Consider the following 288,358-nt stretch of genomic DNA (forward strand, 5'->3'; position numbering starts at 1 on the left):
TTTCCAGAGATCTGCTAAAGTATTTATTTAGCAAACAATGTTAATGTTGTTAGGTCTGAGACATCTAGAGTGACTTTGTACAAACATCATTACTCAGTAATGTCTGAGATCTTTATTTTAGTGGAGCTGCACTCCCTATTGAATTTGAATTCAATTTTTGACTGATACTCTATTCATGTAAAAGCTTATTGCTCATCAGGTAGGGCAGTCTCTGCCTTTTTTCCTGTGCCTTATAATTTCCCAAACCCATCATCTTTCTAAAACCACCTTTTGCATATTGGGCTTATATGGCGCCAAAGAGGGTGGGAAGGGAGCTTTAGAAGCCTGGTGAAATGGAGGAAATCTTATTTCAAGAGGATACAAGAGCTTAGTTCTTGTACATGATGTTAAAACTAATGAAACTGTCTAAAACATCTACCATTATTTTCTTTTCTACCTTTAAGGCTATTGTATTTCCCAACTCTGGAGTATTATCTTAGCATCATTAACTTGGTATCTTTACTTCAGTAAATGTTTAAAGTGTTTTATACAGTTCGGTAGAGATTTCATGGCCAGACAGATGCGATTCCAGGTAGACAGTATAAAATAAATCGGTAGGGAGCCTCTCCTAGGCACAGACTTTATTCAAATTTGATTCGAAAAGTTCCAGACCTTTTTTTAAATAGTAAAAGGGTAGTAAGTGTAATTGAAGGGAGCCTTTCAGGGTGACTGGTAGGTCTGATTTAGTTAATGATGAAAATTTATTTCGTCTTATACTTTGTTCAGTAAAAGAACTACCCACTCTAGCAAGACTAGAATGTGTATGGAATTAAATTTAAAAGAGTTCAGTAATAAAACAGTAAACATCTAAAAAAAAAATTTTCTTTCCCTCTGGATATATCTCCAAACAAAATGTGACTTTTTCTGACCACCTTTTTTGCCTTGAGTCTTTCAAAGGGCACAAGTTGGTTTTTTTGTTTTGTTTTTTTCTTAAATGCAGTTGTTTGGGTTTTTTTTTTTTTTAAGATATATTTATTTATTTATACAAGCACTGGGTACAGTCAGAAGTGCGGGAGGGTGAGAGAATTCACCAGAGACAGAGCGGAGAGCAGAACAGGCAGACTGATGAAGTACACTGCTGAGGGGAGCAGTGGGCACAGCAGGAGAGGTCTGCGCGCCATGTGGGACCCTCGCCGGCAGCCGGGGATTGAACCAGCGCTGCAGAGGCTGCAGGCAGCTTCGCAGCCCAGCGCTCAACCGCTGCGCCACCAGGGGAGGCCCGTTTTGTTTTTTTTTTTTAAGATTTATTTATGCATACAAGAACTGGGGTGTAGGTCAAAGGTGTGGTGAGGGGGGTGAGAGGATTTGCCAGAGAGTGGGGAACAGAACAGGCAGATGGACTGAAATACACTGCTGAGGGGAGCAGCAGGCGAGACAGGAGAGGTCTGCTGTGCCATATGGGCAGCTCCCTGGCCAGGGATTGAACTGGTGCTGCAGTGGCTGTGGATCGCTTCATAGTGCTGAGACTAACCCCTTGTGCCACTGGGGAGGCCCAAGAACAAATGAGTTTTAACAGGCCTAAGGTCACAGAGTCCCCTCCTGGAGGTGATGCTTTGACACCCTGGTTAAAGACACCAAAGGTTTATTTGAGTGGGCACTGAGCTGACAAAACTCTCACTCAGTCTTCACTTCAGCCGAAGGGGTTATTTATTCATTCTAGTTACCTGGAACAGCTGGTAAGCAGAGGAATCTGGATTCAAATCCAGGTCTCAGCCTAGGTGAGCATGTCCTTTTTCCAAAAAGCCATAAATCTCCCAAAGAATAACAGCTATACAACAAAAATCTGAGTTTTGGTTCTGATTTTGGTTTTGTTTTTTGCCTCTTCGATTAGCCTGCAGAAGCAGTATTTCCCACAAAGAAAGGACTGTGGTTATAAGTGAGTCAATCTATTGAGCACGTGTGTTGGCTTCTTTTCAGGCAGATTTTCTTTACATGGTGGAAAGATAGACCCTGGCAGCTCAAGGCCTGTGTCTCCACTGCTTGTGATACACAAAAGGAAAAGAAAACATTTCACAATATCTAGAAAAGACAAAAATATCTTGAGTTCACAAAGACAACTCTGATTGCCTGTATGTGGGTCTCATGCCCCCTACTTGATCCACTTCTCTGCCCAGAGAGGTGCCAGGATTGGCAGGGCCAGCTAATGCATCTACCCTCTGCGGTGAGCACAGCAGTTTAAGGCCCACCAGAACCCAGAAAATCATGAAGTGGTTCCCCAAAGGAAGGGATACAGTTTAGATTAGAGGGGAGAAGAGGGTATCCCTGGTGGTGCAGGGGTTGAGACGCAACCTATGAAGCAATCTGCAGCCTCTGCAGCATGAGTTGGATCTCTGGCCAGGGAGCTGCAAACATGGCTCAGCAGACCTCTCCTGCCTTGCCTGCTGCTCCCCTCAGCAGTGTATTTCAGTCAGTCTGCCTGTTCTGTTCCCCACTCTGTCTCTGGTGAATTCTCTCACATACACCCCCACTATGGCCTGTACCCCAGTTCTTGTATGCATGAATAAATAAATCTTTAAAAAAAAAAATAAGAGGGGAGAATAGAGAAGGAAAAGGCCAGAACACCCAAATGCCTCCTGTGGGTCACAAAAGAGAGGCTGTGGTAATACCAGGCCTCTGCCCCAGAGGGAATCCTGGGATGGCCACAGTAAAAAGTTAGAAAGGAGCCCATTTTATACCTTTCCCAGAGCATATTACATGTTATCCGCAAGTCTTCAGAAGAAATAAAAAAAAAAATTTTGGATAAGCACCAAAATTTTACAGATGACAGAAACAACTCAGGCCTATTCATGTTCGGATACTTAGTTCCTCTTGTAGAGTTAATTTCATTTCTAATCCAGAGAAAAAGCAATGCGGCATTTTCCTGGGTTGAAAATGAGTAGGCAGACATTAAATGGTTTGTAATTTGAAAACTTGGTACAAATACACTTGAATGGCCTGGAGGACTTTAGGTAATGTGTCCCCCTTAGTAATGACATATATTTCCATCAATTGACCACCCTACACGCTTGGTCCCCATATCAAGAATAGGCTACGTGTGGTTATATAGAATATAATGCATACTTTTTCCTCTGGTGCTGCAAATCTGGGTCACCCTTGTGACATTCCTGAACTCTACTTACAAATGTCCCCTCCCTGGCAGAGAACAACCGGGCCCTTGGCCTTTTAAGAGCAGCCAGTGATAATTGACACAGCAGGAAGAGAAAGAGGTCATAGAAACAAACAGAGATAGCAGCTAATGTGGAGAAATAAAGAAGAGCTTCTCTACCCTTATCTGTCCTTGGAAAATTAAGATTTTCTATACCAAAAGAAAAGAGGTAGGTGTTTGTGGGGGGAGCAGAGTGGGAACGCTGGCAGATGTGGGTGAAAACCTTGTCAGTGCTATCTTCTGCCACAATAATAGGCATTGTTCATTTATTTCAGAGAGTTGGTATTTGACAGCAGGGGGAGAGAGCAAGGAAGGTTTTGGTTTTGTTTCTGGACTTTGCATCTGGTCTGATGTTGGTCAAAGGGGGATGTGGTGTAGGTATTAGCAAATGTTAATATGGGGCCTCTCTGGTGGCACAAAGGGTTAAGACGCAGCCCTATGAAGCTGTCCACAGCCACTGCAGCACAAGTTCGATCCCAGCCAGGAAGGTGATCCACATGGTGCATCAGACCTCTCCTGTCTCACCCACTGCGCCCCTCAGCAGTGTATTTCAGTCAATCTGCCTGTTTTATTCCCCACTCTGTCTCTGGTGAATCCTCTCACCCCCCGCACCTCTGGCCTGTACCCGAGTTTTTGAATGCATAAATAAATCTTTAAAAAAAAAACAAAAAACAAATGTTAATATGCACCACTGGGTCTTAAAAAGAATGAGGGGTGATTCCCCATAGTGTAATAGAGACATCTTCATAAAAGGGGGAGATACCGTGTCCCCTGTCCCACTAAACTGTGGGCAGGACTGAGCAGCCATTAAAGCTATAAAACATGGAAGGCAGGTGGGCTGGGTAGGGACACACAGAAGAAAGATGTGGAGAAGAAGGGCTTGCTGGCCTCTGAGCTTTGGCCTTGCCCCAGGGACTTGGAGGATCTGGAAGGAGATATGTGGAAGAAACACGTGGGTGAGAGACTGGGGAGACCAACAATGGCAGATGTTACTTTGATTTATACCTTGATTTTGCTGCTTACATCCCAGACTTGTCCGGCCCTTCGTGCTCCTTTCCTATAGTTCCTGCCAGCCAGAAGGTGCTTTAGATTTGTCATAACCTGTCAGGCCTCAGTGGCCCCATTTTGGGCTAAACTTGTTTGGGCATTTACCCACAAGGGGATGAGTAACTGGATATTTTATTGGAAAATTATTATCCTTTTCCCTCCTCTATCATACTAATAAATTTCTTCCACAGTAAGCCTACTTTGTCTTTCTGCACATGGATGGCTGGACTCCTGTAGAGCATGCAAATTTGGGGTCCCAGAGTCGTTCAACATGGAGCATGAGTTCCACTAACACAGATCTATACTCTACTGTCCATGGAGATGAGCTCTTGCCTGGCTTCTGGAAGAGCTCAATAAATTGATGTTGAATAAAAGAAAGTTGATTCAAATCAAAAATAACTTGGAAAGCTGCAAAGGGCAGTATATCACTGACAGAAGAGACAAGTTGAACTTAGTTTCAATACTTCAGTTGGTTTTTGACACTTTATCTCTGAAGGAGGAAGCAAGTACTTGGAAGCAAAACCTTATGTCTGGTCATCTCCAAGGCCAGTTTCTTGCTGCCAAACACAGCAGTCTGCTAAGAGTGATCAGGAAAGGTGGGAAGGGACCTAGGCAATAAGACCAGGGTCCTTGTTAAAAGAAAACCTCTCATTCCCCTTGTATCCAAAGCAATAGATGCCTTCGTTTTTGCGGAACAGATCTTCCCCTGTCCACTGCTGTAAACTCTCAGTGGGAAATTATTACATCTATTTAGTTAGAAAAAAGAGGAAGTCAACAGTCCTGTGCCCGGAGGAAGCTGAAAAGACTGATTTTCTACCAGGCCATGGCATTTGCTTTCTCTCAAAGCAACTCTTCCCATCATTTTGGAGCCTAATGTCCCAACTTTATGTTCCCCTGAAATCATTCTAATCTAAAGCTATCAGTGCTTTTCTAACCCTGGGAGGACAGACGATTGCTGACATTTGAAATTGTCACCCATGCACTTCATTCAAGAGGCACCACCACCCGTCAGCTCCACAGTTGCAGAGCTCGTGCCTGCCTGTGCCTTAAATGATTATCTCTGATAAGGCAGGGCTGGTGAGTTCAGAGTTCCCTCCAGACAGAGCATTTGAATCCTAGTGCTGTTAGAATTCATTCTTCCGGGCCTCCCCGGTGGCGCAGCGGTTGAGCGCTGGGTTGCGAAGCTGCCCGCGGCCTCTGCGGCGCCGGTTCGATCCCCGGCTGCTCCCCGGCCACCGGAGGAGGATCCCACATGGTGCGCAGACCTCTCCTGCCACCCGCTGCTCCCCTCAGCAGTGTACTTCAGTCCTTCTGCCTGCTCTGCTCCCCACTCTGGCTCTGGTGAATTCTCTCACCCTCCCACGCTTCTGACTGTACCCAGTGCATGTATAAACAAAACAAACAAATATAATAAATAAATAAAAAAAAAGCATGCCTCTATAAAAAAAAAAAAACACAACTTTGAGAATTCATTCTTCCCAGGTCTAAATCCTTCTAGCCCGCTCAGTTATGCTTCTCTTCCCACTCTGGGACCCCACAAGCACCCTGGCTTCTTGGTCAGGCAGTTTTCATGACTATCTCAAGTCCACCTCTCTAGGATGACAAAAATAATAAAACGTGCACTGTCAGCACACACTAGGTATCAGACTCTTCATTCACATGGGGGGAGAAATAGAATGAGATTATTAGGTAAATTGCATAGAGGATACTCAGCATAGGTCTATCTTAATTCTTAGATTATAAAGGATAAAACTGAAGATCTCAGAAACTGTCACTGTCCCCAATTCACAGCTTGTTAATTCTGACAGGCAGGTCACACTCAAACCCAGCTTTATGAATGCCAAACCTGGGGCAATTTTTTTTTTAAGATTTATTTTTATTTATGCATAGAAGACCTGGGTTGTGGGCCAGAGGTACAGGGGATGAGAGTATTCACCAGAGACAGAGTGGGGAGCAGAACAGGCAGATTGACTAAAATACACTGCTGAATGGAGCAGCGGGAGAGACAGGAGAGGTCTGCCTGGGTCAGTTCCTTGGCCGGGGATCGAACTTGTGCTACAGAGGCTGCAGATAGCTTCATAGTGCTGAGACTTAACCCCTTGCGCCAAGGAGGCTACAACCGGGGGCAATTTTGAGGTACACAGGAATTTAACACAGAAGTTGCAGTTCTCCTCCTGCCTCTCCCCCCTCCCCTCCACTCTACCCCACTCAGTATCTTTGGGGGAAAAACATTCTATGCACAATCCAGAGCAAAGTGATCCAGAGCCTACTGGTTTAGACCCTTTATCTCATGCTGGAAGACTTAATTACAAAACTTCTATCCTGGGGCCTCCCTGGTGGCGCAAGCGGTTAAGATGCAACCTATGAAGCTGTCCACGGCCACTGCAGCTCAAGTTCAATCCCCGGCCAGGGAGCTACCCACATGGCGCAGCAGACCTCTCCTGACTGGCCCGCTGCTCCCCTCAGCAGTGTATTTCAGTCACTCTGCCTGTTCTGCTCCCTACTCTCTCTCTGGTGAATCTGCCCACACCTCTGACCTGTACCCCAGTTCTTGTATGCATAAATAAGTAAATCTTTAAAATAAATAAATAAATAAATAAAACTTCTATCCTGCTTAACCAACAGAGATGTTGTGGGCCAGTATCTTGGTAAACAAAACTAGTCAGAATCGGTTCAGGATCCCATCGTGAACCCCTGCCCCTCAAAACAAGCAAATATTTATATCAGCAGCCTTACGACCCAAGGTGGGGTTCTCCCCTGAATCTGCCCACACTCACTCTAGTGTGCACTCTCACCTGCAATAAAGCTTCCCTTCTTACCTACTCTGACTCCACATAAATTATTTCCTGCACCCAAGAACCTCCGGGTCCCTGGGCACCCCTGGACCCCATCGGTTTCACCAACACTAGTTCCTATAGCCCAAATCTTAATTTCCTTCAGAAGAACATAGAGGTGAGAACTGTAAATATCTAACCTCATGAGTGAGTTTTTCTTTCTCATTACTTTCTCCTTAGACCCTGCATTTTATCCACAAATATTCTTTTTAAAAAAAGATTTATTTATTTTATATATACAAGAACCAGGGCACAGGCCAGTTGCATGGGAGGGTGGGTGAGAGGATTCACCAGAGACAGAGCAAGGAACAGAACAGGCAGACTGACGAAATACACTGCTGAGGGGAGCAGTGGCGAGACAGGAGAGGTCTGCTGCGCCACATGGGACCCTCACTGGCCTGCTGGGATCAAACTGGCACTGCAGAGGCTGCAGACAGCTTCACAGCTCGGTGCTCAACCTCCTGCGCCACCAGCGGAGGCCCTCCACAAATATTATTGACATAATTTTAAAAAATCTTGACATCCTTTGAAAGAGCACAGTTTTAGATAACCTGCCAAGTTCACTCCCATCTCTGCCTTCTTTTACACACTTCTTCAAATGGGAGTCTCTGCCAAGTCATTCTCTCTTTCCGGGCCTTGTTTGATGCCACCTCCTCTGGGAAGCCTTCCTGACTATGCCAGAACACACCTTACCAAGCATCTCTCACAGTGTTAGTAATGTTACCATTTAACACTCCTGTGTCTTCTGTCTTCTTCCTATCTTCTGTACCTGAAGCAACTTCCACACCAAGGCACAGAGTGCTGGTCAGAATCTAGCATTCAGGGTATGATGGTTTTCTCTTAGTACATCTCAAAACTGTTCTTTTAGTTTATATTGATAATCTCGTACTTCATTGACAATGACAACTCTTACTTGTCCTTCCTTAGGAAGCCTTCCTTAACCCTGACGTACCTGGCTCAGTCTTTTCCAGCTAAATCTAGACACCACCTTTGGTTTCAAATTCTGGTGAACATTCCTGTCCAATATAGCTAGTATAGCTTAGCCTCATCAGAACAGAATCAGTCAGTCCAGAAATAAACCTTTGTATATATGGTTAAATGATCTTCAGGGAGAGCTCACAATTGGTTTTTGTTTTTGTTTTTATTTTTTAGAAACAGGGAGAACAAAGCCTCACCTCCCTATGGGGTAAAAGGATTCACCAGAGACAGAGTGGGGAACAGAACAGGCAGACTGACTGAAATACACTGCTGTGGGGAGCAGCAGGTGAGACTGGAGAGGTCTGCTGTGCCATGTGGGTAGCTCCCTGGCCAGCTGGGGATTGAACTTTTACTGCAGAGGCTGCAGACTGCTTCATAGTGCTGTGCTTAACCCCTTGCGCCATCAGGGAGGCCAGCCAACAGCCTATTTTAGGTGGGAAGAAGTCTTTTCCACAAATGAGGTTTGCAAAAGTGGAAATCCATATGCGAAAGAATGAAGTTGGACCCTTAGTTGACACCATATACAAAAAGTCACTCAAAAATTAACTTTAGAAGAGCTAAAACTAGAAAACTCTTACAAGAAAATGGTGAAAGCCTCAGGACATTGGACTTGGCAATTATTTCTGGGATATAACACCAAAAGCATAGTGACCAAAAGTAAAAATGGATAAATTAGACCACAACAAAATTAATTTTGTGCACCAAAGGACACAACCAACAGTGATAAGTGATAAAAAATGGTAGAAATATCCATAAATCATTTATCTAACAAGTTGTTAATATCCAAAGAATACACAGAATTTCCACAACTCAACAACAAAAAAACCAAACACCCTGATTCCAAAATGGCAAAGGACAGGAATAGACGTTCCTAGACTTGACATACAAACAGCCATCAAACAAATAAAAAGGGGGGGGCGGAGCAACATGGCGGAGAGGAGACGCTGCGAGTAAGATCTCCCATTAAAAAAAAGTTAATAGGGAGGAAAAGCGGCAGGTCCCAGTGAGAACTGGGACACGGAAGATAAACGGGTGACGCCAGCAAACTGCCCAAAGAAGAAAGTGGCCATAAAAGAGGACCAGAATGGAGGAAAGCGCAGAACCCTGCTCCCCTCCCCCACCCACAAAGTCGGCACTCTCCGACCAGCAGAGAGGAGGGAAACAACAAACCAAAACGGCCAACAAGAACAAAGGACGCAGCAAGCGGGACTGTGAGTGGAAAGGAACTATTGCAGCCACCACACCCCGTGAACGGGAGCTGTGGAGAACCCTGCAGGATCCGCCGCGGAGGTGAGCTCCAGGCGCCATTAAAGAGATCCCCGCCCCCCAGGAGGAGACCAGCACCAGCACACAGCCCCGGGCAGCCCGGTAAGCTTGCACGGAAAGCAGCGCGCTGGAAAAGCAGACGCGGATCCGGATTGCGCGGAAAAGCGGAGCGGATCGCGCTGAAAAGCAGTGCGGTTGAAAAGCAAACGCAGATCCGGATCGGATCGCAGCTGCCCAGGTCCCCGCGCCTGCGACCTAGGCTTGCGGGGAGACGCGCGGAGGCCCTCCCTGAGTGAGCAGGAACCAGGCGCCCAGGCACGGGAGCGGGATTCAAAAGGCGCCATTCCCGCGCCACTGAACTGGGCTACAGCCCGTGACCTGGAACTGAGGGCTTTGAACTGAGACCCGGGGCACGAAAATTCGGGGCGTGGGTTCTCCACGACGGTGGGGCACAAGGCAGACACAGCACCCCAAAGCTGTTGAGGTGTACCCTACCATTCCCGCTCTGTTCCCTGTCCCACGGGGTGGGGGGAGGTGAAAAACAGCCCCCCAAGGACAATAGGAGAGATCTCTGGCGCCACCTAGCGACCATGGAAAAAAAGGTCACTAACACCCCATAGAACAGGAAATTTCTTAAGACTGCTTGAAAAGGGCAGAAGGCTTCTAGAGGACCCAGTGGCCAGCCGGGAAGTTAGCCCACGCCAGGCCCATCCGACCAGCAGTCTGAGCCCACAGAGGAAGCAGGCACCCACGTCCGGGGCAGACCGGGTGCGCAGAAGAGTGTGCCTGAAACCGGAGGCGCAGGGACTGCATCCCGCTTCGCCATTTTAGAACAGGGACATTTCTTCAGTAAAAACTGCCTAAAACCAGCAGAAAGCTCCCCCAGAAGACAGAGATGGCTCCTGGAAGAGCCAGAGGGGAGCGGAGAAGTTCACCCAAGATGCCAGTCAGTCCGAGCAACACAGTGTCCCAACACATACGACAAATTAGAAAACAGACAGTAGGGAGTAGAAGAACCACACGCAACCTAACAACTCCTCAGGAAAGAAGCACACCACAAAAAGAAAACCACTCCCCAGATTGCAACGACAGCAACTTGGAAGAACTTCTGAGCCTTCCAGAAAGAGAATTTAAAATTGCCATGATTGAAAAAGTGATAGATCAGAAGAAGGAAATTGAGTCCCTAAAGAGGGAAGTAAAAGAAATGCAGGAGATCAAAGAATTAATGGAGGAACTAAAGAACTCTGGGAAAAGCAATGAAAGCAGAATAGGTGAAATGGAAGAGTGAATAAGTACTCTTGAAGACACAGAAATAAAAAGAACCAAAACAGAAAAGGAAAGAGAAGTACGAAGGAAAAAGAATGAAGAAAGACTTCGGGAACTATCTGACTCCATGAGGAAAGGAAATATAAGAGTTATAGGAATTCCAGAAGGAGAGGAGAGAGATGTAGGAACAGAGAAAATATTCATGGATATAATTGAAGAGAACTTCCCAAATGCGAAGAAGGAGCTGAAAATTGATATACAAGAAGCAAGAAGAACACCAAACTTCCACGACGAAAGGAAAAACACAGCAAGACACATAATAGTAAAGTTCCCAAGAATCCAGGACAAGGAAAAAATAATGAAGCTGACAAGAGGGAAGAAACAGATAACATTCAAAGGAAAACCAATCAGGCTGACATCAGACTTCTCTGAAGAAACACTACGGGCAAGGAGAGAGTGGAGGGACATAGTCAACAGACTCCAAGAAAACAGATGCCAACCAAGAATACTCTATCCCGCAAAGCTCTCTTTCCTCCATGAAGAAAGAATATGGTCCTTCCCAGACAAAGAGAAACTCCGGAATTTCATTACGACTAAACCCCCACTCCAAAAAATACTACAAGGAATCCTAAAGCCAGAACCTCAGAGGGACGAATAACAACGAAAGAAGACCAAAAAAAAAAAAAAAGTTATTAAAAGAATAAATAAATAAAATCAAAGGAAAGACAAACATAATGGCAAATACAGATGCTAACATATCAATATTAACTCTAAATGTAAATGGACTAAACTCTTCAATAAAAAGACACAGAGTTGCAGCCTGGATTAAGAAACAAAACCCAACCTTTTGCTGTCTCCAGGAAACACATTTAGCTACAAAAGATAAAAATAGGCTCAAAGTCAAAGGATGGAAAACAATCCTACAAGCAAATGGGCCAAAAAAGAAAGCAGGAACAGCTATACTTATATCAGATAAAACAGACTTCAAACTCAAAAAAATAAAAAGAGACCCCAATGGTCACTACATTATGATTAAGGGGACAATACTGCAAGAAGAAATAACACTCATTAACATATACTCACCAAACGAAAGAGCACCAAAATATATCAGACAACTGTTGTCCTCTCTGAAAACAGACATCAGAGAAAACACATACGTAGTGGGAGACTTCAACACACCACTATCAACAATGGATAGATCAACAAGACAAAAAATAAGTAAAGAAACTAAAGCTCTAAATAAGGACCTAGAGCATTTGGGCTTAACAGACATCTATAGAACACTAAACCCAAAAAAAGGAGTACACATTTTTCTCAAGCGCACACGGATCATTCTCCAGGATCGATCACATACTGGGGCACAAGACAAACATCAACAGATACACCAAGATTGAAATCATACCAACCATCTTTTCTGACCACGAAGGCATCAAACTAGAAATAAATCATAAAAAGAAGGCAAGGAACTATCCTACCTCATGGAGATTAAAAGCCACACTACTGGAAGACCACTGGACTAACGAGGAGATCAAAGAAGAAATTAAAAAATTCTTTGAATTGAATGACAAGGAGGACACCAATATCCTAAATGTATGGGATGCAGCAAAAGCAGTAATAAGAGGAAAATATATAGCAATAGAAGCTCACATCAAAAAACAAGAAAGAACTCAAAGAAACAACCTAATCTCGAAGCTCAAAGATCTAGAAAAAGAACAACAAAAAACCCCAAAACCAGTAGAAGAAAAGAAATAATAAAAACCAAAGCAGAAATAAATGAAATTGAAACTAAAAAAACAATCCAAAAGATCAATGAAACCAAGAGCTGGTTCTTTGAAAAAATAAATAAAATAGACAAACCCCTAGCCAGGCTCACAAAGGAAAAAAGGGAGAAAGCACAAATACACAGGATCATAAATGAAAGAGGAGAAATCACAACGGACACAGCAGAAATCAAAAGAATAATCAGTAACTACTATGAACAGTTATATGGAAACAAGTTCAACAATCTAGAGGAGATGGACAAATTCCTACAACTCTACAATCACCCAAAGCTAGATAAAGAAGAAATAGAACACCTAAACAGACCAATTACAAGCAGCGAAATTGAAATGGTAATCAAAAACCTCCCCAAAAACAAAAGCCCAGGACCTGATGGATTTACAAATGAATTCTACCAAACATTCAGAGACAAATTAGTGCCTATCCTTCACAAACTCTTCCAAAAAATTGAGAAGGAAGGGACAATACCAAACACGTTCTATGAAGCCAATATTACACTAATACCAAAACCGAATAAGGACAACACAAAAAAGGAAAACTATAGGCCAATCTCCCTAATGAACACTGATGCAAAAATCCTCAATAAAATTTTAGCTATCAGAATCCAACAATGTATCCATAAGATAATTCACCACGACCAAGTTGGATTCATTCCAGGGGCACAAGGATGGTTTAACATCCGAAAATCAATCAACGTTATCCAACACATCAACAAAAAGAAATATAAAAACCATATGATAATATCAATAGATGCTGAGAAAGCTTTCGACAAAGTGCAACACCCATTCATGATAAAAGCCCTTGAAATTCTTGGGATACAAGGAACATACCTCAACATCATAAAGGCCATCTATGACAAGCCAACAGCCAGTATCATTCTCAATGGTGAAAAGCTGAAAGCAATTCCATTAAGATCTGGAACAAGACAAGGATGTCCACTCTCACCACTGCTTTTCAATATAATACTGGAAGTCCTAGCCAGAGCAATAAGACAAGAGAAAGACATCCAAGGAATCCAAATAGGAAAAGAAGAAGTCAAACTATCACTATTTGCAGATGATATGATAATATACATAGAGAACCCCAAAATCTCCACAGAAAAACTAATTCAACTCATCAATCAATTCAGTAAAGTGGCAGGATACAAAATCAACACGCAAAAGTCAGTAGCCTTCCTATACACAAACAATAAATCTGAAGAAGAAGAAATAAAAAAAAACCATCCCTTTTATTATCGAAACAAAAAAAATCAAATATTTGGGAATAAATCTAACAAAAGAGGTAAAGGACCTATACAAAGAAAACTATAAAACACTGTTAAAAGAAATAGAAGAAGACGCAAAGAAATGGAAAGACATCCCCTGCTCATGGATTGGAAGAATAAACATTATTAAAATGGCCATCCTTCCAAAAGCAATATACAGATTCAATGCTGTTCCAATCAAAATCTCAATGGCATTCTTCAAAGAAATAGAACAATTATTGATGAAATTCATATGGAATCACCAAAAACCCCGAATAGCCAAAGCTCTACTGAAAAAAAAAGAAGGAAATGGAGGCATCACACTCCCAGACTTCAAACTATACTACAAAGCCATAATCATCAAAACTGCATGGTATTGGAATAAGAACAGACATACAGACCAATGGAATCGAATAGAAAATCCAGAAATAAACCCACAGATTTATGGTCAACTAATCTTTGACAAAGGAGCAAAGAACATGCCCTGGAGCAAAGAAAGTTTGTTCAATAAATGGTGCTGGGAAAATTGGGTCGCTACATGCAAAAGAATGAAGCTTGACCACTACCTCACACCATACACAAAAATCAACTCAAAATGGATTAAAGAACTAGACATAAGACCTGAAACCATAAAATACATAGAAGGAAATATAGGCGAAACACTACGGGATTTGCACATCAAAGACATCTTTACAGACACATCACCCAAAGCAGTGATAGCGAAGACAAAGATAAACAGCTGGGACTACATCAAATTAAAGAGCTTCTGCACAGCAAAAGAGACAATAACAAAAACAAAGAGAAACCCCACCAACTGGGAGAACATTTTTGCACCCAACACTAATGATAAAGGACTGATCACAAAAATCTGCAAAGAGCTGATGAGACTCAGCAACAACAAAGAAAATAATCCAGTCAAAAAATGGGCAGAAGAGCTAAAAAGAAACTTCTCTGAAGAGGAAATGCAAATGGCCAACAGACACATGAAAAAATGTTCAACATCACTTGTAATCAGGGAAATGCAAATCAAAACTACCATGAGATACCATCTCACACCAGTGAGAATGGCACATATTAAAAAAACTAGCAACAACAAATGTTGGCGAGGGTGTGGAGAAAAAGGAACTCTTCTGCACTGTTGGTGGGAGTGCAAACTGGTCCAACCACTATGGAGAGCTGTGTGGAGATTTCTGGACCTACTAAACATAGAGCTTCCATATGATCCAGCAATTCCACTCCTAGGTATTTACCCAAAGGACACAGAAACATCAATTCCAAAGAGCACCGCACCCCTATGTTTATAGCAGCACTGTTTACAATAGCTAAGCTTTGGAAACAACCCAAATGCCCAAAAATAGATGACTGGATCAAGAAGATGTGGTACATATATACCATGGAATATTACTCAGCATTCAAAAAAGATAAACACATGCAATTTGCAGCAACATGGATGGCGCTGGAAGGGATCATGCTCAGCGAAATAAGCCAAAAAGAAAAAGAAAAATACCGGATGGTCTCACTCATAGCAGGAATCTAGAAAACTTAAATAAGGGACCAGGAAAATGAATATAAGAAAGTGAAAATCAAAATCAACAAAAAACTATGAACCAGAGACACTTTTTGGGGGGTGGGGGGCGGGAGGGGAAGGATTGGGGTCAGAATGGGGCGTTTGCAATTGTATGGGGGAATATAAAAATAAAATTTATTATTAAAAAAAACAAATAAAAAGGTGCTTAATATCACTAAGGAAATGCAAATAAAAACTGCAATGAGATATCACTTCACACCCATCAGGATGGCTGAAATCTAAAAAAACCGAAAAACAAAAGTGTTAGTGAGGATTCACTGTTGGTGGGAATGTGAAATGGTGCCACTGCTATGGAAAACCACTATTCCTCAAAAATTAAAAATAGAATTCCCATAAAATCCAGCAATATAACTTCTAGGCATAATATCCAAAATAATTGGGTCTCACTGGTGGCAAAAGGGGTTAAGTTGCGGCACTATGAAGCTATCCGCAGCCACCGCAGCACGAGTTCGATTCCTGGCCAGGGAGGTGACCCACATGGCGCAGCAGACCCCTCCTGACTCACCTGCTGCTCCCCTCAGCAGTGTATTTCAGTAGATCTGCCTGTTCTGCTTCCCACTCTGTCTCTGGTGAATCCTCTTACCCATCGCACCTCTGACCTGTACCCCAGTTCTTGTATGCATAAATAAATAAATTTTTAAAAAATCCAAAATAATTGAAGCAGGGTCTTAAAGAGCTGGCTGTACACATATGTTCACAGACATTATTCACAGTTGCCAAAAGATGGAAGCATCCCAGTGTCCAGAGGCAGATGAAAAAGCAAAGTGTGGCCTATTCATAAAATGGAAAAGCGTTCAGCCTTAAAAATGAAGGAAATATTGGCACAGCACATACAGCAAGAATGTTCTTATAACAGAGAACCTGGAAAACTTATTCTGGGTGAAATAAGTCAGTCTCAAAAAGACAAATACTGCCCTTACATGAGGGATTTGGAGCAGTCAAACTCACAGAAGCAGAAAGTGAGTAGTGTTACCAGGGGGAGAAATGAGCAGTTGTTTAATGGGTCTAGAGTTTCCAGATGGAAAGTTCTGGAGATTGGATGCATAATAATGTGAACTGCACACTTAAATTGGTTAGGATGGTAAGTACTTTACCCAGACATCGGCCCTCTCCTCCCTCTCTAGTGTGAATTAATTGCTTCCTCCCTTGTGCCTCCACTTTTTCTCACATATAACATGATTAGGACTTTTACCACATTTTGGTATTATTTGACAGGATAAGGGTTAAAGGCCTTTGACACCCATTCTGAGGTGAAACAAATACTCCTCTACTTCTCTGGTCTTCACCAGATGTTAAGAAAAGGTGCCTATACTGAGGGTCTTGTGGAGTAGAGACAGTAGCCCTGAAGGCACAATATGCTCCCGGGGATGGTCATTAGCAAGGTGTGTCTACCTTGTACCTTGGAGAGGTTTCCCTCTGAAGCAGCACCTGGAGCGCCACTGCCCTTTGGCCATCCTTTCTTAGGCAGGATCTGGAAGACCTAAAGGGCTCTCTCTCCATTACCCTCACCACTTTCAAATGGCCCTTCCCCATCCTGAGGCCAACACTCAGAAATGATTGGCCCCACCTCATCTGGTCCTTTGGAGTGAAGAGAAGATGTTTATTCAAGATAGACTCAAGTTACAGTAGTTTAACAAATAGATGAGGTACTCCTGAGCAAGAAAGGAACTATTTTGCTGCCTCCCCCAGACTCTCTCTATATACTTGATATCTAGCAAGAATTTTTTTGATAATGCCCTGGAGCTTGCTGTTCTTCCAAGGGGCTAGCTGAGAGGTTACATCTATTTGATCTGTCGTTCCTCCCTTTTGGGGAGTTCCTTTCAGGAATTACCTTTTACATGCTCGTATCCCCCGTGTCCACTATTCCTGGCACAGAGCTGGGGCCAAACAAATGACTGAATGATTAGACGGTGGAATGAATCATTACAACAACCCAGAGAGTTTTATAGCAGAGCAACAAGAGGAACTAGAGAGCCACAGGGAATATGTGCTCTGTGAGAGTGGGGAGCAGAGGTAGCAGGAAAAGAAAGTGGTTTCTCACATATTGAACAGGCTGATAAAAATCATCCCCCTGCCCCGCCAAGTTTCATGTCCTTGGTCTCACTGTCTTAAAGTATGAAAGTTATCTGGTCTCCAGGCAAATTTCCGTTCAATCCATAATTTCAGCTCTATCTGAAGCAGTATCATAACACGTCCTGATTCCACAAGCCACATAACTTGATTCACTTTTAAACTGGACATTGATTTATCTGCCTGATTGGATCTGATAAGGTCTGCTAACAAGAAGATGCTTATGTATGGCTGTTTTATGAAGTCAGTTCTTTATACATTTTTTCCTTCTCTGGAATCCTCCAAAGGACTCCTCACAATGAGTAGTCTAAAAGTGAGCTTTATTTGACAACATAATGTCAATGCAATGATTCGCCTTCAGGCTCACCTTCAGAGAATTTGCAAGCTGGAAGGAAGAATAAAGATCCCCTATGTTTCCTGGGTAAGGATATCTGTGATGGAGAGTTGCTTGGGTCACAGTGAGTTAGAACAAGAACTCAGAGCCCCTGGCCTCCAGTCCTCCTTCCTTTTCCTCCTGCTAAGTCTGCAAGGGAAGTCACATGTGCTGGGAGGCATCCAGCTCACCCTTGTCTGCACGTCTGTACAATTAAGGCTCCCTGTGGACAGCTCCATATTATCTGCATTAGGAGGAGAGTAATGAGCAGGCACGAAATTTCCATAGGTTAATTTTCCTTGGAATATTCTGGGGGATTCCCCCCTTAAAGCCCCATTCTCCATGGTGCTGACTTGAAGATATTGTTCCACAAACTGAGGATAAGGGGACAGTCCAGCAGAAGCAAGATTTTGCCATAAACAGAGCAGTGTTGCTGATGTGCTGCGTGTGGGGCAAAGAGCCACTGCCTGCTCACCGGCCTCGGAATCATTTATGCATCACCTAATAGGCAATCACCTAACTGAACACCTACTGTGTGCCTGACTGAGGGCTGCCCTCCCTCCTCCCTCATCAGGCCCAAGGAGGCTTACGGACCAGCAGGCGCAGACACTTAGGATTCTCATCCCGGATCTGGCCTTAACTTGTGCTGCGACTCAGGGCCAAGTATTTTACGTTCTTCAACACGGTGGCCTGTGGCTTTAAAGGAAGGGGGTAAAGAAGATGTTTCAAAGGATAAAGGTATTTTTGGGAACTGGAGGCGCACACAAAACAAGCACAGCAACAGCAGGAGTGCTGTGCCGCTCTGCGGGCTTCGGGTCCCGGGAGCACATCCGCCCCACCCCGGGGAGCAGGCTGCCCGCCGCGGGTCCAAGCGACTCCCCCAGCCGGCCTCGGGGACCCCGGGCAGCCGAGGCCAGGGGGGCGCCTTTCGCTTTAAGAGCCCCACGGGCGATCCTGATTGGCTGTAGCTATGCAGGTCTTTCTTCCCCGCTCCCTGCGAGTGCTCCCTCCTCCGCCGCTCGTCTCCGCTCTTTCCACACCCTCCTCCCCCGACTCCCCTGCACCCCCTCCCGCCCCTCACACTCGCCTCCTCTTCCCTGCCGCGGAGTTGCGCCCCGGCAGCGGCATGGGTGGCGCGCCAGCAACAGATGCGGGGCGCCGAGATCTGCATCCCTAGGCCAGCCTGAACGCCGGGGGCAGAGCGGAGGCACCAGCGAAGGCGGGGACGCGAGGTGCGGGTTTCCCCCCTAAAAGGCAGAAGCCCCCGCCCCCACCGGAGAGCTCCGCGCCGGCAGAGCTCCTGCTCGCACCGCTGCCGCCGGCGCCCACCGCTCCCCAGCCATGCCAGGCCCGGCGGCCGACGGGGCCAAGGTCCCCTTCCACCGCGCCAAGGAGGAGATCCGTGCGGGGGTCGAAGGCTCGGAGGCTGACGGCGGCCCGGAGAGGCCGGACGCGCGCGGGCAGCTGCAGAACATCGTCTGGAGGAACGTCGTCCTGATGAGCCTGCTCCACTTGGGGGCCGTGTACTCCTTGGTGCTCATCCCCAAAGCCAAGCCGCTCACTCTGCTCTGGGGTAAGTCCCACCCGGGCACCGCCGCGGCGCCGGGCCAGGGCGCGCGGGGTCGCGGGGCGCCGCGGGGCTGCGGGCGGTGCGGAGTCCCCAAGCGCGCCCCCCGGCTCCGCCCGCGCGCCCTGGACCCGCTGGCCCACAGTTGCCGGTCCTTCGCGACGGACAGATATTTCTGTCCAGGTATTTCCAACTTCTGCCTCCCCCGCTGTCTGCCCGAGTAGGCGCCTTGGCCGGCTCCCGGATGGAGAGCGGGAGGGACCCGGAGTCCTGCGGCGCCGCCGCTGTGCGCAGAGGCGCGCGAAGGGAGACGCCAGGCGCTGGCTGATCCCCACTTCCAGCGGGGAAGACCGGCGCGGCGATCGCGGCGCCAGTGCGGCTCCCCGGGGCTGTTTGATCCGCCGCCTGCAGCTTCTCAGCGTGCTCCGCGGCCACGGACCTTGGGGCCGAGTTAAGGACAAGAAAGGGAGTGGAGAGGTGGGGTGACCGCGCAGGAAGGTCTTGATTTTCGCTCACCAGATGGAAGAAAACTGTTCCCTTCTTGCCCCTGCAAGGCCCCTACCCTTGACCCCTGCGTGATTTTCTACGTGATTTGCAGCTGCATTTCTGTGATCCCAGAAGTTTCTCGGCAAACAAACGGAGCCCAAGGAGAATGCTCTGCGCCCCCCCTCCCCAGCCCCCGACAAAGCTTGGACTGTGGCGGTGCAGAGTCCCCTGCAGGCCCTGTCCCCCTTCTGACCAATACAGGTCTATCGCCTGTACCTGTAGCTTCCCGCCACCCTTTTTCCTAGCACCCATAAACCTGCAGACAGGGGAGGGAATCCTGGAGACAACCCGACCCCACCCCCGCACCCCTGCAGGACTCCCCTGGACCTCTGGACCACCTCGATGACCCCCTCACTGGTTTTGTCTTTAGTCACCCTAGAGACAGTAGATAGGACAAAAGGGGCACCCTCTAATATCCTGGGCTAAGAATTTCTTCTAGGTAACCCAAGAAGCCCATTCAGCGCTGTCTCCAAGATCTCTAAGGAATGGGGCCAGGAGAAACACAACCCACTTTTATTTCCAGAGGGGAAGAAGAGAAGACTTCTTGCCATGAAGCTTCTTATTTGGCACAGGGCCAGCTTCAGATGCCTAGGTGGAGAATGGGGCCACTCAGGTTCCACACTTTCCCTTGAAACTGTGCAATCCCTGTTCTTGGAAGCAAACCCTTTCAGAGCTAGAGTAAATCTAAGGAGGGGTGTGTCTGAGGGAGGGAACACAGAATTGAGGCTTGGTGAGAGGGGGAGGGTCTTTGGAAATCTACGAAACCTTTTAAAGGTTTCAACCTAAATCTCTTTTTGACTTCCTGCTCCTCCTACCCCCAGGCAATGCACTTCCTCAATTCTGTGTCCTTTTCATCAAGGTTTTTGTTTTGTGTTGGTTTAATTCTCAGTTTGCATTCCTTCTGTAATTTTTAAATGTTAGACTGTAAGATGTTCAGCCATTGCTTTGCAGACACCCCCACACTGCCAGCAAAAACCCTTATAGCCCTAGAGCCTCCATGGAGCTCCTCCTCACCCTCTCAGGCCCATGATGTGCCCTTGGATTTCAGAGCCCACCTGCTTCCAATGCTCTTAATATCTGCAGAGAGTTCAGGGAGACATGAGTACTTAAAATATTATTTTACATGCCGGGTACTCCACAGAGCCCACAGGCTCCACTCCCTACAGCCACCAAACCCTGTTGCCCCTGGCACCACCAGGAGCCAGATTTGCCAGTTCACTCCTGCCTTTTCCAATACTGCTCTCCGTGGTGAACATAGAATCTTTATTTTGAAAGCCCTTGGCCGGAAGAAGCCTCCTAGCCCCAGACTCCTCCAACATCTTTGGAAAAATTAACTCAGTGCAAGAACTGGGTTCTCCTTTGTGAGGGATTTTGCCAAACCCCATTCTTGTACCTCCCTGCAGAGTCTTCTGCCTTACTTACTTTTCATCAACTCCATTCTCTGAATATAAGTTGTCTCCTGACCTGTGCCACATTACCTCCATTAAAACAAAACAAAACAAAACCAGACAGTTGTGGCTATGGTAGTTTCAAGGCCCAAAATTGTGGCTTAGAAATATTCCAAACAAACGAATCATTCAAACAAATGAATGAATAATATATTTTTAAAAAAACATTTATTTATTTATTTATACAAGCACTGAGTACACTCAGAAGCACGGGAGGGTAAGAGAATTCACCAGAGTCAGACTGACGAAATACACTGCTGAGGGGAGCAGCGGGCGGCAGGAGAGATCTGCTCGCCAATGTGGGACCCTCAGCGGTGGCGGGGAATCGAACCGGCCTTGCAGATGCTGCGGGCAGCTTCGCAGCCCAACACTCAACCACTGCGCCACCAGGGGAGGCCCACCTGAATAATATATTGTGAGAAGAAAACATGAGGGGCAGAGATCAGCCAAGGGGGTTATGCTGATGGCTAAGCTACACAGGGCAGAGGGCCGGGGCTCAGGGTTAATTTCAGTGAAAGTTCAGTGCCTTGACCCACAAATGTCCCCCAGCTGAATGCCTTTTTCACTACCCCCTCCACCAGCCCTGTCTAGCTTTAGGGCTGAGTTCATGCCCCAGTGGTTGCTCATCCTCTTCAGGGACCTGGGTTGTCAAGGAAATAGTCTTCGCCCATCTATTTCATTCCACCCCTCACCCCAGGTGAGGTTGCCCTAGAAACAAGAAGCATCCATGCAGTACACCCAGCAGAGGGGGTGTGAGGTGTGCAGTGTGCGGGAGTCATTTGTGTGGTGATAAAATGTCATCCACGAAAGATCCATCAACCTCCACCAGTGCCTGTCCCCCAGCTTTTTATCACTCTCCTTCGGACGAGATCCAGTTGTTTTCCTTTCTTATCCTTCCTGTTTTCTGAGTGGGCAGACTGTCAGAACGGAATGCTCCTTGTGTCCCCAGGTCCAGAGGGATGAGTTTATGAGTTTCAAGGACACAAAGTTAATTCCAGTTGGAGTTAAAAATCTTTGCCTGAAGGCCTGAGCTCACAAAAGTGCCTATATTGAAGATTTGGGGTCAAAGAGCTTGTTAGTCCAGGCCCTCAATTTAGATGAGTATTAATAGAACAGGGGAGTATGGAATGAGGGTCACAGTATTGTGGTAGAAGACCTGGGGCTCCTTCCCAGTGGGGCTTTTCCCTGATTTCTTCCAGGCGTTCTGTGTATTGCTTTCCAGAAACATCAGGGACTTTTCTGGTTTCTCTGGAAATGTCAAGTCCCCTAAATGTTCCCCATGGTGACATCACAGGTTCTTTCCTCACTGGACAGTACCTTGTAGGCAAGCAGTAATTTGCCCTGCTGACACTTTCCATCCTGCACACAGGCAAACATGACAATTATCAAGGTAGATACAGACTTCTCTGATGCCCTTCGGGTGCTGGAGCATCTGGACCATTCTGAGTGGGATTCAACAACCTGTAGTAAGGAAGCTGAGAAGTATTAGGAACTACTAACAAGGCAGTCTAGGGGGTAGGAAGGCAGGAGAGGCTGGGGTTTGGGAGGTGCTGGTCCACCTTATGTCTTGCTTATGTCGTTGTGAGGAGTAAATTAGATCATATATGTGAAGTACTTAGCACTGTGCCTGGCCCTTGGCTGGTGTTCAGTAGTTACTAGTTGTCATTATTATTGTTGGTCCTGAAACTGGCTCTTTTTCTTTAGTAGGAGGGAAAAAAAGCTCTCTTGCAGCACAATAAATACTGTACTCTGAAGCTGTCACAGAACTTGGCTTCGTTACCTCTCTTGCATGGAAAAGATGGCTTTCACTTTGAAAACAAGGATTCTTTTTCAAAATCCCCCAAAGTGAAATGAACACAAATCCCTCTTGTAATTCCTCCCTCCCTCATATCCTTCTCGTTTATTCTATCTTCTTCCTCTATTCCCCCCAAAGACGACTCTTTCGTGAATAAGAATCTTTTTTTATTCAGTTGACAACTCACCTGGTCTTTCGTGTTTTTCTTTTGGGTTTTTTGAACACAGTCCATTGCAAATGCTGTAATAACAGGGTCAAATCCCTTCTCTCAATGTCTCAGGGTCTCAGATTTGCCTTGTTATTTCTCACTCCCCATCTCCTTGAGTCATAAAAAATCTTTAATGCTCAATTAAATCACTAAAAAGCTAAAAAACATAAATGAGTCTTCCTTTTAAACCCTGTAATTCTCAGTCTATTGTTATTGCAACTCTTGCATTTTTAATAAACGGGCAGCACTATGGGCCTTCCCCAAGGGTGGAGTGCGGCGGAACCGGAGAATGGAGTGTGCTTTTGCTGGCTTAATAGTTCCAACAAATATAAATAGAGGTTGAGGTTAACATTATTAACTCATTTTTTCCCCTAAAACTGGTCAAGGTCACTGCAGACTGCATTGTGATGTGAAATAAGAATAGTGCTGCAGAGTGGAAACCAGACCGCAATCTGGGCCTTGTCACTTAGCTCAACTTCAGACATGACGGTGTCCACTTGGTGAGCCTGGTCTCCTGGCCTGTGATTTGGGACAGTGATACTGAGCTGAAGGTTGTTTTAAGAAGTGGGACACATGTTGGAGGGCCTGGCAGAGAGTGGACACTCTACTTCGTACTCTCATTGCCTCCCACGGTGGGGGCCTGAGTGATGAAACCCTCGCCGGCTTCCTCAGCTTTGAGTGCTTGTGGCTCGATTTTAAGGCACACCCCCCCCTTTTTTTAAGGATTTATTTATTTATGCATACAAGAACTGGGGTACAGACCAGAGGTGTGGGGGGGTGAGAGGATTCACCAGAGACAGAGTGGGGAACAGAACAGGCAGACTGAGTGAAATACACTGCTGAGGGGAGCAGTGGGTGAGTCAGGAGAGGTCTGCTGCATCATGTGGGTCAGCTCCTTGGTCAGGGATCGAACTCATGCTGCAGAGGCTGTGGACAGCTTCATAGGTTACGTTTTAACCCCTTGTACCACCAGGGAGGCCCAAGATACACCCTTTTAATTCAAATGTTTGATCATGATCTTGTAGTAACATTTTGGTTCTCGCCTTACCTAGTTTTATGTATTGTATACATTACAATAATTTTGTGTATTCTAATTGTAAAATCAAACATTTCTTGAAAAGCCATTGATAGATTGATAAGCAGATGACAGCCGTGATGATTTAAGGTTTTCCCAAAGACAGCCTCGCCTTTGGGTGACATTGTGCTCTTGAGCTTTGATTTTGATACTGTGTCTTTGGCTGTGCAGTCTCCCTGTCTCTCTGCTCTCAGATGCCATGTTGCTGGGGACATGCCACACCCTTGGGGCTCAGGGAATGGGCTTTGGAGTCAGAGGGCCTCGGTTCAAAGTCAAAGCCCCCCCTGTTCAGCTTTGGGCAGATCACTTGCCCTCCCTAACCACAGTGTCCCCAACCGCACAACTAGGGTTACAGCAGCACAACCACATCAGATCCTGCTGGAATGAGATGAAACCATACAGCAAAGACCTTGGCCTGGAAGTTGACAAATGTTAGCCTTTGTGCCCGGCCACACGTTCCCATGGTGCTTCACTTCCCTTTTCCTTTGGTTTGGCTCAACCCTTGGGGGCTGAGACTTGTCCCAGCCAACCCCTTGGTCAGAAGGCCCTGGTCATAAGTGAAGACAGTTTGTCTCTGATTTCATCTCCCTGGCAGGGCAAGGGCGGCCACACGGCAGGTCCCAGCTGTCCACACAAGAGTTCGTTGTCTATTTGCTTTATGTGTGAGTGTCCTGGAGAGGGATCCTCGCAGTGAAACGTGCATGTTCAGTCACACAGTCCTTCCTTCACTAATTCATTCCTTTTTTCCATTCCAATGTTTAATCAAAAGTGGCTGCAATCTCAGTCCGTTGGAGATCCTTTAAAATTTTGGACCCTTTAAAAATTTCAGAATCCTGGACCTCCAATGACACCTACTGTAGGAGAATCTCTAGGAGTGATGTCCTGGCCTTATTTTTTTTTTTTTAAGTCATTCAGATGTTTCTGATACATAGCTGAACTGAGAACCGTGCTTTAATTCCCTTGTTCAATAATATTTATTTATTATTTTTTAAAGATTTATTTTATTTATGCATCGTAGAACTGCTGGGGTATAGGCCAGAGATGTGGGGGCAGTGAGAGGATTCACCAGAGACAGTGGGGAGCAGAACGGGCTGATCTACTGAAACACGTGGCTGAGGGGAGCAGAGGCAGCAGAGACAGGAGAGGTCTGCCGTGCCATGTGGGTCAGCCCCCCCGGCTGGGCATGGAACTCATGCTGCAGTTGCTGATAATAGCTTTATAATGCTGAGACTTACCCCCTTGTGCCACCATGGAGGCCCTCAATTATATATTTTTTAAAAGATTTTATTTATTTATACAAGAACTGGGGTACAGGGCCTCCCTGGTGGCGCAGGTGGTTGAGTGCCATACTGTTAAGCCGTCTGCAGCCTCTGCAGTGCGGTTCGATCCCGGCCGGCCGGCGAGAATCCCACATGGCGAAGCAGACCTCTCCTGTCTCGCTCGCTGCTCCCCTCAGCAGTGTATTTCCTCAGTCTGCCTGTTCTGTTCCCCACTCTCTCTCTGGTGAATCCTCTTACCCTCCCACGCATCTAGCCTGTACTGCAGTTCTTGTATAAATAAATAAATCTTTGAAAAAAAAAAGAACTGGGGTACAGGTCAGAGGCGCAGGAGGGTGAGAGAATTCATCAGAGACAGAGTGGGGGGAAGAACAGGCAGACAGATGGAAGGCACTGCAGAGGGGAGCAGCGGGTGAGGTAGGAGAGGTCAGCCGCGCCATGTGGGCCTCTCCCCAGCCGGCCAGGAATCGAACCTGTGCTGCAAAGGTTGTGGACAGCCCCACAGCGCGGTGCTCAACTTGCTGCGTCACCAGGGAGGACCGGCCCTCAATAATATTAATAACTCACCTGTTACCTGCCAGGTACTGGCACTATCTCTGGCCTCATAGCACTTACACCCCAGTTGGAGAGACAGGCGAGGTTCATAGGTGATAAGCGGCAAGGCAGGATTAGTTACAGGACACCAGCTTGGGGGAGACCGGGAGCCTCCCCAGGCGCTGGTAGCAGGAACGAGTCTGGCAGAGGCTGCTTGCAGAGGGATTTGGGTGATGTGGCTTTGCAGCCACAATAAAGGCTCAAGCAGAGCTCGCAATGAGAGTGGGCAGGTTGTTCCAGGACCTGATGGTTCTGCTGAGGTGCAGAGTGAGTGCGGAGAGAGGGCCTGGGGGTGACCAGGGGCCAGATCTTAGGGAGGAAGACTCAGGAGGACTGGGAGAATGGGCTTGTGGAGAGGCTGCCCTCCAGCCCATCTGACTCTTGCCGTCTTGTCTCTGCCCATCACACACACCCATGGCTTTTACTCTGATGGAATGATCTGGAGCCCAATTTCCAGACCAGACACCTGAAGTTCTTTAGCAAAGATTCAGTTTGGAACAGGAGCAGCCCTTGCTGGGAGCAGGTGCGCGATGGAGGCTCCTCTGTCAGCTTGGGATTAATGTCACCGTTGACATTACATTTTTATTTTACAGACTCAGAACTACTGTTCTAGAACTAGGTCACTAAATTGACCCAACGATACAACCATCCACTTATACCAGACCTGAGTGCCATCCTTTCCCCCTTTCTTCCTCTGTTCTCTGCTCTTTCCTATGTCTCTAAAAGGTACATATGTGTAGAGGGGCTTGTTCTTACCTCACATCCTCCCTCGAACCCTAATTTAACAGCTGGTTCTCAGTAACCCACATTTCAGGTCTGCTCCCCATCTCCTCAGATGTTGGGAAAACTGGTCCAGCTGTCTGCAATGGCCCAGCTGTGTCAACATCACCTGGGAGCTTGTTAGAGATAAAGAATCTCAGGCCCCTTCCCCGACCTAATGAAACAGTATCTGTATTTATTTATTTTTTATTTTTTTAAAAGATTTATTTATTTATGCATACAAGAGCTGGGATGCAGGCCAGAGGTGTGGGGGTGTGTGTGAGAGGATTCGCCAGAGACAGAGTGGGGAACAGAACAGGCAGATTTGGGATTTCTGAAAGGCACTGCTGAGGGGAACAGCGGGCAAGTCAGGAGAGGTCTGTTCCATGTGCATAGCTCCCTGGCCAGGGATCGAACTTGGTGCTACAGTGGCTGCGGATAGCTTCATAGGTTGTGTCTTAACCCCTTGTGCCACCACGGAGGCCCAGCATCTGTATTTTAATAAGATATCCAGGTGACTCGTCTACACATAACGTTAGAGACACACCCCCCAGCCTCAAGTCTAGCCGCTGGTTGAAAATTCATTCAAGTTGAACCTGAGTGGTGGGACTTTCGCCTTTTAATGGCCTCCCCTCCTCCCCTTCTGCCTCCTTGTAGCTTATTTTAGAACATGTCAGGATCCTGCCTCTCTTGCCAACAAAAGGCTGTTGCTAAAATCTTTCAGCCGACAGCAGCAATGTTTAATTCATGGGCTAGAAAATTAATTTTATTTTCATGAATAGAGCTGGGGAAAAATAACAGGGAGGTTCTGTGCATGGCCTTTGGGAATTCAGCTTGTCTATTTAACAGATGAACTGGTAAAGGTGAGGAAGCCTCAGGGGAGGGCTGCTTTCCACAAAATTAAGAAGCACATTGTAACAGGATGCTTTTAGCTGCAAATAGGACAAAGCTCATCTTCACATGACTTCAATGATAAAAATTTCTAATTTTGCTGATAAACTCTTGAGGTAGGGCACTTCTGGGATGACTGAAAGGTGTCATCAAAGAGGTTTCGTTTCTGCCATGGTCACCCTGTCAAATTTAATTATCCTCATTGCTACAACATGGCTGCCAGAGTTCCAGGCAACACACGGAATTACACCTGTGTCCTACAGGTCAAGAGAGAGAGGCTGCCCTTATCTGAAGTCTCATTTTATGAGAGAAATCCTTTCTTGGTTGCGTCATACCTAATGCTCCCTCAGATCTCTGCAAGATTGTACCTCAAACCCTATGTTAAATCAGTCATTGGCAAGGGATTCAACCTTGTCAGGGCTGCCCACTGAGCAGCAAGGGAGTAAGGGGATTAAGAGCCAAACAAATCCACACTCTGCTTGAAGATAGAAGAGGACATGGGATAGCCCTCAGTTCTGCCTCAGAAGCTTCCATTTCTCCCTCTTGACCTTCCCTCTTTGGTGTCTTCTCTATTCCCTGGAAAGGCTCTACTTTCTTTTCTTTTCCTTTTTCTTTTTTTTTTCTCCAAAGATTTATTTATTTATACAAGCACTGGGGTACAGGCCAGAGGCACAGGAGGGTGAGAGAATTCACCAGAGACAGAGCAGGGAGCAGAACAGGCAGAAGGACTGAAACACACTGCTGAGGGGAGCAGGGGGCAGGAGAGGAGAGGTCTGCCGCACCATGTGGGTATCTCCCTGGCTGGCTGGGAATCGAACCAGCACTTTAGAAGTATAGCATCCCCACTCCGATGTTGTCCCCACACTGCTTCCACCGCCAGAGTACCCGAGGCTGACTACCACAGTCCTTTTGAGCACCCCACTTTGTTCCCCCTTCCACTCTCCACCCCGCCAAGGGCTCTGTTTTCTGTATTTTATGTCTTAGTGTGTTCTTCCCCTCTGTTTCCTCCCTGGTAGGCTTGTCTAAATCCTGCTGTGTTGTCCTTACACCCAGTATCTTTTCCTTGAGGCTCTGAGCTGGTCAGTGGCACTTCTGCCTCCCCCAGACCCAGCACTCAGCTTCTTCCCGACAGTGCTGGGTGCTGGGTGAAGGAATGAAGGTATAAGTGAATATAGGAGTTTAATCACTGTGTGATCAAAGGAAGTTGCCTTTTGTCCCTTCATTTTAGGAATGTTTTCTCTTGGCTCGAGAACTCTCTGTGTGATTTGGAGGAAGGACTGAGAAGAGGTTCTCCTTTCTCAAAGCCCCAGACATTGCATGCCCTTTGGTAGCAGTGTCTGACCTCGCGAGGGCTTACAGATCTCTCTTTTGCTCTTCTGGGCTTTTCTATGCTGTTAGGCTGGGGAAGATTGCTCTGGGCACAACGAACTGCCAGTCCCCTGAGGGAGAAATGAATTAAACAGAAAAAGATGGAAACAAGTGACGTGGAATGTGTTCTCTCACAAGGTTTTCCCTGGTGAGAATCTCCCCGCAGTGATAGTTTTCTGGGTTGGTCATTTTCTTCATGTTGCTGGTGACACAGCCCTTCAATGATGAAGTCAAGACCAACTTTCTGTTCTCTTGCCTCAAATTTAACTTAAAAGGGCATTTAAAAGTCCACTTATCCTCAGAGTTTCTTTTTATTTATACAAGCAACCTAGATTTGAAGTATCTTACTTAAGGAGGAAGGTGCTAACAATGTGATAAGGGAAACAAAGCAATAGCTTTTGTCTTGAGTATTTGTCATTATTATTACTATTATTATTTTTTTTACATCCTTGTTAATTTTTTGACAGTATAGGATTTCTCCCCAAAGTCCTCTACCATAGTCCATTGTTCTCTGTCCCTCCCCGCCCCTCCCCCATCACCCTCCCTGGCTTGAGTATTTGAAAGTGCAGACAGGGGGAAATATGCAGACTGTGGAAAACTCTAGTGTGGCCATTGTGTAAAACCTTTGAGTCAAAATCTGCATGTAAAGTGCCTGTTTAAGGTAAGTGCTTAATCAGAGGCACCGTGGGTGATTGTTGAGTGGCTGTATTAGGAGCTGGTCGTTACTGTACATCCCACTTAGGTGACACTGATGTGGTAATCAAGATTTCTGGGGCTGTGAAAATTCCCTGAGATTCCCCTTGAAATGGAGGGTGGAGGAGGAGGATTAAATTCCAGTGAGCTTGGAAGTGTCCAGAACATTTCCAAGGCAAAAAAACAAGCTTAGAGAAGTCGGTTTAACTAACATTTTTCCTGTAGCTCTGTCATGTGGATATCATCATATACTTGCAATTTGCCTGTGTTTGCGTAGCTTTGTTCCCTGAAGGGATAATAACTTATAAATAAAATCTGTGGCCTAAATGGGCAAGGCCTCCTCCCATAGCACCCTTCACCTCATCATTGAAAAGCATTTATCAAGCAAACAATTAATTATTGATGACCTGAGCCAGGCATTGTGTTAAAAACAACAACCACCCTCCTGGCTTTTGTAACTCAGAGGGACGGCTCTGACTTGCCTCCAGTAATGTCAGCAATATTGGCGTGGATAGAAAATGGAAAATACTCTTCTTTAAAAGTTGCACACGTGAAATTAGAAATGTTTCTAAAATTTAACTGTTTCGTGGAATGATTGGTTATCCACCCCTCAAATAAATATGCTCACAAACTTTGCAGGTGGTGACAATGAAGCTCATCTCTATTCTCAGCCTATGACTCACTTGAATGTCCCTGAAAGCATTTGTTTTGCCCTGGAGTCTCTATAAGCAAAAAGGAGATATTTATTAGCAAGAGTGAATAATGCCCAAATATCTCCTTCCTTCTATTTCCCACTCCAAAGCCATTGTGCTTGGCTCCATGGCTCCTGGAAAGTGGGTGAGTCATTAACATTTTTGAATTATGCTCAAATTACTCCAGGATCTTGACTCCATCTGGAGCTCTGGAGGGAGTTAAGTCACTACCTTCTGCGTATAGACTGGATATGAACCTAAACTTGGCATTGCCCTCATGAGGGTTAGAATAAGCCACAGTTATTAGAGCTAATATTCCCTCATGCACAGAGCTGAAATTCAATCAGTCTCTACCACTGTGGCTCTCCCAGTTGAAACAGTAGGAACCAGTTGGCTTCTGAGTTACTCCTGCTATTCCTACCAATCTAGAAACTAAAAGATAAATGTCTGACCCAGTCATAGGGCTTAAATCTGTATCTGTTCTGATTGGTTTTGATTGATTGGTGAGTGTCTTTTGGTTGTCAGATATTTTAACTATCATCTCTGCCTATGAGTCCTCTTGTTACCAGATCATTATATGACCTCCAGCCTGTACTCCTTCACTACTCTATTCTAATTGAATGAGAACTTAAATAAAAAACAATCTATCATTCTGGCTTGTGTTTATATCCCCAAACCATGTAAGGAAAGGCATTACAGCTCAATCTTAATTCTGGGATAGTAATTCACCTGTCCTAATAAAAAATCCTTTTGTGATAGAGGCAATGTGTCTCAAAAAGGCAATTTTTATGTTCTAGTTTATAACTGCCTTTAAGTAAGATTTCTGCCAGAAAGATCTGATGTTAATTTTGTCATCACAGGGTAACCTTGTACCAATAAGACAGTAAAGCCATATCTTTAGGTGTTGGGAGTTGAAGGACATGTCGGAGGACAGCACCACAACTTAGGCCGCCCTCCTGGCCTCCTTACCATAATCTCAGCGGTGCCTAGGCTCTGGCTAGCCCAGGGTTGGGGCCATTCCACCCACCCAAAACTTGGTACAGAAAATTGTTTTCGTGAGAGAATATTTCAAACATATACACAACTAAAGAGAATGGATTCTGGGGATTTTTTCTTTGTAATTTTTAACTATTATTATTTTCCTATATTGTTTCAGACACAAAACAATTGTGAGGTCAGGGAATTTGCACTCCCATATGCTCTACCCAGATGCAAACATTTTCTTTTTTTTTTTTTTAAGATTTATTTATTTATTTATACAAGCACTGGGTACAGTCAGAAGTGTGGGAGGGTGAGAGAATTCACCAGAGACAGAGCGGGGAGCAGAACAGGCAGACTGATGAAGCACACTGCTGAGGGGAGCAGTGGGCGCGGCAGGAGAGGTCCGTCACACCATGTGGGACCCTCGCCAGCTAACCAGCACTGCAGAGGCTGCAGGCAGCTTCACAGCCCAGCGCTCAACCGCTGCGCCACCAGGGGAGGCCCAAACATTTACATCTTATCCGATTTGCTGTGTGGTATTCTCCATGTATGTGCTTTGTATGTGTGTGTATATTTCTGAACCATTTGAGATTAAGTCAGAGACACCTTCCCCTTTTATCTCCAAATGTTTCAGTATGTATTCCCTAAGAATAAGAATATAATTACAGTTCAGTTATCACAATCAGGAAATTTAACCATGGTGTTTTCTCATCTACAGTGGAGAGTAAAATGTCATTAGGTATCCTAGTAATGTCCTTTATAGCTTTTTTTTCCCCTCTTGGATTAGGTTGAAGCAAATTCCAGACAATTGCATCTGTGAGTACCTAATTATTGAGTATTTGTTGGGGTAATTCTGGCTACATCATCCACATGGTAAACCTCAGTTGGGGAGCCATCTTTCCCCTACTAACTTCCCCAGCTGTGTGGCACAAACAGCTTTGAGAAGCAATTTTCTAAAGTGAAACTGGGTAAGAATGAGAAGCAGATTAGGTAATGAGCAAGTCAGGGCTCTCAGTGTGGTGTGCGGACTGTCTGCATCGGGGTCTTCTGAGCTGCTTGTTGAATGCACAGATTTGGGGGCTCCTCCCAGATCTGCAGAGTGGGAGCTGGACCCAGGACTTGCCACAGGTGACTCTTACACCTTGTGAGTTGGAGCGCATGGTCCCAGGAGCACGTGGCCTGGGAATGGTGCTGTGTCCTCAGCGTTACACACGGCAACCCCCTGCCCCTTAAGACTCTATGTCGCATCACCTGAAATCCCAGCAGCCTGAAATTCCTTAGGCTTGTTCCAAAGCAGCATCTTAGGAGTGTGGCTAGCAGGTGCTCACACATGTGTGACATTTTATACATTTTCTCCTAACCCCGGGCTGTGACTGGGAGGGAGGGGCAACTTCACTGGTGGGACAGGAGTAAAATGGAAAGAGGACCAGTGATTCTCTTTTCATTGGTGGTCCCATACCTCCAGTGATAGGACTTGGAGGATGCTTTGTGGGGGTGGGATTAGCTTGTTTTTTGGGGGGTGGAGTGGGGAGAGGTGCTTGGATCGTCCCTTAGGTGCCAGTAGGAAAACTATTCAGAAGAGTAGGGGGAATAAGAAAAACCCTGCAGAAAGCCTCAAATAGCCCTAGGCGGAAACCTTGTGGGGTCTAATTCAATGCAGTAGCATCTCCCCAGCGTCACCCCCCCCCCGCCCTCCCCCCCACACAAAAGGACCAACCCAGCATTGGAGTCATGTCAGCTCATCAGTTCCCTCCCAGAAGTAGACTAGGGTGCTGGTGCTGTAAATCCACTCTATGGAGAAATGTCTGGGTCTAGTCAATTCATTCATTTTTAGTGTGAAGATGAAAAGAAGCCGACTCTGAGATCTCTTTCATTTCTGGAGTCAGTGGCTTTACAGTCATCTTCATTTGCCAAAGAGCAGACCCTTCAGTCATGTTCCTCCTTTTCAGGTAGGCAGAGCCACACTGCAGCTTTGCTGTGAGACACATTTTAGGGGGCATTCTGGACCCAGGCTCCTCTATACCCTGAGATACAAGGCCCTTTGTAGATGTTCTGAGCCAGCAACAATGACAATGGATGGGATGACAACTGGTTGGAGATGGTAGCTGTGCAGCCTGAGGCTGGCAGAGGAGGTTAGTTCATCCTAACCTGCCTCCTGTCGACGTGACCGTGTGACATGGGTGCTGGCACTGGCCCGAAGCTCCTCCCCTGCAGACATCCAAGTGGGAATTTCAGTTCCTCCTGCTTTGAACTTCCCTGTTCTCTTAAAATGGAGGTTCTCTTTACCAGTCCCTTTTTCTCCAGCCACAGCTGGTGCTTGATCTCCTGGGCCTGGCCAGCCTTCTTCAGGGCAGCCCCCGCTCAATTTCTGCCATTCAGTGATAAGAGTGCAAAGAGAAAGAAGTGGCAGGGAGCCTTGCAAACCCATTGATGCCTGGAGTCTTCGTGGGGAAGAAGAAATGCAAGCTCTAAAAGCAAAGTGGCCCTTTGGCCCTGCTCCCGAACTGCCCCTGCTGTGAGGGGGGCCTACTGTGAGGGGGGCCTGCTGTGAGAGGGCCCACCCCTGGAGAAGCAGTTGCCAACCTCTGGCCTCCTGGGGCTGCCAGGTGCTTCTCCAGCCTAAGGGCCGGAGGCAAGATTTTGGACTCAACATTTTGCTGATTAGCTGAAGTGCTAATCTTCTGGGTCGCCCCCTGGTCAGAGCCATTGCTAGTGGGTATTAATTGGGTTTATGACAAAAACATATTTTAAAGCATGAAAGAGGTTTTCTCCAGGCACCGTTGTGGTGATGCTGAGTAGGCAAACGGGTTCAGTTTCAGGAGCAGCAGGAGCACTTCTGGGATGTGCTCTCCCACCTGCTCGCAGGCAAGCAGGACCAGAGATTTCCTTGTCTTATTAACTTCCGTTTCCCACATATTTGTGCACATGGGCCTAGCGCGGGCCAGGTGCTGGAAGTCACAGGGAAACAAGCTGTCCTGCCAGCCCATGAATTGCCCACAACCTATAGGGGCGGCGACCCCAGCCAGTTATAATTTATTCTGAGTGCCAGGACAGGGGTGCAGGGAGGGTCTGAAGAGGGGACCTTGGAACGCTCATCCACACAGCACTAACCCTATACAGTAGTAACAGGGCCACAATACCTGCAATTCTGAAGAACATCTACAAAACTGTGGAAGCAAATCTCTTTCATAACCAGTTTAGAGGGAAAACAATCCAGGGAGTTCACTTGGTGGCAAGTCTGACCTGAACTATCCCGCTTAGTCTGCATCTTCACATGCATGTGTGTGACGACGGGCCTCCTAGGACATTACCATGGGGCACAGGCCCTCCGTCACCTTTCTAAAATCTCGGACATTCTGAATTTTGAAGCTCATTTGGCCCTCAGGTTTTTTTTTTTTTTTAAGATTTATTTATTTATACATGCAAGAACTGGGGTGCAGGCCAGAGGTGACGGGAGTGAGAGGATTCACTAGAGACAGAGTGGGGAGCAGAACAGGCAGACTGACTGAAATATACTGCTGAGGGGAGCGGCGGACGAGACAGGAGAGGTCTGCTGTGCCATGTGGGTCACCCCCCCTGGCTGGGGATTGAACTCTTGCTGCGGTGGCTGCTGACAGCTTGATAGTGCTGAGACTTAACCCCTTGCGCCACCAGTGAGGCCCTGGCCCTCAGGTTTTGATCTGGAGCTGTGGACTTGTTTTGGTATCACCCACACTTAGCAGCTGAGGAATTGGAGCCCAGGGAGGGCTCATTTTCCCATGATGACAGAGCTGATAAGAGAGCCTGAAGAGCCCCTGAAGTAGGTTTTGTGGGGGGTGGCATTTTTATTCCATTGCAGGCAGGCTGGCACAAAGGTCTTTCTTCTGAGCTCTGCAGGGGGACCCTACTTTGAAAGGCACCGACTTCTCTACAGCAGTGACTTGGGTATCAGGTGGAGTGTAGCTCTGGAGTGGGCACGGATTGGAGAGCAGTATCCACGGTGAGTCCCTGGGGCAGAGAACCACCCTCTTGGTGGGCAGTGGCAGGGATGCGGGTCCATACCTCTTAGCCAGGCGCAGTCACTTCACTCTGGTGGCCATCAGGTCCTTCTTAATGAGAATAATTTTGGGTCTCTCTGCCTGTAAGATCTACCTTGTCTAAAGTCTACTGGGTCATTTCTCAGCATTCCTTTCCCTAAGTCTTCATTATTCCCACATCATATCTCCATATCACAGGCTTCTGGTTTGTAACCCCCAGGGTCTCTAGGCCTTAAAAAACTCTGGAGTTTTGTAGGTCAGAGCCAGGGTGAGCCTTATGTGTATGCAGGAAATAAGTAACCAATTGTGGGAAGTGATTGCAAGAACACAGATTTAAAAGGCCCACAAATTACCTTTCTCAGTGGTGTTAGAAAGGGCAGCGGGGGTTCTGGGCCAGAAATGGACGCTTCAGGGGTTTCATGAGCCCCTGAAGTAGGGTTTGTGCGTGTGGCATTTTTATTCCATTGGATTCTCAGCAGAGCCTGTGACTTTAAAGAGATTAAGTGCTGCAGGTCTAGAATGAACCAAGTTAAACACAGCAGCATTTCCTAAACGGATCAACAGTAAATGGGAATTCATTTATATGTTATCATCCATTATTCCTTAGTGTCTATAGTTAATAGAATCACTTTCATGCTTTCATAGATAGGATAATTAAAGTTTGATAGGATGAAGGGTAAATGTGGAAGCTTCTGGACTCAGTACATCTTTATGGGGCAGTTTTTCATGGAATCCCCCCAAGTGAGGGCTCCTTAGATAGTGAGGTAATGTACAGGCAAAAAACAAATGGTGTTTTTCATCTTTTCACTTAATTCACAATGTGATCATGCTCTCCTCATCAGGAGGGAGCAGTGTGGTGCCTCTGGGAGTCTTTTCGTGCCTCTGCTTAGCTCTGCTCATTCAAAACACTCCATTGATGAGTCCCAAGGACCCAGTGTGTTAGTTTTCTATTGCTTCTGTAACAAATGATCCCAAAGTTGGGAATTACAGCAATGCCACAAATTCTTTAGATTAGAAATACAACACAGGTCTCACTGGGCCAAAATCAAGGTGTCTCAGGGCTACTGTCTTTTGAGGAGTCTCCAGACGAGACTCTTTTTCCTCGCCTTTTCATTTTCGAGAAGCCGCTGCATTCCTTGGCTTTGTAGGCACCTCCTGCATCTTTAAGACCAGCAATGGCTGGTCAAGTTCTCATACAGCATCACCCTGACCCCTTCTGCTTCTCTTTCGCTTTTAAGAACATTCTTAATTACATTGGGCCTACTTGGATAATTCCAGATAATTTCATCATTTTTTTTTAATTTATTTTTATTTGTTTGTTTTGTTTATACAAGCACTGGGTACAGTCAGAAGCGTGGGAGGGTGAGAGAATTCGCCAGAGCCAGAGCGGGGAGCAGAACAGGCAGAAGGACCGAAGCACACTGCTGAGGGGAGCAGCGGGCGGCAGGAGAGGTCTGCGTGCCATGTGGGACCCTCCTCCGGTGGCCGGGGAGCAGCCGGGGATCGAACCGGCGCCGCAGAGGCCACAGGCAGCTTCGCAACCCAGCACTCAACTGCTGCGCCACCGGGGAGGCCCTAATTTCATCATTTTTAAGGGCAGCTGATTTGCAACCTTAATTCCATCTGCAACTCAACTTCCCCTCTGCCATGTAAGGTAACATTTTCACAGGTAACAGGGACTATGATGTGCACGCCTTTGGGAGGTCATTATTCTTCCACCCAGACATCAAAGAGAACCAATCTGCATTCATTCCTTTCTATTATAGGTGCCATCTGGACAGAAACACGCAGTTATTTTTAAACTCTCTTTGAGAGGAACCAGTGCTTGTAACGGGCATGTCAGAGTATCAAAGTCAAAAGTTCTTTGACCTCACCCCTCCCTAAGGGAGGCCGCCCACTTGCCAGGAATAACCCCTGAAGCTTGTTACCCTCCTCAGTATTGAACCAGCTGTCTCTAGCCAGTCCTTCGGTTGACATGTGTTAGCACAAATTGGCTGAAGGTATCTTAGCTTAGCTTGGAAAAGTATTTCACTTGGGATCAGGGTGAGGAGAGATTCCTAGTCTACCAAGAACATCCCTTATGATTGTGTGTATACAGCAAGTCATCAGGGATGAGGGGACAGAGATGGAAAAACAGAATACCCAACAATAAAAGCAATGGAAACAAGTACAAACTTATGCAAGAGAATGCAGAGGGGAAAAGAGCCTCTTATTATCTGACTTATAAGTCCCATAAAAATGACCCAAGACCTCACTGGTGGTGCAAGGGGTTAAGCACCACACTATGAAGCAATCTGCAGCCTCTGCAGCATGACTTTGATCCCCGGCCAGCCAGGGAGCAACCCACATGGTGCAGCAGACCTCTCCTGACTCGCCAGCTACTCCCCTCAGCAGTGTACTTTGGTCAATCTGCCTGTTCTGTTCCCCACTCTGTCTCTGGTGAATCCTCTCACCCCCCGCATATCTGGCCTGTACCCTAGCTCTTGTGTGCATAAATAAATAAATCTTTAAAAAAAAAGGACCCAAAGACCTTGGGATGGAGTGGTAGGACCTTGATGGGGAAAAATGGGCTTCAGATGTTGGGTGTCCTTCGTGAGACTTTATTGGCTAATTGCATGGATTTGATTGGTTTTGTGTTGGTGTCTTTCACTGGTTGGGAAGGTGTCCCTTGCTGAGACTTTGGAGTTGGTGACCTAGCACCAAGTGCTGTGACTGGGGATAGGAAAGATAGGGAGAAGGTGATCAGGAAACTTTCCAGAAGCAGGACCAGCTATAAAATTTACAGGACTCAGTCAAAATGAAAATACAGAGGCCTTGTTAAACAATTATTAAGACTTTCAAGATGGTGATAGCAGATTTTTTAAGCAAGCATGGTGCTCTTCTAATGCTTTGCATTCTTGCACTGATCACACACTCCAGAAGCTTTGTCTGCCCAGAAATAATGTGCCTGTTTGTGACCTGGGCTCTCTCTGGTGTCATAACTGATAAATTCGAGGCTTGTTTCCCAGGGAATTGCCAAGACTGAGGGCCTTGGCCCTGAGGATTTACTTTCTTATCACAGAACTTATCTTAACTGCACTGGATACTTGATGCTGTTTGAAAGGTACTTTGCTGCTTTTTTGAGGGGGAGGGGAAGAGGAACCCGTATTCCCTGGGTGGAAAGGGAGAGAGGGCTAAGGAGGAGAAAGTGGGATCTCAGAGCCTTCCCTTCCTGGCAGTGTGACCTTGAACAAGCACCTTAGATTCTCTTCATGGAGTTTTTTTTTTTTTCCTTAAAAATTTTTTTTTTATTTTGCTTTTCATCTCAGTTCTTCATCTGTGCAGTGGAGAGCATGTTACTGACTCCAAAGGGACTTCATGTACTTATTGGTTCAGTGGTCTGAGAGCAAGCCTAGCATGTCATTGTTAATAAGCAGACCCTCCGCCCCTTTCCCACCAATCCAGTAGGTTTCTGACCAGAATTAATGATCACGAAAGTCCACAGAGACATGTGGGCATAACTGCGTAGGACTAATGCAGCTCAGTATGAACTTGTTCCTCTGCTTTCTTTTATCTGCCCAACACTTGCCTGCCCACACCTAGGCGGTGCTTTCCTCTGCAGGCCCCAAGGCCCACTGAATTGGAGACTGAGCTTCCATGCACCAACCTCCCAGAGGCCATCCCATCAGGCAGCCCCCCAGCCTGCACTGAAGGAGACAAGGGGTGGGCAGGGGAGGGAAGCCACATAGGAGGAAAAATAAACAATCGGGGCCCAGTGACTTGGGGAGAAGGCCTCAGACTTATTCCCACCAGCTCTTGCTGCAGCTTTTCAGGCAGTCGGTTCCAGTCAGTCTGGTGAGAGGCAGCAGCCCAGGCTTTACGGCTCTCCTCTGCTCACCCTGACTGAGCTGAGAGGTGCTAATTGGCAGTAAAGTGGAAGTCTGTAGGAGGGAGGGAGGGAGCCAAGGGTCCCAAAGCCTTGGCCTAGAGGATTTGGAATGTACCAGAGGACATATTGGCTGCTGCAGAGAGCCAAAAGAGAGGGTAGGTGGGCGGGCCAGGGGATTTCGGTCCTCCCACCCCTGTTACACTTCTAAAGCTTTGCTTCTGTTTGAATAGCAAATTTCCCTTTCTCAAAGCTGACCTCCCTTGCTTTTTATTGGACTCCTGAGAGGCCACAGTGGGTAGAGAAGCAGGCAGAGTGGGAGAGAAGCAGAATAAATACACTGTTCATCTTTTAGGAAGACCTATTGTTAACATTTTGGATTTTCTTTTCCAAGCATAACTACAGTCTCACTCTCTGCAATCCTGTTTTGTTATCAGCTTTTTCCACTTGTTGACACACCATAACTATCTTATCATGTCTGTAGAAGGGGGTCATAGATTGTTTTCAGGGCTGTATAATATCCCACATTTTGCACATACTGACCCCTATTGTTGAAAATTCTTTTGTCATTATTTGGGAAATTTTTTTTCTTTTGTTGTACTTGGTGCTCTTATAAACAATACTATATACTATATACTATATACTAATGGCTTCATTTTCATGCATGTCTTAATTATTTACTTGAAATAAATTTCTAGATTCATTTTTGTAGGATACATTTCTTTTTTTTTCCATAGGATTCATTTCTAAGTGCATTTTTAAAGTTTTACAGTAGTATTCTCAACCAGGGATGACCCCTCCCCAGCAAGGGGCACTGGGCAGTGCCTGGAAACATTCTGGGTGCTCCAGCTCATGTATAGCTAGCACGCTAGCATCTAGTGGGCGTGTAAAAGCGCAGTGGGCTTGTTGCCCAGAGTCCATGAGCCAATTGTGGTGTCAGATTTTGAGAAAAGGAAAAAGTTTATTGCAAGCTGATGAGCAAGGAGGAGGAGCAAAAACTCAAATCTGCCCCTACCCAGGTAGGGGAAAGGATTTATATTAGTTTGGGGAGTAGGGTTAAGAATAAAAGAGTTAAATTTTATTTTATTTTTTTTAAAGATGTATTTATTTTTGTATACAAGAACTGGGGTATAGGCCAGCAGTGTGGGGAGTTGGAGGATTCACCAGAGACAGAGTGGGGAACAGAACAGGCAGATTGACTGAAATACACTGCTGAGGGGAGCAGCGGGCGAGGCAGTAGCTCCCTGGCCAGGGATTGAACTCGAGCTGCAGTGGCTGCGGATAGCTTCATAGGTTGCGTCTTCACCCCTTGCGCCACCAGGGAGGCCCAGGAGTTAAATTTTATTAAGGAGAAGGTTAGGGACAAGAAAATGTGGACTTGGCTGAAGTTCATTGACTACTTACAGGGCAGTCCCTACTCAGAAATATGAAAAGGCTTTATCCACATAACTGGGGTTTTAAATTTCAGGTACCTGTGTGGGCCTGTCTCCTCTTGGTAGCACCCTTCTCTTTGTCAGGAGGTCAGGACTCAGTTCAAGGCTAGTCTCTTCTGCACATACTCTGGCTGGGTCATTTGCTGATGTGTTTTCAGGCTCTGCTGTTTGTGAAAGCAAATCTCAAAAAAAAAAATAAGTTTTTTTTTCTTTTGTGCTTAATTTAACCCTTTACTCTTGATTCTGCTAGAAAGCAGGGTACTGCAAAGCATCCTTCAATTATAGGACAGATTGCCATGTCAGAGAATTACCAAGATCGAAGAATTCTGCTTTAGACACATGGATTACCAACACTCAACTCCCACCCCCCTGTTTTATTGAGATATGATTGATACATAACAGTGTATAAATTTAAGGCGTACATGTATTGATTTGATGCACTTAATGTATTGCAAAATGATTACCACCACAGCTCAGCTAATGCTTCCTTCACATCATATGGTTACCATTTCTTTTTTTTTGTGGTGAGAACACTTAAAATCTACTCTCTTAAGAACTTTTGAGTATACTGTTATGGTATTGTTAGCTATAATCACCATTAAGTTACCTTACATTACCCAGAATTAATCTTTAAACTGGAAATTTGTACCCTTTGACCACTCTCCCCCTATTCCTAGCCACTCCTCTCCCAGTCCCAAGCCCTCATAAGCACCCACTCTACTCTGCTTCTCTGTGTTTGAATTTTCTAGATTCTATTTAAAGTGATACCATTCAGACTTCATCTTTCCCTGTCTATCTTAATTTCACTCTTTGTGTTGCCCTCAAAATTAATCCAATCTGTCACAAATGGTAGGAATTCCTTTCTCATGGCTGGGTAATATTCCATCACACACACACACACACACAGAGAGAGAGAGAGAGAGACAGAGATATTTTTATTTATGTGGTGCTGGAACTTTTAAACTTCTGAGGAAAATGAAGTCGAGATACTCAGTTTAATTGGCACTCACCCAAAATCAATCCAGTGCCATCCTGTCTTGTACTTGCAGAAAGACCTGTGTGCCCAAGCTGTTTTGTAATAGAGAGACCACTTGGAATTTGTCCTTGCATCCAGAAAAGAAAGAAGGACTGGATGCCCTGGGGAGAGGTGCAGAAGAGAGAGATACAGAAGAGAAGGAATGGGCAGGTGGCAGTTCCATGCTGGATAATGCAATCCTTATAGCCATGAAAAGAGGATTGTGTGGGGCCTCCCTGGTGGCGCAGCAGTTGAGCGCTGGGTTGTGAAGTTGCCCGCAGCCTCTGCAGCACCAGTTCGATCCCTGGCCACCGGGTGAGGGTCCCACATGGCGCGCAGACCTCTCCTGCTGCCCGCTGCTCCCCTCAGCAGTGTACTTCGTCAGTCTGCCTGTTCTGGTCTCCGCTCTGACCCTGGCGAATTCTCTCGCCCTCCCGCGCTTCTGACTGTACCCAGTGCTTGTATCAATAAATAAATCTTAAAAAAAAAAAAGAGGATTGTGTGTATTTGTTAGGGACCTCAAGGCCATTTCTAGACAGTGAAGATCCAGGCAGGGAGAACACATGGCTTGCAGAGTGCAGGAGGAGGGAGCAGATCAGAAAGCTTCTTTTGTCTCCCATGAAGCTGGCATAGGGAGCAATAGTCCTCGGTCTTGGATGCTGACCCAGGGCCCACCCCATCAGGAATGAAAACATAAGTGCTCCCTCCATCATATAGCACAATGATGCTCTGTGTTACCCTGTGCATAAAGTCTCCTTCTCAAGTAAACCTATACCACTTATTGAAAATGGCCACTTCACTTATTCATCTTTGGAATCTGTTACACTTACTCATAACACAAATATTTACCAAACAACTACCAGATGCCAGTCACCATAAGAGGAAGTGAATAAAATAGACCCAGTTCCTCTATACTCGTGGCACAAACTCTCCAACAATGCAACAAGCAGTTCCAGTGCTGTGAAGAGGGACATTCAGGGTGCTGTGGAGCACAGAGTGGGAGCACCGCACCTAACGGGGTGGGGACGAGGTGCCAGTGTCAGGGAAACTTCTCTGACCTTTAGAAGTAATGTCTAAATGAAGAACTGAAGGACCAACTGGAGTTCACTAAAAGCAGAGGCATATAGATTTTTCTTTGGAAGTCTTTGAAGATTCTGGTCTTCCCAAGGTCACGTAAGTAGGGTCCACCATGAAGTTGGACTAAATATACTTTCAAAAATGGGGCCCTTTGAATTAATCTTTTTAGTGAATACTTTTATTATATAGAAGAGTGACTGGAATAATAAATGCAGTGAACACGTCTACTGCTACCACCCTGGTCCTGGACGCCCCAGACATTCCTACTATCTCCCAGCTGCTGTTTTTATATGCATTCTCAGCACAGCTTCCAGAGTGGTCCTATTAAAATGTAGCTACGGGGCCTCCCCGGTGGCGCAGCGGTTGAGCGCTGGGTTGCAAAGCTGCCCGCGGCCTCTGTGGCACCGGTTCGATCCCTGGCTGCTCCCCGGCCACCAGAGGAGGGTCCTCTTTTTTAATAGAGGCATGTTTTATTTATTTATTTATTTATTTGTTTGTTTTGTTTATACATGCACTGGGTACAGTCAGAAGCGTGGGAGGGTGAGAAAATTCACCAGAGCCAGAGCGGGGAGCAGAGCAGGCAGAAGGACCGAAGTACACTGCTGAGGGGAGCAGCGGGCGGCAGGAGAGGTCTGCGCGCCATGTGGGACCCTCACCCGGCGGCCAGGGATCAAACCAGTGCTGCAGAGGCTGCGGGCAGCTTCGCAACCCAGCACTCAAACGCTGCATCACCGGGAAGGCCCTCAATTGACTCTTAAGAGATAAGCTGGCTGCAATTCACTAGATGATCCTGGCTAGGAGCCCTTCCTGACAACTCTATGACTCAGAGAAAATAAGACATAATAAATAGCTGGTAAGTAAGATCACTCCTTGTTGTTGCCTGAAGGTGATGGAAACCTCTGGATAAAATTAAAAATATATATATACGCTCTTATAAAGGCAAGGATTCTTGTCTTTTTAGTTCACTGTTGAGTTCTAGAACAGTGCCTACCTCACAGTAACTGTTCATAATTATTTGCTGAAAGAATAATGACCCAATGCCCAGCCTGACATCCATTAATTTCTTCATTTAACAAAACTTGTTCATGGGTAGGACCTGAGAACTTAGAGGCAATCAAGATAGGCCCTTCCCCTTGAGGAGATTACTATCTGGGAGAGAGACAGACACACAGAAATCTATAATAAAAGGAAGATAGTGTTTTAGTTGTGTGACCTGTGAAGTGTTGTAGAAAACCTAAGGAGGGAATTAATGACACATTGATGGATGGTGTTGTCCAAAAACATATTCAACAGATACTTTTTGAGGATCGAATCTGGGCCAGACACTGTGCAAGTCCTGAGGGTAATAAACAAGAGAGGTGTGCGCAGTCTCTGGAAGGACATTCAATAAATCATTAGCAAGGTGGCTGAAGGAGCACAGGGGGCCCCGAAGGATGAGCTCAGGGAAGGACCAGCAATCCAGGTTGGGGGAGAGAAGTAAGCAGAGGCTTGCAGATGTGGATGCTTTGCGTGATTAAGCAGGAGCTAGTGGCTTGGTCTGGCTCCAGGGAGAGGGTCTGGTGTGAAACCAGAAAGATAGGAGGGACCATCTCAGGAAGAACATATCCTGCTAAATAGAGTTTGGATCTGATCTTGAGTTTGGATCTGATCTTTTAATCACTGAAGCGATTAAAAGAAGTTTTAGCTGTGGAATCATATGATTAGCTGTTTGAAGAGAGATAAAGCAGTAATGTGGAAGACGGGTTACAGGGGATTGAAAGTGGAAGAAAGAAGACTATCTAGGAGTCATGCTGAAAATCTTCAGTTTATGTCTCTAGAGCCATCCTCTGTCTCCCCAACCCCAACCTACTTTATTTTTTATTTTTATTTTTTAAAAGATTTATTTATTTATTTATACAAGCACTGGGTACAGCGCAGGAGGGTGAGAGAATTCACCAGAGCCAGAGCAGGGAGCAGAACAGGCAGAAGGACGGAGGTACACTGCTGAGGGGAGCAGCGGGCGGCAGGAGAGGTCTGCGCGCCATGTGGGACCCTCCTCCGGTGGCCGGGGAGCAGCAAGGGATGGAACCGGCGCTGCAGAGGCTGCGGGCAGCTTCGCAGTCCAGTGCTCAACCACTGCACCACTGGGGAGGCCCAACCCCAACCTACTTTAAACTTGCGAGACTGACTTGGATGGGCTAAAGCGAATGTGCCCTTGCCCTGAGGCTTCTGGTAAGGTTCCTGCAATTACAGAGTCCCAGAGGAAAGAGAGGGGGCAGGGTACTTATCCCCAGGGCTCTTCTGCTGTCCTGCAGTATAAGGAGGCTGCATCACTCCAGGTAAGGCCGCAGCCCTATCAGGCAACTCCCCTCCTCAGCTGGAGTTGGCTGCACCCCTTGAGAAGCTGCCTGGCTGCCCACCTTCCCAGCTCCTTGGTTAGTTCTCTTGGCCCTGCCCTCACCTTTGTCTTTTTAGTAACCCCTTTTTATGGGGTCCTGACTGATATATAAATATCATTCAATAAGCCAAGTAGGAGACTAATAGGGACAGAAGAAATAAAATGGTGATGAGAGTGGAGAAGAGGAAGAAGACTTGAAAATGATTTTACAACTGCTTCCTTTTATTGGATACTTATTACATGCAGGCTGTTATTTTAAGTACTTTACATATTAACTTGTTCACCTGCTCAAAATGCCTTTGATGTGGTTATCTCCATTTTACAAAGAAACTGAGGCCCCAAGAAGTTGAAAAATTTCTTTGGGTTGAACTTGGCAGATTGGCTGCAGATCCTTCACCTCTACCGACTACTACTTAGTCTTGTTTGTTCTACCTGTGCAGGAGTAATGGGAGCAAAGAGGATGAGTATGAGGTTCTGCATTCAGGAAGTTAGAGCGTCGTTATGCTGTGAATTGAGAAAGAAATACAGAAGGAAGAGCTTTGGACTTGAGTTCTGTAGTGTGAAGATGTTGAGATTTTCAATCTAAGCAGAAAGTGCCTTTGAGATAAACTGTGTTGAGGGATGGTTTTGATTCTGCTGACACAGTTGAGAATATTGCAAAGGAGGTTCAGCAAATTCCTTTGAGATCAGAGAGTTTGGGAGTAGTGGGCCATTGGGTGCCTGCCATCTCCCATCTCTGCCTGCGCCTTAGGCCATGGGCTCCAGGACAAGGCCGGGCTGCCTTCAGGGCAGAACATGTCTTGTGTTATCACTTTTTTTAAAAAATGATTTATTTTTTCATGCATACAAGAACTGGGGTATAGGCCAGAAGTGCGGGGGATGAGAGGATTCACCAGTGAAAGAATGGGGAACAGAACAGGCAGATTGAGTGAAATACATTGCTGAGGGGAGCAGTGGGCGAGTCAGGAAAGGTCTGCTGCGCCATGTGGGTAGCTCCCTGGGTGGCCCGGGATAGAACTTGTGCTGCAGAGGCTAAGGATAGCTTCACAGTGCTGTGTTTAACCCCTTGCACCACCAGGGAGGCTCCTGTTATCACTTTCGTTGATATCATAATCCCAGAGTTGGGTTTGCCTTAATATAATGGGGTTCACCTTCAAGAGGAGAGATTAACCATCTGGCCTCCCACATGCCCTGCTCTGCCTAAGAACTGTGGGAATATTCAACTTTACTGTCTGAAGTAAAGATTTGTAGGGTCATTTATTTTATAACAAGGCTGTGTCTAGTCCTCCTGTTCACTTTCTCTGGCCCTCATTTGACAGTTGCTCCAAAAGGAATACCAGGAGCCCAAAGATGGTGTCATGAAGAACTTGCCTCTGGGAAATGGAGAAAAGGTTTGGGGAAGGCACCAGCTGTCATCAGAAGGAGATGAAGGATAGTTCAATTAGTCTCCTTCCATGTTGAAAAACAGGAACTGAAATGAATTAGTTTTAGCAAAAGGGCATTTATTAATAGCTCAACTAGCTGAGATTCTAGAGGATTTCCCAGGAAAGAAAGATAGTCCCTGGAACAAGATTTTTGACCCCAGAATGCAGCACTGGGCCACCAGGGCTTCCTCTCATTTCTCAGCTTTCCTTGTTTCTGCTTAATTGCATCCTGAAGACAGGCACCCTGTGTGATAGAGAAGATGGTAGCCCAGATCCACATCTTCCCAGCTTAGCAGGCCAAGCAGAAAGGGAAACCATTCTCTTGGAATTTATGTTTCAGCCCCAGGGAAGGGCTCTCTGATTGCCTCTAACAGTCATGTGGTGGAATGAAAACGTTGGCCACAACATGTTGAATTCATCCCACTGGGTATTTCTCTTGAATCTGAGCACAGTTATGTGACTTGCTCTGGCCAATTCAGGGATATGACACAAGTAATATGACAGAAAGTTTTAAAGGTGCTTATGTGTTGGAGTCATGTTGTCATTGCTGCCTCCTTGTGAGGAAGCCCAAGCTGGCCTACTGGAGGATGAGAGCGCCTGGGGGCAGGGGGGTGGGGTGAGGGAGGGGAAAGGCCCAGCTATCCTGACTGAGACCTCAGACATGAGTGACACCATCCTAGACCATCTCAGAACAGAAGACTCATCTAAACAACCCACACAATTGTAAGAAATGATAAATTGTTTTTGCTTTAATCCATTGAGTTTTGGGGAGGATGGGGTTAAGCAGTCGGAATTAACTAATACACCTCAGCCTCTCAAGCATTACTGATATGGTGTGGGATGCTACGGTTGGTCGGGCCTGGGTCTAGCACCCACTCATAAACCATGAGACTCTGCTCTGTAACTGAAGGAGTGTTAGAAATCTTGCCAGACAGTCTCAAAGGATACTTGCCCTATCCACTCTGGAGATACATGAACAGAAATGACGTCAGCATCTGCCAATCTGTGCTTTCTCTTATGTTCTTTTTTTTTTAAGATTGATTGATTGATTGATTGATTGATTGTGCAGAAGAACTGGCATATAGGCCAGAGGTGTGGGGGGCTGAAAGGATACAGCAGAGACAGAGTGGGGAGCAGAACAGGCAGATCTACTGAAATACACTGCTGAGGGGAGCAGTGGGCGAAACAGGAGAAGTCTGTCCTGCTGCGCCACAAGAGTTAGCTCCCTGACTGGCGATCAAACTCAGGTCATAGCAGTGATAGTGGTGATAATGCTGAAACTTAATCCCTAGGCCACCAAGGAGGCCACTTCTCTTATGTTCTTGACCTTGATTAATGGTGCCTCATCCATCCAGAATCTGAAGCCAAAAACCTAGCCATCATCCGAGACTCCCCGCTCCCTGAACTCCCACATTTAGGCACTATGTTCTGCTCATTTTGCGATCAAAATACCTTTTGTTATATTCCTGATACCCTTGCCTCCTTCAAGTCTCAGCCTAGCTTTTGCCTTTCCAGTGGAGTTTTCTCAGATTGGGCTAAATAACCCTCTGAGTACATATCTCTGCCTTATATCTTAACATATGGTTGTTCTTGGGAATGGGTGTGTCCTCCTTGGCCTGGAAGTTCCTATGGGCAGACTGTCCTGCTCACAGGGTGTGATGGTGACCATGCAACAGATGTGTGTGGAACTCAACCATACTCCTCTGATGCCTATTTTTTCTTATTTATTGACTGAGATTCCAGGAAGAATGAACTAAAAACATTTTATTTCCGAGGGGTTTGACGAGAAGCTGGCCCGCAGTGGCCTGCCAAGATTAATGAAGAGATTTGAGAAGCATGATTTAGCAGCATGGAGCCTGGCAGTCTGATGGGCTCACGCCTTTCCAGCCTCCCCAACTTCTATGATCTTGAGCAAAATATATACTTCCATGAGCTACCAGTCCCCATCTTCAAAAGCAGCATAATTCTATCTTTCTTGTAGGGCGGTTGTCAAAGTCAAACAAGGTAACATATAGTATCCAACACACAGTTGGTAGGTTCCAAATGAAGCTTAATTTCTTTCCTTTCCTTCTTAAAAATGCTGCCTGTCTTGCAGTGGGTTCCCCCAGAAGCACAGCCTGGGAGAATTTGAGTGTAAATAGTTTCTCTGGGAAGTGATCCCAGGCAAGAGAGAGACGTGAGAGAGGGATGAGTGAACCCAGTACTACTGTGGGCTATGGGGATTCTTAGTCTTTCTGGGGACATCGAGTAGATTGTGTAGATGAGAACATACCTCAGGGGCAAGAAAATAGGGGTTATTAGTCACCAAACTCTGTCCATCATTGGTTGAGGGTTGCTCTCGGGGACACTGACATTAATTTCTGTTCTGCTTCATGCACTGGGAAAAGCTCTCAAGCAGGGAATTGGAGGAGCTTAGAGTAAGGAGCTGCTGGCACAGATGTGAAATGTGACAGCTGGGGGATGTGTGTGGAGCACCAGCAGGCAGCCATACTGCCTTTTCACTGAAAGAATGTTCTTATGATCCCCATATTTTTTGTCATCATTGCTTATACTTAGCAGATATTTTACAGAATCAGCATGATTGTAGATAAAAATGCAAGAAGACTGCTTCCTATGACCATCATGGGTGGCGAGAAGTCTAAATACAGCTAGAAATAGCTTTCTTAACATCCTTTGAAGTGAAGTGAGGCAGCTGGAGAACTGTGAACAGTATCCTTTCAGCTGCTTCAGCTCTTAGGATTCTCAAACACTGTTGCTCCTACAGAGTTAGTGATGACAAAAGAAATGGGAAGAGAAAATGAAGTGGAGGCATGCAAGAAAATGAAACTACACCACTACCTCTCACCATGCACAAAAATCAACTCAAAATGGATAAAAGAACTGGACATAAGACCTGAAACCATAAAATATATAGAAGAGAATACAGGGAAAACACTACAAGACATACATCTCAGAAACATCTTTAAAGACTCATCACCCAAAACAGTGATAGTGAAGGCAAAGATAAATACCTGGGATTACAGCAAACTGAAAAGCTTCTGTACAGCCAAAGAGACATGAACCAAAACAGAGAGATTGGGAAAAAAATCTTTGCACTCCATCCAACTGATAAGGGACTGATCACAAAGAACTCACATGGCTTAACAAAAACAAAATAAATAATCCAGTCAACAAATGGGCAGAAGAACTTAAAAGATATTTCTCCAAAGAGGAAAAGCAAATGGCCAACAGGCATATGAAAAAATGTTCAACGTCCCTGATAATCAGGGAAATGAAAATCAAAACTGCACTGATTAATCAAAACCATTCTCACACCAGTGAGAATAGCACATATCAAAAAAACAAGCAACAACAAATGTTGGCGAGGATGTGGTAAAAAAGGAACTCTCCTACATTGCTGGTGGGAGTGCAAACTGGTCCAACCACTATGGAGAGCTGTCTGGAGATTCCTCAGTCTACTAAAAATGGAGCTACCAAATGACCCAGCAATTCCACGACTAGGGATCTACCCAAAGGACACAAAAACATTGACTCAAAATAACACCTGTACCCCTATATTTATTGCAGCACTATTTACAATAGGTAAAACCTGGAAACAACCTAAATGCCCAAAAACAGATGACTGGATCAAGAAGATGTGGTATATAGACACAATGGAATATTATTCAGCAATCTAAAAAGATAAACTCGTGTCATTTGCAGCAACATGGATGAAGCTAGAAGGAATTATGCTCAGTGAAATAAGCCAGAAGGAAAAAGAAAAACATCGGATGGTTTCAATTATAGCAGGAATATAGGGGAACCAAATAAGACATCAGTGTAAAAAAAGTAATAACAGTGCAAAACACAACAAAGCAAAAACAGACAATTACAAATGAGAGACATACTGCAGGGGAGGAGGAGGGAGAGGGATCAGAGGGAGGAAGAGAGGAGAACAGGAGACTGTGGTGATGGTGCACAGGAAGGAAATTCTATGGGGACTCAACCTGAGGGGGTGGGGGGAAGAAAATATTGTTTAAAAAAATTAAAAAATTTAAAAAAAGAAAATGAAGTGGAGGAAAACAACCCAAATATGTTCTTTTATATTTCAGTATGATAGGAAGTTCACAGTAAAAGTATTGGAGGGAAATAAACAAATAAGAGGTGCCTTTCTGAGCATTTTGTTTGGTTACTTTTGATGAACTTTAAAATTTATAGAAAAATCGCGAGAATGGAAGTATGAGAAACTCCCGTATACCCTTTACCCAGATTAAGGTCATGTTTTCATTTAGCCTCCTCCCATCTCTCCCCATCCCCAGTAGTACGTAAGTATACATACATCTTTTTAAAAATTATTCAAGAATAAGATGGGGAGTAAGTGGATCCCTTTATTATTACTTCATGTGTACTTCCTAAGTACAAGGATGTGCTTCAGTATAACCATCATCAGTTATTTCCTCGAGTTCTGTACACATTCATGGTACTTCCAAGTGCTTTCCTAGCACAGGAAACCCTTTACCAAAAAAGCAAACACCAAAATGGATTGAATTGGTATGTTTGTCAAGTTTTGTGCAATGGGATTCTGAAACACAGATTAAGGCTCACAGATCTTCCAAATTCTACTGATTTTATTTTAATCTAAAAATACGTATCTAACCCTCTGTAAAGTGGTGATACATTTTTTGGGCTTTGGACACTAATTGACCAGTATCTTGCTACAGTGCAACGACATTTTATTAATTTATTACCAGATTCCTATTAAGAGATAGTGTTAGAGCTAAAAGGGATTGTAGAGGTTCTTCTAACCCTACTTTACAATTAAGCAAACTGGGGATCAAAAAGTCATTGCTCTGACAATCTTAGGACAGTGGTTGGAACTGGAGCTCAAAGATGTTAATTCTAGAGTTGGAAAGCCTCCGAGAGAGAAACAATCTAGGGTGTGTGAATGGAGCCCATGAAACTCTTTGGGACTAACCAGAATCCAAAGGGCAAACAGTGAGTGGCGGGAACAGGACCTCAACCTCCAACCTCCAGCCCCCATTAGATAGTCCTATTTTCTCCTCTAAGTTTATGCAGCTTCAGCATAGAATTTTCTGTTGGGAAAAAAAAAAGGAATTAAAAAATGTTTTTTAATTAGATGTAGACAGGTTTATTGATGGACTCTATTACCCAGAAGTCCCTCTCAGAGCTGGGGTCAGGACTATAAAGCTTCCCCCTCTGCCCACTCTATGTCCTGCTCCCACCTCTGAGCATTTGTCTCAGGAGCATTTGCCCAAAGGAGCAAGGAGCAAACCTCTTTTAGAAAAAAGTTTTCAGGGCCCCCCTGGTGGCTCAGGTGGTTAAACGCCGCACTGTGAAGCTGTCCGCAGCCTTTGCAGCACAGGTTTGATCCCGGCCGGCTGGCGAGAATCCCACATGGCACGGCAGACCTCTCCTGTCTCGTCTGCTGCTCCCCTCAGCAGTGTATTTCGTTAGCCTGCCTGTTCTGTTCCCCGCTCTATCTCTGGTGAATCCTCTCACCCTCCAGCGCATCTGGCCTGTACCCCGGTTCTTGTATAAATAAATAAATAAATAAACAAATAAATAAATAAATCTTTAAAAAAAACAAAAAAGAAAAAAGTTTTCACCTTTTCAAAAGGTGACTTCATTTTCCCAAAGCCCTCTTTCTACCATTGATTCTTCTTTACTTGTATCTTACCCTTACCAAGACTTCCATGGCATCCTTCCAAGAGACAAGAGATTATCACAGTGTTTTCATGATTTTAATTGCAAAATTATAATTTCACCACAAACAGTTCTCATAACTATTGCTCTGATTTATAAGTCGAAACTGTCTTTGCAAGTATTGTCTTTACTTTTTTTTTTTTTAAAGAATAGCAGCATTTTTTTTAAAGGATTTATTTATTCATTTACACAAGAACTGGGGTACAGGCCAGAGATGCGGGGGGTGAGAGGATTCACCAGAGACAGAGCAAGGAACAGAACAGGCAGACTGACTGAAATATACTGCTGAGGGGAGCAGTGGGTGAAACAGGACAGGTCTGCTGGTCCATGTGGGTATCTCCCTGGTTGGGGATCAAACTCATGCTGCAGTAGCTGTGGATTGCCTCACAGTGCTATGCTTAACCCCTTATGCCACCAGAGAGGCCCCTGTTGTTTTTACTTTTCATCAGCTAATTTTATAAAAGATGACATCTTATTTTTCATTACTTTATTGTTCCTAATTATTGGTCACTCTTTTTTTTTTTTTTTTACCTAATAGAGACTATTTTTACTTATTTGTATTTTAAGACAATTATGTTTTTTGCTCAGCCAGGCACTATCATTTCCAAATTGCCAGACTGCTCCCATATATAAGGGCTTCTGTGTCAAACAGACTTAAGTTCCCAGCACTAATATAAATTAGCACATGTTCCTTAGCAAATTTTAAGTCTCAGTTTTCTCACTTGTAAATGGGATGATAATTATACTATTACCTTTTCGGAATTGCTATATTAAATTATAATCCATAGAAGGTACTTAGAAGCATATCTGGCATATAATGAGTATTTATTAATTATTATTTTTATATAAGAGCAAGATTTATTTATTCATTTATTTATGCATACAAGAACTGGGGTACAAGAACTGGCCTGCATACAGGCCAGAGGTGTTGGGGGCCGGTGAGAGGATTCACGAGAGACAGAGTGGGGAACAAAACAGGCAGACTGACCAAAGCACACTGCCGAGGGGAGCAGAGGGCGAGACAGGAGAGGTCTGCTGCGCCATGTGGGCAGCTCCCTGGCCGGGGATCGAACCGGTGCTGCAGCAGCTGCGGTTTGCTTCATAGGTTGTGTCTCAACCCCTTGTGACAACCAGGGAGGCCCAGGAGCAAGTTTTATTTAATCTTAGTTAACTAAATAAGTGAGAGGGGGTTAATCTTTAAATTCTAAGACTTTTTCCTTGTAAGATTGACACGAATCATCTAATATACTAAGAATTATCTTTCCCTTTACATAGTGGCTGTAGGGAGTATGCTTATGCAGCATGCTGTGTGAAACCTGGGTAACCTGGGGTCTTCTGTAACCAGGCATGTGGACTTGACAGCCTAATTATTGCTACTGATAGTCTTTTCTGGTAGCTTTTATCACTATATCATGATAAAGATTTTCAGAGTGCTATTCCCTTCCATGTGTTGTAATTTTTAGTACCTATCAAAGAATGAAGAGGAAAAGATAATGAAAGACAATTTTGTAAAAAACAAGGGAGGGTCTCCCTGGTGGCCTAGGGGTTAAATCTGAGCTCTTTCACCTCTGAGACCTGAGTTCCATCCCCAGCCAGGAAGACAACCCACATATGGCACAGCAGACCTCTCCTCTCTCACCTGCTGCTCCCCTCAGCAGTGTATTTCAGTGAATCCACCTGCTCTGCTCCTCATTCTGTCTCTGGTGAATCCTCCACCCCCACACCACTGGACTTCTATGCAAAAACTTAAAAAAAGGCTTAAAGAAAAAAAAGAACAAGGGAGAGGTAAGCTAAAGAAAGAAGAGAGAAAACGAGATACTCGACAGAAAGATAAAGAACAGTTTATTTAGAAATTCTTTTGGAGGGAATGTAGCAAGACTTCTTTTTGCCAGGATGGGCAATAGGAACTGGATTTATTGTTCTGTTTGAAACAACTGAAAAACCAGACAGGATAGGTGAAAGGGCAGTTTTCAGAGACTGGACATCAGACAGCATAGGACAGAGATTTCCAAAAAAAGATATACAAAAGAGATGAGCCCGACCGTTGCAGTGACTTACTGATTAGGGAGAATTTTCAGCTGCAGTGCAGAATGGGACCCTGGGCAGAGCCTAGCCATCTCCTTAAGTTGAGGTTTTGGAACTAGGAGTTTGGGGAGGCTGATGCAGCTAATGTTTACGGAGAAAGCACCAGAGAGGAGAGAATGACACACACACAGAAAATGTTAGATGTGCAATAGGTCCTCCTTGAGTTTCCAGCTGAGTACTGGGCTGTGTATGCATGTGAAGAAAGTTCCTAAAATCAGAGACAGAACCACCCAAAAGGAGCAGAAAGAATATTGCTTAGTGCCCATACAGGGTGGGAGTTATTTATGCTCCCACCAGCCACAGTGGGAAACCACACAATTCATGGGTGATCAGGTAGGAGGATACTGCTTCATTAGTAGGATAAAATTAGCCCTCAACTAAAGGCTACTGTAGTTCCACCTAATAGCTTAAAAGGAGAGCACTGAGGTATAGAATTTCAGTTTCAAAAGATAAAAAGAATTCTGGAGTTTGGTTATTGTGCATTATTGAACTGTACACTTATAAATATGGTAAATTTTATGTTATTTATAGTTCATCAATGATGAAAAATGAAATTCAATAGTCTGCAAAAAGGAAGCTTCAAAAGGACTGTTTCCAAGTAACATAACTGCATTCCAGAAAAAAGCTCAAGAATATGTATAGAAACACAAAATATTAACACCAAACAAGGCAATATTCACAATGTCTGAATTCCAGTCAAAGTTACAAGGCATGCCAAAAGCAGGAAAATGCAGCCCATATAATGGGGGAAAAATCATAAGAAATAAGCCTCAGAATGAAACTTATGATAGAATTAGTAGATAAAAACACTAAAATTTTAGCTCATGTATTCAAGAAATTATAGATAAGATTAATCATGAAAAGTAGAAAAATGGGAGATATAAAAAGACCCATATAGAACCTTCAAAATGGGAAATACAATATCTGAGATAAAAATACATTACATGGAATTTGTGACATATTAGACACTGCAGAAGAAAATATTAGTGAATTTGAAGGAAGCAATAGAAATTATTCAAAATAAAGCACACAGAGGAAAAAAAAAAAACCTGAAGGAAAAAAAGAATAGCATCAGCAAGAAGTGAAATAACACTTTAAGTGACCTAATATAAGTGTAATTGGAATCTACAAAGTGGGACTGGGAAAAGATATTTGAAGAAATACTGATCCAAAATTTTCAAATTTGATAAAAATTAAACATCCATTGATTCAAGTAGCTCAACACAGTCCAAGCTCAAGAAATATGAAAAAAAGACAAAAAGATCAAAATAGAATTTCATAGAATCAGTAATAATGAGAAGTCTTAAAAGTATCCAGAGGGGAGCGGCAAATATCACTTATAGTGAAACAAACACAAAAATGATGCAAACTTCTTGTTGGAAACAAGAGAGAAGGCAGTGGAGCATTATCTTTAAAGTACCGACAACAGAAACAAATGTCAATTTAGATTTCTATATTCAGCAAAAATAGCTTTCAAAAATGAGACTAAAATAAAACTATTTCAGACACCCCTTCCCTTCCAAAAAATGCATTGCCAGCAAGCTTCTGTTACAAAAAATGTTAGAGCAAATTCTTTTTTTTTTTTTAAAGCTTTATTTATTTTATTATTTTATTTATTTATTTTTACATACAAGCACTGGGTACAGTCAGAAGCGTGGGAGGGTGAGAGAATTCACCGGAGCCAGAGCGGGGAGCAGAGCAGGCAGAAGGACCGAAGTACACTGTTGAGGGGAGCAACGGGCGGCAGGAGAGGTCTGCGCAACATGCGGGACCCTCCTCTTGTGGCCGGGGAGCAGCCGGGGATCAAAACGGCGCTGCAGAGGCTGCAGGCAGCTTCGCAACCCAGCGCTCAGCCGCTGCGCCACCAGGGGAGGCCCTAGAGCAAATTCTTAAGTTCCATGGAAAACCTACTGTGTTGGAAGTCTTGACCAATATACAGGAATAAACAGCATAGAAATAATAAGTGTATGGATAAACAGAAAAGTCTTTCTTGTTACTTTAAAAATATCTTTAAAAGATGATAATTGCTGAAAGCAAAAATAGTAACATCCTATTCTGGGGTTTAAAACATACAGATATGAAATATATGAAAGCAATTGCATGAAGGCCAAGAAAAGGGAATAAAATAGATTGCTGTAAGATTCTTATATGATATGTGAAGTGGTATAATATCACTGGGTGGTAGTTGATGCTAAGTTTTAAGTTATATACTGTGAACCCCAACAACAACCACTAAAAGAAAAGTTACCAATAAGTCAACAAAGGAGATGAAGTAGAATCAGAAAAAAATTATTCAATTAATTCAAAACAGGCAGGAAAAAAAGCTAAAAAAGAGGACAAAAATAGTTGGACAAATAGAAAATACATAGTACATTTAGCTAGCCTTATTAATAGCCAGCCAAATGCAAATGTTCTAAAGCAAACTGCCCAGTAAAACTTTCTGTGATGGAAATGGTCTTTATCTGTGTTCTCAATACCTAGTAACATGGCTATTAAGCCCTTAGGATGTGGCTTAATAGAGGAATTTTATTAAATTTAATTAATTTAAATTAAAATAGCTACATGTGTTTAGTGGCCTATTAGACCACACAGTTCTAAGTGCCCAAGGTAAAAGGCAGAAACTGTGAGATTGACAACAAAGTCAAGCCCAATTATGTGCTCAACTATGTGTTGAAGGCAGGGAGCTCTTAGAGATGTTGGGCATGAAGCTAACAGCAAACAGCTTTTAGAGATATCTAGCACAGGGCCAATGTTGTCAATTAGTAAAGGATGTCAGAGGTAGAGTGGGAGGGGCAGATCTGGGAAAGCATGATACCAGAGGTTAGGGATCAATGTTAGAACTCCAGAAAGATCTTCCCAAGAGACAGTCCAGAGGAATCAAACTTCCTCCCCCTAAGCTGGTTGGAGCCTGGCTTATATACTCTGCAGGGTGCCTACCTTTCAAACTTGATTTGTCCTTTTTAGTTGATTGGCATCAATGGAAGCTCCAATGAGATCGACCCATTGCCATTCCAGATATTTGATTGATGCTGGGCAAACTGCACTAGTGTGCCCAACCTGACCTATACTGAAGATGGGCTTCTTATATACTATTCAGGGTACCTACCTTTCAAACTTCATTGGTACATTTTAGTTGATTGGCACCCATGGAGCTACAATCACAAACTGCCAGCATGCCCAACCTGACCTATACTGAGGTTGGACATCATAACAGAACACTAGGCACCAAGAGGGTGGGTAGGGTTCCAATCTCAGCTGTTTCATTGGTGCTGGTCAAGCTCCATACAAATTGATCCATTTTCAAGCCCATGCTGGTCCTTTTTTTTTTTTTTTTTTAAGATTTATTTATTTATTTATACAAGCACTGGGTACAGTCAGAAGCGCGGGAGGGTGAGAGAATTCACCAGAGCCAGAGCGGGGAGCAGAGCAGGCAGAAGGACCGAAGCACATGCTGAGGGGAGCAGTGGGCGGCAGGAGAGGTCTGCGCTCCATGTGGGACCCTCTTCTGGTGGCCGGGGAGCAGCCGGGGATCGAACTGGCGCTGCAGAGGCTGTGGGCAGCTTCGCAACCCAGCGCTCAACCGCTGCGCCACCAGGGAGGCCCATGCTGGTCCATTTTAACTGGGGTTAGGCTTCAAAACTGAATACCAGGAGCCCCTTTGGCACTGGGACAAGCTCAAACCGAATTGATCCATTTCACTGAAAGCTGCACATCTGATTAGTCCATTTAGGATCCTGGAACCAGCTGTAAAAGGGAAAGCCCAATCCTGCCCAGACCATGCCTGCACTGAGGTCAGGGCAGGTCCCTGGACTGGAGGACTCTGAGGACCCATGGCCAGAGCTGGCCTTAGTGGGGCTGGACACAAACTGCACCTACCTGGTGCCTTTCAGCAGGGCAGGTTTAACAATTTAGGGGGCCCTGCTTAAATTTTTTTTCAACATTTTAACTACTTTCAAAGGCTCTCTATCCAAATACAGTCATATTTTGAGGTATGGGGGCTAGGACTTCAACATATGAGTTTGGAGGTGATACAGTCCAGCCCGCAACAGTCAGGGACTGTTACCACAAATGTCTTCACAAGAACAGCATCTCTGGGCATCCATGATGCACATAATTTTCTGGAAGCAGAGATGACTGAGGTAAGAGCCAACTCAAGAAAGAAGACGTTGAAGTTGTGGGGTGATAATTCACCTCTCAAAAGAGTTATGGAGGAAGACAGAGGGGGCAGAAGGGACATCTGTGTCCACTTAAATCTTGTGTTGCAGCTCTTGTTTCTAGTGAACCTTCTGACAGAAAATGGTGCCTCTCAGATATATTCTGTTAATTGAAGTATCACTGTATATTTTTTCCTTGTGTATTGAGGAAAGAACTTCAGATAGTCTATGTTGTTTCATTATTGACTAGGAGAAAAACCAATTGAAAATGCTGACCCTTGCATAAGCCCCCCAAGTCTCCTCATCCACAAGAGGCCTCTTGTTGTTATGGCAACATTCATTTCAGTTAATGTGAAGGTGCTAATAGTTCTAGCTTCTCTTTGTTAAGTATTAGGAGACTGGAGCTAGTTTATCAATTTAGGCCCTAAGGTGCAAGATTTCTAGGTAAGGCCTGAAATTCGCAAGAGAGAAGATAGTAGGAGAGAGACTATGCGAAGTCCCATGGGAGGGAAGATGTCAGGAGTCCTGAGCTCCATGATCCATAAAGAAGTTAAAGCAAGTCTATAGAACAATTTAAAAACAGATGGATTTCCTGAAAGCACCCCTGTGTTTCCATGGCAACATCTCAACTGACTCTGTCTGTTGCTATAAAGTGTTCTATCCCCTCTGTATGGACAGAATCCTAGTGTCAACTAGAACGAGGGAGGGCTCGCCCCAGGACAGATAAATTGGACTAACCTTAGAAGAGAGAAAATGAAATTTGAGTTAGCTGTTAGGACCTCAGGAAGATTCTCCTGAGAATCAGGCCTCGCCTCTGTCACCAGGGAGAGGTCAGAAGTCACCCACTCTAATTATTTTTATGGGAATGTTGGCAGCAGTTCTTTGGTTGAAAGGAACCTTCCTTCCTACTTCTAGGCTTTGATAACTGGAGGACACTTTCCATCCTGTAATTCATTCATTTGATAAAATATTTATAGAGTAGCTAGCTGAATTCTGCCGAAGTCTTCCATCATGTTCATAAAATTCATGCCTCACGATGAATGTCGACTGCCTACATTTCTTATGAGAGATCTGGAGTGAATAAGAGCTAATATTCCAAATTCTCTAGATTGCCAGTTGCTTCTTTTTACCACACTTTTGTGTGAATGCTCTGCTTAAGGCACTGTATTTGGTGTTGAAGGTAGAAAAAGTAATAAAACCAGGCACAGGTTCTGCCCTCAGGAGGTTTACAATCTAGCTGGGGTGATGACAAGGATAAATGATAATGCAAGGTGGCATGTGCTCTGGATTAATGGTGCAGACAACAAAATACTTAGGAATTCAAAGAGCAGGAAGGGGTAATTGGAAAGGAGTTCATGAAAGAGGGTGGGACTTGAATAAAGAACAGGTCTTGGGAGAACCTTGAAAACAAAACGGCAAGGAGAGTGGCAGGAGAAGAGTACTGAAGACTGGAGTGAGTGTGGTGGTTGCTCAGGGGAGAGGAACAGACTTATTTGTAAAGAAGAGTTCAAGGTGTGGAGAAAGAAAGATAAAATTGGCAAGAGAGAGTTAGGAGCTTACGTTAGAATTCCAAACGACATGGCAAGGAGTTCAGATTTTATCTTTAGGCAGTGAAGGACTGTCAAAGGTTTTAGAGCCCTGTGTAGCATGGGTTGAAGGAAGCAGCCCCTGGAGGAGAAAGATTGAATGAGAAACTGCTTTATGGGTTAGGGTGGACTTTGAGGAAATGGAAAGAAAAGGATGAAAGGATACATGAGTAGAATGGAGGGGTTGTTGAATGGATGGATAAATGGATGAATAGGATGGATGGCCAGATGGACAGATGGATGGACAGACAGATGCATGGATGGATGGATGGAAGGAAAAGATGAATGGGTGAGCCCCAGAGATACTGAAAAAGGAGCAGACTGTATCTGATTGGCTCTAGCAGAGGAGGAGAGGGAGAGTATACGGTTTGAGCTTGGGTCAATAGGAAAGGAGATTTTGCAGTATCTTTGCAAAAAGTGATGTTCGTTAAACCCTATGTTAATAGCAATTTTTTTTAAAGGTAAGAGGAAAATTCATGCCCTAAAATAGTTCATACAGTCTAGGCGAAGACAAGTATGACTCGAGAGGTAGGGTAGAAACATGAACAGTACCATGAGAGTGCAAAGGAAGGAGTGGTCCCTTCTAGGGAGAAGGAGGAGGTTGCCTGTCTAGAGATGATCTTGAGCTGAGTTTTGAGGGGGAGCTTGTTTAAGGAAGAAATATAAGTTAAGGACTATATTTGACGTTGGAGTCTAATTTGAGGTGAAACAGGACATCAAAATTGGAAGCACTTGTTCATTTGATTCATTGTTATGGAGTGGCTGGCCTGGGACCGGAATAAATAAATGAGTCCGGCTACATTTGTTCCAGCACTCAAAGGCAGACTTGACAGTGTTGAGGTCCTACTACTCAACCAGGTGCTGTTGCGGGTGCTGGGAAAGCAAGAGTGAACTGAACGGACAAAATTTTCTACTCTGATGGAGGTCACATTCTAGTTCAGTACCTACTCAAATAAAAGGCAGAACTAGGCTAAACAGTAAAAGGAAAAGGTCAAGGGAAGTACCAGGGTGTAGAGAAAAGGAGCAGTGAGATCTGAGTGGACCACAACTGGGAGGCCTGTGCTCCCGGGAAGCCAGGGGTGACTGACTGGCTGTGTCACCCAGCAGTAGTAGGAGATGTTGGTAGCGAGCAGAGGTGAAGGGCAGGATCAGATGCGGAATGCACCTGGAAGTCCGTGTGTGCCTCATGACTGTAGGTTGAGGTATTGGTGGTTCTACCAGGGAGGCATCTCTCAAGCCAGTAAGGTACAGCCCTGGGTGTTTTGTGTCTGTTAGGACTGTCTCTGCAGAACCAAGCTGACAGCTTTTCTTTACTGAGCTCTGCAAGCATGATTTCTCACAGTGTTTCCCTGCATGCTGAGGGGCCCAGCAAAGGTGACCCACTGTGATCCCACAAGCGGTGTGTGTTCCACAGAGTCTATGTCGACGGTACCAACCCCAAACTCCTGTCACACCGATCCACGGCTTATTTACTGGTATTATAGAGTGACCTCTGGAGCGACAGATTAATTATGTCCTCATTCTCCAATTCGTATGCTGAAGTCCTATCTCCCCCTGTACTTCAGAACTGTATTAGACATGGGATCTTTGTGAGGTTATCAAATTAAGATGGGGGTCACTAGGAGGACCCTAATCAAGGACAACTGGTGTCCTTATTAAAATTTGGATACCGGCTGATCTGAAGGTAGTGCATTATCTCAATTAAAGTTACAGATCAGGCTCTTTGTTCTACTCTCTTCCCCCTTCCCACTGCTGCACTTGACTAGTCTTTAAAAACAACTGGACATGTACATGCACATGGAAGAACACCATGTGACGATGAAGGGTGATGCGTCCATAAGCTGATGAACAACAGAGATGGCTGGCAAAGCCCCCAAAGCTGGGGGAGCTGCATAGGGCAGATTCCCTGTCAGACTGCTCAGCAGGCACCCACCCTGCTGACACCCTGATTTCAAGTTTCTTTTTTTCTTTTCTTTTCTTTTATATATATATATATTTTTTAAGATTTATTTATTTATGCATACAAGAACCGGGGTACAGGCCAGAGATGTGGGGAATGAGAAGATTCACCAGAGACAGAGTGGGGAGCAGAACAGGTGGATCTACCGAAATATACTGCTAAGGGGACCAGTAGGGAGACAGGAGAGGTCTGCCTCGCCGTGTGGGTAGCTCCCTGGCCAGGGATCAAACTCGTGCTGCAGTGGCTGCGGATAGCTTCACAGTGCTGCGACTTAACCCCTTGCGCCACCAGGGAAGCCCCCTCTTTTTTTTTTATATTTAAAAGACCAGATTTATTAGAAAAAAGAACAGAAGAGTAAAGGACACTTGCATAGACACAAGCGGGCAGAAAACTGCCGATTTCGAGTTTCTAACCTCTGCAAAACAATAGATTTCTGCTGTTTAAGCCCCCCAGTGTGTGGCCTTGTGTGACAGCAGCCCCGGCCCAGACAGTGGGTCAGTAACTTGGAAATATTTCAATCAGGAGCCGGTGGCACCAGCCCACGGCTGACTTGTGCCACACTATCACAGTTGAGAGTCCCTTCCCACTGCTGTTGGAACTGGTGTTCTGTTATGCACTCTGAGTCTCAGTCACAGGTAATTACGATGACTAGCCTTTAGCTCCTTCAGTGAAGTGTTCTTCTTCCCAGCTCATTTCTTTTTCTGAGAATTCTCATAATGCAAAGTGGTGGCGCCTCTGGGTATGCTCTATTGGATAAGTGGGAGATTTGTGAGGAGGTCAGTTAAAGAAAAATTCAAGGTGTGTTTACCGTGGTGTTTGGCAGGGTTTACAGGTTATACAGCATTCTAATGAGCTGGTTTTCACTCAAATTTATGGCAGGAAGGGCAGAGAATCATTTCTGATTGCCATCAGCAGAGCTGATTCTGCTGGGACTGAAGAGTACGGGTGTCATGGAAACAGAAATTAGTTAAGTAGGTCCTCCGGGCAAAGTGCGGATCAATAACCTGTTAGGGAGAGTTTTGACCAAGCTTAGCTCTGGGGAGTTGATCTTTGTGGAGACTGGCAGGAGGGTTCAGGGTTCTGAGGACACCCCTCCTTTCCCTCCACTCACTAGCTTTTCCTGCAGGGGGTGAGCATTTTGCTCAGGATTCATTATCATCCTCTAAAATCCTCCAAATGTTTTCATTCCCTTCTTACCTGGGCCGTTCTCACTAACCCAGTCTCTCAATAATGGGGAAAAATTACCTGCTGATTCAACTGTTTCTCTTGTTTACTTCTTTTTTTTTTTTTTTTTTAGTTTTAGAACATGTAAAGATTCATCCTTTAATTAATTAATTAATACAAGAACTGGGGTACAGGCCAGATGCGTGGGAGGGCGAGAGGACCCACCAGAGACAGAGCAGGGAACAGAACAGGCAGACTGACAAAACACACTGCTGAAGGGAGCAGCGGGCGAGACAGGAGAGATCTGCCGCGCCATCCGGGATTCTCACCGGTCATCCGGGATCAAACCCGTGCTGCAGAGGCTGCGGACAGCCCCACAGTGCCGTGCTCAACTGACTGTACCACTGGGGAAGCCCAATTTCTTGTTTACTTCTTTTGAAGTTTCGGAAGCAGCCAAATGGACATCCTGTCCAAAATTACTGCGATTATCTTGGCACAACCATTAATGAATTCTGTCTACAAAAGTGTTTGAAATGGATGGACAAGTCTCTTAAAAATTTGTATTGGTATTTTTCATTTGTCAGGACTTTCTTTCCCCCAACTTTATATAGTTATGTAGTTTAGTACTAAGTACCAAACTAAGGATGACTTAGTGAATTTTGCCCATTCTTCACAATACCTCTGTGAAAGGAGCTACTACAGTCACTCCACTTTATAGGTGAGGTTGTGCTTCTAGTAGCCAGTAAATGCTAGAAGCAGACTCTTTGCCCAGCACTCTGTCTCCTGTGTGAGTCTGCGCTCTGAGCCACTTTTCACAAAGTAATTGAACTGGATTTGAAGTGCTGGGGTATGAAGGGGCTGGCTGTGAGACCCTCACTCAAGCGCCAGACAGTTTCAGTATGACTCGGTGCGAGTAGGGCAGGGGAAATGCACAGGGCTTTGGGAACCTGGAATGAGGAGATGCCCCGTGTCAGGGTTCTGGCAAGGCTGTCTGCAGGAAATGATGATGAATTTGAGATTTGTAGGACTTTTCCACAGGGAAGTCACACGGGCAAATGCATGAAGCCTTGAGACAGCAAGATGGTGGAACAGGATGAACAGCAGCTCAGTGCAACTGGGGTGAGCGGAAAAGAAATGGGGAAGGAGTGGCTGAAAGTAAAGAGGTACAGGATGGGGGCAGTGCCTGATGCACTAAGTTGGAGTTTTCCCCAAGCCTAGAAGTTTAGTAGAAGACAAGGTACATGAAGGTTTTGTGACTGAGAGTGAAATGTTTGGTCTCATGTTTTAGATAAATAAGTCTGGAGAGTCTGTAGTGGATGGATTTGGGCGGGGGAGAGGGCAGAGAGGAGACCAGGGGGAAGATGCTCTAGGTGAGAAATGGTGAGGGCAACAAGTAGGAGAATATTGGAATGGGTAAGATTTTGAATTTGAAAGGTCTCGATGGTTGAGTGCAAGTGGGTTAAGGAACAGGAAGTCTTAGCCAACAAAGAACGCTTAAAATATGCAGGTGAGGGCCTCCCCGGTGGCGCAGTGGTTGAGTGCTGGGTTGCGAAGCCGCCCGCAGCCTCTGCAGCGCCGGGTTCGATCCCCGGCTGCTCCCCGGCCACCAGGCGAGGGTCCCACATGGAGCGCAGACCTCTCGTGCGGCCCGCTGCTCCCCTCAGCAGTGTACTTCCGTCCTTCTGCCTGCTCTGCTCCCCACTCTGGCTCTGGTGAATTCTCTCACCCTCCTCCGCTTCTGACTGTACCCAGTGCTTGCATAAATAAATAAATAAATCTTTAAAAAAAATATGCAGGTGAGGTTCTAAATATTTGACGTAGTTGAACTCATTTTTTTCCCACAACAGCCTAAGAAGTTTTACAGATGAGGTGGTGGAGGTCCAGAGAGGCTAAGTATCATAGCCCAGGGGTCCATGACTAGCAAGTGACACACTGGGACTCACATCAGTTCCTCTGGCTGCATGACCTGCTCTTTTCATCCCGTTCTGCACCTCTCATGTGTGAGCCCGGGAGGGCAGGCACAGTGTCTAGATGCCTCACCCCAGCCAGCCTCACTGTCTGACAATCAAGTGGATCGTGATGCCACTGACCAAAGATTCCAGAAGAGAGTAGAGAAAAATACCGGGCTTCATGTTATATGTGTTTAGTGAAAGGTGCTTGTGGAACAGCCTTGGAGGAGTCCAGCCCAGGTCTTCCTCCTTCCACTCACCACTGAGCCACGGGGCTTCTCCATCTCTGCTCCTTCATTATCCCGCTTTCCATTCAAATGACAGATTGAAAAAAAAAATTGGTGGTGCAGGGTTTTAAGCTCTTCTAATCTGAAGTGATTCCTCTTTGTTTCCAGTCTGCTGATGGCCGATTAAAGTGTGAAGGTTTGACAAAAAAATAACACAGCTGTGCCAATCTTCGGTGTTTCAGGCATAAAATTAAATTTAACATTGTGTTGTGCACTTGAAGACTTGTCATCATAAGGCTGGCCAGACAAATATGATTTAGAGGGCTAGGCTTTGAGAAATGAGTAGGAAAATAAAATGTGGAATAAAATAATAGTAGAGATGACACATTAAAAAAAGCATATCTGATGGTGTTAACTTGTCTGTTTTGATATTTTTTTAATATTGTCTCCTCTTTTGCCTACTTGACCAAGGGATTTTGAGGCGTTGGATGGGGTTCTTTAATGAAATCTTGAAATTCAGCATCCTTTCCCTTTATTCTAACCACCCATTTTCATCTCTTTCACCTCTGACTCCTGCTAATTCTCTCCTTTCATAGGCCTTTAAGTTGCCCTCTGCCCTTCATTTTTCTTTTTTGCAGCATGGTTCAGTTTGGCTTTGAACGCTTTTCTGAGCTCTGAAAGTAAAGCTAAGGTCAGGTCTCTCCCTCCTGTCTACCTGGATATGCCCATTACCTGCACACCCCCAAATCCTCTTTCAGTCCCAGTCTCTGTCCATGGTGGGGTTTAGTGTCTTCCTGCCACTGCTCCTTTGTGCAAAGCCTCCAAAATGCATCTGCTTCGCCTGTGTCCTGGCCTTGGAGGCTTGTCATTTCTGTCCAGAAGAGAAGAGAAATATGGGTCAGTCTCACAGATGCAGCTTAAAAATAAAAGCGACATCCCGACTGCAGGTTTGTAGATGGGCATGGGTTCCCCCACTCCCGTCAACCCCACTTCCAAATTGTTTCTTGGAACTTAGTTGACGCCACCCTCCTTAGACAAGGAACCTGAAATTATCTCCCTGGGCAGCCTCTATTCTAAAGTGTGAAGAATGCCTGAGTGGGAATTGTAAATAGAAGCACTGAGCTGATTTCCTCCGGTCGTGGGTGAAGAGGCCCGGTGCTGGAAGGAGGATGTAGGGAAGGGAGCTTTGGTCTCATTTTCTATAAAAGTGGTTCCCTCCCAGGGATGGTGCCTCGGAGGAGTCTCCTCTGCCCATGGACCACCCAGCATGGTGGTGAAACCGAAAGTTTCAATTCCTTGAAACTTTGATAAAGGACTACCAGTCCTACCTGTCTCATTGCTAGTCCTCGGCCCTGGGCTGTCTCAGAAGAGTCAGCTCTTTTTCTGTGATGTTAACATTCCGGAGGTGAAAAGCAGAGCCTTTAAATTTATGTTTAGTAGCCACACGTTCTCTCCTGTATTCTCCTTTGTTCTTTCCTTCTGTTCTGGTTCCTCCCTGTATGGCCTTACAACTTCATTTTATTTTGCCCTTCTTACTTTTGCAAAGCTAGTAGAAGCTTTTGCTCAACATGAAAAGCCCTGGATGGCTGAGAATTGGAGTCTTTGGACAGATTCCTCACCCTGCCCTGCCCTTAGGTCTCATCGTTTAGACCAGTCCGTGCTTGACTAGGAATTGCATTGTCTGTGAGAGGACCCCGAGGAGCCAGGATACTTTGATATTGGGGCTTTTCATAAACAGCAGTGTCCTGGCAAATCTTGAAACCAGCTTATCTTCCCTTCAAGCTGGCAGGCCCAGGTCAGCCTCGACGCAAGCCTTTCTCCCAGGCTGCACAGACATGACATGTCTCATCCTGTCTTCTAATCCCTCTGAGTTGGATTTTCTCAGAGACTTCTGCCAGGGCGTTGTGTTCCTGGTGCTTTTTCTATAAATAGGAGTCGTGGGCAGCGGGGAAGGGGAAGACTCCTGACAGGGCAAATATGAAAGTGTTTAACAAAACACATTGGATGGGTCAGACAGAAATGTGCTTACAGAGTTTTCTAGAGCTTTCCTCTGGGCCAAATTAAATGTCTTCTTTTTAACCACTTTCTAGTGAAGATACTTCCCAATCTACAGAGAAGATATTTTTTTCTCTTCATGCTTTTGTTTTAACCCCTATCCCTCCGTAAAGGGTTTCTCATAATCTCCATTTACTCCCATGTATAAAAGGAGTACAAATTCTGCTCCTCCCGCTGTGAAGGTTGGCTGAGGAGGGCTCAGAAGGAGCACAGTGAGTAACCTCCTATGATCACGGCCTTCTCCACATGTCACCCTACCCACGAAGAGCCAGATTCCTGAGGACAGACGCCCTGACTGTGGCATTATGTCCTTTTGAAGCACCCCATAGTACATAGTTTTGTGGGCTTGAATTCAGACCTACCACTGGCTTCCTTTGTGACCTTGGGCGATTCCCTTGACCTCTCTGCAGTTCAATTTCTTCATCTGTGAGTTGGGAGATTTGACAGGAACAGGACTACTCAACTCTACGCAGAATTGCTGGGCTTTGACCACAGCAGCACCCAGAGGAGATGCTGGTTTGGGTAACTGAAAGCTCCCTGTGTGTTATATGCCACTAGGGCTGAGACGCACTGCCTGAACAGTGGCTCTCAAATAGGAGTGTGCGCATGAGTCATGCAGGAGCTTGTTAAAATGCAGACTGTAATTCTGCGGTGCTGGCTGGGCTGGAGTTCTGGCCTTCTAGCAGCTTCCTGGAGAGGGTGGTAATGCTAGTCCTCAGAGCATGTCCTGAGAGGCAAAGACAGTGTCGGCCTTTAGGGTCCCTGCACTTCTGATATTATAGGACTTCTTTTTTTTTTTTTTTTTTTGCATAGAAGAACTGGGGTGTAGGCCAGAGGTGCAGAGGATGATAGGATTCACCAGAGACAGAGACAGAGTGGGGAGCAAAATAGGAGGATTTACTGAAATCCACTGCTGAGGGGAGCAGCAGGTGAGACAGGAGAGGTCTGTTGCAACAGGTGGGTAGCTCCCTGGCCAGCCAGGATTTGAACTCAGGCCATCACAGTGAAAGTGCTGAGACTTAACCCCTAGGCCACCAGGGACTTCTTAATTATTAATAATACTTGGTGAGGAAAAGGCAGGGAATAAGTGACAGTGGCATATTTTGATGACTGTGGAAATGGCTCAGTGTCATCTTGGGGAAAATATGATTCAGTATTTGGTGGGTAGTGTTCAATTTATATCTGCTTTCAGCACTGAAAGAGATTTATTTAGGGAGGACAAGGGAAGCAGACGTAGCTGTGTGTGAGAGAGTATGAAGGCGAGAGGATGAATGAGTGAATGCATGTCTGAGTGATCAAAGGGTGAATGTTCTGTGTTAAATGAATCTGAAGCTTGGGAAAATCAGAGGCAAGTGTGTAAACTTCTCCAGAAGGGGTGGCAGCTTTTATTCACCTGGGATTTAAGGTGAAGATCTTGCTTCCCAGAGCAAGGCAAAGGCCGCAAGATTCCACTTCCTCAGCCCTATCTTTTTCCTGTGTGAAGCAGCTATTTGCTCCAATTATTCTTGAATTATAGTGACAGCTTTTGGCTTATACAGGACATCCAACATCCGAACCTAAGAGCGGAAGTAAAATGATGCCTTCCTTGGTCGGTACATTTTAGCTCATTGCTTTTAAAAGGTTCTCTCCTTCTGACCTCCCCAACCTTCCAACCTTGCTGTGAGTCACAAACACATCTTGGAGGGTCAAGATCCTGCCTGGCTTCTGCACAATTAAATATATATGTAAAAGCCACGGTCATCCTCCAACAGATAATGCCTGTATTTTGCCTTCCTCTTTTTCTCACTTTTATAGAATTACAAGTCCCATACATGACCTTAGTTTTTTGCTTTAAAAGTATATTTAATTAAGATTAAATAGTCAGACTTAGTGGTAGTGATTCTTTTGCCCACATAATTGTAGGGATTTCTTTTGCTTTGGAACAGGTCTCTACAGAACAATATTTCTTGCTAAAATCCATAATCCAGGATTTTGTCACTGTTTTATTTACAGGAATTCCTCTAATTTGTCGTTTAGAGGAGAAGAAAATTTTCCAATCTACAGAGATATTTTTCTCTCTCCATGATTTTTTTTATAGATTTATTCATTTATGCATACAAGAACTGGGGTATAGGCCAGAGGTGTGGGGGGACGAGGTGAGAGGATTCTCCAGAGACAGAGTGGGGAGCAGAACAGATGGATTGATTGAAATACACTTCTGAGGGGAGCAGTGGGAGAGTCAGGAGAGGTCTGCTGTGCCATGTGGATAGCTCCATGGCCGGGGATCAAACTCATGCCGCAGTGGCTGTCGATAGCTTCATAGTGCTGTGTCTTTTACCCCTGTGCCACCAGGGAGGCCCTATCCATAAAGCATTTCTCATACTCTCCATTGACTTCTGGCAATAATGGAAGCACTAATTCTGCCCTTCCTGCTGTGGTGGGCAGGTGAGGTAAGAGTTCTGAAACCAAAACTAAGGCATCAAGTTTTATTATTATTGGGCCTCCCAATAATAATTTCAGTGTATTTCAGTCAATCTGCCTGTTCTGTTCCCCACTCTGTCTCTCCCCGCCCCCACACCTCTGGCCTATACCCCAGTTCTTGTATGCATAAATAAATAAATCTTTAAAAAATTTTATTATGATGCTGTCTCCTCCTCCATCTACTTCCCATCCTCTAATTTTGGCTTCTTTCTTTCCCTCAAATGCATGGACTCCTGCTCTCCTTGGAACTTGGTCATTCAAGAAACATTTTTGGAGTATGAGGCCAGCATTGTACTAGGCACTGAGAATGGAGTTGAAAGACCATCTTTATCCACAACAGGACATATGGGAGAGTGGTTAGGAAATGAAAGAGAGTATAGCAAGTAGGAAAATGGAAATTTGTGCCAAGGAGTGTTGCCCAAATCAGCCTGAGCAAGCATGGGAGAGGTGGGTGGGTGGGTAGTCAAGGAAGACTTATAGAGATGAATGATAAATGGGAATTATCCAGACAGGGACTGCAGGAATAAGAGAACAGGTGATCCTGCGAGCTGAAAATAGTTCAGATGGTTCTTAGGAGAACTTAGCAATCAACAATGAGATTCTTTGCAGGTGATATCGAGTTTGTCTTTCGTGAGTGATTTTCTGATCTGTTGTGGCAGAATTACTCTGAATTATTCTTTCCACAAGAATAAAGGATTTGCCTCCTCACCTGTTGTGCTCATGGCCAAGAACGTGCCCTGGTGAGAGAGTTATCTGGAGTTAGCCATCCCTTCCTCATTCAGAATTTCAAGGCAACTAGGCCTTGGTGATGGTGGCTCATTAGCCCGGTGCTCTATCCATTTGAGAAAACTAACACAGGCTCTTCCTGTGGTTTGCCACAACCTTGGGATTTTGAATTTGGAATGCATTCCTTTTTTTTTTAAAGATTTATTTGTTTATTTATACAAGAACCAGGGTACAGGCCAGATGCGTGGGAGGGTGAGAGGATTCACCAGACACAGTGTGGGGAACAGGACAAACTGACGAAATACACTGCTGAGGGGAGCAGTGGGCGCGACAGGAGAGGTCTGCCGTGCCATGTGGGACCCTCGCTGGCCGGCCGGGATCGAACCGGTGCTGCAGAGGCTGCAGACAGCTTCACAGCGCGGCGCTCAAGCGCCTGCGCCGCCCTGGGAGGCCCTGGAATATATTCCTTTTTTTGAACTTCAGGTTGTAACCCATATTTTACATAGGTTATTAGAAAATCAAGTTGCAAACAGCATTTTAAAAAATGACATAGAAGAGAATAGGAAGTCAGAATACATGGCAAAAAAGGATTAGTGTTATTTTATGATACTTGTATGTGTACTTGATGCAAATGCCTTTTTTTACTATGGGTCATAGAAAAGAGTGTAATACTCCTAGGCCAAGAAGGCAAAGATATTTCATCTTATTTTCCAACTTTAATTTATTGGGGATGGCTGGTTAGGATACTACTGAAAACAATTTAAAATTATTGAGAGATGGTGTCTAGATTTAGAAAGTGCCTTCCTCGTTTAGCTTGTCTAACAAGGACTTTCAGCAGGACCACAGGGCCACATGGGAGATGTATGTGCCCTTCCCGTGGAAAGCAGTATGCCCATAATAAAAGTGACTGCCAGCAGGTGAATTGTGGTACCTGGTTATAACTGCATGGGCCAACAGGCAAGGGTTTCCCGTGTGTGACTAATCCCAGGAGATGGGAGATAAACATGTGTCTGTGTGTGTATATGTACATGTACACAAACACACATTGATTGATACACACAATGCTTTATTATGGTTTTTCCACTAACAATAACCATCATTATAATGAAAAGCACAAATAATTATTATTATTTGCTAATGAGAACATTTAAAACATTTTAACCCATTAGATGGCTTTGAGAGACCCTTTTTAGTCTAACCTGTTTTTCCTTTAGAAAGTAATAGATTCTGAAGATTTGCTTGGTTAATGCTTGTGCTCTGAGACAGGCATTTGTGATTTAAAAATTGCATATATAGGGCCTCCCTGGTGGTGCAAGGGGTTAAGATGCAACCTATGAAGCTATCCATAGCCGCGGCAGCACGAGTTCTATCCCTGGCCAGGGAGCAACCCACATAGCACAGCAGACCTCTCCTGACTCGCCTGCTGCTCCCCTCAGCAGTGTATTTCAGTCACTGTGCCTGGTCTGCTCCCCACTCTGTCTCTGGTGAATCCTCTCACCACCACCCCTGCACCTCTGGTCTGTACCCCAGTTTTTGTATACATAAATAAATAAATCTTTAAAAAAATAAAAACTCATATATAGGAAAGTTGCATCCCTAACATTGGGAATGTATAGGGTCTGGTTTTTCTCAATCCTATGATTGAAACTTTTATAGTTCCAAAGTGAATTATAAAAAAAATTTAAATCCTAACCATTAGCGAGATCCAATGTAAACATCCCCACGCAATGTAGAATGCAAGTAATTGGCCTCAAGTTCTTGTGTCCCTGCACACACTTGCTCATCTGCTCATTTACTCCACAGGTATTTATTGTATGTTTACTATAAGCTTTTTTTTTAAAAAAAATAAAAAGATTTATTTATTTATTAATACAAGAGCAGGGGTACAGGCCAGAGGTGTGATGGGCGGGGTGAGAGAATTCACCAGAGACAGAGTTGGGAACAGAATAGGAAGATTGACCAAAGTACACTGCTGAGGGGAGCAGCAGGCAAGTCAGGAGAGGTCTGCTGCGCCATGTGGGTTGCTCCCTGGCCAGGGATAGAACTCGTGCTGCAGCAACTACGGTGAGCTTCATAGGTTGCGTCTTAACCCCTTGTGCCACCAGGGAGGCCCTACTAAAAGCTTTGTGCTATACTTACAGAGATCTTTGCTGGGCATTTGAGATACAAGGGAAAGCAAAATAGACCTGACCCCTGTTCTCATAAAGTTTGAAGACTGCCTAGGGAGACAAGTAGCGATGAAGATGACTCTACAAGATGAATATGTGAGCGCTATGGAGGAAGGAACACGGATCTGAGAGCAGAGAACAGAGCACTGGCCTGGACCAGGATCTGCGCTTCAGTAAATGTTTTACTTCAGTTAGGAACCTCTGGGGAAAACATGGTCTTTGGTATTTGCCAGAGAGCATTAGAGGAACTTCCTATCACAGAGTGCTTGGAATATGAGACACTATGTGGAATTTGGGCTTCTGACCCCTCCCTGCCTGCCCACCCCTACTCTGCAATACATTCTCTGAAAACAGATATAATTAACTGCCCTTTGATCCCATTACTTTTTTGCTACGAGCAGCTCTCTGGCAATGGCAGAAATAAAACAGTAGTCCCTGACACTCAAGGCTCTTCCCTGAATCTTCCAGAATATTTTTGGAAGTAATATTATTAGCCTGAATGACCACTCTCACCCATTGTCCCCATCATATTCTAATCTTCGCAAGGTGTGTTTGTTTGCTTCGAATTTCTTTTGAGCACCTCTCATGCAATAACCAGTAATGTTTAAGCAGACTCTGGGCATGCAGTTTCCTCATGTGCTGCTCCCTCAAACTATGCAGGGCCATCTCGCACTAACAGACTCTCAGCCACCTTAGTTGATGGTATTGATGGAATTAAACATCTTTGTGGCCTATGTGCCATCCATTGAGCTGCAAATAGGTCGAGTATTTTATGTAATTGCAGGATTATATGAGACAAATCCTATTATTATTCCCACTTACAGATAGGAAACCCAGACTTAGAGAAGTTACGTGCCATAGTTACACAGCTAAGTGTACAACTGGGCTTTGAAATCAGGAGGCCTGATTTCAGAGTTCTTGCTCTTAGCCACTACACTTATATGGCCTTCCTAAACAGGTTTAAGTATGCATAAGGATATAAACCCCAAAGTCATTTCAGAGGAATGATTCCCTAGGCTGCACGAGGCTAAAACTGACCATCATAAGCAGCAGTTAAGGCAGTTCTTTAGTGACTTTTAGGGCTGAGATTCCTAATAGCTTCATATCGCAATTCTGCTTTAATCACTGGGTGATTTAAAGTGAAATTGCATGGTGTTTGCCTTCAGGGCTGTTTCCCTGAGTCTAGCTTCATGCGTGGTGTCTGCTCGGCAAGGTGGATGTATGTTTTTGTGATATCAATATACTCAGCAATTTCTGAGAATAAAACATTGCCCATTTGGCCCAACTTGCATTATTTTTTGTCTGTTATGTACATGTTTTGTTTCCTTAAATACCCTGTAAGCTTCTTGAGAACAATGACCTCAAATGACTCACAGATTTAGTGAATCATACTTATTGATGATGTTGGTGATAATGGCAGAAGCCACTGTTCTCTCTTCCTTCTGGCCTTTTCCACTGAAGAGCGTTGTTCACTGAGTACGTGACCCATTAACTCAGCCCAGTTCTGCAGTCTAGTGATGAATTTAGCACATTGAATCCTCTTTGTTTCTTTCCATCTTGTTTTCTCCTTACATTAACCTCTAAGAAACTCATTTGTACTGTTTATTCAGCTTCAGTATTGTGTGGGACTCTCTAGAACAGATTTAATAATACAATTTAAATTCCACTTTGGAATAACAAAGATGCTTTGCATTTTTTTTCTTTTTTGCCCATATACTTCAGGGTTTTCAGCAGATGTGTTAACTCTCAGCCAGGGCGATGTTAAAAATAAATGTCATTGCCTATTGATTATTTAAGCTTAAATTTAAAATCCTGGCATCCTCAACTTGGCAAAGCAAACGTAATCATGGCTGAAGTTGATGTCCTCATCTAGCACATCAAAGAAAGGGAGCATACAGAAACTGCAAATTTTTTTTGTCCCTGCAACCCAACTCCCATCATGCCCTGCGCTTGCTGAGTCAAATTAGCTGTTCAACCTGAGTCTTGTCAAAGCTTCATGGTCGAGTGTTTTATTTCAGGTTTCTGGACAGTGGAGAGGACTTCTCATCTTTCCTCTTTCCCTGGTTTGATTGTGTCTAAATTCTGGTTCCTCTGTAAGACTCCGGAAATTAAATCTTTCTCTTTTAGGTTAAAATGGGCTCCCGAAACTGATTAAAATTTTCCTGACTCTAAATCCTTTGCTCTGCTGAGGGACTACTTCTTCATATGGCAATGCGAGAAAAACCTTCCACTCAAATCCCCAAGTAATTCATTTTCTCCCTGGCGGTAATCTTGCTGCCTTTTGCAATTTATTGAATTCATCCTTTTGAGACTAGCTTGACTGTGGCCTAAACATCAGCTTTTCCTTTCTCTCTTCCTGATTTCACAGGCCTGAACTGAAACCTTTTAGATGGGTGTGGTTTCCTTGTTTTATGCGGCTGTTCCACAGTTTTGCCCTCAGTGGCTTCTTTTTCTCCTTGTACCATGGCAGGAATGACCTGTCACCGTGGCCAGTGCTTTATAGAGAGAAGGGTCAGAAGACAGCTGGCCGACTGGCATGTTGCGGGCTGGCTGCTCCTCTGATTGTCCTTATGTAATGTTTGCAATTACAGGCAGTCTTGTTAGGGTTGTCATAACAATAATGATTCTTGCCCTCTATTTGAACATTTATTATATGCCAGCCACAATGTTAAATACTTGAATAAACACCTCATTTAATTTTCGCAAACTCCTGTGAGGAAGCTACATCACCCCCATGTACTAACTCTGAAAGTTCAATGTTTAGTTGAGACTTACTTGACTGCTACTTTTCTTAAAGTAAATAAAATATACAGAAATCTCACTTGTGTGTTTTAACATTCTCTTGTTATGAGAAAAAACACTTGTTCTCCAGATGCCTCAAAGAGTGCTCTTGGGTGAAAATGGTGTTTCTCTAAGAAAACATGTTCTAACAGAAATTTCAATGTTTAGTTGAAAGAGTTACTTATATGATACTTTTCTCAAGAAAGTAAGTAAAATACACAGATATCTTACTTCTGTGGTTTAACATTCTCTTGGTAATAATGAAAATTCATGGGCCTCTCTGGTGGCTCAAGGGGTTAAATACAGCACTGTGAAGCTATCCACAGCCTCTGTAGCACGTGTTCGATCCCTAGTTGGCCAGGGAGCTACCCACATGGTACGGCAGACCTCTCCTGTCTTGCCTGCTGTTCCCCTCAGCAGTGTATTTCAGTCAGTCTGCCTGTGCTGTTCCCCACTCTGTCTCTGGTGAATTCTCTCACCCCTAGCACCTCTGGCCTGTACCTTAGTTCTTGTATGCATAAATAAATAAATAAATCTTTAAAAAATAATGAAAATTCATATATCTCTTACTATGAGTCAGGCATTTTTCTATACCCTTTATAGGTCCTAAGTCATTTAATTTTCACAACCACCTTGGGAGGTAGGAATTAGTATCATGCTCATTTTGCAAACCAGCTGAAGCATAGATTTGCCCAGGGTTATATGGCTATTTGGCCAGGCCAACATTTGATCCCACATATCCTGCATTTACAGTCTGTTCTCTCTCTTTCTCTTTATTTTTTTTTTTTTTTTGCGGTCTTCACTTTCTTATTTTATATATTTTACATCATTATTCATTTTGTACAATGTATGCTTTCTCCTCTCAGGCATAGTACTCATATAATTCCCACTACCAGTTCACCCGTGCACCATCACCACAGTCCCCTGTGTAGAATCTGTTCTCTTTTATTTATTTATTTAGTGTAGAAGAACTGGGGCGTAGGCCAGAGGTGTGGGGGGTGAGAGGATTCACCAGAGACAGAGTAGGGAACAGAACAGGCAGATTTATTGAAATACAATACTAAGGAGAGCAGCAGGCTAGACTGGAGAGGTCTGCAGAATCATAAGTGGCTTCGCTGAATCTTAACCCCTGCACCACCAGGGAGGATCCCTAGAGTCTGTTCTCTTAACACCACTTGTACCTGCCTCAGTTACATGTAATACTCTCTGTTATTTTATTTTTAAATGGTGTCCATGTGACACCATTACAAAATGATTTGACAACTCTAAACGGTACAGGCATAAAGACTGAAAACCACTGACTAGCCACTGTCTATTGTGAGTGGACACCTCAGGCTGCCTTACCTAAAACATTCCATGTGCACACCTCTCCCTTTTCTGATGCCATATCCACCCAGCTCCCAGTGCTTATGATTTGGCTTTCACAGAGGTCTGCCTGTTAGGAAAGAATGCATTGGCAATGTGGACTTTGAGAATGCTGTGCATTTGTAAACTCTCTGGTGTTATCTGTGAGGTTGGGTAATACAAATTAACCCCAAAGAAATGATCTGTGGGAAATGGAGTCGCAAGATCAGACTTTAGTGCCAATGAGATTGAGGGCCATGGCCTGGACCTTGAAAAATCTTTAAGGTTCATCCTACAATGTTTTTTGTAAGACAGCCTACAAGATTTCTTCCTGGGGTGGCGATTACTAAGGAGTAACTGTCAGAGCACCCATTAAACTCCCGTGGCATCATTTGTTTATAGTCAAAAACAGGTCTCTGCACCTTGTTCTTCAGCTAATGTATGTCCTCATTGACTCACATACCTTCCCACAGAAAAGAAATTGATGTTACTTTCCCGTCTCAGCTTTATTGCTCTCCATGAATAAATGCACCACATCACCTGCAAATAATTGATTGAAATGCGATGCCTTTCCGTCTCCTAAGATGGTGTTCATCGGGGCCATGTCTTTATGCATTATACATCTCTATGATTATGCATTAAATTTTTGAGAACTAGCAAGTGATACCTAGATTCTTCAAGCATGTTTGGTTATGCTAAATAATTGATCACATCTTTTATTTATAAAAATTTACTTGCTGAAAGTTCAAAAGTAGGCTATGCCAACTCATCTTCTCTATTGTATTTCAGCTTCCCAGCATGAAGTCCAAAAACTCACATACAGATCTCAGTCTTTGAAAGCTCTTAGGCAGGTAGCCATGAGAAATCTTGCCTTCCAGACAAGTGAGACTGGCCTGAAGCCAACAGACACCTGTACTGACCTCTTCTCATGGTCATGGGGATAAAGCTTTCCAACGCCTTAAGCGCCTGGGGAAATCTATTTCCAAGTTTATAGACTCAGTGGCTGCTGAGTCCTAAATGATGAGCAGCTGGAGCCTTTCTGGACCTGGATAAATGTAATCATGTGATAAGTTATAAACCCACCTAGTTTGTATTAGTGGGAGGATACTGTAAACCAAGAGAAATATGGGTAACTGGGGAAAAAACTGCTCCAAGAGAATTTTTTAATGTCTCTTGAAGAGTATTCTGGAGAAATGGTGAATAGACAAAATAAATGTAACTGTGTTCAACACACACAATTAGCGATGTAATGAAAATATTACCTTTCTCCCACGTTTTTCTTTATTAACTTTATTAATAAATTTTATTGACAGAGGAAGGTTAATGTGAAAACTGAGTAAGGTTTTCAACTCATTCTTAGGAGGCAGACAGTCCTCATGTCATTCTAAGTTGCGTTGTCTCAGTCACAAACTGGAACATCTAGCCCAAGTTGATAATCAAACCTTTGAACCTGACTTAATGTTGGCACAACTTCTCATTTCAATGTCAAGCCCGTCTCAAACAGGGGTCTCCCAAGGGAAGGGTTGGTGGGTAAGATGGCAGCCTCTTTGTGATCTCTGCCTTAAGCTTTTTTCTTTCTTGCAATTCTCAGTTTGCTGGCTAGTTCCCAAACCCTCCAGAATTGGGGGGCAGGTAAGGAGTTAGGGATAATGGAGTTAGAAAGATGTCTGGGCAGTGTTTGATGTGGACTCTTCTTTGCTGGGCTTTGTGGTGGGGTCTCCAGAACCTCATTGTTAAGCATCTTCCTCTTACGATTCTCTGGACACAGTAAAGTTTCTTTATTCCAGGAGATCCCATAGGATTTCTTTCTAAGCCCCTTGCAATCTAGTGTCCACCTCCAACTTCTTGCCACTGGGGTCTCTCTCCTCCTCTAGGTGGTTTTATGAGACCCTATACCAGCTCTCTCTTCTGAGTTATCACATTTGGCCCATAGAACACTCTTTACCCAAGAAACCTCACAAGAGCAGACCAGTCACCAAATGCCCCTTCATCCTAACATCACAGCCCATTTTAGGGTGAGAGTCATGAATCTGGAAGCTGCATATATGCTGTCCCCCAGATTTTTCCAAAACCCTCAAAGTGCTTCATTTAAGTCCATGTCAACTCTCTTCTCTTTCCTTGGATGACAAGGTGAACACTCATAGCACATTAACAGCTATTTCCCCCAAAATCTCTTTACCTCCTCCTTCAACTCCTCTTCAGATCCTTGATCTGTATGAGACATCTAAGAAAGATGGAGCCAGGTCTTGATAATTTTCCCTTGTGGATTCTGTAGAAGGGATTTAGTTTCACATTCATGGTAAGTATCTGATATCTATCATACTGGTTCCCCAGTCAAAATGGAGTCAGAAAGAATTCTGCTACCTTATTATGTAAACAATAGAGAGAAAAATAAAACTGTCCATTTCAGTTACCTGTTGCTGCCTAGCATCCTGAAACTGAGTGACTTAAGACAAGATTGCTATATCATGTCTCATGCTCTGTGGCTTCACATGGGCCCCCTGCAGCTGCATTCAGCTGGAGGCTCGGCCTCACTCATGGCTGATAGTGGCACTGACTCTTGGCTGGTGCTTCCATTCTTTTTCTTAGGGCTTCTCATTCTCTGTTAGGCTACACCAACTACTTTTCATGGTGACGCATGCAGCATTTCAAAGACCAAGGCAGAAGTTATAAGTCCTCTTGAGTTCTAGGCCTGAGAATCACACATCATCACTTTACTCCAATCTGTTGGCCAAAGTGAAAACGAAATACCAGCCTAGATTTGTTAGCAGGTGAATTGAGGGGCACCCAGGATGCTCAAACCCCGTATACTCTAAATAGGTTCTGCCACCATCTGCAGCACAAAGACAAAACATTCTCTCAGTGAAAAGAACTTGAATAGAATTAGTGTGCATAGCATAGAGAGAGAAGAAAGAAAGGATAATAGTTTCCTAATGAAACACCTGAAGTTACCCATCCCCTCATGGGTAAATGCCCACCCAAACAGGTTTGGCTCAAAGCAGGACCACTGAGGCCCAAAAGCCTGCCACGAGTCTAAGGCACCATCTGGTGGGGAACCATAGGAAAAGGGTAGAAGGGCCAGGGAAGTCTGGAAGGAAAGGAGCAAAATCAAAGTATAAGTCAAGATAAAGGCGGCCATTGTCAGCCTCCCCATGGGTCTCTCATCCAAGTCTTTTCCGAATGTTTCCTTCTATGTCCCCCAAGTCCCTGGTGTAAGTCCAAGGCTGAGAAGCAAGTGTGGCTTCTTCACACATCTCTCTGCTCCATGTGCCTCCTCTAAGTCTTCTTTCCCAGGTCCTTTTTGGCTTCCCCTCACAGCTCAGTTCCACCCTTCATTAGGTGGGGCAGGTAACACAGAACCTCCCATTTTTTGTTATAGATTCCAGAGGTGGGAACAGAGGCTCCGCCTGCAGCACTTAGAGTCTGTGGCTCTGCCCAGTCTACTGCAAAGAATTCGGTTTCCACCAGCTCTGATTCTAGACTTCTGAGCAGAGCTGGAGTGAAAGACTAGGGAAAGAATTAAAATCAGTCAGTGTTGTTTTGATTGGATTACATTTGGAGGCATTTAGAAAGGGAAGAGAAAAGAAAGAGGTGAGAGGAGAGTAGAGGCAATCAGAGTCAACTGTGGTTGACTTTGGAAAACTATTCCAAGGGCCTGAACCACTGGAAACTGGAAGCCCTTGATTTAGAGAACAGGCCAAGCTGGTTCTCCCATTCATGCAGGCATGAGAGGGCCAGATACCTCTGAATGGGGAGAATGAGATCTCCTGGAGCTTATTGGGAAAAGGAACTTCACCCTAGATTGGATTTCTGCTGGGGCTTGGAGTAAGTGGACACTGTGGGATGTTACTCTGATACTGGCTCCTTAATGCCCAGACCAGCTCTGATGGCCTCTTCTTTCACTGCCCTCCTGCTCCTGCCCCACCCCACCCTACCCCCCAAAATAGCCCACTCCCATCCTTTCTCTCTTCTTTGGGCTTATAGGGAAGGTGAGTGACAACAAGGTGAGATGCTGGCAGAACACCCCCATCTTCAGGTGTGAGGTTTCAGGAAGAAGTAGGGGACAATAAGGGAGCAGGAGATTATTAGCTCCATTTCTTTGCTGAGGGCTTCAGATTCAGGATTTAGGATTTTTCATTTTCATTTTTTAAGCCATTTCTAAAGCCTTTAGAAATGAGTTAAAAATATTTTTTTAAATGTGTGATGCCTTATGTGTTTTTCTAGAGTCTAAGTAGAAAGGATCCGTGTTCTCCATCAGATGCCCCAGGGGAGGAAGGGAGAGGAGGCTGTAACCTTCAAAATGGCAGGTCACGTTGCTGAGAAAGAAGTACCTGGGGTTTGTTTTAAGCCCCAAAGGTGAGCCGATTGAAGCTGACAGGCACACTTGGGGGAAGATTGGAAGCTCTTCTTGCCTTACATTTTAAACACACAAAATCTATAGAAGAATTTATTTTTCACTTTCAGAGAATAAATATACGCTTTGCTTTGAGAGAATATTCCATACTTAAATTTAAAATTGTAGGTTTTCATTGTCGGTGAGGCTAAGCACAAGCCATTCCAGCTGCCCCCGACCCCCACCTGTCACTCCCTCCAAAAGTATTCTGTAAGCCTTTGTCCTCTTTCAGAGAGCTGCCCATCTAAATCCTAGGCATATTTCTTTCAGCAACACCTGGTATTGTACACTTTTGAGCAGAGTTGGAGTTTGGACCCTGCTTGACTCTCTCCTCCCTGGCTGCCCTTTCCACATCCCCAGGTGGGGCCGCCCTACAGCAGGACCAGCAGGGGGCGCGCGGAGCCGGTGACAGAAATGTCACAGCAAAGAGGCTGCCAGTAGGGGGCGCTGCATCTACACCTCTGGGCACAGTGAGATGACACCACCAGCTTCATCAATTGTTAGAAATTTAAAGCTGGAGGGGATGTTAGAAACCATATAATTTGCTGGTTTCCTTGTGCCGGTGAGGAACCCGTGGTCCAGAAAGGTGAGTTAGTGGTGGAATTGGGGCTAACATACAAGCTTCTTGAATTGCAGGCTGGGTCCCCATCTTTCCACCCTCCACCTCCACAACCTCACATGGCTTGCACCAACACCCTGACACCCTTCCACACCCCCCCCCCCAACTCTGTGATCTCTAATATCTTACGGCTGTGGAGAGGAAAATTGCTTGCTTGTTTGTTTGGAAAGAACAAAAGATAGTAAGACGTTTACTGCACTTTGCTTGGGAAATCATTTCGGGGCTTTTTGTTTTCAGTCACCCAGGAACTTAACTAGTAGGGAGGATATTAAACCCTGTGTGTGCTTTTTAAAGTTATTATAATTAAAAACCATACATTTGCGGGAAACATTATGATGCGTTACAAATCATCAAGTCATTTTCCCACACTTTGAGGGCCAGCTATGTTATAATGTGACCCCTCAGTTCTCTTATTACTTGGGTGTTCTTGGCCAAGTATCTAAACTTCGCTTTGCCTGATGTGTAAGATGGGGTAATAGTGTTGGTGAAGATGAAGTGATTATATGACATGAAAGCGCTGAACTTGGGTCATGACGTAGTCCAAGTGCTTAGCAAGTGCCAGCAACTCAACAGCAAGAGCAGCTCTTTGGCATGGAGAACCTGGAACTTCAACGTAGTGGTGTTGACTGCCCTGGAAAATGCCCTTTCTCCTCACCAATCGGACATGTTGGTCTTTGGAATAGCTTCTCTACCACCTACCGGCAACCTCTCTAGAGACCCAAGATGTAGCCAGGAGTTAGCTGGGGTGGGAAAGTAGGGATGGGTGGATGGGGGGTGACTATAAAGTCTAAACTTGTGAGTAAGAAAAAACTGAGCCAGGGAGGAAATATACTGGGATACACTCTCCCACCTGGGGAAATCCTTCCTACAGGGGCAAAAAACCCAAAACACCAAGAGATGGACAGTAACTTTAAGATGGACTTTTTTTTTTTTTTTGCCATTTTTTTAAAAAGTGAGCTTTACACCACTCTGTAAGTGTTAGGTACACAGATTCTCACCACAACAAAAGTATATACCACAGCAAGCCTAGTTTCCACCCACTGCCGTCCAGCTGACCTCCTCACTTGTGAATCCACCCCCCAACCCCTCTGGTAATCACCATTCTATTGCCAGGGTCTAAGGGTTAGTTTTTGTTTTGTTTGTTCATTTGCTTTGTTTCTTTATATTCCACACATATGTGATATTTTTTCTTTTTTTACTATTTGGGGTAATGCTTGCAAAAGATAATCTTAGTTCTAAATAGTGGATATTCTCTGAGCTAATTAGATTGACCTATTCCACTTCTGTAACATGCTTCAAATACTTAAGTTTTGTATTTCTTTACAGTTTTGAGATATAATGACTTATAACCTTGTATTAGTTTTGGGTGGACGCCATAAAATTTGATATGTGAATATATTGTGAAATGGTCACTACCCTAAGTCTAGTTAATGTCCATTACACACAATTATCATTTTTTTCTTGTTGTGAGAACTTTTAAGGTCTACTCTCTTAGCAACTTTCAGACCCAGCATACAATATTGTTAACTGTAGCTAACTGAACACTCAAGTATTTTAGTTTTGTTTCAATTTATCTAATTTAATTTTGTCTTTCCCCTGAAGTTGGTCCCCCCCACCCACCCTACTCTCCTACCCCATTTGCCCATTGATAACATCTTGGCTTGGATTCCTTCTCTTACCAGAGTCTGGTTACAACGCGTCTTGAGACCTCAGTGTGCATGTATGGTCTTACCAGAATGACTTAATGTAAATCAGACATGACCAAGGAGGCAATCATGAAAATAGTGCCCCTGATTTTTTCCCCAGGAGCACACGGTAGCATTGAATAATTGCTGGGTATATTTGACAAATGAGGAATACAGCTCATTAGGGAGCTGGGGAACTTGAAAACCAGGCTGCCTTCAGGAAAATTTATGAGGGGATTACCGTGTGCAGTCACCAGTAAATAGGGCACTGGGAACCTGGGGTGAATTGATGATCCACCTGAGTGAGACCTCTGTTGGCGTTGGCTGAGCAAAACTTCTTTAAGTCGAAGTGACTTAGGGGGAAAATTCTGTGATAAATGGAATGGATGAAAAAAATTAGCATCCAGAATCTCTAGGGGATGGAATCAGATCCACAAGGGCAATATTATTTCTACTGAATCTGTGGCCAAAAAAAATCTGACCATGTTGTTCATACAAGAGGCAATACAAATAGAAAACAAACCCTTGGAAACAGAGGCACCCTCCCTAGTAATTATCGAAACTTAAAGTACAAAATCACACAATGGTGGTAATAATAAATTATAATTACAAAATAAAAATTTGGCAAGGTTTTTGAGAAAATTTTGTTCACATACTGATGTAAATTAGAACAATATTTCTGGAAAGCACCAATGTAGAGTATGATGAACCATGAAGGTCACATCCTTTGGGCTGGTAAACATATGCTTGAGACCATATCCTGGAGAAATACCCTAAAAGAAGAAAAATAGAGGGGAATGCTGAAAAAAGAAGGAAAAAAACTCTGAAAATTATTAAATAAAAACAATGGTAGAAAATGAAATATACTACTACTATTAGGTATAATGAATTTGTGTATTATGAAAACAGACAGAAAAGTTCATATAAAATAATGCTAAGTGAAAAATAATCCAACTTAAATTTTGTGAATATTGACTATAGCTTTATAGCAAAAGAAGGAAAAATCCCAAGTCACTATAAAGCTAAGAACAGATTCTTCCATTTTGACACATGGCAGGGTAAGAAGTAAATTTGATTTTTCTGTTGTTTGGAAGTTTGTGTTTATTTCCCATTACAACATTGGTTAAAAACACAATTTAATTAATAAATTTTAATAATGAATGTTCAATAGCTTTATTTAAGATTGTATTTATTTATTTTTGCGTAGAAGAGCTGAAGTATTGGCCAGAGGTACGGGGGGTGAGAAGAATCACCAGATACAGAGTGGGGAGCAGAACAGCCAATTCACTGAAATACACTGCTGAGGGGAGCAGCAGGTGAGACAAGAGAGGTCTGCTGTACCTTGTAAGTTAGCTCCCTGGCTGGGGACCGAACTCAGGCCGTAGCAGTGATAGTGCTGAGACTTAAACCCCTATACCACCAGGGAGGCCCATGTTCAGTAGCTTTATATAGAAAAAGTACAAAACCTTACTGAGAAATGATAAAACTGACTTAAATGAATAACAGGAACATATTCTTGTAAAAACCTAGATTAGTACAGAGCTGTCAATTATCCCCTAATCAATTTGTAGACTGTATACTTTTTCAAAATCCTCTAAAAATCTTCACTGGAGTTTTTATAAAAGTAAAATTTTAAAGGCTATCCTATCTATTATAACTTACTAAGACAGAATAGAGAAAAACCCTTGCACCTTTGTAGACTGGTTTCAGCAGCAGCACAGGTCTTAACCATGAGCCGGCGTGGCACACAAATGGCTTCTCAGGCCACACAAATGGCTTCTCAGGCCGCACAAGTGCCCTGCAGATTAGGCAGAGAGAATGCATGTGATTACCGAGAACCTCAAGTGGCTTTAGGAGAAATTGCATCAGTTAGCTTTCTGGTGGGCTCATCAGATGCCAGAATTTCACCTGCTGGTGCTTGGATTGATTTAGTTTGGAGTGGGAGGCTAGTCTGGGAGCGAGGAGGAGGCTTGAGGTGTTGGCTGCTTTCTCCACTTGTAAGAATGTTCCCCTTCGTGAAGCCATGTCACATTTCACAGTCTTAGGCCTCCTTCTCCTGCTGTCAGATCCTTCTTGTCCCACCATCATGAAATCCTCTGATGGCTATTTTTGCCCTTACCCACCTCTAACAACATCAGTATTTCTAATAAGACACAGCCACACATTTCTTAGAAGTAGCTTGGTGTTCTTAAGGGTTTAGCCACAGACTGCATTCCATCTCACAGTGGTTGTTTTTTTATTTGTCCTGGCCCCTGCACAGGCAGGCACTAACGTGCATAGTTTCCACTTGAATTTGCATCTTTGCAGCAACAAAGATTCCTGAGTCTTTGTACTTTGACACAGAAATCTGCACACATCAGCTATTTCTCAAAGTGAGAGGTGGCGTGCCTGGGTCAACATACCATCTGCTTTAACGGGGATCTTAAATATGGGCCCGAGATCCAGGATGGAGACATGCACACGTCTCTTAGGTGTGCAAGGAATGCTGTGTTAGCATATGTTTCCCAAGCGGAGGAGAAAGTGGGCAGCGACCTTCATGAGTTTTCACCTGAGAAGTTGGTACAGAATTCTTAGGCTGGTGTCTGCAAATTCTTTTCTCCATGTCAGCTCTTCCCATATTGTTCTTATTTTTTTCCCTTCACAAATTAGAGGCCTTCAAGATAATAAGGAAACACTGAGCATGTGCCACGCACCAGCCTCTGTGACATACATTAACCTGTTTCCCCACCTTGTGGGGTACATGGTTACAGTTCTTACCCCTATTTTATAGCTGAGGAGACTGGCAAGAAAGCCTCCATTATCTGTCCAAGTTGATTACATGGTAGAATCGAGCTCTAAACCCAAGTAGTTGGCCCAAAGAGCAGTCTCTTGGCCACTGGGCTATACTGTTTCATGACAGTCAACTGGACCTACTGACCCATGCTCTGGGGTGAGGAGACCAAAGCCAGGCTGAGATGTGGGGGAAAGTAGTATGTGTGTGTGTGTGTGGGGGGGGGTATTGTGGAACCAGACCTGTTTTGTCATTTGCTTTGTGATTACACTAAGTTGCTTAGCCTCTCTGTTTCTCAGTTTCCTCATTTGTAAAACTGTGGAAATAATAGTACTTAACTCTGCAGAAGGTTGTGGTGATGGTTTAATGCGTTAATAAAGTTTTTAAAACAGTGATTGGTGCATAGTTACTATGCTTAATAAACGTTAGCCATTATCAACACTGTCATTATTCATTTTGATTTCGGGAACTACGGCTCTACCTCCTCCTGGACTGGTGATGAAGATGGCGTTGCTGACAAGTTAACCCTGTGACCGAAGCCTGCAGTAGGAACCACCAAGGAAGAGAACCTCCCCCCACTTTCTGCAGTCTGAGTTCCATTTCTTTCCCTAGCTCTGTCTCTGGAGTATTTCCCTGCCTTCTTACAGTGCGGGGACCTAAGAACTGGGCCCCAGCTTTCAAGGTAATCCATGTCCATTGGAAAATGTGGCCTCAGAACCTAGCAAGGGGCCTTGCAAACTGAGGAGTAGTGAGGCTTTAACCCGAGGAAGACTAGAGCTGCTAGAAGACCAGGATGCAGAAGTCGAACAGGCCCAGATGCCCACCTGCATGGGTATCCCTGTGAATAGAAACAGCAGATGACTCTGAAACCAAAAGAAGATTCTTTTTAAGAAGAAAATGTTCTTGTACTATTAGTAAATTATCCTTTCTTTCATAATGCTAATTTTTTCCCACAGCCTGCAAACTGTTTTCATATAGATGTGAATGGTAGCATCTCTCACTTTTAAAGTCAAAATGAGGGCAGGGTTGGGGTCAGGAGACATTGGAGTTTTGATGGTGGTAACATACATCTGAAAAGATGAGAACCTATACCCCCAAGTTATGTACAGTGTCGAAAATGAATATTACCTCAATAAAAAAATGTTAAACAAGGATATGAATTGTGAAAAAAAGGAACAGAAAATGTCCTTTGAACAAAGATGGAGGTGATGAAGGAAAATGAGAACAGGGAGAGGTACCCTAGTTACTACATTAGTGTTGAAATTGTGGGGTTTTGCGTTTGAGAGAAGCAAAAGTTAGAGGCACCTTGGTGTGATCCAGGCATGTGATGACTTGGTTTTTCCAGAGTTTATACTGTATATGTGAGAAAAAGTGGGAACTACATTCCTTTTACTCCCTCTTTGGGCTGCTTACGTTTGTGTGGCTGCCAGTTTCAGAGATATGAATGTTCTTCAGCACACTCTGTCTTCGTGGGTGGCATGTGATAGGGTTCCCTATCCTGGGCTCCAAACCCTAGACCCACCTCAGAGACATGGGCTGCCTCCTAGGACCTGGAAGGGTTCTGTGTGGGATACAGATAATCCTTGAAAATAAGGGTACCCCTTTCGGTTGTAACACCAGACCTGGTGTGAAACTCTTCAGCCCTGGGCCTGGCTGCGGTCTACATTCTTAGCTGCTGCAACTGTGATAGTGGCTGCTTCAGGGGTCTCCCAGACCCAAGCCCTGTCCTGGAGTGACTCACAGAAGTCTTATTGTCACCCTAGGGCTGTGTCAGGAAGAAGGAGGGAGCTGGTGCTTTCTGCAGGTGGCCTGCTCTGTGCTCAGGCCCTGCAGGTCTTCAACTGTCCTAGCCAGGCTGAACCTGTGCCAGCCCTGGGCCAGCAGCTGCCTACAGCACCCTGGGTTCCTGACAAAGGCAAAATATTTGCTGCCTCCAGCTATAACCAGCTGGCCACTGGGAGGTGTCACCAGGGAGAATTCTGCTATCTCCTCCGCACCAGCTTTCTGCTCTTGGGAATGGCAGACTCCGCTGATCCTCTGAACACTGGTCAGAATTGAAAATGGAAGTGAGAGCAAAAGAATTGAAAAGCCCTCCTCTCTATCAGGAGTGGGGGTGGGTGGTACCCAGTCTGGTAGTTGAGGGGTCTGAGGGCTTCATGTGCACCCCACACAGGAAGGTTAGACTAAGCTTGAGTCAAACCCTGTCAGCTCTTGACTAGAAAAGCTTTAAGAAGCGGTTTTTCAGGAGAAGACTCTATATTGAAGAAGATGATGGTATATTTAAAATGCTTTCTCTTAAACACATCCTTTCACCCCTTCCATTAATTCCCAGAATGTTTTCTATTCCATTGACAAATGCTGCTTTTCTCAGGCCTAAGGGAGGCAGGGCTGTGTCCTGCGTTCTTGGAGATGGGAAGCATTGCTCCTCTCGGGAGTTTATAGTTGAGCTTATCAGGCAAAGTATAAAAAGAAAGGGTAACTGACTAGGACTCTTTCTTCATCATCCTAAGCCAAGGCTCAGCAGCCATGTCTTCTCTGCTTTCACCTTACCCTTCGATCCTGGTTGCATCCTTCTGTCTTCTGAACAACAACCCACCCGTCTTCACAGACCTGGCAATTTATCACAGACCTTTGGGATGGGTACCTTTTGGTGGCTTGGAGTCTTTAATTTTGATCTTGAAGTTTCAGCTTTTGGAGGGTCCAAGTTGTTTTTCTCACTTACAAGTGGTTTGGTGGGTTTGCATGAAGAATCGTGGCTACCTGGGCCACACAGAACTTCTGGTGCCTCCAAACACTTTATGCCTTTCTTGCTCCTCTCTACCTAGGAAATTCCTGCTCCTTTAAAATAAACAAGGCCAGAGGCCACCTCCTCTTTGCAGCCCTCCTGGCTCCTACAGAGAGATGCTCCTACACACAGTCACCACTGCCCACAGCTCTTTATCTCCCTTTTTCTTTATGTCTTAATTCTGGACCCCTGAGGTGTTATCATCAGAGAGGTTCCACTCTGATGATGTGTTTCTTCTAGGGCTGGTGCACAGTTAAGTCCCCAGACTGTGTTATGCCGTGGAGCGACTGGCTTTCCTTTGATTTAAAAGACTGCTTCTTAGACATGCAAGCCTTGGTTTGAGATGCAACCTTTGCAAATGATCTTCCTGGACTGCCAGCCAGGAAGTCTTCACTGTGGGTGTGGACTACAGGCCGGGATGTTGTAGCTTCTGCTCTCCTGCTGCTTAGAGAAATGTCTAAACCTAGAAATGCTCACTGTAAATAGGAATGATAAGCAGTGCTTCCCAGCCTTGCTGCACTTTGTGATCTCCGGGAGAGCTTTAGAAATCCCAACAGATGGGCCCCATCCCCATAGGCGCTGATGTAGCTGGTCTGAGGTGCTGCCTGGGCTCCAGAGTGAGCTCCCACAGTGATTATAATGTGCTACCCAGCCGAGGATCATGGTCTGATGACTGTCTTAGGAAGGAGGAGGCCCTTAATTGGTAATATCAAAGATCATGCAATTCCAGGGGAGAGTTGTGACAACTAAAATATGCTCATTAAAGGAAAAAATTACAAGACAGGTAGACAAAAATAAGACTGCACAAGTATATCAGGGTGATAATTATTAATGGTCTTAAGCTTCTGGACAAGCTTAAGACAAGAAGAGACAAACAAGAGACAACAGAGTCCTGCTCAATAAGAAACTTAAAGCCAAGGAAGAGCCACTTAGAAAAGATGGATTTTCCTATACCCTGAGAAATGCCACAAGGATTTACTTGTGAAATCAGAACAGCATTGACTGTCAGAGTGGGGAGGAGTGTGTTTAAGGATCTGACAAGAAAGATCTGTAATTCTCAAATGAACTAAAAGGAAACCAAAACCTAGAGCAGCCCCTGTCTGCAAGGGGTTAAGACGCAGCACTATGAAGCTATCCGCAGCCACTACAGCATGAGTTTGATCCCCGTCCAGGGAACTGACCCAGATATGGGGCAGCAGACCTCTCCTATCTAGCCCACTGCTCCCCTCAACAGTGTATTTCAGTGTATCTTCCTGTTCTGTTCCCCACTCTGTCTCTGGTGAATCCTCTTACCCTCTGCATCTCTGGCATGCGCCACAGCTCTTATATGCATAAATAAATAAAACTTAAAAAAAATAAGTCTAAGAGTTACAGCAATCAAAAAAGATAAGCACATGCAATTTGCAGCAACATGGATGCAGCTGGAAGGGATCATGCTCAGCGAAATAAGCCAGAAAGAAAAAGAAAAATACCGGATGGTCTCACTCATAGCAGGAATCTAGAAAACTTAAATAAGGGACCAGGAAAATGAATAACTATAAGAAAGTGAAAATCAAAATCAACAAAAAACTATGAACCAGAGACACACTATGGGGGTGGGGGGAAGGAGGATGGGGGTCAAAATAAGGGGGTTGCAATTGTATGGGGAATATAAAAAAATGTAGGAGTTAAAAAAAAAAGTAGAGCAGCCCCTGTCTTGGGGAGATGAAAGGAAGATCATTCACAGCGGTTGGGGTGCACAGGTGGGCCATAATCCCTGATTTGGGGAGACTATATAACCCAGGGATAGGGCAAAACGAATGCCTCTCTGAGCATTTGGAATATGTATTTAAAGGCCTGAAGAATCCTCTCATGAGAATTCTGCATCATCATCACCTATAAAGTTCCTGCAGAATTGTTACTCCTCCTCTTTGTCAGCACCAACGGTGGCCTTTGCAGCCCCCTAACTTTCTTCATTCTGTTCTTGTGTTTCTTTTGCTGTTTTCTTGAAGCCTCTTCTCATGCAGGTATGTCTTCAAAGTCTGTGTTATTGTTCTTTGCATCATCCCAGGAATCGTAAATCATGCTAAAGCCAATTTTCTTGCCACCTCTAAAATGGATTCTGAATCCAAATACAAAGATGACATCAGAAGCGGTCTCGTACATTTTAGCTAGTTTTTCCTGAATTTCTGTCTTAGGTGGTGTTGCCCCCCCAGGGCAAAGGGCGTCAGTGACCATTTGTTTCCACTGAATAGGTCTCCTGGTCATGAACTTTCTGGTTCAGATAGCTGCTCTGTGTTCATGATGGCAATGGATCTTCAGGCAGCCAGGGAAGAGCATTGGGAATATATTCAACTCCATGGCTGGCAGACCAGGATGCCCAACTGCAAGGTCACAACTCTCATGGTGCACTATGTTGGATTGAGTCCCCTCAGGGAATATTCCAGAGACATTACAGGATGTACCCTCTGCAATCTTGTCCACTGCATATGATCTCACACCCAAACCCCCATGTCCTAGAGTCAAGTTTGGGATTTCACTTGACTCCGAGAGTGAAGTTCAGATCTGATATACTTGTCCAGTGGGGAAATCTCTCCTCACTTAGATGTAATTCCAAATTTCATTCTGTGATGATTGTATAGAAGAATGGACCCCTACCTCATAGAGATAGGAGAGCCCCCACTCTGTAGGACGAAGAGGCACCAATGATGGGTGCCCTTCCAAACTTTGACCCTACAGCTTCTGGATAAAGGAACAGGGTGAGGTTATGCATGTGCCAGAAGCACAGTTTTCATCAGCCCAGGATGCTTCAGACTGTAGATTATAACCTCTTTGTGGGGAAGAAACACTTCGGTTTGCAACGTAACTGTCATTTAAAAAGTAATAAACAGAAAATAGCAGTGCATGGTGTATAGTAAAGATTAAGGATGAAAATTTTATTTCATCCTTTCGTGTGTTCTAGGTTGCAGTGTGTAATATATTTCACTGTAAATCCCTATTTAAAAAACAGCACAGCTGTTTCCTTAACAAACAGAATAAAAATAACCAGTCTTTCAATCTCAGGGTCCAGGCAATTCGAATTTACTCAGTTGGGAAAGTTCTATTAGTCTTGCTGCAGCAATTCAAGGTTATTTTTCAGTAACAAACATGCTGGTAGCAGAAGGAAGTCGTGTGTGCCTCTTCAGGACCTTTGAGAAGGATACTGTCTCTACTTCACTGCTCCAGGGCCTCCAGAGCCTCAGAGGCCGTCAGCAGGGACCCTCCAGGTGCCTTCTTTTGGGACCCTCCAAGTGCCACTCACCTTGTCACGTGCATTGCTGCTCCCTTAGATTTGAGCCAAGATCATGTGTTTCTTTCTAGGACTTCATTTTCAGAAGGTATCAGGTCTTTGAATTTTCATGGATGAACTAAAACTATCACAATAACAAATGGAATAAAAATACACCCATGCCATCCAAACCGGTCATTTTTATTTGTTTGGTGAGACAAAAAGATACTGTGAGTAGCTGATGGAGAAAGGAAAATGAAACTTGGGTATGGATTTTATCCTCTGAAAGTTCAAGTTGACTGTCAGGAATAATGGCTCTTGGGGTACTCAGATGTCCCTGTTTGGTCGTCACTGCTGCAGACAGGACAGCCGATGAAGTTCTCTGCCATTAATGAAGACTTGGAGTCTAAATGAATTTGCAATGGGTGGAGTCTGGGGAGAGTGCCACTGAGAGCAGCTCTGCCTTTCACTCTCCCAGCCCAAGCTTTTATTATAGATATGAACAAGGAACAAGAAAATAGCACACAATTGTGTTTTTGCTTATACAGATGAATAAGTTAGTGCTGAAAACAAGTTTTCCTGGTTAGTAGGGAACGTGTGCAGAAGCCAGCACATCCTCAGAGAACAGGAGTCAATTCTGGGAAGAAGTTCTGTTTGCAGAACTTCTATCATCCTGGAACTCCCTATGCAGAGTAAACAGGTATTCTCCAAAAACTCCAGCTCCCTTTAGGGCAGCAGGCTCCCAACATTGGGATTTGAATGGAATTCAAATTCAGGCTTTTATTGTAAGCATTGAAGCCTTTGCCCTTGACCCGTTTCAGCTTTGAGGACAGTCTGACATCATCTGCAGTGCATGTGAGATGGCAAGATTTATGTATTTCTAACATTCAGGGAAGATTTTTTTTTTTAAGCAATAATATATGCCAAGGCCGTAATGGAGAGATTATAGGAGAACTTTGGCCCCCTTATTGTGGAGCTGTGTTTTTCTTTTTTCTTTTTTTTTTTGTCATATGAAGTCTTCAAGAAACCCCTCTTGAATTATAACTGACTATTCTAAATTTGAGTGTAAATCTGAAATGTAAGCAAAATATATCTTTTTTTTTTGGCAAAGAAATTCCCTCTTAGTTGTCTTTATTATGTTCCTTAGGAAATATTGCCATGCACATTTTCTTCCAGGGCCAGGGCAACCTCATGTCAGCCTGGTGAATAGCCCTGGGGCCTGGACATTTAAGTTCTTCTCTTCCTATTGTCACTGCTGCTCCCACAACTCACGGTCACAATCATAACAGAAGGAATTTATCATCCCCAGGCCAGGCATGTAACAGCCCTCATCTTTAATCCTAAAGACAATCTTTCCAGATTTATTTTGTTCTCCCCATTTTACAGATGAGAAAACTGAGACTCAAAAAGGATCAGAGAAGAGCTAAACATAGCCACAGGTATATCTTTTTATATTATTTCTTTTTATCTGATTTTGTATTTCCCACTTATTTAGGACATACTAATTTGTGAGCAGGAAAGGGAAATTTGCATATATTTTACTTTAATCACTTAAAGTATTGTAAAGCTAGCACAGATAAGGTTTAACCCATGTTTTCTGTGCTGGCCTGCTGCATTCGGATTCTGAAGTTTCACTGGTTGGTGTGTTAACATGTGATGCGAAAGAAGAAAGGTGAAATTTAGTATCTGTGTATTAACTCTTAGTGACATTTGTTTTCCCCCAAACTTTTAACATGAACTTTCAAATGCAGGGAATTGTAAAGAATGATATACTGAACACCTGCATATCTACTGCTAGATTCAATAGTTATTAACATTTCACTGTATTTGTTTTATCTGTAATTTTCTTCTCAGTCATTTAAAAGCATGTTGCAGATGTTATGGCCCTTTATTCCTTAATGATTCTACATGCATCCCCTAAAAATAAAGACATTATCACAACTGAATAATCTAATATCCAGTTTATATTCAAATTTCTCCATTTGTTCTCAAAATATTTTTTATATTTGATTTGTTTTGGAACCAAGATTTAATTCAGCTGATTGCCTTGCAGGTGGTTGTTATTTGTTCTTTCTTTAGAACAGACCCTTGCCTTGACATTGACTTTTTGACTGAGCAATCCAGCTTTTTCTAGAATGGTTCACATTTTGGATTGTCTGATTTTTTCCTTTTTTCTTTGATTTTTCTGTAATCTGGGAGCTAGTTCTAAAGGTGTATTTATTTTTAATGAAATTATTTTTTGAGGTAATGTTAATTTACAACTCTATATGTTTAGGGGTGTAGTTTTATTCATTTTCAGGTGTATGTTATCACACCACCCCTACCACCAAAGCACCAGTAATCACCATAGTACGTCTGGCCCCCTCCCCTTTGATCCCTACTCTCAATTTTGCATTCAGATTTCAAGGCCTTGTTTTGACTGGTTTTGTTCTTTTACTCCACATATAAAATTTGTCTTTCTTCTATTCACTTATTTTGCTTTGCATAATCCCCTCCAGTTCCATCTATGTTGTCACAAAAGGCAAGATTTCATTTTTTTATATGGCTGAGTAATACTCCATTGAGTATGTTTACATTTTGTGTATCCACTTATCTGTCTTTGGGCACTTAGGTTGTTTCCATAGTGTTACTATTGTAATGAATGCTGCCGTGAACATAGGAGTGCATACTTCCCTCAAATAAGTATTTCTGCAGTCTTCTGATAAAAACCTGTAAGTGGGATTGCTAGATCATTTGGTAATCTATTTTTATTTTTTAAAAATAGATATAAAATAAAATAAAAATAAAAATATTTATTTATGTGTACAAGAGCTGGGGTGCAGGCCAGTGATGCAGGGGGTGAGAGGATTCACCAGAGACACAGAGTGGGGGGCAGAATAGGCAGATGTACTGCTGAGGGGAGCAGTGGGCGAGACAGGAGAGGTCTGCTGTGCCATGTGGGTCACCTCCCTGGATGGGGATTGAACTCGTGCTGCAGTGGCTGCGGATAGCTTCATAGTGCTGCTTCTTAACCCCTTGCACCACCAGGGAGGCCCAATCTATTTTTAATAGCTTTTGAGAACCCTCCATCCAGTTTTCCAAAGGGACTGAGCCAATTTGCATTCTCACCAACAGTATGCAAGGGTCATTTGAAGTTATGCATATTTGGCAAGGAGTCCACAAGGGGAATGTTATGTGCTATCACATCAGAAGGCACCTGTTGTCAAGTTCTTCAACTATTGCTAATGCGGTTTCATCTCTTGGTCAAGTGCCAGATTCCTTCACTGTAAACTTCTGTTCATCCCTTCACAATTAGTAAGCAATCTGTGGGGTGATGCTTTAACACTGTGAGCATTCCCTGCTTCCCAACAACCCTGTTATTTCACAAGCCTATTACTGAATCATCTGTATTGGTTTACTAGCACTCCTGTAACAAAGTACCACAGACTGGTAGTTTTAAACACAGAAATTTATCCTCTCACCATTCTGGAGGCCAGAATTCTGAAATCAAGGTATTAACAGAGGTGGTTCCTTTTGTGGGCTGTGAGCAGGATTTGTTCTAGGCCCCTCTCCTTGGCCTGTAGATGGTGGACTTCTCTCTGTTTCTTTCACGTCATCTTCCCTCTTTGTGTACCTGTGTCTGAATTTCCTCTTCTTACAAGGACACCAGTCGTATCGCATTAAGACCCACCCTAAAGAAGTAGCTTTAAGTTTGAGTCCATCTATAAAAGCCAAATAAGGTCACATTCTGGCAAATCAGAGGCTAGGACCTTAATCCTTAATGGCATCCATTGGTCATTCTTGCCAGAGTCCATTATTTATTGAGGTCTAAAGTTGGGTTCTCTGGGATGCAGATTTGTGTGCTGTTTTATCAGACTCTGTGCCTGGTGACTTCTGTTACCAAGAGAGTAAGCGATGTAGGCTTGGACAACCAGACAAGTTGAGCTGCAATCCAGTTGCTACAGCGGCCTGCAGACAGCTGGAGATTTGGATGGGCCATCAGGGATGTCGCATATTCAGGCGAACAGCCAGGCCCTTGTACCCCTTTATCAACCAAGCAGGCTGTCCTCAGGGAGGGCACAAAACCTGGGGCTGGGCAGCTGCCTTCCATGGAGGATGAAGTGTGAGGAGAAACTCAGCTCTGAGCTATTAATCACCCAAAAGTCCTGCCTGGGTCCTTAAGGGAGGGTGGGAGGCCCTCCCACCACAGCATTCAGGATAACTGGGAACTACAGAAGGTATATTTCCCCCAAATCTACATTTACTAGCTGGCACTCTTACAAAGAAGAACTTCTCCATCTCAATTGGGAATGAATTATATACTTCTTTCTAAAATACAATGCTTACATTTATTTCCCTTTTATCACCAATTTTCCAAGTAAGGAATTGACATATTTCAGCTGCTTAGGGTCACTTTATGACTATATGTCCATTAAAAAAAAATTAGAAATTAGATTTTACAACTGTGCTGGTGTAAGGACAAATACAACGTAAGCTAGATTCATTGCTATATATTTATTACTGCATTTGTTTGTTTTCCTTCCAAAAAATGCCGTGGTGAGCCTTTGGTGCTGTGTCTGCTATGCCTAGTGGGTAAGTTAGCCCTTTTATGCTCAGATTAGGGATATGGCAGGTAATAAACAAAGAGGATTGTTCTCCATGTGCATAAAATAGATCAGGTGAGGGGGGTGAGGGTGTTTAGCACCTGTAGAAAGTAACTGTATAGGAAAGTGAGATGGTCCTGTATTGCAAGATCTTTATGTTTTCAGGAAAAGCCAGAATTGTAAATTTCTAAATTAAAAATCCTCCATTTTCAATCGTTGGCTTAGTTTTTAGAACCTGTGAGCCTATTGCAGCCTGAAGGCTGCCAATTTGAAGAATTTGCACCTTGCAGGGGAGAGGTGTTGACCTCTCACCTTCTCCATACTGTGGTGCCTTGCAGAAAACCTGGCATATGGCAGGTACCTGCACATGTTTGTGGAGGGATGAATAACTATATTTCATAAAGTAACTTATTAAAATTAGGTTTGATTTTTATGCTACAACACAGGTGAAGATCCCAAAACTAGGCCCTGGATTGTGCTGCAGAGAAAAAAAAAACCTGCCTTGGGTTATTCACAGCAACCTATAGAGCCTTGGCAAGAGTGAAAAACGTGCGAAGAAACCTTTGACACTGGAATTGGTGAACTAGGTCAGGCTGCCTTCATGATAGTCACTCATCAGAGTCGAAGGAGATTTCTTGGTATCTTGTGATTTAAAAAGGTTGTGTTATTAATTTTTTCTTTTTTTTCCCCTTCCCTCTCACTCCCCAACCATGAGCTTAATTTTTTTCTATTTAAGGCAGAAACATTACTGTGGTAAACAACCTTGATAAGACAGTCTTGACATTTTCTCCCTTGGGGCACCAGGTATATACCTCACTTTCAGTTTTCATCCCTGTCCATGGCCTGTGGTCCTCAGGTAGGGGGGTAAGTTTGGGCACCCAAGTAGGCCTTTGCTCTGGTTATTTAAGAAGGTGAGGAGAGTGAGACCTTAGCTGAGGACTGGAGCCAGAAAGAAAGCAGCTACTCCCAGCAGCCTTCCCCTGGACGGTTCACCCTTTATTCTCAGGCTTTTGGCTCTGATATAAAAGCTGCTCTTGTCAGCACTTTTCCTCAAGATGCTCCCCAGAGCTCAGGGCTCAACCTGCAGGGCCTGCATGTCTCAGTCCCCAGGCCTCTCGTGGCCAAGTTGCCTGCTCAGACCTGCGCCTCCTGTGCTTCAGCCCCTGGCTGTCTCTGCTCCTTTAGAGAAACTGCCTGTTAGAGAAAAGGAGAGAGAGAATAGCCCTTATTATGCAGATATATCAGCTGATGAGGGCAGAAATTATTATTTTTTTCCATTTTCCCCAAATTGAACAGTTTGGGTGCCTTTTTTTGTTTCAGTCATCCTTTAGAGAGAGCAACATACGATCTGTTTCTGACCATAAGTGGTAAGAGACATTAAAGAACTTGCACAGAGCTGTAGCAATATTAAATGTGGCCTCTCTCTCTCTCTCTCTCTCTCTCTCTCTCTCACACACACACACACACACACACACACACACACAACTCAAGAGCAAATTAAAACTGAATTACTAGTGAAAAAGGAAATTTAGGGTACCCATGGTACAATATATTATTCTCATTGTACTCAATTATCTCTAGTTCTAATTTTGATAGCTGTATTTTGATTTTGATCATTTGAGTGAGACAGATGAGTGACTCTGAATCATAAACAATGAGTGTTTTCTCACACTCATCTTGGAGATCCTGGGAGGGTTGAAGATCAGCCGCTGTTGAAACCCACAGTGTCCTGGTCCCAGAAGGCCCTGCTTCCTGCTCACCTAGCCCCTGCCTTGCAATGGTTGCCTAATAAGAATACTGGTGTTTTCAGGAATGTTATTATTACCTTATATACACTTTCATTTTTTTTTCTTTTTTAAAGGTCTATCTATCTATCTATCTATCTATCTATCTATCTATCTATCTATCTATCTATTTATTTATACAAGCACTGGGTACAGTCAGAAGCGCGGGAGGGTGAGAGAATTCACTAGAGCCAGAGCGGGGAGCAGAGCAGGCAGAAGGACCGAAGTACACTGCTGAGGGGAGCAGCGGGTGGCAGGAGAGGTCTGCGCGCCATGTGGGACCCTTGCTGGTGGCGGGGGATCGAACCAGCACTGCAGAGGCTGTGGGCAGCTTCTCAGCCCAGTGCTCAAGCGCTGCGCCAACGGGGAGGCCCTACACTTTCATTTTTCTACCAAGAGTTTGACATAGTCTTTTGTTTTGTTTTGTAGATAAGAGAACTGAGACTAAGAATAAGGTGGTAGCCTCGCCTCCACCCAGATGGGCAATGGCAGGGGTCTGACAGGAAGTCTCCAGTTTACCTGGGCACCCCCTCACTTCCCTGTGTAAGGAGCCAGTACGCTCAGTGAGTTGTTCCAGTGAGCTCTGATACCCAAACCTAATGCGTGATTTCCCCCCTCCCCAAAGAGGAGCTTTGTGTCATCCAAGGGAGGAGTAGCGGGGGAGGAAGAGGAAGAGAGACTGTGCTTTTGAGGAAAAAAATAAGAGAAACTCGGTTTCTGGGGAGCAGGAAGCCACAGTATAAACTAGTTTCAGCTCTTGAGCCCTTATCGCTCAAGGATTTGCTCTGGTGTCTTGTTGAACAAATATCGATAGATAATGTAACAATAAAATAACCGATTTTTTTCATAAGTATTTTGTTTAAATAAAATATCAAGGAATTGGCAGCGCCAAATAGCTCTTCTTACACATGTGCCCCTTCTGCAAGATGCCAAACATTTTCAAAAATGGACTGGAGGCAGAACAGTATCAGTCTTGACATTTACTTAAGCACAAAAGGAAACAACTCTACCCCTTTCCCTAGCCACTCGGTTTGGTCAACTTGTTTTACATCCATTCCTTCAGGAGAAAGGCTGTCAGCACCATTCTGTGATGCCTGAGAGCTCTTCAAGTTCTGTTTAACAAGTCCTTATTCCCATCAAGGGATCTTTTCTCTTTCACGAGCCTCTTCTCCTCCTGAAGAGTGAAGGGAGAGCTGCAGGGTCTTTTAGCAGCTTGGTCCTGGTGTTCTTTGTTATGGCGCTGGTTTTGTGGTGCTTTGAAGGGAATCCTTGTCTCATCACTTAAAATTTAAATTATGCCTTAAATAAACTTTTTCACTCTGTACCTCAAAAAAGAAAGCAAGAAAGGAAGGGAGAAAGGGAAGAAAAGGAAAGGCAGCAGAGGACTGTGGGTAGGGAGGCTAGATTCCCAGCCCTGCTTCCATCACTGAAAAACTTGTACCTGCATCACATGCCAAAAGGAGAAGCCAGTTTTCCTTGGTCCTGAATGAGTGTAGGCAAGGATTATATGGTCTCAAAGATTGGTTCATGGAATAGCAGCAGTGTGATGGGCGAGGGGGGATGAGGGTGTGGTGGGGGCCGGGTGGGGGGATGAGGGAGTGGTGAGGCTTGTTGGAAATGCAGACTTCAGGTCCCCAAGTCCCTACTGCACAGTAATATCTGCAGTTTAACAGCTGGGGAATTTGCAGGTACATTAAAATTTGACAAGCGCTGTCCTTCTCCACCACTCTGTGGAACAGAATCACTCGGGGGCTCCAGAGTTACAAACTCCTGCCTTGTCAGAATAAGGTTCTACAATGAAGCTCCTCATGCAGTTCTGATGCCACTAGCCCAGCACCGGAAGAGCCTGTTGGTAGAGCCCGCAGCGGCCAGCTCTGGGCAGGGAACTCTGTGGGGACACATGGAGAATATCCAGCATGCTCTTCCATTTCCATTTGTTGTTGCTAGTTTTAATATGTGCCATTCTCACTGGTGTAAGATGGTATCTCATGGTAGTTTTGATTTGCATTTCCCTGATGACAAGTGATGTTGAACATTTTTTCACATGCCTGTTGGCCATTTGCATTTCCTCTTTGGAGAAGTTTCTTTTTAGCTCTTCTGCCCATTTTTTGACTGGATAATTTTCTCTGTTTTTGTTGAGTCTCATCAGCTCTTTGTAGATTTTTGTGATCAGTCCTTTATCATTAGTGTTGTGTGTAAAAATTTTCTCTCAGTTGGTGGGGTTTCTCTTTGTTTTGGTTATTGTCTCTTTTGCTGTGCAGACGCTCTTTAATTTGATGTAGTCCCAGCTGTTTATCTTTGCCTTCACTATCTCTGCTTTGGGTGATGTGTCTGTAAAGATGTCTTTGAGGTGCATGTCATGTAGTGTTTTGCCTATATTTCCTTCTATATATTTTATGGTTTCAGGTCTTATGTCTAGTTCTTTAATCCATTTTGAGTTGTTTTTTTGTGCATGGTGTGAGGTAGTAGTCAAGCTTCATTCTTTTGCATGTAGCGACCCAGTTTTCCCAGCACTATATATTGAACAAACTTTCTTTGCTCCAGTGCATGTTCTTTGCTCCTTTGTCAAAGATTAGTTGACCATAAATCTGTGGGTTTATTTCTGGGTTTTCTATTCAATTCCATTGGTCTGTGTGTCTGTTCTGGTTCCAATACCATGCAGTTTTGATTATTATGGCTTTGTAGTATGGTTTGAAATCTGGGAGAGTGATGCCTCCATTCCCTTCTGTTTTTTCCACGAGGGATCTGGCTATTCGGGGTTTTTTTGTGGCTCCATATGAAATTCATCAATATTTTTTTCTATTTCTTTGAAGAATGACATTGAAATTTTAATTGGAATAGCATTGAATCTGTAGATTGCTTTTGGTAGGATGGCCATTTTGATAATGTTAATTCTTCCAATCCATGAGCAGGGGATGTCTTTCCATTTCTTTGTGTCTACTTCTATTTCTTTTAACAGTGTTTTATAGTTTTCTTTGTATAGGTCTTTTACTTCTTTTGTTAGGTTTATTCCCAAGTATTTGATTTTTTTTTTTGTTTCAATCATAAAAGGAATAGTTTTCTTGATTTCTTCTTCTTCAGATTTATTGTTTGTGTATAGGAAGGCTACTGATTTTTGTGCATTGATTTTGTATCCTGCCACTTTACTAAACTGATTGATTAATTAGTTTTTCTGTGGAGTTTTTGGGGTTCTCTATGTATGTTATCATATCGTCCACAAATAGTGATAGTTTGACTTCTTCCTTGCCTGTTTGGATTCCTTGGATGTCTTTCTCTTGTCTTATCACTCTGGCTAGGACTTCCAGTATTATGTTGAAAAGCAGTGGCCAGAGTAGACATCCTTGTCTTGTTCCAGATCTTAATGGGAATGCTTTCAGCTTTTCACCATTGAGAATGATATTGGCTGTGGGCTTGTCATAGATGGCCTTTATGATGTTGAGGTATGTTTCTTGTATCCCGAGAATTTCAAGGACCTTTATCATAAATGGGTATTGTACTTTGTCGAATGCTTTCTAAAAGCAGTTTTGACCAGGGGTGAGGATGAGGGAAGAAGAACAACACCTTGACTCCTTGGGCATGAGAGAGAATGGAGCATGAAAAACAATAATCTGCAATTAAGAGACAATCTCCTGAATTTTGCTGCAAAGGGGAACAGAGAAATGGAATAGGCTCTAGATGGAGAAGTGGGTCCCAGAGGCTTTTAAATTTTGTTTTTTAAATGGGAAGTAACTGTCTGGTTATAGGCTGTGGGAATAATATGAAAGGGCAGTATTGATAACTCAGAGGAGGGGGAATTGCAGAACAATTGAATAGGAAGGAGAAGAGGAGAGGAATATAAGTAGGGCTGAATGGAAGAGATGCACAAGGAGGGCCCAGCCTTAAAAGAAGTGTGGACTGGCCATCTGGACTAAAAGAGAGAAATTGTAGGGTACACAGGCTTGGGGTGAGGTGGCAGCGCCTGAGCAGATCCTGCTATTTCAATGAAATCAACAGCAAAGCTATTACATGAAGGGGGAAAGGAAGTATTGGGGGCGAGCTCATTGGAACAGGTATGAGATCGATATCAAAGAAAGGTGATGGTCATGTGGATCAGGAAAATGTAATAATTTGATTTCTGGAGAATTTTTTAATTTTGTTTTATATGTTTTTATATCATTTTTCATTTTTGCACAATGTATGCATTTTCACCTTGATTATATTCCCCATACAATTCCCACCCCCCATATTTTCATCCTACTCCCTCCTCCCCCCGTAGTATATCTCTGGTTTATAGTAGCTTGTTGATTTTGATTTTTACTTTATTATAATTAGTCTTTTTCCTGGTCCCTTACTTAGGTTTTCTAACTTCCTGCTATGAGTGAGACCATCTGGTATTTTTCTTTTTCTTTCTGACTTATTTCACTGAGCATGATCCCTTCCAGTTCCATCCATGTTGCTACAAATTGCATGAGTTTATCTTTTTTGATTGCTGAGTAATATTCCATTGTGTATATGTACCACATCTTCTTGATCCAGTCATCTATTTTTGGGCATTTGGGTTGTTTGATTTCTGGAGAATATTAAAGCACATCGATGTCAGTGGTCATGAACTTCAAAGTGAGCCCAATCTGCATGATTGTGTGCTCTCCTCCAGCTAAGTTAATTGCATAAGTGGAGAATATGTGGCGAGACAGACATGATCCCTGCCCTCTTGGAGATTATGTTTTAAAAGGGATGATGGTGCTAGAGCCATAATTCCTTATGCGATGACAATATGATGACTGATATACTGGAAAACACAGAGAGCAAGACAAGAGGATGCACCAGCCTGGGTGCGGGACCTGCACCCTCTGTATACAAATAAGCTCCTGGAGAAGGTCCTAACTCTTGCCTTCCTTGTTTGAAATATAAATAGTGTGGTGAGACAGCAGAATGGTAATAAGGTGCACTATAATTTTGTGTTTCTTAGTGGACTGTTGACTTTCATTCTCACTGGCATGTGAGCTCTTGATCAACCAGGAAGGATGCCATGGGCTCGAGACTTCAGTGCCTTCTGAGTGGCCCTAACCTAAGGCAGAGGGATGTGAATCGGACATGTGAATTGCATGATAAATATCTTCTCTTTCCTGTTCCATCCTTTCAATTGAATCTTCCTGCAAGATGTGGGCTGTTGCTTAAAGATTCATGCTGTGGGAGGAGAGAACACACCTCCCCGCAGCCCATGCGCTGCCCAGGGAAGGTGGCTTAGTGGAAGGGGGTGGAAGCTGCAAAGAGGAGGCTGCCAGTTATTGTTAAGTGTGATAGAATTTACATGGTTTTAATTAAGAGAAACCCTTTGCTTCTCAGCCCACAGTCTCCATAACCCTGTGAAAATGTTCTGACTTTGAGAAAATTGTTGAAACAGTACTTTGGAGGAAATTGACTCAGAATCTCAAACCTTGTAAACCCAAACCTTTAAGGAAAATTTAAGCTTCCATTTGAAATCCTTTGAAACACATTTTCTTGAGATGAGTGGCTACAGAAATCCTTGCCTTGTCACTGGGGTTATCACAGAAGGGACCATCTTATAGAGACAGTGGAGTGACATTCATAAGGGGGCAATAATATGTGCCTGTGCTCACGGCCCACCCATTTCACCGTTATGCTCTATTGCTGATCTCACACACACACACACACACACACACACACACACACACACACACACACGCCGTGCACATCTATATGTATTTCTCTAGTCATCTAGAAGTCTGTCGGCCTTTCTCTGTATATCTTCCAAATCTTGGAAAGACTGGAGAAAAAAATACAGCCACGTATTGGCCAGAACCCAAAACTGAATTTCAAAAGGAAAAACAGATATCAAAGGCTATGTCTTTCCCCATTTTCCCTCACCCCCAGTTGTCCTGCTCCCCAGTGCCTTCACCTGCTGCTTGCCTCTCCTCGGCTTCCCTGTGAAAGGCACATCCTGACATCAGTTTTCATACCTTCCCAATGAATCTTATTCATTGAGACTGTAGCAGGTATGAAGTAAATATCAAGGAAAGACAAAGGTGTGGATCAGGGAAATGTAATGTGATTCCTGGAGAATATTAAAGCCCACTGAAGTCAGTGGTCATGAACTTCAAAGTGAGCCCCCCAGCACCCCCAGCTCAGTGCCTGCATATCAAGGGCTTCACTGTTGAGGGCCTGGAAGCAGTTCACACCATCAAAGGGAGCTGATAGGACGGGAGTGTGAGCTGGACCCAGAGTTCGCAGGAAAGGGCAGGCTGGTCTCCCCTGCTCAAGAATCCTTAGCATTTACCTATGACCAGGAGCTCTGCAGAGGGCCAGTGTTCCTGTGGGCTGGAGAGAACTCCTGCTTTCTGGATCTTGATTTCCTCATTTGCACATTGAGAGGAGAGGACCTTTGATCTCTAAGAGAGGGTATTATTTATAGGGCAGAGATTTCTCAGTGCACCCTTGTGGATCAGAATCACCTGTGGAGATGCCTGCTATACACATTGGATTCTGACCAAACTTCCAGTTTAGCAACCAGAGGAATAGGACAGAGATTACTCAAGCATGGCCTGTAGCTCTAATTCCTTCTGCCCTGTAAGGCACAGGGTCCAAGACCCCAGGCGATTCAGTGTGGCCAGAGTGAGAACCCAGAAAGGATTTGGGGCTTGACTGCTATGATGTTTGATCCCAATCTCTGACATTGTGAGAGCCCAAGGATTTACATAATATCTCTGGACTCAGTTTTGCACATCTGTAAAGTGGGGCTTATTACATCTTTGTCATAGAAATCAAAGAGTAAAGTGAGATTCATTGGTACAGTGACAGTCCCAGCAGACTTTCAGTCAGTGTGAATTTCCTTCTCCAACTCCCCTTCTGATGTTCTGTTAGGAGGGTTTATGCTTTTTTTCCACCATGCATTGGCTTAAAAAAAATCAAGGGGACCAATTTCTTTAGAACTCTGTTTGCAAATGTCAATCTTTTCATCTTATCACTCCCTTGATAAGGGTTGTAATGATCTCAGTGTAGTTGAAAGTGGACAAAAGAGGATTATTTTAAGTGTTAGAAGGAGTTTTAGCAAAATAGCAACAGGTGTTGATCTGTGGTGGTGATGTTAATAGCTCCTGGCTCTTAGCCTGGCATCCAGTCTCCTGCCTGGGTCTCCCAAGACCTGCATGAGTGACCCCACACATAAGCCCCTTGAACCTTTTCTGGACCCCTCCCCCTTTCATCCTGGGCTTCAAATACAGACTTTTAAAAATGGTGGTAAAATATATACAACATGAAACTTATTATTTTAACCACTGCTAAATATACTGTTCAGTAGCATCCAGTACATTCACAATGCTGGACAACCAGTATGCTCTCTATTCGCCAACCCAGTAACTCTTATTCTACTTCTGTTCCTATGAATTTGCTTATTCTGGGTAGCTCATATGAGTAGAGTTGTATAATACTTGTCTGTGTCTGACTGATTTTACTTAGCATGATGTTTTCAAAGTTGATCCATGTTCTGTAGCATGTACCAGAATTCCATTCCACTTTATGTCTAAATAATAGTCCATTGTGTGGGTAGACTACATTTCATTCAGACATTCATCTGTGGATAGACATTTGGGTTGTGTTTACCCTTCGGCTATTGTGAATAATGCTGCTATGGACATGGTGAACAAGTATCTTTTTTTTTTTAAGTTTAATTTTATTTTATATATTTCTCACATCATTCTTCATCTTTGCACAATGTATGCACCTCCATCCTGGCCATATTCTCCATACAATCGAGTCCCTTATTAAAGTTTTTTTGAGAGTCATTATCATTGTTGGGTCAAATGGTAATATTAAAGTTAACTTTGAAGAGCCACCAAATGCATTCGTGGTGGCTCTGTCATTTTTACATTCCAGCAATGCACAGGGTTTCAGTTTCCCCAGATCCTTACCAACACTTGGCATTTTCTGCTTTGTTGTAACAGTCATTTTACAGGCGTGAAGTGGTCAGATACATGCTTCATATCAGATTCTCTTTTCCAGCCCAGAGCTTTGTAGCCATTGGTTTCTCTGTAGAATCTTTGTCTCCCCCTCATGTCTTAGGTGTTACCTTAGTTCTCACATCATCTGCACCATCTTCTCTGGTCCCCCAAACTAAATTATCTCCCCTTCAATCTCTCATTCTGTTTATTTCCTCCACAGCACTTGCCATAATTTGTAATTACCTAGTAAGTAACATATTTTTCAAACCCCTGTCAACTCGAGGGCCTCCCTGGTGGCGCAAGGGGTTAAAGACAACGCTATCAAGCTATTGCCAGCCACTGCAGCACAAGTTCTATTCCCTGGCCAGCCAGGGAGGTGACCTACATGGCACAGCAGACCTCTCCTGTCTTGCCCGCTGCTCCCCTCAGCAGTGTACTTCAATCAATTTGCCTGTTCTGTTCCCCACTCTGTCTCTGGTGAATCCTCTCACTCCCCACACCTCTGGCCTACACCCCAGCTCTTGTATGCATAAGTGAATAAATCTTTAAAAAAAACAAAAACCCCTGTCAACTCAAAGAGGGAAAAGACCATGTTTGATGCCCACTTTGTGAACCTAGTTCTGAGTTTAGTGGGGTCATAACAGAAGCTCAGTAAACTCTTGAAGTCTTGGGTCTCCTGGTGCTGATGCTGATAAGCCCAGGCATGGATGCAGATGGGCCATGATATTACCTGCTCCTAGACTTGAGGGGTATTTAATGAGTTGCTATGGATAAAATGCTTAGAGCAGGGCTTGCCTGGCACATTTAAAGCTCTGTCAGTGGTGGTTATTATTATTATTTATTCCTTTTCATAATCGAGGGATAGGAGCTCTGCCAGTTCCTTTCTTCTGTCTAGCGTGCAGGAGGAGTCTTGAAGGGCTATCCATCTTCTCCTCTGAGCAGGCCTAAAATCAAGGGTGTTTTAATTCTTGGTTCTTAGTTCTTAACATCCCTCAAGGACTATCATTTTCCTTCTGGCTTATTTCACTGAGCATAATCCCTACTAGCTCCATCCATGTTGCTGTGAATGGCATGAATTTATCTTTTTTGAACATTTCCATGTTTTCCCTATTGTAAATAGTGCTGCAATAAACATAGGTGTGCAGGTATCCTTTTGAATTAATGTTTTGGTGTCCTTCCTAAGAGTGGAATTGCTGGATCATATGGGTAGCTCCATTTTTAGTAGTTTGAGGTGAACTGCACACATCTTTCCATAGTGGTTGGACCAATTAGCATTCCCACCAGCAGTGTAGTAGAGTTCCTTTTTCACCACATCCCTGCCAACATTTGTTGTTGCTAGTTTTTTTAATATGTGACATTCTCACTGGTGTACGGTGGTATCTCATTGTGGTGATTTGCATTTCCCTGATTATAAGGGATGTTGAACATTTTTTCATATGCCTGTTGGCCATTTGCATTTTCTCTTTGAAGTGTCTTTTTAGCTTTTCTGCCCATTTTTTGCATTGTTTACTTTGTTTTTGGTGAGTCACCACACACATTCATTTTCTGACTGTTTATGTGGAGCAAGAATTCAGGAATGGCTGAGTTGGGCCCACTGCCTTTGGATTGCTCACAATGCTGCCATGGACTGACCAACGCCAAGTCTTTTTTATTAAATTTTTTTTTAATTGAGATAGTGTTGGTTTACAGCTGTGTATGTGATTTAGGGGTATAGATTCACACCTCTTCAGATGTATGGTACCATGCAGTACAGGGCTGTGGTCTTATCTGAGTGCTTGACTGGGGAAGCACCTGCTACCATGCTCACTTACATTCTTTTTTTTCTGTGGGACCCTCGCCGGTGGCCAGAGAAGGAACCGGCGCTGCAGAGGCTGTGGGCAGCCTCGCAGCCCAGCGCTCAACCGCTGCACCACCAGAAGAGGCCCTCACTTACATTCTTGTTGGCAGGATTTGGTTCTATGAGGATTTTTTTGGGCTGAGGGCCTTAGTTGCTGGCTATTAGCTCAAGGCCACTCTCAGTTCCTTGCCACATAAGCCTCCCCAGCATAGCAGCTTATTTCATCAAAGCCAACAAGAGTGACCATCTGCTAGCAAAATAGACAGCATAATCTTTTGTAGCCTTATCATGAGACACTGTTTTCTCAACATTGCTATAATCTTTCGGTTGGAAGCAAGTTGCTCAAGGAGAAAAGACTATATAAGACCATGAATACCGGGAGGTAGGGAGCATTGGGGTCACATTGGAGTCTGTGGGCCAAAATCCTCTCTTGCCACTCTCTTATGAGTTCTATAGACTACACAATGTCTTCTTAATACATTACTTTCTGGCTTGAGTGTACTAGAATTGGTGACTCTTATTTACATCCAGATCAATATATTTGTTTATTGCTTACTCTTCTATAATTTTGTGATCCGGGTTTCTGTTGAACTAGCACCTTTCTTAGTGAGGTATGAGCTCATTGCTCCTTTTTTTCCAATGTTGTCAATTCTCTGTCTGAATACTTGGCTACCTCAGAGCCAGCTAGCCAGTATTCATGAGAAAACTTGTCTGGACATTACTTTCGAAGAAGATTATAAAAGAGACATTAAGATCCTTTCAAATTAGCTCTGTAAAATGGGAAAACTAAGTCCTGTTCATGAAACAGCTCATAAAAACTCACATCTAGCCCAGGGTTTTTTGCAGCTTATCCTTATTTGAGTTGTGTCCAAATGCTTGCTTTCTTCCCTAGAGGTTCTATAGAGTTTTCATACCAGAAATCCAGTGCAAATTCGCTTAAGCTAGAAAATGGAATTTGTTGGCTCACAAATCTAGGAGAATTACTGGGAAGACTCTTTGGATCAAAAGAAGACAGTACTTAAAAGCCTGAACCCAGTGGCCCAGTACCATCAGCCCTCCCTTTAGTTTACATGGCCATCTCCATCATCTTTTTGTCTCTCTTTTTTGGTCTTATTTTTTGCTTACAATCATGCTTCTCAGATTGTTGGTATGTGACCTTTGGTAAACTCCAGTTTAGCCTTTTATTCAGAAGAGAGAGGATTGGCTTAGTGTTTTTTCTTGTGTCAGGAAGATGGGGGTACTACATTAGACTAAGCCTGGGTTATGTGACCACATTCCTATTGCCAGGGGACAGACCATGGAAAGCCAACAGCCACTGCTTCTCAGTAACCTAGGCATGGACAGACTAACCATGCAAACGATCCTTGAAATATTGGAGATCAAGACAATGCCACACTCTGTGGTGAAGGCCTATCTGGGAACCATGGAGTGGCTTATTTTTGGCCAATATTTTTCACGAAGTCTTGGAATTAATTTTATTGTATCCCCTGACAAAATCGGGCCATGTTAAATTTTTTACTATAAATTTCACTTGTTCCTTAAGAACTTGACACTTGGGGAAAAATTATTGGTATAGTTGTGAAGGCCAAGGATGACATGGAAAATAGCTGTTCATGGACTCATAACCAAGATTAAATTGCAATAACAAAGAAGTCAAAGATACTTCCTGTGATTTATGGGCTTATTGGTCTTTTTTGTTTTTAACTTTTCAAGTAAGGAAGTATTTGTCCAGTTCATGAAAACCACATGTATTCAGAGACTCATTAATCTTAATGTCAAGAGTAAGTCTTGTTTTTAGATTATTATAAATATGAATTGAGATCAAAGCAGTCTGACCTAACTTTTGGGTGATGTAATATTGTGATCCCTTTAAATGTGTATATTGACACTGAAATTACCCTCCTAATTCCTTCAGAGGAATACTGCAGTGGGCTTCCTGAGAACTTGTACTGGGTTATTCTCATAACTGGTCCTTTGTTCTTTTGCAGTTCTTTGTGGAGGGCCCTGTATATACTAAGTGACAGAAGCAATTGTTTATGATAATCTTCCTGACTGTATCTAAGTATAGTCTGCTTTAGGGCTGTCACCCCCAGATAAGGAAGCAACTTACTGTTTAGTTCAGATTGGGATCCAATATTAAAGATGACAGTGGGGTGTAGAGAAGTGAAGAGAAATCTTCCCCGATGTCTCCAGGGGCAGAGGAGTGTAGAGAGCCAGAACTCAGTTATTAGAGCAGACAGACTTGGGTTTGACTCTTAGCAAAGACATTGCTTTAGCTTTGTGACACTGGGTAATTAGCTACCTTTTTAAAACCTTAGTTTTCTCATCTGTAAAATGGGGCTAATAATACTACAAACCCCATAGTGTTGTGTTTTAATGAGATAATCCAAGTAAGGTATTTAGTATTATATGAGAGTATTGCTTTAAAACCACTAGAATAGTTGAATAATCTCAGGAAACATGATTGTGTCTTCATACAAAAAGCAAATAGCCACCACCAGGGGGCAGCATGAGGTCTCTGGGCAGAGGCTTTGGAACCAAGTATGTTGCCTTGGGTTTATATTGCAGGAGTCAACTCTCAGAGAAGCAGTTCCTCAACTGTAATAAATGAGGTAATAACACATGCTGTGAGGATTAGAGAGATTATATTTAAGTGTGTGGCTGATAATAAGCTCCACAGTAGGTTAGCTTTTAAGAAATTCCCTACCTGGTGATCTTCACCATGCCAGGTCACAGCAAGGATCTCTAGAAGACAAACAGCCTCGCTGATGTCATTAACCCCATGAACCTCATTCTTCTGGTCCTCAAGCAGACCTCACTGCTTGTAGGTCTAACCTGAGCTCCTTCAAACCAGGGCACAAGGAGCCATGCTACAGGACACTGCCATGTAGAAATATACTCTTCACATGAAACACAACCTGGCAGGTTTCCAGTTACGGGCGATATGGAGATCACTCTCCACTCCCCCAGAGTAGGTGCGTTAGAATTACAAATACCCACTAAGATGGCCGTGACTGCATCAAGACCACCAAGAAACATTACAAAGTGAAGATTTTTTTGATATAGAAAATGATGTTCGAAGGTCAAAGTTTCTCAAAGAATGCTCTCTCTGCTTTTTGCCTGATAGTGGAAAGCTACGAATCAATAAAAGGCTGCCTTTCCCCGAGTTATCGATCCTCTACATGGCGGATTCTTCCCCTGACACCATTTCACATGGGTCCCTATTCAGGAGGGACGAAAGACAAAAAAGTGTGGGGAGGGGGGTTTGTTTAAAAGTGGGGTGGCATTAACTGACATTCTCCCCTCTTGTGTCTTGCAGCTTACTTCTGCTTCCTCCTGACTGCTCTGGGTGTGACTGCTGGTGCCCATCGCTTGTGGAGCCATAGGTCCTACAAGGCCAAGCTGCCTCTGAGGATATTTCTGGCTGTCGCCAACTCCATGGCTTTCCAGGTGGGCTGAAGGGTCCTTTCTGAGGTGGCACTGTGGGAGGAGGCAGAGCATGCTCACTGCGGAGAGGACAGTTCCTTACCTCCATTCCAGGCTCAGTGCTCGGGCTGCAGGCACTCTCTGCCTGTGCCGAGTTTTGATCTCCTTGTAGTTTCGGATGTGAAAAGATGTCTCCTGGGTGCGTTGTGCTTTGAGGCATGCTGGGCTACAGAGGAGGAGATTCCACCATCTGGAATCCATGCCCTAAGCATGTCCCGAGACCCTTGACAACACAAGGCTCTCAAGGGCCAAGTGCATGCCACGCATGTTGCATGCATGTCACATTTTATCCTCATAGTAACCCCATAAGCTAGGTGTTATATGTGTCCCCATTTTACAGGTGAGGAAACTAAGGCTTAATGAAGTTCTAGAACTTGCCCAAATGATATGACTAACAAAGGGCACATCCAGAACAGGCAAATGCAGGTGTGTCTCCAAAGCCATTGCTCCTAAAATATATATTCCTGAGGTTGCCCTATAAAGTTGTGTGTTTTTTAGATTTGTTTATTTATGTATATAAGAGCTGGGGTGTAGACCAGAGATGCAGGGGGTGAGAGGATTTGCCAGAGACAGAGTGGGGAGCAGAACAGGCAGACTAACTGAAATACACTGCTGAGGGGATCAGTGGGTGAGGTCTGCTGCACCATGTGGGTTAGCTCCCTGGCAGGCCAGGGATTGAACTTGTGCTGTAGTGGCTATGAATAGCTTCATAGTGCTGTGCTTAACACCTTGCGCCACCAGGGAGGCCCATGCCCCATGGTGGAAAATCTATTCAGTATGGAATCTAAAGACGTAGGATCTGAGTCTTACTCCTATGAATCCTTAACTCATCTGCACTATCTTCATCTGTAAAGATAAGAATATGACTTTACTCCCAGAGTTGTTATGAAGTCATTAAAAATTACAGGCAGCGTGGCCTAGGACTGGGGAGACCCCTTTATAGTTCCAGGCTTACATGGCCTCACACCACCTTGGCCACCTTCTGGGCCACTGGAATTTTGGTTTGATCATCAATTTCTGTTTGCTCAGTTCCTGGTCTGATCTAGTCAGAGTGAGTGGGAACAGCTTGTTTTCAAAGTTTCTGTCCATATATGAGTGCAGATGATTCCAGGCACCATTTTCTCATGACGAAATAGTGATTCCCAAAATTGCTATCAGGTCCAGGGAAACAGGCAACCCAGGAGCCACTCTGTGACCCTCGGATGTGTAGGTCATGTGGCCACCTTGGCATTGGGCCTCCCATCCTCTAAGACAGCCTACCCTGAGCATCTCTCTAAGTTGCTCTTGTGTGGAGGAATTCATTTCCCTATTTTAGACTCCCCCCTATGAATGAGTGGCCATAAAACAAGTAGGATACAACACAGTGGATCACTTAGGGAACCCAGTTTTTATTATCGATAGCAGCTCATTATCATTCAGTCAAGAATTAGCACCAGGGTCTTGGGGAAAAGCCATTGTGCACAGAAGAGTTGTTGGCAGCATCTTGGTTTCACGTTCTTTTGTTTACTGTTGGTACCGTGAACTGTGCTGCTCTTTATTTTGACTTCAGACATCTTAGCTCAGTGTTGTGCTTTGTTTAGCATAACAATGAGTTATGGTAATGATAATTTAGAAACTCTTCGACTTAGGCCTTAGATGCTAGTCAGGATTTAACTCAGTAATTTTCATTTATTTTGTTAAGCAATTTATTGTTTTTAACCTTCAATTACACATTCATGTAGATAAGCACCTCTATTATTGGGATTTTTTTCCCCAACATAAATAACTTGAAATTAAGGGTCTAAAACTCTGGTTTCTCTTTTCCCGATGAAATGATTTGTTTATAATTTAGTTTGGGGGAACCTCGGTTTCCTCAACAAAGCAGCACATAACCCAATCCACACTGTGATTTTAAATTTACTCTGGGAAGAAAGTACAATGTAGAGGGAAGTACCGAGGTCCTGGAGTAAATTTTTGGCTCTGCCATTCGCTCTGTGTGTGCCTTTGTGCAAGTCTCTGTTGTTTATTTGCAAAGATGGGGATCATAATATTTATCTCACAGAGTTGTCAGAGGGTAAAATAATGAATAAATAGTGCTTCACTTTTAGTAGCAATCAGTGAATATTGTTCTTCCTCTTCTTTATGAGAATTGGCATTTCTCTGTTCTATATTTTGTGACTCTCCTAGGGAAAACACTATGATTGTTTGTTAAATAAATGGATAAATAGTTTTAAAAGGTATTATTAGAATTCATCAGATATGAACAATGCATACTTCTTCCAGGCCCATGCTGTGGAGCTTTTAATTCATTCAGCAAATTGTTATTGAGCATCTACTATGCAGCAGGCACTGAGCTAGTCACAGTGGGGATAGTGGTTAGCAAACACAGTCACTTGCCTTCATGGAAACTTCTGTCTAGTGAGATGTTAGAATTCTCACAATTATCCAGTAGAAATGTCAGTGTCCCATGGGTTTGGGCTTTAAGGTAATGTCATTTAGACATTGATGAGAGATATCTTTAAGATCAGCATAGGGCCAACTTGATCCAACACATAACTGTGTCAGTGGGAAAGAATGTGTACAATCCAGAGCACTTAACCCCAGGAAGAAAACAACCTGGGAAAGTAAAATATGTGTTGGGTGTAGCACATTGACCTACAATCTTGACTTAATGAAGGGTCATTGATTTAGGGTTTTTTTGATGGCCCCTGGGTTTTAAAAGATAGTTTCAAAGGTTCTCTTCTATTTTCCTTCATCAGAATGGCCATGCTGTTGGTTAACATGGACACATTAAGCCATGGTTATTTCTGTCAGCAGGTTTTTTGTTAGATACTGCAAACAAGACCTGGATAATCCAGAACAATCTTCTTGAAATTGGGACTTAAACATTTGTAACTCCCTTTTCTCTTCTGTAGAGGATGTATATATGGGACAGGTGATGATAGTGGGAAGGGTAAAGAACTTGTTTGTCTGAAAACATGATACTGTGAGTGGGAATGCCAGACTAGTAACCATAATAGTTCTCTGTCACTTCTATATCCTTGTATTGAGAGGAAACTCCTTACTTCCTCTCTCGTTCATCCTTTTTCCTCGCCAGTTACCATGCAAGTCAACCTAAAGACTGTAAACTCCCTAGTCAAATATGGACCCAGATGAGGGATTCTTGCCATCCAGTGGTCTCCAACAGTTCAGTCTTCACAGGCATTAGCTAGGACTTTGGATTTTGCTCTCACCTTCATGCACACACACCACTGGTGGCAGGGTGTCTCTTGGACTCACTCCAAAGTACTTGTTAGATGTTTCACTCCTTGACTGCCATGTTTACACATCAGACCCTATTAAAGAGGCATTGAATTTAGAGCTGGAACTGAGATTATAAAGATTTAGTCTAAATTCTCCTATGTTACAGTAGGGTAAAAAGGAGCTCTGAGTATGTCAGTGACTTTCCAGAGATTACACAGCTAGTGAACAGAGAAGACTGAGCCCATGTATCTTAACCCTCATGCCAGGAATCTTTAGGCTCAACCGCTGACATTCAATGTGATGTCCAACAGATAAACAACATACAGTTGGGTCTTGTTTTTTTTTTATAATCTCTGTATTTAAATTGGTGTATATATGTCATTCACATTTAAAGTAGTTATTGCTATAGCTTGATTAATATCTATTATGCTTCTATTTGCTATTTGTTGCTCTTTGTCTTTAACTCTTTTTTTCTGTACTCCCTGGTTTTAATAAAGCATATTATGTGATATTATTTTAACCTCTCTAAGTGTACTAGTTATCCTTTCAAAACAATTCAGTGGTTACTCTGGAGCTTGCAATATACATTTACAACTAATCCAAGTTCACTTTCAAATAACACTGTACCCCTAAACAGCAGTGTGATGGCTTCATAATACAGAGTTCCCAATTCTTCCTTCTTGTCCAATGATATTGCTGTTGTTCATTTCCCTCATCCATAAGCTGTGATCACCAAAACCATTGTTATTGTTATTACTAACAAAATATTGTCTATTAGATCAACTATGAATAAGAAAAATTAAAGATTTTATTTTATATTAATTTATCAATTTCTAACACTCTTTATGAAGATCTGAGTTTCTAACATATGTCATTTTCCTTCTCTCTAAAGAACTATTATTTCTTGCAAAGTAGCTCTACTGGCAACAAACTGCCTCAGTTTATATTTTTTCTGAGAAAGTATTTGCTTTTCACACATGTGGAATAACTTGCTGACTGCAGAATTCTAGGTTTGTGAGTTTTTCTTTCAACATTTTAAATAATTTACTCATTTTTGTTGCCTATGTTTCTTAGAGAAATTTAGTGTAATTCTTATCCTTGCTCCTTAAAGGAAAAATTATTTTCCCACCTCTGGTTTCTTTCAAGATTTTCTTTTTGTCTTTTATTTTCTGCAGTTTGAATATGTGCATGAGTATAGGTTTTTGGTGTTTATCTATCTTGGTATATTCTGAGCTTCCTGGATCTGTTGTGTGGTATCTGTCATTAATTTTGGAAGATTCAGCTGTTATTACTTCAAATAATTCCACTGTTTCTCTCTCTTTCCTACCTCCCTTTCCTGTTCTCCTTCCTTCTTTTCTTTTCTCTTCTGGTATTTCCATTACACATATGTTGCACCTTTTATAACTGTCCCACAGTGCCCAGATATTCTGTTTCATCTTTTCTCTTTGCATTTCAATTTAGGAAGTGGCTTCTTCTTTTTTAAAGATTTATTTATTTATGCATATAAGAGCCAGGGTACAGGCCAAAGATAAGGGAGGGGAGAGGATTCACCAGAGACAGAGTGGGGAACAGAACAGGCAGACTGACTGAACTCCAGTGCTGAGGGGAGCAGCGGGTTAGACAGGAGAGGTCTGCTGCGCCATGTGGGTTGCTCCCTGGCTTGCCAGGGATGGAACTCATGCTGCAGAGGTGCGAATTGCTTCATAGTGTGGTGCTTAACCCCTTACTCCACCAGGGAGGCCCGGAAGTGGCTTCTGATATGTAGTCAAGCTCACTGATTCTTTCTCTAGCCATGTACATTCCATTAAAGAGTCATAGAAGCATTTTTCATTTGTTATAGTTTTTCTGTAGATTTTTCTTAGAATTTCCATTTCTTTGCTTTATTACCAATATGTCCTTGCATTTTCCCACTTTCCCTGTTAGAATCCTTAGCAGATTAGGTATAATTTGTTTAAAATCACAATCTAATAATTCTATCATCTCTGCCATATCTGAGTCTGTTTATGATCCTTGCTTTTTCTTTTTAGATGGTATTTTTACCTCTTAGTAGACTTATGAATTTTTTGTTGAGAGCTGGACTTAATGGATTGAGTAAAAAGAACTGAGGAAATAGGTCGTTAGTGTGAAGTTTTATTTTTTATCTGGCTAGGAATTATGCTATGATATTTGCTCTCACTGTGATGTCACACCACAATGTCTCTTCCACACTGTCTTTGGCTTTCCCTAGAGACTTCTTAAATATGGGTTAAAAGTCAGTTATTTCAGTTGAAATCCCCTATAATTACACAGGAACTATGTTAATGTGGAAATAAGGAGGGAGCATTCTATAGTTCTATAAGACTCAGTGAGTCCATAAACCCGAGTTGGCTGTTTTCCTCCTGCAGATCAGTCAAGCGTTTGTCAGTAATTCCCCAGATGATTAAGCTCTGGTAAAATAGCTTCTTTTAGGACAAATATTGTTAATGAGAACCAATATTGGCTTGTTTCTCCTCCCCATTTTGGAAACACAAGGGAATTTTTTTTTTTTGGTAGTGTTCATAGTGAGAACTGGGAAGGGCTCCTGGAGGTAAAAATTCATGAAAACATGGAACTCCTTAGGGGTATTTTTCCTCTCAAGCTTGTCTGTACAAAAACTGCAGCAATTCATCAATTACAGTTTATTTATTTATTTATTTTCAAAGTTTATTTATTTATGCATACAAGAACTAGGGTACAGGTCAACAGTCTGGGGGTGGAGAATTCACCAGAGACAGAGTGGGAAACAGAACAGGCAGACTGACTGAAATCCACTGTTGAGGGGAGCAGTGGGCAAGAAAGGAAGAGGTCTGCTGTACCATGTGGGTAGCTCCCTGGCCAGCTGGGGATTTAACTTGTGCGGCAGAGGCTGTGGATAACTTCATAGTGCTGTGCTTAACCCCTTGCGCCACCAAGGAGGCCCCGATTATAGTTTAAATCGTTTTACCCACCCTACTGCCATCAGCATTTGCTCCTGGGTCTCTGCTTCCTGTCTGTTGTGATTCTCTATAACTGCCTGTTTGTCTCTCTAGTTTTTGGGCCAGCAGTTTGCCTTATAACCTCCGTTGTTTGATGACTCTGAGAAGAGTTGTTGACTTTCAGTCTGTTTGACTTTCTTGTCATTGTATGGATGGGAGTGACTACTTTTAAGCACTTTACATTTTGTCAGACCAGAAGGTAGAAGTTATAGCGTGATTTGTATAGATGTCAAGTCAGTCACAGTCACTGGCCATGAACTTTGGCAGGTATATAACAGCAGCAACAACAACAATAATAATAAAATAAAATAATTATCCAGTGCTAACTACATGCCAGCCCTGTAAGTTCTGTAGCCTCTGGCAATACAATTCCTTGTTCGCTGTCATTACTAAAGATGCTAAATAAACCCCTTACAAGGTAAATACTGTTATTTTCCCTAATTTGTTACAGAGGAGACATGTAAGGAAGTACAGATATATAACCTGTCCAAGGACATATAGATTTAAGTGACAGAAAGGGGTTCAAGTACAGGTGATTTGACTCCAGAGGTCATCCTCTCACTTCAGTGTTCCAATGCCTCTGCCAGGATCAAGGTGTATATTTAGCTTTTCATTCTGAAAATACATGTGCTAAGCATTATTCCAGGCTCTGGAGAATAAGACAGACAGGTTCCTGTCCTTATAATATGTATATTATGGGAGAAGTGGGTAAAGAGGGAAGCAAATGAATGAGTAAGCAAGTGAATGAAAAAGTTTATTTAGAGGGAGAAGAATCTGAAGAATTGAAACATGGCAATGTGATAGAGAGTGGCAGGGAGGTGGATTCTTAGAGAGGATGCGTGACTTCTTGCTGAGGAGTTGCCATTAAAATCAAGACTTGAGGGAGAGAACAGGGAGAGGAAGAGTATTCCAGACAGAAGGAGACATCAAAGCACAGGTGGGAACAGTATGGTATAGTCAAGGAAGATGGTCCATGAGAGTGTGGGAGATGGTCATAGAAGAGGCCAGATCTTAGCAGGGCTTTCATTTGGATGGTGTTCTAAATTGTCCTAAATTCTAGGAGAAGGTACTGTGGGATTTTAGGCAGAGAATCAACATGACCCTATACATTTCAGTGGCACAAGTAAACCTAAAACCATAGGTATGAGACTCTGGCAAACCCCAGATTTGAGATCATACACCAACTTCTCCCCTCGGCTGGTCTTTCTGGGGTGTATATATCAAAGAGGAAGACGTGTACCCTCCAGGACAAGGACAAGTGTCCTCAAGGGCAGCTCCAGGTATTGGCAGGTACATGCATGTAAGGACAGTCCCTGCTCTCCCAGAATCCTGTTCACCATGGATGAAAGTGTAGGTACAGAACAATAGTTAGTTGCAGTGGCAACTGTAGGTGGTGGCAGTTGGTCAAAGGCAAACAAAACACCAGGACAGTACTGCAGACACAAGAATCCTTAACCTAGTGTGGCTCTCTGAGCTGTTCTCTCCCTCGGAGATTCTGTTTCAACCATTGCCACCTTTACAGCCTTTCTATGCTTGTCTATGTACAGCTGGTCTTCTGCTTGTCAGAACCAATTTGTCTTCCTCTTTTTAAATTGGGTGGGTGGTATTGGTTTCCTTTCTGTGTAATACAGCAGCAGAGGTGGTCCTGCCGCTGATGTCATGAGAAGCCTTTCTGGTGTAAGTTTAGAAGGTGACTGGCGATCAAGAAGATGTGGCATATATACACAATGGAATATTCCTTGGTGATCAAAAAAGATAAACTCATGCCATTCACAGCAATGTGGATGGAACTAGAAGGAATTATGCATTATGCTCAGTGCAATAAGTCAGAAGGAAAAAGAAAAATATCGGATGGTTTCACTTATAGCAGGAATATAGGGGAACCAAATAAGACATCAGTATAAAAAAAAATAACAGTACAAAACACAACGAAACAAAAACAGACAATTATAAGCCAGAGACATCCTGCAGGGGAGGAGGAGAGAGAGGAATCAGAGGCAGGGAGGGAGGAGCACAGGGGACTGAGGTGATGGTGCACAGGTGCACTGGTGAAGGAAATTCTGTGGGGACTACACCTGAGGGGGTGGGGGGAAGCGAATACTGTTTAAAAATGTACAATGATGTAAAAAATAAATAATTTTTTTTGAAAAAGAAGGTGACTGGCACTGAGAGCTTCACATTTGTCTCCTTCCACGGAGTTGTGCCCTCCAGGGCATGTTTGTGAGTCAAGTGGAAAGAACAAATAGCTTGATCATTTCAGAGCAGTTTCTCTGCTCTCATTGAGGGTGTTTTTATGAATTAATCAAAGCCCTATTTTTATATACATGATATACTGTAACTCCCTCAGTTTTGGAGGGAGGCTCCAACAGATGATGAGGTGGGAAGGAAGGGGAGGAGAGAGAGAGACACAGAGACACAGAGAGGCAGAGACAGAGAGTCAGAGAGACTTTCCTGGACACTATGTCCTTCTGTGCTTACGTAGCAGGATCAATTTATACTTCTCATCAATGAAGATGTACGTTTTAAAGTAGAGACTAAAATGGGTCCACGCCCTAGGTTCCTCACTTCCTCCTTTGTGTCATTCTAGGTCTGTGAAAGCAGGGGAGATGAGTGAAATCACCTAAGGAAGTGACCATCAAGGGAATGAAAATGTGATAGCCTGAGATAACCTGAGAAAAGAAAGTCATTCTGCAGACAGATGGACTGGCCAGCCAGTAGGGCTGTCTGTTTCTCATGCTACCCACCCCACCAGGGCAGGGTCTTTATGCTGATGTTTCTTGTCTTGTGCAAGATGTATCCCTAGGCATTTCAAGGTGATGACATTTTTTGAGATTTATTTATTTATTTACACAAGCACTGGGTACAGTCAGAAGTGCGGGAGGGTGAGAGAATTCACCAGAGCCAGAGCGGGGAGCAGAACAGGCAGAAGGACCGAAGTACACTGCTGAGGGGAGCAGCGGGCGGCAGGAGAGGTCTGCGCGCCATATGGGACCCTCGCCCGGCAGCCCGGGATCAAACTGGCGCTGCGGATGCTGCGGGTAGCTTCGCAACCCAGCGCTCAACCGCTGCGCCACCAGGGGAGGCCCAGTGATGACATTTTTTGTAGGCATACACACATACACACTGACTTACACGGAGTTTTCATTTAAAAAAAAATACTTGGTGAAGTAGAGGACATTCTTATAAACAAATAGTTGTCAGATTTTATATTTTAATTTGGCCTCACATCTATATTGAAAGAAAGATACATTTGTTTAAGATGAATTCTATATGCAGTCTTGTCTGTCTGTAATCTATTCTGAAACCTATTTTCAAGTCAATGTTTCATTCTGCTTTCTTTTCATAAAGGTCTTTGGAAGTGTTCAGACAGGGCATCTCTTTAACCCTGAATTTTCTCCACCTGCCAGACTCTTCCTCCCCTAGAATCACAGAAGCTTGGAGCTGAGGGACCCTGGATGCCCAATCTAATCCCCTTTTTGACAGGCCCAATTGTTTGAGCTAGATTTTTTGGTTTATTTTCCCACATTGTCTCCAAAAATGTGAGACTGTCACAAAGTAGTGCTTTGAAAAGCTCTTTCCTTGTGTACCTGCCATCAGCCATTTGGGCTGAGCTAGCAAGTTGTCATTGCTTGTTCTTTATTCCACTGCTCTCCTGCCAGACACTCTTATGTTGCTGCTTTCGAGGTTTCCCAACCCACTGATTATTTTGCATTTTTGATGACTTCTCTCCCAGCTGCCTTCATTTGCATTTTTCCTAAATCGGATCTCATTGTGATAATTTCTATTCATATTTCTCACCTCTTTAGATCCATCTGTGTTATTTCTCTTTCCTCGATGATGTCTGCAGCACCTTCTAAATTAGTGCCTTCCAAAAATGTTATTAACAAAATACAATTCCTCTCCCCCAGTCATTAATGAAGATGCTAAATAAAACGAGATCAAACCAATACTTTGGAGCCTGCCATTAGCTGCCTCCCCCGTCCTAGTCCTCCCTCTCTAGATACTGAGCTGTTTGTCATCCTTGGTCCTTAATTATCAAAGTTCAGGCTTTTCAATCATCCTGTCCTAATTCCTATTAGCTCCAACCAGAGCTCTTGTCACAGAAATGGTTCAGAATCTGTTGTTCATTCTTTATTAAGCTCCAAAGATCAATAGCTACGGGAGCCATTGATCAATAATTTTAATTAATGGTAAAATTTCTTGTTTAATATGACAGCAGATATTTCTAGCCTTGCTTTCGAAAACTCTTTGGGAAAGTAGACACACTTGATTATCTTCATCTTCTATTAATTTTCTATCACCTTTTGTATAAATCTGCTACTTCATTCCCTTTGACTTTTTAAGGTGTATAAACCACTACAGGCTTGTGAAGAACACAAGAGGTGTTTAATATATGGCTTCTGTCATGAGAAACTTGTGATCTTATAGAGTTGGCTGGACTTCGGTTTAATAGAGACTCTTAAAAGTATGGGGTGAAATTGTTCAAAAGTCATACTGACTCAGGACTGTAGAAGTATGACTATGGGTAAAGGTAGCTGGGGAAGGCGTAGTGCAGAAATGGAGTTTTAAGGTGAACTTTGAAAGGTGCAAGGATTTGCATAGGCAAGGGAGAATGTAGAGAGGGAAAACACTTGAGTGAAGGTGGGGAGAGAGGAATGACCATGACTTCCTGTGTGGGGGGAGTTAGAAAACCAGTCTGATTGAAGAAGGAAATGGATGGGTGTATTGTGCTGTAGGACAAGTGTGTCATCCAGTTGTTTGACATCTCTCACTGCATGTGTCTCAGGCATCTCGAAATCAACATGCCCGGAACCAAAATGGTCCCTCTCTCTTCTCCCCACAAACTGCATCTCTCCTAGTTTTTCCCTCAGAAATCTGGGTGCCTCCCATGATTTCTCCATGTCTCTAATCATCCCTCATCCAATCATTTAGACAGACTTTTCAAGTTCTACTCCTGAATTATGCCTAGAATCTGCACACTCTCACCTTGGCCACCTCTTATCCAAACCACTATCATTTCTTTAAGCTTTTAATTAAATTTATTTATTTATTTTTTTACACTGTTGTTCATTTTTGTACATAATTTGAGTTCTCCACTCAGTGTAGTCCCCGTAGGTCTCCCACATCACAGCATCTATCCCTTGTGCTCTCCCCTCCCCTGTTTTGACCCTCCTCTCTTCCCCTTCCCTGCCATATGCCACTGATTTATAAACCACCATCATTTCTTACTTAGATTACTGCAAAAGTTTCATAAATTATTCTTCCTTCAGCACCTGCTCTCCCATACTGTAGCCACATGGAACTTAGTGAAAGTAAGTCACTCTATAGTCAAAAAAAAAAAAAAATCTTCCAATCTTCCAGTGGCTTAGTATTGCATTTGGAAAGAAATTGAACCTCGTTGTCACAAGGTTTTGCATATCAACATTGTGTTTCCACCCCCCCTAAGCATATTTCAGTACAATTCCAACACTAACCACCAAGTTAGTGTCTGATCCCTCAAATAAAAGCCTTGATCCTCCACGTGCCAGCCTCTAGTTCAGATGCCAGCCACAATTAGGGTGTTAGGCCACCTGTACTTTGATCAACCAGCACAGATTCAGGGATTCCCTCATTTCCCTCAGGTTCAGTGATTCACTAGAATAACTCATCAAACTGTGTTTTGCTTATTACTATTACCGTTTTATTAAAAAGGATACAAATCAGAACCAACCAAGTAGAAAAGACACATAGGGTGAGGTCTGGAAGTGTCCTTCACCCAGAGGGTCCCTGACCTCTGCCTGCAGTCAGCACACACGTCACCCTCCCGGCCATCACTGGCTCATCAGCTCGGAAGCTCTTCTGAGACTCAGTGTCCAGTTTCATGGGTATTTCACTATGTAGTTGATGAAATCACTGGCCATTTGATTGAGCTGCATCTCCAGCTCTCTTTTCCTCCCAGATTGTCTGCTCTTAACTGTATGTTATTCTTTCTCTGACCAGCCCTAATTGCAGTGGTATCCACAGGCTCACCATGCATTGCCTCATTAACCTAATAAAACCCTCTTACCTTTACAGAAATCCAAGTTTATGAAGCTTTGTACCAGGAACCACTGGGGACAAAGACAAGATACATTCTTTATCATACCACAATAGCTCTCAGACTTCATCTTGGCTATTCTTGCCCTTGTTCCTGACACACTGGCTTCTCTTCCTGTCTAGACTGTGACTAGTCCCTCCCTCTATGTGAGATGATTCCTGTCTTCCTTCTTCAGTCACCACTCTGACTCTTCTGAACTTGTTGTCTATTCCAATATCCATCTTATTCTCTGTCCAGCTCACTTACTTGCTTCATAGCATTAATCCCATTCTATTATTTTGAAGACATATTTTATTGTTAATCATAAGCATAGTTTTTACCTGTCATTTTATAGTTTACAAAGATAGTTTAATTTAATTTTATCCTTTTCTATTTATATATTCATATAAATTTTAAAAATTAAATAAGTTTTAAAAATTAAATCATTTCACAAAGTTAGGGCCTCCCTAATGGTGTAGGGGTTAAAGTCTCAGCACTATCACGCTATCGCCAGCCACTGCGACATGAGTTCAATCCCCAGCCAAGGAGTTACCCACATGACGTAGCAGAACTCTCCCGTCTCGCCCGCTGCTCCCCTCAGCAGTTTATTTCAGTAGATCCATCTGTTCTGCTCCCCACCCTGTCTCTGGTGAATCCTCTCTCACACCCCTCCCCCGGCATCTCTGGCCTGCACCCCAGTTCTTATATGCATAAATAAATTTTTAAAAATCTTTGAAAAATTAGTGTCACAAAGTTATTTTGTAAAGAAATCAGGATTATTTTATTTATGTTGACTTCTTTTACTTTCCATTCGTCTCCTCCATAAAATATAAATTCCTTGAGAACATAGCATTGATTGTCCTTTTCCTTCTTTATCTCCTAGCACATACCAACAGTCAGTAAATATTTGCCAAATTAAGGAATAAATAAAGTGGGAAAGATAAGAATGATCAGGCCAGTGGAAGCTCTTTGATTGCCAAAGAAGAAATGTTTAGACTTGAGATGAGAAAAGTAAATGGGAGGTTGTTAAATAATAAGCAAGAGAATGATAGGTATTTGGGGGTGTGAATGTGGGGAAACTGGCAGCAGTAAACTAAGTATGTCGTGGAGGGGAGAATGACTAGAAACAGAAAATTTTAGAAAGCTGTTCTAGGGATCCAGGCAATCCGGTGAAAACCTGAATAAGGACTAGTGGAAATGGAGTAGAAAGGGAAAATCAGAGATCTTTTAAAGAAAGAATTTACTTTGTTGGTATTTTTGTTTGTTTGTTTTAACTCTTCATTTTAAAGGAATTTCATGATACAAAATGCCCTTAAAATTCAGGACATAAATATAATAAAATATTTTACTTTTCTGAAAAAAAAATTAAAGAATTTCAGACTTACAGAAAATTTGCAAAAGTAGCCTGAAGAATCCTTTGTATACTCTTCACCTAGATTCACTAATAGTTAACACATTGTTTTGTTTGCTTTATTATTCTTTCTCTTTCCACATGTGCGTATATGCATTCTTTTGTGTGTTTCTTTCTAAATCACTTGAGAGCAAGTTATAAACATCATGCTCTTATTCCCTAATTACTTCAGTGTGTATTTCCTAATAAGATGCAATTTTTTTTTCACATGAACACTGTACACTTACCAAAATCAGGAAGCTTCATGTTGATTCAATACCACATCCAGGATTCTAGCCCAGGAATCAATTTAGGACCCTGCTTTGCAATGAAGTTGTTCTGCCTTGAGACTCCTTCCATCTGGAACAGTTTCTTAGTCTTTGATTTTATGACACTGACTTTTTTGAATAGAGAGGCCAATTATTTTGTAAAATGTTCTTCATTTTTGGCTTGTTCACGCTTCCTCATAACTATACACTGGTGTTTGTTGTTGGCAGGAATATTACATTACATTCATGAACTGTGTCCTCAGCATCGAGCAAGAAGCACATGGTATCACTTTGTCTCATTATTAGGGAGATGAACTTTGATTACTTGGTGTAGGTGGAATCTACCAGGTTTCTCCACTGCAAGTTTGCTACTCTTCCTTTTGTAATTAGTGGATAATTGATGCAGAGATACTATGAGCCTATGTAAATATGCCTTCCATTAACCTTTTATCCAGCAGTTTTTAGCAAACATTGATGATTCTTGCCTGCATCAGTTATTGCCATGGCACCTGCAAAAAGGTCACTTACTAAGGTTGCTATTTCTTCTACATTTGTTAGTTGGCATTTTACAGTTTGTTTGTTTGTTATGGTCTCATGGATTCTTACTTAACTAAATGAATTTTAATCCATTACTGCTATTATTTATCTTAATGCCCACACTATCCCAGTTTGTTTGGTGGGAGGCACTACAAATGGTCTCCTATGTCCTTTTTGAAATGTCCCCATCATTTGTTGAGCCCTTTCTTATTTTCTGGCTCAGCAAATATACCTCTTGTACTTTTCCTGCCCTAGTCCTAGCATCAGCCATTTCACTAGAGTTCTCACTCCTTCCAGTGGAGAATGGTATTTAAAAACCAAGGTCTGGGATAGTTTTAATATTTCTCTCCAGAAACTTCTATGTGCACGCTTGCACACACACACACACACACACACAAGAATGGTATTCAATTATACACAAGGTATCCACTACTTCTGGACTGACATTGTTTTCTAGGCCCTTCTTCCCCCAAATTTTGACTCACTGAGTGAAGGAAATCTGGCACAGGAGACCAGAACAGTGGTTTTGTCAGTGACCAAAAAACCCTGCAAAACCCAAATTGGAAAGACTCACAGGGGTCAAGTTGTGTACCAAGAGAACTATTTAAGCCATATTCAAAATATATGTTAAAATATGTTTAAAAAAGTATAAAAGTCTCATTTGAATACATTCTCATTGTAAGAGATTTAAATAATGGAGTAACAGAGGATTTCAACACCCTTTTTTTTTCTTTGCAGTCTTTAAGCGTTGTTAGTAAACCCTTTTAAAACACTGAAGTTGACTTTTCAACACTTGCCCAGCTTCTAAAATCTGTCCACACTGACTGCCACAAGAAGATTCCCCAGCAGGTGGGGACTTGTTCTCTAGAAGCCCCACTTTTCCAGGTGGTGTTGATGGCTGCCAGACTTTCTTGGGGATTTTCTGGATTCTTCTTATAGGTTGTCTTCTTATAGGTTATCTGGAGGGGAATCAGTGTTGACCTGATATCAACTATGGGGAAAGCACCGAATGTTTCCACTACTAAGCAGTACAATATTGGCATCTGAACTGGAGGAGATTAAATGCAAACCCAGAGATGGCAATAAAGTCTATTTCAAATTAGCCTTATTAGTCCTAGGGGTGGAAGCAGCAGAGACTGCTCCATTTTGACCCCTTACATAATGACTTTTCCCAGACACACATTCTACTCTAAAACTTCCCTGTTCTAGTGACATGTCGCTTCTAGTTTCTTTTTCAGCACTGTTTGGAAACAACGATGTATTATGAATACAAGTGGAATTCCCTTTAAGGCCACCTGGTAAATTCTCCCTTTTGGAACTTTAAGCAGCCACAAAAATGAATTAGGGGAGAGAACAACCACATCAGTATCTGGTCAGAAGCAAGTGTCTCTGCACAGCTAGCCTGGGGGAAGGCCCGTCAGAAATTCTGGTCTCAGATCTATTGAATGGGGCAGGCCAAATGCTATTTCCATTTAGCCTTCAGCTTGCTAAATCATGTGGGCCTAAAAGAGAGTTTCCCCTAATGATGTTTAGGTGACTAGATTCAAGACTTTATTTTGAACATAATAGGAAGTTGGGGGAAAGTAGTTTTGACAGAGCAGGTTGCTTTATAACCTGCTTCAGTGGAGCTTGTAAGATTGATTACCTTTGCTTAAGTCCCAGGTAATGTTCAAAAGCTGTGCTTATGAGGAAAAATGACTACATGATCAATTTCAGTTTCTACAGTGTCAACAGGGATCCCATTTAAGGATATTATGATGAGTAGTGAAGTCTAAAGGTACAAGATACAGGATGGGTTCAGGCAAGATCACTGTCACCCCAATCGAGGTGAGATTGTTTGATTCGTGATAATGAGAACAAAGAAGTGCTAGAAAGATATATTAACTGGCTGGATTACTAGATGAATCTTGTGGTTTCCTAGAGTTTTTCCTAATGTGGAGCTGTTGGCAAAAGCTGGGATGTATTCATGTATTCATAATACATCTTTGTTTCCAAACGCTGCTGGAAAAGAAACTAGAACCGACATGTCAGCTAGAACAGGGAAGTTTTAGAGTAGAATGTGTGTCTGGGAAAAGTCATTATGTAAGGGGTCAAAATGGAGCAGTAATGTAGAAATGTAAAAAATGTAAAAAAAAATGAAATGTAAAAAAACCAACATCAACAACTTGTTTCCCCTATACTAGGCAAAAAAGACTTGTTTACTATAAATTTTTAAAAATACAAACAAACCATAAGAAAAAATTTAAAATCACTACAGTCCCACTTCCTAGAGATAGCCTCTATTAACAAATTGATCTATATATTTCCTTTACTTTTCCTTTGCTTAAATACACATTCTTATTAAAATTGGGTTCCTACTGTATACTGTATATATTATTTTACAAATTGCTTTTCACACAGTGGATTTATTTTTCCCTTATCTCTATCCATGTCAGTGTTACAGTATCATGTTTATAAGTTTTTTAATGCAAAACTAATAGATGTCCTTGTTAAAAATTCAAGTGTAAGATAATCATAAAAATATTTATCCTTATCTCCCACCCTGAGGTAGCCCTAAGACTTTTTTCTTAATAGTTCTCTACAGAAACTTGTATGCACGCACACGTGTACACACACAAACACACACACACTCTCAAGAATAGTATTCAGTTACATACAACAAGGTACTTAGTCAAATCCTGTTATGTGGAAATTCAGGGTTTTCCCAGTTTTCATTGTAGTGATCATCCGATTAAATCTTTTCACAATAGATTATTTCTTTGAAATAAATTCGAGAAAATAAATTGCTAGATTAAAAGATAGGCACAATTTTAACACTCATGATATGTGCTTCCCATTTACCTTTCACATAGTTTGTGACAATATGGCACTCTCACCATTAGGCAATTTTGAATTTTTTTAAACATTTCAAAGTCTATCATATATATACAAAAGTGTCCTAGCTGTGACTTTGACCTGTGCTGGAGTCCACTGGCCACATGTGGCTACCCAAGTTCTTGAAATGCAAGTCAGTCAAATTGAGATGTGCCAGGAGTGCAAAATACTCACCCAATTTCAAGACTTGTAAAGAAAAAAAAATACAAAAGATCTCATAATAATTGTATACTATTGGGCCTCCCCTGGTGATGCAGTGGTCTTTGCAGCGCCGGTTCAATCTCCGGCCACTGGCGAGGGTCCCACATGGCGTGCAGACCTCTCCTGCTGCCCGCTGCTCCCCTCAGCAGTGTACTTCGGTCCTTCTGCCTGCTCTGCTCCCCGCTCTGGCTCTGGTGAATTCTCTCACCCTCCCGCGCTTCTGACTGTACCCAGTGCTTGTATAAATAAATAAATAAAAAATAAATAAATAAATCTTAAAAAAAAATTGTATACTATTTATATATTGAAGTGATACTATTTTAGATATGCTATGTGAATTAAAACACTATTAAAATTAAATTTTAAACCTTTAAAATGTGACTAGAAGGAAAATTTTGATTACCTATGTGGCTTGCATTCTACTTTCTCTTGGCCCACAGAAAACAGCTCATGGTATGGCTCCTCAGAAAGCAAAACCTACCACCTGAGCTGTGTACTCCTGACTTGCTCTCTTCTGTTCCTCTCCTTCCCCCTCCCTACCTGAGCCTTAGTTATCCCCAGGGCTCTTAGCACAGGTCAGCTCCCTTCACAGTCCAGTTCTTTCTCAGGGAACATGTGGTGAATGTCCACTCCTGAAGGTAATGGGTTGTGTATTAGGACTGTGATCGACCAGAACCAACTGTTATGTATAAACTCCAAGAAGCAAATATAATGACTTGCTAATGATTTGTTAGAATGTGTTAAGTATTTAGCCTTGAAGAATGGCTGCTGCGTCCCATATCACACTCCTGTCAATATGTACACAAGGGCATGAACCCGAATAGGGAACTTGAGGGTCAGCTCCTTGCTGAACATTCCTTGTGTCTCTACGCCCCCATTTTTTTTTTTCCATTTCTGTGAAGCAAGGATGATGGAGCAGCTCACATAGTTCTTGACAAGAGCAATCAGTGTGTGTAAACACTGAGAGGAGAAGAGATGACCCGGGTATCACCGTGCTGGGGCGGCTGCTCCCAGCTGGCTGTGCTCCTTCCCACCTCCCAGGCTTGCCCAGCCAGCTCTCCCTCCTGAGCAGCCCTCAGCTTTCCCTCCCGCACATATTGACTGTACCAAACACACCCTAGGTACACACAGCTTTTCAGCAAATACAAAAGCTGTTCACCGGCTGGCTGGCTCCCCTCTCCCCGGGTCCCTCCCAGGAACTCCTGGGTAGAAATAAAATGCAAAGAAGTAGGGAGAGAAAGGCACTTGCTCCCTTGCTGATATCTTATTTTCAGAATCACTTTTCCACTGGACTCAGCTTTGGAGTTAAAACCAAAACCAAAACATTAACAAGGGATTGAAAAAAATACATCTTACAGTATTTTTGGCTCGACTTTGTGCTCCATTATTTGAAAGTTAGCCAAAACCCTGGCTTTGTTCCATTGTTGTAGTCTAAATGGCTTCTCTCAGAAAGTATTCAGGTAAAAGAAATTAAAATAAATAAATATCTTTGTTCCAACTTGTCTTCATCATTACACTTTATTGTTATTGTACGATGCTTAATTTTGTGCCAATAATCTAGGCCTTTGAAAGTCTCCACTTGGGATGGATAAAATTGCATAGGAACAAATTAAAGTGAAGATACAAAACAGCCAGGAAAATGAGAGTTATTTGTAAAAGATTCTCTTCCCCTGTGTTTGGGGAGTAAGGGATATATCTCATTGTAAGAAGTGTGAGCTAAGAATAGGTGTACTATCTTTGTTGCATCACTATTTTGACTTACTAGATCAACGTGAGTCTTCTAAGCCTTAATTTTGCCATCTGTGAACTGGGGACAAAGTACTGCCCTTTCTTCCTGTGTTCAGAAGGGCATTGTAATAAGAGCAATAAATTAATGCAGAAGGAATAAATTATTCCTTGGACTGCAGTAGTCTTGAATGACATTTGAAATTCCTTCCCAACTGCAGATCCTGTGATTATGAATAATAAATGCTTTTGCTTTTTCCAACCACTGTGTTTAAACACATTGGTAAAATGAAAAGACCTCTTAACACAGGAAGTCAGTCTGTAATTTTTGCTTTACAGAGACTGCTAGACACCCCTTTTCTCCCATTAGATTCAAAACTGAGCATATACTTCTTAAGGCCTTTCTACCTCCCTTTCTGTCCCATTACCCAAGGGTTAAGCAAATTTTAAAAATTTTCAGTGGTGCTATAGAGAAGCAGGGTTGTGTAGCCTTCCAGCAGCATTGGGCGATCCTGAGAAAGCAAAAGCTCGATGAACCCTCCCTTTTGATTAAAAGAAATTTAGTTAGAACTTGAGAATAAAACATCCCTTCCCTTCTCATCAGCAGGATGAAGTCATTATCTATAAATTACTAAAATGCTAAAGAGGACATGACTAGACTGAATGGTATGGTATAAAACATTGCTACCATTATGGTTTTTTAAAAAAGATTTATTTATTTATGCATACAAGAACTGGGGTACAGGCCACAAGGGGGTGAGAGGATTCACCAGAGACAGAGTGGGGAATAGAACAGGCAGAATGACTGAAATCCACTGCTGAGGGGAGGAGCAGTGGCCCAGACAGGAAAGGTCTGCCGTGCCATGTGGGTAGCTCCCTGGCTGGGGATTGAATTCCTGCTGCAGTGGCTGCGGATAGGTTGCATCTTAACCCCTTGTGCCACCAGGGAGGCCTACTACCACTATGTTGTTAAGGCTTGTATGACATTTAAATTTATTTTTAATTTCAGATTAATTTTCCTATCAACACCATTATTTCCCAACCTAATTTGCCTTCTTAAAGTGTTGAAAGCACAATCAGATTTTAAGATTAATTATAATTTTAAGTCTACAGATCTCACTGGTCCGTGGCTATAGGCAAGGTTTCATTAATATTAACAGTCTACATGCCATTGGTTTTTGCCTGTGATATCTCACCCGGGACCTCTAGCTCCCTGATACCCTCCTGTTATTTCCCATCCTGAGAGGATCAACAGGGTGTGCCCCCTTGTGTGCCTGAACCCTATACTACCTATGACTTTGACAGACTCTGCTGCTTCTCCTTGGGCACCAGAGTCTCTTTTAGGATTTCTCTTGGGATTCCAGTGAGTTCTGCCCTGGGCCACAGGCATTGCTGTTTCTCCAGTTGGTAGTTAGGGCCAATATACCAGATTTCTCAAGGAGTCAAAGTCATCTCCCCTCCCTTTCTATCAGAGCAGTCCTCAAACAATATTATTTGTTCTTTGGCCATCTGCAAAGATTTGACTTTGTAGCTCTTTGACTTTTTACTGTCTTCCTGCTATCTAGAAAGCCAAATGTGAAGAATGCAAAGGCCATCAAAGATGGGGAGGCCAGGCAGAGAGATCCAGGCCAAGGACCAACTCTCTTTTGTGCTCAAGTTGCCTCTCCTCCATCAACCAAGACTTTATTTAAAAAATATTATATTAAAATATTAAAAGGGGCCTCCCTGGTGGCACAAGGGATTAAGATGCAACCTATGAAGCAATTGCAGCACGATTTCAATCTCCGGCCAGGGAGCTACCCACATGGCGCAGCAGGCCTCTCCTGTCTCCCCCGCTGCCCCTCTCAGCAGTGGATTTCAGTCAGTCTGCCTGTTCTGCTCCCCACTTTGTCCCTGGTGGATCCTCTCACCCCCACACCTCTGGCTTATACCCCAGTTCTTGTATAGGCATAAATAAATAAATCTTTAAAAAATATATTAAAAGAGACCCTGAAACTGGATATCTCTTTTCTTGTCATGAATGATCTGCCAGGAGACTTTAATAGCTGCCACCAAAGCATTCTTCCAGTTTCCCCACTAGTTCACTCAATAAGTTTAGACCTCCTGCCATGCGTATATCTCAAACGCAAGCTAAAATCCTTGCTAAGTGAGAATGTACTCTTGTTTTGATGAAAACTACTCCAAACTAGCAGCAGGGATTAAACTGAGCTTGAGGGTGTGTGGGTTGAGGAAGGGAGCAAAGCTGGAGTGAGTGGTGAGGCTTTAGGGGAGGGAGAGCTCGAGAAGCTCTCAGGAAAACACCAGGGTGCTTAGTCTCTTCACTCAGGATCTGCACTCTCTTTGCAGAATGACATCTTTGAGTGGTCCAGGGACCACCGAGTCCACCACAAGTACTCAGAAACCGATGCTGATCCTCACAACGCCCGCCGGGGCTTCTTCTTCTCCCATATCGGGTGGCTATTTGTTCGCAAGCATCGAGATGTCATTGAGAAGGGAAGAAAGCTTGACGTCACTGACCTGCTGGCTGACCCTGTGGTCCGGTTCCAGAGAAAGTAAGTGAATAGACACCACAGAGTTGTCCCTCAGGGGACAGAGAGACAGAGAGCACAATGGGGCGCACTAACATCCCCACGTAGTTCTCATAGTACTTTAATGATTTGCTCTTATTTTTATTTATTCATTTTTTTAAATAATTGATTTTCTTACATCATTGTTCGTTGTTGGACAGTATCTGATTTCTCCCCTCTTTGTGGTCCCTGTATTTCACCCACCACCACAACACCCGTGATCCATCACCACGGGTGCGTGTGCTCTTCCCTCCCCTGTTTTGATCCCTGCTGTAGGCCTCAGAATGTTTATCTTATTTTTAGGATTTATCTTTGTTTATTCATTTCCTTTTGCTCAATTAGTTGTCCCCATTGACACATTTGTTTTTAATTTTATTTTGAAATGAATTTCTTTTAAACCCAATTATCATTTCCTGCAAACCAACCTGCACAACTGATTTCATGGAATCCATTTCTGTAGGTCTCCACTTCACTGGTCATGTTTTTCTGGAGTGATGGGGAGTGCTGCAGACAGGACAGCCGATGAAGTTCTCTGCCATTAATGAAGGCTCGGAGTCTAAATGAATTTGCAATGGGGGGAGGCTGGGGAGAGCGCCATCAAGAGCAGCTCTGCCTTTCACTTTCCCAGCCCAAGCTTTTATTGAAGATAGGAACAAAGGACCAAGAAAATAGCACTCAGTTGTGTTTTTGCTTATACAGATGAATAAGTTAGTGCTGAAAACAAGTTTTCCTGGTTAGTAGGGAACATGCGCAGAAGCCAGCACATCCTCAGAGAACAGGAGTCAATTCTGGGAAGAAGTTCTGTTTGCAGAACTTCTATCGTCCTGGAACTCCATATGCAGAGTAAACAGGTATTCTCCAAAAACTCCAGCTCCCTTTAGCTCAGCAGGCTCCCAACAGGGGGGGAAAGGGACGATTTGCTTTACTTTAGCACATTTGAGTCCATTAAGACTGGGCTTTCTCCAAGTATCCTGCTCTGATCTCCTGAACGCTCTTGTAGTAAGTTTGCCCTCTCGCCATTCCTGGAAATGTTACACCAGTGCAGAGAAAATGAGACTGCGTATCCAAGTGTTTGTGTGTATTGGCCAGTGACCCTACTTTCAACTAGCAAATGGAGAAAGATTGTCCAAATAGCTGACCCTTGAAAAACATGGGTTCGGACTGCGTGGGTCCACGTAATATATGGACTTCTTGTAAACAGACAATGTAAATCTTACAGTACAGTCCAAAATGTATTTTTTTCCTTATGATTTTCTCAATAACATTCTTTTCTCTAGCTTACTTTATTGTAAGAGGCATTATAATACATATAACATACACAGTTTGTATTAATTGGCTGTTTATGATATCTGTAAAGCTTCTGGTCAACCATAGGCTATTAGGAGTTAAGTTTTGGTGGAGTCAACAGTTATGGGAGGATTTTTTTCTTTTTTTTAAGATTTATTTTATTTATTTATGCATACAAGAGCTGGGATGTAGGCCTAATGTGTGAGAATATTCACCAGAGACACAGTGGGGAGCAGAACAGGTGGACTGACTGAAATACACTGCTGCAGGGAGCAGCGGGCAAGACAGGAGAGGTCTGCTGTGCCATGTGGATAGCTCCCTGGCCAGGGATTGAACTGGTGTTGCAGTAGCTGCTGATAGCTTCATAGTGCTGAAACTTAACCCCTTGCGCCACCAGGGAGGATCTATGGGAGAATTTTTGACTGTGCAGGGAGTCAGCGCTCCTAACCCCCACATTGTTCAGGAGTCCTCTGCAGTTGTGTTGGTAAGTAGAGAGCTACCACTGTTCACTATTTTGCTAGGAGCTGGCATAGCCTGTATTCATATTGGTCTATGGAAAATTTGTAAATGGGCTTGTTGCCCCAGAGGAATAGATTTATGTGCAAAGAGGGACATTTATTATTTGCACTATGGTTAGAACCCGAGATAATATAGGGAACAAGTGATTGCTAAAGACCATTTCCACTGACAAGCAGGAGTCACTGAAGGACTGATCTGAGTAAATTGCCTAAAAATGGAAATGGAAGCTGTGCCTTTGTCTGACACCAGAGATCTTGCATAAAAGGAAGCACCACGAAGAAATGTGTTCACGGTCCCTTCAGCCTCCCATAGTGAGAAAATGGCAGACTGACACTGCTGAGCATCAGACTATGGCTCCTCCACACCCTCGCCAAAGTTTCATCACGCTCAGTTCCAGCTCTAACATGGAGTAATAGTAACTAGTTCTTAGGAAGACACAATGAAAAAAAAATACTTGAAAAGCCTGGCACACAGTAAGAGCTTAGAGAAGCTCAGGGATTCTTCATTTTACACAGGCAGTTGCCAGTCCAGAGAAGTCCATGTGTTTCCATCCCCTGCTGCTGTTTCACCAAAAGGTCTCTTCTGTTTGCCTCAATACAGCACCTTCAGGCAGACACACCCAGTATCAGTAGCCAAATTTTATAGCAGAAAATTTTCAACTAACAATTAAACGGTTTGTTGATTTTGATTTTCCCCATGAGAGTAAAATATTAAAAGAGATTAAAGAAAATCCGCAAACATCAGAAACATAGACAGGAAATCATCTATAGTCCTAACACATAAACAGCCACTAATAATATTCTATACTATCTCCTATATTTTTGCATGTATTTGCGTATTTTGCATGAATGGCAGTTATATTCCACATGTAATTTTTTGTCTTGCCTTTTAATGTCAGATTATATTTAGGCACCATTGCCAGAAGCTCATGAGTCCACCAGTTGAATGTCATAGCTTATTTAACCATCACTTTGTGACTGGGTATGTGTGTCATTTCCAATTCTATGATATAAATGGTGTGACTATATAATTAGTAATGCTTTGGTACAATCAGATCTTAGATTAATTTGAAGAGCTCAGATGAGATGAGGTCTTCTATTTTATTAATGAGAACTGAGCCGGGTATAATAGCCTGGGTTTCTCCGATCATAAAAATGGAAGTATTTTCCATTTTTTCCCTTGAAAAATGTGATAATCTGATTCATTAGGTTTGTGCTTATAGTGCATATGTCCAAAGGCTATTTCTAAATGCAGTCAGAAGAACCAAGATGAACATCTCTCATCAGTCCAGTATCACAGGGCTAGAGCTAAGAGAAACCATCCACTCATCTCACCATCTGATACATGTTATTGAGCTCCTGCTAGGAATCTGTGCCAAGCATACAACCTTAAAGGTTGGTTTTTGCCCTCCAGAATTTGCCAAATAGTAGGGAACCCACAAATTAATTTATAAACAAGTATTCTCTGGTGACAAGAGTGCTGTATGAGGGCAGTACTGGGTACCTGGGAACACAGGAAGGGGTCTACTAACCCACACTGTATGCAGGTAAGGATGAGAAAGGGCTTGTGGAAAGAACCAGCTTCACAGCTAAGGCCTGAAAGATGAGAAAGATAAGGATGGAGGAAGATTCCTTGCTTCAAGGACCATGCTTCTTCCCACAGGGTGAAGAGATCATAAGGCCATCTGTAATGTCCCCCAACTACAGCATTCCCTGGCATGCTGGGACCCTAGAATTTCCTACCCAAATGGCCCTGAGCCCACTTCCAGAACCTACACCAGCTTCTTCCTGAGCCCTGTCCTCCTGGTAGGAAGTATGTGAACCCTAGGTCTTAAGAGTGGCCAAACTGTGTTAGTCTGGAGTGAGCTTAGACACATGGGCTTGGATGTCCACACAAAGTAGCAGAGCCAGAGGTAGGAAGAGAAAGGGGAAGGCCATAGACTAGGGACCCCCCACCTTTCCTCCTAGCCTGGGTCCTACAAATGTTGAGGGGACCATAGAAGGGAACTACTCATTAATAAGGTTGATGGTGAGTTCATCACTTAGGAATGGTGTTTAACTTCAACAAGATGGAAATTAATTTCTCTGACATATGAAAGATTTGTGGAGGTCCAGGGTAGCAGCAACAGGTCAGTGGAGAAGTGGGATTCTTCTTCCTTTCTACTCCACCATCCTGAGCATGTGATTTCTTTTCTTTAATTTTATGTACCAAGGTGACCACTAGAACTCCAACCAGAGGGAAGGTGGGGAGCACATAAATTATTAAGTAAGTCACTTTTAAGCATCTTTCCCAGAAGACACATGGTCTGTCGAGTTAATTTTCATTGACCTGTACTTAAGGGACACTGGGAAATGTAGCCTCTTGGTTAATACATTACATTCTTGATTAAAATTCTGGTTTTATAGAAAAAAAAGGTGAATAGATATGGGATAAGCAATTACCATTATAGCAATATAATATAGCGCCATCATTCTTTAATTATTCTGCCTTAAGCCAAAGTGAGTGACCATCACAGTCTTATGACATTTTTTTTTGTGAAGCAAGTAAGTAACCCCTGTCTGCATTTAGTGAGCAGGAATTGGAATCTCAAATCATTTTTTCTGAGACGGCAGAATAAAATGCAGAGGCTACTTCTAATGCTTTGCTTATCCTGTTGATTCCCGGCTCTGGTGTCTTCCTTGCCAGCTCACACTTTAATAATGGACGCCAAGAGACATAGATCCTTTCTCATTGGTTTCTGCTGCTTTCTCTTTTCTGCATATATCACTTCTCATACAACAACTATGTTTTCAGCACCCCATATATACCAGGCATTGTTCTAGTGTTGGAGACTAAGCATAGGACAAGAGAACCAGATTCTGGAGGTACTTGCTCTTTCTAGAACTCCCCTATTTGTGTTTGAGGATATGAGAAGGGACGCCCCAGGGTGCCCTCAATCCCCAGTCTGACTGAACTTCCCTTTCCACAGCTGCCTTTGCTACTCCTCATTCCATCTCTCCTGTTACCCAGTCCCTGCCCAGGATCTGTTTTCAGTTCACTCTCTCTTGACTTTTTGCTTCTTTCTGTCAGGACAATCTTTGCTTCTGCATCTGCCTGAGGGCTTTGTCCCTTTGTGCCTTTCTTGGCACCTTTCGCTTATGCGATACACCAGTTCTTAAAGCCATGTTGTCCTGCCTCCACTAAACTTTTTTAGAAAACAAAAGCCATTTCACCTATTGCTCAGTCAGACTCTTTTCATTCCTTTGACTGAGAGACGAGGGTGTTTTTTGTCCCCTTGTATTCTCTCATCATGTCATCGTCTTGTTTTGATTTATTCTTTTCATATATTCTTTGTGCATGTCCACCTCCATGACTGAGAGACAGTCTACCAGTCTTCCACTGTCCTCACTTCAAACCATTGCATCTTATCCTGGCTCTGTAAATGTTTTGAGAATTAAAAGTAATTTTTCCTGCATCCATCTGTGGTTGTCAGAAATTAAAACTCAGAATCTCTGAGGCCCCAGGACTTGATAAAATCAATGCAAGAGGTATGAGCTGTGTTTAATTCGATCCTTTTTGTTATATGTCAATGGAAAAGGTAAAACATCTTTTAATGATTCTTATTAAACTTTTGCATTTTCTAAAGAGACTTTGATCACTGTAGCAAAAACAGCTGAATTATACTCTGGGATACAGGACAGAGATGATTCAATCTGAGGTTACAGACAGCATCAACACCAAAATTTCCCTGTTTTACTGGTCAAAAATTTGGACAGGGGAGAAACCAGTGAGCTACATATTTCAATAGCTTATTTTGACTTTAAAAAATTTTCCAAGTCAAATGTCATTTGATTGCTTCTGTAGAGGTACTTTTCTTACTAGACCTTTGGGAGCCTCTTTCTCTCTCCTCTTTATAAAAACACTAAAAACACATCAACTGCATTTGCAGTCTTTTTCTTTTCCCACATTAACCATCCATTTTTATGTGCAAAATTCCCCTGGCAAGATGAGACAGTTTCTCATATGTCTGGATTTGAAATACTTCACTCACTAGCAAGTTAGACATATTAATCAGCAGGTGACAATGCATTCTGGAGCTGCTGTTTGCAAAGTGTTATCTTAAGCTTCACTGTTTATAGAAATAAAGGCACCTTCATGCATCTTTGATTCACTTCAGTAGCCAATAATCAGTACCATTTATTAACTGCCTACTGTACATGCATTATATATTTATACACATAATCTCTGATTCTTTCAATAACTGTCAATAGATAGTGGTATCTGAATTCTGGATTTGAATTCCAAATATCCTGGCCCCCATGACCTTGATTAATCAAGTCAGAAAAGAACAGCATATTTTGCATTAAATTATACTTTACCTAGAAAAAGATTGCTTTATTATCAAGGTAAAAAAAAAACCTTAGTTACTTTTAATTGTAAGTTTTAAATAATTATATTCATGTCAAAGAAAGTTTGGGTTTATGAACTATTTTAGTGCAAGTAGATATCATTCTCACTAATATTTAGATATCATTAATTCCTGGTTCTCTTTCTAGAAGATATAGAAAATAGTCTTCTAATCTATCCTGGATACTTTCTTGGAATAAATAATCCTTCAAAGCATGGATATGAGGCTAGTTTCAAGACTTCAATCAGAAAAGAGAGCAGCAGTAACCCTCATAAGAAGCTATTTAATCCTTATTTATTCTCTAAAATGTTAGCTGTGTTATCATTGTTATTTCTTCCTCTTTCCCATATAGTAGGGGGAAAAAAACAGAGAACTTTTCCATAACAGAAAATCCATTTTCTAATTATTATTTCTTCAAATAATTTAAACAATTATTCAGTTTCTCTAACCTCAGAGATCTTGAAATCTGTATATTAAAAATATTTAGAATATAAGACTAAAGTTCCATTTTTAGTACAAAATATATTATGAATTCATTGCAGAGTATTTAGAAAATGCAAATAACCATGAAGAATAAAATAAAATAATTTGTAATTTTTCTACTCAGAATTAAGGCAATTAAAATTTTGCAGCATATCCTTTAAAATTTTTTAATGAAACATACTATGCCATTTTTAATAAAAATGTATTCATACTGTATACATATTTGACAGTGATCAAAATAAGAAAAGACACTTAGTATTTGCCTTCATTATTCCGTCTCCAGTCTCTTTAGTGCATGTGACTGTGCCCTAACTTCTATTTGATATGATCCTTCTGTCTGAAGAGATTCCCTTAGCATTTCTGATAGCACATATCTAATAGTCAAAAATTCTCAGCTTTCGTTGGTCAGAAGTTCTTTATTTTACTTTCATTTTTAAAAGGTATTTTTATTGGATATAAAATTATGGGTTGTCTGGTTTATTTATTTCACTATTGTAAGTCTTCTGCCTTGCATATCTGAGAAGTCTGCTGTGATTCTTGTCATTATTCCTCACTTTTTAAGCTTTGTAGAGGTATTTTATTTTATTATTAATTAATTTTTTTTCTTACATTGTTGTAGTCCCCATAGTTCTCATGCCACCACATCTCCTGTAAACCATCACCATACTCCATTGTGTTCACCATTCCCCTGTTTTGCACCTCCCTCCTGTCCCCTCCTTTGCTCAGCTGCTAGTTTTGACTTTTTCTTGACCTTTTGTTTGGTTTCTCTATATTCTACATATAAGTGCGACCATCCGATATTTTTTTTCCTTTGACTAATTTTGGCTAGCATAATCCCTTCCAGCTCCATGCATGTTGCTGCAAGTGGCATGAGTTTGTCTTTTTTTTTTTTTAAGATTTATTTGTTTATTTATACAAGTACTGGGTACAGTCAGAAGCGCGGGAGGGTGAGAGAATCCACCAGAGCCAGAGCGGGGAGCAGAGCAGGCAGAAGGACCGAAGTACACTGCTGAGGGGAGCAGCGGGCGGCAGGAGAGGTCTGCGCGCCATGTGGGACCCTCCTCCGGTGGCCGGGGAGCAGCCGGGGATCGAACCGGCGCCGCAGAGGCCGCGGGCAGCTTCGCAACCCAGCGCTCAACCACTGCGCCACCAGCAGAGGCACGACTTTGTCTTTTTAGATTGCTGAGTAATATTCAATTGTGTAAGTATACCAAAACTTGTTGATCCATTCATCTGTTTGGGGTATTTGGGTTGTTTCCATATCTTGACTGTTGTAAATAGTGCCGCAATAAACATAGGAGTGCAAATTTCCTTTTGAATTAGTGTATTTTTTTTAAGGGAGGATTTTTTTTTAATTAAAAGAAAAGCTAATGATACTATAAATACCTTTATATAGATATCCAAAATTAAGTGTTCTTAACATTGTCCCATATTTGCTTTGGATTCTTTTTTTTAATACTTTATTTTATATAATTCTTACATCATTTGTCGGCACCTGCATCCCTATGTTTATAGCAGCACTATTTACAATAGCTAAGCTATGGAAACAACCCAAATGCCCAAAAATAGATGACTGGATCAAGAAGATGTGGTACATATACACCATGGAATATTATTCGGCAATCAAAAAAGATAAACACATGCAGTTTGCAGCAACATGGATGGAGCTAGAAGGGATCATGCTCAGCAAAGTAAGTCAGAAAGAAAAAGAAAAATACCGGGTGGTCTCACTCATAGCAGTAATTTAGAAAACCTAAATAGCAGACCAGGAAAAGACTAATTAATACAAAGTAAAAATCAAAATCAATGAGCAACTATAAACCAGAGACACACTACGGGGTGGGGGAAGGGCAGGGAGAGGAAGGATATGGGTCAAAATAAGGGTGGGGGTGCAATTGTATGGGGAATACAACCAAATGAATTGGTGTTTTTGTGTTATTTAGGTAGAGTCCTAGTAGTAAAATCTCTGGATCGTATGATAGATCCATTTTCAGTGTTCTGAGGAACCTCTACACAGCTTTCCATAGTGGTTGGACCAGTTTACATTCCCACCAGTAGTGTAAGAGTGTTTCTTTATCTTCACATCCTCTTCAGCATTTGTTATTTCTCATTATTCCTCATAATGCAATGTTTCTTTTTTCTCACTGCCTTCAAGATTTTTTTCTTTCTCTTTGGCTTTCAGCAGTTTGACTCTGATGAGCTTAGGTTTTTTTTTGTTTGTTTGTTTTTGGTGGATGGAAAATTACTCTGTTTGAGATTCTTTGGGCTTCTTGTATCTGTGACTTGTAATTGATTTTAGAAAATTCTTGGTCATTATATCACTGGGTAAGGGAACAGGCCTGTTTGCCTCCCAGTCCAATCCACACAGAGGTAGATAAGCCACGAGCAAACCAGTCACTGTCCATTGCTGTACTTGCTCAGAGTTGGAGGGACGGACAGAGGGGTCCAGCTCCCAAGCTGGGGAAAGGGCTCTTGAGATCCCCTCTGGTCAGAGTTGAAAAGAGAACCCCACAGACACTGATGAGGGCAGGTAAGGAGTTAACATTTATTGATAGCAAAAGAGAAAGAAAACAAATTTCTGGGAACACCTCTTCTGGGCATGAGAGAGATATGCCAGGGCTAGAGATGCCAGGGCTAGGGGTCTATATAGGTTTTTTGTTTTTTTTTTAATAGAGGCATGTTTTATTTATTTGTTTGTTTGTTTTGTTTATACATGCACTGGGTACAGTCAGAAGCGCGGGAGGGTGAGAGAATTCACCAGAGCCAGAGCTGGGAGCAGAGCAGGCAGAAGGAACGAAGTACACTGCTGAGGGGAGCAGCGGGCGGCAGGAGAGGTCTGCGTGCCATGTGGGACCCTCCTCCGGTGGCCGGGGAGCAGCCGGGGATCGAACCGGCGCCGCAGAGGCCGCGGGCAGCTTCGCAACCCAGCGCTCAACCACTGCGCCACCAGAGAGGCCCTATATAGGTTTTTTTTTTTTTTAAAAAAGATTTATTTATTTATGCATACAAGAACTGGGTGCAGGCCAGAGGTGTGGGGTGTGGGAGGATTCACCAGAGAGAGTGGGGAGCACAACAGGTAAATCAACTGAAATACACTGCTGAGGGGAACAGTGGGCAAGACAGGAGAGGTCTGCTGTGCCATGTGGGTCAGCTCCCTGGCCGGGATAGAACTCGTGCTGCAGTGGCTGGCGATAGCTTGATAGCGCTGTCCTTAACCACTGTGCTACAAGGGAGGCCCTATATAGGTTTTTGATTAAAGCTTGGGAGCAAAGGAATTGAACTTTATTGTTTAAGAAAGTGAGGAGAGTGGACTTGGCTGAAGCATATTTGCCGTTGCTAATTGTGGACGCCAATCAGCTGCAGCTCAGTGGTTGTTCAGGGCTTGTGACCATCTCCAAGGTGACCATCTCACTGAGACTGTGTGCCCACAGGTCCAGTGTGAAATGGTCTGGTCTCAAGATCTGTGACTCTTTTTCTTCTGGATCTGCAGATTTCTTTTCTTCTCATAGTAGCCAACTTGAAAAGCTGTGGAAAGATAACTCACACATGGTAAACAACAACACAGATCAGCTAAGGGAATTTATGGCAGGAGTATGAGGGCCTAGCGTCACCGGGTTTTTGACTTCTTGTTTACCACCCCATGGGGACAGCAAAATTCTTGCAAAATTTGTCCTTAATTCCTATCTTAGATACTTGTCCTGGAACACTTCCTGTCTCAGTAATCTCTTCTAGTATGTTTGCTTTATTTTCCCTCTCTTTTCTTCTGGGAAGCTAATGATTAATGTTAGAAAAATTGACATCATTCCACAGCTGTTGGGGTTGCTGTCCTGTTTAATTCTTTCCTCTTTACCTTTACATTTCAGTCTGAATAATTCCCATCGACATATTTTCAAGTTCATTCACTATTTTCCCAACAATGATTGATCCGCAGATGAGCCTATCAAAGGGATTCTTCTCTGATTCTGTTTTTTATGTATAGCGCCTGCATTTGCTACTTCTATATTTTCTGTCTACTGATATCTCCCACCAGTTCATGTATATCACCCACCTTTTCCATCAGATTTCTTCAACATACTGATTTTAGTTATTTTAAAGCCCCTGTATGGAAGTTGTAACATCTGGGTCATCTTTGAGTCTGATTCTGTTCATTGCTTTATGTCTTGATAATGTTTATTTTCCTTGCATTTTTTGCGTGATTCATAATTTTTCTTTTTTTTCCTTTTTATTATTTATATACTTTTTACATCATTGTTCATTCTTTTCTCAGGTGTATGATTCATAATTTTAATTATATGCTAGACATTATGTCTAGAAGAACAGAGAGACTATGATAATAATATTTATTTCTGAGAATGGGCACATAGATATTCTTTCACACTATTAGTACATGTGTGGGTGACTGGGGAGAGGCTGAGTCAGTTAATCAGGATAAGCTGGGATTGGGTTTTGTTGTTGCTATGGTTACCTGTCTGGTTACCTGCATCACAGTGGATGGCTCCTGTCACCACATGCTTAGAGTGGAAGAATTTCTAAGTATAAAAGCTTGACCTTCACCTTTGTGCAGTCCCTATATACCTGCAACACGGAAGAGATGTCTTTCTATGCTCCTTCTCCCAATGTGAGGTGCGGGGGACTTCTATTGCATATTTCTGTGTGTGTAGTGTATTGTAGAGATAAGAGTTTCTTTGTTGCCCTGGCTTGTGTCAGTCTTAGGCAAGCCCTGTGTGCCTACACCTTGGAGTTATAGCTTTCTGAGGTTTCGTGCCTCTCCCTAGCCATAGAAGACCTGTGATTTGGAGCAGTGAAAGACCTTCAGCAGAAGCCAAGGGAATAGGTTTTTGCTTTTATCCCTCCCTTAGCTGCAATAGTCCCTTTTCTATATCTGGGGAGAATTTCCTATCCCTTCCCAGCGATAAGCAGGTTTTGCTTCTTTTCTTCTTCCAGAAACAATGGAGTTTAGGTCCTAGAGGCCACAGTGGTTTTTTTGCTTTCCCCCAGCAACTTAAGGACTTTTGCCTTGCAAGAGAGGGCTCCAGGGAAGAAGTCAAGGCTTTGTCACCTCCTACTTGTCTTTGTACTGGAGTGGAGAGGGCTCGCTCCAGTTTCCTACTTTGCTTCTACTTTTCTCGTGAGCCTTGAGAGTGAATACAAATTCCCTCTGAGACTCTAGACCTTTAATTTTGACACACCAGCCCACACTTGGTCTTTAAGAAGTCATTACATTTTAAGTTGATTTTCTTCCTTAGTTACTTTAATGGTGACCTCCTCTTTCTCTGTGCTCTGCCAAAAGTAAAGCATTTCAAGAATGGGCTTATCACTCTTTGAAATTCAATTTATTTATTTGCCTTGTGTCCTCAATTCTCTGATCAGTTCAAGGAAAGTGTTTTTTTTTGTTTGTTTGTTTGTTTGTTTGTTTTTTATACTACCCAGCCTTTTCTCATTGTCCTGATGGACAACATTCTCTTGTGACTTTCTATATCTTAAGTGGAAGCAGAACGCTGCATCCAAATTTATAATCTGCAGTTTTCACCTAACAGAATATTGTGAAATATTTCCTGTTTTAATGCCCACCTAATCTTTAATTGTGAGGGTGTCATAACTATTTCTGATGAACACTGAAAGATTTTTACCCCTTTAAAAAATCACTATAAAAATGTTATGAAAAACTTTGTCCATAAAATTTGACCATAACTGTGATACCTTCTTTTGACTAAAATCAGAATTGCTCAGTGAAAATTATGTCAAACTCTCAGTTTTTGATACTAATTGTCACAATTAATGCAAATCTTTGATTACTAGTGAATTAAACATGTATTTGTCTGTTTTTAGTCATTTGCTTTTTAGAAGAAATATACAGTGATTTGCCCACAAATCTAAACCATAGACACCATCTCTTTTCCTTTCTTTTTTGTTGAAGAGCAAGATCTGACAAAGTGAGATGACAAAGTCCACTTTACTACCAGAATCCTCTTGCCTCTCATGGAACAGGAAGATAGAAAAATCTCAAAGAATTTGGTGTCTGGTCAGGCAAATGAATACCTGGGGTGTGTTACATATTTTTCATTATTATACTTCCCAGTGCTCTGAGTGGGGGGTATATTACTTTTTGGGTAATAACAGTCATTTTAGTGTTTCATGGAAGACTTTCTTTCTAAGGAATCCAGCTATTGCTAAGCTAGAAGGAAATATAGGAGAGGTTGTTTAAACAAGAGGTATCTGAAGCCCCAAATTCATGTAGTTGATGTAAGAAATCGGACTGGTTAGCTGGAAACAAATCCATTACTATCCAACTTGCAGTTCTTGCCATGAAATAATTTATGAGGTTAATGTCCTTCTGACAGCTGTTTTGCAAAAATTTTGAGGATGAGTCCCTTTTCAAAATAGAAAGAGCATGATTCATTTTGAAATTCAAGTACATTTTCTCTCTTACTGATGCAAACTGCCGATGGCAATGTATTATGGAGACCCCTAGTCAGTTGACAGTCGAAGTAAAAATATTGTCTTAAGTAATGAATTCGTTGATGGCTGTTCTATTACCCAAAATGAATATTTAGATTAGTCAGGTGCAAGCTGTCATATCACAGCAACTATTGAGCTTTTCCTTTGCCATAACTCGTTCTAATTCCTCAGTCCCCATCTCACCACATAATATCCCGCTGAACGTGTCATGGAATGATTAGGTTGAGATATTGGCACAATTTTTTGAGTTTTTGTTGTGGCACAATTTATACATGAGCACTACAGAAATTAAACCCTTGCTGAACAAACCTGAGTGAATTATCAAACATTTCTCTATTCTTAATTGATGAAAAGATGTTCAGAGGCAGGAAGCGCCCTCAACCACAAGGTGAATCTATGAGATGCTTTGTGACTTGCTTCCAGGATGCATATTGAAAAGTAACCTTTCCTAGCTGTGTGGAGATTCCTCAACCTGCTAAAGATGGAGCTTCCATATGATCCAGCAATTCCACTCATAGGTATTTACCCAAAGGACACAGAAACATTAATTCAAACGGGCACCTGCACCCCTACATTTATAGCAGCACTATTTACAATAGCTAAGCTATGGAAACAACCCAAATGTCCAAAAATAGATGACTGCATCAAGAAGATGTGGTACATATACACAATGGAATATTACTCAGCAATCAAAAAAGATAAACTCATGCAATTTGCAGCAACATGGATGGAGCTGGAAAGGATCATGTTCAGCTAAGTAAGCTAGAAATTTAGAAAGCAGGAATTTAGAAAACCTAAATAGCATAGCAGGAATTTAGAAAACCTAAATAAGGTATCAGGAAAAAGACTAATTATAATAAAGTAAAAATCAAAATCAACAAGCAACTATAAAACAGAGACACACTACAGGGGTTGGGGAGGAGGGAGTAGGATTAAAAAAAAAAGGGTGGTGGGAATTGTATGGGGACTATAACCAAGATGAAAATGCATACATTGTGCAAAAATGAAAAATGATATCAAAAATATAAAAAAGAAAAAAGAAAAGAAAAGTAACCTTTCCTGCAATGTTCTATTTGCCTTTGTTTTGTACTCATTAAAACCACTCCAAAAAGGGCATCTTGATGCCACACTCCTGTAGGTATTTCTAGAGGTATTTTGAAGGTCTGAAGAGACACACACAACAGTGGGACTTGATGATATTTTATAAAGCATCATTTTTGTGTGTATACACACACACACACACACACACATAACATATATACATTCAGAAACCAAGCTATTTTTTAAAAATACGTGAAGGATACACAGTATCAGAACCTATGTTAGCACTAGGTTAGTTATTTAATCATCTAGTCAACACCAGAGGCAGCTATGGAAGGGAAAAATAGTCTTAGATTAAAAAAATTCCATTTTTGCCATTCTATGAGATTTTGTTTCCATCTCCATAAAATAGTGATAGTGCTGATATCTGCTTTATAAAATTAATGCATTAATAAATTGGCTAATGTATATGAAAGTGTCCATCACAGAGGAGATATGCCATAAATAGTTGTATCATTAACGACACATATAGTGCTATATGGAAATTACTTCATTTATGAAGATCTTACATTCTAAAAACCTATTTATTCCTATATTTCTTTGTTTTTCATAAGTTCAAAGTGATTAAGGGGGTTTTAAGCTACCAGATGCATCGCCATGAATGAAAAACTAAGTGAACCTTCAAAGCTTTAAAACCAGGAGTACGCTATTCCATTACATGCTAGTCTGCACTGCCTGTGTTATGGGCCCCTTTCGTCCTCCTACATCCACAGTCCCCTAATTTGTCACCTTGCCAGCCACTTGAGGTTTTGCTGGTTTGGATGAGCCTGAACCCAGCCACACTATCCCTCTGGAGCCCCTCTTGGCTTCCAGCAGATTCATCAACAGCCCTTCACCACACTCTGGCTTTGTGTTCACTCATAAACACCTGGTCTTTAGCAGAATGAACAAAGTATAGGCCAACAGGCATCTCTCATTGCTGCTGACATTTAGCTACAACCTCAAAGAGTGGCTTTTTTCATTTTGCCAATTCCTATACTTCCTCTTTGATCATTATTTGGCCCTAGGTCCTAAGAATCACTCCTGCTGAGCCATAAGCACCCTGCAGCATTTGGCATTTCCTCATCACTTTGTTTTGAAAATTGTCTGTCTCTATCTAATTGTGTGTCTCTTTTTAGCAACATTTTGTGATTTTTATTGTTCATGATTTTTATGCTTTTCAAACTGGTGATGTCATTGATGCTCATAAAATTTCTCAGCACTGAATACGGACCCAGGGACCATATACACCCCCAACTTACAAGCAATATGGGGCAGCTTGTGGCTGCTGATACCCGGTGCTGGCGGTGGGCAGAGTTGGTGCCCATTCCTTCCCTGCTTTGCTCACACCTGCAAACATCTTTAAATGAAAAATTTGTACATAGAAACATTTCTGTAATGAGGCGTATGGACGCTATAAAAGGAAGAAAAGAGATAGTCTTTGCATTACTCTTCTTTAGTTGTGAAGAAAAAACACATACTTATCAAATAGCCAGAGACCTCTAAATCTATATGTGAAAGTAACACTGTAGTTGATGATTCTATTAAGAGCTCAAGGAATTCACTATCAAGGCTCCAGGGTAGGATGGCTGCGTGGAGACAGGATTGTTCATTTTCTTTTTTAAAGATTTATTTATTTATTTATGCAAGCAAGCACTGGGTACAGTCAGAAGCGCAGGAGGGTGAGAGAATTCACCAGAGCCAGAGCTGGGAACAGAACAGGCAGACTGACAAAATACACTGCTGAGGGGAGCAGCGGGCGCAGCAGGAGAGGTCCTCACGCCATGTGGACCCTCCCTGGCGGCCGGGGATCAAACTGGCGCTGCAGAGGCTGCTGGCAGCTTCACAGCCCAGCACTTAACCTTTGTGCCACCAGGGGAGGCCCAGGATGGTTCTTTATGCCATCAGGGCAAGGGTGCTTCTGATACTCTCATTCTCCAGATACAGGGTCTGTCCCTTTCCTGCAGCCTCTTTTACATCCTTCAGTAAATGTTTGTAGTTTTCTAAATATACATCTTACATTTTTCTCATTTGGTTTATTCCTAGACATTCTATAATTTTTGTTGTTACTGTCAGCAGGAATCGCTGTATTTTTACCACAGAGAGTGAGAGAAACAGGGAGTGGATGTGCAGACACCTCTCCTACCGCCCTAGATACTCCAGCACAGCAGGAACTGTCAGGTTGCCCAGACTTCACAGAATGCCAGTAGGCGACACACCTAGGGGCGATGTCATTGAGGTTGTTGCCCAAAGGCATGCTGGCAGGAGTCAGAGGACCGAAAGGACAGCGCCACTGAGATGGCTGATGAATCCAGCTGTAGAAATTAAAAATTTGCCCTTCTCCCTTCTTGCTTTTCTGCAGGCAAGACTTGCATGGATTCCGAAATTTAAAAAATAAATGACTGGATGAATGAGCATATAGGCATAGGCTAGAGCTCCATCACTGCAGATAGAGTACCTTGTTGCAAAGGGGTTTTAAGAGTCAAATTTCTTAGGCTAAGATACTGAAATAATAAAGATTAAAAAGGATGAACACCCCCCCCCAGGAAAAGAGGGATTAATATAATCACCATCAGCCCAACTGAGGAAATAGTTGTCAGAAATCAGCTTTGATTTCACTCCCAGTCCAAGTCACTTCTCTTCACACCGCCTATTTTCATGTGAAACAATCACAGATCTGTCACACAGATACAAAATGTTGAGTTAATATGGTTTGTCAAAACATGCTCATTGATTTAACTGAAGCGTGCTGTCTCTTCTGACATTTGACATTCTCTTAAAAACTTACTTGTCTTTGGTTCTGAAACAGAGAAGAACAAAGTCTAGATGTCCTAACTTTGAAGAGATTTAGAGAAACCATATCGATTCCCCCCCGCCAAGGTATATAAACAGACTTTCAAATTCTGCACAATTAAGAACAATAATGACAACTTTCTTTACAAACAATCTAAGTGCCATTACTTGCTTCAGTGGATAGAGAATGCAGCACATTGTGTGTGATATAATAACTATTGCTTCTGGGCAAAAAGGAGGTATTAAGAGTCTCAGAATCCCAGGTGGTGGTGAGGGGTTTTCTGGATCCTTGAAGGCCAAGTGTTGTCAGAGAAAAAGGGGAACAGAAATTAGGGAAGAACTAATTCAGATGGCCAGGCAGAGAGATTTAAAATGTGTGATGGCTTCTATTTAATATGCAAGCATAATTTTATTTCCTTTGTGTTCATTGTAACTTTGCCCATTGTTATCTGAATCATCCACCAGAAAAAGAAACTAAATTTAACCAATCAAATTTTGTATTGAAATTGGGGGACATTTTTCTTGAAAAGGGATGATTAACATAGAGCCTGAGGATCTTCTAATTGTCAGCATCTAATATGTTCCTGCCTCCTTCGTTATGTTGGATAACTCTGGGCAGTCTCTGTATAACATATAAATGGGCAGAATATTTACTTTTAGGTGATTCCTGTTAGATCTTCATTCATTATCATTTTACTCTCAAAAATACAAAATTCTAATAAGCTCAGTCATCTTGTTTCAAACCTACATTTGCCCTTAGAATAACAAAAATAGCTTCCAGATGTTATTTTTTATTTGCTACAACTTTCTTCATCATGTTGATTTCAGTGTTTTGAGTGTGTACTATGCACTTCTCTGTGCATGCAATTTATCTCTCTCAAATCTTTACATATAATAGACTCTGATAAGTTGACTCAATAACATTTGGTAATGGCAAAGCTGGAATTTAAACAAACTCTGTTCTAGTCCAAAGCACATGCTCTTTCTACTAAGCTATGTTGTAATCATATTCATAGAGAATTTTATCTTTCTTCTAAGCACTTCATCCTGTCGCCTGCCTTATTGTGCGCTCTATGTTTATGGCTGTTCTGAATTATTCAGAATAAGAAATTATTCTTACACGTGAGTCAACGTTAACTTCTGCTTAAAAATCTTTTCATGAGTTCCTCTTAGGAAAGTTAAAACTGTTATCTCTAACCTGCCATTTCTCTTGGCCCTTTCTACCTTGTACTTCACTCTCTAGCTATGCCATTCACCTCACACTTCAGGCTGTTCCATGACACTATGACTTTGCTCCTCTCTTTCTCTGGTCTTGATCCTTGCTACTGAAAGCAGGGTTGCAAGACTGGCAACATAAGTATCACCAGGAACTTGTTAGAAATACAGGATCTCAAGATCCAACCCAAGCCCCAAGAAATTCAGGTGGATAGTGATAGACTGAGAAACCCCCTCCTAGAACGTTCTTGTCACGATTAGATTTCCAGCTTTTAACCTTCCTTTTTCTTTTTTATTATCATTATTTTGCATTTTAAAAGAATGGATTTATTAGGAAAAGGAGAAAAAAAGGAGTCATCTGCATAGTTACAGGTGGGCAGGAGAGCTGCCACTGCTGCTTTGCAAAAGGAAAAGATTTGTGAAAAGAAACACCTGCATAGTCACAGTTGGACAAGAGAGCTAGCTGGTCATTGTTATTATTTTTTTTTTGAAGTATTATTATTTTGCATCCTTGTTAATGTTTTGAGGGTATAGGATACTCCTTCCATGTAGTCATATAGGCCTCACTCCACCAAAGCACTCACAGCCCTCCACCATAGTCCCTTGTGATCTCCTCCCCCAACCCCTACTTTGCTGTTTTCATCTGTCTCCCTCCCCCTATGAAAGCCTAAGATCTGGTCAATTCCAAAGGTTTTATTTATTTTTTTTTTTAAAGATTTATTTTTATTTATTTATGCAAGCACTGGGCACAGTCAGAAGCGCGGGAGAGTGAGAGAATTCACCAGAGCCAGAGCAGGGAGCAGAGCAGGCAGAAGGACCGAAGTACACTGCTGAGAGGAGCAGCAGGCGGCAGGAGAGGTCTGCGCGCCATGTGGGACCCTCCTCCGGTGGCCGGGGAGCAGCCGGGGATCGAACCGGCACCGCAGAGGCTGCGGGCAGCTTCACAACCCAGCGCTCAACCGCTGCGCCACTGGGGAGGCCCCAATTCCAAAGGTTTTAAAGTTTATCTTTGCCTTTGACACTTTGATTTCTTTATGTTCCACATATAAGTGAAACCATCCCCTATATGTATCATTCTCCTTCTGGCTCAGTTCACTTAGCATAATCCCTTCCTGCTGCCGCAAATGACTGGAGTTTATCGTTTTATTTTTATTTTTATTTCTTTTTGATTGCTGTCTTATTATTTAAAACTCACCTCCAGGAGACTTTCAGTGCCTTGGCGGTGGATGTGGTGTGGTAACAGACACCTGAAGGGTGTGATCTATACCTTTAAATTATATACAATGTTGTAAACCAGTGTTTCCTATTAAAAAAAAATCTCACCTCCAGAAAGCTGAGGTCAGGCCTCTGAACAGGAAGTTCTCAAGCAACTTGTAAGGAGTCTGTGAGGTCCTCCTGTGAAGTGTAACTGCAGGCGGTGGTGTTATTTTCTTCATAGACCCAACTGATACAATATACTGCAACAGAATACAGAATCAGATGTGTCAACTCAGCTGTTTCCAGTAAGTCAGACATTAAAGAGATGTGCAATTATATAAAATAACACCACTCTTCAAAACTTTTGATCTTGGAACATATAGTTATTTTTCATAAAAATATGGTACTTATGTTAATACATTTATATTTTATACCTAATATTTTGTTATCTATATAATTTTATGTGATTAACAGATATTAACATTTAATAATCAATTAATAAATACATTTCTCAGTTTTAATTTCCCATGCAGTAAACACTGATAGATGTATTCTAGGGGCCTCCCCTGGTGGTATAGGCGGTTAAGCACAGCACTGTGAAGCTGTCCGCAGCCTCTGCAGCACCACTTTGATCCCAGCCGGCCGGCGAGGGTCCCACATGGTGTGGCAGACCTCTCTTGTCGCGCCCGCTGCTCGTGTTTCGTCAGTCTGCAGGTTCTGTTCCCCACTCTGTCTCTGGTGACTCCTCTCACCCTCCCCCACATCTGACCTGTACCCTGGTTCTTGTATGAAATAAATAAATCTTAAAAAAAAAAAAAGTAAGATAGATGTACTCTACAAGAACAAAACCTCTTTGGGTTCTCAGCTATATTTTTAAAATGTACACAGGTGCTAAGACCAGAGAATTTGAGATCCACTGTCTTCAGGTCAGCTAAGTGCCCCCTCTGCTCCACATCAGGTCTATAGAACCATGGACATATCTTTGCCTTCAGATTTATCATGTTATAGTAAACCAATCCACTTTCATTATAATATGGTGTAGTGTAATAATAACTATACATATGGTATAGTACACCTCTCTCATTAGACCATAAGCTTCTCAAGTCATATTCATCGTTCTATTTATTGAGACTGATGAAAACCTAACCCCCTTCTCAATACTTGGAGGACTGTGTTCACTCTCCAGTTTATAGAGCACAGGATAGCCTACAGTTGAGAGCCAGCTTTGGGGGTGATGATTTATGTATGATGCTGAAGTACTCAGCACATGGATGCCACCGCCTGCATTGTGGTGCTTAAATCCCTCCACGAATATTTCAGCAGCCTGAGGTTCTACATCCCACTGTCCACTCATGCATGGTCTCATCACACCAACATTAATTTCCAGTAGTCATGGTGCCTCTGATTCTAAACAGTACAGTGACAGGACTACAAAATTGTAGATGGTGCAACAAGAGACCCATTTGGCTGTCTCTGTTGGGAATTGACTTGGGCTGACTCCAGTGTAAGAGGAGGTCAGGACTGTCCCCTACAACACAATCCCATGTCTGACCATATGCTTTCATAGGTAGCAGTTACAGACAAAAAAAGCTATGTAACTCATCGTGAGCTTGATGAAGCCCTGTTACCTGTCCTTTTGGGCACCCCCAAAAAACCCTTGCATGCAACACATGATACAGTAATATCAACTTCTAGTATCACCAGCAACAGATTTCTGTTGGTGGTTGGGCAGAGGATGGAGCAAAGCCTTAGGTGATAGCACTCTGAAGTGTATGTGCTTCTAGCCAATCCACATATCTCAACCACTTATTTGACCAGTAAAAATTAATTTCCCATATCCCATATCCACTTATTTGACCAGTAAAAATTAATTTCCCATATTTCCAGGAGAGAAATATGGTTGAAGCCTGTATATACCTCTGGTTTATGAACTCAGAATTTGTTTAGTGCTAGCTTAGCATGCCTAAAGTGTGGATTCCTGACCAGGATGCATCCCCAGGGTGAAAACTAAAACTAACACACATACTCCTACCTCACACTGTTTATGCTAAAGCAGTTTCATATACATCCCAGGAAGTCTAACAAAGTCATTAACTTTAAACACATATAGTGTAGTGAAAATTAAATGTACTGGTATCTTGCCTATCTGAAACTCAGCTACCGAATAATTTCATTTATCTGGAATAAAATCAAGAACCTATAAATAAGCAAAAGCATGATAGTAGATACTCAGTGCCACACTCACTTTATGTCATGAAACCCTCTAATAGTAGAATGCATGTTCTACTCTCTACTGCCTTAAAGATCTTTGAAATAGATGTCTAAATCCTAATAATTTTGCATTTTGGGGCTCAGCACAGAAGAGGCCCTTCAGAGCCCAAACAGAGCCTGTGTGTTCCTCGTATGAACACAAGTAGAACAAGCTCAACTCCTGGTTTTCAAACTGTTTAAAGAGTAAGAGAAATAAGGTAAAAAGGGACAGGAAAGCTACCATAGATGGGAAAACTGACAAACAAAAGCAACAGCTTATCAGTGTATCTGAAAATAAAGGGGGAATCACTAAGAGTCAATAAGTGAGTATCAACACTCAGCTCTTCCAATAAATGAGTCATTGAGACCAAGAAGTCTTCATCCTTAACAGACTATGGGCAAAATAGAGCACCCACTAATGTTTCTGAAGCTCTCATGTCAGACACCTGTTGGGTACCACTGCTGCCTCCCAGATATCCTCTGTCTTGAGGTTTGGGGCCACTCGTTCTGCCCAACTCTCTGTGACTCTGACAGACTATGAGTCAATTCATTCCAACAACACTGTCATGCCAGCGAGCATGGAGCTGGTTCTCTATTGATTTGGGCAGATGGATGAAAGAGAATCCTGGAGACTTCAGTGGCTTTTTCAGGCTCTAATGCTCTTTCTACATCAAGTGTTGTGGGGCAAGTCAGCAGGCTGGTAAGGCAGGGAGGCTCTCTCTGGTGATGTCTCGTGGTCCTGCCTCCCTGTAGCCACTCACCCTCTCATAGCCATTCTGCCAGAGCTGTCTCTGTCTCTGAGTGGTGCCATACGTATAGTCTTGGGCTCCAGGCGCAGGTGTGCCCACTTACGCATGCCCATACCATACTCCAGGTGTCCACAATCAGACATGCATGGCCTGAGCCCGCACTCCCAAGCTCCTCCTGCATTTAAGACTGCAAGTGATAGCCACAGAGGCCAGCTGACCATTTTCACTTACCCTACCAGCATTCTCCTCAAACTTCAAACTTGTACTGTGTGTGACTCCTGCCTTGGTATGGCTCTGTTGGTGCTGAAGCCTAGGACACCTCTCTCCACCCATGTTCACAATCCAGAAGTTTGTGTATGGTGGGGGAGGGTGGGGGAGCAGGCACAGGAGGTGGTGGTGGGTGAGGGGAGCTTGTAGACACAGTCTTCCCCCATCCTCCTAGAGGGAGCATTCTGAGGCTCCATGATCCATGTGGCCTCCCTGAAGATGGTCCCACTGGGTTTAGATAGCAATAAGCGACCTGCTTAGTAACACTTGCCCATGAGATTCCAACCATCCCTGCCTCCCACATTCTGTTTCCCTAGGACTGGGCCCCCTCCTAAAACAGTAGCATGTAACTAACCCCGGACTTCTGACAAGCCTAGGCTGAGACACTCACCAACATTAAAAAAGGTCGAGTTTTGTGCCATAAACTCTGATTAACAAATCAGAAAAATGGGCAACGATTTCTACCTACAGTTAAAAAATAAAGTTGGGGTAATTGAAAATGTCTACCCTCTGCTCTCAGGAAAACTCAGCTATCTCAAATGATTGCCTTCTTGGGTCTTCACAGCACAGTTGTATTGAAGGAATGTTGAATAATGCACTAACCACAGTTGAGAGGAGATTTATATAGGTAGACTTTCTGGAGGAAATCAATTTTGAGCTGAGTTTTGAAGGCCTGGGGAGCTCTGGAAAGAGTGCAGTTTGAATTGAACTGACCCCAGAAATAACCCTACAAACTCATAACCAATAGAAACATTCTACTTTTGGGTAGCAAGGGAAACTTATCTTTGTTGAAAACAATTGGTAACTAGGAAGAGCTGAGGGAGGAGAGGAAAAAAACAAAGCCAGAGACAAAGAATCCTAGACAAAGAGACCCACAATCACCTTAAACACCTTAATTTCTATAGATGACCCACAAGCTCTAAGTATCAACCCATTAGGAGAGTGAACTGATCTAATTGCTTTTGCCAAAGACAGATGGGTCCTCACCCACAGCTCCGTCTAATGTAGGCCAACAGTTCAGCAGCCCCTGGGCACCTACTGTGTTAATGAGCATTTTGTGTTCAAGGAACTGTGGTTGATGTGAATTGAATCAAGACAAAGCCTGCCCTCAAAGAACTTATCTACTTACTGTGATGGAATCAAAGCTTTGGAAAAGGAAGAAAAGGCCTCTGAACCTTCCTTACAATTAGCAAGCCTGGGTATTTTCTTTAAGCACTTCATTGTTAATGAGGTAGGAATAATACTCTTTGTGTTGAAATTCTGAAATGATTGTATTTATCTTTTGAACCGATGTTTAGTGAATTAATGCAAGCTGTTTGTACAAAGACAAATTAAATTCAAATGGTTGGATGTAACTAGCCTCCACATTCAGACCTCAAAAGCAAACAAAGCTGAAGGCAGAGTGAAAAGAAAAATATGTCTTTTTCCCACTGCATTGCAAGGTTCCAAGGCAGATGCTTTTAAGGACAAGTCGTTTGCCATCTCTGCTTCCTCTGTGGGGGAGGAGAGGCACCCAGGTGAGGATTATGCGTCTAGATTGTCCAATTAAAAGGTTTTCTTCTATGGGAATGCTGATCATGAAGTCATAGAGGGGAAGTGATGTCAAAATTAATTGAGGGTAAAGCTAAATCTGGAGTGAATAAGACTTTCAGAGGATACTTCAAATGCACCGACTATGAACTCTTTCACTTAAAGACACTATTGCGACTCTGGAGAGGCAAAATCGAGATCACTGCCGCAAAGCCCAAATTCAACTTAAACAATTCAAAGTGCCTGGAAGATTTTCTAAAAAACTCCAGAGTGACCCATAAAGGGCCTTCTGTCTTCAGATCTGCATTCAAACTAGCCACACAGTCTACCTCCTTGTGGAAGACGCCAGAGGGGACAAGAAAGCAGGGAGAAAATGTTTCATTCATTTACAAACTGCCAGAGCATATCATCTGTCTTCTAAATAAATGTTTAGTAAAGCTTCTAGATGATTTTTCTTGGTCCCCTACAAGATGCAAACATCATTGGGAAAGAGAATTTCTGGCTAAGCTTTAAGTGGAATCACAAAACTGAGCATGTTTAATCAAGATGCTAGTGACAGCTCATCACTCATCATTACCATAGACTCGTGAGGCTGGAATTTCTCTTGCCCATGGTGGTGTTTGCTGCTCTACGCATTTCCTCAGGCTGGCCTTCCTTGGAAGCAGGGGGATCATTTCCTCAGGCTGGCCTTCCTTGAAAGTCAGGGGATCATTTCTCCTTCCTTCATGCTCTAGTAGATTTCACTCTCAAGTTCCAGCTCTGGACCTCTGTGCTTAGGGTTAGTCAACCAACAGGAAATGCTTGCAGATAGAATGCTTTATTTTTCATCTAAAGAAAAAAGAGAAATTTGAGATCTTATCACACCCAAGATTTTTTTAAGATAAAATCTCAAATCCTTTCTTCTCCATTGAACACATTCTGGGTCTCGAGACTATTTTTAATAGTTTAAGTTCTCTAGATTATGGGATCCAGTTTATTGGAATGTGTTGCAATAGGAAGTTGGTTGCCGCTTTGCAGCGGGAATGCAATGAGGGACACAGCAGTCGTGGAGCAGATCTGCAAGGCAAGACTGCTACTTGAGCAGAAGTTCTTGCCATTTATTGACAGCATACAGGCTTGTAAACACTGTCATGCAACAATGGTATGCGGAATAGGGTCTGGAGGATAGGATAGGAACGGGGGACAGAGTTTTTTCAAGGGACAGGGAAGGGGACATCATGATCATGAGTCAAGAGACATTTGCATCATAAAAGTATGATGTTATCACAGGCAGAGTTATCCCAAGACCACCATGGAAACAGTCACGTAGTCAGGTCAACAGCGGCCTCGGCATCCCAAGGCCTGCCTCACGATTTGAGCTATATACTCCGCAGAAGTCAAAGAATGTTCTGCTATGATTTGTAGATAGCAATTAGGTCACAGTTGCCCAAGAGTGGCCAGCTCATAGGAACCCACAGGAATGAGCATATTTTTCATAGTATTGAAGAAGTGGAAAGGTCAGTGTGCATATCTGTGTTTATGTGTATGGCCAAAGCTAACATGCCCTGGGGCACTGAGATGTGTGGAGGCATTTTATTGTGTGAAAATGGACTTGAGTTAATGCTGAAAAACTTCCCAGTTGTGGTACTGGTGTGATGAGAAATTGCTAGGTGGTGGCAGTGAAAGGTTTACAACATCTATTATGGACATGTTCTTACAAGCTGTCACCTTAAAGCTGTAGAAAGTTGCTTTAGAATTATCTGTGACATGAACTTGGCTGCTTTGGAGTTTGTGGTTTTGACTTAAACGTGTGTCTTTGGTTTTAAATCTGTGGAGCAAAGGGACTCTTCTGTGGGTCATTGTTGAAGTCATATCACCCCTTCTCTAGTCTCTAGCCTCTAGCCTCTTTTTTTCCCCTCCCTTGATGATTTTAGCATCTTTTATTATCCCCTGGTCTGAGTGTTCAGAAAGACAAAGATGAAACTTGTTGTAAACCAAGCCCAAACCTGTTAGCTGTTAATCCTAAATATCTAGAAGCTCACGCTCAGAAATCATTCATTTAAACTCAAGTAGGAAGTCTCACAGTAAAACTTGTTGGAAGCTGGGGGTTGGTTCCTGATGAACACAAATGTCTTTAATTAGGTTGTTGATGATATAGCTACAAGCCTGCATTAGCACCAATCCAAGATATAAGCATCTAATGAAGAATTCCAAAGCAGACTGCACATTTATTATATGGTTTGAGTTAGGTTTTTTTTTTTTTTTGAATCCTTGGCATTTTATCTCTCATATTCTGTGCTTTACTGCAGTCACTGTAGTGTTTTTTATTTTCTCAAGAAGATAAGAACTTAGAATTTTTGAACTAAATTAGAGTAAGTTCTCATTTGATTTCATCTATAGGTTCTTGGAAACTGTAACTTTAAGTGAAGCGGTATATATTGAAACCAATTTTACTGCAGGCTAATAGATATAAACAAGATCTAAATTCCTATGCCTTACACCTAGCCACAAAACCATCAGCCAACTTCTCTATAAAGACCCAAGACACGTCTACTATTCGACAGTAATTTGTATTCATTCATTCATTCACTCACTCACTCACTTTCCAACCTGCTTACTCCAGTTTAGGGTCATTAGTGACCAAAGCCTATCCCAGCAGCTTTAGGCTCAAGGGGAATCCAACTGTGTACAGGATGCCCTTTCATCACAGAGCAATTCACACCCACGTGCACCTAGCTGGGGTAACTGAGACATGTCAATAAACAGTGTGCACATCTGTGGGATCTGGGATAAAACCCACGCAGACCCAGGGAGAATTGCAAACTTTCCATAAATAGCAGGATGGGAATTGTTTTTTTCTTTCCCTCATCAACCTTATAGTGGATCGACATTGAATAAAATGATATTACTTGAGGACCTACTATACTGCCCATTTAATTATTTTGCAAATATTTAGGAATGCTTGCCATTTGTGAGTCTCTCTTCTAGAGTCTGACTTTCTGTTGCACTCTGCCAACTCAGCAGTACATCCAAGTCACAGCACAGGTTACCCCAGAAGTTGACTCTAAGTTGGATACTACATTATAGGAAGTTGAACTGGGAGATTCCTTGGGGTCAATTGCTGTGGGAGAAGGGATGGAGAAAGTATAGGACAAGGGAAGAAGCTGGTCTTAATGGAGGCATCAGACAATCCTAGAGGGGCTCTGAAGCTCAGAGTCATTAGGGTTTGGGGTTGGGGGACTTGACTTAGATAATAGATGTCTTATTATTAGTCAGTCACTGAATGTGTCATTAAGAAATGGCATGACCTCGGGCAAGGCAACTGCCTCTAATAGAGGCAATATTGTAGTGGCTGAAAGATTAAGTACTCTAATACTAAGAGGAGATCTAGATAACACATCCTTGTATCTACACATATACTAAGTTGTTTTTAACTACTCTGTAGACAATCTTGACTCAACTGACTTGTCCTAGAGTAAGACATCAAGAATAGAGCCATTCTAGGTTGGTTAATTGAGTAGCTCAAGCAAATACCCAAGGAGCTTTCCATCCTTCTGCTCTGTCAAACTAAGAGGTTAGCTTTGTTTCTCAGACCACAGGACAGTTGTAGAAGGTTTTAGTGTCACTGTGAGAAAAGAGAAGTCATCTCTCCTTAAATGTTCTTTCTATTGTCAAAGAAAATATTCCCTCTTTTTCTTTTTTATTGAGATAAAATGTATACAATGTGATGTTTGTTATTTCAACTATTTATAAATGTACAATTATGTGGTATTGTGTACATTTATAATGTTGTATGACCATAATGACTATCTATACACAAAACTTTTTTTTTTTAAACATTTATTTATTTATTTATTTATTTATACAAGCACTGGGTACAGTCAGAAGCGCGGGAGGGTGAGAGAATTCACCAGAGCCAGAGCGGGGAGCAGAGCAGGCAGAAGGACCGAAATACACTGCTGAGGGGAGCAGCGGGCAGCAGGAGAGGTCTGCGCACCATGTGGGACCCTCCTCCGGTGGCCGGGGAGCAGCCGGGGATTGAACCGGCACTGCAGAGGCTGTGGGCAGCTTCGCAACCCAGCGCTCAACCGCTGCACCACCAGGGAGGCCCTACACAAAACTTTTTTTTATCATTCCCACCAAAAGCCCTCCACCCATTAAACAATAATTTCTCTTTACCCTCCTCCTTCCCTTCAACTCCTTGTAACTTCTTTTCTATTCTGTTACTATATTTTTTGCCTTTTTTGGATATTTCATGTAAGTACAATTGGACAATATTTGTCCTTTGGTTTATTTAACCTAGTTCTATGTTTTCAAGATCCCTTTGTTGTAGCATATATCAAAATTTCATTTCATTTTATGGCTGAATAATATTCCATTATATGTATATCCAGCATTTTGCTTATCCATTCCTCTATTGGCAGATACTTGGATTGTTTCCACCTTTTGGTTGTGTTTCCATGAACATTGGTATACAATCATCAGTTCAAGTCCCTGCTTTCCATCCATACACACACACACACACACACACACACACACACACACACACACACGCATACATACACACCTGGGGCAGAAAAAGGATTGTTGATTGTTGGGTCATATGGTAATTTGTTGTTTAACCTTTGGAGAAACTGCCAGACTGTTTTCTGTAACAGTTGCACCATTTTACATTCCCACCAATGTATTAGGGTTCCAATTTGTTTATACCTTTTTTTTTTTAAGAGACATGTATTATTTATTTGTTTATTTGTTTTGTTTGTTTATACATGCACTGGGTACAGTCAGAAGCGTGGGAGGGTGAGAGAGTTCACCAGAGCCAGAGCAGGGAGCAGAGCAGGCAGAAGGACCGAAGTACACTGCTGAGGGGAGCAGCGGGCGGCAGGAGAGGTCTGTGCGCCATGTGGGACCCTCCTCCGGTGGCCGGGGAGCAGCAGGGGATCGAACCTGTGCTGCAGAGGCCATGGGCAGCTTCGCAACCCAGTGCTCAACCGCTGCGCCACCGGGGAGGCTCTAATTTGTCTATATCTTCACCAACACTGTTTCCTTAATCGTATTGGTCAACACTGTTTCCTTAATCTTATTGGTCACTACTGGCCAATTCCTAGATTATTAGCAAAATGAATGAGATCACCAAATCACCATAATTGCTTCAAACCAATCAGGACCCATGTCCTGGGTAGGACCCACATTCCCTGAAGGACATGACTACAGAGAGGACAGTTGGTATCTATACAAAATCAGGGCATTCCAGGGCCTCCCTGCTGGCGCAGGCGGTTGAGCGCCATGCTGTGAAGCTGTCCACAGCCTGTACAGTGCCGGTTCCATCCCTGCCGGCCTTGGAGCAACCTACATGGCAAGCAGACCTCTCCTGTCTTGCCCGCTGCTCCCCTCAGCAGTGTATTTCATCAGTCTGCCTGTTCTGTTCCCTGCTATTTCTCTGGTGAATCCTCTCACCCTCCCACGTCTCTGGCCTGTACCCCGGTGCTTGTATAAATAAAATATCAGGACATTCCAGGAAAAAAAGAAAGAAGGATGAGGGAAGCTACCATCAATGTGTGCAATGAAGAGACTTTACAAATTTCAATGCCCAGAGCAGAAATTCTGATTCATTCATTATTAAATATTCCCCCAATTGATTCTAATGTGTAATCAGGGGTCAGTCTACTGATCTAGCTGGTGAGACTGACCACTAAGTCAGCAAGAATGAAGAATGAGAGCTGAGAAATAAAACACGCTATAGGAATATATATATATATATATATATATATATATATATATAGTCTGTTCTGTCCATTTTATATCTCCAGTGCAAGGAAAGTGCCTGGCACTTAGAGGACAGTCAACAAATTTGCGCTTTGCAGAAGAAAAACCTGAGGCTCAGCATGAGCAGAAGAAAAACCTGAGGCTAAAGATCAGAGAATTAGGAAGTGGCAGATTTGGGTAGTTAAATGTTCTGTGATGCTTTACAACATGAAAAAAAATTAACAAGAAGACGAGCAATATCAATAGTTCCTCTCCAGTCTTTCTCCCTACCACCAGTTGAAGAGAGGAAATCTTTGAAATAAGGAAGAATTAGGTGCTGGAGGGTTTGATGGAGTTGCTCTGTGGACCTTAGGTTAGGGTGCCAAATTTAAGTGTTATTTAGTGAAGAAGCCAGGGAGCTTCTCATTAAGGGCAGTGACTGCAATTAAATGGATTCCAGCTGCTGGAGGCTGATAGAGCACAGGGGCCTGCAGGGAAGGGATTTGCTGAGTCCATCTGAAATAGTTGGGGAGAATTTTTACCCAGTTATCATACAATCTCACTGGCAGACCCAGCCAGACTCACTGTGCCCCCCCCCCCCCACTGACAAATTCTGTCCTCTTTCATCCATTCCATTGAACTCACCCGGAGGAATCCTAGCAGACCACAGGAAGAGCAATCAGAGAACAATCCTATAATTAGATCTGCTAAAGCTTTGTTGAAACCAGAACAGTAAATTTTAAAGAGCGTCTGTTTTTGAGATAGAGGAAATTTGGCTCGATGGAGGTTGTGCTAAAACCCAGGCCTTTTCTCCTCCCACTTGGGAAGTCACACCGCTGGCCTTTCCTCCACAGGGACCCACCGCCTCTGGAGACTGGAGCTTCTAGAACTAGAGGCAAGGCAGTCCGGAGTGTTTGTCCCAAGTGCCTTTGAACAATCAGAGTGCTAGAAGGTGTGTGACTTGCTTCATCCAGTGCCAGCACAGATTGAGCCGTCAATACCTGTATTTTCTTTCTCCTTATTCTTTTCAGGAACAGACTAAGGGCTAAGACAATGGCTCAGGATGAGGAGAGGCTCTTTTCAAAGGTACTGGGTTATAACCCAGAGAAGGGAGGACGGAGAAGAAGCTGCTTAAGTTGCAAAACGGCTTCTGTTGGAAAGTTCAGCAACTTCCTTTCTTCCTCTGAGGTGCAACTAGGAGCTGCTGTGGCAAACTTTTGGCTCTGGGCCTGTAGGGTAAGGTAAAAAGCATCAGGCTTTTCTGCCCTCCTGCCATTAGGATAGATGAGGAAACCCTGTGGTCCTGAATGCATGCCTGATGGCGGGCACCTGAAATGGGTACAACTGGGCTGAGAGACTGAGTTTATAAGGGCGGTGTCATGGGGATGCCAGGAGAAGCCGAGAAAGAAGCAGAGAAGCCGAGAGCAGAGAAGCAGAGAGAACGCCAGAGAGGGCAGATAGAGTGAAGATTTGCTGGGGGCTGGGAGGACTGCCAGCCTCCCGGCCCCCCAGCACCCCTGCCTGCCACGTACCCGCTGAGCCCCAATAAAAACCTGCAAAACCACTGAGGACTCTGACTCCTCCTTTATCCGGTCTATTGGATCAGAAAACCTGCTCACTGTCCCTATCCTGCCCCTTATAGGGCCTCTTTCCATTTTCCCTTGAGAGCCCCTGCCTATTCACATGCTCACCCCCATTTCTTAAGGTCCTTGACCACAGCCTGTGTGCTTTACCAAAATCCCCTCTTCTGTTGGTGCTCCATGCCACCCCTTCCCCACTGCTGTCACTTCTGGGAATTGCCTTTGCCCACATGAAACCACCTTACCTAAGGCTTCACCCCTCCCAGGAGACCCCTTGAGGCCAATGACTGCCTGATATGAGGATGCCTTTCCATTGGGACAAGTCTAAAGGGTCAAGCAGCCCAGAATTCCCCATTGGATCTCCTGAGACTCACTGTGAATGAGCTTACCCCTTGGCCCAATCCTGCCTTCCTCACTTCTTATAGGTACCTCTTCGAAGCACTCCCCAAAAGCCTTGGGCACATGACTCTAGGGAGCTCAGGCTAAAACACCTCAGCCCCCCTGGTGTGTGGTCTTTTTCCTCTGGCCACAGCCCACTCATCTGACCTCACTTCCACCAAAATGCAGGCTTCTTGTATCCAGTGACTAGAAAATGGATGTTGATGGGTTCTATGTTGTGCAATAGAAACAGTTATCAGTATCGGAAAAAATGTTTATGTGCAACCAGCAATCCATAAAGCACGGTCACATATATGATTTCATTGACAACAGAGAATATTATGATGATTTCTGAATTCATTCTGTCTAGACTTTTGGTCCTACTATTCATTTGTCTTGTGACATTGGGTCAGCGTCATAACCTCTCTGTTGCTCAATTTTCTCATCTGTAAAATGGGGACAATAATGGGCCCTTCCTGCTTGAGCTTTTGTTAGAATTAAGTGAGTTTATGTAAGACCTAGAATATTTGTGACACAGGAAACACAATAGTATATGTTAGTTAGTAGTATTTGATTCCCACTAAAGTATTATAATGGATACCTGTAATGGACTCTGCTCATACCCCACCCCATACCCTCTGACCCCCTTTTCATTCCAGCATTTGCTGTGGCCACATGATGTAACCCACATGATGTAGCTGGTAACTTGCTCAGCTACACTGCTTATTTCTCACTTTCTACCAGCTTCTTCACCGCCTCCATCTGGGATGCCTGTGGAACACACCCAGGCAGGCACTTGGGAAGTGTAAGGGAGCTTTTATACCACGTGACAACCCTTGACCAGGGAGCACTGGAGCCAGTAAGAAAATAGTCCTGGGCCTCCCTGGTGGCACAGGGGGTTGAGCACAGGACTGTGAAGCTATATGTGGCCTCTGCAGCACGAGTTCTATCCCTGCCTGCCGGCCAGGGAGCTGCCCACATGGTGCAGCAGAACTCTCCTGTCTCGCCCGCTGCTCCCCTCAGCAGTGTATTTTGGTCAATCCTCCTGTTCTGCCCCCCCCCCACTCTGTCTTTGGTGAATCCTCTCACCACCCCACGCCTCTGGCTGGTACCCCGGTTCTTGTATGCATAAATAAATCTTAAAAAAAAAGAAAGAGGGCCTCCCCTAGTGGCGCAACTGTTGAGCGCTGGGCTGCGAAGCTGCCCACAGCCTCTGCAGTGCTGGTGGATCCCCGGCCGCCGGCAAGGGTCCCACATGGCGCGACAGACCTCTCCTGCCGTGCCCGCTGCTCCCCTTGGCTGTGTATTTCATCAGTCTGCCTGTTCTGCTCCCCGCTCTGGCTCTGGTGAATTCTCTCACCCTCCCACGCTTCTGACTATACCCAGTGCTTGTATGAATAAATAAATATTTTTTTTAAAAAAAGACATCATTTCTGATGTTAATTTATGGAAGGAAGGAAGGAAGGAAGGAAGGAAGGAAGGAAGGAAGGAAGGAAGGAAGGAAGGAAGGAAGGAAGGAAGGAAGGAAGGAAGGAGAAAGAAGAAAGAGAAAGAGAAAGAGAAAGAAGTCCCTCCTTGCATTCCTTTGGAGAGAAAAATTCTTTCTCATCAAGATCCAAGATATGTGCAGTTGCTCACAGCAGCTGCTTCTCGGGCATGGTTTTCCCTCTTTCCCTGTTTTGCCTTTCTCAGTAATTCATTTCTGTTAACTGAGCCCACTTCCCAAAATAAACTGCCCACACACGAGCCCTTGCCTGTGTGTGCCAGGAACACTACTGCCTCAGGGCTTTTGTATAGATGCAATCCTCTTCCCAGAATCCTGCTTTTGGAGATACCTTCTAACTGCACAAGAAGAGAGTGAAAGAATTAGTAGAAGCTTCCTTCAACATGCGGAATCAGGCCTGAACTCAAGTCAGTCTTCTGCCTCCCAGTTCATACACCTGCATCCTAACAGAGGCTTCCTGGGAGCTTGACCGGCCCGCAGCCAGCCAGGGAGGAAGTGCGTGTGAAGAGGTGGCTGTGGCTCCTCCTCTCACAGCCTCTCTCCTGTCCCTGCTGCATGGGGGTGAGCAGTGATTGCACTTGACAGAAGCCTAAGGCAGGGACTGTGTTGAATTTGTCTTTGCATCACCACCCTAATTTATAGTAAGGGGTTCAGTAACTATTTGTTGGACACACAGGCCCAGAAGTCAAATTTTTACTATGAATGATTTATTATTAATGATTCAGTTTTATGTGGCCATGCCTTTTCCTATACTTATTGTTCATTTTTTATGCTGCTTTAGAATATAAATGCTGAGGAACAGAGAACATTTTGGGAAGGAGATTATTTACCTTTTTTATCAAGCTCTGTTAGTACAGAATCATGTGCTTGAAAATTATTCAGGAAATATCCAATAGATCTTGGAATTATTCAAGAAAACCCAACTACCAGGTTGATTGAGGAAAGAAATCAGTAGGTGCTGATTTGTACCTACTGTACAAATTTGTACCTATTTGTACCTACCATCAGTAGTGATAGTTTGTAAAACAAATATAGCTCTAAGATAAGTGAGTTTGCCAGCCCAATGTGACTATTTCATGTTGAAATTATGCTTCCTATAACATTTGACTGACCATTCCTTTAACATTCTACCTGTCCTAATTCTCAAATTTGTGTTATCTGCCTAGTCCTTCTTAGAATACAGACTGGTGACTCCTAAACCATGATGTACAACTGAGTGGTCCTTGTTCAATGAATTGAAGGAGCTGACGGGCAGGATTCCTGACTTCTGTGGCTTGCTCACCAACCCCATCGCTACCACCAGAGCTCCCTTACAGTGTCATGTCTTGCCTTCTAGGTACTACAAGATCTCTGTGGTGCTCATGTGCTTTGTGGTCCCTACGCTGGTGCCCTGGTGCATCTGGGGAGAGAGTCTGTGGATTTCCTACTTCCTGGCCTCCATCCTCCGCTACACCATCTCCCTCAATGTCACCTGGCTGGTGAACAGTGCGGCCCATATGTATGGAAACCGACCCTATGACAAGTACATCAGCCCTCGGCAGAACCCCCTGGTCACTCTGGGTGCCATTGGTGAGTGGGGGTGTGAGAGCCAATGGGGAGAACAGCAACTCAAATTTTCTTGACTTATCAGTGATTTTGCAGAATCCGTAAAAAGAGATAGTGGGTTGAAGTGGAATGAATGTGGGCTTTGATGCTAGAATCCTGCTCTTGGACAAGTCCCTTAATCTCGCTGATGTATAGTTTAATATATACGTTTTGTGTGTGTGTGTGTGTGTGTGTGTGTACTCTTACATTGTTGTTAATTTTTGAACAGTATTTGATTTCTCCCCTCAGGTGTAGTTCCATAGTTCTCCCACCACGTTAGCACCCGTGATCCATCACCACTGTCCCTTGTGCTCTTCCCGCCCCTGTGTGGACCCCTCCCCTGCTGTATGCCTCACATCTATGGTCAGCTTGCAAGTTTATCCTTATTTCCTGACACTTTGGTTTCTCTATATTCTACATGTAAGCGAAACCATCAAACATTCATCTTTTCCTCCTGGCTTATTTTGCTTAGCATAATCCCTTCCAGCTCCATCCATGCTGCTGCAAATGGCATGATTTCATCTTTTTTGATTGCTGAGTAGTATTTCATTTTGTATGTATATCACATCTCCTAGATCCAGTCACCTGTCGGGGGGCAGGACATATGGTTTTCTCATCTGTGAAATGGGAGTGATAATGCCTACCTCACACAGATGTTATAAGCGTTATGTTGTATGTAAATTGCTTGGTACAGTGCCCAGCACAAAGGAGGTGATCTATAATTAGTTGTTATTTATTGCATGAAATTTTCCTAAAGGAGTAGCAGTTGGCTTTTCTCTCAGACTGTCCTGATCACTCTAGCTTCAGCTGTCCAATCATTTGGTTGTTTGAAGGCCTTCAAACAGAAAAAGGGGAAGAAACAAGATGGCATCTCTGGGCACAAAATCATTGAGAAAGTGTCTTGGACTCTGATAAGGTTGACAAAGCTCTGGTTTCTCCATTTATTCTCTGAGCACGTTTTCTGGCTCCCCTGCACCTCATGTCCTCCTCTATGAAGTGGGGATAATAGCAATATTTGATCTCCCAGGGTTGTTGGAGGATTAGATGAATTAATACATAGTGCTTGCAGCTGTGCTTACATGAAACAAGCCTTCAGTGATATTGTTTTTATTACCTGCCATATGGTCTTGGGCAAGTTTCTTGTCCCTTCTGTGCATTTATGTTCTCATTTAAAAGTGAGGATAATCAGAGAAGCCAGCTCAGAGGCATGAGAATTACAGGAGTTAACACTCATTAAAGCACTTAGCACTGTGGCTGGCACACAGTAAGGGATTACTAAATATTAGCTGTAACTTTATAGTCTTAGCTTTGGCTTCTTGGTAAGCTGAGTCTTGAACACAAAAATCAAACCCAGGGTGGGAAGTTCCTACTGTTAAGGAGAAACTGTCTCTATAATTCAGCAATGAGGTTCTGCCACCATTTCATGAGGGTCATCCATTTATTAAGATGCCAGGGCTCTTACACTGACAAAATCGATACAAGATAGAGTAAACAGCAGATTTAGCTGTGGGATAACTGGATGCATAGGGAAAAAAAGCCTTGGAAAACAGGAGAAGGCATTTCCTGATTCTGCTCTTACTTTCTCTTCCTCTCATCCTCCATCTTCTAAGAGAACTATATTGAGGGGAATCACAGCCAGTGTGGACTCCGAGATCAGAGAGGGGAGAGGACAAGATGGACTGTTAATATGCTACTCGTATTGTTTTTTTAATTCTACCCCAGTCAACACTGGACTCCCAGTTTAGTTTCTTTACATATCTCTTGGAGGGCCCTTGTTACTCCCAGCTGCCTGTGCAGCTCTTCATGCCTGTTTCTGAAAATAGGGGAAAACTTCCCCACACTGTATTCTGATCCAGGAGAATCATTCAAAATAAGGTGGAGGGACAGAGTGGAGAAGAACTCCATTAAGAGGAAAATTGCAGACCACAGAATAGATTTGATAGAGCAGAATCCTTCAAATGTGGTCAATAGCAGGACTACATGATGACCAGTAGCTCCGTAAGAAGTAAACATGGCTACTATATGATTCAGCAACTCTACTCCTAGATTTATACCCAAGTGAACTGAAAATGTATGTCCACACAAAAACTTGTAAGTGAATGTTCATAGTAACATTATTCATAAGAGCTGAAAAGTGGATACAATCCAAATGTCCCATGAATGAATAAATATAATGTGGTATATCCAAACAATGGAATACAATTTGGCAATAAAAAGAAATGAATGTACGATACCTGCCACAACTTTGACAGCACTGTGCTAAATTAAAGAAGCCAACAACACAGTACTTATGATAAGAGATCATTTGTATGAAATGTTCAAAATAGTTTATAGAGGTTCTATATTGTCAGTGTTCTCCAAAGAAACAGAAGCAGTATAAAGACATAGATATTTATCTTTTTCTATCTATCTATCTATCTATCTATCTATCTATCTATCTATCTATCTATCTATCTGTCTGTCTGTCTGTCTGTATGTATGTATTGATATAAAGATACATATCTATCCTATTGTTTTTGTATAGATATGGATATAGATTTAGATACTGATTTATTATGAGGAATTTGATTGTGTGACTGAAGACTTAGAGATTACATATCCTGCAGTCTGTGAGCTGGAGACACAGGCAAGCTGATGGGGTGATTAAGTTAAGTATGAAAGCCTGAAAACCAGCAGAAACAAAAATAGTGTAAATACCAGTCTGGGGGCCGAAGAGGATAGATAATGCCCCAGTTCAATCAGTGAATCAGGAAAAAGGAATAAATTCTTCCTTATTCCACCATTTGTCCTATTCAGACCCTTCCTTAACTGCATAATGCCCACCTTCCTTGGGGAGGGGCAATCTACTGGGTCCTCGGCTGAAATGCTAATCTCACCCCAAGACACACACAGAAGTAATATTTGATCTGGGCATCCCTTGGCCAGTCAAGTTCATACATAGATATAACCACCATAAAGAAAGCAGTAATGCAGGGAAGGATGGGGAATTGTGGGGAGTTAAAGCAAAAGGATGTGGGATTTCTTCTTCTAGTAATGAAAATGTTATAAAGTGTATCTTGGTAATGATGCACAACTATGTGAATACAAATGGTCCCCAACTTACGATGGCTCAAACATTTTTTGACTTTACAATAGTGCAAATGCAATATTTATTTAATAGAAACCATACTTTGAATTTTGAATTTCCATCTTTTTCTGGGCTAGCTATATATCACAATACTCTCTTGAGATGCTGGACAGCGGCATTGAGCTGTGGCTCCCAGTCAGAGCTTCATGTGTTCTGAAACTTTTAAAGCAGGCTGAGCCCTAAGCTAAGCTATGTTAGGTTATCTGCAGGTTAGGTGTATTGCAGCATTTTGACCTAAGATATTTTCAATTACGATGGGTTTATCAGGACTTAATTCCATTGAGCTGGGGAAGGTCTGTATACTGAAAGCCATGAAAGTATATACTTGAAATAGGTAAAGTGTAGGATAAGTGAGTTTTATTTCAATAAAGCTGTCTCAAAAAATAAAATGAAATAAACCCTGAGACCTCTCATGAAAACAACTTTTTTAAAAAGGTAAGGAAGCAAAAGTTATATACTGGGGAGGGAAATATATAAGTAGATTTTGGATACTTAAAGATCCAACTTTAATTTACTATCCCATCTGAACAATTCTCATCTATCCCAAACTATCCAAGTGTATTTCTTTGGTCACTCCTGTCCACAGAGATTATTGTTCTTTTACTTTTATAAATAGACATCAAAATGATTTATTATCAGCCATCTAGCATTCAGCTTAAGAGAAGTAAGCATTCAGGGCCTCCCCGGTGGTACAGCGGTTGAGCGCTGGGTTGCGAAGCTGCCCGCAACCTCTGCAGCGCCGGTTCGATCCCTGGCCACCGGAGGAGGGTCCCACATGGCGCGCAGACCTCTCCTGCCATCCGCTGCTCCCCTCAGCAGTGTACTTCGGTCCTTCTGCCTGTTCTGCTCCCTGCTCTGGCTTTCGTGAATTCTCTCACCCTCCCACGCTTCTGACTGTACCCAGTGCTTGTATAAATGGATGAATCTTAAAAAAGAGAGAGAGAGAGAGAGAAGCAAGCATTCAGCTTAAAAAAATTAACCTCCCGTGTACTCCCCACTCTTCCCTGCATTACTACTTTCTTTATGGCAGTTAAATCTGTGTATGAAGTTGACTGGCCAAGAGATGCCCAGTAAATACTATTGCTCCTTGGGTGAGATTAGCATTTCAGTCGGTGGACCCAGTAAAGTAGATTGCCCCTTCCCTATGAAGGTGGGTATTATGCAGTTAGGTCAGGGTCTGAATAGGACAAATGGTAGAGGAAGGAAGAATTTGTTCCTTTTCCCCAACTTGTTGAAGTTATGAAACCCTGTCTACAAATCATACAGGAAAATTAATCTTGGGACTTGATGCTGACAACTTCATTGCTATTTTTCTGTTCACATTTACTTTGTCTGGTCAGCGAAGCAAATGCTTCTTGAGGGCAGGAACCACATATTCTGTCCCCCATCTTATATCATAGTGTCTTGTACATGGTAGACTCTCGATAAATGGTTTAAAAATTGTGCAGAGAGATGGTGACTGGATGATTTCAAGCTCTTTGTCTTCCAGGTGAAGGCTTCCACAATTACCATCACACCTTTCCCTTTGACTACTCTGCGAGCGAATTTGGCTTAAATTTCAACCCAACCACCTGGTTCATTGACTTCATGTGCTGGCTGGGGCTGGCCACTGACCGCAAACGGGCAACCAAGTCAATGATCGAGGCCCGGAAAGCCAGGACTGGAGATGGCAGCGCTTGAACCTGGAACCGCCAACCAACGAGTCAGCCGCTGACACCTCGGTTCAAAGCTTTTGTTACTATAGTTCTCCTGTTCATTGGACTGTGGGAGGGGTCAAGGGTGGGGAGGGAATGGAATCTCTGTGGTTTGGGAATTTTTTGTTTGTCTCAATGTCAAAATACAACTCTCAATGACAAATTTTTAAAGTCAATGTAACTATGATTTAACATTAGAGCGTGGACATGTGATTTAATCGCTGTAGCTGCAATATGTCACACATACATTATCATGTGCTTATACATGATGTTAACCCTGACAGGATGAAGGAATTTAATGTTCTTTCAGTATGATTCAGGAGAGCATTTGTTTTTTCTACCAATTAATTCAGCATCATTTTTAAACACAGTATCTGGAGGAGCAGAGAGGCAGGGTACAAGACAAAAGAGGAATCCAAGTAGTAACTAAAGACTGTTTCTGTTTTGTAATTATTGTGTGTATGTTTTTATTGTTGTTTTTTGAATAAGTTGATTGAGAACTTTAAAAAAATGAGAATACAGGAAATGGCTCTCTTATTTTTTTGCCCTGTTTACAGCTTGTTAATGCTCCACTGTCTTTGCTTCAAAAGAGATCTATCTGTTCACTGCCCAGCTGGTTTGTGTCCTGAGCTATATGCCCAGCCCACCCTACAAATCAATGCCTGTGTTTGATTTTGTTCTCTTTGCTGTTGTCATTTTACAGGTATATAACAGACATGCCAGACATCAAATTATGCTCAAATGAAGCTCTCATTTAAATGTTTAGACACCCAATTTATATTCTAATTGATCCCAGCCACTGATGCATGTACTTTAGCTACTTCTGCTAAATAAGCATATTAATTTTCCATGCCAGACCATCAGATCTTAATAACCGACAGTTATCTAGAACTCAGTGTCTACTAATGTTTCACCTGCATGCAGCCTTCATTGATTTTGCAGCAAAATATAAAGTGATCATTATGTAGCTTCTGGATTTAAAAAATTTTAATGTGTTAAGTTGCCTTGTAAAGAGCATGTGGAATTAATGGGACAGCGTGCCCTTTGTGTTAGATGTTAGAGCAAAAGAAAGGCTTATAGTGTTGGCATTGGAGCACTTCAAAAATAGGTATTTTCAGGAAAGATGTAGGATTTAAAATTAACATTTTTTTTTGCAAAAGAAGTGATGCCAATAGGAAATTGTCATAATGAAGTTCTTCATCCAGCAGGTGTTTAACCGTGTTATTTTGCCATTAATAATGTGTAAACTATGAGTGATTTACAATAAATGATTATGAGTTCATTGGTGTTCTTGACCAGATACTTCGATGCTGTTTATAGAATGTTCTCTCAAGGATCTGTGATACTTCCTGATGACCCATATGATTCATACTTGATTTGAGGTTTGGGCTCACAGCAGCCCCTCACACCAGGCCTCTCCTGTCCCTTTTGCCTTAGGCAGAGCCAGCAAGAAAGCCAGCAAGTCTTATTTGGATGCAGAAACCCTACTGGTGTCATTCCCCATTTCTTACCATCATTGCTGCCTGTACTGATTGCAGCGGATAAAAGGGAATCTCTACTCCTACATATCACCCAAAGGAGTGAAGGACACCTTCCTTCCCTGAGCTGCCAGACCTGATCAATGGTGAGCAGAGGTGGGGGAGATATAATCAACACTCATTACAGCCCTCTCTCTCTCTCAGCTTTGCCTCTGTGCTGCCTCAATCTCTGCCTGTCTTTGCACAGAACAGCTGTGCTCCTGTGATCAGGTACAGACTTCTTAGCCTGCCTAGACTTGAGTGGGACTCTAGCCATTGGTGGATACCAGAGCAGATCTCACCTTGTAAGGACCCTTTGGATATGACTGTGGCATTTTCCATCTGCTTCATATTTTAGTCACATCTTGCTAAGACCTTGCAGAGTGTTGGTGGAGGTTGAGTATATTAAAAAAATAAGTTTGCATCAATGTGACCTACAGTGGCACTAATTGGGAATGTTTGTGTGAACCTTTAACCCCTAAAAGTACTAAACTTCCTTGCTTGTCTATCATAGAAAAGAGTGTATTTGGAACAGCTATTTGGCTTCTCACAATAGATAGATATTCCCCAGTGATCCAAATAAATCCAGAACATCACTCCTCCAAACCTGAGTATTTACCTTTATCTCCAGCCATCCCCAAGGAATTATTTAGAGGAAAGGATGATTTGGAGGAAGGTATGGATAAAGGTTCGATCATTCTACTGTCTTTCATATTAACCTATCCTGCAAGTCTTAGTAGCATCTAAGGGAAGAAAGTAGTTATAGAAGTATGTCCCAAGCCTATCCAAGGTAGCCCCAAAGAGGTTGATACATTTTCTGAAAGATTCCATTTAGAGTTAGGGAATGCCCTCTTGAATCTTCACTCTTTCTGAAGCACCCACCACTTGAAGGGAAGTGTTCCCAGTTGAGCATCTCAAGTGTCATAGCAGCCGCATGGGCATGCCTGGGCTGCCGTGTAGCACACATCTGGACACCAACATGTAGTTAGGTAACCAGAGACTGGGGAGAGGGGAGAACAACCTCTAGTTCAGGTTTTGTTATTCATCATCTGGGTGGTAAAGGGTGAGAATAAGCACCAGATGTGTAACTTTGACATAAAGATTATTTTGAATTAAAGACATTTGAAAAATAGCAGGCACAAGAAGGGCATTCTGACTTCTCCATTCCTTCTGAGGAAATGAGGTAAAAGTTCCATTGGAAGGATGCCCTGTCTATACTGCAAGGAAAGAAACATTTTTACCCCAGAGATGGGGAATCAAGGCTGAGCAAAATCAGTACAAACAAAACTTGTTGAAAATTTTGGGCCTTTTTGGACTTTTGGGCCTCCCTGGTGGTGCAAAGTGTTGAATCTCAGCACTGTGAAGCTGTCCGCAGCCACTGCAGCATGAGTTCGATCCCCGGGCAGAGAGCTACCCACATGGCGCAGCAGACCTCTCTTGTCTTGCCAGCTGCTCCCCTCAGCAGTGTATTTCAGTAGATCTGCCTGTTCTGTTCCCTACTCTGTCTCTGGTGAATCCTCTCAGCACCCTGTACCTCTGGCCTACACCTCAGCTCTTGTATGCATGAATAAATAAATCTTTTTTTTTTTTTTAAAAAAAGAGGGGCCTCCCTGGTGGCACAAGGGGTTGAGACGCAACACTATGAAACTATCCACAGCCACTGCAGCATGAGTTTGATCCCCGGCCAGGGAGCTACCCACATGGCACAGCAGATCTCTCCTGACTCACCTGTTGCTCCCCTCAGCAGTGTATTTCAGTCAATTTGCCTGTTCCCCACTCTGTTCTGTTCCCCACTGTGTCTCTGGTGAATCCTCTCACTCCCCACACGTCTGGCCTGTACCCCAGTTCTTACATACATAAATAAATCTTTAAAAAAAAATTTAAAAAAAAGAATAGAACCTTTATCTCCTTCAGCATACTGATAAATTTTACTTTTTCACATTACTACTCTTTCTTCGACCTAGTTTATAAGCACTTACATCCACACACTCACTGTGGGGTGGGGGGCAGTCTTTGTTTCGCTGTGAAGGCTTCCATGGACATATAATAAAGGCCTTATGGGTTTCTCCAGCTAATCTGACTTAGGTCACCTTAATTCTCAGGCCCTGTCTGACTGTGGAAGGGTAGAGCCAAAGTTTTGTCTCCCCAACAATGGCCCTCACCTCTCAAAGTTTAGAGTCCCTTTCTCTGAAGGAACCCAAGGCATTGGGTTTTCCTGGCCAGCTCTGGCGTTTTTAGAGTCTGGCCTCTGAGTGGAGAAGCTCCAGCATGCCGCAGTGTCTGACGCAGCATGCCTCTGGCTGGTCACTTCCATGTCCTTCAGAACCGCCGGCCTCCTTCCTGCACCTTCCATCTCCATCAGCAGACAAGCCTGGCTTGCACTGGCATTTCTGCTTCCATCAGCTCATTTTTCTTTTGATCAGGAGCTGGAGTAGATTTGTAGGGAAGAGGTTGCAGTTAATGGATGAGAATGAAATTTGGGGATTATCTGTGAGATTCCTTTATCTGGTTTGCTCATGTCCCCAATTACAGAGGAGAATGAAATGCCAGTTGGGTTCTCAGTGGCTGGTCATGTGAACAAACAAAGAAAGAAAGAATTAGCCTAACCTTTATAATCCTTTTCATTTGAATGTTTCTCCATTTTTAGTTCAGGGTTTTAGTCGAAATCCTTTCTTTCCCTTTCCTCGACGTCAAGGAAGTGCTATAAATGACCTGGAAACTCCAGTCCTCCTTCCGTTTGTGGGCTGCAGAGTCCACCCCACCCCCAAATGTTCCTGACCTCTAATTTTGCACCATCAGAATCAAGAGGAAGGAAAACACTGGCCTCACCTGTAAGGCCATAAGCCCGAGGCCGTGGAGCCAGAGAGGGCTCCCTGTCTTCTCCAGTGTCCCTCCCTGATGCCTCGGCCTCCGAAACCTAGAAGACCAGTTTACCTCCTTCTGCCATGATTTCCTCACAGGAATTGAAAAGAAAATGCCAGCTGACAGCAGACAGAACTAGCTAGCTGAGGCTCTGCCCCAAGAAAGCACTCAGCCTTAGAGCTCTGGACCTGCAGTTATAATGAAAAAAAAAAAAAAAAAAAAGATGACTTTGCTTTCAACCATTTGTCCAAATTCCTACAAATCAGGCTAAATGTATGATTCCCGCACCCCCACCCTTTTCAATCCTCTATGAGGCAGCCTTTCATGTTTCATTGAGAGAAATCTGAAGCTGCTTTTTGATAGAAGCACCAACTGCTGAGTAGTTAGTTACTGGACAAAGGAACCGGGTCCCGCTGGAATGGGGTGTGGTGGTGGTTTTAAATACCAGGATCCACACAAGGCTCACAGGTCACAAAACACAGGCACTGCACGTAGCAGGTGGGCCCACTCTGGGCTGTCTGACAGCATCGTGTGTGAGGGTGGGCGCAGGAGGAAGGGACTTAGACCAGCAGGAACTTGCTATGGTCACTGGTGGAGGATGACCTGGGTTAGCTGGGCTATGCAGCGTCTCAAAGCAGGCTTCTCACACCAAGGTAGAGGAGGGATGGGGAGATCCAGGTCAGTTCCTTCCTGGCCCTGCTTCTGCTGCAGGTGAATGCAAGAAGGGATGTTAGCCCCCCCACCCGGGGCGCTCCGGGTCTCCCTTGACTTCCTTCTCTGACCTAAAAGGCACTTAAGCTCCCGTCAACATAAAGTGCTTATCCCAGGTATGCCAACCAATGAGCACATCTATTTGCACTGTTCTCTGCAGTTCCTGCTGGACTGAGCTATTTGTAGAACACGGGATTCAGATTCTTGTGTTAGAGACAGTGTGTTAGAATGTGTACACACTTGCACCAGACTCAATCAAGGTGAAGAAAAAAAAAAGATCTCAAAGTAAATACTTTGCCCTGAAATGTTTCAAATTATTATTTTAAAAAGACAAGACCTTGATTTTGCCTCATTGTGGGGCATTCTTAAAACAGTGATATATATTTAAGTTTTCCCACCCTCTTTTAGTCAGTTTGTAGTTGTGAGCCTGGACCAGTCTTAATACCCTGACATGGACAAGCCATTTTGATGTGATTCTAACTCCTTGACCACATATACACAACCCAGGGATGGTTAAGTTGTTACTTTTCTAGGAACCAAATAGCCTAAGAAAATATAGGCAAACCTTTATTTCTCCAATGGTAATACATTAAGAGCTAGAACAAATGATTGCTTAGGTCCTTTCCAAAATCAAAATTACAGGAATTAATCGCAAGCAAGTTTAGAAAATGTAGGTACTGCTTTGCTTAAGCAAAAGATGTGGCCAGAAGCCATCCTAGTTTTGGTTCCCTGTAAAAGAGGGATAAAAGGAAGAAGCTTGAGCACAGAGTGCTGCTTAGAATCCAAAATCCATGTAAACAGCTGTAAATGGTGAATCCTCAGGCTGGCTGATAGTTAGGCAATGTTAATCCCAATGTCTCAATATATATAAACAATCTAATTTTTTGTTTTTGTTTTGCTTTTTTTTTTTTTAAGTTTCATCTAAAAGATATCCTTAAAAGAGCATTGCTATATTCAGGAAATTGCAGCATTATAATATTGGGAGACAATAACATGCTTCAAAACAAAGTCACTGACCATCACATGCCATCAAATTCCACCCCATGTTAGAAGTAAACTGAGTGTGCCTCAAACTCAGAGATCATTAAAGCCTTCACAACAAGCTTGTCTTGGTTAATCTGATTGGTACAATGTCTTTTGTTGTAACAATCAGGCTGTTGTCTTTCCATGTGCTTTGAATTCAGCCCTGCCACATAGAGAGGAGGAAAAATAGGACAGCTTAAAGAGGTATAAAAATATAATTGGTCTTTTGAACTCATGCATATTTATCTTTTTTTCCCTAATTCCCATCTCACTTGGTTTTCCGGCTCTAAATAGACAATGCTCCTGGCTCATGGATACAAAGCACTTATGGGTTCGTTCTCATCAAGAAGAGTATCCTTTATTATAATTTCTAGGCAACTAATGGTAGTGCATTTTAAAATGTTCTTTTGTATCAAAAAGGAACTCAATAGACCCTCAGTGAGCCAGTTGGTAACACCTCACATTATCGGCATTTTGCTCAGCCCATCACATTAAGAACAAATAATTACCAAAAAAGAAACAAAGGGAAAAACTTCATTAGAAAGGTATATTCCCAAACTGCACACAGTTTTGACCACATGTGGCTCAAATTTCTGAATATATTTCAGCTGCATCTATAAAATGATACACAAAGTATTAGCAACTCCCAATGCGTGATCAGCACACTGGAGACAGCACAATTAAGGGTGGGTCTCAATCACTATTGTCTCCCCAACCCACAGAAAAGAGTTTGAGTGGGTGGGAGGTGCTTGATAAATATCAGTGAATGGATGGGAGGATGGATGGATGGAAAGATGGATGCAATATACTGCGATGCAGAAAGAAACTTGATTGAGGATGGCTGTGCTCTTCATAACTCATACCTTTATTTACCGTGTTTAATGTAAAACCCCCGGCAGAAAGGCCCACCTTTGTCATGTGCACAGCTGTATCCTAAACTCCCAGCAGAGAGCTAATCATGGAGCAAGACCTCTGTCCAGCTGTTGCTATTTCTGAATACACCTAGGCCCTACTTTCAGAAACAATGACCCCGATATCCAAACTTACATAAGTAAATAAATTAGAAGACAGCTCTTAATTTTACGTGTTATAGGTCTCCTTGAAAATATCCCTCAGTTTACAAAAACCTTCACCACCTTTAAAGCAGCATATGGGGAGACACAAGATACACCTACCTTGAAGACAGTCAGTCATAGAACCTCTTGGGCACGGTCAGAGTTAGCAGGCAGCACCTCCCTCAGAGAGGCCACCCACTGAGCCACAAGAATAAGATGGTGCTAAGAAGTTAAACAGGCAGGGTGGTGGCGCAAGGGGTTAAGCACAGCATTGTAAAGCTATCCACAGCCTCTGCAGCTATCCATAGCCTTTGCAGCATGAGTTTGATCCCTGGCTGGCCAGGAAGCTACACACATGCCGCAGCAGACCTCTCTTGTCTCTCCTGCTGCTCCCCTCAGCAGTTTATTTCAGTCAGTCTGCCTGTTCTGCTCCCCACTCTGTCTCTGGTGAATCCTCTCAGTCCACCTCTCCACACCTCTGGCCTGTACCCCAGTTCTTGTATGCATAAATAAATAAATCTTTTTTAAAAAATAAAAAAAAGTTAAACAAGCAAAGACTGTGGAACAGGGTGAATTTTGCCCCCTCAAATTAAAATGTGAGGCCCTACCTATGGTACCTCAGAAAGCAACTGTATTTGACGAGAGGTCTTTAAGCAGGGATTAAGCTAAGCCTGTCTTACCTTGGCCTTCCTTTGCATTTTATGCTTTATTCTTTCTCCCCCACTTGTGAGGCAGTGATGCCACGAGACAAGTCTATCTTCCCGAGCCAGCATCACGTCAACTTCCCAACAGAAAATAACACTAGACAATGTTTTGCCTTCTTTTAAACAATGAACAGGAATTTCCTTCGCTCCCTCCGTGGAGCAGATGTAGGATGAGGATTAGCAGGGAGATGCATACAGTTTCTGACATGTAAGAAGGAAATACATTCACTTGTAAGGAAAGAATCAAACCTCCCCCACCTCCCAACCCATAACATCACAGCTTTTCAGCATTTTTCATGGTGACTTTTTGTAAATGTAGAAAAATGAGTGACTAAATCCTGAGCCTTCACTTTGGCCCTGGACTTATTAAATGTGAGGGTAGGAGAGGGAAACAGTCAGGATCACAGACAAAAAGAATTACATTCTTTCACTGAAAATCATCAAACAATCAAATACATTATTTACCTTTAACAGGCGTACAAATCAACTGTTTCAATCAAACTCTGTTAGGAGAGAAACCATCTGCCTGCTCAGGTTCAGCGCCAACAGGCCTGTTTTGAACACTATTGGCTGAGGCCTGTTTGTAGCGTTAAAAAATTATCTTAACTGCTCGCTGCCAAAAGTAATTTGCCTAGCATTGTCCACCCTTCGGAAGCAGAATTAATGTTTCCTGTGACTGTGAATGTCTGTGAAATAACATCACAAGATAAAAGCCCTGCAGGCAGCAGGAGAAAGTGAGCTGAGAACAGAGGAGCGTCTATAGGTGAGAAGACAGACCTGTGGGCTACATGGACAGATGGCCGCCCGTCACCAGCCCTCCAAAGAGGACTCATCTGGTGAGTCTGGATGCATAGACGGGATGATACGTAGGCGGAGTGTCACTGGTTTCAGATTCTGGTCCCCTCGTGGCCTCTCACCCTCAGATGTAAGAATCAGGAAAGAATGACCACGTATGCTTGTGGGTGGTATTGTAGTGAATGTTAAACTTTCACTGGTTCTCTCTCTCTCTCTTTTGCTCTCTCTTTTTCGCCTCTCTCCCTCCCACTAAATCACTGTCATTTACTCCTAAGGCCCTTGCTTTGGCAAGTGGAGCTGCTGAGGAGTAGGGGAGTCGTATAGGAGCTGGCAGTGACTCCAAGACACAGAATGACTAGGAGAAGCTCAGCCAGGCAACCTCTTTCCCTGACTGGCTGGCAATGGAGAATGGAGCGTACGGCAGCACGAGGTTAGGAGAGTGAGATCCTGGTGTCAACTCCTGATTCCCTTCCTACAAGATGGCTGCAAGCTGGCTGCTCCTATCTCTCCGTCTCTGAAGATAAAAGGCACAATGGTGCCCCTCTCTTCAATGCTTTCTTGTTTATGGCCGTTCCACCCCGACCCAGGCTTCTGTGAGTGACCCGCATGATGTGGAGCGTGTGCTCCCTTGTTATTTCAAGAAAGAAGTTGCCACTCAACTGTTAACCAACTGCCTTCAAACTTCTGAATCTGTCTTGCCGCTGATGCTACTTCAGCAGTTTTACCATACTCTTCCTGGACAGCCTCAGCCCATGAGTGAGCAGAGGCCCTGAGTACCTGAGGCCTCTGGAGTACCAGAGATCATCATTTCTGTACAAAAAGAAGGATGCCCTTAGCCAGAAGTCTTTGCTCCCAGCCCCACTGGGTGGGCTAAGACTGTCAAATATGAATCCACCTGTGAAGCTCCCCTTTCCAATTCCGTTTCCTTCTCTCTTTTCCTATTCTTTCCTGCTTCCCCCAAACTCCCTCTCCATCTTTCCTTCCAGCACACAGAGATGTTAATCAAGTCCCTTGATTCTTCCTTTAAAGATCAAGACACCAAGATGGAATTAGAACAAGAGGTTTATTGAGAGAAAAGCTTATGAAAATAAAGGTGAAGAAGCAGGATTAATCTGGAAAAAGCTTTGAACCCTGATGCAGGTCTGCTACCTGTGAAAGGAGAGAGAGGAAAGGATTGAATAGAAGGAGTCTCACACTGTAGCTTAGTTCTGAGAATATCTTCCTCAGGTCAGTGGAAATTCCCTGAGCCAAAACTGACCATTAGAGGGATCCTGTGCTTGAGAAAGTGTCCAGACGCAGCATTCCCTCCTGCTCCACACCCTGCCCTTTGGCCACCAACACATGTGTCTACATCCCCCACAAGCCATATGCTTCTCCTAAAATCCCAGCGGAGAGTCTTCTCTCTGACTTCCTTCCTGTGTCCTTGATTGCTTACTTTCTATTTCCTCTAGATTCTTGCCTCATTAATTAGTCATGTATTCCTACTTCTTCAACCCTACCAATAAGAGTGATGGCAGGAGCATAAAAGACTGCAGTGTGTTTAGGAAACAAGGGGTTTAGTGATTTGGAGCAAAATGCGTGAGGTAGGGAAAGCTTCATGATCTAGGGCCACTTGCAGGAGGTTTCTAGGCTATACCAAGCAGCTTGAACTTTGCCTCATACAGGTGTGAGAAGAGAAGAGAAATAATCAGAAAATGACAAGAGATGCCATTTAGGGGATTGACAGGAAAATGACAGATTGGCATTTCATTTGGGTCCCCACTGGGGCAGCATGAAGAGAGAATTTCATAGAGGAGTTGCTGGAGCGAGGGTCTGGAGAAAACCTCTTATAAGATCACGGAGTGCACCTGGAAAAGTGGGAATAAAGATGAGACCAGAAAACGAAAGTCAGATGGAACACTGGCAGCAGGATGGAAGTCTTAGTTGCCCTCAACTCCAGGCTGGATTTTGCATAGCGCCCCCTTGAGACCTCTCCAACAGTTCATGCTCTACTTCTGCCAACTACAATTTCACCTTCCTACTTTATAAATTTTCTTCTGCTCTGGAGATTGCCATTGTACCTCTAGGCCATCGAACAGGTCCCTTTCGTTCTACCTGGAAAATGTCTCTACAGCAGGGCTCACCCTCCTGCCCTGACTCTCCCTCCTCAGGTCAGGTTTGCCTGGACCAGTTCCACATTCTCCCGGTGATCTGTTACCTCCCTCTTGCACTTGCAATTCACCCTCCTTGAGGCCCTCAGTGGTTTTTGTTATTCCTCTGATTAAATTGTGACTTTCATTTGCTACAAAAAGCCTTTTATCATTGCTGTGCAAGACCTCCACCACTTGGCCCCACTCTGATATAAATTGCACCCCTCTTGGCCGGCAATGCTCTAGTAATACAAAACCCATGTCATTCTTTGAACAACTTGTGTCATTTCATATCTCCATTCTTTTCATGTATCCAGCTCTCTGTCTTCAACATTCCTATCTATCTTACAAACCCAGCACACTCTTATTCATTCTTTAGCCTGCCATTGTCAGATTCTCTCTGAAGTCATTCTTGTACTTCTGCTTATTTTGTCTTGCATTGCAACTACTTCCCTCAATTAGTCTAAAATTTTCATAAGGGCAGGATTATAAGTATCTTATTTCCTAATATTGTATTTTCATGTTCTGGCATAATTCCAGGCACACAATAAATGCTCAATAAATATTATGTATTGAATAAATACCCATTTTGTCTCCTCCAGTGGACTGTAAGCTTCTTGAGGGCAGAGACTGCGTCATATTCATTACTGTATTCTCCCCAACCCATGCAGATATTAATACAAGTTGTGAACAAGTAAAGTTGCTCTACTAATTTCTTACTGTATTGGAAACAGAATTATTTTTGCCAGTTTCTCATGTCGTTGAATGCCTAGTATAGAACCTGTCATACAATAGATGTTTAATAAATGGCTCTTTAATTAATTGGAAATGAATTTTACACTCTCTGGGTATCACATGCATAATAATGGCATTGGACAAAGGGAAATAGAAGGGGAAATTGATGATTTATCTGCCTAAATCATTTCTCTACTCTGATATATCGACCTTCAGATACTTCATGGCCTTGCGCTGATCTTATCTAGTTCATGAATACATTGTGCTGCTCTCAGAACTAACTGTAACCAACAGGATATTATAGAGTTGTGTGCTATTAGACTGTCGTGTCTCTCTTTCTTTACATGATGATTTTCAGAGGGCTTTGGGGCCCAACCAAAAGAAGCAGTAGGGTTTGGTATAGCCCCAGGCTGTGCACAAAGATGTAGACTTTTGCTGAAGACAAAACTTTCAAACATTATCTGGAAAAAAAAAAAACATATCTTCAAAAGGTAAGCAATAAACAGGGACACAGTCAGGTGTCCGTCTCCCTTGATGTGAGGAATAAGGGGCACTTTTTATAGAAATGCATCCTCAGGGGCTTCCTGATGGCTCAGGGTTAAAGTCTCAGCACTATTAAGCTATCGCCAGCCACTGCAGCATGAGTTCAATCCCTGGCCAGGGAGCTAACCCACATGGTGCAGCAGACCTCTCCTGCCTCACCTGCTGCTGCCCTCAGCAGTGTATTTCAGTGGATTTGCTTGTTCTGCTCCCCACTCTGCCTCTGGTGAATCTTCTCAACCCCCACGCCTCTGGCCTACACCCCAGTTCTTGTATGCATAAATAAATAAAAATAAATATTAAAAAAAGAAATAAATGCATCCTGCAATGGTGTAACTGAAAGTTTCTTTTAGTCAAAATGTCCGGGTATCACCTTGGGTGAAATTAGACTATATTTGTGTATAAGTTGCTATGAGCACTCTACAAGGCATTAGTGCATCTAAAGAGGAAACAAATGGAGAGAACATGCATGAAAGGGGTAGTGGGCAACATAAACCATAGACTATACCATGAAGATCCTGTATTATCTGAACAGAGTGTGGGTCCCCTGGCCCATGTTTAACCTGTGCAGACTCAGGGCCAGGTCTATCACAGACAAGGGGTGATCAGACTTTCAGAGTCTGGACATGTGGCCTCTGATTCCTCTTGCTCTGATTCATGCTCAAATTATTCTTCTAATTATAATTTGATTTCTCCTGTAGGATGAGTACTATAGCCCATGTGTCAGTTGCATTCCCCATTATAATTAAGACTCTGACCTTTTGACTTACTGTTCAATCTCTTGTGAGTTAGGCTACAGTGAGTCTTTCCTCAAGAGTACTGACAGAGTCACCTTTCTGAGCCACAGAATTGGGGGCAAGACCTGAAAATGATACATCAGAATGCCAACCAGAAAGTCCTCTTGGCACTCAATCAGCCTTTCTTTGCAACATCCCACTGCCTCGATGAAGGTATTTTTAAGCTGTCACCACAGGGTAGTTGTGTGGGTGCTTGAGTGCATGAATATTCACTGACAAAAGGTGCAAGAAGAATAAATTGTGTATGTGTCTGCAAAAGCATTGTCCAAAAAAAAAAAAAAATGCAACTCCTTAACACCCCTGGAAATTCAGATAAAGTCACCAATTGGTTATAAAGCCTCTATAATATAACTTGATATTTTAGATGCCTCCTCAAAGGAAATGTTAGATCAAAGAATGAATGAATGAATGAACGAACAGGTAAATGAATAAGCATTAGGTATCTAGTTTTGACTTTGGACTTAATAGCTCACAGGTATTAGTACAAAGTTGCTAAGATAGCGCTCTGATCTGAATATATGTGTAATTCTAAAATTCATGTTTTGAACACAACAAAGCAAAAACAGACAATTATAAAGCAGAGACATACTGCAGAGGAGGAGGAGGGAGAGGGATCAGAGGGAGGGAGAGAGGAGCACAGGGGACTGAGGTGATGGTGCATGGGTGCATTGGTGAAAGAAATTCCATGGGGACTAAATCTGAGGGGGGGGGAAGCAAATATTGTTTTAATTTTTTTTAAATGATAAATGTCAAAATAAAAAATAAAAAAAACTGGGACACTAATAAAAAAAATTATAAAATTCATGTTTTGAAATCCTCACCCCCAAAGATGGAAGTATTATGAAATGTCATCGTTGGGAAGGTATAGCCCTCATAAATGGGATTCCTCACCCCTTCTACCATGTAAAAGGTATCAGCTCTGAACCCAGAAAGAGGGTCCTCTCCTGAACTGTGAGAAATAAATTTCTGTTGCTTATAAACTGCCCCACCCATGTTATTTTGTTATAGCCAAAATGGACTAAGACAGCTAGGAAAGGTGACCTGCTAATTTCTTACTGTACTGGAAACAAACATTATTTTTCCAAGGTCCTCATTTCATTTAAAAAATAAGGAATAGCTAAATTCAGATTAGGACCCAATAATAGAGTACCATGGATTTTCCCTAAACAAAGCTAATGAGAAATTTTCTGTTTAAAGAACTTTACATTTGAAGACAATGAATTAAGCAAGATAATGTAAAAGCTGTGCTGAGAGAAATAAAGATTCATACTGAGAGCATGAGGATTCTCTTAATCCATGGGGCTTTTATTAATATCCACAGGGAAATGGAGACTATGAATGATATTCAGACCACAAACTTCATCTTTGCAGAACTGAAAATCTGGGTAGTTTTTATGATTCATATTTTTAGGAGGACATCATTTAAAACCCACATTTATAAGACTTTCATGAGTCTTCTGGGGTGGCAAGTTGTACATGATATTAGTGAATTATTTGGTGGCACATCAATTAAAACCCAGCCGGCAAATCAAATGACAGCATCATTTTTTTAATACCTCATCACAAGATGTAAAAAAATTTTCCCAGGTCACCAAGGGATGATCCATACTGATCAAGATGAAACTATAAAAAGCTGCAGACAAAAGCCCCCACCACACAGTGGTGCTCCTAGAGCCAGGGACTGGGAGTGAATTCAGAAAAGAGCCACGCTGTCCAGGTTTCCTTGACAACAGCTCCCATGGAACCAGCGTTCAAAGATAGGCTCCAACAAAGAGATGAGGAGGACTAATTGGTGCTCAGGCGCCCATATCTAAGATGGCATCGAGATTTTATGGCAGTCTGTGAACTATTTCTAAGTGTAAATGGAAATCTATGTGTATGTGTGTTTTAAATGCAGAGAGGTGTCTCCTCTTTGACTGTTATTTTGTCATGGAATTCCCCCTTTTTGCTCAGTTACAAAATAAGAAACCCCTTTTATAAAGGATCACAAACACTGTTAAATCACTATTTTGGAAAATTTAACCTGGAAAATTATTTCTCCTTTAAAAGCAACAACCCCACCCTAGGGACAGCAGGTGAACAGGCAAATGAGCGGTAGTTCTGAAAGAGTTAATCACAAGTCCTTAAAAAAAATCTCTTCTTGTGTGCAGGTGTGATGGCTCCTCAACATTCCCAGCGCTCTGCCAAACACCAGGAAATTAGTTCATACCTCAAACTATCACACAAAGCAAGTGCTCGCTGAGAAAAAGAAGGTGACAGTTCTACTGTGTCAGCCTCTTCTGTTTGCTCATAGGACAGAGATGTCTCAGCAAGCAATTTCAGGACAGAAAGAAACCTGTGTGCAAATGGCAGAAAATTTGAAAAGAGGTGGAGATGGAAAAGCGATGAACGACAATAAGAGTAAACAGCACAAAGAAGCTCAGTATGTTGGAACAAAAGGAACCTTTGAGATGTGATACTGGTATTATCAGCCAATTCTGGACATCCAAATAAAAGAGACCAGAAATACAATCACTCCCACCCCAAGAAGTAAATATATAAAATAAAAAGCCAGAGGAATGTAAACCAAAATAAAGACCTTAAGAAATTGCCTTTCTCTTTCCCTGCTTTCTTTATTTTTTTTTCTTTTTATTTATTTATACAAGAACCCCGGTACAGGCCAGATTCGTGGGAGGGTGAGAGGATTCACCAGAGATAGAGTGAGGAGCAGAACAGGCAGACTGACGAAACACACTGCTGAGGGGAGCAGCGGGCGAGACAGGAGAGGTCTGCAGCGCCATGTGGGACCCTCGCGAGCTGGCCAGGATCGAACCGGTGCTGCCTGAGGCTGCGGAGAGTTTCACAGCGCAGCGCTCAACCGCCTGTGCCCCCAGGGGAGGCCCTTTCCCTGCTTTCTTGGTGATATTTTAGATTATTTCCTCCAATGTGCAATTGCCTCAGCAGCATGAAGAAATGAAATTGCTAGGTACTCTCACTGCAGTGGGTGAGGACAGGCAGAGAAAGTAAGGGCTGAAGGGCAGCTGCTGGCACAAGCTTTGTCAACCACTTGTATGCAGAAATTTCAACAGGTCTTTGAAACACTGAGCTTAAGAAATCACTTTGAACTATTTCATCATCAATAAAATGAATAATTGTTCATCAATTTCAACAATATAACAGCAAATCCCTAAGAAGGCAAAATCCTTTCATTCTAGGAGGGAAGAGGAACACCTAGATGGCGAGCCGCCTCAGCTGTGTGACCCCCCCTTGACATGTATCTCGTGCGGTCTCAGAGACCACATTATGTGCCTGCAGTCAGCCATGTCGACCTGGCTGTTTAGCCAATTTTTAAGATTTATTTATTTATTTATGCATACAAGAACTGATATATAGGCCAGAGATTTGGGGAGTGAAAGGATTCACCAGAGACAGAGTGGGGAACAGAACAGGCTGATTGACTGAAATACACTGCTGATGTAGAGCAGTGTAGAGGTCTGCTACGCCATGTGGGTTGCTCCCTGACCAGGGATTGAACTCGTGCTGCAGTGGCTGCAAATAACTTCATGGGTTACATCTTAATCCCTTGCACCACTAGGGAGGCCCTGATAACTGTGTTTTCCCCTTGACCACTCACTCTGTGTGACAGGCACTCAGATCATATCACACCTGTCATCACACCATCCAATGTCTTCCCATCTCATCAGAATAGAAGCTAAGAACTTACACCAGATTTACAAGACCCCTCCTTCTACCTCTCTCCCAAATTCCTCAGACTTGACCTTCTTTTGTCTCCTCTTTGCTGGCTCCACTTCAACTTAGCCTCATGCTGTTCCCAAATTCACCAGGGAAGCTTCTGCCTCAGGGCTTCTGTACTTGCTGTTCCCTTGTCCAAGAAAGCTTCTACATCTCTGTCCTTCCATCACCAACTTCAAGTCTTTACTCAAAAGTCACTTTCTCAGGAGTCTTTCTTTTTCCATTCTATTTACTGTTGCAATAATCCTTCACTCCTTAAGCTTCTTCCTGCTTAACCTTTCTCTATAGCGTTTATTGACCTATCTGATATTCTATTTTTATTTAAATGTCATGCAGAAGCATGATCCTCATCATTCTGGAATACCTGGGGAATACCAAGGAAGCTGATCTCTGAGTTATATAAACTAATAAAAGAATCCATAAACATCATTAAAAATCATTTTCTTGCTTTTTAGTTACCTCTCCTTATTGAAATAAATTGAATTGAATTTCATACATCCTTATTAATATTTCCAGAAGGAGAAAATGGCAATTAACTACTATGAAAGATAATCACTTGTTAGTTTGAGGTCTTTTTTTTTTTTTTAAAGTTTTGTTTATTTATGCATACAAGAACTGGTGTACGGACCAGAGGTGCGGGGTTGAGAGGATTCATCAGAGACAGAGTGGGGAACAAAACAGGGAGACTGACTGAAATACACTGCTGAGGGGAGCAGCGGGCAAGACAGGCGAGGCCTGCTGTGCGATGTGGATAGCTCCCTGGCCAGGGATGGAATTCATGCTGTAGAGGCTACAGATAGCTTCACAGTGCTGTGCTTAACTCCTGCACCACCAGGGAGGCCCTAGTTTGAAATCTTTTTGTGTCTTACTAATGGGGCTCATATTTCAGTGTTAGAAAGATACTGGAACTTTCTGTACAAGATGATATATAAGACATGTAAATTCTTATGCGTAGATTAAAACATATTACATATTCGAACCAACTAATGAATATGGTAAGACGTCATCTAAAAATCCTATTGGATGAATTTAACCATTGGCCTTCCTGGATAACTAAATAGTATAGTTTCAGCCATAGGATCAACTCCATTCTGTTAATCTTGCAGCATTATTATTATGTGTCCATATTTATCATTTTCATTCATTATAAACTTCTCGAGCCTGAAGTGTATCTGTATGTACAGAGGAATGAATCTTTTATTTCCCTTTGTCTGGCAGTCAGGAATTCAGTCCAGAATATTTCCTCATGCATCCCTGTGTGTTGATGCTAGTGACACTGCACTGGACATAGTAGATCAGACTCCTTCCAGAGTATGGAGAACGTGACCTTGAACAAGAGCCAGGCGTATTATGAAGGTGAGCAGAGCAAGGCCTTTGTGCATGTGGCAGAGGGACCTAACTCATCTCTCACAGGGTCCCTGGACTGAGAACGAGGGTCAGGAAACACCTCTCTGAGGAGTGGGGTCTAATTCTGAGTTTTTTTGGCAAAGGTGGTAGCTGGAGAAGGGAGGACTCTTCAGGCAGAGGAAACAGCCTGCGAAGAGAAAGGCCCAATGTGGCAGAAAGGATGAAATATTCTAGAAGCAGAAAGAAATCTAAGACTGCAAATGTGGACATGGTCTTTGAGTGCAGGTGAGAACTGTTAGGCTTGATCCCTAGGGCAATGGAAGGCAGCGGATGGTATTAAGTCAGGGACTGGTTTGATCTGTACTCTGTGTTCTGCTGGTCTCTGCAGCCCTTTGATTTTCTGACCATGTCTCTGCCTAATTGCTGTACTGTTATGTAAAGACAATTCCAGATTCATTTTCTATGACTCTAAGGGAACTCATTAAAACCTTTTTACTCTCTGTCATGCTTATTTGTAAGGTGCAATATAGATTTTATTTTTTTTATTTTTATTTTTTTATTTTTTTTATAGAGGCATGCTTATTTATTTATTTGTTTGTTTGTTTGTTTGTTTTTGTTTATACATGCACTGGGTACAGTCAGAAGCACGGGAGGGTGAGAGAATTCACCAGAACCAGAGCAGGGAGCAGAACAGGCAGAAGGACTGAAGTACACTGCTGAGGGGAGCAGCGGGCGGCCAGAGAGGTCTGCGCGCCATGTGGGACCCTCCTCCGGTGGCCAGGGAGCAGCCGGGGGATCGAACCGGCGCCGCAGACGCTGCAGGCAGCTTCGCCAGCTTCGCAACCCAGCGCTCAACCGCTGCGCCACCGGGGAGGCCCTAGATTTTAAATAATACCTAAAGAATCTAGGGGGCTCCCTGGTGGCCTAGGGGTTAAGTCTCAGGGCCATCACCACTAAGGCCTGAGTTCCGTGCAGGGCCAGGGAGCTACCCACATGGCACAGCAGACCTCTCCTGTCTTGCCTGCTGCTCTCCTCGGCAGTGTATTTCAGTCAATCTGTCTGTTCTGCTCCCCACTCTGTTTCTGGTGAATCCTCTCATGCCCACACCTCTGGCCTACACACCAGTTCTTCTACGCAAAAATAATAAAATAAAAAAGAAGAAGAACTTAGTAGTTACTAAGGAAAACAAGTCATATTTCATTTGCAGTATCTCAACCCATCCATATTCTCCTGTGGGGCAGTATGGTGCAGTACTGAGAATGTGGATTCTGGAGCATGGGTTCCAAGAATCCAGCTCTGTCACTTTTTTCTTATATGATCATGGGCAGCTTTCTTCATTTTTCTGTGTCTTCATTTTCTTATTTGTCTTGGGGGATAATAATAAGACATCATGGGCAGGGTGACCACATAATTAATTACCCAAACTGGACATTTTGGGGATGGAAAGGGAAGTTGTTATAGGTCAATGTATATAAAGCACTTCAAGTGTCTGTTGCATAGTGAGGCTGATTATTGCCATTATCAAAATGATCAACAAGCAACTATAAACCAGAAACACACTGGAGGGTGGGAGGGGAGGAAAGATTAGGGTCAAAATAAGAGGGGTGGGAATTGTATGGGGAATATAACCAAGATAAAAATGCATACATTGTGAAAAAATGAAAAATGATGTAAAAAATATATAAAATAAAATTTAAAAATGAAAAGTGATGTAAAAATATATAAAATTAAAAATAAATAAATAAATGATTTCATTTATTCCTACAAAGACTACAACCACCAGCTGATTTTAAACATCAACATGGGGCCTCCCTGGTGGCGCAGCAGGTTGAGCGCAGTGCTATGAAGCTGTCCGCGGCCTTTGCAGCTTGGGTTTGATTCCCAGCTGGCCAGGGAGATACCCATAAGGCACGGCAGACCTCTAGAAAGAAAAAAAAAATCAACATGGTTGAAAGGGGCAATTGAGAAATATTTAAAACTCCATGCATTGTGGCTGATTTGAAAGTATTATAACTTGAAGAGGATTATCTTTTGGCAGGAAACTAAACAAAGAAATAAAAAATGAAATTAAAAAACTAAATAAAAGCAAACCACAGCTGTGCTTATAAAGACAAATACTTTGGGTGGACAATACTGGTTAAATACTGTATAAGTGCTTTATAAAGTGGGATTTAAAACAGTCAAATTTACAGATTTGGGTGTTACTCTGCAGAACCATCAATTAGACGAGCACTTTAGCTCTGCTGATTAAAGTAATAAGTGTTGTTATAGAAAATTTAAAGATGAAAAAAGAAGAAAATGAAAGTCATTCATTCTCATACCATTAAATCTAACCAGCGCCAAGAGTTTGCTCTATGCTCTTGAATGCAGTATGCCACTTTTCTCTATGCTCTCCTCTGAGCATACACATATAAGCGTGAATATCTATTCTTTTCAAAATAAAAATCTCTCAAGTAATACACATGCATTCATTTCCTATGGCTTCCATAACTAAGTACCACAAACTGGACGTCTTAAAACATCAAAAATGTATTCTCTCATAGTTCCAGAACTGGAAGCCTAAAAATCAAGGTACTGATAAGGCCTGCTTCCTCTGAAGACTCTAAGGAAGGATCCTTCTAGCTTCAGTGGCTGCAGGCAATCCTTGGTGCCCCCCTAGCATGTGGCAGCTTTGCTCCAACCTCTGCCTTTGCCTTCACATCAATACTTTCTGTGTGTCTGTTTCTGTGTATACACATGGCCCTCTTATAAGGGCTGTAGTTACTGGATTTTGGGGCCAGTATGGCCTCATCTTAACTAATGATATCTGCAAATATCCTGTTCCAAACAAAGAGGTTGCAGTTGGATATGAACATCTGGGAAGACAGTATTCAGCCCAGTACATCATGTAATAAAGACACCTGACTTCACAGTGTGAGATACATGATTATCCCTCTATCCCATGGTGTCACTAGTGAAAGAGTAGAATCTCCTCTGGCCAAGATTTGCAGGAAGTCACATCTAGCTTCCATTTACTCCCTCCCCAGGAATGTCTGCTTCCTTACTGGGGTGAGGGTGGAGTGCTTCTGACATCCAGGACACAGAGAGAACAATCTCCTTAGAATCACAGTGACTATGGCCTGGATTTAGCCAATTCACAGTGGTAAACTTGGCCTAAATGTTAGCCACTGATTGCCAGCCACTTTGTAAAGTCCACACTCACACAGTCACTTGCCCTGGCACCCGGCCACCTCCGGAGATATTACCCTAGCTCAATTCATGGTGCTATGTTCGTGGGCCTCGGGTGATCACAACTGCCGGCTCAAGATACAGCAGACCACCAGTCCCATCTCTTCACTCTCTAGGTAATGTCATTTCATAAGACCCTTTACCTAATCCTGACAATGAGCCTTACTTAGGGCCCTCCCCCCCAAAATTTCTAACTTTAAGTGTCAGGAATGAGTTATTAGAGTCTCAGTCACTTTCCCCTCAGATGGCCCTGGCTCCTTATACAAACAAGAGCAGTTTCTTGCTGAAATGATTTGCACTGAGAAGCTCGGGGAGAGACACTTTGGTTCAGTCATAGAAGATACACTGTTCTTCTCTTGGGCAACAGGCACCCAACTGCCCTCTTACATCCAGTGCAAGTTAATAACTGTTAAGCAATTTCCCCCATAAAAAGGAAGGTGTGTTTTGGGAAACTAGTTGTCTCCTCCTATAGACCTGGGATAATTTTAAAGACACCCCCTTGTGTACTGCTTTTGAAACTTAGCATCATGTATTAAATTACGTACTATCCTATCACATGGATATACCAGAACTTAATTGTTTCCATATTTTGCTATATTTAGGTGGCATCAAACCTAGTGTTGTGTGTTAAAAATGCTCACTCACTAAATGAATATTTATTATGCATCTACTAGGAGGAGTTTTAGGCCCAAAGGGTCTAAAGGTCTTGTTTTCAAAGAATTTACATTTTGGTAACAAATAAGGAAGACAGCAAACATTAAATGCAAAATGTAATGCCTTGGTAATAAAGAATAGAAATATAGCAAAGCAAAGTGATAGAGCAGCAGGGCTTGCTATTCTAGAAAAGGTAAGTGGGAGGGGCCTTAGCAAAAACTGTATTTACTATAACCTGCCCAATTTGGTAGACTGAGCAGGATGTTTATGAAGCCCAGTAATACTCACATGAAATTTAGTTTTATTTGGTTTTGTTTGTGGGCTGACTATTCATATATGAATATAAATAAAATGGAGATCTCGCCATGAAGTGAAATGACCACTGCAATCAAAAATAAAAATAATTTAAAAATAAATATAATGCAGTTTGCACAAGCAGATGAAGAATAAACTGAATTAAATAATTAATGACTAAAAAAAATCAGTACCTTCTCCATGAAATAAGTGTATCACCAAGTCAAAGGGCAACAATGAAAACTAGGAAACTTGACCACCAGATCGCATTCAGTTTAGATATGACTGGATCTATCAATATTTGTAACATGTTCTCTTCCTTCAGTGATTTGACAATATTTTGTTGACAAATTGGCATTAAATAAAGACCAGCAGAACTATTCAGATTCTCAGAGTAAGTCTCTCAACAGCTATCTCAATAAAAAGATCTCATCTACTTTTAAGACTGTCCTGAATTTCAAAGACTTAAATACTTTTTTGTCACACGGACACCCAAACTCTTCAAAATTTTATACCTTAGTTTTATCACACTGCAACATTTTAGGTAACCAGATATTTAAATGTCACTTAATATGTAAAGTGTGCGAGGGTGGGGGTGGGGAGATGTTCTAACCATCAATGTGCGAGAAATGACCCTAATACTAAGAGACTTAAAACAGTAATCATTTTACTATGCTCCCTCCCAGGAATCTGGGGCAGGCTGGAAGGGGCACTATGTTCTTCACACAACGACTAGGTCAGTCAATGGTATTCAGGCAGTCATTGACTGGGCTAGAGGGTTCAAGATAGCTTCATTCATAGGCTTGGCTTCCTGGGGAGGGGGGGGAGTTGGAAAATTGGGCCCCTTCATCTCCACAGAGCCTCAAGGTCCCTCCTCCTGGTCTTTCCAGCAGGGCCACCGGACTTCTTATATAGCACCCGGGACTCCAGGCATTGTTCTAAGAGACAAGTGCTAGAAGCTGCCAGTCTTGTAAAGTCAAAACCAGAAAACTAGCACAAGATCACTTCCTCTGCATTCTGTAGCTCAGGATAGTCACAAAGCCCCGTAGATGATGAAGGGGTGTAGCCTAGACCCTGTATCCCAAACAGGAAGAAATATCAGAGAGTTTGTAGTCATCCTTAATCTGCTACTATATAAATATCATCATGGAAAATATTAAACATACATAAAAGCAGACAAAGAGGTATGTACGCATCCAGCTTCAATAGTTTTTCTCTTATCCAGTGTGTTTCATTTATGTTCCTACCCACTCCTTCTACCCCTATATTATTGAAAATCATACCTCAGACATTACATAAATTCATTCACTAAAGTTAAATTTAAAGAGGCCTCCCTGGGTGGCGCAGCAGTTGAGCGCTGGGCTGTGAAGCTGCCTGCAGCCTCTGCAGCGCCGGTTCGATCCCCGGCTGACAGTGAGGGTCCCACATGGCGGGACAGACCTCTCCTGCCCGGCCTGCTGCTCCCCTCAGCAGTGTTTCATCAGTCTGCCTGTTCTGTTCCCCGCTCTGGCTCTGGTGAATTCTCTCACCCTCCTGCGCTTCTGACTGTACCCAATGCTTGTATAAATAAATCTTTTTTTTTTAAAAAAAGTTAAATTTTAAAGTTCTGTGGGTAACAAAGTACAGAAAAACTTATACGGGAAAAAATCTATTCATTTTATTTTATCAATAATGATTGTTCTTATATCTTGGAAGATGTCTTTCTTCCAACAAATCTCTAAGTATTGAAGAGGTCAAGAACAGCCAAATGGTGAAACACACACCTCTTTCTGGTGAAACACACACTTGTCTAGGAGTCAGGAGATCTGAGATCTGGTATCTCAGCCACTGACAAGCCATATGATCATGATAATCACTAACTTTTACTGAGTTTTCTCCTCAATTCTATTTTTTAAAAGATTTATTTATTCATGCATACAAGAACAGGGGTACAGGCCATATATGTGGGAGGGTGAGAGGAGTCACCAGAGACTGAGTGGGGAAAGGAACAGGCAGACTAACTGAAATACACTGCTGAGGGGAGCAGTGGGTGAGACAGGAGAGATCTGCCACGCCATGTGTGTATCTCCCCTGCCAACCGTGATCGAACCCACACTAGAGAGGCTGCAGATAGCTTCACAGTGTTGTGCTCAATCACCTGCGCCACCAGGGAGGCCCTCCTCAATTCCATTTTTATTCCTATTTTTCTAATAGGGTTAGAAAAAGCAGCTTGCTCAGGAACAAAGAATGGCAGTGGTGGAAACTTAACCAAAGCACTTCGATACTCTGCTTTTTCCTCTCTCATGGAGCCCAAGTTCAGCTCCATTCACTGGAGCATAATATATTAAATGCTTGGCAAACCACTTTAAAAATACAAAAATCCATACAATGTAAAATGGTAGAGTCTGCCTCCCACTTTAAGAGCTGTCAAAAAGGACAGATTCATTTGGGTGAAAAGCATCTCATTTAAAAGGTAAATATCTTCAGTCATTCATTCCTTAAAGTAAATAGATTTACTCAGTTACACTACCTTCACACTCAGTGTGGATCAGGCATGCTGAATTAGAATGGACAGAGTATTGGAGGGAGGGATGCTCTTGATAATTATGGAACTAGGGGGGAATAGACCAGGAGAAGAATGAAGAGGGAGGAGAATCTAACGGGTGCCAGAGGTGAAGAACTCATTATCTCATCAATATAAGAGGAAGGGAGCAAGGAATAGAAACATGCAGAAGAGAATTGCATGGCCCCGAAAGGGGATATTGTCCTTTGCAGTTTTACCCAAGACTAGCCCTGCTGTGTAACAACTATGAATGAGTTGTTTCACTCTGTATTGGTTCTGTATTATTTGTCCAGGTTACTGTAAGTTGAAACCTAAAGATGGAAGAGCAAGTTACAATCAGAAGACAGACAGTATATATGGGTGTCTGGTCAGTGGTATCCTCAAAGTCACTACCCCAGTAGCAATGTGTTTAACCACAGAATATTCTGTTTCGTGGTCTAGATTTCAAAATTCTTGAACATATCATTACTCCCACACCAAGTACATGAAGAAACAACTTACAATGGAGCAGAGATTTTTTAAGAGGGGATGGAATGTGGAGAAGAAAAACAATAACCACATTTTAAAAAAAAACTAAGTTAATCATTTTCAAAATGATTCAACAGAAAGGAATCTCAGCTGCAGGCACGTCTAGTTCTCCATCCTGTTCTCTATAGAGAGGCTCCAAGCAGTTGAAATCTTGTATACAAGGTACCAAGCTACCCTATAAATGGCAAAGCAGCCTAATGCAGCATCTGTGTTTTGACAGATGAATTTCTAGGAATCAGGCAAAAAAAACATCATGTGCAATGAACCCGTTGCTAGCCTGACAGCTATTGAGCAATAATGTCCTACTTCCCAAACTTCTCCTGCCAGGGGTTCTCTTGATATCTGCATGTATCCCCTGGATCTCCTGGTTTTTATTTCACCCCAGTTTAATTCGACCCTTTTCTCCTTTCACTCCCCACACATCATATTATAATATTTCTCCAATAATTTCCCACTCAACTTCTATTTTTTATTTACACTGTACCTCAGTCTCTCGAGCATCCCATGGCTGAGCTGAGTGAAGCCAGATGATTGAAAGTGCTTGTGAGATATTTTAAGTAGTGCTGGTCCCCTGTGGCAAACACAGGCCAACATGTCACATAACTTCTGCCCAGGCCTGTGTGGGTAAATTTGATAATGGCTTTTCATTTTCCCGTGCCATAGTTTTTCCTTCTGTAAAATAAAATTCTAAAAACTACATCACTAAAAGCAATACTTAGTGTATAGCTCTGTTGAATACACTATCTCAATTGATCCTCAACACAGCCCCATCGGGGTGGGTATTTCTACCCACAAAGCAATTTCACTGGGCTGGCTGGAGATGTTCCTGCAGGCTCTATTGGTTCCATCAACAGAGCACAGATGTTACCAGTTGTCCCTCCCACAGGGAAGAAAAGTGGTAAGCCCTGAAGAACCAAACTAATCATGCTGATTTTTCTTATCTTTGCTGGTGATTGAGTTTTTTTTGGGGGGGGGAGGATGTGGGGGGAGAGTTAATAAAATAGTACATGAGGTCTGCTGGGGGGCTTCTAGAAAGTCTTCCAGACCTTAGAAAGACAAAGGGCTGAAACAGTTCTTCTGGACCTTGTGCTTGGTTTTGATGCTTAGAACTTGGGGAGCCATCTCGTGTCTCTGCAGAAAACTAGCCCAGAAGCAAGTCAGTAAGTCAGGATGATGGCAGGGGAAGACAGAGGAATGTAAGACAAATTATATTGTTGAGTCACTGAAATAACCAGGACTAAACCAACTGTACCTTGGGCCTTTATTTTATTAATGTAGGAAGTGATAAATCTCTTTATTGATGACCAAGGTTTTCCATTCTTGGCCATTGAAGGCATCTCAAATAATGAGCCAAACTTTGCAGGTATGCTTGAGTCATTTGTCTTCAAAGGGACCACTCAGCTTGTACCTGTATGAGTCTTGGTTGTCTCCCCAAGGTCCCATGCAGGGTTCTCATCTGAGGTCAGCCAAGACACATTCATGACCGGTCCTCAACCACAGGCACAATTGGCCCAGGCTGGAGTGTCTGCTGTTTTTTAAAAAGTTCTCCAGATGATTTTAATGAGAGAACCATTGGTGGAAACGTTCCAAAGGACACAGACAGCACATTTAAGATACTTTTTCCTTTTTTTTTTTTTTAAAGACTTACTTATTGATGTACAGAAGAGCTGGAGTACAGGCCAGAGGTGTGGGGGTTGAGAGGACTCACCAGAGACAGAGTGGGGAACAGAACAGGCAGATTGACTGAAATACACTGCTGAGGGGAGACAGGAGAGGTCTGTTGCATCATGTGGGTTGCTCCCTGGCTGGGAATCGAACTTGTGCTGCAGTGGCTGTGGATTGCTTCATAGATTGTGTCTTAACCCCTTGAGCCACCAGGGAGGCTCCTACTTTTTCCTTCTTAATGCCACCCTGCCTCACTCATCCTCTCCATCCCCTCTCCCCCACCATGGTCTTACACCCACCAAATAAAGAGTCAATGAATTGGTGCTTTTGGGAACAGGCCCAGAGTCTGAGGACCCCAGGCAGATTTGTAGGGTAAGTGAAATGGTCAGGCTTTTACAACGCTAGCCTCAGTGGCTATCACCTGTAGCCTTGAATGCAGAAGGAGCTTGGGGGAGTGGGTGAGGGACACGCACACCTGATTGTGGAGTATGGTGTGGGCATGCGTAAGTGGGCACACTTAACCTGGAGGCTGAGGCTACAAGGGCAGCGTCACTCAGAGACAGGAAGAATGGTGGTGGTGGAGAAGAACCACTACTAGAGGATGAGAAATGGCTGCAACAGGAAGAGGGCATGAGAGAATGCCAGAAAGCTTGAAGAGAAAGAATAAAGATTGGCCTCCCAGGCCCCCGGCCTCCTTCCCTTGCCAGCCTGCGAGCTTGCCCCACAATAATGGGTAGAAAGTACATTAAACAAATGGCCAACAGGCATATGAAAAAATGTTCAACATCCCTTATAATCAGGGAAATGAAAATTAAAGCCACACTGAGATACCACCTTACACCAGTGAGAATGGCACATATCAAAAAAACAGGCAACAACAAACGTTGGCAAGGATGTGGTGAAAAGGAACTCTCCTGCACTGCTGGTGGGAGTGCAAACTGGTCCAACCACTATAGAAAGCTGTCTGGAGGTTCCTCAGTCTACTAAAAATGGAGCTACCATACGATCCGGCAATTCCACTCCTAGGGTTCTACCCAAAGGACACAAAAACATTGATCCAAAAGAACACCTGAACCACTATGTTTATTGCAGCACTATTTACAATAGGCAAAACCTGGAAACAACCCAAATGCCCCAAAATAGATGACTGGATCAAGAAGATGTGGCATATATACACAATGGAATATTATTCAGCAATCAAAAGAGATAAACTCATGCCATGCACAGCAACGTGGATGGAACTAGAAGGAATTATGCTCAGTGAAATAAGCCAGAAGGAAAAAGAAAACTATTGGATGACATCAGTGTAAAAAAATAATAATGGTACAAAACTCAGCAAAGCAAAACGGACAATTATAAATCAGAGACATCCTGCAGGGGAGGAGGAGGGAGAGTGATCAGAGGGAGGGAGGGAGGAGCACAGGGGACTGAGGTGATGGTGCTCGGGTGCACTGGTGAAGGAAACTCTATGGCGACTACACATGAGGAGGGTGGAAGGAAGCAAATATTGTTTAAAAATGAAGAATGATGTAAAGAACTTAAAAAAATTAATGTTAAAAATAAAAATAAAAATGAACAATGATGTAAAAAATAAAAAATACATAAATAAACAAATAAAATAATACCAAGTGGGGAGATCAAGGAAAGAGTATGGTACATGATCCAACTCAGCAAATGGATATACTAAAATTCAAATGATGTTAAATTCTATCAATTAAAAAAAAGAAAGTTCATTAAAGCCTGGAAAAAGGCACCGAGAGCTCCAGGACTCTCCTTTACCTGTACGCTCAGATTGATAGAGAAACTGCACAGTGCCTTGCTGGCATAACAAGGTTCTTTCTTGGTTCTTGTCTTCAGCTAGGAAAGAATTCAATATAGAGACCAGAGATACAGAAAAGCAAGAGATTTATTGATAGATAAAAAGACAGGAAAGCTCTGAGCAGGGAGGGATCCCGAGTGGGTAGTCATTAATAGACAAGAGGAAGGACAAGAAAGCTCTCCAAGTGGAGAGGAATCCTGAGTGGATAGACACTAAGTGCAAGAAGCAGGTACTTATATGGGTACAGTGGGCAAGGGGCAGAGGTTTGGTTGTTGGATGTCTCCGGGTTGTGTCTCTTGCTGATTGACTGGGCCCACAGGGTCTCCAAGGCTACCAATGTCCACTGAGCTTGCCCAAGTTACCTGACCTGCTAGGTTGGGGCCGGGCACCTGCCTGGTCTGTGATTATTCTCTAAGCAGACTGATAAATGGACCTAGGGCACCTGCACTTGAGCGGGGAGTGGAGGGTGCCCTCCTGGTTCCAACCAAGTGTTTCTCAATTGGGCTGATAAGTGGACTTAGAGGCTTGGGGCACCCTGTTCCTAACGCCTATAGCCACTTCCTAACTTCCTCCTTCATTACCATATATCCTAATTTGCCTGGGGATATGCGGCAGGCTGCACCTTCCATGCTGTCTCTTGACAAGGTCCGGGCATTGGGGGAGACTCCCGAGAAGCGGGGAGTCCCTGTGCTCCCCCGAAGAGGGAAAGTTGTCCTTCCCAGAAGAAGGAAGTTCTTGCACTTCCCAAAGAAGATCTGAACTAGGGGGTCTCCATGGCAATGCCTGCTAATGCTCTCCTCTTTGTTCTTGGTTAATGCTGAAGTAAGTTAGTTATTAATTGGCATGGGAAAACCTAATTCAGACCCAGGTGACAATTGTCTTATTGTTCTTACAAATGAACTATCACAAAAGAAGTAAAAATTGTTAAAGGTATAGTTAGGAAAGAAATGTTTTGGCCCTGAGAACTATGGAGAATAAGCTGCCCTGAACCAGCTGTGCTTGGAAACCATAGCCTAACCTGGGGGGTACCTTTTTGCGCAACAATACATCTCCTGGTGTATGCGAAAGGCCAACAGTTCGCAGGATGTGTGGAGGTTAGGTATTTCTAGTTAAAAGTTAGATTTCTGTAGAACTAGACAGTATTGATGAGTTACTTTAGATCACTTTGAAGTAATTGATAATAGGCTAGATGAATTGAGTACTAGAGAATGGGTTGATTTTAGTAATATAGCATAACAATGGACTTTCATGTCTGCTCCAAAATTAGGATAGCTTGACAGGATGATTGATTGTTACTGAACATTGTACTGTCTTAGACAATTGATTATGTTAGAAAATGAGTTGTACCTAGAAGAGTATTTGTCCCTGTTGATTTTCTTAATCAGATTAAAGAAGTGTCCTTTTGTAGTATGAGATCAAGAGGGTCTTTGTATATTCATGAGAAAATATATAATGATTGTCGCTGTTCTGCTTTGATGCTTATGCTGATGTAATCTCACTGCTCACCTCAAGGTATAAATAAAGACCTGCTGAGACCATCAGTAGGAAATACTTGCATCAGAGAGGGTGTCTGTGTCTACCTCACTTCTACCTCGCTCCACTTCCCCTCAGTCCTCTGAGAGAAAACTTGGCCAACGCCGTCCTCTCCTCTCTGAGACCCCTGACACAATTTCTAGCTGGAGCTGGTCTCCAGCAGGGATAGTTCCAGTTTGTTTCTGTTGCCATGACATAATCATCATCAAAGTTAACACTTTACCCTCAGAAAATGTCCCAATCTAGATGATTAGTCATCTTATTTGCAGGATCCTTACTGAAGCTAGTTTAATGAATATTCTTGGGCCTCCCTGGTACTGCAAGGGGTTAAGACACAACCTATGAAGCTGTCTGCAGCCACTGCAGCATGAGTTTGATCCCCAGCCAGGGAGCTACCCACACGGTACAGCAGATATCTCCTGTCTGGTCTGCTGCTCCCCTCAGCAATGTATTTCAGTTAATCTGCCTGTTCTGTTCCCCACTTTGTCTCTGATGAATTCTCTCACCACCACCCCCACACCTCTGGCCTGTACCCCAGCTCTTGTATGCATAAATAAATAAATCTTTAAAAAATATTCTTAATACCATCTTCCCTTTTTCAGATGAGCATGTGTCTACCTGAAAGTTGGAAGGAGGCTGAATATATAGGGGCCCTGTCGGTCTTGCCAACTATTTTTTGGGTTAAATTTTTATTGAGGTGGCATTAGCTTACATTGTTGTTTGTATGTTGGAAGTACAGGATGCCTCCCCTCTGATGTTATTACCAGAGTGCTCCCACCACATAGCGCCCATACTCCATAATCTATTGTCCTCCTGCCCCACTTTGTGCTCCACCCTTCCCCCTCCTCTCCTGCTCTGAGAGTCTCAGTTCTACAGTCAGCTTTCAAGGATTGGTTTTTGAGTTTGGCTTCATAGGACCCTTTAGTTTCTCTATAGTCTACATTTAACTGACACCATCCAATATTTGTCTCTCTCTTTTTTTACTCATTTTGTTTAGTCTAATCCCTTCCAGCTCCATCTATGTTTCTGCAAATAGCATGAGTTTATCTTTTTTGATTACCCAGTCGTTGCCAGTTTTTTTTTCTTTTTTAAATTCTTTTAAAGATTTATTTATTTATGCACACACGAGCTGGGGTACAGACCAGAGGTGTGGGGGATGAGGGGATTCACCAGTCAGAGTGGGGAACAGAACAGGCAGATTGACTGAAATACACTGTTGAGGTGAGCAGTGGGCAAGTCAGGAGAGGTCTGCAGAGCCAAGTTGCCAGAGTTTTTAATAAATGCTTTAGTGCCAACCCTGGGGACTTTAGATTTCAGTGGATGTTTGTAGGTTTGTAAGAGAATTTCAGATTTCTGGTGGAAAGTTAAGTATTACCTGAGTTATTCTTATGTGCTGAATTATTTGTTACCACTCTGGTGTTCATGCAGTTTCGCCAGAAGGCAGGAGAAGGCTCTAAATGATTCCCCAGGCCCACCCCCTCCTGCCCCAGGATTCCCTGATAATGGACATCCTGCTGCAGCCCTCAGAACTGGAAGAGGAAATTACACCGTGGGAGCCTGGGAGCCACTGAAGCAGGAGAGAGCTCTTGATTTAAGTGGCTGGAGAGATATTCAAAGCAGATAACTAAAGCATTGAGTGGAAGAAATTGAAAGGCAGGGAAAGCAGAAATGCAGGGAAAGATATTAAATTGCTTTGAAGGTGTCAGAAGCTTGCTTGGGATTATGGAGGCACTCAGTAGGTAAGGTGTGGGCATCAGAGGGGGCAAACCCTGTTTTCTAGAGCAGCCAAGCAGAGTCTTATTTTCACAGATATCTGATGAATCTTTCGGGGGAAAAGCAAAGAAATTTGAAGGGCTACTCCCATTGGGCTTCAGGCAGCTAGCATCAAGACTTTGGAGCAAGAAGGAACCATGAAGTCCACACTCCCTCTCTTGGAAAGTGCCTTATGTTTAAAGAGATAACTCTATGGGAGGGGGAAGTCGAAGGCACTGAGGGCTCTCTAGAAACGGTTTATTTGTTGAGGGAAGGGAATTCTTTAGAATGAGACATTTAAAGGTGCCACTTGAATTCCTGAGCCCTCTGACACACTCTGGAGGGGATCAGAGACTCGGAGGTACCTTTCTTGCTGCTGCATCAGAGGCAAAAGAGCTCTCTTCCATCTCTAGGAGAGAAACGGGGTCAGCTTTGGGGACTGGCTCGATTATACAGTGCTGTGTAATAAACTATCTCCAAACTTAGTGGCTTAAAACAAAAGCCATGTATTTGCTCACAATCACAATATTACAGTAGTTCAGGATTAGACCCAGCAAGTGAACTTGGCTCCATGTAGCATTTGTTGGAGCAGCTAGAGTAGAACCAAGGAGCTACTTCCAGTAGGCCTGTTCCTATCAGGGGCAAGTCAGGGTGACTGTCAGCTGAGCCCTGGCGCTGGGAGCCCTGGCGCCGGGAGCCTTGATTGTCTTTTGCATGGACCTACCCAAGTGGCTGTGTGTCCCCTTCACAGCAGGGAGTCTGGGTTCCAGGAGAGACAAAAAGGAAGCTGACATCCTATTAAAGCCAAGGCTCTGAGCTGGGACAGCATCACTTTCACTAGATTCTAATGGTTACAGCAGTTGCAGACCCAGCCCCTAGAGGGAATGGAGGGATGGACAAATAGATCCCCTCTCTCAATGACAAAAGAGACAAAAAAATTTTGCCATCTTTAATACACTAATACAGTACATGGGTCACAGAAAATGTCGGCCACAAAATGTTAGAACAAATATCTGTAGAACTTCAAGGTTGTCAGTGAGACAGTGTTCTAACCCTGTGTGGAGAAAGGAAAGAAAGTTGGGAAATCCAGTGTTCCTGGTGACTTCTTAGGGAGGAAGAAGAGACAAAGGCCATGTTCATTGTCATTGCTGCTATAATTCACACTCCTGGTCTTACATCTAAATTTGTGCTCCTTAGAGAACACACACACACACACACACACACACATATACATACATATATATACACACATACATATATATCTGAAAACCTCAAAATTTAAAGGATTGACATATGAAAAATTATATATTTCAAAAATGAAAAGTTAGAATAGTTACTATATGTAAGACAGTATAACAGATCTTATGTTCATCATAAAGTTTTACAAAAACACAGTTTCTGTCTCAAGGAACTTTTCTGTTGCTTTAGCCAGCACAGTCAAGCGTCTGCCAATAGTGTACTAGGTGCTACCAGATGGTGGAAGCCAAGAGGAAGCACTACTGCCTCTGCCTTTACAAAGCTCATGGTGAGGCAGGGCAGAGACATGGTCATAAGCATGACAATGGCCTGTAACAAGTGTGACCCGAGTTCTGTAAGTGATGAATTATGTATATCACAGAGGAAAACAAGGAAATACACAATAATTGTTAATTATGAGAATGTAGTTGGGTTTTTATTCTCTTCTTTGTCCTTTAATGTTTTAAAAGTGAATGTTACTGGGCCTCCCTGGTGGCGCAGGTGATTGAGCGCAGCACTGTGAAGCTGTCCGCAGCCTCTGCAGCGCCAGTTCCATCCTGGCGGGTGGGCGAGAATCACACATGGCGCAGCAGACCTCTCCTGTCTCGCCCACTGCTCCCCTCAGCAGTGTATGTCATTGGTCTGCCTGTTCTGTTCCCTGCTCTGTCTCTGGTGAATCCTCTCACCCTCCCACGCATCTGACCTGTACCCCAATTCTTGTATAAATAAATAAATCTTTTTTTTAAAGTGAATGTTACTTTTCAGATAAAAAATAAGAAATTTAAAGATAAAAAATATAATTTATAAATACAATGTAGTGTTTTCTGAGGTAAATGTCTGAGATGTTCTAAGAGCTGAAAAAGAGTCCCTAGCTCAGTTCACATCAGCTACTTGCAGAAGGTGATATCAAAGTCATGACTTGAAGAGGGAATAGAAGTTGTGATTGGTGTTTATCTTTGGGGGCATTTGACCTGACCCTCTTCTCTGAAGGACTTTTTTTTTTTTAAACAAGCTCACAAGAGTATTATTAAAAAGTTTTCATGATTTCCTTTCACCAGTCTGTTCTGACATGCTTCTCATGATATGAGTCACCTGGAGAGTGACAATTATTGGTGTGCATTCTCTGTCATATATGTCACATACTGTGTCCAATTCATTATCACCACCACTGTGGCTGTGGAAACCAGGTTTAGCCAACACCTGTAGTATTCTCATCCAGATTTCTTCAAGGCTGGAAAGTTTGGGGTAAGAATAATCAGCTTTGCTTTGCCTTGCCTGATCATAGTCAGAGTCTGCATGTACCCAGGACATACTTTCCACTTTTCATAATGAGTTGGAACCTAGAGTTGATCAACCCCAGCATTTGGTTTTCTTCTTTGCAGCTACCATCTTCCTGCCTGATAGTGGGAATTTCACAGGGACTATAATTGAGATGAGAAAGCATACATTGTAAAAAAAGAAGAAAAAGAAGAAGGACATAAAAAATATAAAAAATAAATAAAATTATTAAAATATAAAAATAAATGAATAAATTCTACTGGCATTTAATACTAGAACATGGAATTTGCACTTTATTTGATAGGTAATAGGGAAGCATAAAAAGTTAGTGAACAGGAAGAGTCATCATTAAAGCAGTGCTTTTAGCTGTTAAATCTGGTGTCTATGGCCAAGTTGTCAGTTAGAAACCTGCTGCAATAAGTTAGGAATAGTTAATAATGCCCTAAATTAGGCTGATGGTAGTGGAAATGGAAAGAACCAATGTGCAAAACATACAAAAGTATTTGTAAACTGACAACTTCTCAGTTTAAAAAAAAAAACTGATTTTAAACATGCATATGCACGCAATCACTGCATCTTTAAATGGGCTGTATTTACATAGATACAGAGTATAACACACCATATATGCTAACTATAATTCTCTTCAACTAATAAAGTGGTGAATTTATGCCATACATTATGCAAAACAAATAAAATAAATATAACCAGGTCAAAATGCTTTACATTATTCCATGAAAGTACTTGTGCTTGGAGTGTGTGTGTGTGTGTGTGTGTGTACTTGGAATGCAATATGCACAAAAAGCTTAGACTATAGACTAAAATTCTTCTGAAAAATAAGATTATTTCTGGTAACTGTTCTTGCTGCGATTGGAGTTAGTGATGAATACAGGGGCTGCTGCTGAAGCAGGTTGGGTGTTCACTGGGTTTACCTGTGGGGGAAAAAAATGATGTTCCAAGGACAGTGAAGTTTAAAAGTTTCCTTAATAAACAAGATGATCTAAAGAAATTATGTTATAGGCAGAGACTCAATTTACCACCCTCCTTCTATCATCTAATCAAGTCTATTAATTCTACCTCCTAATTATACTAATCTGTACCTTATTTTAATTTAACCCTTCACTGTCACCCCAAAACTCAAAACCACTTTCATTACTATGGCCACCCTAGTGAGAGATAGGTCTCTTAATTTCCCACAAATGGGATATGTCAGTCAATTTGTCCACTTTCAAGATCTCCCCTTTCCAGTAAATCTGTCCTCAGAGCTCTTGCTAAGTAAACAGTAGCATTTGTGACCCTGCCCGCAACCACATTTGGACCTGACTCATCTATCACAGTCTCTTTCTCAAGAATTTGTATTTGGAGGAGGGCTCAGTACCCCTGATTAACATAGATGCAAAAATCTTCAACAAAATCCTGACAAACCAAATATAGCAATATATTAATAAATTCATCCACCATGATCAAGTAGGTTTCATTCAGGAGTGTGAATCTGTTTGAACCTATGCAAATCATCAGTGTGATTCACCAGAAAACAAAAAGGAAGACAAAAATTACATGATCAGGCCTCCTCTGGTAGCGCAGGTAGTTGAGCACAGAGCTGTGAGACTGTCCACAGCCTCAGCAGCGAGGGTTCGATCCCTGGCCAGGGAGCAACATACATGGTGCATCAGACCTCTCCTGTCTCACTCGCTGCTCCCCTCAGCAGTGTATTTCAGTCAGTCTGCCTGTTCTGTTCCCCACTCTGTCTCTGGTGAATACTTTCACCCTCCCGTGTGTCTGATCTGTATCCTGGTTCTTGCATGTATGAATAAATAAATCTTAAAAATAAAAATAGCGAGTGACTTTAAAAAAAATTATATGATCATTCCAACAGATGCTAATAAACATTGGACAAGACTCAATAATCATTTATGACAAAAAACTATGATAAAATGGGATAAAGGGAACTATCTCAACCTAGTAAAACCTCTCCCTGTTGACTAGTGGTTCTGTCAGATTTTAAGCCAAGAGTTGTTTAGTAGGAATACTCAGGCTGCAGGGGTTTGGAAGACAAGTCTAAGGAAAGATGCCAGGGAGGTAGGGAAAACCTCCCTGGACCAGCAACAACCCAGGACAGCCCTGGGAAGCCACTCTGCAGGAGTGAGGACAGGCAAGATGTGATTTCCCCACACCCAGTTTTGAAAGACAGTCAATAGCCAACAAAAACAGCCAACATCATACTCAATGGTAAAACCTTAAAGCATTCCCACTAAAATCAGGAACAAGACAGGGATATCCACTGTCACCATTACTATTTCAGCTTAGTAACTGGGGCACTAGTCAGAGCAATTAAGCAAGAAAAAGATATAAAAGGAATACAAATTGGAAAAAGAGGAAGCGATATTATCACAGATGACATGATAATATGTAAAAGCCAAAAGACTACTGAAAAACTACTATATATAAATTAATAAGTAAATGATTACAGTAACATGGCAGCATACAGAATCAATAATAAAAATCAGTTGCATTTCTATATGAAACAATGTAGCAGAAGAAAGAGAATTTTTAAAAAATCCATTTTACAATGGCACCAAAAAGAATGAAATGCCTGGGAGTAAACTTAATGAAGGAGATGAAGAGCCAGTACATTGAAACTGTAAGACTCTATTAAAGGAAATAAAAGAAGACACAAAGAAATGGAATGATATCCTGTGCTCATGGATTGGAAGAATAAACATAGTTAAAATGGCCATATTGCCCGAAGCAATTTATAGATGCAATGCAATACCTATCAAAATCCCAATGACTTTTATCAAGGAAATAGAAACTATTATAATGTTTGTATGGAATCACAAAAATCCCCAAATAGCTAAAGCAATCCTGAGAGAAAATAAGTAAAACAGAGATAACTCACTCTGACTTCAAAGTATACTACACAGTAACAGTAACCAAAGCGGTATGGTATTAGAACAAAAACACAGACCAATGAAATAGACTAGAAAGTCTGGAGAAAAACCCACATAAATGTTCATCTTTGACAAAGGAGCCACGACCATATAACAAAGAGATGAAACCTCTTTAACAAATGGTGCTGAGAAATATTGATAGCATTCCAAAAAAATGAAACTTTTCCATGATTCATATTTTACTCCATACACAAAAATCAATTCAGAATGGATTAAATATTTGGATGTAAGTACTGAAGACATATAATACTTAAAAGAAAACATAGGGAGTACACTCCAGGACATCTACCAAAATGATGTATTTGGGGATGCAACTCCAACAAAAAGGGAAACAAAAGCAAAAACTTAAAAAGTGGGACTGGGCAAGTGGAGAGAGTACAATGGACTATTGCAGAGGACTATGGGTGCTTTAGCGGTGGGAGAGCTACCATGACCACACCTGAGGGGAGAAACCCTATACTGCCAAAACATTAACTAAAATGTAAAACAATGCAACTCCTTTAATTAAAAAAAAAAACTCAAAAAATTACAAAACTGTGGTGTTAGAATGCAAGTAGTTAGAATGAATAAAGAGTGGTTTCCCCTGAAAATACAACAAAGTGTGTCTGCATGAAACAAAAAAGCCATTGTACCTCAAAAGAAACAATCACAAAGACAGGTACCTGACAGACTGGGAGATGATTTGCACATCACGCATCTGACACGGGGTTCATATCCAAAATATACAGAATACACAATCCAACAACAAATAGTCCAACCCAATTTGGACTCAATGACTCTAAATTAGCTCCAAGTGTTGGATCTGAAGATCACGTAGAGTCTGGAGCTTAGCACCATTTGGATGAATAAATCATGTGAATATAGGGCAATGGCATTGGTCTGGAGAGAGTGAGGAATATATTGCCAAGGAAAGTGTAAATGCAGAACTTCTTACCCCGGAAGGAATGGGAGAGAAAGTTGGAGAGTGAGACCGCAATGGCAAGACTATTAACTACTCATATTCTTAAAGTATTTCAGATCTAGGAACTGGGGTTCCTGGATTTTGAGTGGCCTGGATGTACTTTCTTTTGGGGGTCCTATGTTCCTATGTTCATAACATGACATTTTCCTATGTTGATAACATGACCGCCTTAATTTCAGTCAATCTGAACGCATACCTCTTCTTTGCCACAAACATGCCCTAGTAAACCATGCCACAGCTCCTAGTCTACGCTGTTACCATATCATGCTGTAGTTGTTTATTTGCTGTTTCCCTTCCCTGTTGGACTCTGAACTCCCTTGAGGGCTAGAACTTTGTATCCTTAGCATTTAGGAGAGTGGCTAGCATAGGGCAGAAATTCAGTAAATGTCTAGAAAGTAAAAAGTGAAAGTGAAACAGTGAAAGTACTGTTAGAGTGACGGGTCAACACTTTCTCAACCTGTATTGATTCTGCTTTATTGTAACTATTTTTCCATTGGGTTTTTTTTTTTTTTTAAGATTTGTTTGTTTATTTATTTATTTATACAAGCACTGGGTATAATCAGAAGCGCGGGAGGGTGAGAGAATTCACCAGAGTCAGAGTGGAGAGCAGAGCAGGCAGACTGACGAAGTACACTGCTGAGGGGAGCAGAAAGGGGGGAGGGGGGGCAGGAGAGGTCTGGGCGGCAGGAGAGGTCTGCACGCCATGTGGGACCCTCGCCTGGTGGCCGGGAATCGAACCGGCGCTGCAGAGGCTGCGGGCAGCTTCGAAACCCAGTGCTCAACGGCTGAGCCACGGGGGAGGCCCTCCATTGGGTTCTGACAGCATAGACAATACACATAAACAATTGCTTGGGGCATGTTCTGGGAGCCTCAGTCTGCAGTATTAGAAGTTGGGAAGAGATCTTGAGAAATTATTGGTCTATGAAAATCTGGAAAAGCTTCTGTAGTTTTACTCAAAAACATTATTTATTTAACTTTTCACTTACAAAAAGTATTGCAGCAATACAAATAGAAGGCTATACAAACTTAAACTACATGTTATCATTGCAATCAAATAGACTAGTCCTTGTGTGTATTCACGTAACTTCTACAGGGCTGAATCATTATTCAGATAAAAAAAATTTTTCTCTTTTTTTTCTTAAAATTCACAATAATTATTTTTCCATGTTACTATGAGACTTTCTAAGTTTTAATGCTTCCATAACATCTTAATCAAATACATATGAATAAATAACTTAAATTCTACCACTCTGGAATTCACATTGTTTCTTTTCCTTTTTCATTCTTTATTTCCCTTCTTCATTTTTGCTGTTATAAATGTAGTTGCATAGATAGTTTTGTACACATTCCTTTCTTCCTTTAAGCTTGGCTCTCTTAGAACAATTTTGCCCAAAACCCAGGTATAAGTCTCTGCTTTCATTCAACAACAATTTATTGACCATCTCCTGCTTCAGCTGCTAAATGCCGGAGAGAAACATGATAAAAAAAAAAGTTGTCCTGACCTTCAAAGAATTCTCTTCCTAGTGACAGAGACATAAAATTAACAGAAAAATGAAAACATACCATAGCAAAGTTCTATTACAGTTAAAAACATATTGCTGTAAGAACCCAGACTGACTTTGTCTGGGGGTGCTTGATTTGCCTTATTTCCTTCTAAAAAGCACATGTATTTCCCGCCTCCAGCTATGCATGGGTGTCCACTGTGCTACACCCTCGAAGTCATTGCTTAAGACATTCAGAGAAGGAAATCTGTAGCTTGCCTAATAGCAATAATGACCCTTGATTGCATTCTTATGTTCCAGAAACTTATGTACCTAATGCAGTTTATGGATCTAACACAATTTCCTCAACAATGTTATTGTCCCATTTCAAAGAAAAGGAAATAGAAACTCAAAGATGTGCAGCAACTTGTCAGTGTCACAGTTAGTCATCAAGTCAGGCTATGAATTCACCCAGTTTAGATGTGGAACCACATTCTTAATCACAGCATGGTGGCTGGGAAAATTCTTCACACGCTGAGATCACCTCCTCACAGGGGATGTAATACAGTTGGCTTCTATTCTCTGTAATTGCCATGCCTGCATCCCAGCAAAGGACTTACTGGAAAGGATGGGGTTGTTTCTGCAGCCTGGAAGTCCTGGTTTTAATATTATTCAAAGTATTCTCTTTTCTCCTGAACGCACACTGTCAGGCCCTCTTCCCAGCTTTCATCTCCACTTTTATGGGTTAAAGCAGTCTTAGTTCAGCAGATGGTATCTGGGTAATGAATTGAAAACTCATTTGGCTCTGTTACTAGAGTACTTGTGTGGACACTGTAGCAGAAAATAGTACATTCTTTAGCTGTTTGTTGTGGTTTATGTGATTTCCATTGAAGGTAGTATCTGTCCTACCATCTTTGACATTTCTATTTTCAGTCACTACAATAATTGCATATGTAAATATAGAAGTATATATGAACTAACCTATATACAGACACATAAGCATTCTTTAAAAAAATATTTCATTTATGCATACAAGAGCTGGGGTATAGGCCAGAGGTTTGGGGTGGGGGTTGCTGTAAGAGGATTCACCAGAGACAGAATGGGGAACAGAACAGGTAGACTAATCGAAACAGACTGCTGAGGGGAGCAGCAGGTGAGGCAGGAGAGGTCTGCTGTGCCATGTGGGTTAGCTCCCTGGCCAGGCCTGGGATCAAACTCCTGCTGCAGTGGCTGGGGATAAATTTAACCCCTTGCGCCACCAGGGAGGCCCCATATAAGCATTCTTATAAATGTTTCCTAGGTAAAGAATAATAAGCAATGTACATGCATTAGATCAGGAAAAAGAAGTTATCTTTGGTTGGGCTCCCAAGAAACAGGCCCTGAGGCAGGGTTTCCTAAGCAAGTGATTAATTCAGGGAACAATCCCAAGAGAAGAAGTGAAGCATTGGGAGGACAGGGAAATGGAGATGTTCAGCAGGATATGGTTTTAGGTGCCATCTGCCTTCACCTGTTTCCTAGGGGAGCTCTGGAGTGTTAATGACACCTCAGAGGGCATGCCAGTCAAAGTGAGGGAGTTAAACTTTAGTAATCCCATGTAGTGAATCAGTGATTTGGGGCACCCTTGGGGGATATAAGCTTTGCACCCTTTTGACTATCTGGGCTTGAGTAAAGCAAACGCAGTAGCCCTCAGGGGTCCTCTGAAGAAGGTCACAGTTGCAAGATGCTAGAAGAGAAGCAGGCAGACCCAGAGAGTGTGCCCACAGAACTTGCATAAAGCATCCTATTCCCTTCTAGATCTGAGAACTAAGCTTTACTCAAGAAAAAAAGGCAACATTTGAATTATTTCAGATACAGTTGTGTTATTTGGTGTGTGGACTGTGCCCAGAGAGTAAGCCCAGTGTCTAGAAATAGATCTATTGATAGATTTGCATTTTAGATTCATTAAGCTAGATTTGTAGTTTTTTCTTATTAAGCCTTGGTTTTCTCCTTATAAAATAGGAGCAGGGCCTCCTTGGTGGCTCAGGGGTTAAAGTCTCAGCACTATCGAACTATTGCCAGCTACTGCAGCAAGAGTTCCATCCCCAGCCAGGGAGCTACCCACATGGCACAGCAGACCTCTCCTGTCTCACCCTCTGCTCCTCTCAGCAGTGTATTTCAGTCGATCTGCCTGATGTGTTCCCCACTCTCTCTGGTGAATCCTCTCACCCCGCACACCTCTGGCCTACTCCCCAGTTCTTATTCATAAATAAATAAAATAAATCTTTAAAAAATAATAAAAATAATTAAAATGGGAGCAACATCTACTAGGGAAGGTGTGAAGATTTAAGATATTTTATTGAAGAGATTATTTTTGAATAATATCATAGATACATGCTCAATCATTGGTTGCTATCAATATTAGTTCTACTTTTATATGAAGATAATTTTAAAATTAATCAGTCTACCTGGATCATATACATTTTAAAAATCCATCTCAAATCACAACATATGCATAAATGTAAAAGAGAGATAATATAAACTTCCTATCACTTTGTCTGTTTAACAATTCCTTGCCTCAGAGAGAGGTATTGGCCTGAAAATCAGAAATATTCTTGCAAGCAAGAGCAAACTTGGTTTTTGTTTATCCATTTTTTAAATTTTCACTTTTTACAGTTAAAAATTTTGAATATTTATAGAAATATGTATATATTTCTATAATGAATTTCTGGAGACTATGATTAATCCAGTTTCAATATTTTTTTAAAGATTTATTTATTTATGCATTCAAGAACCGGGGTATAGGCCAGAGGTGTGGAGGGTGAGAGGATTCACCAGAAACAGAATGGGGAACAGAACAGGCACATTGACTGAAATACACTGAGGGGAGCAGCAGGCAAGTCAGGAGAGGTCTGCTGTGCCATGTGGATCACCTCCCTGGCTGGGGATCAAATTCTTGCTGCAGTGGCTGCAGATAGCTTCATAGTGCTGCATCTTAACCCCTTGCGCCACCAGGGAGGCCCCCTACAAGGGAGCATTTTCAACAGAATAGCATGTAGAATCCAGATTGCTGCAGGCTGAGAGTAAATCAAAGACCAGACTAACAGGAGGTAGCAAGTAAAAGCTATGCTTTTGAGATATTTCTCACTGAAGGGAACAGAGTAATGAAATAGGAGCTGAAGTGAGAAAACAGGATCTATGGAAGGTGTTTTAGGATGGAGGAAATATGTCCATATTTATAAGCTATAGGAAAGAACCACTTGAGAGGGAGGGATTAGATACCCTTAAGAGAGTCTTGAGTATAAAAATAACAGTATAAAAAAATAACAGTATAAAAAAATAACACCTGGCAACTCCTTGGCTCTGTCCTGCCTTCCTCATTCTTGACCTGATGCCTTAAAAAAGCTTCTAAACTTTTTCCTTTTTGCAGTTTTGTGAGGCACAAGAGGATGCTGCTGTTTTTTGTCTTAGGTGTTTACACATTATGTCTAACAATAAAGAAAGAAAGGGAAAAAAAAGAACAGCAGCTGGTAGTGTAACAGGGTGGTCCCCAGGAAAGGGGGAGGTTCCCTGCCCCACCCAAGGGAGGGTGGAGCTGAGCAGGAAGAGGAGAAGCTGAAGAAGAGGCTGAGGAAGGAAGCAGGATGGAGCCAGGAGACCTGGAGGAGGCGCATGGAGCCTAGAGACATGTGAAGAAACTGCGCTTGTCTTTTGGTCGTGGACTGGGTGACACAGATGTGGGTGAGACCCGTGGGGAGGTGACAATGGCAGCTTTTATCTTGATGTTGATTTTGCTCTTTTCCTTCCGGGCTTGTCCGGTTGTTTGTGACCCTTTTCTGTGGGTCCCCACTGGAAGATGCTTTAGACTTGTAGCAGGCTTTGGGGCCTTGTTCTGGGCCAATCCCATTTGGATGGACTTTTACCCACGAGGGGACGGGTAACTTTGGGTGCTTCATTTAGAAACTAGACTCTGCCTTACCTGTATTGTTTCCTAGTTTTATTAAAGTTCCTTCCCATTAAAGTCTCCTATGTTTTGTGTTGATGCGGTGGATGGCAGAACCCATTTAGAATAGGCAGGTTTGCGGGGCTTGGGCTGCCCCTCTCCCCGTCCTAAAACAGATTTGGCGAACAGCAAATCGACATATGAAACAAACACACTAGAGAAACCAAAAATCACATTTGCGCTTATGGTAGCCAGTGCCACAGGGAAGCCCAATTTCCCAATGGGGCTGACTAACCACAGATGGCTCTGTCCTAAATCATGTTGGACACCAAATCTGTTATAGGACGGGGAGAGGGGCAGCCCAAGCCCTGCAAACCTGCCTATTCTACATGGGTTCTGCCATCCGCCGCATCAACACAAAACATAAGAGACTTTAATGGGAAGGAACTTTAATAAAACTAGGAAACAATACAGGTAAGGCAAAGAGTCTAGTTTCTAAATGAAGCACCCAAAGTTACCCGTCCCCTCGTGGGTAAAAGTCCATCCAAATGGGATTGGCTCAGAACAAGGCCCCAAAGCCTGCTACAAGTCTAGAGCATCTTCCAGTGGGGACCCACAGAAAAGGGTCACAAACAACCAGACAAGCCCGGAAGGAAAAGAGCAAAATCAACATCAAGATAAAAGCTGCCATTGTCACCTCCCCACGGGTCTCACCCACATCTGTGTCACCCAGTCCATGACCAAAAGACAAGCGCAGTTTCTTCACATGTCTCTAGGCTCCATGCGCCTCCTCCAGGTCTCCTGGCTCCATCCTGCTTCCTTCCTCAGTCTCTTCTTCAGCTTCTCCTCTTCCTGCTCAGCTCCACCCTCCCTTGGGTGGGGCAGGGAACCTCCCCCTTTCCTTGGGACCACCCTGTTACAGTAGAATTAGGTTTGGAAATAAAATGAGGACCTTCACCTTCTGGGGAGGGGGGAGAATAAATTATAGAAGACAAAACAACATATTTTGGTGGAGAGAAGTGGAGTGTATATTTAGAATTTAACCACCAGGGCCTCCCTGGTAGCCCAAGGGGTTAAAACGCAGCACTATGAAGCTGTCTGCAGCAACTGCAGCATGAGCTGGATTCCTGGCCAGGGAGCTACCCACATGGCACAGCAGACCTCTCCTGACTCGCCAGCTGCTCTCTCAGCAGAGTATTTCAGTCAATACACCTCTTCTGTTCCCTACTCTGTCTCTGGTGAATTCTTTTACCCCCCACACCTCTGGCCTGTACCCCAGTTCTTGCATGCATGCATAAATAAATCTTTAAAAGATAAAATAAAATTTAACCCCAGTGCAGAGTGGGTACCAGCTCTTAGACATGGTCTGTGCACTGAAGAAGCAGAATCCTGGAGACCTACTGTATTCTGTGTTAATTCTCCATTTGCTGTCTTAGAGCCGAGGGTCTCAGGACAGGCTGAACTAGCCAAGAGGCAGGTAGTAGAGTGGGGCAACAAAACTCAAGAACTGAAGCAATATCTTACAGAAATTTTAACACACTGAATAAGAATTCTTTAAATTCCCCCAAAACAGTTAGTGGTGACAAAAAAAAAAAAGAAAAAAAAAAGACATTGTTCTACAAAATGTTTAATCTTTAATTCTCTGATTTAGAAGGTGTTTTTTAATCAAATAAATAATAGATGCCTTCCATAAAGTTAATGCATGTTGGCCAAGGCCCAAAGAGAGGGGATTGATTGAAATCAAAGCTTTTCCCACTGTTTGGTTTATTCTCATGAAGCAAACAACAGTTTAGTTGTTCCAGATGGGAAAATGGGGTTACAGTGAATTTCAAAACATTTCAAAACATGGAAATTGGTGTTTATTTGACATTCTCTCTCTGAGCACCAGTCATAGACCTCTTTGCAACTCTGCTGTCCCATTGGAAGAAGAGAGAGAGAGAATGGTAATACCTAGCCCTCCAGAGGATACAGGAAACAACCAGGGAATTCCCAGATCACAATTGCCAAGCACATATGTGGAAACCGTCACCAAGGTAATCATGTCAACCACGCCACATGCTGCTCTCCAAGGAAGCCACCCCTGTACTCATCAGTCTGCCATTTCAAAAATATTACTCTCTTTTCACTCTAGATTAAAGCACTGCAGTAATCTAACACTGGATGTTCTGGTCTGAGGTTGTTGGCCTGGTGGACAGAGTCTGAGAATTAATTGGTGCTTGATCTAGGAAATGCTGAATGTGGCCAAAGCTTCTTCAAAAACAGGATTTTTCTAACTGAAAGAGACCTTTTATCTTATCTCAGTCCTTTCAAGATGAGGAAACCATAACAGCCGCTATTTAACAGAAGCTTAAATCAACATTTGAATGTGTTTGGATCTTTAAAGTTAATCTCCTTACTTCTAACACCCTGGTTGGGAATTCCTTGCTACTTATCAGTTATTTGTAATTCAGGTAAAATGCCAGAATAAGACTTCCTCAGAGGGTTGGGTTTTTTTTTTTTTTTAAGATTTATTTATTTATGCATATAATAACTAGGGTAGAGGCCAGAGGTGAGGGTGGGGGGGAGTGAGATGATTCACCAGAGACAGAGTGGGGAGCAGAACAGGAGGATTGGCTGAAATACACTGCTAAGGGGAGCAGTGGGTGAGACAGGAGAGGTCTGCTGTGCCATGTGAGTCACCTCCCTGGCCAGGGATGGAACTCTGCTGCAGTGGCTGCTGATCACTTCATAATATTGAGACTTAACCCCTTGTGCCACGAGGGAGGCCCCTCAAAGGTTTTAAGGTGAAGTGTATTGTATTTGAACATTGAGCTGATACATTGACTAGTGGGTCTCAGGGTATAAGCAGAAAACAGCTTTGTTCTCTTTCATCATGCCTATTCAAACCTGTTCTGCGGCACTAGTTTTGTCCCTTGTGATGCCGGCGTGTGTAACAACTACTGCCGCTTTACCACGAGTTCTTGTCTCGCGAAACCGTAGAAAGGAATTCACAGACTTTTTGGAGTAAGTAAGCAGAGAGAGACAAATCTTGCCTTTGGAAGAAAAGTTTATTTAGGAAGAAAAGAGACAAAGAAGAAAGACTCCCAGGTATAAAGTACCTGGGAGGGGCCAAGATGAGCCGGTATGGGATATTATGTTGGCAATATATACTTTCTCTCCCTCATTATGTTTAAATTTTACTCTTTCTCTCCCTGATTGGTTAACTCCCAGAGGGTACTAAGCAAGGAATTTCACATTCCTTAACAGTATTTCCTTTCCCCATCTGTTATGCTTATCGCTTTACCTTTATGGTCTAGCCCTCCCGGTGAACATCTTTACACTTCATCTTATCATCTGAAGAAAACCAGGACCATCCTTAACAAGATTACCTGTGGTGCTAGGATGTTTGTTTTCCCCTAGTGTTTAACAATGGTGTTTGTTTTTCCCAGTGGAATTGGTTGTATTTCCTTGGTTATCCTTATTTCTGAAGCCTTTCTGATTTCTTCAGAGGTCCCCTCCTGCACTATCCCTAAAACTGCCTAATAACCCTAGCTTGCCCTGTGTCTCACCTTGGAGGCATTAAGGCAAAGGCCCTGTGATTTCTTTTTTTTTTTTTTAAGATTTATTTATTTATTTACTTACTTATACAAACACTGGGTACAGTCAGAAGCGCGGGAGGGTGAGAGAATTCACCAGAGCCAGAGCAGGGAGCAGAGCAGGCAGAAGGACCGAAGTACACTGCTGAGAGGAGCAGCAGGCGGCAGGAGAGGTCTGCGCGCCATGCGGGACCCTCCTCCGGTGGCCGGGGAGCAGCCGGGGATTGAACCTGCGCTGCAGATGCTGCGGGCAGCTTCGCAACCCAGCGCTCAACCGCTGCGCCACTGGGGAGGCCCAGGCCCTGTGATTTTCTGAGCCATTCTCAAGTAATAAAATGACCTCTGCTTATTTTTCATCTAAAATACAATCTTACATCACTCATATATCTGGTACATGGATGGTTTCACTTATATATGGAATAAGAGAAACCAAACAAAGGAGGAGACAAAGACAAACTTTAAAATCAACACTTGGAAGTTGATTATAGAAATGAGGCACCCAGGAGGGGAGGAGGAAGGGAGTGAGAGGGCGAGGAGTGAATGCAGGGAGGGGGAAGCACAACAGACTATGGAGAGGACAATGGGTGCTTTGGTGGTGGGGGAGCTATGGTAACCACACCTGAGGGGAGAAATCCTATCTTGTAAAAAACAAACACAAGATGTAAAATAATGGTACACTCAGTGCGGTAATAAGTACTCCATACTTCACTGGCAACTGAAGTAATGGTTGGCTGGCTCAGTATTTCTTCCAGTCTACAGCTTCCTCCCTTTTCCTTCACTCACTCGCTTGCCCAACTCCCCCAGGACTGAAGTGGAAGGCCTGGCTGGCTCCAGCTGCATGGCTTCCTCAGCATTGCTGATGTTTCTTTTTGACACTTTCTCTCGTGGCCACTTTTTGGGTCTGTCAAATTTACCCTCGCCACCACCCACCTGGGGACCCTCTCACCACCCATTTCCTTACCACAGACAAGTGCATTTTGCCTCTGCAAGTTTTTCTGATTCTTCCCTCAGACCTGCTGGCTTCTTTCTGTGGAACCCTTTTTACTTTACCAAGTAGTCCTGGGGAGGATCAAAGTCCATCCCACACTGTCTCATTCTCTTAGACTTGTCTTCCGTAGGAGTAAATTACTTCCCCAATCATATCCCTGCCCTGAGTTCAGGCCACTTTGCCAACTCTGCCATGCTTGAGTTAGACAGCAGTTCATGGTGTTCCCCAGACTGCAGGGGACACATCCAGGGCACTGCAAGACAGATCTGCCTAAAGTCCTTTCACCAAACTTAAGGTGAGAGAAAAGCCCCCTTTACTGTCCCCTGGGGGAGGGGGCCTTGGAGGGGCCTCAGAAAACTTAAAGCTCCCTCTACAGAAACTCTTCTGTAATCTTCAGCAGCCTAGTCAGCCTCTACTTCAGCCCTCTTATACCTTCAAGGTAAGTGAGATGTTAAGGAAACATTCCTTTGCAAATCCTACATGGGGTCCTGCAACTTATTCACAATGTAAGAGGAGTTAACAATTATTATCTAGGGTCTCTACCAAAATGGAAACAAAATAATAGCTCACAATGAGCATCATTCTCTTCCCAGTGATGCCGGAATTGTCAGGCCTAGTCTCCCAGCCAGGAACGGATCCCAGGCAGCCAGGAATGGATCCCAGGCTGCAGGGCAGCGCTGAGCCCCAGCCGCTAGACCCCCCACGGGTTGGTGTCTCACGAAGCCACAGCAGGAACTTCGCAGACGCTCAGGCAAGCAAGCGAGAAGAGGCAGGACAGGTTTGTTTAGAAAAAGTTTATTGAGAAGAAAAAGAACAGAAATAAAGTGGGACTCCCAAGCCAGGGAACCAGGCCTGGGAGGGGCAAGGAAGCCAAAGTGAAGTCTTGTCTCAGGGAATATATACTTTCTTTCCCTGATTATTCTAAAACTTCACCAGTCTCTTTGTGATTGGTCAATTTTTGGCTGTCTCACTTAATTTGCTACTGAGTGGGAGATCTTCACATTCCTTATCTAACAGGTCTGTCTTTCCCCATTTGTTATATCTTTATCTTTATGGTCTAGCCCTCCCGGTGAGCATCTTTACACTTTATCTTATCATCTGAAGAAAACAGGGACCATCCTTAACAAGATTATCTGTGGTGCTGGGATGTTTGTTTTTCCCAGTGGAATTGGTTTCATTTCCTTGCTTGTCCTTATCTCTGAAGCCTTCCTGAATTCTTCAAAGGTCCCTTCCTGCACTGTCCTAAAACTGCCTAACAACCCTAGCTTGCCCTGTCTCACCAGGTACCCTTATAAGGTTTTCTTTAATTGGTAGAAACTGGTAAAAATCAAATGTCATTCCAATGGACTTGGTATGATTTGTTGTTTATCAAAGATAACTCGAATTTTCAGTGTTTGGATAAGGGTTAACAATTACTTTGTTATACAGAGATTTTTCATGAAGATGGATTCCCTGGATCCTGAGAATGTTATTATTAGTTGTATGCCTCAAGTCTGTTTTTCTTTTTCTTTTTCTTTTTAGATTTTTATTTATATATGCACACAAGAGCTGGGGTGTAGGACAGAGGTACGGGAGAAGATTCACCAGAGACAGAGTGGGGAGCAGAATAGGAAGATGTACTGAAATACCCTGCTGAGGGGGGCAGCAGTTGGGACAGGAGGGGTCTGCTGCACCATGTGGGTTAGCTCCCTGGCCAGGCCAGGGATTATACTGGTGCTGCAGTGGCTGGGGATAGCTTCACAGTGCTGAGACTTAGTCACCAGGGAGGTCCCTCAAGTCTGTTTTTCTAACTGAAGAAGGGAAGTGACTTGGTGATCTGATGAGCAGTCTGGTGTTAAATGCTGGTGTTTCATTGTCTCATGGCGTGATTTACTAGTGTCCATCGTACCCCACAGAGTTTGTGCTTGGCATCTATCTTTAGGCTTTAAACCCAGTTTGTTCTGCACGTAGCCCTTTCCTCAAAGCCTGAAGCATTTTGGAACACCGTCAACAGATCATTTAAGAAAACAGGATGATTCTTTATATACATTTCTTTGAAGGATAACCCAGCTATGAAATTCTGATTCTTACACCCAACATGATTTAAAAGATGTAAGGTCCTACTGAATACATGGTGGGCATATTTTAATGAGTGGAATACCAAGAGCAATAAAAGAAAGATAAAAACATGGATAACTTAAGTTTTGTTTGTTTTCCATTCTCTTCAAGCTTCAGTAGAATTCTCAAAACATTAACAGAATTGCTTATAGCAACTAACCTCCTTCATGCCAGCATTTCGACATAATATTTCAGCTGTCAATATCACTGTCAGGAATGTAATTTGTATCACTCTTTGGGTCTATTTGGATGGACATTTTGGAGATGAAGGTGGCAATGATTTAGTGCTGCTGACAAATGGCACTGAGCCTGCTATCCTTACAAACGCAAGTTGGTTTCTTAAGTAAAAGTGGACCTGGCTTTAAATGAAAATGAAAATGTTCAAATAAATTAAACACAGTGTGAGAATTCTCAAGGGTCCTTCCATAGAGAATACGTAAGGACATTTTATATATCGGGGATCCTATTACCAAGAAAGGCAGTGACTTAATCACCTGTGTGTCTTTGTAAAAACACCCATGTGTTGACCCTAACTCTCCCCTGAATCTTACCCTAGGTTCTGACTTAGGGAGTCTAAGGTAGACCCAGGTATTCTTATTTTTTTAAAGGCCCCACTAGTGATTCTTATGTATGCAAGACTTAGAGAAATCACTAACTGGATGGATTCAGAAGTTTTAAAAGAAGGGATTGAAAGGTCTTAACTAAAGGACTCTTTCAGTCATCCAGGAGTCCTATGAATACCAGAGAGGAGATGGGAGGTGGTCACCTCAGAGCTGGGATCCTTCATGGAAGGGCATCAAGGAATTCTTCACTTGGAGGGAGTCACGGATTACTGTGAAAGTCTGCTGAAAGCTATAGCTACTCTCCTCAGAAAAATTTGCAGACTAACTCCCACAAAATTTAGCAGCTGCTCTCCCAGATTCCACATTAGAATTAAGGTTTTTCTGTTTGTGTTTTTGTTTGTTGTTTTTGCTACTGAACTGAATGTAGAGCAGTTCCCATACCTCAAAGTACGGAAAACAAGAGAGACCAGTTTCCCACCTCAAAAAGCTCACAGTCTAGTAGTAGCCAAGAGATAACAGTTACCAAAAAATCCATGCACACATACTCAGGCAATTGCCACAAGCGTTGTAAAGGGAGGGAGTTCTCAAATGCTGAATGGAGAATTTGAAACGTGTGCTTTGAGAGGCAACAGATAAAGGAGGCAGGCGTGGTACCTCGGCCCACAATCTTTCCCCTGCCGCCACCCCCAAAAGAATGGAGGTCAGTGTGGCTAAAGGAGACTGGGGAAGGCCGGGAAGGCTATGTTTGGCATAGTCGGTAATGGTGAGCATGTGATAAAAATGGCATCTCTCCACGCCGCTGCTAGCGGTCATTGACGCGGTTAGGGTCCGGGCTGGGAAGGCTAAATGCCCGTGAATACTGTTTTACAACAAACTCAGAGACCCCGGAAAGAAAAGAGCAAGCTGACTCTGGGAGGGCGGCCTTGGAGCCCACTGTTCATTGCCAGGGTCACAAGTTGGCCCTGTGTTTGCTCTGTACGATGAAAGAAAACCGCGGGAGAGCGCTGAGTGGCCGAGAACTACGTCCAGCCCGTGGGCATGAAAATGAATTTAACTGCTATATGCAACCCCCCTAGGTGTGTGGACAGAAGGGAGCCAGTCAGAAGGTTACAACAGGTCAGGAATAAATAACCACCAGGCGGAGAATCCCAGATTCCGTCCTTCCTTTTGTTGGGTGAGGAGCGCCAGACCAACGCGTCCACAAAGGCTTTGCAAAGAAGCTGTCAGGCTGTCCACGCTCGGCTCCAGCCTCTGGTAACTATCAGGGGCCCGGCGGGGTGGTGGGAAGTCTGAGGCCCGGAGGGGATGAGCCCCCGCGTCGACCCCCGCGAGGCCTCGCCGCGGGGACCCCAGAATTAGTCGGGGGCGGGCTGCGGCGCGGCGGGAGGGAGCCGGCTGGGCGGGCGAGCAGATCCCACCCCTTCCTGAAGGAAGCGCCCTCCTCGCCGGCGCTGCTGCCTCCGCCGCAGGTCACGGCCCCGCGAGGCGACGCGGCCCCGCCGCACCGGAGCAGGTAGGCGCGGCGCCCGCAGCGCCCCCTCTTCCGTCCGGGCCTGCTACGCAGCCAGGGGGCGTCCGGCCAGCTCCGCGCCCATCCCGCAGGGGAAGGCTGGGGATGGCGGGCGCCGCATTGGGGCTCGGGCGGCGGGGTCCTCCGGGCGGCGGGGCTCCCGCCCCCTCCCTAGAGCGCCCGGGTGCGGGGCTGCCAGGCCGAGTCTCCGGAGCGCACGCCCCGAGCGCGGCGCGGCTGCCCCGCGGCTCCCGGGAGCCCCTGCCGGCTCTCCCCGCGCCCGGAGCGCGGCGCCGGCACACCTCGGTCCTCGCCGCCGCAGTGCTGTGCGGAGCCCCTGCGCCGCCCGCCGGCCGCGGCTCGGGTCCCGCGCTTTGACAGGTGTCCCCACCCTCCGCCCCAGCCGAATGCCCCGGGCGCTTTGTGGGGAGGTGGTCTCGGGTGCGGAGCCACCCCAAGTTTGGCCTCCGGGTCTTTCTGCTATTTGCGGTTCACTTTGGCGTTCACCAAGTGAGGCTGGCCCGGAGGCAGGGGATCGGGGAAGCAGGCACTAACTTCCTCTGCCCGGTGCACCGCCCTCCACTCTAAATGCACAATTTTGCTTTCCTTTTCGGGATGCACACCTGGGAAGATATGGGATTTTCGTGAGATGGCAGTGGGTGGATTACTAAGGCTGTTTTGTCATCCATTACAAAAAAAAAAAAAAAAAGTGCTTCGCTTTGGGTATGGAGGGAGCCCTTGTATAGTGGTTTTCTCCTCCTTAAATGAATCAAATTGAAAATGAGAGGGTTTTCCCCATTTAAAATTCATGTTCCTTTTCTCTCTGTTCTTCCTTCTCCTTCTACCCGAATCTGCACAGCACTGATTACATTACAAACACTCCACTGATTTTTTTTGGTCAGGTTTTTTCTGGTCAGACCGTTTTTTTTTTCACTGCTGAGCCAGGATCTGTGACTAGGAGCATGAGAACATGGCCCAGTTGGGCCAGAAGCTCCTCTCCTTGAGTGAAGCAGTTCCAACTTTCTCCATGTGAAGACCTGCTAGGGAACCAAATATACCAATGATTTTTTTTAAAAGTTTTTATATCTACTATAACAATGCTTAAACAGTAACATGAGTTTCTGCTTCTTCATTTCCTTAGTTGAATCAAAGGCAGGTTTTTAATAACATGGGACTGAACTCCATTCTGGGCTGCAGTTCATGCAAAGGATAGATGGTATAGATGTATAAACTCCATGGTAGCAGTTAATAACTTAAAGTTTTCAAGGAAAAATTGTTAGGCTCACATATGTGATACTTGCAAATCAAAGAATTTTACAGTCTCAGTTCTCATGCATTAAATCCAAACTTTTTCTTCTCTGTGTTCTAGAGACACCATGTTTCCAGAATTAACTATAGCTGTCATCTTTTAATATTCTAGAAATATGAATTTAATCTTCAAGGTATAAGCATAGGAATTTTAATGTTGTGTGTGTCCTTTATACATTATTTAATAAATGTTTTTGCAAGCTCCCCAGACTGACAGCACAAAAACTGAACATAGTAAATAAAAGGATAAAGAAGTTTTGCTAGCAATAGTGACTAGTTGATAGATGCTATGACACTGAGCAAATATATTAAAGTATTTGGAAAATGCATGGTTTTTTATAATGTGCTGTTAGTTGAAGGTACTCTGGATTATTTAAATAACATTAAAGTATCTTTATAGCAGTTGCTTAATTCATGTGTTACTCATCAAATGCCTTTCATGCTTGCTTTGGGGGACAGATAGTTTGCACTGCGGAATAATTTTTTTTTTGCAATAATGCCTTATGTTTAGAACTTGTTATAGAAATATTGCAGTTGTGCTCCGACAACCTTGTAGGGATTTTTCTCATTTTACCTGCTTTGTGATCATCATAATCACCCCTGGCACCCCTTGTCTGTATTCTTGCTCTGTTTGCTCTGTGACCCAGGCACAGCTCTGCAGTACAGTGGCCAGATTAGCTGGGCAGTTTGGAGTCGGGAAAGTGGAAAAGCTAGCTGGCCCCTACAATCTAGCCATTTGGTTTCACTATAATCTGGCCACTAGGGATCAGTTCAGTACCCAATTAAGCAAGACAGACATTGACAAGATAATGTATTACCTCTCAGTCTTTCCTTTCACCAGAAGAATCTGCAGCACTCAGAATCCACACTGCAGTGGTGATTAGGTTGTGTAAGCCTCAAATGAGATATTTCCTAAAGTTCTCCAAGATTCATAGTTATCGAATCCGAGTCTGAGTTCATTTATTATACCCAGGTGTGTAATAAATACTTTCCTTATCCTAAGTATAAGTGCATCCCTATTTATCGTCACCATAAACTTTAATTTCTGGAGCTGTAGTGCCATGTAGCTATGTATTTTTCATTAATTGTGCTAAGCACTTTCAATCTAGCTCATAAAATAGTGGAACTTTAACAATTCACGAAATACCATGGCGTGTTTGGACTTAATTCCCTGGCGTGTTTGGACTTAAAACAGATCTTATGGCAATGAAAAATCTTAATGCTACGAGATTTTAGACAAGCTAATTGGAATGATATTTTGAGATAATAATGGAATCTTTGTCACTAGCCTTCAAATTCAACCCCATAGTACTTTAAGTCAAATCAGCTCTTTAGGTAGAGAGTGGAACTCTTAACCAAGTGAGAAAAGAATCATCTTCTTGTTAGCATCTCTAAATTACCCTTCTCTCGATCAATGCTATTCAATAAAACTTTCTGTCATGATGAAAGTGTACTATAATATGCCCCATGTGGTAGCCATGAGCCACTTGTGGCGACAGAGCACTCGAAATGTGTCTAGTGCAATTGAGGAACTAAAACATAAATTTTAGTTAATTTTCATTAATATAAATAGCCACAAAGGGCTAGTGGCTACCATACTAGACAGTGCATCTTTGATTCTCTTCACCCATTTCTTGCAGCGATAACACTTGCTGGCAATTACTCTTTAATTAGAAGAAAGTAAAATTGGCATTGATTGAACCAAGAATTTAGATTTGACTCTGTAATACTGTTCTGAAAAAACACTTGCATTTACTCTGAAGAATGTGTTTTATGCTGAAGTTCAACTCTACTCTAAAAATAAAAGTTTCCCTTTTAAAATTCTTTCTGTCTGTTAGCCATAACTGTAAGCACCACCCAGAGTTGTTTATTTTTTTTAGAATTTTTTTAGTATTTTATTTATTTATTTGTTTCTCCCTGGCCAGCTGGGGATCGAACTCGTGCTGCAAAGGCTGCGGACTGCTTCATAGTGCGGTCCTTAACCCCTTGTGCCATCAGGGAGGCCCCCAGAATTGTTTTAAACAGAGTATTTTTCAAATCACACATTCTAGGTTGGTTTGACCTCTCCTGACTCGCCCGCTGCTCCCCTCAGCAGTCTGTTCTGTTCCCCACTCTGTCTCTGGTGAATCCTCTCGCCCCCCACACCTCTGGCTTGTATACCCCAGTTCTTGTATGCATAAATAAATCTTTAAAAAAAAAAAAAAGAACACAACAGTAACAGGCCCCCTGGTGGGCTCAGATCCTGACTCTGCACCTCCCAGTCCATACATAGCTTAGAAACAAGACAAAAGGCCCCAAGTGGAGTCACTTATGTTAAGCCCCAAGTTACCAACTGACAATTAACAACTCTTCTAGAAACAGAATCTTAAACCAATCTCCTGACCAGCACTAATTAGATAATCTGCCTGATAGGCCCTACCATCCCCTAAAGGGAAGTGCCCTGCACCTAGCAACCCGCTTTTTGCCTAGTCTAACTTCTTCCCACTCTGTTCCCTTCTGCATTTAAGTCTTTCATTTTGCACAAATCCTGAGAGTTCCTTTGTCTGCTAGATTGGATGGTGCTGTATTCATGAATAGCTGAATAAAACCTATAAGGTCTTTAAAATGGACTCAGTTGAATTTATTTTTTTAAAGATTTGTTTATGCATACAAGGAATGGGGTACAGGCCAGAGGTGCAGGGGGTGAAAGGATTCACCAGAGACAGAGTGGGGAACAGAACAGGCAGACTGACTGAAATACACTGCTGAGGGGACCAGCGGGCAAGACAGGAGAGGTCTGCTGTGCCCTGTGGGCAGCTCCTTGGCCAGCCAGGGGTTGAACTTGTGCTGTAAAGGCTCTGGATAGCTTCATAGTACTGTGTTTAACCCCTAGTGCCACCAGGGAGACCCTGAATTTATTTTTAACAATAGAACGCACTATATAAGCATAGTCACTTTTTGTATTATTATTATATAAATACAATATGAATGTATGAATGCATGAAACTAGGGTTGGGGTCACACTTTGGGAAATGCTGATCTAACACATAAGTAGCAGATAATAAAACTAGGTAGCATTATTGAGTGCTTACCAAGGGCTCCATGCTAAATCCTACATGCAATATCTTGTTAGTTTCTCTCAACAGATCTTTGATGTGGCACTTCCATGAGCCCAGAGTAACTGCATCCCATTAAGTCACGGAGGCAAAGTCTGAACCCTGGGCAGGCTGGAAACAGAACCCACTAATTAAACCACCTCACCTCCTATATTGCAACAGGATAGTAATATAGAGATGAACTTCTGCAGACCTGTGTGACTCAAACACTGCACAAACACAGAAATGGGTTGATAGCAGGTGTTTTCTGTGTAAGATGAGACCTGATAGGTGAGAAGGGAATCAGTGCATATTTGGCTAGAAGAGACCTCCCACTACCTGTGGCCTCTGAAAGTGAATTTGCACAGGCAGCCTGGTGTCTAAAGAAACCTGAATATTGGGTCCTCCCTGGTGGTGCATAGGGTTGAATGTCAGCACTATGAAGCTATCCTCAACTACTGCCACATGAGTTCGATCCCCGGCCAGGGAGCTACCCACATGGCACAGCAGATCTCTCCTGTCTCACCCGCTGCTCCCCTCAGCAGTGTATTTCAGTAGGTCCACCTGTTCCGCTCCCCACTCTGTCTCTGGTGAATCCTCTCACCCCCACACCTATGGACTGTACCCCAGTTCTTGTATACATAAACAAATCTTAAAAAAAAAAAAAAAAGAAACCTGAATATCCCAGAGACTAACTCCAAATGTTATCTCCAGTTATGTCTTTCTTCCCTCCTGACCACTTCCTAACTTCTGCATACTGGTTTGGAGCAAATAATGACAAATGGTCTAAACAGATGTGTCAATCTGTTAAATTTCCTACTTTTGAACTACAGTCTAAATTATTTGGTTTTTCAAAATTACTTCCTGCTTAGAAGTGCTTCATGACATATTTATAATATAACAAACAAAAACAATGCTTTAAGAACTTCATATAAAATATCTTAAAACTGAGACTAGAAATCTTTTTTCCCTCAGTATATCCTAGAAAGTAAAATTAATTTCATGTTGGAAGTAGATTTTAGTCTTTTATAAAGATTAAATATTAGGGCCTCCCGGGTGGCATAGCGGTTGAGCACTGGGTTGCGAAGCTGCCCGCAGCCTCTGCAGCGCCAGTTTGATCCCGCCTGCTCTGCTCCCCGCTCTGGCTCGGGTGAATTCTCTCACCCTCCCGCGCTTCTGACTGTACCCAGTGCTTGTATAAATAAATAAATAAATCTTTTTAAAAAAAGATTAAATATTAGCCATCACTTGTCCATAGACTTTGTTAGGTAGTAGAAGCAACAGCTTGTGATCGTGGTTATTTTTGTCTTTAAAAAGTACAAAGGAGGCCTCCCTGGTGGCACAGGGATTAAAGACAGCGCTATCAAGCCACTACAGCACGTGTTGGATCCCAGCCAGCCAGGGAGCAACCCACATGGCACAGCAGACCTCACCCACTGTTCCCCTCAGCAGTCTGCCTCTTCTACTACCCACCCACTCTGTCTCTGGGGAATCCTCTCACCACCACCCCCACCCCCAGCACCTCTGGCCTACACTCCAGCTCTTGTATGCATAAATAATAAAATAAATCCTTAAAAAATAAAATAAAATAAAAATTAAAAGTACAAAAGCTGGGCCTCCTTGGGGGCGCAAGCGGTTAAGTCGCAGCACTATGAAGCTATCTGCAGCCACTGCAGCATGAGTTCCAACCCCAGCCAGGGAGTGGCCCACATGGCGCAGCAGACCTCTCTGGACTTGCCTGCTGCTCTGCTCCACAGTACTTGCCTGTTCTGCTCCCCACTCTATCTTTGGTGAATCCTTTCACCCTCCCCCACCCCACACCTCTGGCCTGCATCCCAATTCTTATATGCATAAATAAAAATCTTTTAAAGAAAATATAAAGGTTGTGTCTATCATACTAAAAATCCTTAACATATTCAGATTTTGTGCAAGGCTGCGAAATCGTCCATCTCTGAGGACAGTGATGCAGACTCTATCTGTGGAATACAAAAGAATAAGATGAAGTGTCTGAAAAGCCATTGAAAGTCATGTAATACTCTTACCTAAGTGTAGACAAAACTTAGGTAAAAGAATTAATCATGATTAACGATGGCAATAGAGGATATTAGTCTGTAGCTTAAATGGTGTTTAACTCTGAAACAATTATAATGAGTTATAACGGTTTTCAACTGTGTGTAAACATAAATGTTTCCCCCAAAATAGCATAAACTTACTATTCATCAAGCATTTCATTTATTAACAAAGTGGACTTCTGTTTCTTTTTACACTTATGAGGACTTAGCTGCCAAATAAATTTTTTTTCTAATTTTTTTAAACTTTTTTCCCCATTTTTTTGTGTAGAAGAGCTGGGGTATGGCCAGAGGTGTGGGGGGTGAGAGGATTCACCAGAGAAAGAGCGGGGAGCAGAACAGGAAGATCTACTGAAATACGCTGGTGAGGGGAGCAGTGGGCAAAACAGGAGAGGTCTGCTGCGCCATGTGGGTCAGCTCCCTGGTCCAGGATCCAACTTACGCTGCAATAGTGATAGCAGAGACTTAACCCCTAGGCCACCAGGGAGGTCCCCCAAATAAATATTTGAAATACTAATAATTGGTAATAGTTTGACATTTTAAAGCACAAATTAAAACTGCCTATACATAGCTCAAATGGGTGTGTTTTATATATATATTTTTTTTTTTAAACTGGGCTAAATAAGCTTTTGAATTATTTTTCATCCTATTGATTGATGACCGAAAGGTGTTAAGAAATGTAAAGGAAGGGATGGGTGTGCCCCTTGCCATTGGCCAAAGCACCACTGGCTCCTGCCTCTGTGCTGCTCTAGCCCCATGTGGAATGTGGAAGTTGAGGCATCTATGAGGTTAATCATTGGTTTGTCCATGATCTACTGAAAGCAGAGAACAGCCCTAATCCCCAGGTTTGTGCTGACAAACAATACAAATACTGATGAAGACAATACTAATTCTCTGGCACCTCCCTGGTGGCCTAGGGGTTAAGTCTCAGTGCTATTACCACTGCAGCCTGCGTTCCAACCCCTACCAGGGAGCTACCCACATAGAGCACGGTAGACCTCTCCTGTCTCACAGGTTGCTCCACTCGGCAGTGTAGTTCAGTAAATTCGCCTGTTCTGTTCCCCACTCTGTCTCTGGTGAATCCTCTCACTCCTTGCACCTCTGGCCTACACCCCAAGTCTTAAAAAAATTTTTTTTCTTTTTTTTTTTAAAGATTTATTCATTTATTTATTTATACAAGCACTGGGTACAGTCAGAAGCGCGGGAGGGTGAGAAAATTCACCAGAGCCAGAGCGGGGAGCAGAGCAGGCAGAAGGACCGAAGTACACTGCTGAGGGGAGCAGCGGGCGGCAGGAGAGGTCTGCGCGCCATGTGGGACCCCCCTCCGGTGGCCGGGGAGCAGCCGGGGATTGAACCGGTGCTTCAGAGGCTTCGGGCAGCTCCGCAACCCAGCGCTCAACCGCTGCACCACTGGGGAGGCCCAAAAAAAAAAAAAAATTTCTGATGCTCTGCACCAAAAGGAAAATTAATTTTACCACGGGATTAAGCACTTATGAAGAAACTGGACTTCTAGATTGTCTGTCTTAGTATTCTGGAAGAAAAGTCATGAAATTTATTGGTTCCTTTGACTTGATGGATTTATCTTTAAATTCGCATCCTAAGAAATGTAATAGAACATCTGGGCCCTTCAAAGAAAAGCACCATTGAAATTTAATTTTCTTTGTCTTGGGAAAGTGTGTGTGTGGGGTGGGGGGGGAAGATGAATGCTTAGAGAACCTTGGCAAAGAAGAAAAAGCATATTAATTTAATTTGAAAATAACTTTGCACAACTTCTATTTGTTTTACTCCATCCTCTCTGCTTTCCGCAATTCTCAAATGGGAGTGGAAGCTTTTCAAGGATTTGTGGGACTTATTTACAATATTCAAATGGTCTTATATAGTATGTTTTTAGATATAGAAGCATCAACGATGGTGCCATACTTTTCCAGTTACCAAATTCAGGACCTTCAGCTAACACAGCACTGAGCACACAGACAGACAGAGCTACAGTGCCCAGTGTCACAGAATGGGGAGCTCAGGGAGGCACTATGGTGCTGGGGGCTTCCTATTGGCCGAGTGTGAAGTTAGTGACTTTGGCCTGTGCACGGGTGAGTTCCAGGGTCTGACTGGCTCCTTGTTTTTAATAAGGGCTTAATAATCTCAAAGTGATCATGCAAATGTATTTTCTTTTTTTGTATGTGACAATGAAGCTAATAACTTCATATCAGCCCATTATTGTCCTAAGCCAACAATAATAGTGGCAAAAGTCGCAATCCATGGCTTCATACTTCCAGAGAAGACGTGGCTCCTTTTGGAATAGCTGTGTTGTCACTTTGATGAGCCAAAGTGAGCTCCATGGGTTATGTGGAGGTTCAAGGCTTTGCAAATAATCCTGTTTCAGAAGAGAAAAATGAACATTTTTCAGGAAGTAGATCATTTATACAACTTTATGATCTTTAAATTATCAAGACTGGGCCTCCCCTGTGGTGCAGCAGGTTGGGTGCAGTGCTGTGAAGCTGTCCACAGCCTCTGCAGCGCAGGTTCGATTCCTGGCTGGCCAGGGAGATAGTCACATGGTACAGCATACCTCCCCTCTCTTGCCCTCTGCTCCCCTCAGCAGTGTTTTCGGTCCGTCTGCCTGTTCTGCTCTCCGCTCTGTCTATGGTGAATCCTCTCACCCTCCCGCACTTCTGGCCTGTACCCCAGTTCTTGTATAAGTAAAATAAATCTTTGTTTAAAAAAAAGTAAAAAAGTAAATAAATAAATTATCAAGACTATTAGATCTAGATTACTTGGGGAAACTGATGATGTCTACCATAAAAAATACAAAATTTAAAATAAAAAAGAAATTTTGATACCATTGTAAAGCAATCTAAATAGATTTTTTTTTTATAGAATTTGTAATGTTTGCGAATTCTAATTAGAATTCTGTGATACAATTGTCCTGAAAGTTCTGATAGAAATATGTCTCCTGGAATTTCTAAATTCTGCTTCATGCTAAAACTTAAAGTTCATTAACACAAGAAGCACTAGTAATTAAAAATATGCAATGGTAGGAATATTAAAAAGAAATGACAGTTTTTCTTCCCTCTGGTATTATATTCCCACATACCCTAAATTTCAAAAGAATATCGAAATTTTTTTCCAATCTTGTAAATGACAGCACAGTGTTTGTAAGAACCATATTAATCTCCCTGTAATTTAGCAGCTAATAAAATTGTTCTTGAAAAATTGATTATCTTTTCTATGACACAGTGATTGGTGTTTTTCAATTTTAGTTTGAACTTCTATGTGGCCTAAAAAGCAGTTGATGTGGGCCTCTCCTGGTGGCGCAGCGGTTGAGCACTGGGCTGCGAAGCTGCCTGTAGCCTCTGCAGCGCTGATCTGATCCCCGGCCACCAGCGAGGGTCCCACATGGCGCATCATACCTCTCCTGCCATGCCCGCTGCTCCCCCCAGCAGTGTATTTCTTTGTCAGTCTGCCTGTTCTGTTCCCCGCTCTGGCTCTGGTGAATTCTCTCACCCTCCCGCGCTTCTGACTGTACCCAGTGCTTGTATAAATAAATAAATAAATAAATCTTTTAAAAAAAAGTGAATGTGGAAAAAGAAATTAAAAAAAAAAAGCAGTTGATGTGAAAAGAGTTAGTTGCATTTGTACATCAGATTTTGACTGTGTGTATAGGTGTAAAAACAAAGACAGAAATTTCCCAGTAACTGATTGGAGACACGATGCTACTATGATCAAATAGTGGCACATCGTGATCTTTTTGTCTTCAAATATCATGATCTTTTAAGATCAGGGTGTTGAACTAATTGAATATTCACTTACAGAGCCATAAATGCAGCATTTCAGAAATTGTGTTCTTTACTAGCTATTGGACATCATGAATCCCTAAAATGATCTTTCACTGTTATGTCCTCCTTAGTTGCAACTCAGATTTTAAAATTTATGAGAAATTAAAGAGAATTGTTCTGGGTGATAATAACTTCCCTGTTGAGTATCTAAGTGCTAGAAAAAGGCTTTGGAAGTCACATAATTTATTTTTTAGAGTCTTGGCATGACCACAGTCTTCACAAAGAGATGATTCCATTCTAATTTCAGTCTATGAATATTTTAAATTAGTTTTCTACGTAATATTTCTCTAGGCTGACTTTACAGGACTCTGATATTGAGTTAAGGCTCGCTGGAATTTCATGTATCTCCTGGTTTGCTTGCTTGTTGCATAAGCACCTGTCTTTCCAGCTAAGTGATTGCTTCTTTGTGTGTAGAAATTATATTATGTAATTTTTTTGCTACCCTATTAGGTTGTCTAAGAATAGGGATCAGCAAGCTATTTTTATTTATTTATTTATTTTGGTTTTCATTTTTGCTTAATCTTCTTTAATCTAGACCAGTGCCCCTGCCTTTCTTTTTTCTTCTTACATTATTGTTAATTTTTGGCCAGTATTTGAGTTCCCTCTCATAACAAGCTATTTTTAAATTAAGTTTTATTGAAACACAACCATACCCATTGGATACTTATTACCTGTGCTGGCTTCTGCCCTACAACCAGAGTTGAGTAGTTATAACAGTGTCCATTCTATAAAGCTAAAAATCTCAACTATTTGGCTCTTTGTAGGAAAAGTTTAACAACCCCTATTCATATGATATTCTTCTTATGGGATGATCAAAGAAATTTAAAGAAAATTAGGAAAAAAGCATATTACAAAATACACATAAAAAAATTCCTTTCTGTTATGGACAGACTTCACTTCTGAATGATTAGTGAATGACAAATAATGTCTCTCCTGTTGCAACATCTTTTGGCTGTGAAAGGTGTCTTCAGCATAGGCTGAGGCGATACACAGACCTGGGTCAGTAGCTGTGTAACCTTAAATAAGTTAGTTAAATGCTTCTCAGCCATTGTTTTCTCATGTACAAAATGAGGATGCGTTCAGTACATACTGCTGGGAGGCTGTACTCCATTACACCACTTGCATCTTCAACAGGCCTTGCAAAGAATGGCACTGACTGCCCCTTTATTCTGGACTGATTTTGCAAAGATATTTTTGTAGTCTTAGATGATGTAGTGTCATCCTCAAAAACAAAAGACAACATACCTACATCCAGTGTAGTAGATGTAAGTCCCCCCAGCTCAGAATTCCTCTCCAGTGATGCTACTCTCCATGTGTATCCACTTTGTGACACTTTGTGGGAATTGGAGCTGGAGAATTGGTGCAAGAAAACCTGATATCTGGCTATCAGTGTACTGATGATAGTATCAGCTCCTTAGTGTAGTCACGAGTCACTTAATGACCAGGATATTTACACCATCTTGTCGTTGTGCAAATGTCGCACAAGCCCGCATGGGATAGAGTACTACACACCTAAGATATAGAGGGATCACCATCATATATGACCAAAATGTCGTTAAGCAACTCACAACTGTAAATGCTATTGTTGTGAGTGATAAAGTCCTTTGTCTTTGACCCAGGAATCGTGTATCTTTTGCTAGCATCTGTGACTCTGTGGCAGGTTAAATTGTGCTGACAGCATAAAATTTCAGATTTTTCACATACCTAGTCTATTGGGTTATAATGAAAATTTTTTGTAGCATTCTTTTTTTTTTAAAGATTTATTTATTTATGTGTACAAGAGCTGGGGTACAGGCCAGAGGTGTGGAAGGTGAGAGGATTCACCAGAGACAGAGTGGGGAGCAGAACAGGCAGATTAACTGAAGTACACTGCTGAGGGGAGCAGCAGGCGCCAGGAGAGGTCTGCTGCACCATGTGGGTTGCTCCCTGGCTGGCGGGTGATCGAACTTGTGCTGCAGAGGCTGCGGACAGCCTCATAGGTTGTGTCTTAACCCCTTGCGCTACCAGGGAGACCCTGGTGAAAATTGAGGAAGGTAGTGAATATAAGAAATTTAACACAGTGCTGGCATGTAATAAATTTCCAATAAAGTGTTATTATCTAACTTACTGTTAACCCCACGGTGTGAAATTGAGTCCCAGTGTTGTGTGTACAATGTACATCATAAGACAGATTTTTCAGTGGAAGCTGTTAAGAGCTTCCAGAGTTATGGAAGCTGTTAAGTAGTTGTTTTTAATGAAACAGAAAATAATATAATGGAGTAGTAAAGAAAATATCCCAGAGCCTCCCTGGTGCCACAAGAGGTTAAGTCACAGCACTGTAGCAGCTACTGCAGCATGCGTTTGATCCCTGGCCAGCGAGGTGACCCACATGGCACAGCAAACCTCTCCTGTCTGGCCCGCTACTCCCCTCAGCAGTGTATTTCAGTGGATCCACCTGTTCTGCTCCCCACTCTGTCTCTGGTGTGAATCCTCTTACCCCCTGCACCTCTGCTCTGTACCCCAGTTTGTTTGTTTTTTTATTTTTTTTTGTGGGACCCTTGCCGGTGGCCAGGGATCGAACTGGCGCTGCAGAGGCTGCAGGCAGCTTTGCTACCCAGCGCTCAACCGCTGTGCCACCAGGGGAGGCCCACCTGTACTCCAGTTTTGTATGCATAAATAAATAAATCTTAAAAAAAAAAAAAAAGAAAATATTCCAATGCAGAATATGTGCTAGGGATAAAAATTGGTTTGTAAAACTTTTAGTTTCAGATATAGATGTGTATGTTATTTATATATATATATCGGTATACTGGCTTGTGCTATAAAATATATATATTTTACTATCTGTTGTCCTAACACACACATAGAACTGTTCAGAAAAACTTTTGCTCATGAAAGCATGAAATTCCTTTCTTAGTTCTCATTACTGAAAACGGTGATAAAAGGGTCATCCTCATTTATCGAAGCGTGGCTGCTGAGGAGAAATGACCAGAGATTCAGTCTGTTCACCCTCTGCTTCCCATCTGGCTCATTTGCCCCTTCACTGCAGAAAATGAATGTAACTACCTCACTTATTTTCTGAAGAAAGGGATGTTTTTAATATTAGCACTATCTAATAGCTCTCTGCAATGATGGAAATGTTCCCCTTCTGCACTGTGGAGTACAGTAGCCAGTAGCTTTTCAGCATTTGAAAGTGCAACTGAGGAACTAAACTTCAGTTAAATTTTTTAAAATTTGGATTAATTTAAATTAAACAGCCACCTCTGGGCCTCCCTAGTGGCACAGAAGTTAAATCTCAGTGCCACCCACTATTGCCAGCCACTGCAGCATGAGCTCAATCTCCCGCCAGGGACTAACCCACGTGGCGCAGCAATGTCTTCTGTCTCGCCCACTGCTCCCCTCAGCAGTGTATTTCAATGGATCTGCCTGTTCTGCTCCTCACTCTGTCTCTGGTGAATCCTCTCACACCCCACACCTCTGTCCTACACTTCAGTTCTTGTATGCATACATAAATAAAATAAATCTTTAAAAAATAAATAAATAGCCACCTCTGGCTATCAGACAGTGTAGGGTTTTTTTTTAAAGATTTATTTATTTATGCATACAAGAACTGGGGTATAGGCCAGAGTTTTGGGGCAGGGAGGGCTCACCGGAGACAGAGCGGGGAACAGAACAAGCAGACTGACTGAAATACACTGCTGAGGAGAGCAGCAGACACAACAGGAGAGGTCTTCTGCGTCATGTGGGTAGCTCCCTGGCTGCAGGGGATTGAAATCAGTGCTGCAAAGGCTGCAGATAGCTTCACAGTGCTGTGCTTAATTAACCTCTTGCGCCACCAGAGAGGCACAGACAGTGTAGTTTTAGATTGAATACAAAGGTGTGGTTTCCTCCAGTACAATGAAACTAACTGGTTTGGCTCCTAGTACAGATAGAAGGTGCAGCACCCTTCCACTGGTTTGTTCAGACAAACTGAGAGGTGTCCATGACTGTCTTAGGTAGACATAGGGGGTGAAGAAGTGCTTGACAAGATGGTACCTTGGACAGCTCCACAAGCCTAGAGAAGATGTCTAGGAGCTGGGAGAGTTCTCAACCTTGCATGCACAATAGAACCACCGTAAGAGATGTCACTATCCAGACCACACCCCAGGCCTGTTGAGTTAGACATTTTTAAGGCTCCCTAAATATTTTACTCTTTTCTATTGTCTGGGCAGCACAGTTAAGTGCTCAAGGCAGCCCATGAGCTTCAATGCTCCATCGTGGCATCACAAGCATCCTATGGATGGGCAGGAGAATAGAACATGTGAAAGACAGTGCACCCCTGTCTCACTTAAACAGAAAGACTGCAACTCATCCTTGGTGTTAGGAATTGAGCTCTCTTCGCAGCTGATTTCCCTGGCAACAGAGACCCCCTTCCTCTGAGGGGCCAAATACAGATTTGTGTATGTCAGGATTGAGCTTCATAAAAGGAAAAATACAGGTTTTTACTCACCAACTCATATGTCCAGTGTTTTCCATTTATGGGGTCTCTTATGGGGGCCCCTGCTGTGTGTTTGAGATATGTCATGCTTGCTCAGTCTAGTGGAGCAGACCAACATGTAAACGGTTATGACACAGCAAGGGAGGCATAATACAAAAAGCATAGAATGTTCTGAAAGCACCCAAGGGAGCAGTTGTGCTGTATAAGAGAGGAGACATCAGGTGGGGCTCCTCTGCGATGGTGACACCCAAGCTGCATCTAATAGGATCAGAAGAGTCTTGTAAAGAGAAAACTGGAAAAGTAAGAGCTGTTACAACCTGGCAGGAGGCCCTGGCTAACGTTTTCTGTCTCTCTTAAGACTGAACACCATAAGGTAGCTCTTTTCTGGGGGAGATCCTTCCTGCTCTTTAAGCAAACCTTGTGGGATTGTCTTATCTTAACTGACCTTTATCATTTATTCATTTACACATTCATTCAAGTATGATTTATTGAGGCATTACTACATGCAAACTTCACAGAGGTGATGTTTATAGAATACTGAACAAAACAGTGTTTCTGCCTCAAAGAGCTTTAGAAATATGTATAAGCAAGGAAGTTGTATAGTATCTGACTGACATGCTTGGTAAAAAATAAATCATGGTAAAGACTTGGGAGATGCTAGAAAATGTGCTCTGAGAATTACAAGTCTCATTGCTTTTTCTCTGCAACCTTTGTAACAGTTCTTACCACTTTTCAAAGACTAGACCTGGGTCCCACAGCTATTTTCTTTCCTTTGTTCGAGCCTGGTCCTCCATATCCATAGTCTTAATATCCCCCTCCCTACTATAGAACCATAACTTGTGTCAATTTAACCCCTCAAGCCACTCCCCCGTCCACCACATATCATATCTCTTATTTTCACTCCCTCTTAGCTTCTTTACTTCTAGCCCTCTTTTTTTTTTTAAAGATTTATTTATTTATTCATTCATTTTTTTTATTCATTTATTTAATTATACAAGCACTGGGTACAGTCAGAAGCGCGGGAGGGTGAGAGAATTCACCAGAGCCAGAGCGGGGAGCAGAGCAGGCAGAAGGACCGAAGTACACTGCTGAGGGGAGCAGCGGGCGGCAGGAGAGGTCTGCGCGCCATGTGGGACCCTCCTCCCGTGGCCGGGGAGCAGCAGGGGATGGAACCGGCGCCGCAGAGGCCGCGGGCAGCTTTGCAACCCAGCGCTCAACCGCTGCGCCACCGGGGAGGTCCACTTCTAGCCCTCTTTTGATCCCCCCCCATTCTTTCTATACCCTAAGGAATCCATGGTTAATAAAGTTCCTGAACTTTTGACTGATTGTTCTCTCTCTCTCTCCCATGTGGGTCTCTGCATGAAAAAGACTTATCATCCCCCCACTTTGAGCCTAAATGTGATAAACCATCTTCCTCCCTTTCTCATAACCACTCTCCAATTATTCCCAGTCTTTTTGTTTTATATTTTAAATAACTGTGGACCTAACACCACATCTCTCTATACTTCCCTTTTCTTTCCAAATCCTGTAATAAACATTAGCCATGGTGCCATCCTACACATCTGACCATGACTCTGGCCTCAAAATCCACTGGACCTTCTGAATAACGTCATGTCATTAAACTATAGGTACACTCTAATACTTGCCCAGCTGGTACTTTTTCACTTTCAAAATCTTTTTTTTCCAAAGATTTATTTATTTATGCATACAATAACTGGGGTACAGGCCAGAGGTGTGGAGGGTGAGAGGATTCACCAGAGACAGAGTGGGGAGCAGAACAGGCAGATTGACTGAAATATACTGCTGAGGGGAGCAGCGGGCACAACAGGAGAGGTCTGCTGCGCCATGTGGTAGCTCCAGGACCACCTGGGCGGGATTGAGCTGGTGCTGCAGAGGCTGCAGATAGCTTCACAGTGCTGTGCTTAACCCCTTGCGCCACCAGGAAGGCCCCTTACTTCCAAAATCTTAACTCCAGTATCACATTCTCTGAATATCACATTCTCTGAATATAGTTATACACCCTTTCAACTCTTTCACAGCCTACTTCCTCTGACTCTTTAACTTCATTGGGATAGCCAGTCTCTTCTTTCAACTCTCCAAACTCTTCCTTACATAGGCAAACATTTTTATATCTATCTTCATCTCCTTTCTTCAGAGGATGTAGGATCCATTTCCCCCATGTTCAAGATCATTTCCCTACTTGACTATTCAAGATCATTTCCCTACTTGACTACTTGTGCCTCTATTTATATTCCTCTCTTTTCTGTGGTCTGGTATCTGTCTCCATCCTATACTCACTCCTTCCCATCAGCCAAGCATTTACAAGTTTCTTCCACTCTAAAAAAGAATTCTCCTAGGCTAAATAAAAGTAGATCACCATAATAGAATATGCTATACTCACTTGAAATATTGATGAAGAGAAGGGGAGATATCAGGTGGGGATTCCATATCTTACATGGAAAAATGATCACAAAAGTAAGTCCAAAAAGTATTAAAACCACTATTAGGCAATATCCTTTTAAAATTTTAACTTATATGCTTTTATTGTTAATTACAGCAAAATACCCATAACCTGAAATTTAACATCTTTGCCATTTTTTAAAAAGATTTATTTATTGGGCCTCCCCTGGTGGCGCAGTGGTTGAGCACTAGGCTGCGAGGCTGCCCGCAGCCTCTGCAGCACCGGTTCGTTCCCCAGCCGCCTGCGAGGGTCCCACAAAAAAAAAAAAAACACACACACACACACACATACACATTGCTAACTAAAAAAAAAAAAAAGATTTATTTATTTATGCATACAAGAGCTGGGGTACAGGCCAGAGGCGTGGGGGTGGGAACATTCACCAGAGACAGCGTAGGGAACACAACAGGCAGACTGACCGAAACACACTGCTGAGGGGAGCAGCGGGCAAGTCAGGAGATGTCTGCTGCGCCATGTGGGTTGTTCCCTGGCCGTTCGGGGATCGGCTGCAGAGGTTGTGGATGGCTTCATAGGTTGCGTCTTAACCCTTGCGCCACCAAGGAGGCCCTGCCATTTTTAATAATACCATTCAGCAGTGTTAGATTTGTGTACCTAGTCCCCAAAACTCTTCATCTTATAAAACTGAAATCTTGTATCCATTGAAAAATAACTTCCCAACCACCCCTCTTCTCCCAGCCCCTGACAATCACCATTAATTTGACTAACCTAAGTACCTCATATAAGTAGAATTATATAGAATTTGTCTTTTTGTCACTGATTTATTTCACTTAGTTTAATATCCTCAAGATTCATCCATATTATAGCATGTGTCAGAATTTCTTTCCTTTTTAAGGCTGAATAATATTCCATTGTATGTATTTTAAATTATGTCTTTTCAAAGACATGTATTTGTTAGTATATGTAAATTGATTACATATAAATACACACCTGTAAAGATTGTACATCACCTGTTATAGTGGTTATTTATAAATTGCATCATTTCGTATACTTTTTATTCACACTTCCCTGTTGTAAAAGCCAAAGGAGACAAACCTTCAGTGTTCTTCATCAGCTACAGTCTAGTCATGCCCTTGACCGGACCCCTGCCTGCCTCTCTAGCTTATGCTTCGCCACTCTCTCTATCTTATCCTTCATGCTCCGATCACCAAAGAACTCTAGTTCCTGCACATACAAGTGGTTAGATGCCTTGGAGACCCTGCTCATGCACCACATCTGCCTGGGAAACCCCAACACCCCTGAAAACTCAGCCCTTGCCATTTCTTTCTGCTTACCAACCCCTGCCCACCATGTGAGGTCAGCTTCCTCACTTCCTATTTCCTGGTATGGTCCTTGAAATTGTACATGTCTTCTAATGATCTATGAGCTTCTTGGGGGTGGGAATAGTGTTTTTATATTTGTATTCACAGCACATATCAAGAGTCTGGCAACCAGCTGGGCAACTTGGGGAACTAGTAATTGTTCCTAGGGGCTGGATCACTGGAAAAGTAGGTGTAAGACGTGCCCTGAGCCCTTCATTCCATCCTCCTGCCCCTTACATGAACCATGTAGAGATTTTAAATTGGAATTAGATATTATTGAAATAGATATTAAAATTATTGAAAAAGACTACATTTCTTTTTTTTAAACTACTAATTTTTGTCACATTATTTATTTTTAAAGATTTATTTATTCATGTATACAAGAACTGGGGTACAGGCCAGATGTGGGTGAGGGTGAGAGGATACACCAGAGACAGAGTGGGGAACAAAACAGGCAGACTGACGAAATACACTGCTGAGGGGAGCTGCAGGTGCGACAGGAGAGGTCTGCTGCGCCATGTGGGATTCTCGCCGGCTGGCGGGGATCGAACCGCGCTGCAGAGGCTGAGGACAGCTTCACAGCGTTGCGCTCAACCACCTGCACCACCAGGGGAGGCCCAAAAGACTACATTTCTGTCTTCACAATGCCTGTAAAGCCTCACCCCAGTCCCTGGTCATATAGGCCATGCCTGGTCTCTAGTTGTGATGGGCTCATCATGCGTGTTTGGTAAATATTTACCACCTCTTTAATAACCCTGGTAGCACACTGTGTCAAGCCTTTCTTCCTTAAATTTAGCCAAATCAACAAACTTGGATAGGAGTTATTTGGGGGCACAGGACTCTTTTATTATTACCCTCCAAATCATATGACAGTGACTTGCTGCTTATAGTACATATATAATTGATTATGATGGGGACCCTTTTCAGAAATGAAGAAGAGAGGCCTCCCTGGTGGCGCAGGGGGTTAAGATGCAACCTGTGAAGCTGTCTGCAGCCACTGCAGCATGAGTTCGATCCCTGGCCAGGGAGGTGACCCACATGGTGCAGCAGACCTCTCCTGCTACGCCCACTGCTCCCCTCAGCAGTGTATTTCAGTAGATCTGCTTGTTCTTCTCCCTACTGCATCTCTGGTGAATCCTCTCATTCACTGCATTTCTGGCCTACACCCCAGTTCTTATATGCATAAATAAATAAATCTGTTTAAAAAATGAAAAAGACATAAGATTTGCTGCTGGCCCAGCTTTGAGAGCTGTGTTGAAAAACCCTGTTGGGTGAAGACCGCAGTAATGAATCCTTGCTGCACTCAATGTTGCCTGCTACACCAGGACTGAGAGGGGTTTAACATCACATTGTGAGTAACAGTGGCTCATGCTGAGGAATTGTAAGGACCTACACATTTGGTAAAAAAAAAAATTTCACAAGCTGTCGTGGTTAGATAATTTGAGAAAGTTCTCTTACATATACAGGAGACTTCTAGGCCTCCTTAGAGGATGTTAAAGGAGCAGAAGGAAAAATGAAAAACAGTTCTCATTACTGTGGAACTGAGTTGGTTGGGACATCTTTCATCTTTCATTTTTCACCAGGACTTATCTTGGTTTTCCTTGAGAAAATTGGCCCAATGTGAGTCATTCACCCAAGGCATCTGAAATAATTATTGATAACAGGATATTTAATGTTGGAATTGATTGAACCCAAGGGTGGTAATCGACCTGTGCTGTTTGCATCAGGATCACAGGGTTTCGTTTAATGCTTCCTTAGGGAGATCAGGCTCTTTGCAGAAATTTGGCTAGACAGTCCTGGTTATGACATTGTTGTTTTGTTTTCTTCTGACTCTTCCTGGTAGACTAGAAAATAAAGTAACAGCATGACTTGGAGCAAACATTAGACTTAGAGATGTGATATTAGCATTAAGTCTGGTCACCCTCTATACTGTGTGCTTAAGTAAGTTATTTCATTTATATAAACAGCATTTCTATTGTTTATCTGTAAAATTTGGGCTTATTTACTTCCTTTTTAGAATAGACATTGTAGCTTGCCTATCATTGGAAGCTCAATACATGGCATGGAGCATGGTAGGTAAGAACTCTATAAATACTTATAATTATAAAGATTCAGCTTTCTTGCTTATAGGTTGTTGTGAAGAGCAAGTAGAATGAACTACAGTAGAGTGTAGTTTAAGAGCACAGCGTCTGGAGTTAGTAACCCCCTGGGTCCTGATCCTGGCTTTACATTCCCAGCAGCAGGATGTGGGCAGGTTACTACCCTTTGTGAAAATGGATGACCCTAACTACCTCCTGGGGTTGTATTAGCCATGCCTGGCACATAGTAAGTGCTATTGATATAACATATGGAAGGGCTTTGCAAAGTGCTGTTCACATAAAGGTAATATTTATTTGATGACGGCTTGCCAAGTATTGGACACACTGAAATACTTTAAGTACTATATCTTTCCGTGTCCTCACTGGCTGTAATTTCATTCTGCCTCACATTTTCTAAATGCCAGTGTCTTTCATCTGTACCCTGTTACTGACACCCATGATTACCTTGATAGAAAGTGTGAGGTTCATAGAAGGCCTGACCTTCGGCAGACCTAGCCAAGAACTTCTGCCTGCTCTCTTGTTCCAGCATTTACATGTAGAAATCACTGATCAATTCCCAGGCAGAAAGATTTTAAAGACTATGTTACATAATGATTTCACATGTGAAAACACTACAGTAATTTCTACTCTGGTTTCCATGCCTTCTGCTTCTTGGCCACTTGAGTGCTGCCCACCTCATCTTGCCACCATTTCACTTTCATGAGATCTCTCCTGCCCAGACACTACCCCTAAGAGGGTTATTATTTATAGGACCAAATCCAAGTGGCTGGTGTTGGATTAGGCCTTGCATAATCTGAACCCATTTTATCTATTGACGTTTTTCTTCCAGTTCTTCTCTAATGTAGGCGTCTACTGCTTGCTCACCAGGGTTAGGTTTTGCCTTCTTGTTTCCATTTTCCTGGTTCCCGCATTGAAATGTCCTCCTGGCCCATACTCTTTATGTACATTTGCTTATAGGTTTAAGACTTATGTTTTTTTTAAGATTTATTTATTTGTGCATACAAGAACTGGGGTATAGGGCAGAGGTGCAGGGGGTGAGAAGATTCAAAAGAGACAGAGTGGGGAACAGAACAGGCAGATTGACTGAAATACACTGCTGAGGTGAGCAGTGGGCAAGCCAAAAGAGGTCTGCTGTACCATGTGTGTTGCTCCCTGGCCAGCTGGGGGATTGAACTATTGCTGCAGTGGCTGCAGGTAGTCTCATAGGTTGCATCTTAACCCCTTGCACCACCAGGGAGGTCCTTAAGACTTATGTTTTTCATAAATCTACCTCTTCCTGAGCATTGATTGGCTTCTCCTTATATTTTTGCATTTGGTCATGTTTAATTTAGAACTTCATTAGTTGCCATTTTAAAAATTAGTATCTTCTCATTAAAGACACAGACTGTTAACTTGATAATATTAAAATTATAATAAGCTTACCAGTTAGGCATTCGGGAAAATTGTACTTGTTTTGTATGTTTAGAGTCAAAAACAATAAGTTAACATTTTTCTCTTGGCAACTGTAATTCCACCCCATTGCACATAAATAAAACCCTGGAGTCCAGACCATATACAGTAAAACAAAATAATATTGTAGAGCAAGCAGGGCTGCTATTGCCATTATGGGACTCATAAGTTTCTGTTTCTTGACTTTTATAATACAAGAGGCACTGGCTGCTTCAGCATGTCAACATTTCTTCACTATTAAACCACGAATAGATTATAGAATTCAGAGCCAGAATCCTGAAATCATTTAAATACACAGTGGGAATTCAGTAAATGTTGTGGGCAGATTAGTTTGTGGCTTATTTTTGGCTCCTCACTGATTTAGTCTGATTTTAGTCAGTTTGCCTCCATACCACTTATTTCTGTTTGTTTTACCTAATTGGTTAAAAATTGCCAAAAGTGTGTAAAATTCTATTTCATAACATCTTCTAAAATGCTAAGATGATATCAAACTTAAGATATAATAAGGAGGATAGACATATTACCTGTATCATAAAAAATCAACATCCTGGGCCTCCCTGATGGTGCAGGGGTTAAAGACGGTGCTGTCAAGCTGTTGCCAGCCACTGCAACACGAGCTCGATCCCTGCTAGCCTGGGAGCAACCCACATGGTGCAGCAGACCTGATGCTCCCCTCAGCAGTGTATTTCAGTGCATCTGCCTGTTCTGCTCCCGACTCTCTCTGGTGAATCCTCTCACCCCTTCCCCCGCACCTTTGGCTTACACCCCAGTTCTTGTATGCATAAGTAAATAAATCTTTTAAAAAATCAACATCCCCTTCCTTTCCTCCTTTCTTTTTCTCCTTTTTTTTTTTTTTTACATTGATGGGCATATGAAATAAAACCATTTGGCTTGGAGCTGTGTGGGTATGTGAATGAGCAAAACAGCACAGAAGATACACATGTGAATAATTAGCTATGACCTAAAACCGTAATACCAGATTGAATTAAATAAGGGTAAATAGTTACAGAGGCAAACTGAGGAAAGAAAGCGAAGCTTGGAAATTATGTAACTTACAATAAATCACAACAACTCTCTGGTATGTGCCAAACTCTATGCTGGGCAATAATTTATCTTCATAGCAAATATTGGAAGTAGGTATATTGATCTAGTTTTCAAAATAAATAAATTTTTGCAATGAAAAATACTGCAAAAGAGGCAAAACTGAGATTCAAATCTAGACCAGTCTTTTAGTATACCAACCCGTCTTTATGCCAATGTAAAATAAAGTGCAATCAGGAAATAAAAAGCTTTCAATAAATAATTTTAAATAACCACAAAGCTTTGCAGGGGTTCACATTTCCCTAGAGAAAATTAGCAAGGATAAAAAGAAAGTGCAAAAGAAATGCACGAGAAAAAAATTTTTTAAGAAAACACCCTGCAGGTTTGAAACCTCCATAGTAACGAATGTTAGTCTTTTCTTTACTAATTTAATAGCTCAAGGACAGCTAGAAACATTGAATGACTTATTTTGTGAAACTCCAAACAAAACTAACTTTCTTTAGGGTTACTAAGTAGATTTTAGAAGAAAGACATTTTTACATGTAAGTGTATATTTCAACAGTTATTCCACATAGTCTAAATGAAATTTAGAAATAACTATCAAATTCCAAAGTAATCCCTTTAAGTTTTCAAAATTGAATTCTTTGATAGCTCTAAATTAATTTGGCAAGATATTTTCTTCAGACTATTCTAATTAAGCCCCCAAGAACATTTATTCAAGTTCTTATGTCTCAGAGTTTTGTGGGAATTTTTCATGTATACATTTTTTATTAGAGATAGTCCTCAGTATCTTAGTTTTTATAGCTACTGTAAATCTGCAGTTTCCTTTTTTAATGTATAATAAAAAGCTATTTGAATTTCATCTTTATCTGCCCTTTATGTGAACACTCATTAATTCCAATAACACTTTAGTCAATTATCCAGACATATTCTTGCAGATAATAATTCTTTCTGTATTTCTTGTAACTAGACCCATGATTTCTGTTTCTTATCTTACCAAATCAGTTAAAAACTGCCAGAACAGTGTTTATAATCATGGCAATAGTATTTATTCACCCCAGTTTTGTTTACTAGGAAAGCTCTCTTTTCACATTATGAAAAGGTAAGTTAGAAAACCATTATGGCTGATGGTTTTCAATAGATACTGTAGCAGCCTCTTCCTAGTTTTCTTAAATATTTTGTAAGGGATGAGCACTGAATTTTATCAAGTGTCTTTTCTATATCCTCTCATGATTTCTCTATTTGACTTCTTAATATATTACATTATATTTCTAATAGTATATATTTTATATTTATATATTTTTTATATTTTTATAGATATATATTTTATATATATTTTACATTTATATATACATATTTCTAATAATATATATTTTCTAGTATAAAATCTCCTAGATTTTAATTTTTTTCTACTATATTGTTGATTTATTGTTCTAATTGGGACTTTTTGCTCATATTATTCATTAGGATTATTCATACACATAAGTGTGTATTATATACAGTTGCATTGGAGATCATGTTGACATACCCTCTTGTATTTTGAATTTTCTACCTACATACCATAAACATTTTCCTATGGCTTTAGAAAGTCTCTAAACCATTTTTCAATGGCTGCACAATATATAATATTAATAGTATATTATTAATATCAATAATATAATAATATAGATAATATTAATAATATTATATTAATAACAAATCACATTATTACTATTATAATATTAATATATATTATGGGCATATAATAGTTAACTTAACCCTTGCTCTAGTTTTCATTGTTTTAATTTTTTGCTATTACAAATAATGCAAAATGAACATCTTTATGTACAAAACTTTGCTCGTATCAGTGATTGTTTAAGTAGTGTATTTGTTTCCAAGGGCCACACAATAAATTATTAAAAACTTAAAACAGCATAAATTTGGGCCTCCCTGCTTGTGCAGGGGTAAAAGTCTCAGCACTATCAAGCTATTGCCAGCCACTGCGGCCTGAGTTCAATCCCTAGCCAGGGAGCCAACACACAGGTCTGGCACAACAGACCTTTCCTATCTTGCCCACTGCTCCCCTCAGCAGTGTATTTCAGTAGGACCGCCTGTTCTCCTCCCCACTCTGTCTCTGGTGAATCCTCTCACCTCCACACTCCCCAGACCTCTGGCCTACACTTCAGTTCTTGTCTGCATAAATAAATAAAAATAAATCTTTAAAAAAAAACAGCACAAATTTATTTATGCTTTTACAATTCTGAAGGCCAGAAATCAAAAACCAAGGTGTCGGGGCCATGCTCCCTTTGCAGAAACTAAGAGGGGAATCTTTTCTAGTCCTTAGCCAACAGTCATCCAAGGGCATATCTATGGGGTTTTCCGTGTGGGACTAGATCAGCCCATCTTCCAGCCAACTGTGTTGTAAGGAGCAATTGTGTTACTTAAGTTTGGGGTATTGTTTTGTTTGTCTGGTGTCCACATGGAAACCACCACGGAGAGGCTAGGTGCAACACTGAAAGAAACCATTATAGCCACAGATGGGAAAAGAGGAGGCACTGCAGCGTAGAAGCCCCAACCAGCTGCTCAACCCATCAAGTGGCAGAGAGTGAGTGAGTGAGGACCCATCGGGAATGAATTTACTGGGTGTCAGTGTGGAGTGTGCCAGCAAGGTGCCAGGGGATTTCATTGGCATGTTTGATGTCACTAGCTCACAGTCGGGGGAGGGGGGAGATGGCAGAGGAGAGTCAAGTGGGAATTTGTGGCAGGGACCATCCATTTCACACTAAACTGGAGGCCTGGCTGGGATGCTTGGCATCTGTTTATGGGAATACTGGGGGGCACTGATAAAATATGAAGGTTGAAAAATTTCCACTACAGTGTATCTCAGAAGTACCAAACCAGAATAAGAAGAGATGTGCAGATCACAGGAGATATGGTCTATATATAAAAAGATGAAACATCAGGGCGTCCCTGGTGGTGCAGGCGGTTGAGCGCAGTGCTGTGAAGCTGTCTGCAGCCACTGCAGTGCCGGCTCGATCCCCGGTGGCCGTGGAGCAACCCACATGTCACGGCAGACCTCTCCTGTCTTGCCCGCTGCTCCCCTCAGCAGTGTATTTTAGTCATTCTGCCTGTTCTGCTCCCCGCTCTGTCTCTGGTGTATCCTCTCACCCTCCCGCGCATCTGGCCTGTATCCTGGTTCTTGTATAAATAAAATAAATCTTAAAAAAGAAAAAAGATGAAACATCAAAATGGGCTTCCAAGTTGGGAGAGGGGGAAGAGGAAGGCCCAAGTAAATGTAGGCAGGGACATGGGACTGAGCTATTTCTCACATGGGCAGCTTTATGTTGTGGGAGTTGGTGTGAGAAGCAGCAGTGGCTTATATATTAATAACATCTAATGTGGGAGGAAGGTAACAGGTGTGAGCCATTCCATTTAATATCCTGATGATGTTGACGCATCTCAAGGTTGACTACATTATATCTCTTTAAAATTTCATATTTTCCTGTTGCTTCAGCATCCCTAAAAACAGGATGTGAGTACCCCAACAGATTACCCAGAGAGCCAGGTGCACTAGGGTGATAAGGCTAGTCCCTGCCATGAGTTCCTCCCCTTTGACTGTGACCCAGTGACATTCAGACACACCAATAAATGTCCTTTATGCCTCTTGCTTTTACACTCCACCCAACCCCCCAATAAAAGTGCTTGCCCAGTAGTTCTCTCTCTCTCTGCTCCCCACCTGCATGATTGAGGCTGCTCCCAGCCACTCTTCCCACATGGTCCCCTAACATGCCTCCCTCTTCTAGGGATAATCAATATTTCATTTTAATACACATCTCCATGGTATAGTTCCAGGTCCACACCAGACTGATCAAAAACAACAACAACAACAAAAACCCCAAAATGTTAAGTAACAGTTTTATTCCTTGCAACTCGTGTATCTGTGACCTCCCCAACCAAATGTTCCTATTGTATGTAGCATCAGATCATTCCAAACAAACCCTCCAAATTGGGCACAAGAGGTTAAGCACAGCACTGTGAAGCTATCCACAGCCTCTGCAGCACAAGTTCAATCCCCAGCTGGCCCGGGAGCTACCCACATAGCACAGCAGACCTCTCCTCTCTTGCCTGCTGCTCCCCTCAGCAGTGAATTTCAGTAGATCTTCCTGTTCTGTTCCCCATTCTGTCGCTGGTGAATCATCTCACCCCCACCCCTGCACCTCTGACCTGTACCCAGTTCTTATATGCATAGGTAAATAAATCTTAAAAAAAAAAAAAGTGATCGTTTTCAGCAACAATTTTACTTCTGTAACTTATTTAGGAATTTCGTTTCTGAACTGTCTGTTCTGCTCAGTTGACTTGTTTGCTGGTTTTTGCACAATACCACATTATTTTTATGATTGACCTTTATGATATATCATATATATACTTTAAGTTGATGATATGTTTTAACCTTTGTTATGTCAATCCTCCTTCTTGGTTTTCATTCCAGGTGTTGTGGGAATCTTATTGAAGTTTTACAAAACCTACATAAAGTTGTGGTAGCTGAACTTAAATATGTATTAGAATCACCCAGGGAGCTTGCTAAGAGGACAACTTTCTAGAGAACCCACTTTCTTCCTGTGATTCTGTTAAGTCTGGGCTCAGCCCAGGGATTTTAAGGCAGTTAGTCCTGGGGCTCCAGGATACACTGCTGTGAGTAATTTGCACAGAATTGACAGCTTTTTATTTAATTCATCTATTTGGGTCTTCTTTTTATCTTTTATTGGTTTTCCCTCCATGTGTTACTACTTACACATTGTGAATGTTTTTTTTTTTCTTCTATTATATCTTGTAATTGTTGTTGCTAGTAGGCAAGAAAGCTATTGATTTTTAGATGTTTGTTTTGTATCTAGCCACTTTGCTGAGTTCTCTTGTTAAATATAATAGGTTTTTGGTTAAACATTTTGCAAGGGTGAGACTGGTAAACCAACGCAGCCTTCTCCTTTACAACATTATACCTACAATTTCTAGTCTATGTGTCCAAAGCTTCCAGAACATTGTTAAATAAACATTCATGGAATCTGCCCTTCATTTGTTCCTTATTTTTCAAGGGAATGCTTCTATTATTGTTTCCTGGTAAAGAATAGTGTGCTTATTGATTGTAATAGATCTTTTTAAAAATTATGTTAGGCGATAGCCTCCTATTCCTAGTTTTCTTAAAACTTAAAAAATATAAACAAGGAATGGGTGTAGAATCTGTAGGAAAGGAAAAATTATTTTTCCTTCTATCCTCCTACATTCTCCATCTGGGCCTTATAAACTATACTGACAAAAGACAAACTCACAGAATTATTAGCATGTGTATACTTATACAGGGAGAAATCCAAAGATCAGTAACTCAGAGTTGGTTAGAACTGGGGGTCTATATAACTAGCTTCCTAGGGAAAGGAAAGGGGAGAAGAGGTACTTATGGAAAAGCAAATGACTTTTTTTGAAAGATAAATAGGCCCTTGGGAGAATAGATGGTCACATATTTTGTGACAATATCTGACTATGTTGCTGACTTCTCTGAGAGAATCATAGTTACTATTGGAGAAGGGATTTACGACAATTCAATTCTTTTTGGGTGGCTCTTATGCTAAGCAGACAGGGATTTTGAGCCTTTAGCTCAAAATAATTCTTAAGTCAAAGAAATACATTTTGGGATGACTTATCCAAATCCCCTTGAAATCTTCAATGTATTTTCAACGTGTATTTAAGTGATAGTATTGTTTTCCTTTAAAAAAAAAAAAGTACATTAATGAAATTCTTAACCCATCCTTACCCTTCTTAAATAACTCTTTTTGCTGGTGGTGGCTTATTCATTTCATATATTCTGAATTTTATTCCCTACAGTAGTATAGCTCACCAATTTTGAGGTCCTGAGTCTAAAAAGTAGCTTGCCCGGCAAAACTGCAGTTGTAAAAGGACTTATAAATGTTTTAAAGGAGATTAAGGGATTAGGCACTAGTTTTAGTTTTGAATATGTAACTATATACAGTAAAGTGAAAGTTCTAAATGGTAACCTCCATGTATGAGAAGACAGAGCAAATAGAGAGTTATCAGAACCATTCCTTTGAGGTTTATCCACAAACCTCTAAGAGCAACAATAAGTGTCTTGTTCGTTTATTTAAGAGCATAAATTGTGGATATGAAAAATCAAGAATCTGTATTTTTTGATAAAGAATTATAAAACTTCTCAATTCAAAACCATAAGAGTTGATTTTTTTTAATTCAGTAATAAAATTGGTCATAAAAAAAGAACAAGAATAGGTACCCAAAGGACTTTTTTGAAGGCTTCTTAGAAGTGCAGGTTTAGGGGCTTTCCTGGGGGGTGCAAGGGGTTAAGACACAACCTATGAAGCTGTCTGCAGCCACTGCAGCACGAGTTTGATCCCTGGCCAGGGAACTACACACAAGGCACAGCAGATCTCTCCTGACTCACCCACTGCTCCCCTTAGCAATATATATCAGTCAATCTGTCTGTTCTGTTCCCCACTCTGTCTCCTCTCACCCCCACACCTCTGAACTGTACCCCAGTTCTTGTATGCATAAATAAATAAATCTTTAAAAAAAATAAAAGTGCAGGTTTAAATGAAATATAAAAATGTACCAGGGTGGTGCCCAGGAAAAGGGGAAGTTCCAGGTTCCCTGCCCCCCCCAAAGGAGGGTGGAGCTGAGCAGGGGAGAGAAGAAGATAGACTGGAGTAGGAGGAAGCAGGATGGAGAGAAGCCGGGAGACCTGGGGGAGGCACATGGAGCAGAGACATGTGAAGAAACTGCACTTGCCTTTTGGTCCTGGACTGGTTGAAACAGATGTGGGTGAGAGACTCCTTGGGGAAGTTATCAATGGCAGCTTTTATCTTGATTTTGATTTTGCTCTTTTCCTTCAACACTTGCCTGGCTGTTTCTGGCCCTTTTCTGTGGATCCCGGCCAGAAGCTGCTTTAGACTTGTGGCAGGCTTTCAGGCCTTGCCCTGGGCCAATCCCATTTGGGTGGACTTTTACCCACGAGGGGATGGGTAACTCTGGGTGCTTGATTTAGAAACTATATTCTTTGTCTTTTCTGTATAGTTCACTAACTGTGTTAAAGTGCCTTTCCATTAAAGGTCTTATATGTTTTGTCTTAATGCAGCGGATGCCAGAACCTATTTAGAGTGGGCAGTTTTGGGGGTTCTGGGGTGCACCTCTCCCTACCCTGTAACAAAAATATGAGTTTCCTCTTAGTAATATTTTAAGAGGAATTATTTTTCATATATGTAAGTGCCAAAAATAAAGAATGATTCTCAGAACCAGAAAAAAAAAAGAGAAAGAAGGAATATTTGTGTAGAGTTTTCTCTTTTTTGGAGATATTTTTAGATTTTTTTTTTTTTTTTGTTATCAGAAATATTTTTCAAAACATTTGGATTGTTTCCCATATTTTTTCAAGTTCCAGTGTAATATATTTCTCTTTAAAATTAACTTTTCGTTAAAAGTTTGAAACTGTTCAAGGATAATATTCAGAAAGAGGTAAATTTATATCTCTCATATAGATATAAAAATGAACATGTGTTAATAGACTTTACTGTGTTCATAAATCAGTGAGAAACAGGAAGATGTTAAAACCAGTCCAAATAGAATTTTTTAAAAAGACACATTTATCCATCAACAATATTAAATTATATAAGCAATATTGAAATGAATGAATTTGCAAATAGAAGCAAAAGTGGTTTTCTTTCATGGGGAAAGGGAGAATGAATCAGTTGCACTTCTATCAGATAGAACATAATTTGCATGTCTATAGATAAAAATTATTTTGCATTGCTTTCAATAACCTATAATTTGCACTTGTAAAATTATTCCCATTAAATCAGATAACCTGAAAGTCTGTCCTGTAGATGATGTATAGTTTTCCATTGGACACAACTTTCTTCCCCCAAAATAATACATGACTAAATCTAAAGTAGTTCTTCATTCGATGAAAGTTTGAATTTCTACCCACTGCCAAGTAATTTTTTCAATTTATTCCTGAATTTGAACCATTTGGACTGCCTATATTTAGAATCGATTTTGAAAATTATATTTTCCCAGCATATAGCCTTATCTCATTGACGTTTTCAAAGGTATTAGCATTCAATTGCTTATAATATTCTTCCATAATATTTAGAAATCTCTTACATTTTCTTTCTTTTTTTAAAGATTTATTTATTTATGCATACAAGAGCTGGGGTGCAGGCCAGAGCCTCAGGGGTGAGAGGATTCACTGGAGACAGAGTGGGGAGCAGAATAGGTGGATCTACTGAAATACACTGCTGAGGGCAGCAGGGGACAAGAGGTGACCTATTTTACCTCAATAAAAATAATTTGGGGAAGTAATAAAATTAAAATTATTACAAGTTATATAGTGAAATGTATCTTCCCAGCAGTTCTTCCATGTGCCTAAATGTCACTCCTCCCAAGTAACTATTTGTTTTATATTTACATGTGGGTGTATCTACACATACATACATGCACCAGTAAATGTAAATCTATATTATAGATACTTGTTAATGGTATTTTTGAAAAAAATTGATCTGTCAAGTTTTCTGCATTGGAGGTGCTGGTGGTTTAAGAGCCAGCTCTTGGATTTCTTTCTGTAATTTGCTCTTTTCTTTTTCAGTTCATTGCTTGTTCCTTTTATTTCCTCCCTTAGATTCCTTATATTTGTTGTTTTTTTCAAAAATTCATAAAGAAAATGCTTCTTTTTTTCCTTCCTTCTGTCATTTCTTGATTATAATGAAAATACTTGTAACTACCTGTTTGTCCCTGGCCTGCACCTTCCTGCATGTCTGACAAATCTAGGAAGATTTTTCCAATATGCATTATGACCAGCACTGACTACTACTGTTTTCAGCAGAATGTTTGCTTAGTTGATAACAAGCGTGCCAGCTCATTGTCTTACTCATACTCTGCTAGGTTCTCCACTGGCTTCTTCTTCAAAAAAAAAAAAAAAAAAGATTTATTTATTTATACAAGCACTGGGTACAGTCAGAAGCGCGGGAGGGTAAGAGAATTCACCAGAGCCAGAGCAGGGAGCAGAGCAGGCAGAAGGACCGAAGTACACTGCTGAGGGGAGCAGCGGGCGGCAGAAGAGGTCTGTGTGCCATGTGGGACCCTCCTCCGGTGGCCGGGGAGCAGCTGGGGATCCAACCGGCGCTGCAGAGGGTGCAGGCAGCTTCGCAACCCGGCACTCAACCACTGCACCACTGGGGAGGCCCTCCACTGGCTTCTTCTAATCAGCCTGTGCAGATCGGTGTACCCAGGTTTGCTCTTGTGTCCACTCGGACAGATCTTTCTTTGATCCTGACTTTACTATTGCTGCATTTATCTGTTAAAGCCAAAACTCTTGAAGGAGTACCTCCCACTCCTTTTTTTTCCTGTTTTTACTTCTACAATACTTTTTATAATAACATTTATTTTTATTGTATTTTTAAATTTAATTTATTTTATATATTTTTTACATTTACATCATTTTTACATTTATATCATTTTTCATTTTTGCAGAATGTATGCATTTTCATCTTGGTTATAGCCCCCATACAATTCCCACCCTCCCGGTTTTGGTCCTATTCCCTTCTCCCCCCCTCCGACCCCCATACTGTGTCTCTGGTTTATAGTTGCTTGTTGATTTTTATTTTTATTTTATTATAATTAGTATTTTTCCTGGTCCCTTATTTATGTTTTCTAAATTCCTGCTATGAGTGAGACCATCTGGTATTTTTCTTTTTCTTTCTGACTTATTTCACTGAGCATGATCCCTTCTAGCTCCATCCATGTTGCTGCAAACTGCATGTGCTTATCTTTTTTGATTGCTGAGTAATATTCCATGGTGTATATGTACCACATCTTCTTGATCCAGTCATCTATTTGGGGGCATTTGGGTTGTGTCCATAGCTTAGCTATTGTAAATAGTGCTGCTATACACATAGTCTTCCACTCCTTTCTCAACCCAACTGTACTCTGGCTTCTGATGCAGTACTCTAGAGAAAACACTCATGTCAATACCACAATGATCTCCAAATCATCAGGTCCAGTGATCTCATTCATCTCAATCCTGGTCTTTGGGAATCTCTCAGAACATTTGATGTTGTTGGAAACCTTTTTGCCCTGGAAGTATTTCTTTCCTTGCTTTCCAATACAATTACCTTTCCTTGGATCCATCACCACTGATTTTTTTATACTATTGTATATTGGCTGTTGATCACTGCTGGAGAAAATGCTAAGGTTCCAGGTCTCCAGCCTAATTTGGCCTTCAACATGAAACAGAATGGGTTATATAAGTCTGTTCATCCTTCCCAACCCTCAAAGCCCTCTGTAATCCCCCACTAGCTTTTTACTTTCTCCTTGCTTTTACTTTCAATGAGGAAATGTAAATTATCAAACACTAACTGATTGATGTCTTCATCAATCAGTCTCCTTTCACCTCTACCCTACTGTGATGTATAATTTTTTTTTTTGAAGATTTATTTATACAAGCACTGGGTACAGTCAGAAGCTCTGGAGGGTAAGAGAATTCACGAGAACCAGAGCAGGAGCAGAACAGGCAGACTGACGAAGCACACTGCTGAGGGGAGCAGCAGGCGAGGCAGGAGAGGTCTGCGTGCCATGTGGGACCCTCGCTGGTGGCCGGTGATGGAACTGGCGCTGCAAAGGCTGCAGGCAGCTTCGCAGCCCAGCGCTCAACTGCTGCACCACCGGGGAGGCCCTGTGATGTATAATTCTTAACACACTCTTGAGCTAGTCACCTTACTAATTGGCAAATACCTCAGCCTCTCCGGTGCTCAACTTGGCCTCTCTGCCCACTCTGTCCTTACAGAAATCCTTCCATGGCTTCCATAACAAAAGTCTCTCTTGTTCTGTCTCACTGACTGTTCCCACTCACTTTCCTTTGCAGCGTTCCCTTAGTCCTCCCATCGCTAATGTTCTTCAGTCTTCTGTCCTTCACCCTGCTGAGCCTCTTTTCCTGTTCTCTTTTCCTTCCCTCCCCATTCACCCACCTTCTCCCTTTGCAGATCTCCTTTGGTGATGTGTCCCCTGTGCAGACTCCCCTTGTCACCTACATGCATAATCTCTCAAACCAGTATGTCCAACCTGACTTTCCCTGCATGGCCTTCTTCTTTCTGAACATCTCCAGTTTAGCATCTCAAAGACACTATAAATCTTCATGCAAGATGGTATTCAGAGGGCAAAGGTAGTAGAAATAGTAAGAGAGAAAGAAGAACAAGAAGAAAAAATGTTAATGAATTTTATACCCCTCTCACTTTGCCCTGTTATGTCTTTTTTTTTTTTTAAAGGTTTGTTTATTTTATGCATACTAGAACTAGGGTTTAAGCCAGAGGTGTGTGTGTGTGTGGTGGGGGGGAGGTTAAAAGGATTCACCAGAGGGCCTCCCTGGTGGCGCAGCGGTTGAGCGCTGGGTTGCAAAGCTGCCCGCAGCCTCTGCAGCACCGGTTCGATCCCCGGCTGCTCCTCTGCCACTGGAGGAGGGTCCCACATGGCGCGCAGACCTCTCCTGCCGCCCACTGCTCCCCTCAGCAGTGTACTTCGGTCCTTCTGCCTGTTCTGCTCCCCGCTCTGGCTCTGGTGAATTCTCTCACCCTCCCTCACTTCTGACTGTACCCAGTGCTTGTATAAATAAATAAATAAATCTTTAAAAAAAAAAAAAAAAGGATTCACCAGAGACAGAGTGGGGACAGAACAGGCAGATCTACTGAAATACACTGCTGAGGGGAGCAGTGGGCGTGTCAGGAGAGGTCTGCTCCACCATGTGGGTAGTCCTGGCCAGGGATCGAATTTGTGCTGCAGTGGCTGCAGGAAGCATCATAGTGTGCTATGATGCTGGCGCCATCCCATTTTTCTTCACTAAAGCTCTGGTTCTCAAAGTGTGGCCCCTAAGTCAGTAGCATTAGCCTCATCTGGGAACATGGGGCAAATGCAAATTTTCAGACCTCACTAGACTACTGAATCAAAAGTTCAGGGGTCAGACCCAGCAATTTATGTTTTAATAAGCCCTCCAGGTGATCCAGATGCCTGCTAAGAGTTGCAAGTCCCCACACTAGTGAGTTTCCTGTTCATTTTTCATGGTCCACCATCAGTGTTACCTCATCTGTACAGCCTTTCCTGATCTGCACAGACAAAATTAATGACTTCCTCTTCTGTTTTCCCATAGTACTTTATTCATGCCAATTATGTAGCACTTATTCTATTATAGTTAGCTCTTTAAGGGTCCTTCCCCCCCCCACAAAAGATTATAATGTCTAGGGTTATTATTGATCTTTATGTTTCCAGTACCAGGCATGGTGCCTGGCATGAAATCGACATATGTTACATTATCACAAATTACTTGTAATTTTTCTGCTCCCACTGCCCCTTTTCACTCCCTCCTCACCCTTTCTTTTTCTTCCTCCGTTTCCTTGAATATTGCTTCTGCTTTTCAATAAATCATCAGATTTGTCATCTTACCTTTTGAAAGCAAGTCTCATTGGATGCAAACATTAACCCCTTTGTAGATATAGATATGCTTAGTTATAAGAATTTGAGTTTATGCCATTTTTTTTTAGCTTTTAAAATGTCTATGCAGGGGCCTCCCTGGTGGCACACAGGTTTAAGCACAGCACTATGAAGCAATCCACAGCCTCTGCAGCATGAGTTTTATCCCCCAGCTGGCCAGGGAGCAACCCACATGGTGCAGCAGACCTCTCCTGTTGTGTCCGCTGCTCCCCTCAGCAGTGTGTTTTGGTCATTTTGCCTGTTCTGTTCCCCACGCTGTCTCTGGTGAATCCTCTCACCTCCTGCATCTCTGGCCTGTACCCCAGTTCTTGTATGCATAAATAAATAAATCTTTAAAAAATTTAAAATATTAAAAATTAAAAAATAAAATGTCTATGCAAAGCTATTACCTTCACTTTGGATGTTGGCATTTAAAATCACCTGGAGGGCCTCCCTGGTGGTGCAAGAGGTTAAAACGCAACCTATGAAGCTATCTGCAGCTTCTGTAACATGAGTTTGATCCCTGCCCAGGGAGTTACCCACATGGCGCAGCAGACCTCTCCTGACTCGCCCGCTGCTCCCCTCAGCAGTGTATTTCAGTCAGTCTGCCTGTTCTGTTCTCCACTCTGACTCGGGTGAATCCTCTCACAGCCCTCCTCCCCACACCTCTGGCCTGTTTATGCATAAATAAATAAATCTTAAAAAAAAATAATATGTGCCATTCTTACTGGTGTAAGGTGGTATCTCGATGTGGTTTTAGTTTGCATTTCCCTGATTATAAGGGATGTTGAACATTTTTTCATTTGCCTGTTGGCCATTTGCATTTCCTCTTTGGAGAAGTGTCTTTTAAGTTCTTCTGCCCATTTCTTGACTGGGTTGTTTGTTTTGTTTTTGTTGAGTTGTGTGAGTTTTTTGTACATCTTTGTGATCAATTCCTTATCAGTTGACTGGAGTGCAAAGATTTTTTTCCCAATCAGTAGGGTGTCTCTCTGTTTTGGTTAATGTCTCTTTTGCTGTGCGGAAGCTTTTCAGTTTGATGTAATCCCAAGTGTTTATCTTTTCCTTGACTTTCTTTGCTTTGGCTGGTGAGTCTTTAAAGATGTTATTGTGATATATGTCTTGTAGTGTTTTACCTATATTTTCTTCTATATATTTTATGAAAAAATATCGGATGGTTTCACTTATAGCGGGAATGTAGGGAACCAAATAAGACATCAGTGTAAAAAAAATAATAACAGCACAAAGCACAACAAAGCAAAACCAGACAATTATAAGTCAGAGACACACTGCAGGGGAGGAGGAGGGAGAGGGATCAGAGGGAGGGTGGGAGGAGCACAGGGGACTGAGGTGAGGGTGCTCGGGTGCACTGGTGAAGGAAACTATGGGGACTACACCTGAGGGGGTGGGAGGAAGCAAATATTATTTAAAAATAAACAATGATGTAAACAAAATTAATATAAAAAATAAAATATGGGCCTTTTCCCATTAAAAAAATAAATAAATAAAAAATAAAAATAAAATCACTTGGGCAGACATTTGGGAGGGGAAAAGGGATGTAAGGAGATGTGGGAGGAGAGCAAAGGAAAACTGGATCCTGCAAGGACACACTGGAACCAGTCACTTCTTCTACCTCCAACCTCAATGCAGTGAATGTCACACCACAGAAGCTTGTGCCTCCATGATGGATAAACATACTCCTGACCCAGCAGTGAGAGGACCTGCAGGAGCACCCAGGGAAGGGGAGCAGCCCATACCTAGGGCTGCCCACACCCCAAGGGAGCCAGCCAATCAACAACCATGTGTGGAGACTAGGGAAGTGCCTGCTCCAGCCTCCAGGTATAAAAACAAAACAGCTCTGTTCATCTAAAATTATTCCAAACAAAATGCTTATTTTTTTAAAGAAATGACTGTTGCTTCACTTTCACCTTGACATCTCATGTCTTCTGTGGCCTGCTCTTACTAGAAACTTACAGAAAAGGAAATTCTGGAAAATATAGTTCAAGCTAGCCAAGTGGACATATTGTAAAGCCACCACAGCCATCACAAGAGTATCCAGGTATTTAATTCTGAAATACCTTTAATCTCTGAACTAAAAGATTTGAGATACAGACAATATTTTGCAAAAAAAAAAAAAAAGAAAGAAAGAAAGAAAAAGGAAAGAAAGAAACAAACCCAAAAAAAAGGAAAGAAAGAAACCAAAAAAAAAAAAAAAAAAAGCTACTGTAGGCTGAGCTGTGAGAGAAATTGCCTAAATTGCCTGAAAATATAATTGGTTCCAGAAAGATGGATGAGTATTATGTGGGGGAAGACTAAGACATCACAAGGGAGACACAATCATGATTTTCAACAGAAGATCCTCAGCCACCAGTGAAAGGCAAAATTCTACTGGGTATATTGTGCTTATTGAGGCGAGGAAGAGTTTATGAAGATTATCAGTGAGAATTAAAAACAAAATATCTATATATTTTTTAAAGATTTATTTTTATTTATTTATTCATACAAGAGCTGGGGTATAGGCAGGTGCAGAGGGGTGAGAGGATTCACCAGAGACAGAGTGGGGAGCAGAACAGGCGGATCTACTGAAATACACTGCTGCGAGGAGCAGCGGGTAAGACAAGAGAGGTCTGGTGTGTCATGCAGGTCAGCATCCTTGCTGGGGATCAAACTCATGTTGCAGTGGCTGGTGATAGCTTCATAGTGCTGAAACTTAACCCCTTGTGCCACCAGGGAGACCCAATCTATACTTTATAAATTAGAACATTATCTATGCATTATAGTTAATTGAGGCTTTTTGTAATTCATGTGTATAACAAATGATAATAGTTTATTAGAATGTAGTGTACAAGAATTTGGATTCAACCAGTTACTAGCTGTGTGATCCTGAGCAATATGTCAAACCTCTGTTAACTTTGCATTCTCATTTGTAAAATGGCAATAATAGTCTCTACCTCATAGCGTGTTTAGAGGGCTTAATAAGAGAATGCAGGTAACGTACTTGGCCAAAAATTCAGCTCAGCATATGTTAACTGCTGCAGATAGCTTATCATCCTCATTATTGTTATTGTTGTTATTTTTATAATTTCTCTGGAAAATACTTGTTGGAAAGTATGATTCCAAAGGCTCTATAATACCTTTTGTCCACTCTAAGTGACAGACCAATGTAGCAGAGAGGATCCAGTGTTATTGACAGAAGAAATTTGTTCTATTTATTTATTTATTTATTTATTTATTTTTAAAGATTTATTTTTATTTATTTATACAAGCACTGGGTACAGTCAGAAGTGCAGGAGGGTGAGAGAATTCACCAGAGCCAGAGCGGGGAGCAGAAAAGGCAGACTGACGAAGTACACTGCTGAGGGGAGCAGCGGGCGGCAGGAGAGGTCTGCGCGCCATGTGGGACCCTCCTCCGGTGGCCGGGGAGCAGCCGGGGATCGAACCAGCACTGCAGAGGCTGCGGGCAGCTTCGCAACCCAGCTCTCAACCGCTGCGCCAACAGGGGAGGCCCTGTTCTATTTATTTTTATGCTTCCCTTGAATTCAAATGTTTTTGCTTTGGCCATCCTGTCCTTAACCCAAAAATGTATTCCTGCACTTTCCTATAAATTTTCTCTTTCTTTTCTCTAAGAAATGGGCTTTCAGCTTTTTCCACTTCCTGCTTTAGTGGGCCTTGGACAAGATGATTTTAGAGCCCAGGATACTATGGCGAGAGCCCCAGCCACTCTCTCCCTGCACTAGCTGGGCAACAGTGTCTCAGGTCACCTGAGCCACATTCAGGTCCTTGCAGGAAGAAATGGGATGAGGCTGAACCGATGGGGTGGCCTCTCTGTAACAGAGCAGACTGTGCAAAAGCAGGCTGACATCTGCCGTGGGACTTGTTTTATAATCATATTCAGAAGCAGTTTAAGCATTTTTCTGTAGGAAAGGACTGGATATCTCTTTATCTTTGTCAAACAATAAAAACAAAGAATGGAATGTTATCCTTTAATGAAAGAGTTAGTCTAACCTTTCTTTATCCTATCATTGAGTTTTCGTAAATCTTTATCTCCTGTTAATCTTTAATCTCAGCCCCTCCTCCCCACCTTAATTAAGTTTCCTGGTTTGTGGCCATTTTAACAGGGGTGGAGGTCAGCTGGAGGGGGGATCCCTAAAGTACAATTTGTAAAACACAGTCGCTTCTGGCTTTATTAGTCAGTTGCAGTATTGATTAGATCCCCAAGTTATATTTTCATTTATGTACGTCTATTTTAAAACAAAATCTGCAGATTCTATCAATGCAATCATCTTCTCTCTCTCAGACCGAGCCCAAACAGACTTTATTCCAAACACAAAAATTCCTTTAGTGGAATAAATTAAAGGGTTCCTATTTGTTGAAAGATGTGTGCTATCGGCTCTATATCAGCTGCATTTTAAGAATGAAATGGCTCAATATTCTTCCTGTTTACACCTCCTACCTCCCAGATATTTTCTGAATTCATTGTTTCATGACATGATGTCCCAACTGCTACTTGTTTGGTTCAGGAACATTGCAATAGCTTCCCATTCCCCCCAAACCACAGCTTTACCTGAAATCCATATCACTGGCAGAACAGGTACATAATTGAATCGTGTTTCTGTGGCTTTGTTCAAATTGTCCCTCTGCCCAGAATGCCCTTTTAGCTTTATCTGCCTGGTAAGTTCCTTCAAGACCATCTTAAATGTCACCTCCTCTATTAATCTCTTCCTGGCTTCCTCAGTGGGATTATGCATCAGTTTGTTTGTATTATAAAGGTGATTCAGTTTGCATTGTAATTGTCTAATTGTTTCTGTCTCTTCTCCTAGACACTGTGAGGACAGAACATTTTCTCTTCATGATTATATCTTTCCTATTATCAAATACAATATCAGACCCTGGGAAGGCACTTGGTAAATACTTGTTGAGTGAATGAAAATGCAATTTCTTCTTTTTTTTTATTTTTTAAAAGATTTATGTATTTATGCATATAAGAACTGGGGTGTAAGTCAGAGGTGTGGGGGGTGAGAGGATTCACCAGAGACAGAGTGGGGAGCAGAACAGGCAGATCTACTGAAATACACTGCTGAGGGGACCAGAGGGCAAGGCAGGAGAGGTCGGCTGCACCATGTGGGTCAACATCCTGGTGGCATGGGGATCAAACACGTGCTACAGTGGCTGGTGATAGATTGATAGTGCTGTGTTTAACCCCTGCGCCTCCAGGGAGGCCCCAATTTCTTCTTTTTTTAGATAGGTATATAAATAAGAAGAAAAGATGTAATAAAGAAAACATGGATTTTTTTTTTTTGCCTTTTTTTGTAAATAATAAATTTTATTTTTATATTCCCCATACAATTGCAACCCCCCCATTCTGACCCCAATCCCTCCCCTCCCACCCCCCACCCCCCAAAAAGTGTCTCTGGTTCATAGTTTTTTGTTGATTTTGATTTTCACTTTCTTATAGTTATTCATTTTCCTGGTCCCTTATTTAAGTTTTCTAGATTCCTGCTATGAGTGAGACCATCCGGTATTTTTCTTTTTCTTTCTGGCTTATTTCACTGAGCATGATCCCTTCCAGTGCCATCCAAAAACATGGATATTTTTCTGAAGAAACCAGAGAAAGAAAAACTTAAGTTTTTTTTTTTTTTTTAAAGATTTATTTATTTATTTATACAAGCATTGGGTACAGTCAGAAGTGCGGGAGGGTAAGAGAATTCACCAGAGTCAGAGCAGGGAACAGAACAGGCGGACTGACGAAATACACTGCTGAAGGGAGCAGTGGGCGTGGCAGGAGAGGTCTGTGCGCCATGTGGGACCCTCTCCGGTGGCCGGGGATCGAACCAGCACTGCAGAGGCTGCGGGCAGCTTCGCAGCCCAGCGCTCAACCACTGCACCACCAGGGGAGCCCCGTTTTTTTTTATAATGCATACAAGAACTGGGGTGTAGGCCAGAGGTGCAGGGGGTGAAAAGATTCACCAGAGACAGAGTGGGGAGCAGAACAGGCAGATCTACTGAAATGCACTGCTGAGGTGGACAGTGGGCAAAACAGGAGAGGCCTGCTGCCCTCAGTGAGGGTCCCGAGGCTTTATTTATATTCATGGATTGGTTGTGATGGCTAGTCAGGTAGGTCCCAGTTGATGATCTGAATTTGCATAATGGATCATTAGACTAAGGGACCATCAGCTTAATGGACCAAGTTTTCCAGGGTGGTCCTATCCACTCCTTTTATCCATTTAAGCCTCCCAACCCTGCCTGCCAGTCAAGGAATGGTGGCTTAGTTGTTAATTTTTTTAAAGATTTATTTTATTTATTTATGCATAGAAGAACTGGGGTGTAAGCTAGAGGTGAGGTGGTGAGAGGATTCACCAGAGATAGAGTGGGGAGCAGAACAGGCGGATCTACTGAAATACACTGATGAAGGGATCAGTGGGCAAGACAGGAGAGGTCTGCTGCACCATGTGCGTAGCTCCCTGGCCAGGGATCGCAATCATGCCACAGTGGCTGGCGATACCTTGATAACACTGAGACTTAACTTCTGAGCCACCAGGGAGGCCCTAGTTGTTAAATTTAGTAATGGATACTATGATAGGACTATGGTCACATTTTTAGTTAAGTTTTAATAAAGTAGGCTACTTTGACCTTACCCAGGCTTTCTTCACATCTTTTACACAAAGGTATAAAAATACTCAGGACCATACAATTGCTATCTGATGTCTCCCAGAGCATGCCTTACGATGCCAGATTTTCTTTGTAGCCCACATAAACATCACAACATGTCCTCATCTGTGTAAGTTTATCACTGAACTCAACAGGAAATTAAATTGTGAGTGCTACTGACCCTTTACTGATTTCTAGAATATGTCCTGTGATGTTTTATTGATATTTACTCCCGTGATGTCAGAAACCATTTCCGGAATATTCAGTGTTGTGGTCTTTCTGCACTGGATTCCTCTGCTTTGTTCAGTGTATTTTGGTGACAGGGCACACCCAGGCTGGCTCACCACTCCCAAAGAGAACTCCCAGGCAGGGAAGTATGATTAGAACATGGAGGTGACAGTCCTTTGGCTGCCCAACCTGCTTCTCTATTTCCCGTGTCTTTGTTTCTTGAGACAACTGAAAGTAGCTATTTTAATCATCCCAAGGTAACATCTTCACCTTATCACTAGTAGAGGAATCCTGAGTGCTTCCCCAAACCTAAGAATGTATTCCCTTTCTGTCTCCTTCCAGAATGTGCTGTCTCGGCCCCACACGGCCTGACTGCAGACCTCATGTCCCACCTCATGGTTCTTCAACCCAAAGCCCCTTGCCTCACCTCATACTGCTTCATTTTCTCATCTCCACAGATATTGTCCTTCTTAGGTAGTTTCTCTTGCTTGGTAGCCTTCCTTTCCCCTTCAGCATCTTATGGTCGGTTGTGTTCATCAGCCAAGGCCCAGAATCAAGGCCACCTTCTTCACGTACCTTGTCCTAATCTCCACGGTCATGATGAATCTCTGTTACTGTAGTGTAGACATAGATATTTGTTTTCACCTCAAGTGTAGTAGTCTTCAGGTTATTCTATACAATTTAGTTATTTGTGTCCACACTTAGTTCTTTGAGCCAGGCTTCCTGCCTTCATTGTAACTTTTTAAATTATTATATTTTTTTCATTTTCTAGTCGAGTCCCTGGCATTTATTGTTCACCAGGTATTCATCTAACACCCTCCTGTGCTCAGACCTTGCTCTAGACACTGGAGATAAAGCAGGAAAACCAAAGGTAAAAACTCCTGCCTTCATGGAGCTTCATGGAGTGTAAGAACAAATAATTAATAAAATAAATAGATAAAATATAATACTAGGTGGAAGTTATGGGGGGGATATAGTAGGGTGGCAAGGGTGTTCTGGAGGTGAAGGGTGAGGGGGACCTATAAATGGATATTCAGAGAAGGCTTCTCCAAGAAAGTACTAATTTCATGTAGATTGGAGAGAGAGAAGGAGCATCCTGTACACTCTGGGGGTCAATGCAGTAAGTGTCTGACCTGTGCAGAGCTGCTGGGTGGATCTGAAAATTGTCTCACCAGATCCAGGGGAAATAGTAGATGAAGGCCAATGAAAGAGGGGGCTTACAGTTAGGGACTTGGGCGTTGATCTTAGGGGGATGTTGACTAAAGAATGACATGATCTGATCTATATTTTTAAAGGACCTCCCTGGCCACTATATTGAGAAGTGGCTATAGTTAGGATCTCTTTTGGATCAGGATTTTCTGGCTCATTGGATGTGGAATATGAGAGAAATTGAGGTGTCTAAGGTGACCCTAAGGCTTTGGGGCCTGAGAAACAGCTTCTAACAATGGAGCTCCATTGATGAAAAAGTAGAAACTGCCTGTCTGGAGAAGCAAGCCCAGTGGACTAGTGTTTAATGGCCTTTATAGGGGCCCACAGTAGTGAAGTAAAGCATTTCATACTTACGCATGTGGGGGGACAGCTTGGGATGGTGTATGTTTAGCCGTCAGCAGGTAACAGTTTAAGGATGGCACTGCTGATGACTTTCACCTGCCAATTTCCAGGTTTTTAAAAATGATTTATTTATTTATGCACAAAAGAACTGGGGTACAGGCCAGAGGTGTGGGGGGTGAAAGGATTCACCAGAGACAGAGTGGGGAGCAGAACAGGCAGATCCACTGAAATACACTGCTGAGGGGAGCAATGGGCGAGTCAGGAGAGGTCTGCTGCGCCATGTGTGTCACTTCCCTGGCTGGGGATCGAACTTGTGCTGCAGTGGCTGCAGATAGCTTCATAGGTTGAGTCTTAACTTCTTGCACCACCAGGGAGGCCCCAATTTCCAGTTTTTAACCCACGCGTATGCGATCCACAAGTCCAGGCAGTATGGGAGAAGCAAAAATTCATTAAGACTTGGTCCTCATAGTTCTCATTAAAGCATCTTATCAAAGACACATTCTTCTGGCAGGATTGTACAGAAGTTCTTAGAAAAAGAAGACAGTTAACCTAGGTAAACCATGAGAGTGTGGAATTTACCAGGGTGGAGGCCACAGTGGCTCCTAAGGATCAGTGTCTTTCGGTGACAGATGTATGTCTCAACTACCTACCAAGGAAACAAACCCAACTCGCAGTAAGGGTGAAACAATGGCCAGGGGGTAGTCAGTGAAGGTTCGGGGGACTCAGCACTGAGGTTGAGTTTCCAACAGAGCTTTCCTGGCCAAACTCTGGGCAAGGACTAGGGGAAGTTTGGATCCTATGGGCCTGTGGCTAGTGGGTATGTCTCTACCCTCTAAAAGTGGGAATGGCAAGAGAGAGATAAGGAGATCTAAACTTCAGTGTCTCCAAAGTTCTTAACCAAACTTGTATCAAAGACCCTTTTTTTCTGTCTGTTGAAGCCTATGCCCTCCTTCTCAGAATGAGATTTTTAAATATGTAGAATAAAATATAGAAGACTATGAAGGAAACAGATGTTATTGGAATAAAGCTATCAAAATCTGTGATATGCAGTATAGACTTAATTATGCTTTATTGATGCATTGAATAAGAAGAGTTATTTCAAAATACTCTATTTTGAACTATAAATGTAAACTATATCTTATGATTTATTGTATGGGCCTCACTGGTGGCGCAAAGTAGTTAAGTCTCAGCATTACGAAGCCATGGACAGACATTGCATCACAAGTTCGATTCCTGGCCAGGGAGCTGACCCACATGGCACAGCAGACCTTTCCTGTCTCGCCTGCTGCTCCCCTCAGAGTGTATTTCAGTAGCTCCTCCTGTTGTGCTCCCCACTCTCTCTGGCCTGAACCCCAGCTTAATGTATGCATAAATAAATAAATCTTTAAAATAAAAAGATTTATTGTAACTTTACTGTGCTATAAAAATATGTGATTTTTATTGGTGACAATGTTACTGTTAATATTACTGTGGTTTTGTATAGTTTTTTTGCCTCCATTCATAATTGAAGGAAATGACAAGTTTAATTAGGAGTCAGTGAAAATAAAAGTGGAAATTCTTTACCTAGTTAAAAAAAACATCTTGGCCCCTGTTCCCAATGTATGTAAGAAGGAGGCAGAAGCCAAGTTGATTAGGCAGAGTGATAGTTCTTGGTACAATGAGCAAGTCCTCAGGGCCCCAGGGCTAGATACTCTTTCCATCATCTGCCTGAAGGTGCTCAAACTCTGGAGACCAACTCACAATAACAAATTCAAAAAAATTGTTGTCCAAACCACAGAAATATATTCACAATGGGGGTATTGTTTGCTTAGGAAAATCCTTTCTTGTGAGTAACTCCCTTCAGAAAACCATATTAGAGACCAAGACACGACTTGGTAAATATAGATATAGAACAATAGAAGTGAAGCTATTTATATCAAGCAAGACTAGTTTGGTGAATTGCTATTCTTGACTTACTGTTTCTAGAAAACTAATACATTCTTAGAATATAAGGAAATGAAAAGTGCCCCCTGCCCGGCACTATTCACTAAACCTGGAAGGTAGACTGGTGCTCCTTGTCCAGAAACCGCGGAGCCAAACTACCATGGAGAATACTGCTGTTGTAGGCATGATAAAGGGGAGCAAGGGAACCATTTGGGAAAGAGAGCCACTTCCATCCTGGGAGAGGAAGAGGACATCAGTGTGTAGTCCATTGTGAGAGGGGAACAGAGATGGCCAAAGAAGGGATCTGGCCCTGGAGCTGTGAACGGGACAGTTGGGAGAACACTGCTCTGGAGAGTAAGCCAGGACCAAGGCCAAATGCATCCTTGGTCTGGTGAAAGACACTCAAGCCTTTGGGTAGCCACTGAACCCTGGGCAACGTGTTGAGCAGTTTCGAGTTGCAGTTTCACAACAGTTACTGCTTTCAACAGTTGGGAAACTTGTCAATTCTCTTGTCAGCACAATTGTGTGCCATTAACTGTGGAGCACCTTTACGGGTGATTTTCCTAATTTTGCTCCCAGGACTGCAGATACACCCTTACTTACACCTTGTAGCCTTCTAATTGCTTAAAATTAACACAGAGCCACAGTATCTGTGGGAATGAGGGGTTGAGGAAAATTGGATGGATTTTTTTTAACATTTTTTTTAAAGATTTATTTATTTATGCATACAAGAACTGGGGTACAGGCCAGAGGTGTGGGGGGTAAGAGGATTCACCAGGGACAGAGTGGAGAGCAGAAAAGGCAGACTGAAATACACTGCTGAGGAGAGCAGTGGGCAAGACAGGAGAGGTCTGCTGCGCCATGTGGGTATCTCCCTGGCCATCCGGGGATCGAACTCATGCTGAAGTGGCTGCGGATAACTTCAGTGCTGTGCTTAAACCCTTGCGCCACCAGGAAGGCTCTGGATGGATATTTGTAAGGTCTTGCAGGTTGTTTTTTGTGCAGGGTGCTGTAAGAAATGAGAAACTACTGTAGGTTTTCTTTCCAAGATGTGTGGCATGCCCGCTGACTTTGGAAGAACAGGTATCAGGTTGTTAACTACATTCTCTGAGTCCCTGGCTTTCATTCTGGTGATGTAGTGGTTGTGAGTGTTCTGGGGAGTTGGGTTTTGAGCTGTTGATTAGTTCTGGCCCTGGGAAGGGCCAGATGAAGTACAGTCTTCTTCAGTGCCAACCTGGACTCTATAGTGCAACCTCTGGTCTGGTATATTTCATGTGGCTTTTTTTTTTGTCCTCTAAAGAAGTCATCCACATAATTTTTAAGAGACTGAAGGATTCTTGTACAAGGTCATCCGTTGCTTCACAGAGAGAACATTAAAAGCCTATCCTGCAGGGCCTCCCCTGGTGGTACAGCAGTTGAGCACTGGGCTGCGAGGCTGCGGGCAGCCTCTGCAGTGCCGGTTCAATCCCTGCCTACCTGCGAGGGTCCCACATGGCACAGCACACCTCTCCTGCCGTGCCTGCTGCTCCCCTCAGCAGTGTATTTTGTCACTCTGCCTGTTCTGTTCCCCACTCTGGCTCTGGTGAGTTTGCTCACCCTCCCACGCTTCTGACTGTACCCAGTGCTTGTATAAATAAATAAATAAATCTTTAAAATAAAATAAAAGCCTATCCTGCATTCTTTTTTTTTTTAATAGAGGCATGTTTATTTATTTATTTATTTGTTTGTTTGTTTTGTTTATACAAGCACTGGGTACAGTCAGAAGCGCGGGAGGGTGAGAGAATTCACCAGAGCCAGAGCGGGGAGCAGAGCAGGCAGAAGGACCTTAGTACACTGCTGAGGGGAGCAGCGGGCGGCAGGAGAGGTCTGCGCGCCATGTGGGACCCTCCTCTGGTGGCCGGGGAGCAGCCAGGGATCGAACCGGCGCCCCAGAGGCTGCGAACAGCTTCAGCAACCCAGCGCTCAACCGCTGCGCCACCGGGGAGGCCCCTATCTTGCATTCTTTTTCAGATTCCTCACTGAATTCCTAAATGCTCACCAGTAAGCTGGGATAAACCTTGATTCTATTCTTTTGTCCTGGACATAATGGGGTAGGCATCACTGATATTAAGACAACTCTTTATAATAATTGTCTTCTAATTATTGAGACCTTGATATAGCTTATCAAAGAAACATATGTATTAGCTCCCTTAATCCTTGCAATAGGAAGTTAGGTCCTATGGTGATCCCATGTTATAAATTGAGGTTCAGAGAGGTTGAGCAATTTGCACAATGTCACCCAACAACTTAGTAACAGAGCCTGGATTTGAAACCAGAGATTCTGGTCCTGGGGTCCTAGCTCTGTTCTGCATTTCCACGGTAACAGAGAGTTGGAAGAAATACCTTTCAACATTGCCTGTGGTGTAACACATCCACTGAGTAGCTGGCAGTTTGTTGGATGAAGTCTTCCAAGTTCAGTGTTTGTGGTTTGATGGTCATAGGCATTGGCTTAGCATTTCTTGCCTCCTGGCTGCATAAAATTCTACTGAATTTCCTCTTCAGATTTCCATCTCTTGAACTTACTGGACCAATGTGTTCTTTGGGGATTTCTTGTTTGATTTAGTTTGTCATTTATTTGGCTGTTTCTCTTCATTGAAACAGGCCTGAGGTGGTGGTGTGAGAGCCTCGCAAGAACCAGCAGCGTGAAGAGTTGTTGTTGCCTTTGGCACTCACTCTGTGACAGTGGGCCAGAAGGGGTTGTTGTGATGCAGTTTCAAAACTGGGAGTCTTTGGGCACCAGATATCATTTTTAGTTAACTCATGGTCAGTCAACTTTACAGCTTTCTTAGCATGTTTTCTTTTTGCCTCAAGAATGTGAAGGTAGGGGCCTCCCTGGTGGCGCAGCGGGTTGAGCACCGCGCTGTGAAGCTGTCCGAAGCCTCTGCAGTGCGTGTTCGATTCCTGGCCAGCCAGGGAGAAACCCACATGGCGTGGCAGACCTCTCCTGCCTTGCCCGCTGCTCTCCTCAGCAGTTTCTTTGGTCTACCTGCTGTTCTGCTGCCTGCTCTGTCTCTAGTGAATTCTCTCACCCTCCCATGCCTCTGACCTGTACCCCAGTTCCTGTATAAATAAATAAAATCTTAAAAAAGAAAAAAAAAAAGTAATGTGAAGGTAGGGGGCCTCCTGGTGGCACAGGGGTTAAACTCTCAGCACTATCAAGCTATCACCAGCCACTGCAGCATGAGTTCGATGCCGGGCCAGGAAGCTGACCCACATGGCACAGCAGACCTCCCCGTCTTGCCTGCTGCTCCCCTTGGCATTGGATTGTCTCTAGTGAATCCTCTCACCCCCTGCACCTCTGGCCTACATCCCAGTTCTTGTATACATAAATAAATAAAAATAAATCTTTTTTTAAAAGAAAGAATGTGAAGGTACATGAAATAATTGCGTATGGCAAAGGGTCTAGAAAAGATATTTTAGAGCCACTGAGTCAGGTATACCAGGAATAACCACCTCATTGTCATCTATAGAATAAAATTAGTAGTTACCCAGTCTTTTTTATTACTCCCCAGATACTGTATTCCTTTGGTTCCATATCTGTAAAATAAAGCTACCTCTTTAATGAAGTGGCATGTATGTATATTTATAAAATAATTGTAAAAATTATATTTAAAAGATTGGACATGGCTAAAGACGAAACCATCCCCTGGCCTTAGTTCTTCCACATATACTTAGAAAAACTGCCTAATCACATGGAACCCTTGGAATTATCTAACTGGAATTATCTAATTCTGTAAACTGTTATCGCCCCAGAATCCATGTACCCCTCAAGTAGCTCATGGACAGAGTGACTTTGTTATTTTTACAAATGGAATGATGTGAAATGTCAGGTAAGATGTTTGGCCTGCTGTTAATAGAATATCTGACTGTCTCAGCTGAAATAAAAGGTTCAGCTGCTGCAACAAGAAATCCAACAATAGCATTGAATGAAGCTTAGTTTTTTTCTCATGTAACAGTCTAGTGTGTCCCACGTCAGTAAGGGAGGAGGGGTCCATGAGAACTTTGGTCCTTTCTTCTGGTCGCTGTTGCCTCAGCCAATAGGAGATGAGTGTTGGAAATGTGTGTGTGCTGGGCCAGGAAGTGGATCACGTCTCTTCTGCCCCCATTTCATTGGCAGGAATTTAGTCACACTGAGCAGAAAGGGGTCGCAGTTCTTCTAACACAATGAAAGAAGAGAAGAATGGGTTTCCATCAACAGTTAACAGTCTTGCTGCAGTGAGTTCCTTTAGCCAGCAAATGTTAGTGGATGACCTACTTCCAACACATGGAACACACTCGCTTTATCCCCGGGGAGAACCAACAAAAGTACATCCAGAAAATGCACTCCCACAAGTCTGTGGTCCTGGGTGATGCAATCTTTTCATCAGGTTCATATGTGAACCTGATGGTCTGGTAACCTGTGAGCCAAAAGGAATATTATCTCCCCTTCTACACTCATACTTACACAGTCTACAATGGAGCAGAAAATCACAATTAAACCTGATATTCCAAAAAGCCAAGAGAAAAAAATGCTCAAAGCAACTCCTGGTCCATATAATGCAGAAATCCTGAGGTGATTGGGAGGTCCCCTGCCTGCAGAGGAAGAGTTCCTGAAGGAGACCCTGGCTCTGCTTTTCAGGAGGACCCCTTCAGCCATGCTTTATGTGTCTCTTGGCCTTGGCCTTGCCCTTGGAGGCAGTGGTGGAGGGCTCTTCCAATTCCATTTCCTCTTTAGCCAGACCTGACAATTTTTACAGCCATGCTTGCTGGTAAAAATTTGGAATCTGAGAGACCAGCAATCACGAGATTTTGTTGATTTGGCTGTGGTACGTGTGCTAATACAATTCCCTTAGAAACTTAGCTGGCTTCTGATCTGTTAACTTCTAGACACTCCATGTGCCAGCAGTCTCTTCCAAAGTTCTTTCCAAGTCATGTCCTGAGTCTGCTTTATTTCTTTGTGTCCTTGCCCTCTGTACTGCCCTGGATCCAGTTAATGGCAGCTATATTGAGACCTCTGTAGCAACAGACTTTAGGGGAATGAGGTGAGTTTTTTTCATCTCTAATATCATGCAGTTTTAGGTATAGAAGTCATTTAGCTTTTCCAACCTTCAAGTTTCCAAATTTCTCATTCTTCCTCTTCTTTCGATTTCTTTCTTGCAAAATCTATTCTCCCCAGAGCTGGTCTCTTTCTTATAATACCCTGATTTAAAAAAAAACAAAGAACTGCCAATTCATATTAATATACAGACTCTTCAAACATTCCTCATGAAGTTATAGGCTCAACCCTGCCTGCAAGGTCAAAGGCGTCCTCCCGAGGAGTATGGTCTGCCTTCTAAGTCAGACATATCAAGTGACAGTTTTATTTTTTATTTTTTTAAAAACAATCAAGAGACTTTCCTGGCACAGGCCAGATTTTTATAAGACATGTGCTTAGTGTCTTCTTTTTTTTATTGTGAAAAAAATATGATCACTTATCCAGGGAAATGTAAATCAAAACTACAATGAGATACCATCGCATACCTGTGAGAATGGCCCATATCAAAAGATCAGAAATAACAAATATTTTTGAGGGTGCAGAGAAAAAGAATCCTTGTACACTGTTGGTGAAATGTAGACTAGCCCAACCCCTATGGAAAAGGGTATGGAGGTTTCTCACACTATTAAAAATAGATCATGGGCCTCCCCTGGTGGCGCAGAAGTTGAATGCTGCGCTGCGAAGCTGCCCGCAGCCTCAGTGCTGGTTCCCCCCCCTCTCCCCCCCCCCCCCCCCCCGCCACTGGCGAGGGTCCCACATGGTGCGCAGACCTCTCCTATCACGCCCACTGCTCCCCTCAGCAGTGTATTTTGTCACTCTGTCTGCTCTGCTCCCCACTCTGGCTCTGGTGAATTCTCTCACCCTCCCGCCCTTCTGACTGTACCCAGTGCTTGTATAAATAAATAAATAAATAAATAAATAAATCTTAAAAAAAAAAAAAAAGATCAACCGTATGATTTTATGTATCCACCAGAAGAATGCAAAAGCACTAATTGGAAGGCCTATATGCTTTCCTGTGTCCACTGCAGCAGTGTTTACAATAGCCAAGTTATGAAAACAACCTAAGTAACCAAGGACAGAAGAGTGGGTTAGAAAAATGTGATATATGTATACAATGAAATAGTACTCAGCTATAAAAAAGAAAGATGTACTCTTGCCATTTGTGACAACATGGATAGAGCCAGAAGGTAATGCTAAGTGAATTAAGTCAGAAGGAGAAAGACAAATACCAGATGGTTTCACTTTTATGTGGAATATAGAGAAATACAAAGAGTTAGACAAAACCAAACCACTATCAAACCCTAAAAATCTGACTGCAACTAAGACCACAAGATGGGATAGGAGCTAGGGAAACAAAGAGTTAGAGGACACAGTGGACAATTGTGGCAGGCTGAGGGTGCCTTGGTGGTGGGTGTGGTTTGGTGACATGCATCCGAGGAGGTGTGATCCAATGCCTTTGAATCACAGTGTTGTAAATGAATACACTTCAGTAAAAAAACCCTCAATAATATAACTCAAAAAAAAAAAAAGTTACCTAGGGGTTAAGTCTCAACACTATCCTGCTACGGCCTGAGTTCAATCCCTGACCAGGGAGCTGACCCACATGGCGCAGCACAACTCTCCTGACTCACTTGCTGCTCCTCTCAGCAGTGTATTTCAGTAGATCCACCTGTTCTGCTCCCCACTCTGTCTCTGGTGAATCCTCTTACCACCCGCACGTCTGGCCTATACCCCAGTTCTTCTATGACCCCACCAAAAAAAGAGAGAAAAGTTTAAAAAAAAAGCTATAATTTTCTGTGTATGATTCAGGGGCATAAAGTACATCTACTTTGTGCAACCATTTCCACCATCCATCTCCAAAACTCTTTTCGTCTTGAAAAACTGAAACTCTGTACCCATTAAATCCATTAAACAGGGCTTCTCTGGTGGTATAGTCTCAGCACTGTCAAGCTATCACCAGCTATTGCAGCATGAGTTCGATCCCCAGCCAGGGAGCTACCCACATGGCGCACCAGGCCTCTCCCATCTTACCCGCTGCTCCCCTCAGCAGTGTATTTCAGTCAATCCACCTGTTCTGCTCCCCACTCTGTCTCTGGTGAATCCTCTCACCACCATCCCCCCTCTCCCCACCATCCCCCTCTCCCCTGCCCCACACCCCCGCACTTGTTTTATGAATAAGTAAAAAATAAATCTTTTTTTAAAAAAAATGAAAAAATAATTCAGCTCTCCCCTTTCTACTTTCTACTTTCTGTCTCCATGAATTTGACTACAATAGATACTGATAGAGGTGGAATCATACAACATTTGTCTTTTTGTGACTAGCTTATTGCATTTAAAATAATGTCCCCGAGGACCATCCATGTTGCCATATGTGTCAGGAATTTCCTTTCTTTTTAAGGCTGAAAAAATTGCATTATGTATAGACTACATTTTGTTTATCCATTTGTCAATAGATGGACACTTGGGTTGTTTCCACCTTTTAATATTGTGGAAAATACTGCTGTGAACGTAAGTGTGCAATATTTCTTCAAGTCTCTGCTCTCAGTCTTTATGGGAATCCATCTAGAGGCAGAATTACTGGGTCACATGGTAATTGCATGTTTAATTTTTTGAGAAACTACCATACTGTTTTCCACAGAAATGGCACCATTTCGTATTCCCAGCGATAGTGCACAAGGGTTCCAATTTCTTTACAGCCTCACCAGCACTTATTATTTTCTTGTTTGTTTTTGTTTTTAATAATAAACATCCTAATGGGTATGATGTGGTACTTCATCTTTTTCTGATAATGTGTGAGTTTTTCTTTTCTTTTATTCTGGTGAAAATTTGCCATTTTAACCATTTTAAATGTATAATTCAGTGCCATCAGTTACACTCACTATGTGGTATGATAATATAACCGTAACTTTTCTATTTCTAAAACCTTTTTATCGCCCCATTGATGAAGTTTTTAAAAGTAAATTTTAAACATCATTGTTTCGACAGGAGCTTTATTGCTGCTTTGCGGTGGTAACACAATGAGGGACACAGCAGTTGTGGAGCAGGTTTGCAAGGAAAGACTATGCTATTTGAGCAGAAGTTCTTGTGTCATTTATTGAAAGCATACAGGCTAGTAAAAGCTGTTCATGAGACAATGGTATGAGGAATAGGGTACAGAAGGTAGGATAGGAATGGGGGACAAATTTTATGAGAGACAGGAAAAGAAACATCATGACCACGTGTCAAGAGACATTTGCGGGCCTCCCCGATGGCGCAGCGGTTGAGCGCTGGGTTGCGGAAGCTGCCCGCAGCCTCTGCAGCACCGGTTCAATCCCCGATCACCTGTGAAGGTCCCACATGGCGCGCAGACCTCTCCTGCCGCCCGCTGCTCCCCTCAGCAGTGTACTTTGGTCCTTCTGCCTGTTCTGCTCCCGGCTCTGGCTCTGGTGAATTCTCTCACCCTCCTGCACTTCTGACTGTACCCAGTGCTTGTATAAATGTATGAATGAATGAATGAATGAATGAATGAATGAATGAATGAATAAATAAATAAATAAATAAATCTTTTTAAAAAAGAAAAGAAAAAAAAAGAAAGAAGCAGGATCCTCTACTCTTTAAAAAAAAAGAGAAAGAGAGAGAGAGAGAGACATTTGCATCAGCAAAGTATGATGTTATCACAGGTAGAGTTATCTGAGACCACCACGGAGATAGTCACGTAATCAGGTCAACACCTGTTTAGGCATCCCGAGCCTGCCTCTGATACCAGCTTTACTCTGTAGGTAGTCAAGGAATTCTCTGCTGTGATTTGTAGATAGCAAATAGGTCACAGTTGCCCCTGAGTGGCTAGCTAGTTGCCAGTTCATAGGAACCCACACATTGTGACAGTTGATTCCTAAACACTGTAGTGTGCATCTCTAGAAAATAGAAACCGTGTCCTATTTAATACAAAACTATTAGCATATGCTTCTTAATTCAAATTTCACTGGACAGAATTTACAGGGTCACACTTACTTGAAATGTTGCTAATTATAGTGTAACTGAAAACAGGCATTCACCAAGTTATAATAGAAGAAGGGAGACTAGATTTTAGTGCTGTGTGAACCTCTGATGATTAAGCTATAAGGACTTAATAAATTCACTTTATAAGAAGTTTGGAGGCTGGTGATATCTGGAGTTTGATGCAGTGTTGCAATGATGTTATCAAGGAGTCAGTTTTTTCCACCTTCTACTCTGCCATTCTGTTGGCATTGGGTTCTTGTAGCTTTAGTCTCATGTTTACATGAGGGCTGCCATAGGACTAGCTATCACATTTTTACAGTAGCATCCGAAGTGGGAAAGGAGTGCAGTGGGCAGAAAAGAGGTTTTGCACAATCCTATTGACAAGAGTGCAAGAGGGTCTGAAAAGATAGCCGTTAAAGGAAAATGAGATAGCTGCTGTTGGCTTTGACTAGTCAAGACTTACCCTTGGACTGAACACAATTATGGTCCTAAATAAAATGAGACTGTTAGTAGGAAAAAAAGAAGAAAAAAAAAACAGTTGGATTGGCAATTATATCTGCCTCCTGTGGGTAATATTTTTTAAAATTATTGAAAATATAAGTGGACCCTGAGGATCTTGGCATGGAAACTCAAATAAACTATTGTTGAAGTACAGGTAGAAGGGACTTTCTTCTGAGATTATCCTGTGAATAACATGGGGACAGTGTATTTCATCTATTTCTGAGAAAAAAGAATCTTTTGGTCTACTAGTATGGAAGAATCCCATAGTCACTGTCAATTGAGTGAAGGTGATTTTTTTTTTTTTGAAGAACATTTGGGGCAAAACCAGTCATGATAGGTTCTACTTAGAAATCACCATATTCCTTCCAAGATGGTAATATTTTATAGAAGCGCTTTAGTAGTTAACATATTGTTTCTTGCCAGTACTTATGAAAATTATTTTGGGGAAAAATTTAATTTTTTTGTAGATTAAGTAAGCCTATTTATATCTCTGCTTAAAGGAAGCCACGTATTCTTCTTCTTTTTTAATTAATTTATTTATTTATACAAGAACCGGGGTACAGGCCAGAGGTGCAGGAGGGTGAGAGGATTCACCAGAAACAGAGCAGGGAACAGAACAGGCAGACTGACAAAATACACTGCTGAGGGGAGCAGCGGGCAAGACAGGAGAGGTCTGCTCGCCATGTGGGACCCTCGACGGCTGGGATCGAACCGATGCTGCAGAAGCTGCGGACAGCTTCACAGCACTGTGCTCAACCGCCTGTGCCACCGTGGGAAGCCCTAGGGAGCCATATATTCTTAGGGTGATACCAGGTCACTTGAACTTTCATGCATTCCCAAACTTAAGATTCCATGACAGAAAAATGTTAACTGTCAGCATAAGGAGCTGGTTGTATTACAGACCTCCATAGGCTGATTTATATCTGCGAGCCTGTAAACATTTTAGGGACAAAGCAAATAGTTGCTGTCATTATAACTTATTATTGTAAATAAATTGCAAAATAATACAAGCCCTTCAAATTGGCCCCTGACATGCATGGAAAATAACTTAAGATTCCCAGAAGGTTAAAAAGAAATCAAGGAAGTTCTTGGTTCATACCCTATGACAAACCTGGACATAAATGGGCAACTTGTTAATTTTTCCTGCTCCATTCCAGCTAGCCTTAAGAGCAGAATGAAAAATTGCTGTGACGGGGAAGTTCATTTCCTAATAAGTTGTGAGAAAGCCATCACTAAAGACCCTGAACATCACGTACAGTGGAATATTTTTAGTGTGTGTTAAAAAGTTAACTGCTAAGCACTGTTAGTAGTGCTTTAACTGTATCTTAAACCTTTTACAAAAACCCTATGGGATAGGTGCCATTTTCACTCCCATTTTATTATTTTTTTAACGATTTATTTTATTTATGCATACAAGAGCTGGGGTACCGACCAGACAAGTGGGGGGTAAGAGCATTCACCAGAGACAGAGTGAGGTGCAGAACAGGCAGACTGACTGAAATACACTGTTGAGGGGAGCAGTGGGAGAGACAGAAGAGGTCTGCTTTTCCATGTGGGTTGCTCCCTGGCCGGCCGGGGATTGAACTTGTGCTGCAGAGGCTGTGATTGCTTCATAGTGCAGTGCTTAACCCCTTGCACCACCAGGGAGGCCCCTTCACTCTCATTTTATTGCTGAAGAAACAGGCACAGAGAGGATGTAATAACCAAGATCACATAATTACTAAGTGGTAGAATTTGGATTCCAAGCCCTGGTAATCTTGCTCCAGGGTCCATGACTATAGCTGTTTCTTACTCTTAACCACTGGTAGTACAAATCCTTCTAATACACAACAAACAAACCCTTTCCAGTCCCAGAAAACAGAAAAGGTTATGTTAACCTTTGTGACACTTCAATGTCATTATTATAAGTGCTTTCTCACTAATAAAGTTTTTTTTAAAAGATTTATTTGTCTACTTATATATACAAGTGCTGGGGTGTAGGCCAGAGGTGGGGGTGAGAGGATTCACCAGATACAGAGTGGGGAGCAGAACAGGCAGATCTACTGAAATACACTGCTGAGGGGAGCATCTGGTGAGACAGGAGAGGTCTGCTGTACTAGACCTGGGTTAGCTCCCTGGCGAGGATCAAACTCATGTCACAGTGGCTGGCAATAGCTTGATAGAGCTGAGACTTTAAACCCTGTGCCACCAGGGAGGCCCATCACTAAAAAAGTCTTTATAGCTATAAATGAAGATGAGTGTAGGGCTTTTATATTTCTACTTGTAGATTGGAAGAGGTTTACTATTGCCTGATAGAATAGAAAGTTTTATCTGCAACAATTAACATTGGTAATAGTACCCTATATTCTTCAACTTTAGTAGCTTCATTAATATATCCACTGTTAAGAACTATCATTTTGGAATTTAATGATAAAATCATGAATAATTATATGACCTCAACTTTATCAAGACCCCTGATTCAAATCAAAGTAGTTGAAGTCTTGGATGCCAAACTAATGGGGGTTTAAAGTAACATTTTGTTTGCTTCTATGAAAGTACAGGTTTTCAATTGGCCAGATATCTTTTGGGCGTTTGCAACTAGAAGTCTTCCAGAGGAACAAAAATGTCTAGCAGGAGCCACCAGAAACCTTTGATACCGTTTCTTTTTCTCTGAGGAAGAATGAGAGCGGGCCTCCCTGGTGGTGCAAGAGGTTAAGATGCAACCGATGAGGCTGTCCACAGCCACTGCAGCACGAGTTCGATTGCTGGCTAGGGAGCTACCCACATGGCACAGCAGACCTCTCCTGTCTTGCCCTCTGCTTCCCTCAGCAGTGTATTTCAGTCAGTCTGCTTGTTTTATTCCCCTGCCCCTGTCTCTGGTGAATCCTCTCACCCCCCACACCTCTGGCTTATACCCCATAAATAAATCTTAAAAAAAAAAAAAGAATGAGAGCCTCAGGGATGCAGGTCACAGATGGGAGCAGGGAGCACGTGGGGTTTTCAACCTCTGACTCCTCACTGTGGTGAAAAATCCCCACGATGCAGTTCTACTTCTGCCACGGAAAAAGAGTGAATGATATTTGTTGGGAATGATATTTACTGCAGGAAAGAACACGTGATAGAAATATATAGAGTTCGCAGTATTGGCTCACTAGGAGGATTGGACCATCTGGATAACAGCTTTACAAATGATTTGGATAAATGAAACCATTTGGAGGAGAGTCTTCCAAATTGAATCTAATGCCAGAACCCTTCAAGATGGTTTATGCAATTTTGGCTGTCTTTTCCTCCTTTTGTCAGAAACTCATTAAGTGTCATTGTTCCAGATAGAGTTTATCATTTGGGGCATGGGAACAATTATCCTGTTTTTTACTGTGAGATATTAATGAAAGAAATATATCCACGAAGTAAGTATTATGCAAAATGAAAAAAAGAAGTATAATTCAGAATGCAAAGATAAAACTATCTGGGAGTATGGTGTGTGACTTCCTTTCTCCTCTCTTTCTTTGAAAAAAGCAAGGGAAAATGGTAGCTGGTAGGTACTGTGTTGCTACACTCAGAGGAAGTGTGGAACTTGTCCTTGCTAGGAAATGTAAAGTTTAGGTGACACTTTCTAATGTAACTGGAAGCAATGGACCATTTTCATTCAATGGTGTTTGGAGGCAATAAAGAGTCATCTCTCTGTTTTAACATTTAATCCTCTAGTACCATGGAGGTAGTGAAGAGAGTTAAATAGATCTATTCAGTTAGTCTTTGCACAGGTACTCCCAGACAAATATCTGAACTTGTCAAGCTAGAACAGTTCAGAAAGTTTAATGAAACCAAACCAAACCAAACTTTCATCTTCTGACACCTCAAGGAGTCCTCTTCCAACACAGAATTTATCAGTCAGTATTGTTTCATTATTGCTGGTTCTCACATTATAAGCTGATTATGGACTAATCGTGGACAAAAATTATTTTGAGCAAAAACAAAAAGTATGTAACAGAGTTCCCCTTCTTTGTTTACAGGGTTCCACCAGGATGACAGAAAGAAATAAAAGGATCAAAATATGTCAGATAGGGCATTTGTAGGAAACAACCAGAAACTGGTTCTGATAGAGCTTTTTACTTTGATCTTGTAGTCTCAATAACTCAAAGAGGATAGGGAGGTGAAGCAGGTTAGGGAGCTTTTCACTTCTACACACACACACACACACACACACACACACCATCATTGTTTTGTTCTTTAGTTCACACTGTCAGTTGAAGTTGGCATGATAGAGAATATTATGGCTGAAATATATATTATTATAAATCTTCCTTTACTATTCAGAAGACTGATTTAGATCATCACATATTTCTTAATCCTTGTCAAAGTGACTTATAGACTGTCTGGGGTCTAACTAATTTCAATAAAAACAGTAGGGACCTACAGTTTAAGAAGACATAACCAGGTCACAAAGTTAAATGTAAAACTGTAACTCTTTTAGGAAAAAAACTTTGAGAAAACCTTCAAGACCAAGACCTAGGCAGTGAGTTCCAAAAAAGGGAAGACTTGTTAAATTAGATTTTATCAACTTTTGGGCCTCCCTGGTGGCACAAGCAGTTAAGATGCAACCTATGAAGCTTTCTGCAGCCACTGTACACGAATTCAATCCCCAACCAGGGAGCTACCCACATGGCGCAGCAGACCTCTCCTGACTTGCCCACTGCTTCCCTCAGCAGTGTATTTCAGTCAATCTGCCTGTTCTGTTCCCCCCACCCCGTCTCTGGCGAATCCTCTCACCCCCCACACCTCTGGCCTATACCCCAGTTCTTGTATGCATAAATAAATAAAGCTTTAAAAAAAGATTTTTATCAACTTTTAAAACTTTTGCTCTGTCAAGACCAGTCAATGTAGGAAAAAAATGTTTTAAATAAATGGTTTTGGATATTTACATGTAAAGAAATGGAGTTACCTTGCACCATATGAATCAAAGACCTAAGTGGCAAGAGCTGAAACTATAAAACATTTACAATAAAACATAGGAGGAAAACCTCATGACACTGGATTTGGCATTTTCTTGGATGGAACACCAAAAGCAGAGGGAACAAAATTAAAAAAAAAAGGATAAATTGAAGTTCATCAAAACTTTAAACATTTGTACATCAAAGAATACTATGAATACAGTAAAAAGGTAACTCACGTAATTGGAGATTTTGTAAATCTTTCGATCCCTGGCCACCGGGTGAGGGTCCCATATGGTGCACAGATCTCTCCTGCCGCCCGCTGCTCCCCTCAGCAGTGTATTTTGTCATTTTGCCTGCTCTGCTCTCCCCTCTGGCTCTGGTGAATTCTCTCACCCTCCCACGTTTGTGACTGTACCCAGTGCTTGTATAAATAAATAAATAAATAAATAAATAAATAAATCTTTAAAAAAAAATGTACAAAAGATATGAACAGAAATTTCTCCAAAGGAGATATATAAATGGCCAATAAGCACATGCAAATATACCTATTGTAATACATTATTCAATAGGGAATTAATGAGATATCATTTCAAATGCTTAAGAGATGAAATAACTTGCCAGAGTTCACAAAGTTACTGAGCGGTAGAGCTAAGATTCAGTCCAAGGCCTTGCCTCACCATTCCCATCCTACTGTACTGTCTCTCTTTGAAGGGAATTAGCACGTAGAGGTGTTGCTGGTTGATGCTATGGTCTCAGAATTATCTCGTTACTTTCTTCACTCTACTTCCTGCTCCCAAATTTTGATTTCCCATATAGATGGTCCTAAAAGTGGAGACAACTTGAGGATTTGTCCATTGGGCAGTTGATTCTTGCTATATATTAACAAATAGGCATCTGGTTTACTGTAAAAATGACTAATAAGCATGAGTTCTTTTGAGACTGCTAGCTGTACATTGGAGCATTCTGTTACTGCAAAGATCTTGGGTTAACCTCCAAGGTGCTACTACCCTGTGAGACCATCAATGTTTGCTGTCCTCTTCAAATTCAACACTCTTCAATAGTGAGTTGAGAAAATGATACTACTGATTTAAATAACTGAGTCAGGCCCAGTTGTCAGTTTTTGACAAAGCTAAGGTTAAGAACTAAGTCTCCTGGGGCCTCTCGCGTGACCTAGGGGTTAAGTGTCAGTGCTATCACCCCTAAGGCCTGAGTTCTATCCCCAGCCAGGGAGCTAACTCACATGGCACAGCAGACCTCTCCTGTCTTGCCGGCTGCTCCCCTTTGCAGTGTATTTCAGTAAATCCACCTGTTCTGCTCCTCACTCTGTCTCTGGTGAATCCTCTCACCCCCATCCCCACACCTGGGACCTACACCCCAGTCCTTCTATGCAAAAATTTAAAAAAAGAGAGAGAGATCTAAGTCTCCTACCTCTTATTCCAGTGTAGCCCTTCTGCTATATTCATCCTGCTAGAGCCCCCTATTTCAGGGGCAGATCTATATAATCAGTTTACCTGCTGAATCAACATTTCTATTTTCTCTACTCCCTCTACAGCTTAGCTTCTGATGGAATTATTTTCATTA

General features: G+C 42.6%; 1 protein-coding gene across 1 annotated transcript; it reads left to right on the forward strand.

The window, feature by feature from the left end:
• Positions 1 to 18,856: 18,856 nt before the first annotated feature.
• Positions 18,857 to 173,843, forward strand: SCD5 (stearoyl-CoA desaturase 5; the record flags this gene model as incomplete). The annotated part of the gene is made up of 5 exons (XM_084233233.1): positions 18,857 to 19,201; positions 112,051 to 112,181; positions 133,830 to 134,035; positions 168,789 to 169,021; positions 173,653 to 173,843. Exons 1-5 carry the CDS (start codon positions 18,970 to 18,972, stop codon positions 173,841 to 173,843), a joined length of 993 nt encoding a protein of 330 aa, XP_084089359.1. The 5' UTR covers positions 18,857 to 18,969.
• Positions 173,844 to 288,358: the final 114,515 nt, after the last annotated feature.

The sequence above is a fragment of the Talpa europaea genome, assembly GCF_964194135.1.
Source record: "Talpa europaea genome assembly, chromosome: 5".
Taxonomy (NCBI): Eukaryota; Metazoa; Chordata; class Mammalia; order Eulipotyphla; family Talpidae; genus Talpa; species Talpa europaea.